Source organism: Delphinapterus leucas, chromosome 11 (genome assembly GCF_059928025.1).
Source record: "Delphinapterus leucas isolate spDelLeu-1000000601 "Yukka" chromosome 11, BTC_Dleu_Yukka2, whole genome shotgun sequence".
Lineage (NCBI taxonomy): Eukaryota > Metazoa > Chordata > Mammalia > Artiodactyla > Monodontidae > Delphinapterus > Delphinapterus leucas.
Window position 1 is genome coordinate 12,380,217 of NC_143139.1, and position 288,358 is coordinate 12,668,574.

At 38.3% G+C, this 288,358-nt stretch overlaps 2 protein-coding genes across 2 annotated transcripts; one reads left to right on the forward strand and one right to left on the reverse strand.

The window, feature by feature from the left end:
• Nucleotides 1-29,829: 29,829 nt before the first annotated feature.
• Nucleotides 29,830-147,108, forward strand: PTPRO (protein tyrosine phosphatase receptor type O). Its single transcript, XM_089920073.1, has 26 exons — nucleotides 29,830-29,906; nucleotides 36,515-36,855; nucleotides 50,862-51,020; nucleotides 52,774-52,926; nucleotides 54,563-55,006; nucleotides 56,980-57,141; nucleotides 61,144-61,340; nucleotides 73,305-73,425; nucleotides 73,761-73,954; nucleotides 74,903-75,014; nucleotides 78,595-78,746; nucleotides 79,889-80,009; nucleotides 97,113-97,252; nucleotides 99,761-99,893; nucleotides 101,836-101,956; nucleotides 106,800-106,868; nucleotides 109,429-109,512; nucleotides 114,801-114,836; nucleotides 118,020-118,101; nucleotides 127,863-127,953; nucleotides 130,056-130,132; nucleotides 130,953-131,087; nucleotides 131,317-131,439; nucleotides 136,074-136,228; nucleotides 138,353-138,488; nucleotides 144,438-147,108. Exons 1-26 carry the CDS (start codon nucleotides 29,830-29,832, stop codon nucleotides 144,540-144,542), a joined length of 3,720 nt encoding a protein of 1,239 aa, XP_089776199.1. The 3' UTR covers nucleotides 144,543-147,108.
• Nucleotides 147,109-156,856: 9,748 nt separating this feature from the next.
• Nucleotides 156,857-230,704, reverse strand: EPS8 (EGFR pathway substrate 8, signaling adaptor). Its single transcript, XM_022577672.2, has 20 exons — nucleotides 230,326-230,704; nucleotides 228,029-228,102; nucleotides 219,006-219,073; nucleotides 217,843-218,004; nucleotides 215,392-215,541; nucleotides 212,626-212,708; nucleotides 211,914-212,050; nucleotides 208,230-208,303; nucleotides 206,773-206,899; nucleotides 204,954-205,042; nucleotides 204,503-204,577; nucleotides 198,614-198,762; nucleotides 195,844-196,027; nucleotides 191,294-191,427; nucleotides 187,528-187,627; nucleotides 186,550-186,693; nucleotides 176,775-176,997; nucleotides 164,880-165,060; nucleotides 163,287-163,416; nucleotides 156,857-161,535 (listed from the first exon to the last, which is right to left on the reverse strand). Exons 1-20 carry the CDS (start codon nucleotides 230,430-230,432, stop codon nucleotides 161,422-161,424), a joined length of 2,505 nt encoding a protein of 834 aa, XP_022433380.2. The 5' UTR covers nucleotides 230,433-230,704; the 3' UTR covers nucleotides 156,857-161,421.
• Nucleotides 230,705-288,358: the final 57,654 nt, after the last annotated feature.

A 288,358-nucleotide genomic window follows, 5' to 3' on the forward strand; every position in this document is an offset into this window, starting at 1 on the left:
GCTCATATGCAATAATTTCTCCGTAAACTGTATCATTTTCAATGCATATTCACTGCTGGATTCCTGGGACCTAGTACAGAGACGGACTTCAAAGAATGTCTGTTGAACAAATAAACCACCTAACTCAATTCCTGCTGTTGTTGTTTTCCTCTTTTCTGGCTTGGATTATGAGCTTCTTGAGGTGTAGATATAGTTGGCCTTCCTTAAAGGGCCTTCAGCAGAAGTGACTGTAGGCACCAATCACACTGTACATGCACACAGACACAATATTGTAACAGAAGTAGACAACTGTAATAGTTTTGAAAGCTTTAGGAGTAAGATCTTGTATGGCAGATGACACATTTTCTACAATGTAAAATTTAGAACATCACTAATGCATATTTAACCAGTTAGACTTTCAAGTTAAAGTACACCAAAGATCAAAATAGATACAATTTTGAAAGAACAAAGATGAGTTTGAAACACAGACCAAATAGGCAGAGCTGAGCTATGATTTTTAGCAGACATTCATGTTCTCATTGAGCAAAGCTTCCTTACCCTTCGTTTGTGCCCATTAGTTCATTTATCATTTTAAGATGTTCCCGTAATGATAAGAGGGGGGCTAATTGACTGATCTAATTTTTCAGACTCAGTTTTGGAGAAAGGTCAAGATAGCCATAAAGCTTCCCATTAAAAATAACATCTATAAAAGTGTTGGAAAAGAGTACATGCCAGAGGATGAAGCAATTCAGAGTGCTTCTCTCCTTTTTCAAGATCCCTGGAAATAAGTATTTTCATTACACATGAAAAGTGTTTCCAAATACTTCACTGAAGCTAAAGCAAAAGCATTTTTTCTATCAGGTCAGGAGAATTTCAAGCCAACCAAACTACAGGATAAAGAGTAGTGATCTCAGAATTTGATTTATGGGAATTTTTTTCTAATTAATAAACAGACTACAGGGGGACTTCCCTAGTGGTGCAGTGGATAAGACTCCACACTCCCAATGCAGGGGGCCCAGGTTCAATCCCTTGTCAGGGAACTAGATCCCACATGCATGCCGCAACTAAGAGTTTGCCTGCCACAACTAAGGAGCCCACCTGCTGCAACTAAGACCCAGGGCAACCAAATAAATAAATAAATAAATATCAAAAAAATAAGAACAGACTATAGTAAGAAAATTACTTGGTGCACCACATTTATTTAATGCCCTTTGAGAGCCTATCATTTAAGTAGGCACCATGTGCATGAGGGCACAAGAAAAAGTGAAATCTAATGTGGTTTGTTTTGGTTTTGTTTCTGTTTTCGTGTTCAGAGAAAAAAGAAGTAATCCAACATTGCACAGAATTTATCAAGATTAATAAATGTGCATTCAAAGCATCCATTCAACAAGCCAATTGAGTCAGTTACATATTGGACATTGGCCCCTCCACTTCACACTCTTCAGGGCTCCCTAGTTGACATTTTAAAATGCAAGTCTGATACTGTCACTTTCCTGCTTATAACCTGGTAGTGGCTCTTTCATAACTTTTGGAACAGTGCCTGAATTTCTTACCATGGCATGAGAGCCTCCAGATCCCAGTTCTACCTGATTATCCAACCTTGCCCAACACTTGTACCAGCCACTTCATACCTAATTCTCTTCCATTGCAACCACCACTGTCTTGTGCATCTGGTTAGGATTCTCCCGCTGCCTGGAATGGCATCACATCCTTTTCATCCTGGGAGGTAGCCTTTCACTTATAGAAACTCAGCTCAGGCATCACTTCCTTCCCATATTACCTTGTTTCCTGACCCACCCATGCCACCATGAAAAGGATCCTTAAGACTCAAGTCTTCATATTTTTACAGGCATTGAATGAAATACTGTATGTATTTAGCATAATGCCTAATAATAGTAAATGACTATGATTATACAGTATGTTATAATAATTACCCTGTACTTAGAGATGATGTAACATAGTGTTTAAGTGAGTAAATTCTAGAGTCAGACTGCCCAGCTCCATCACTCACTAGTTCTGTGAATTTTGGCAACTTACTGACACTCTGTGTCAGCTTCCTCACCTGTGAAATAGGTGCAACACTAATTTCTACCTCACAAGGTAGTTGTGAGCGTTGAATGAGTTTGCACAGGAAAAGCACTTAGTACCTGCCACATGATAAGTATTCAATAAATAATTGTGTTGATGATATACTTTTTAAACATTTTAATGGTAAAATTCAAATACATGCAAAATTAAGGATAATAATATAGTAATGCCCATGTATTAAACATTCAGTTCTGGCAATTATCAAAATGTTGCCATTGTTGTTTCATTTATCTATCCCTCTTTTTTTTTTTTTTGCGGTACACAGGCCTCTCACTGTTGTGGCCTCTCCTGTTGCGGAGCACAGGCTCAGCGGCCATGGCTCACGGGCCCAGCTGCTCCGCGGCATGTGGGATCTTCCCGGACCGGGGCACGAACCCGTGCCCCTGCATCGGCAGGCGGACTCTCAACCACTGTGCCACCAGGGAAGTCCTATCTATCCCTCTTTTGTCTAGATATTATTACTAGAGTATGTTAAACCAAATTCCAGAATCATATCTTTTTACCTTTAAATGCTTCCCTAAAAAATGACGACTTCTTAAATAGAACCATCATACCATTTACACCGCTATCTTGCATATATATTTTTGTAGTACTTATGGTCTTTCTTTGAACTGATTTATTTTCCTGTATTTCCTTCTGGGCTCTGAGTCTCTAGCTTGCTGGTTAGAATATGGTAGGAGGTCAATAAGGTGTTTTTTTAAAAAGAAAGAGAGAGAAAAAATGGGGAAGAGGTGGAGGGGAGAGAGAAGGAAGGAAAGAGGCTCACATAACAAAGTAAGATGGTTGACGTTAAAAGATAAAATATAGTACAATTAGTGCCTGATTGGCAGTAAGGACCAAACACTATGGTCCTAGAGAGATGATTCAGAAACCTATGAATATCAAGGTTTAATTTGTGGGCAGGTTGTTATTTCATTGCCTGAGCCAGGTGGGAAAGAAGCAAAGAAATAAGACTGTGTAATTCTCTGTCATCATGGTGTCAGAGTGTTTATCTTGGAGTCTGTATCTCTACCCCATTCCCAATAATGTATGATATTATTTATCATTACTAAATGACTCCTATTTTTAAGACTGTGTGACAAGTAGTGTGACACAAAAGAATGTACAAAGCTCAAACATCAGATTGCCTACGGTCCGGTTCTAGCTTGACCTTTACTAGCTCTGTGACCTTGGGCAAATCACTCTGTACTACAGCTCTTCATTTTCAAAGTGGGACGGTATTAGCACCTGCCTCATTGCATTGTTGAGAATACATGACATTCTTAGGACCACACCTGATTCATGATTAAAAATAAATTTTTAATTTTGTCTATTAATGTTAAAATCTAGTTATAAGAGAGCAATGAAATAAATGTAAAGCTTTCCACTTAAGAAGAGAAAAAAAAAAAAGAATGATTCCCTTTAAGGTACTTCCTTTGCCACAAAGTTGCTAAGCAAAAAAGAGCTTGAAAGAGAATTATAATGATTATGTTATCTATAATTGAGTGCCTATTATGTGCCAAATATTTTTTATATTGGGTTGAACCAAATAACTTTGCCAATATTTGATGTTTTTAACCTGAGAAATGATCATGGAAAAAAGGTTCAGCCTAAATACATTGTTTCCACCCCTCCAAATAGAATTCTCCTCTTTTCAGGAAGGAAATCAGGGCTTAGAGAGATTAGGTGACTTGCCTAAACCACACAGCTGCAAAGTGACAGCCTGGGGATGTGGGTCCAGGTTTGGGGGCTCATCCCATTAGTGGCTAATTGCTACATTCTTCACATATTTCCTGGTCATGTAAATAACACAAGACGTAATCAATGTTTGCTATAGTAAATGAGAGACTGGGCAATAAGACATAAAATATTTAAAAGAAGGTAAGTGTGTAGTGAGTAATCAAAGACAGCACAAAGCATGCTGCTGCTTTAGCAGAAAATATGGATTAAAGATGGTAGTCGAGGGCTTCCCTGGTGTCGCAGTGCTTAAGAATCCCTTGTCAGTAAATGGAAAGTGCCCCTCCCCTTCCCTTCCCCAGTAGGGAAGAAAGCTTAGCTCCTGACCTACTCCGAACTAACTGCTGTGAACTTTGGGAAAATCCCTTACCTTCCCGGGGCCTCCAATTCCTCTTGTATAAGGTAAGGTGGCTGAACCATGTTCTTCTCCAGATATATGCCCATAAGTGGGATTGAGGGATCATATGGTAGCTCTATTTTTAGTTTCTTAAGGAAGCTCTATACTGTTCTCCATAATGGCTGTACCAATTTACATTCCCACCAACAGTGTAGGAGGGTTCCCTTTTCTCCACAACCTCTCCAGCATTTATTGTTTGTAGATTTTTTGATGATGGCCGCTCTGATTTGAGTGAGGTGATAGCTCATTGTAATTTTGATTTGCATTTATCTAATAGCAGTGTTGAGCATCTTTTCATATGCCTCTTGGCCATCTGTATGTCTTCTTTGGAGAAATGTCTGTTTAAGTCTTCTGACCATTTTCTGATTGGGTTATTTGTTTTATTGATTATTGAGCTGTATGAGCTGTTTATAAATTTTGAAGACTAATCCCTTGTCAGTCGCATCATTTGCAAATATTTTCTCTCATTCTGTGGGCTGTCTATTCATTTTGTTTATGGTTTCCTTTGCTGTGCAAAAGCTTTTGTGTTTAATTAGGTCCCATTTGTTTACAAGGACCTATTGTATAGCACAGGGAATGCTGCTCAGTATTCTGTAATAACCTAAATGGGAAAAGAATTGGAAAAAGAACAGATACACATGTATATGTATAACTGAATCACTTTGCTATACACCTGAAACTAACACAACATTTTTCATCAGCTATGCTCCAATATCAAACTTAAAAAATTTAAAAGGTAAAGTAAGGTAGCTGAACTAGATGCTCTCTGAGGTTTCTTAGAGTTTTTATAATTTATTGATCTTGTAAAATTAGACCATTAATTATCTTTGAAATGTATGCTTTGCAAAATACTAAGATGTAAGAAATAAACTGGTAAAACATGAATTAGCTTGTAATTGGAAATATTCTCTGTATTTAATTATAGCTTCTTTCTTTTTTCTTTTTTTTTTTTTTTTCCCTTGTTCATTTTTTTATTGGCCCCAGGTCAACTCTGGGAAGTTTTTTTCCTTGCACCTTGGCCGCATCTTCCTATTATCCTCCTTGGAGACTGTATAGCCTTTGTGATCCACTTCCAGACAAAGCCAGGTTATTTTACTTTTAAACATTCAATTAAATCAAGGTTCATGGTTTCTTTGGCAACGAAATTCTCTAAAATACTTGGTAGAGGTTTTAATCTATTTTCTTCCAATTCTACATGCCAATAACCACATTCAAAGTTCTTTTTTGTACATAGCTTTAAAATCGCCTTTATATCCTCACTTTTTTACCCCCTGACTTAGTCTCTCAATAGTAAGTGCCTTTAGGTCATCTGAAACAATGAGCTGGGTTGGGAAAAACATACCCTTAATCAGATTTTTGTCTGGTTTGCAAGCAGAAATGAAAGAGCATAGAGAGGTACCAAGTATTTGGGTCCTTGGTTTTGAGCAAATATCTACTAAGACTTATCATTGTATAGTTTATTTCTTGTAGAAATGTAAACTGAGATGTGTTATAATTAAACCAATATTGGACCAAAGTGTGAAATAAATAGCTCAGTGTTGGACCAAAGTGTGAAATAAATAGCTCAGTGCACTTAAATATTTTTGAATAATTGGGAATCATTGACTATTTTGTCCATAAACTCAACTTTACTAACTGCTTAAGCCTTAAGGTAAATGCAACCATTTTGATTCATTCAGATCTATCACATAATTTGGGGGATGTAGAGGTTGTTTTGTTTTTACATTTCTTCAATGACAGCTCAGGTTTATTTGGTTTTAAGAGTTGCTTCTTGGCTTTTAATATCATGCTGATATGGCAAGAAATAGGATAATCATAGGTTCACTGACATCCATTGCTTCTGCCTATCAGTATCCCAATTACGTCTCTATGTCATTTAGGTGACTCAGACTCAATGCCAGGAATACTGATATGAGAGATGCTGCTAGGGATAACTTACTGTAGTTCCATCCTGTACCTGCTTTTACCCTTCCTCCAGCTGAGACTTTAAGCCCACAAGTGTGAGAAGAGTCTGGTCATCAAAAGGGAATTCATTAGCCTTTTAAAATATGACAGGCTGATAGGACAGGCAACCTACACGGAGAAGCACCTCTGACTTGCTGGACAGCATTTCTAATTATCAGCATTTTTCTGGCATTTTAAGTTGTAACTGAATAGTCTTAAATAAATACTGTAAGAAAATGAAAGGTAGCATATGCATTACCTTTTCAGTGAAATATATTCTTATTTATTTACAGAGAACACATGCTATTTTATATTTTATTTATATTTTTAACATCTTTATTGGAGTATAATTGCTTTACAATATTCTATTAGTTTCTGCTGTATAACAAAGTGAATCAGCTATACGTATACATATATCCACATAACCCCTCCCTCTTGAGTCTGCCTCCCACCCTCCCTATCCCACCCCTCTAGGTAGTCACAAAGCACCAAACTGATCTCCCTGTGATATGTAGCTGCTTCCCACTAGCTATCTATTTTACATTTGGTAGTGGATATATGTCCATGCCACGCTCTCATTTCTTCCCAGCTTACCCTTCCCCCTCCCGCATCCTCGAGTCCATTCTCTACGTCTGCATCTTTATTCCTGTCCTGCCCCTAGGTTCTTCAGAACAAATTTTTTCTTTGTAGATTCCATATATATGTGTTAGAAAACGGTATTTGTTTCTCTCTTTCTGACTTACTTCACTCTGTATGACAGACTCTAGGTCCATCCACCTCACTACAAATAACACAATTTCGTTTCTTTTTATGGCTGAGTAATATTCCATTGTATATATGTGCCACATCTTCTTTATCCATTCATCTGTCGATGGACACTTAGGTGGCTTCCATGTCCTGGCTATTGTAAATTGTCCTGCAATGAACATTGTGGTACATGACTCTTTTTGAATTATGGTTTTCTAAGGGTATATGCCCAGTGTGGGATTGCTGGGTCATATGGTAGTTCTATTTTTAGTTTTTTAAGGAGCCTCCTTACTGTTCTCCATAGTGGCTGTATCAATTTACATTCCCACAAACAGTGCGAGAGGATTCCCTTTTTTCCACACCCTCTCTAGCATTTATTGTTTGTACATTTTTTGATGATGGCCATTCTGACTGGTGTGAGGTGATACCTCATTGTAATTTTGATTTGAATTTTTCTAATGATTAGTGATGTTGAGCATCCTTTTATGAGTTTGTTGGCATTCTGTATATCTTCTTTGGAGAAATGTCTATTTAGCTCTTCTGCCCATTTTTGGATTGGGTTGTTTATTTTTTTGATATTGGGATGCATGAGCTGCTTGTATATTTTGGAGATTAATCCTTTGTCAGTTGCTTAGTTTGCAAATCTTTTCTCCCATTCTGAGGGTTGCCTTTTTGTCTTGTTTATGGTTTCCTTTGCTATGCAAAAGTTTTAAGTTTCATTAGGTCCCATTTGTTTATTTTTGTTTTTATTTCCAATTCTCTAGGAAGTGGGCCAAAAAAGACCTTGCTGTGACTTATGTCATAGAGTATTCTGCCTAGGTTTTCCTCTAAGAGGTTTATAGTGTCTGGTCTTACATTTAGGTCTCTAATCCATTTTGAGTTTTTTTGTGTGTATGGTGTTACAGAGTGTTCTAATTTCATTTTTTTACATGTAGCTGTCCAGTTTTCCCAACACCACTTATTAAAGAAGCTGTCTTTTCTCCATTGTATATTCTTGCCTCCTTTATCAAAGATAAGGTGACCATATGTACATGGGATTATCTTGGCTTTCTACCTTGTTCCATTGATCTATATTTCTGTTTTTGTGCCAGTACCATACTGTCCTGATTACTGTAGCTTTGTAGTATAGTCTGAAGTCTGGGCGCCTGATTCCGCCAGCTCAGTTTTTCTTTCTAAAGATTGCTTTGGTTATTCGGGGTCTTTTGTGTTTCCATACAAATTGTGAAATTTTTTGTTCTAGTTCTGTGGAAAATGCCATTGGTAGTTTGATAGGGATTGCACTGAATCTGTAGATTGCTTTGGGTAGTATAGTCATTTTCCCAATGTTGATTCTTCCAATCTAAGAACATGGTATATCTCTCCATCTCTTTGTATCATCTTTAATTTCTTTCATCAGTGTCTTATAGTTTTCTGCATACAGGTCTTTTGTCTCCTTTGGTAGGTTTATTCCTAGGCATTTTATTCTTTTTGTTGCAATAGTAAATGGGAGTGTTTCCTTAATTTCTCTTTCAGATTTTTCATCATTATTGTATAGGAATGCAAGAGATTTCTGTGCCTTAATTTTGTATCATGCTGCTTTGCCAAATTCATTGATTAGTTCTAGTAATTTTCTGGTAGCATCTATAGGATTCTCTATGTATAGTATCATGTCATCTGCAAACAGTAACAGTTTTACTTCTTCTTCTTCTCTGATTTCTGTGACTAAAACTTCCAAAACTATGTTGAATAATAGTGGTGAGAGTGGGCAACCTTGGCTTGGTCCTGATCTTAGTGGAAATGGTTTCAGTTTTTCACCATTGAGAACAATGTTGGCTGTGGGTTTGTCATATATGGCCTTTACTATGCTGTAAGTTCACTCTATGCCTACTTTCTGGAGGGTTTTTATCATAAATGGGTGTTGAAGTTTGTCGAAAGCTTTTTCTGTATCTATTGAGATGATCATATGGTTTTTATCCTTCAATTTGTTAATATGGTGTACCACATTGATTGATTTGCGTATATTGAAGGATCCTTGCATCTGGGATAAATCCCACTTGATCACGGTGTATGATCCTTTTAATGTGCTGTTGGATTCTGTTTGCTAGTATTTTGTTGAGGATTTTTGCATCTATGTTCATCAGTGATATTGGCCTGTAGTTTTCTTTTCCTGTGACATCTTTGTCTGGTTTTGGTATCAGGGTGATGGTGGCCTCGTAGAATGAGTTTGGGAGTGTTCCTCCCTCTGCTATATTTTGGAAGAGTTTGAGAAGGATAGGTGTTAGCTTCTTCAGAGAAGAAGCTTGATGCCAATATAAGAGTCATTCCATTGTGGTCACATGTTATGGTTCTCCACTCCTTTCCTTGTTCATTTATAGAATTGTCTTCATCCTTGGAGTTCAAAGATTTCTTCTCAATTTCATCTAAATGTACATAGATTTGGAGTTAGGGTGGCTAGACAAAATACCAGATACCCTTAAATTTAATTTCAGATATACAATGAATAAAAATTATGTCTCAATTGTATGTGTTGTTATTTGCTAAATCTGACAATCCTTACAGGCTATTTACAGTTGTTGTTATTATTATTGTTATAATTACTTTATTAATTTAACACTTAGTGGGCCTTTTTAAACTATAGTCTTTTTTTCAGCTCAGAGAAATATTTTTTTATTATTCCTTTGACACTTTGTACTAGGTCGGAACTGATTCTTGAAATCATTGTGTATATTGAATATTGTGCCACCTTTATCCCCTAGGCAAGCTGTCCTTAATTTGGTTATCTGCCTTCAGCTGTTAGATGCTCACATGACAGAACATGAATAAAAATTGTGGGTTTTATTTTCTCCTTTATTCTCTCCATTGTTGTTTTCTGGAAAGACTGATACTGGAAATCCTGATCTATCCTCTATTTTTCATAACTTACTTATTAAGTTTTTATATTTTTGTCTTTTATGACATGTTTGGGAAGATTCTTCAGCCAAATTAATTTTATTATTTATACCTTTTGTTAAATTTTTAAATATTAACAACCATGGTTTTAATTTATAGGAATTTTTCTTGATCTCTATCTCAATTTGTCATTGCTCTATGACTTTTTAAGTTCTTTTCTTTTTTTTAATGAAGGATAATTTATTTATTTATTTATTTATTTTTAACATCTTTATTGGAGTATAATTGCTTTACAATGGTGTGTTAGTTTCTGCTTTACAACAAAATGAATCAGTTATATATATACATATGTTCCCATATCTCTTCCCTCTTGCATCTCCCTCCCTCCCACCCTCCCTATCCCACCCCTCCAGGTGATCACAAGGCGCCGAGCTGATCTCCCTGTGCTATGTGGCTGCTTCCCACTAGCTATCTACCTTACGTTTGGTAGTGTATATATGTCCATGCCTCTCTCTCGCTTTGTCACAGCTTACCCTTCCCCCTCCCCATATCCTCAGGTCCATTCTCTAGTGTGTCTGTGCCTTTATTCCTGTCTTACCCCTAGGTTCTTCATGACATTTTTTTTCTTAAATTCCATATTTAAGTTCTTTTCTGTTGTTGCATTATCTTGGGTTCCTCTACAGTTAGTTCTGTTTGATCAGCATTCTCCTTTGACATGAAAGTGTTGATTTTCTCAAAAACAAGGTCTGATGACCTTTGGTTGCCCATTCTTATTTACATACTTTCATGTTTATAAATGAAGGATTGGGCTTATCAATAGTAACAACAGTGGTCTTCTCAATAGTTGTAAAAGTCTGTTTTTGCGATAGTCCTCTCCCTGAAGAGTAGAGGAAACTTGAGGTCTCCGGAATAAGGTCTGGGCATCCTGACCTTCCTTTGTTATGCAAGCAGGTGGAGGCAGAAAGCTGGACATCTTCACAATTGTCAAAGCAGAAGATGTGGTATATATATACACAATGGAATACTACTCAGTCATAAAAAAGAATGAAATTTTGCCATTTGCAGCAACATAGATGGACTTGGAGGGTATTATGCTAAGTGAACTAAGTCAGACAGAGAAAGACTTTCTGTATGGTATCACTTTTATGTGGAATCTAAAATATACAACAAACTAGTGAACATAACAAAAAAGAAACAGACTCAATGATACAGAGAACAAACTATTGGTTACTAGTGGGGGGGGCAATGTAAGGTTGGGTAAATGGGAGATACAGACTATTGGGTGTAAGATAGGCTCAAGGATGTGTTGTACAACACGGGGAACGTAGCCAATACTTTGTAATAACTATAAATGGAAAACAACCTTTAAAAAAATTTTTAATTAAAAATAACAGCAACAAAAAAATATAGGAGGGCTTGAGGCAGAGAGCAACATGACCAGTTTTATATATTGAAAAGACTGTCAGAATGTAATGTAGAGAAAAACTGAAAGGGTATAAGAAGAAAATAGAGAAATTTCAGTACTCCAGACATCCAGGCAAACGAGAGAGGGAAATGCAGGTGGAATTGAGAGCTAGAAAGAATAGGACTTGATAATTTTGATATGACAAGAGAGAGTGGGAGTGAGCGAGGAGTTGGAGGTGACTCCCATGTTACATTTCCAAATTGTGCAAAGGATGGATGGAGGACCATCTTCTGAAACAGGGGCATACCAAATAAAGGTTAGGTTTAGCAGCAAGGTTTAGTTTGTTTTAAAAACCCTGAGTTTGAAGTGTCTTTCAGACATTCAAGTAGGTATTTCAAGAAGGCAGTTAAATACACAGGTCTGGAGCTCAGAGGAAATACCAAGGCTAGAGAAACAGATTTGAGAGTTTTCAGCACAGATGGTTGGTAACTAAACCACAACCCTGGATGAGATCACCAGCAAAGACAGTAGAGAGGAGAAAAAATAAGAATCTAGGACATGGGGGAATTTTTGGTGGTCCATTGGTTAGAAGTCTGTTCTTTCACTGCCGAGGGCTTGGGTTCAATCCCTGGTCGGGGAACTAAAATCCCACAGGCCAAAGATGCAGCCAAAAAAAAAAAAGAATCTAGGACATGAATATAAAAAACAGGCAGAAGGAGGATGGCACAGGGAGGCAAAGGAGACTGAGGAGGGGCTGGGCAGGTAGAGGCTACGTGAGGAGTCTGTGGTGAGATAGAAGCCCATCAGGGAGCCCTCAAGAGCACTAAACAGAGTCGGGTTCTATAGCGGACTCAAAGAAGATAAGGACAGGAAGTGAAATTTCAGGCTATAAAAGGGATCTGAAATGTTACTGCGAGGATAAGCTGTAACAAATACCTCTTCAAGTCAGTGATATGTGTGTTGTGCATTAATATCTGGACCACTCTGAAGCCAAACAAATGATCCTAGTAAAGATTAAGCTTTGTTGAGACCAGCATTTCCATAGAATATATGCAAATGGAAGAGTCATTAGTTTCTTAAAACTGTACCCAATACTTTGATGTTGACCTCAATTAAAAAATGTTTATTCAATTTGTGAACTTCCAGTCACTCAAGGGACAAAATGGTTACTTACCGTTTCCAGTCCTAGGGTCAGCTGCCCCGGATACTTGGTCCAGGAGTCCGTAGTTGGTCCTTGATAAAAAAAAAAAAAAAAAGTGGGTATTGCCCTCAGGGGCACTGCAGGATATCACAATATTAGACTCTAAAAACCAGAATTGTGGCCAAATGAGGCTTTCTTTAGTTTCCAAAAGAATGGAGTTGGGTTTGAGAGAGGAGTACATTGACTGGCATCCCTCATCCTCTCAGATGGGATTCATTCATTACTTTACTCACATTGGAAGAATGTGCCTTCAAAAATTGTACCTTTTGGAAAGCCATCCACTTAATCATTTCTCTCCACCCAAAATATCCTGAAGTATTTCATTTTTCTCTCATTTCAGTTCTTCAAAGCTCTTACAATAAGGTGCTGGGTGAAATTATCTCTTTTTGTAATTAAAATATTTTACTGGGTGAGCAAGCTAACTGCCAAACTACAAGGGACCTATGGTTATTTTAAGAGGCAATTATCAATTTAATGGTTCTAATCATTATTGTAGTTCAATGAAATAGGTTTTTCTTTTCTTTGTGGTATGCGGGCCTCTCACTGTTGTGGCCTCTCCCGCTGCGGAGCACAGGCTCCGGACACGCAGGCTCACTGGCCATGGCTCACGGGCCCACTCGCTCTGCGGCATGTGGGATCTTCCCGGACCAGGGCACGAACCCGTGTACCCTGCATCGGCAGGCGGACTCTCAACCACTGTGCCACCAGGGAAGCCCTGAAATAGGTTTTATATGCATGCAACTATAAAAGCAAATTAAAAATTTTCAGATACTTTTCAAAGGGATTATTTACTCTTGTATTTAGCTTTTTAGTTTAGAAAAAATATTAATATTAGAAAAACTTTGTGCCAGGTTTTGGAATTATAACAAAAAGGATCATATATTATTTCAAAAACTAGTTACTAATGTTTAATAATTTGTTTTACTGTATAGCACAGGGAATTATATTCAATATCTTATAATAACCTATAATCTGAAAAGAAAACTGAATCACTTTGCTGTACACTTGAAACTAACACAATATTATAAATCAACTATATTTCAATTTTTAAAAATTTCTTTTAGGGCTTCCCTGGTGGCACAGTGGTTGAGAGTCCGCCTGCCGATGCAGGGGACGCGGGCTCGTGCCCCGGTCTGGGAAGATCCCACATGCCGCGGAGCGGCTGGGCCCGTGAGCCATGGTCGCTGAGCCTGCGCGACCGGAGCCTGTGCTCCGCAACGGGAGAGGCCACAACAGTGAGAGGCCTGCGTACCGCAAAAAAAAAAATAATAATTTCTTTTAAACCTGCATTCACATCCTAGAGGAACATGCCTCATCTCTCTTCATACATATGCTGCATTTTACCACATGGCAATCTTAGTTAATATTCCCTGACCACTGAAGCATCTTTAGTTTGTTTAAATTAATGTTCATTGTGATCTTCAGCTCAGCAGCCTAGTTTTTCTTCTTTCAGGACAAAATGTTATCCTGTATCTTATCCAAAGCTCTCTGCCCATTTGCTGAATATATACTTGGTCTCTGGGTCACAGGGCAGCCATTGAATTTCCTTTGTGTGCCTGATCACAGGTCCTTTTTACCCAGTATGCACAAAAATTGCATATTTGAAAATGAGTAGTCCAGTAAAATGTCCCTCACAGAATTATTTCCATTATTTCTATTACAAATCTTATTAAATTTGCACAACTACAAGAGACTTCAAACCATTTTCAAATTATTGCTTTATCAAATGAAAGCAGATATAGACTCAGATGAAATATCTTATATTCAAACACATTCATTTCTCATTTGACATCAAATTTCAAAATACATGTGGGTCTCCATTTAACCTTTTGGTTTTGATCCACAAGGAAAAAAGTAATTTAATTTGGGTGGCATGTCTCTCATATAAGTAAAGATAAAGAAACTGAGGGCAGGTGCTTTATTTTCTCTCAAAGTGAATAGTAAAGTAGCAAAGATCAGTATTTCCTGGAAAAGGGGAAAATCTAATGCTTGTGCCAGGGGCCTGCAAATCCGTTTGAATATCAAGCACTGTTCTCAGAAAACATGAAAAGTAGGACTCACACATGATGCATGGGAACTTTTTCCAATTTTTATAGGTGTTATGATTAATAAAACACACAATTTATAGTAACCTTTTGACAAACTGACCAAACTGAGTTGATTTCTCTCAACAACCACTAAAATTTCAATCAGGTGAGTGTCTGAGAAATTCTTTGACATTTAAAAGAGCTTTTGAATGCGTGCAAAGATTTAGCTATAGGGATGTTCAGTGTATCACTAATTATAGCAAAAAATGTGAAACAACTTAAATACATGAAAGTAGGAGTTTGATTAAATAAACTATTACATCTATAATTTTGTCCCTTTAGGTTGTCAGAACCACAGACACGGCCAATTTCAAAATAATAGGAGTTACTGCAAAGAAGCTTTAGCAGCTGTGCTACAGGACACAGCTCCTGCTCTCATACTTCTCCTCTCAAGTGTCTCTGTTGGCATAGCTCCTGAAGATACCAATGTCCTTAATTTCTCTCTAACTTAACTTGTATAAGCATAGAAGATCCGATCAGATTATTCAGTCACTATCATATATGGAACATCTCCCATAATCATAATAAGTGGGCAGGAAGCTGAGATGAGATAATAGAACTTCCCACCTATCAGAGGATAAAAGTAACTGCAACTATCAAGATTATGACATACTTTCCAAAAGTATGTGAAATTAGCCATTCAAATAATGATTTATAAGGCATGGTTCTGTTTGATTTAGGATATTTTTACAAAACACAGTTTTCACCTATCTTGAAAACTAAAGCAAAGAAACCCCATAAAAATTTTTGTGTAACTGACATAACATATGAGTCATGCAGTCTCCGCTTGCTTAGTAATTTGTCATTCTTTCAAAAATAATTTATTTATTACTGTCAATCCTGATGCAGCTTTGCAACACATGGGATATAAATATGTTGCTCTTTTAGCATTTTGGCTAAGAGACAGTAGCTTTTTAGTAAATGAATTCATAAAACATCTCCTTTCTCCTTGGCAATCTTCTAAAATGCCTCTTTACCTCTATCAATTTTTCTCTTTCTCTATATTTCCCACTCTGTATCACCACTTTTTCTTCTTTCTCCTGGTGCTAAATATCTGAGAAAAGTTAGTACAGAGTAATCAGCTATCCAAAGTTAGAAGAAATAACCAGGCTCTAGTGATAAATGAATGGTTCAGTACCACGGAGAGCAGAGCACGTGCTTTCCAAAATACTAACCTATTCTCCCCCAAATTTTAGTGGCTATATTATTAAAAACATTCTTATTAGCCAGCCATTGGCTCAGACTGTGATTCCACGCTGAGAAGTTCTAGCGCATCTAGCAAAATTGGTTTCACCTTTGAACTATCTATGTTAAAGGAACAAGTTCCCTTCCCCCAATCTACATGGACAAATACATCCATCAAAAACAAATGTATGAAAAGTTAAATTAAGTTAAAGCAGACATATAAAATACCAGCTCCAATTTGTTTTTTATTATTGTTACATTCTGTAACGAATTGTGATAAATGATTTCTATGCTTACCCTTAACCGATGTGCCTACTTTGTCCCAGATGATTAATAAATAGTTATTACACTGGCACTGTCCCACAGACTGACCTTTGATTAGTAATTACTGAGGAGCATAGGACTTCTTGTCTCCTTATGGGCTGTGCAGTTGGCAAGCCCTATACAGTTTCAAGCGCCCCAAAGTGGAATACTATACAGCCACTTAAATAAAAGCAGAGAATGCTCATTGATGTACAGAGACTTTCCCGCATGCTAATCTGTAAAAGCATGTTATAAAGAAGCATAATCCCATTTTTATTAAAGAATAGTAACATGGTGAAAGAGTCAGGAAATATGACAGTGGTTACCTCTGGGTGATGGATTTATGAGGGATTTTTTTCCCTTTGTTGTTAACATTTTCTTTCCTGTATATCCTTAATTTTTATACCATGATTATATATTTCCTTTATGAAAATAATGGGACTCATGGAAATTAATTATTATTTTTAAGTTGATCGTTCACTCAATATTTTTGTATTTCAATTCACGGTCTATCACTGTGTCTCTATGTGCTTTGATAAGTGACTGGTTTAGAGCCCACATAAATAAAGTATACAGCCTTAGAAAGTGAAAAAAAATGTAGGTATCCAAGAAGCACTTATTGTATGGAAGTGGAAGGGCTGACGTTATTTGGTTTTTATTTTCAAAGCATCCAGTTTCAAAGACGTATTTTGTTAAATATCATAAATTTCATATGGCTTAACCTAACATTAAATCAAGTTATAGCTAAGTAAGATTTCCTCCCCCCTTTTCTAACGAACAATTAATTATGTGCCCATAACAAATGGATAATCTTTACTCTTATCTATTTTACAAAATATATCTTGGTATCTCCATTCAGAAAAAAAAAAATGCTCCACTAAAATGCTCCAATCTGAACTGACACGAACAAGTTCTGCAAATTTCTGCCTGGTTTCTGCACTGTAAGTTATCTTCAATTAATTAATCCTTATCTCCCTAGGGTAGGCCTTTGACAGGTCTGGAACAAAACGCAGCCAAATGTCAAAATAGGAGGGACAGAAACAGCTCAACGGAAACACATCTGCCAAATCCAACTTAGATAAATTTATTGCTTCTGGGACAGAGAGCATTTATGAAATTGATATTTGCAAAGTAGAATTTGTAGCATATTAATAAAAAGTGCTAAATACATAGGTTTTTAAAATAGTGAATCACTTAGGACTCTAATGCCTCATTAATATGGCATTAATCTATTTAGAACAATGCATAATAGAGCCTACTTCCTCAGTAGATTATTCTAGTGTTCAATTTGTAAAGGAATAAATAATCCCAAACTTTTTTCTTAAACTTTTGGGTTTTATATTTGAAACCATATAAGTTTTATGTTACTTGAGGTTTAAATTTTACTAATATGCCCACGCCTCTGTAATTACAGTCTCCGGGTCAGGGTAAAGGGAATTGTTAGAAGAAGCATAGTGAGAAAAACATGCTTTTTAAAACCTTCTAGTCCCCTCCAAAGAGATGGGGGCTAGAGGCCCCACAGAGCAGTAGCTGCTGAAACAGCTAAAATAATGGGAGAATCAGACAGCCTTCTCTTGTTTACCTGGAGCTCAAAGGCAAAGTAGGAATAGATCCCTTTAGGTGCCACCAAGATCCATCTCCTTGCTCCAGCAAGGAGTGTTTAAGAAAGACTCTCCTGTGTAAGCAAACTTGGAAAGAGCAGGCCAAGTTTTACTTCCCTCTTTTCTTGTTATCGCCAGAAGACAAAAAAAAAAAAAAAAAGCAACACCTGCAAGGATCCTACATTACTCATGCTTGGGATAATTACCATGCATCATTTGTGCCACCCCCCTTCCTGGCATGTTGGCTCACAGCGAGTGGCCCAACCTCCAGTGACTCCTTTGGTATTTGCTTCTTGCAGCCTACATACAGCATATGAATCATCAAGCCCCCCAGCAGAGGGCTGCCTGGAAAAAATAAGGTTTCAGTTAGAGAGCCAGCCATATGGATGCATGGTTGACTCTTACCACGCAACTCTTACAGCAAGTGAAACAGGATAACAACCAATGGCCATGCTTTTCTCTTTGCCAATGAATGTCTGGGGGGAAAGGCAGGAGAAAGTGTAAATGTCAATGTCAAAGAGTGAATATTCAGTTCCAAAATTGTGCATAAGTAAATCTGAAAAAAAAAGAATCACAGCAGCGTCTTATTGCTCAATTCCAGCCCACGTACAGAGAATTAAAAAGGCAAAGCAATGTGAGTGAAAAGCAAGAGATCAGACTCAGCAGGACTCTGCCACCTTGGCTTTGAATGCTGCCACATTTATGAGTTTAACTGTTTTACCACCAGCCTTCTCTGATCTCACTTGATCAAGAAAGATGGCAAAGGTTTGGATGACCAAGGCAGCGCTGACACAAAATTAGCTCTAGGAATAAGATAACGCGCTCCGTGAGGAAGGAATTACTAAACTTAAAGCCAGCTAATGAATTCCTGGTAGAATTCCTGATGGATGCATCCAAAAGCTGATTCTTGAATTAGCCACAAACCTATGGCTCGTAACTGTTATTTGCCACACACAGAAAAAGGATCCAGGACGCAGTTTTTGAGAGCTAAACCGCCGGCAACATAAGTGGGTTGCATCTTATTCTCTTCAAACAAAAAAGAACAATATAGGTATGTTGGATTGCTGGTTCTTTGGAAACTAAGGATTCGGTGTCTTATGCCATGTTCATTTCAAAAGGGCTGTCACTGATAAAAGAGAAATTGTGGATTTCATATGTCTTCTCAGAAAATATTTATTTCATTTTGAAGTATAATTCCAGTTGAGTAAACATTACTTCTGTTGTCATTGAGATCATGATTTCAGTTTTCAAAAACTCTAAATTGTGTTTACGTGTGGTGACTATAACAATAGAGTCACAAATCTGCAGCAATATTATAGCAATGTGGAACTAATCTGAAACATATGATGTATAGTTCATTTCTTTAGCCTATAAGATAATGAAATGCCAACCATTACATACATATGCACTTCCTCTGCTTAGCACATCCCAATGTAAATTGGTTACAGTTCATGTTTAAAATAGGATGTTTTTTCTAATACTAGGAATTTTCCTTATGGAATCTTATTTTTTTTAATTGAAGTATAGTTGATATACAATGTTGTGTTAATTTCTGCTGTACAACAAAGTGATTCAGTTATACATACATATATATTCTTTTTCATGTTCTTTTCCATTATGGTTTATTACAGAGTATTGAATATAGTTCCCTGTGCTATACAGTAGGACCTTGTTGTTTATCCATCCTATATATAATAGTTTGCATCTGCTAATCCCAAACTTCCAATCCAACCCTCTGCCGCCCCCTACCCCCCGCTTCCTTCCCCTTGGCAACCACAAGTCTGTTCTCTATGTCTGTGAGTCTGTTTCCGTTTCGTAATGTCATTTGTGTCATATTTTAGATTCCATATGTAAGCGATATCATATGGTATTTGTCTTTCTCTTTCTGAATTACTTAGTATGATAATCTCTAGGTCCATCCATGTAGCTGCACATGGCATCATTTCATTTTTTTTTATAGCTGAGTAATATGGAATCTTATTTAAAAGAATCCATCCAGGGTTATAGTTTTGCCTATTCTATTTTCCCCTGTCTAGCAAAATGCACTGATTATAAAGAAAGGGTGGCAAAGAATAGGGAATTGACATAACCTGTCTGGGCTTATAGGAAGGCCTTATACAGTAGGTTCTATAAAACACTTGTTGAATGGTTTCCTGATCACAGTATTCAAATTCTTAGCCTGGCATTCAAGACTTTTCTTCATTTGCTTTAATCTAGCCTTTTTCCTTGTCTCTTATTGCTTCTTCTCATGTGCCACGTGCTACCACTGAGTAAAACTTTTGAACTTAATCGGGTTCTGTGCTCAATACTGTCTACCTCTAACAAATTTTCCTCACCATTTTCACTAGCCCAAGGGATCAGACTCATTATTTCCAAGATCCCTTTAAATTTTGAATTTAATGACTTATGATTCAAGGAAATACCACTTCCTATGCGAAACATTCTTTGATTGCCCCACCTGAATATTATCTCTCCTTTTGTTCCCCGCTCTTATTGATCATGTCTTCTTCCCAATGTTGTATATCTGTGTCCATGTCTTATGTCCCCTGCTGTTTTTGCAAATTCTCTGAGCAATGCTGCATGGCAGTATTCTGCATTCAGGAAATTTCCTCTAATTACATATTGAATTACAGTGAATTACGAAGCAGCAGCCCTGACAAGGCAGGGGTTTTATACTGTAGTTTATTTATTAGTTTTGTCTCTCCTGGGTGTTGGAAACCCTCAGCCAGACGTAGCTGAGCTTTTTCCCCAAGGTAATTAAGATGCTCTCCTGCCTTTGCCATCTCAGTTTCATCCTGTGATTATTTGGCATAATGATGTGACTGCTTTACAGAAAACTTGATGTTATATCAAGTGCACAAATTTTGTCTTTTTGTCTATAATTGTTCAATTTCATTCTTAAAGTCCAAGCTTTCTGCCTTTGCTACATGGAGTTCATCACCTCTGCCTGCTGCTCTTTCTAGATTTAAACCTGATGTGACACAACCCGTACAAACCCGGAAATATACAGATGCAACACTCTTTTCTAACTCTTTCACAGACCATTTCCATGCGAAAAGAATCACATTGAACTGCCTGATATGAAAGTTGCTTCATGAATTTTGCAGACCTGGGGTGAGAAAAAGAATATTTAGATCCAAGGCTTGAACGATTCACCCACACAATTTTCAAAGGCACATTCCTTCAATTCTTTTGAACACCTACTGTGTAACATACAATTGCCGGGCGTATTACGTCATTATCATCTCTGAGTTATTCTAAACATAAAGTTGACAAAAACCGAAGCTTAAAAATAAAATTGAGTGAAACCAAGGCCCGTAATCTTTAGTAGGTTAACCTAGATCATAAAGCTAAGTAACAGGATTTCAACTCAGGTACCTAATGCAGAGTTCAGTGCTCCCAGGGGGACATCCAGGGTGTCAAGCAGACGTGTCAACTGGGGTAGCATATGGCTAGCGCTTCTCCTGGTTCATTTAAAGCCTCTGAGCCTCATCTTTGTGTTACCCCAGTGGTAAAAGCCACCTCTTCTGAAGACAGCTTCACAATGGTTTATCAGCAAATTATCTTATCCACTGGGTCACCTGTTTTCACGCTGCAAACGCCTCCTGGTTAGAGGGACTGACTTGCTTAGACTCTCGGCTTATCCTACATGGCTCGGGACCCTGCTGATTAACCCATTCATGCCTGCAACCGAGTAAAAGCTTTGAAAAGTAAGGCTTTGCTACTCAAAGTGTGTTCTATGAACCAAGAGCATTACTACCACCTGGGAGCTTCTTAGAACTGCAGACGCTTGGGGTCCATTCCAGACCATCTGAATTCATACCCCTTTTAATTTTGAGAAGCCCTACCAAAGCACTATATTCATTGAAGCTATTTCTCTCACGATATAATAATTTTTGGTATGTTTGTGACTAACGATATAATAATTTTTGGTATGTTTGTGACTAAATGCAGTGAAAAAATTCTCAATTTTTTGTTTTTAATTTGTTCGTTTGTTATCAAAAAATGATAAACTCTGCAGGCAGTCTCCATTTCCCCTTGGAAAGTAATCACTTGTATACAACAATTGTCTCCAGTCTGCCCACTCATCTAAGAGCCAACTTTGCCTTGTATCTCTACAGAAAGTCCACTTAAGGAAGCTTTATTTCTTATGGCAGAAATGGAAAAAAAATTAATTGATTTGGTAGGTTTGGGAGGACAAAATATCATCATGGAAATATCACTGGAGTGGGTTCAAGAAGATCTGCATTCAATAGGAGTCTTCCTCCAACCAGGCAGTTACCCCTGGGCAGGCCCCTTCCCACTTCCTGGCCTTGGGTTTCCTCATCTGTATTAAGGAGTTTGGACAACATAATCTCCAAGGCTCCTTCATACTCCGACAGCTTGTTGGGACTTTACTGATACTTCCTTAACAGATTTCTCATTGCCACCCTAGTCTCTTTCTCCACTGCCAAGTCCGGATAAGTCTTGCTTATTGCCACAGCCTTCTAATTGGTCTCTTGCTTCATTTTGCCCTCTCCCCATCCGAGCTCCATACCACTGCTAGTTCTTTTGTTCTCTAATCATGGCCTTCTGGCGCTTAGAACACTTCAATGGTCCCAAACACCTGGACATGACCTGCAAGTCCCTTCCTGTTCCTTGAAGATGCTGTGCTGTCCTCTGTCCCTAAACACACTGCTGCTCCCAGCCCCTCTTGCCTGAAACGTCCCCTACACTCCAGCCTGTTGACCACTGACTCCTGATAATCTTTCAAGCATCAACTTCATCATCACTAGGTAAGGTGTTCTTGCTATCAGAGTACATTGTGCATCTCATCATAATATTTGATGCTTCTTACTGTATCGCTCATTTAGAATTAATCTTTGTGAGGGCTGAACAAGTCTCCCTTGCTCATAATCGTGCTCTTGTAACCAACACCAAGTAAGCATTACAAATTATTATTTGAATTCCATCCTCTGCTTCCTAGTTATTGATAAACTAATAATAGTAAACTCTAAATATTGCTTTAAGGATTAGGTATAAGTAATCTAAAATGCCTAGAACAAACCCTGGCATATATTAGGTATTTAATATATGCTAGCTATTACTACTGTTACTATTCTTTTCTCTCTTCAATTATAGCAGTTAGTACAGGCTTAATTGTAATTACCTGGTAAGTAAAAATCTCTTTGTCACTTTGAATGCTAAAGGGAATACACAAAGAAGTAGATGCATTCACCTAAATAAATGCATCAAGTTAGTGGTTTTCCTTATTCCAATGAAACAGAAAATCATACTGTTATGTACTAAGTATATATAATTAATCATATTCATTGTAAATTATGCAGCAATGTATTTGGAAAATACAGTATTGAATTATCACAAAGTATTATTAAATTCTTCCAGTAAATGTTCCATGATTTGTTCCCTTGAAGCTTAAGCTAATGGAAAAGGCTTGAGAGAGATTATCATTTTGAAGAAAACAGATCCTGGATACTTATGACCTAAAAGGAAATCTGGCATGCATCTCTTAATATTCTTAGAAATTACTCATAGGTTCAGCTTTTATTAATTCATAACTCTTTGAAGTTATGAATTGAAAGGGGTCTTGAAGTCCAATCTCCCATCCAATATTCGAATCTCTGTGGCACCATCTTAGCCAAGTGGATGGGCAGCCTCTGCATGGGCAGTTAGATGATTAAATCTCTATTAGTTTCCATAGCAACATATGATTTATTAATGATGCATCCATGAGTCTTTAAAAATATATTATCTGTAAGTCAGAAACAAATTATAACACAGTCATAGGAGAAAAAAAACAAAGTGGAAGGTAGATAAGGAAATAATTGAGATATTAACCAAACTTTAGTTTGATTTTTTTTCTCTATCAGATATTAAATAATAACACAGATAGAGTCATGACCAGCAAACATACAAAATGTCAGTCTTATTCTGCCACTGTGTTATTGTTCATTATTACTTATTCCCAGTTTACACCTTTTCTTCATTATCTCTCACCCATTCTTTCTTTATATTCCTTTAGTCTTACCTCTGTGTCTAATTCCTGCTTTCTCACCACTTACTTCCTTGCCTCTCTCCTTAATATCTTTCTTAGTTTGGCCAAGTATTCTTTTATTTCTAAAATACGGTAATATGACTTTGCCATAATAATACAGAAACTGAGCTGTAATAAGAAATAATCTGACACATAAGAATAGGCTGAAGAGACAGTAAGAATATGTTGTTAAAGGCTCAGTAAAAATAAGATAGGTGGATGAATGGATAAATGGATGGATTTCAGCTTATAAATATTTATTCAGTTCCAAATAGCAAAGTACTCTGTTAGATTCTGTGATAGATAATAAGTGTGGTCCGATTCTCTGTCTTTAGGAGCTTAAAATCTACAGGAAATTTATACACAGAACTAACCAGACACAGCACAAGACAGACCATGAGCAGTAATATGAAGGGAGAAAAAAAATGGGGAAAAAAAGAGATAGAGAAGAAGGGAGAAGTGGAATATTATTCAAGGAAGAGGAAATAGAAATAGAGTAGTTAGCAAATGGAAAATTACTATTGATTATAAGTATTATATTTCAGGGTATTCAAGAAAGGAAAGGTGTGTTTCAGAACTTAAAGGACATGATATTAATTTTTTAAAAATCATATGGATCTCACATTCAGCCATGGCCTGGTAGAAGTATTGCATGCTACGACTTTATTAAGACTTTATTATGAATCAGATAAAAGCTTTGTAACTAAAGATCTTTCGTTTAACATAAACTGTGTAGATTTATGCAGATTGGCCTGAGGTACTTGTATCGGGCCACTGATAATAGCAGCTGCCTTTAAGAACAGAAGCTAAAATAGTAAGAAAAGATACAGAAAGAGGTTTAAACATTTCTGTACAGAATCCTATTAAAAAAATTCACATTTACCATTAGATTCTGTACCATCAAAATGTTCTAATGGTAAAAACCACCTTTTAAAATTATTTCAAGCATTTCTGTTTTTCACCTTTTAAATTACATCTTGTACAGGGCAATAAGAAACTCTTTAATGATGAAATGCCAATTAACAACAAGTTCAGTATGTCAAGTAAAAGTAATGATATTTCCTCACCAAATACCACAGCATGATTTATAGAAATGCCATCCTTTCCCAAAGAATGGAATGCTTTCATTTGGTGCAGTAAATTGCATACTGTCTTTTTCCAGCTGTTCCCAAAGACAAAGATATTTTTGAGCTTCATTTATAAAACATAAATATCAGATTGTTGTCCCAGCCTTCTTGCAATTCAACATAGCATCAGCGCTGGCTGAACATTATTCGCGCAGTGGAAAGTAAGAAATGGTGACAATTTAAAGTTAACATTGTGAAATGAAGATGAATATGTAAAATGTTAACCTCAAAAGGTTTAAGTAGATGTTATGAATACTTAAAGTGAGAAGAGCAGGATCTTGATAAAAGAGCCTTTTGAAATTACTTCCACTTCCTACTGTAAGGGCAATCTGCCTGTTACTAGACTTGTATGATCCCACGTACAGAGTGATGTGTTCTGGGACAGATTTAGATAGAGGGCTGTGGATTACAGGAAGAGACTGATTCTGTCTGAGGTGGTCACAAAGATGTCTCAAAGAAGGTGGTATTTGATAGAGATACAGTGTCAGAATTGGATATTCGAAGTGAGGGAAGGGATATTTCAGGCAGAAGGAATACATCAATAGGACAAAAGAGGCAAGAAAGCCCCTAGGCAAATGGAATGGGGAGTTTGACTAGTCTGTGAGGTTCATGGAGTTCTCACAGAGAAACAGTGACAGATCAGATGAGATGGTAAATTAGGGACAGATTATGAAAGGCTTTAAGGGTCACGCTAAAGAATCTGGATTTTATTGGCTAGTGAATAATAAGCTCAGTGGTATTTTTCCCCAAGGTTTTAAACCCAGAACATTCACACCAGAACTGTGCTGTTTATTGGGCATTCAGAATGCACTCAGCTGTGCCAGGTAATTTACAAACATTATCCAATATGGTCATCACAAAAGTATAGTTAAAGGAAGTAGTAACCCCACTTTACAGATGAGAAAACTGTCTCAGAGAGGCTATATAACTTGCCTTTGTTCAACAATCTAATAAGACAAATTTTTACCCTAAATTATATGCTCCTTACTCTTCATAATCCTATTGTTTTTTCAAGACTGTAATTTTGTAATTCTCTTACTCTTAATAATTCAGTATTTTGAAGAAAGGAGAAATAAGAGAGAGTTAGGCTTGTTTAGAAGCTATTTTACTATGACAAGAAAAAATAATATTTCTAATTGAATTATATCTATAACTAGTTCAAGTAACAGCAAATCTGAGCTACCACTGTTCCTGAAAAATACACGTTGAAAAATTGCATGATTATCATTTTAGAGTTTTATTATGAGGTTGAGGGTTCTTACACAAGTGAAAACTTAAATTTCTTTTATTACCTATTCAGTTTCTAATGATATTCAGAAAGCTTTGCAATGCAGCTAACAAGAGCTTCCTTAGCCAGATTCATTAAGTGTAATTGCCATTTTTTAAACCATCAAAATTAAGCGCTTAGGGCTTCCCTGGTGGCGCAGTGGTTGAGAGTGCGCCTGCCGATGCAGGGGACGCGGGTTCTTGCCCCGGTCCGGGAGGATCCCACGTGCCGCGGAGCGGCTGGGCCCGTGAGTCATGGCCGCGGAGCCTGTGCTCCGCAATGGAAGAGGCCACAGCAGTGAGAAGCCCGCGCACCGCAAAAAAAGAAAAAAAAAAAATTAAGTGCTTAGTATGTGCAAGACATAAAATATGGCAAGTATCTTAATTCCATTTTTTTCATTTTAATCACAACAACATTGTAAGATAGGCATTCTTTTCCCATTTTCTAGACAAGGATACTAAGGTTCCCTGAGGTCTCTACGGGGTAGTCCATATGTAATGGAACTGGTATTCATGTTGAGCTCTTTTTAAGTCACTATTCTTTCCACTACACCTGAATGTCCTGTAACCGCCCACTCCATGTAATAAAGATGAGTGATCTTGAAGTGATGTTCATGCCACATGGTTGCAGAGGAATGAAGTAAAAGACAGTCTGTGGCACAGACTTGAAGTGGAGTGTCATGGTTATTGGACAGACTTTGAAATCAGAGAAACATGGATTTAACTCTCATGCCCACCACGTAAAAGCATGTGACCTTAGGCATGTTACTGAAGCTTTCTGAGGCTCAATTACAAACTGGGAAAATGCAAATAATAATATCCATCTTAGAGGGTTGTTAAAAGGATTAAGCAAAGTAATGCCTAAAAAGTTCTTAACACAAAGTAGATTCTTAATAAAAGTAAGCACTGTTAATAGTAGTAGTTGTGTTACCACGCTGCCGTATCTCCTCGATTCCCAGGGCTTCAGCTACCATCTCTTCTGCGATCTCTTCCAAGTATTAGATCCAGACCTCTCTTCTGAATTCTGGATACATATAGCTCATCAGCCACTTGGCATTTGCACTTGGATATCCCACATGCATCTTATACTCGTTGTGTATCGAACTGAACTGAACTAATTATACACATCACCTTCTTCCCACCCTGCTAATCTCTGCTTGCCTGCAGTCGTTTTCATATATGATAATGGTAATGTGTGAGTTTGTGTGTAAAATCAACCCCACAAGCAACCTACAACCAATCAAATTTCAAGTCACTAAGTTCTGCATTTCTATTTTTGCTCTACTTTTGTAGAACAAAAGTTCTACATTTCTCCTGACATCATGCTGTTCCTAGCTGCCATCATTTCTCTCCTAGAATACTACCATCACACCCTACATCTGCCTGTCCTTACCAACCAGCTCTCTGTACTGTAACCAGAAGGACCCTCCTACCCACCCTGAGACCTAAATGAAACTGGCTTTAAATCCTTTCCCATTTCCAGTGTTCAAATCCCCTTGGGATTTTTGTCAATTTGGAGGAGGTTTTCATTCTCACAATTTCCTCTTCCCTCAGGCATCCACCAGCTTCTATGATGACCATTTCTGTGTCCTAGCACATGGATGTGAAACTCAGCCCCTTCATCAAGTCACACTAATGAGCCACTCACACAAAACACGTGTGAATGTCACAAACATTAGTAAAGATTGGGGTTTGGGGAGATGGAGAAATGTTTAGTATTCAAAATGCTAACTTCAAATTAGGCTTTCCCAGTTTTAAAATATTCTTTGACCCCCTCATCATCTGGATATTTCTGTTAGCTCATTGCCCCTCCTGTATCCCAATATCACATCATCATGCTGGCTCTTCTCTCCATGTTTTTTTTTTGGTTGTTTTTTTTTTTTTTGCGGTACGCGGGCCTCTCACTGCTGTGGCCTCTCCCGTTGCAGAGCACAGGCTCTGGACGCGCAGGCTCAGCGGCCATGGCTCACAGGCCCAGCTGCTCCGCTGCATGTGGGATCTTCCCGGACTGGGGCATGAACCCACGTCCCCTGCATCGGCAGGCAGACTCTCATCCACTGCGCCACCAGGGAAGCCCTCTCCATGTTTTTTTTCCAGCTCCTCCTCTCTTATCTCTCTCCCTTACTTTCTGGAATAAGGCCATTCTTTTCTTTGTAACTTGAATACTAGTTTGACTGTCTTTTTTTGTTTGTTTTTGTTCATTTGCCTAGATTCCTCTGCTCATACCTTCATGTCCTTCTATCCCAAGTGGTTCGTTATCAAGTATTTTTTCATTAAAAGTTCCCCTAATAGGAATTTGGGAGCCAGCAGTTAACATAATAAATGTTTTGCTTCTACTGCAGAATGCAAATCTGTTTCACTCCCCTGCTTTATAAGCTGTAAGTGGTTTCCCATTGCCTTGAGCAATAAACCTCAACTTTTTTAGAAGGACTTAGAAAGTATCCTATGATCTAGTTTCCACTATTGACCATTCTGATGTTGTTCTGGTTTCTCAAATACATTGTGTTTTCTCCAGCCCCCAAATCTTCATATACACTGTTCTTCACACATCATATTTTTTCTCTAAATCTTCAGCAGGCCAACTCTTACTGTAGCCTGTACTTACCTGTACAGACTCTCACTCTAGGTTAGATCCTGTTGCTAGGTCCTCTTTTATCATCATTCACTTCTTTACAATGCCTCTTTCACTTGTAATTATTTAAAATGGTATATTTCTTCTCTTCTGTTGTAGACTCCAAACACCACTGGAACCAGGACCAAATTTCTTTTCTTCACCATCATATCTTCAGCACCAAGCATACAGCAGGCACTCAATTTTTTAAAAAATGTTTTTTAATTTTTTTAAAATTTATTTATTTAATTTATTTATTTTTGGCTGCGTTGGGTCTTTGTTGCTGAGCACGGGCTTTCTCTAGTTGCGGTGAGCGGGGGCTACTCTTCCTTGTGGTGCGCGGGATTCTCATTGCGGTGGCTTCTCTTGTTGCAGAGCATGGGCTCTAGGCACACGGGCTTCAGTAGTTGTGGCACGTGGGCTTCAGTAGTTGTGGCGCACGGGCTTATTTGCTCTGTGGCATGTGGGATCTTCCCGGACCAGGGCTCGAACCCGTGCCCCTGCATTGCCAGGTGGATTCTTAACCACTGTGCCACCAATTTTTTTAAAACTACATGAAAGTACACATTGAGCAAAGCATGTGTGTAAAGTACAGCACTTCATCTCCCTTGACTTCTGGGCTTTAATTTATCCGGCATGGAGGGATCAGTCCTCCAGGAAAATCATAAAATCCCAGTGATGGTGGAGGATACAGGAAACAGGAAACAATTTGCTTTAAAGATCTGAAAGTTCTGTTGTTGACAATGCTAACTCAACGAGGAAGGGAGTTAAAGGGCAGTGCTTACAAAAGGTCACAAGGATCGCACCTAAATAGGCTGTGAACTATGTGTTTCGTAAGCAGAAGGCACTCTTTGTTAACTATCCTCAGGATTTAATTAACTGGTATCACAGTTGGAGAGACACTTCATGCCTGTGGGGAAATTCACCTGAACTCATCAATTCTAAAATAACTGATTAGCGCCATTATCTTTCACATTATCTTTCTATAAGTGGGACAGCTACATTTTTACAAGCATCTTTCTGAGGTAAAACCACTTAAAAACTATCAATACTGTTAGGGATAAAGAAGCAAGGTAGAGAATTTAAAAATTCAGGCAAAATAATGTGTCAGTGTTGCATGTTGAAGTAACACTTGTTATTGAAAATAACACTTGTTTCACAGAATTGACCTGTCAGAGACCCCTATTTTTCATAACATATTAAGCCAGAAGAATGTCACGCATTTTCAGAACTTGCCTGATCATTGGACTGTCAAGAACAGATGTATGTGATGGCTTTCTGGATGGTGGACCCACCTCCTCCCGAGTCTATCATCAACCAGGCAGCTTCACAGGTCTCGTCACCATAGTAGGTCCCAGAAACTGTTCCCATGGTAACCTTCAGTCAAGCAGGTTAGCTCAGGCTGTCTCACACAGGTGTAATAATAGAAAAAGAAACTCTTTCATGATGCCACAAAAAAGGGTAATATTGATTATTGAATAAGTAGACTGAAAGTCAGAGTGGTTATGGAACCATTTATGAACCATGGTGTTAGTGTCCTAAAATGATACATCTTCTAAAATTTACATGTCCCAAAGAGAATCAAGGAGAAAAATAGGTCATAAATACTGTAGAAATAATTAGCTATTGTTTTTGGAGGCTCTACTAAATATCATGTACTCAACTGGGTAATGTACACATATAATCTCACTTCCCTCCCCCCAAAACCTGGTCATAATAGGTTTTAGCTTTTCCATAAGTTACCTGAAGCAAAGGAGGCTCAAAGAATTAAAATGAGAGACTATCACTCAAGTGAGATTTGAACCCACGTTGGCCTACCTCCAAAATTTCTTTTTATCTCCAAAACTGCTTTTTTTCATGATATCACACTTTTTGAGCATCTCTCAAGCATAATGTAGAGGCATAAATCATAGTTTGTGCTGAGAGAGTTCACCACCAATCAAGGACAGGTATGAAAGGTAGCATTTGGGCTACCTTTGTGCCTCAGTGTTTTCATCTGTGAAGTGAGATAATAACTTAATGGGAGGTTCTGAGGATGAAATGAAAAAATGTATTTTAAAACATTTTATAAAATATAAAATGTGATATGTGGCTCTTGTTATTATCCTACCTATCACATAAAATCTTGGCATATCTCCTCAGCCTAAGTTTCTTTCCACTTTAAAAATGCCAGGTTGAATTCTTTCCTCAAGCTTGTTTTCTTTGATCTCCAAAATTAAGGGCTCCATAGAGCTTCTACCCCAGGTCCATATTGACAGTCGGGAAATAATTACTGCATTAATATATACAATAAAATGCTATTTTACACACACTTATGCACACACACGGCAACTTGCTAAGGAAATATTATTAGTATTTATTTTAAATTAATGGTTAATGGGTAAAAATTGACTTATCATTCTGCACTCTGGTTGGGCAGAGCAGAGTAAGATTGAAAGCTGAAGGTGCAAAGATAATCTATTTAATCAAGGAGATGGCAAATGCAACAAATTCAAGGGTTGTGACCCAGTAACCTACGGGCTAAGACTGGCCTGCAAATGTGTTTTCTTTTTTTTTTTTTTTTTTGGTATGGCATGTTTTATTTATTTGTAACTAAACTATTTACAATATAATCAATGCCCATGAATCTATTATGACCCCAAAACAAAGCTAATATGAACATTCTTCGACATGTTTTTTGGAGCACATACACATTCATTTCTGCTGAGCCTATATCTAGAACTAGAATTACTGGGTCACGTGTTATGTAAATATTCAGCTTTAGTAGATATTGCCAGTTTTCCAAAATGCTTAAGCTAATTTACACTACCACCAGCAGTGAATGAAAATGCCACTTGCTCTAAATTGTTGTCAATACTTTGTATTTATTGTCTTTTTAATTTTAACCACCCTATGGGTATGTAGCTTGTTTTACTCTATAACTCCTTAAAAGTTGCCTTGTGGGCTTCCCTGGTGGCGCAGTGGTTGAGAGTCCGCCTGCCGATGCAGGGGACGCGGGTTCGTGCCCCGGTCCGGGAAGATCCCACATGCCGCGGAGCGGCTGGGCCCGTGAGCCATGGCCGCTGAGCCTGTGCGTCCGGAGCCTGAGCTCCGCAACAGGAGAGGCCACAACAGTGAGAGGCCCGCGTACGGCAAAAAAAAAAAAAAAAAAAAAAAAAAAAAGTAGCCTTGTGCTCTCATTACTTTATACTAGTAAAGGACGTGCTCTTAAAGATGTTACTATTAACTTCCTGATGACCAAGTCTAATGACTTTTCTTCAATCCTTGCCCTTCATTTCTTAGCAACATGTGACACCACTGACCCCCACTTTCTTCTTGAAACCATATTCCATTGACTTCCATGATATTACATTATCCTAGAAGGTACATCTTTATCCACAGTCCCAAAATCCAGTATACCCTGTATTTTATGTTTGCCTAGAGACAAACAAATGTGTTTTCTTTGGCCAGATTTTAATGATGCTTTTAGACAATGCCTGTACCCTCCCATTTGCTAACTAATCCATCATTCAATCCTCTTAAACTTGACTGTTTCACACATTTATATTACCTGCCAGACATTTCCCTTTACCAAGTAAGAGGCAAAAGAGATGAGGGCTCTGTCTCATGAAATCATAAAGACAGAAATGGATGTATCTGAGCATGTAAAACATGAAAGGCAGTGTTGGCGTGAATGTGGACTCAGGCACCAAGAGAGAACTGACATACTCCACCTAAAAAGGTACATTTAAGACCCACATAAAGAAGTCTGGCAGTACACAGCAGCTGGTAAGCACATTCACTCGGCAAGCAGCTTTCAAGAGCCTGCTGTATGAGCTTCAGAGAAGTTTCTGGCACCATGCAATAAGCATGATGTAAGTTGATGTTCTTTTATATAATATTGTCATCATTGAAATCATTATCATTGCTGTGATTATGGGTCAGACACAATTCTAGGAAGGACAGAGTCACACAAGGCCTGTCTTTCTCTTTACTCCCAAATAGAATATATCCCCAATGTCCTGCACCATTCCTGATACACGCTGGTTGCTCAAAATTTTCTGAAGAATGATAGAATAAATAATGGGAGATTAGGGGGAGGCCATCCTTAGTCTTTGAAATCCACATCCAAATTCTGCTCTGACAGTTTCTGAAAGAAAGAAAGTATCAGGGCTGCCCTGGGACTTTAATCTTCCTGAAGGAACTGAAAGGACAGACTGTCTTGCTGGAAAGGTTTCCCAGGAGCTGGACAGGAGGCTAAGTGGATGAATTACATAACGTCTGCAGGAATTACGGCCATTAAGTGCTATATAAGCACCAGACACCATTAATACTACTATCTAAAAGAACTGAGCATCCCATCACTTCTTATGTGGTAGCCTTAGCACAGCAGAATTTTCTAAGTGTTTCCTCTAACATGCCCTCTCTAATAATACTAATCATTGATTGGTTTGCCAGCTGAAGCACTGATAATGTTCTAGAAGCATGTCACACCGGCAGGTCACAAGGGCAGAACTGGTGCAGCCAGCTCTTGTTTGAACTCTGGTCAGGTCTTATGTGAACGGTTACAACATCCTTACTGTCTGCTGACCTTAGATGGGCTCAGTCAGCCAATTCCTAACTACACTAGGCCCATCCTTCTAACTATATTGGCCGTTCTAAACTGCGATCTGTCTAATCATGCCACTTTCCTGCATTCAAACAGTGCATGATTTCTTTTGGCCTAAAAATACCCAGATTCCTTAATAAGGCATAACTTGCACTGGGCTATTTGCTCTCTCCTCTGAGCATCCTAGCACTGTCTACCCACTCCAGAGCAACCTGGAGTCTCTTCCTACTTCTCCAGATGACTTTCCTCACTTTTGTTTCCCTGGGAAACTCCTGAGTATCTTTCAAGCATCCCTTCTACCCTGAAACCTTCCCTCATATCCATCTGCAGAAGCAGAATGAATTGCTATCTTCTCTACATGTCTATAACACTGAACTATTTTCTTGTATCAACCAGGACCTTTGGCTGCAAAGTTTGGAAGTCCGACTTAAACAATTTAAGCTACAAATTGGGATTTATTCAGTATGTATCTGTGGCTAGTTCTCTTCCTTGACCCACATCGCAGGGACTCATCCTGCATTTTTCTCCTCTTTAATGCTGTCCACTCTGTCTCCAATAGCTTTTCTGTCCCAGGACTGGCTTTAGAACAGGTGACAGGCTCCTGGGCTCCCGCTTCCTTGCTGAAGCCAAACCCCTAGGCCCCTTCTTCTGTCTCAAGCAACTTACCTCTAGTTCAGGAAAGAGAAATACCAAGGGACATCAGAACGTGTGGATCCTAGACCTTATTCTGACATCAATTAGCTGTGTGACATTTGCACCATTGTTCTCTCAAGTGTGAAATGAGGGTGTTGGACCAGAGAAATTTCTATATTAAACTTCGTTATGCAAAGGACATTTCAGTGAAAATATTTTTACTGCAGAGTTGAGCAATACCTTTACCAGTCTCAGAAAAAGAAAAAGAAAACGTTTTAAATAGTTTTCTATCCACCAAATAAACCAGCATTGGCCTTACCTAAGTTTACCAGATCCATTTTGATTACTTTTAATACTTCCTTTTTGCTCTGCTTCTCAGCAGGGATGACGTGCCTGCAACATACATTCAGAATTTTCTCCTGAATGTAGATTCTAGGAAAAGCTGAAGTGAAGGGGACAGAGAAGAAAAAAATAACATAGATGACATTTCTTTTAGGCTCACTGCCTAGATTGCACTTAGCCTGCTGCCTTATTCTCATTAGTGCCACTGACTGAATCTGATTAGCCCAACCTGATTTATTTTTGGCAACCTGGGAACACATGGGCCAATGCTTATTTTAATGGCTGATAACAATCATCCCCAAAGCTGCTGTTAGCATTTGAAAGATTAGTTCCTTTTCCTGGAGGCTTTAACTGTCTACAAGGCATCATGACACATGAGACACAGATTTCTTAAACACTTTACGAAATTGAGTTTATTTTTTCCTCTTTTCATTATCATAAACACTTCCAGTTTATTGGCTGTTAAAACATAGAGCAAAAAATTCTTAGTAATTGTGTATCTGATACCTGTAAACTTATTATTTTCTGAGTTAGTGAATCAACTTCTATAATCAATAATGAATAAAAACCAGATTTCAGTGCTATTGGATACTCAACACTTGGTTTAGCCTCACGTTCCACCTGATCGCTGGCAATGGAGAAAGGGTCACATTTTATGTTTGGTCCCCAAAGTACAGAACTCTGTTTTAGAAATCTGCCCATGTATCTGAGGATAAGAGACAAATGTGGATAAAGGACATTTAAAGAGTCAATCCGTACTGACAATTCCGGGTTACATAAATCTTCCCAGGCCTGCCCAGATCACAAACCACCTGGCATAGGCCAGGCATTGGTCCTGGAGCTGGAGACACAGCTAGAAATAAGATGCAATCTCTGCCCTAGAGGACTTACAGTCTAGTGTAATAGGAATAGCGTGAACACAATTAAGTCTGCTAAATGTTAACATAGAATTAAACTTCTCTTAATGCCCAGATAGTCTTTATAGGTACTAGGACCTTTAAAAACCAGACTTCTTAAAAAATGAAATAAGAAGGAAAAAAAGTCAGTATGTTTTTAGGTCTATACAGTATCTTTTAAAGGATTGATGCATTGCACACCTGATTTGGTTGCTGACAATATGTGAGGTACAAAAATCAATAAGTAGATTAATCCTAGGAGGAGAATGCTCACATATAATTAATGCAATCGGCAATCCTTTCATTCATTTAACAAATATTTATCAGCTATATCCTGTCTGTCAGACTCGATGTTAGGAAAATAAGTCAAGAGGACAAGGCAAAGACATGTAGAACAACAGTGGAGCTCAGTCTTGGTACTTATGTACGGTGGTTAAAAGTCCAAACTACATGTGTGACCTGGAGCAAGTGACTTAATCTTTCTGGCCCTCAGTTTGCACAGTGACAAACTGAGATGGAAATAATAATATCTACCTCGTGAGATAACTCTGAATATTAAATGAGATGATCGTGTTTATAGCCTGCCTAGCTTGGTACCTGGATCCTTGTAAGTCCTTGACAAGTTTCAGCAATTTTCCTGTCCCACTTTTGTAGAAAAGAAACCTGAGGCTCAGAACAATGAAATAACTTGTCCTGGACACTGCATACCCAGAAGGTAAATTAAAAACAGAACGGCAAATGTTAGAAAGTCTATGAGTCTTGTCAAGACCAGAGAACAGAAGAGGACGGATTCTGCCTGTGGAGTGTGGGAAAAAATCAGGAAGGAATATTTAAACCAACTACACAAATGACTTTTCAAATACTGTTCATGAGCATTTATCCGGAGACTCGGAGCAAAGTTTTCAGTCCACTAACTGCTGATTTTTCCATCAACGCCCGCGGTTCCTGAGTCTGGTCCTTTCCTCAAAGAGCATCTTAGTTTCTCATATTAAGGACTGGCTAACCTTTAATGAGGATTATCACAGGTTTCTCAGCCCTGACTATTTTAGTTTCCAGAACTGACAGGAGAGACATCAGAGAGGAAATCACTCCCTTGAAACAAACATTCTTCTAGAATTTTCCTAGGACTATGGCAGGACTACTCCCTCCAAAGTAAAATAGTGCTTCTTCAAACCATACAGCTTCTTCAACATAGGTGAAACAAAGTCCTTCCATAGGACTTCTCTGGAAGTCGAGTGCCAAGATGATTTTCATTCATTTATAATTACGCATTTCCATGGTGTTTATTTTGTGTTTATTACATGGCACAATCCATGAACCGGAAGCAGCTTTTCAATCAAGAAGAATGCTAAAAGTAAAAAATCCTGAGAAGATCAATTGCCACAATAGGGTTAATCTCCCTCTTTCTGCTTTTCCTCGTACGCTAAAATACCTATGTAACTCTATTTCACAAAGCAATGCTTATCATAACACTAGTTTTGGGGAAATTATGTCAGTATAATTTTATTGCAAAATAATCTGAAATTTGACCTCCATTTCCTTTTTCTCTCTTTCCTTAAACAGAGTGCTACAACATTCCATGTAACTGTCCAAGATGATAATAGCATCGCTGTCTCTTTAGAAGCTTCAGATGTCATGAGTCCATCATCCGTGTATGTGGTGAAGATAACTGGTGAATCAAAAAATTACTTCTTCGAATTTGAGGAATTCAACAGTACTTTGCCTCCTCCCATTATCTTTAAGGCCAGTTATCACGGCCTGTATTATGTAATCACTCTGGTAGTGGTAAATGGAAATGTGGTTACCAAGCCATCCAGATCAATCACTGTGTTAACAAGTAAGCATCGTGTGCAATATTGTTCTCTGTGTCTCTTTGTTGGGCATATTCCCCTGGGGGTTCTCATGAAAACAGAGCCCAGAATGGCAAGATCAATTGCCTTGAAATCGAGTGACAAGATTCAAAGTTCTGCTTTACCTTAAGAATACAGTCCCTTGCTGAAGCTGGATCACGTTTTACTGTAACCTTTTGTTAATCAAAATGTGTTTAAACCAAAAAAAGTCAACCTATTTTGAGATTGAATGACAATTTCAGATTCATGATTGGACGATGTAATTTGCTGCTATATAATTTAATAGTATGATTATAACTTTTTTTTTCTAGAACACATATTCTCATATTAAGCAAATTGCTTTTTGAGGCAATGAATTTATGCTAATATTTAGCTGGCTCAAAATCAAAATTACGGGCTTCCCTGGTGGCGCAGTGGTTGAGAGTCCGCCTGCCGATGCAGGGGACACAGGTTCGTGCCCCGGTCCGGGAAGATCCCACATGCCGCGGAGCGGCTGGGCCCGTGAGCCATGGCCGCTGAGCCTGCGCGTCCGGAGCCTGTACTCCACAACGGGAGAGGCCACAACAGTGAGAGGCCCGCGTACCACAAAAAAAAAAAAAAAAAAAATCAAAATTACATATTTTTAGTTGAGAGAGAGTAAAATATATCGTTATTTATCAGTTGCTATTCCTCACCTCACCCTCAAACTAGCCTAGGCTTGCCCAAGAAAAATGCCAAGAAAAAAAAGTCATTAACATTTTAACCTTTAGTAGCACATGTCTTAAGAGGTCATGCTGATATTAGAAATTTTTTAGGAGTGGTTTTAACTACATATGATTTTCACTTTTCTCTCTGCCTTTAATACATAATCTCAAAGTAAAATTCGGCTCTACTGTATATGTTGATGTATGGAAGAAAAACTGTTATCTATAAGATGGTAGAGTTTATCACTAGAGCAATGCAATGTCTCAGCAAAGTTCTTTGTGCTCTTTGTTCCAGTGGTTGCAATCTTTTTCTTTTTTTTTTTTTTTGCGATACACGGGCCTCTCACTGTTGTGGCCTCTCCCGTTGCGGAGCACAGGCTCCGGATGCGCAGGCTCAGCAGCCATGGCTCACGGGCCCAGCCGCTCCACGGCACGTGGGATCTTACTGGGGCCGGGGCACGAAGCCATGTCCCCTGCATCGGCAGGGGGACTCTCAACCACTGCGCCACCAGGGAAGCCCGGTTGCAATCTTTTAATTGCCATCTATACGTGATCTTTCTGGCCACAATTAAGGAAAAGGACATAGTGCTATTTTCTGTTGGGATAAAAAGAAACACCAAGAAGCAAGAACTCAGAATCAAGCTAGAGGACATATTTTTAACATGTCTGTCAAAAGTTAATTAAAGTTTCCCTTGGCAGAGTTCCAGGATCCGTACTGAGTTCTAAAAACTAGGCATGGCACAGACCCAAGACCTTCAAGGTTTATACGTATAATGAACAAATCTAGGACCGAGCTGAATTAAAGGAAGGGACTTGCCTGGTAAAATGCTGTCTTAAACAAGCTCCAGAAATGGCGAATTAGGAGCTAATAGAACCAGGCAGCAGATCTAGGCGTATAATGCCTATAATGTAACACCTGGAATCAGAAGCTCTGCCTTACTCATCTTCATAATTTCATAAGCATGACCTAGCATGACCCTTATGCTTAAATGGTGATCAGTAAATATTAATTCAATTTAGCTGAGCAAGTAACAAGAAAAGGAACCAGGAAAAAAAGGCTAAGACACAGAGCAAAATAAAACTAGTGACTGTTGCTGACCCAACACTCATTAGCAGGCACTCAGCCACTCTGGATTAAAGCTGGAGGAGTCGGCCCTTTAGTTAATGGTTCACAAAGAAATGTGTTAAGTAAGTAGATGGTGAAAGATTTCTGGAATATCTTGTTGATATTTTAGCATGTGCAGTAAGTTCTACTCAACATGTTTTCAGTTTTCTTTTGTGATTTCTTCTTTGATACGTGGGCTAGGAATTGTGTTGTTGAATGTCCAAAGCTTTGACGATTTTGCAGAGATCTTCTTATTGATTTCTAGGTAACTGTCGTTGTGATCAGAGAACATGCTCTGTGCAATTTCAATGCCCAAAAAGTTGTTGAGATTTGTCTTATGGCCCCGAATATGGCCTCTCTTGTGCTTTCTGTGAGCACTTGGTGGGTGAAGTTTCAATAAATGCCAATTAGGTCAGGTTGGCTGTTCAAGTCTTCTCTACCCTAACGATCTGCTGTCAGTTTGTTCTAACAATGACTGACAGAGGGAATGGATTTGTCTATTTCTCCTTTCACTTCTTTTAGCTTATGCTTTAGTTCGAAGTTCTGTTGCTACGTTGTTAGGTGCAAATACAATACTTTTAGGTTTACCATGTCTTTTTGATGAGCTGACCTTTTTATCTATATACAATGTCACCCCTTATACCAAATAATATGCCTTGTGTTGAGATCTATCTTGGCTGATATTAATATAGACATTTTAGTTTTCTTTTGTTAAGTATTTTCATGGTATACCTGTTTCATCTTTTTAATTTTAACCTACTTATATCTTTATATGTAAATGGGTTTCTTGTAAACAGCATAGAGTTGGATTTTGCTTTTTTCCCCAATCTGAAAATCTCTGCCTTTTAATTGGAGTGTTTAGACTAGAACTAGCCAATAAAAATAGAATGTTAACCACATAGGTAATATTAAATTTTCTGCTAGACACATTAAGAAACTTTCTGAAAAGGTGAAATTAATTTTAATAACATAGTTTACTTAACCCATTACATTCAAAATATTATTGTTTCAGTATGTCGACTAAAAAAAATATGCACAACCTAAAAGTTGAGTGTTATGTTTTCTTCGGTGGACTTACTGAGGACTTCAAGCCCGGGAGGCAGCGTCTCAAGTAACCCTGAGAAAACTGCTCCAAGGAGGTGAGGGGGGAGCTAGGATATATAGGAGTTTTGCAACAAAAGTCAGGTAGTAGGAACAAAAGATTATTGTTAATAAAAGAAAACTAGTTAAGGAATTTAACGTTTTTCTATGTGTGGGAAGATGCAAGGGTCTGGGCTCACTGAAATCATTCCTTTGATACGCACTTCAGCTATCTGGGGCCTGTATCCTCTGTTTTCACATCCTGAGTTTCCTCAGGGCTCACCAGCTCACCTTTGGCGGTGGCTGCAATCGCTGATGACTGTGACATCCTTTGTTTACTGATAAGGCAGACAATATTTTATTTCTCAAGTATATAATCAGGATATAAAAATTTACACATTTTTTACTCTTAAATATAATTAAAATAAATAAAATTTAAAATTCAGTGTCTCAGTGGCACTAGCCTTATTTTAAGCGCTCAATAGCCATATGTGGCTAGTGGCTACCAATTTAAACAGTACAAGCTTAGATCATTTATTTTTAGATCATGAATTTAACTTAAATCTTCCATATTGCTAGGCTGTTCGTGTGAGGAGTTGGGTCACTCTAGTCAATAGTTGAGCTCAGTTTAAAGTACTATTAACCTACAGTTCATCACAGACTTCAAATTCTTCTGGTCAATGGTAGGTTGCCAGCAGTGACAGAAGGTGTTTCTCAGTATTCCAGTTCTACCCTCAATGTTCAGCAAGTCCTGAACACATGCACCACAGAAGGGATCCATGATTTTGCCTCTCCCTTACCAATGGACTTTCTACTAGTGCTAACTTTTGGGGGGATGGGGGAGGATCTTGGTTCTCCTCCTTCAGCCTCAGGCTTAGGCAGATGTTGTGATGCTAAGTGGGGCATTCTCAGCATTCCTACCCCTTGCTATACACTCACAGACAAAGTCTACCTTAAACCTTGTAGATGGTCTTGGGTTGGAGAGTCTCCTGCCTCTTCCCCATAGTAGCAGAACTCTACCTTCTATCAGTGCATGAAGATCATGGGTCCAAGGCTGTTTCTGCCCTTGACTCAGGAATATACATCTTTTACTTCTACCTGTCCCCCAGAAGGAGGAAGATCTTTGCCAGAGAACTGAGAGGGAAAGAACTTCTACCTCTCGCTTAAGCGTTTTGCTTTGTATTTTTAAAAAGTCCAGGGAATTAAGTTTTCTCCTTGATGGCTTAATGGTGCTAATTATCACTTGCATCCCTGTGCCCTGGAGGGTAGGAGGGTAGCTCTCTTGCCATCAGTATTTCTCCTGAGCACCTGACGGAGGCCCATGTAAAGGGCTAGAGAGAAGTGGGCTCCACTTGTGCCTGGGAGCCCCACTCATTTTAAACCAGCTCTGTCCTATACTTTTGGACAGAACTTTTGGATGATGGAAATGTTCTATATCTGCATTGTCCAGTACAGTACCCCCTCATTTTTAATTTTATTTTGATTCATTCTAAGTTTAATTTAAATAGCCACAGGTGGCTGGTAACTACCTTCTTGGACAGAGCAGTCTAATTCTGGATCAGGGAAATTTTAGTTGCTTTCTTCTTTCCTGCTTTAATGGTGCCCCTTCTTTCTGCCATGCCCTACTAAAGGTAAAACAGTTAATGTGTCCCTTTTCTCCTCAGAGGGGCTTGTCTTTAGAATTTAGTTCATTTGGTTGCCTTGCAATCTTATTTCTCTGATAGACACAAGAAAAATTGTGTCTCATGGATTATTCGGCTTTTTCTTCTCACTGTTGGATGTTGGGATGCTGCAGGAAGGGGGACCCCTTCCAGGGCCTGAGAGTGGGCTCTTGTCTAACACTAGGAAATGAATTGTCCGAGGAAACTCATGTGCTGACAAAGCAAGAGATGTGATTGGGAAGGGGCACCTGGGTGGAGAGTAGAAGGGTAAGGGAACCCAGGAGAACTGCTCTGCCATGTAGCTCGCAGTCTCGGGTTTTATGGTGATGACTCACGGTCCTTCCTGGCATCACTCAGCCAAGATGGATTCCAGCGAGGAGGATTCTGGGAGGTTGGTAGGACATATGGACTGGCATCCCCTCCCTCCTTTTGACCTTCCCTGAATTCTTCCTTTTGTGGTAGCTTGTTAGTTCCACATTCCTTACTAGGACTTCCTGTTTAAGATAACTCATGCAAGTGGCTACTATGGTGCCTGGCCAGGGCGGGGGGTTTTAGTCAGTGTTTCCCCTAACAGGAGGATAGCATTGGCTTGCAGTTTTCTACATCTTAAGCAGAAGAGGAAATTTGCATTGATATCTAAAGAGTAAAAATTGATTAATGATGGTTTATTGTCTCTCACCCTCTACTCTATTTTTAAATACTCAATTACACCATCCCAGATTTTTAAAGCAATAATAGGTTGGGAATATAAAAACTGGGGGTTAATGCACAAATATTTCTGTGACATTAGGCATGAGGTGATGGGTTTCAGCTTCCTTCTTTAAAAAAAGAGAGTATTAAAATACATGATGACTAAGATTACTTTTGAGCTCTAAAATTAGCATTATTTATCAGTTAATGATGTATTTCTGCCATCTTTATTTTTCTAAGGGGAAGCTTTTCTTGGAAGTTTAGGAAACATTTGTAGGATCTGCTCCCAGAGTTGACACATTGAGGCTAAAAGGGTACATTTGTTACAGTCATTTATTCTGTGTTAGATCTTTGTCTTCATGAAAAAAGCAATGACAAAGCAATTGGCCCTGGGGCAGTCCTTTGATATTTCTCTACAGTTGTTCTGAGTCTGGCGCTCTCAGAGAAAGCTGAGGAACATGGCAAAGAATAAATGCAGCACAAACAAGTCATTTGGCCAGTTCAAAAGGGTTTCATAACCCTTAGGCTCTGACTTCTGATTAATATTTAATTGATTGAGAACCTTCAGTATATAATGTGCACATTAGAGAGAAGGAGTAGTTTCTCAATAGATAATACATGAAAACAATTGCTTAGAAATTTGGGAAATGCTATTTACACACTACTGTCTCCTGTGTTTGCAAAGTCCTAGAGATAGTGGCTGTAAACATGGCAGAACACGCATGGGGACACTCTACAAATATAATATTCCATACAAATTCATCCATGATAATAAAAATAATGCATGAGTTTTTATTTTATGTATTACCTACATTCTTTACACCATGTCCTAGGTGGCAGAGAAATAAAAATAAAATACCCACACTCAGAGATTGTATATAGTAGTGGAAAAGACAAACAAAACATTACAAATATATAAGTGCTGTAAAAGAATTATGTAAGAGACTGCCCAGCCTTCTTAGGGAGCACTGGGAAGAAGAAACAATTATTTAAAAATTATTGAAAACTTGCCAAATGAATAAAGAGTGGAAGATGTCACAATCAGAGTTAAAGGGAATCATAGGTAAAAAGAATGGGGGCATATGTGCATAGCATGGCACACCTGTGAACTTCAAGAGTGAAGGTGGCAAGAACCTGTGATTACAGAAAATAAAGGGAAAGGTGGCTAGAAAAGAGTTTAGACCTTAACCTCTAAGAGCCGAGGAATGAGGACACATCTTAATGCAAAGAAATGACATAATACGATTTGATTGGGGAAATCTCCTTCTTGTAACAGAACTGCAAGCCACAGGATCCTGAATCCTGCATTGGAATGGACAAATTATCACACAGATATTTTGAATAGTGGATCAAAGCATGAACTTTAGAGCCAAAGAAAACTGGAAACCATAATGTAGACATTGGCAGATGATTACATTCTCTTAGTTTTCTAATTTATAATCTATTCCAGAGGTTAGCAAAGTTTTTCTGTAAAGGCCTAGTTATGCTTTATGCTTTGTGGACCATATAATCCATGTTGCAATCATTCAACTCCACTATTTCCGCAGAAAGGCAGCCATAGATAATATGTAAACAAATAAGCATGGCTGTGTTCTTAGGAAACTTTAAAGACACCAGAATTTGAATTTCATATAATTTTCATATGTCATGAAATAGTATTCTTCTGTCGATATTTATCAACCATTTTAAACTGTAAATACCATTCTGAGCTCATAAATCATACAAAAACATGTGGCAGGCCAGATTTGGTTTGCGGGCTATAGATTACTGATTTGGTAGAGGGTGTTATTAAATAATGTAAATTTTTTTGTAATAAAACATTTTTAAATAAACTCCTTAACAAAGTGTGTAGCACCTGGTATAAGATCAATAAATATAATTAATACCGATGGCATTAAATAGAAAAGTACTCAACGGGTTGGGAGCAAAAGAGAACCAAAAGAGATCAGGAGGGGAAAAGTCAGTGAGGTGAAGGTGACAGGTGTAAGTCAGAGACTCTGACAAAAGTGAGAGTATCAAGTAGCCTGCAGGCTTAAAAGTTTTGAACAGAAGTAAATAAGAAAAATTAAGATGAGATTGGAGGCAGGAAGAATAATTCAGAAAGCTATTTAAATATTCCAGGAAAGTATCATAGAGGAAGAATTTTCCTCTACCCTTCTAGGTTCTTCTGGCTGGCCTAAGAATTAAATTGATGTGAGACAGATTGTGAGAGAAAATCAAAACTAAAATGTAATAACATGTATACATGGGAGAGACCCAGGAAAACTGATAACTCATCAAAATGGCCAAAACCTTCACCTTAAAGACCATCTTCAGCTAAAGACAAAAGAGGATGTCAGGGTAGTGGTTTGGGACTACAAAGGGGAGGAAGGCAATTGACCTGGAGATGGAAAAGTAAACATTTGGTGAACAAATGTTTGCTGGGCCATGCAGAGACAATGGGACACAGAGTGGATTCTGATCTCCAGGCCCTGCTGAGTTTCCCCTGCCACTTCCAGCCCATTTTCTGTGCAAATACCTCTGGTGATAGCTCTATTCCAGGAACAGGCCCTCTACCTAAATTCTTTTAGGCAGTTATGGGGAAGATTAAGGGTTCTTCCTGAGTCATCTTTTTCTTAAAAATACTCAGCCTAAGTTACTCCTCATGCCAAAGAGATACATTTTGGGGTGGCAAATTTTGCTCTCCTACTAAAGAAATGATGGAGACTCAAACTAAGTTAGTGGGTGTAATGGTAACCATCCTCCTGGACCATGGGTGGCTGCTGCAGCCAGCTCACCTCAGTGGCCTGCTTGGATATAGCTGAACCATCAGGTCAGGTCTCAAATTATCATCAATACATATTACAAGAGCTCTGGCCTGGGACCTGGACTGGTCCCTTTTCCCTACTCCTGCCATCAGAAGTGAGGGACTAATCCCATGTTCATCTTCCTCAAGAGGGCTATGTCAGAAGACACATGTTCTTAGGTTGGTCACATTGAGAGCAAAGGATACTGATCACTGACTCAACAGCTTTTTTAGTTTTAGTTCCTCAAAACAGAACAATCGCAGAAAGAAGCACCTCTTAGCACTTAGCAGATCCTAGTAAGTACAAGGCTACCTCTGCTTTCTTGAAACAGTATTTGCTCCACATTTGCTTTTGTTTTCTCATCTTCTAAGATAGCCACATCCAGAACTTTAAAAATCTTCCTATTTATGATCTGTATGAATGGTTCAAAGGTAATGAAGGAACAGAAAATATTCTTCCATTTGAACATCAGTTTTTATTATATGGAACGCCTAATGAGGAAATAATAATGATATTAAATGTCATTTTTAAGTTTTTTATTAAAAGAAAACATGGGAACTTCATGGTAGGATTTTTAGTAAAAATAATGCAGTAAAGTCCTCCTTTGTCATACACTCTGTGCTCCCACCAAAAAGTGAAAAGAAAAACAGAAGTATATTTCCAGGCTCAAAAATAAGATAGGTGTCTCCATTAATCAGAAACTCAAAGTAGGGAAGTAGGCTGAAGTCATGGGGCCCCTGTGCTCTGGGTCTGAAAGGAGACAGTACTGAATCTGGGCCCCTGTAGAGGAGGAAGGCTTGAGTTGCTCTACATTAGATATGGCCCAGAGCCAGACTCTTTGCTTGGAGTAAAGATTCTTCCTGCTTGTGAAAAAAAAGCACATATGGAGGCCTAAGGATACAGGCAAGGGACACACATTCTTACTATCAAGGACCAAGCTTAGTCACCCTCTGACTCAGAGAATGAATCTGTGAAAACCACTGTACCATCCACAACATGAAGAACCCCAAAATAATGTTATATGCCCTGGTTCTAGACTGCAGATTCTGGTGAGCTGAAAGGATGCTAAACTGCCTCAAAGCAGTGAGGAAAAAACAAGAAATAGAGCAATGAGAAAACAAAATTTGGCCTAGGGCTTATATTTTAGAACACACAAAGAAATCTATGCTAAAAAAGATAGGCATCAAAATTATTATAATATTTTATATTATATTTTATGTAGCAATGTAACAAAAATTTACAGTATGCTATGATATACAAAGTGATAAATGAAAGAATTACACATATTAAAAAAGAATTGGGCTTCCCTGGTGGGGCAGTGGTTGAGAATCCACCTGCCAATGCAGGGGGCACGGGTTCAAGCCCTGGTCTGGGAAGATCCCACATGTCGCGGAGCAACTAGCCCCGTGAGCCACAATTACTGAGCCTGCGCGTCTGGAGCCTGTGCTCCGCAACAAGAGAGGCCACGATAGTGACAGGCATGCGCACCGCAATGAGGAGTGGCCCCCACTAGCCACAACAAGAGAAAGCCCTGGCACAGAAATGAAGACCCAACACAGCCATAAGTTAATTAATTAATTAATTAAATTTAAAAAAAAAAAGAATTAAGGAATAATGAAACAAAAATTGGCAATAAAACAGAAACATATAGAATAAGTATAAATTTTAAAAATAAAAAATACATTTAATTTAATTGGTTAAACTAGGTAAAATTAATTTAATTAATCAAATTTAATGTTAATTAATTGAAAAACTTCAATAGATGGGATAAATTCTGTACTAATAAAAATTAAATAAAGTCAGTAAATTGAAAGATGATACTGTGTCATTGTCCCATGATTTAGCACAGTGAGACAATACTACCACAGGTATGGAGGTGGAGAGATTGTAACTAATGAGATTAAGAGATTAAGAAACATACGGAGGGGATGATTGGCATTATATTTGAGGAAATCATTATGGGAATTTCCAAGACTTGAAGAATGACATGAATCCACAGATTGACAAAGCATTCCAAGTACCTAGACGATAATTCAAAACTAAGACCAGGGCTTCCCTGGTGGCGCAGTGGTTGAGAGTCCGCCTGCCGATGCAGGGGGCACGGGTTCGTGTCCCGGTCTGGGAAGATCCCACATGCCGCGGAGCGGCTGGGCCCGTGAGCCATGGCCGCGGAGCCTGTGCTCCGCAATGGGAGAGGCCACAAGAGTGAGAGGCCCGCGTAACGCAAAAAAAAAACAAAAAAACTAAGACCATACCTAGATATGTGATGGTGAAACTGCAGATGATCAAGGATAAATAAAAATAAATTAGAAGTTTAGAAGATACTAATGGACAAAAAGCATGGTATCCACAAAGGAATAACTATTAGACTGACAGAAGCTTTCTCTTCTGCAATAATTGGTACAAGAAGACAATGGAGCAATATCCTGAAAGTGCTGAGGGGAAATCAGACTACCCAGAATTCTATACCCAGCTAAACTACATCAAGAATAAAGAAATTTTTTTGTATACAGAGCCTAGGAGAATTTAACACCCATGCTCTAACTTAAATAACTATTAAATTATATGTTTCAGCAAGAAGAAAAATGTATCCGGATGAAAGGCACAGGACACAATAAAAAATGACAATGGGGAAGTGATATATGACAAAGGTTGCATTAGAAATTAGCAGGAAAATATGGAAAAAGAATCCATGAAACAGGCAAGGGTATCAAACAAATGATTTTAAGAAAGGGGAAGCTGAATGACAGATAAACATATGAAAAGATGTTCAATCTTTTTCTTGAACAGGAAATTAAGAGACAAAATTTCACAGGCTTCAGAGTGACAAAAATTAAAAAGACTGGACTTCCCTGGTGGCACAGTGGTTAAGAATCCACCTGCCAATGCAGGGGAAACAGGTTCGAGCCTTGGTCTGGGAAGATTCCACATGCTGCAGAGCAACTAAGCCCATGCGCCACAACTACTGAGCCCACGTGCCACAACTACTGAAGCCCACAGGCCTAGAGCCTGCACTCTGCAACAAAAGAAGTCACCACAATGAGAAGCGCACGCACCGCAGTGAAGAGTAGCCCCGACTCACCGCACCTAGAGAAAGCCCACGTGCAGCAATGAAGACCCAACACAGCCAAAAACATAAATTAAATAAAATAAATTAAAAATAAATAAAAAGACTGATACAAGCAAGTGTTGGAAAAAGAATATGGAGAAACAAGAACTATCACACACAACTGATAGATAATTGACATCAAGTTAGAAAACATTTTCACAATATCACAAACAGTTGAAGATGTGCATACTCTACTATCCAGGATTTCCAACCTAAGGAAACATGTCCCAAAACATTTATTGCAGCATTATTTGCAAAAGTGAGTGATTGAAAACAACCTATATAACAACAACAAAAAAAAAAACAAATTATATTGTTTGTATAGTTGTAAAATGGATACTAAATTTTCTAGAGATACAGCAAGATGGACAAATTTCAAAAACGATGTTAGGTAACAAAAAGTAAGCTGCAGAATCATACGTACAATATGATACCATCAACATAACATTTTAAAGTATGTGAAGTAATAGTCCATATGAATATTGGACACTTACAAATATAAAAGTGAAAAACATGCATGGAAAGAGAAACACCATATTCAGAGTAATAATTTACCTCTGGCCAAATTATGGGAGGCAAATGGGATCAGGGTAAGTTATACGGGGGAGTTTCAACTATATTTTGTAATGATTAATTTTTTTAATTAAAAAGGAAAAACTAAAGACAAAAACGTAATAAATGAAGATAATAAATGATTTCTATTTTTAAACAACTACATTTCTCTGTCCAGTCTCACCTGGTTCCTAAAACAAGAAAGGGAAGTATAACAGGATAGTTGGCAGAGAAAGGAGTAATGAATTAGATCAAGATTTTACCTTGTCATCACTGAAAAACACATGAGTAATTACAGCTCTGGTTTATGCCACATCCCTTAATTTTTCAAAAAGAAAAACAATGAGGGAAGTAACTGGAGAGATGGTAAAATATTTCTAGAGAATGCATTTGAGTTCTAGAAAACAGTAATTCTTGTATTGAATATACCTCAAAAATGCCTGTGCATATGGACTTTAGAATTTACAGCTGACCTGGGTTATATATGTTGAAGCTGAGGGAAATGCAGGAAGCAAACATGTAAGTAGGCATTTTAAAAATTCTCTTAGTTTAAAATTTAAGTTGTTGGCACAGCTAACAGAAAAATCATAAAATAAAATATCTATGCTCTAATCCTCCTGTATCTCTTGAATTTCAAAGTTTGACTATGGCTTTGATATGCAGACTTCCTAACTCAGGGCATGAAAGATTGAGTGGACCTCTAACTTCTCTTTCCAGTAGACAGACCCCTGGTGAGGATGTGAAACTGGGCTGCAGCAGTGGAAGAGTTATGGCTCTGTGGCTGCTGTTTGCTGTTAGCTTTCATTTTGTTTCTCATATCCAGAGTCAATAAGTGGATTGTGTAGACTCCCTGGGTTAGTAATTAGACTGAGTTGGAAGAAAGATCTTCAAATGGTTCAAGGCTTCTTTGGGATTAATCAAAGAGAAATACTCAGTGTCTTCAGGGCTTGATTTGCTGGTTTCTTTACATGACACTTAAGTGAGTTCACTCTGTTCTCCCTTTAAGTAGGAAAACCAAGGATGAGACAAAGATAAAATAGAAATATTCTAACCAGAGAACATTGCACATAGTCTACAGGGACATGATCCCAATATATGTTGCAATCTGAAGGCCTTCCAACTTTTTTATAGATGTTGGCTTGGTTTTTGATTTTATAGATAGGCTTGGTTTATGAGAAAATTCCAGGAAAACATTAAGAATTTTAACATGTATTTTCAGTCTTCCCTGGATCTCATCAGTCAAAAGCAAAAATAGGTTGAGATACTGAAGAACAAAATGAAAGATATTTAGCTACAGACTGAGACAAAGTAGGTAATTATTTGTTGAATGAACTAAGTCAGTTTTGGTTTCTTATGTTATTGGAACTGAAATTTTCAAAGTATAAAATTTAAACTAAGGATATTTCATTTAGGCTATAGATGTCCAAGAATCCTCTCAATTCTAAAATTTTGAATTAAAATCAATTTTTCTATAATAGAAGAGTTGACTCCAAGCCAAATTATTTAAACTATTTTCTTGAACGAAATGAATGCAAGTAAAACTTATCCAGTAGTTCCTACTGAAGGGTGAGGGGCCTCTGGCACTTTGCAAGACTTTGGCTGAAGGGTGGGATGTGGAGGAGATGCAGACATACGTCAATCACAGTTATTAAAAAAATGAGTATTTACAAAGTTTTGTGATGAATTAACAACTCATGCAAAATAGAAATAAACATTTTTAAATTTCTGTAGAAAGAATAGTTTGATAAACATCATAAACTATAATCCTCACAACATAGGATGGTTGGCAATGTTATGCTTGACATAAAAAAAGTGCTAAGTTCACACAAAGAAATAACTGATTATTGAGACATTTATCTTTGGTTAGAGCCAAAATGTATTTTCTGCTACTGGTCTATTATTAATGTCAAATTTTCTTGGCTTGGGGAAAAGAAAAATGAACTAGGAATCTGGAGATACAGACTCTGCCATGTCCTTGTTAAATTACCTTTGACAAGTAATTTAAAGTCTGAGTTATCATTATTTTTATATGTTGAATGATGATATTAATATTTGCTCTTCCTAGATCTCAGGGTTGTTGCAAAAGGCAAATGGAAAAATGAATATGAGAGTTCCTTGAAAGGCAGAAATCACTATTTAAAATATGCATCATTAATTACTGCTAAGGAGAGCACTCAACTCAGGAGTACTGAGGAGCTTAGTGTCTTACACATAATAAAAATATGTGTGAAATTCTAATAGGTGTAATCCCTGGCCCTTCCAAGTATTGATAATGGCCTTTTGCTCTTTCCTTAATTCCCCTTTCTCCATTAACTTTCCTTCTGCAGAACCTCTTCCCGTAACCAGTGTTTCAATATATGACTATAAACCTTCTCCTGAAACAGGAGTCCTGTTTGAAATTCATTATCCAGAAAAATATAACGTTTTCACAAGAGTAAACATAAGCTACTGGGAAGGTAAAGACTTCCGGACAATGCTATATAAAGGTAAGAGGCAAAAGGAAGATGAAAAATGATGACTATTACTTTTACATGACTTTTGCCAAATGGTCTTGCTCTTGCTCTTGCTCTGAAGAGGTCTTATAATTCATTATTTGGTCATAAATGAACCAATAAAAATAGTTACTGATGCATGAAAATATTGTTATGAGGAGTCTTAGAATGTCTGGTTCTTTAGAGTCATGTGTCATGCGTAAGCATAAGAAAAACTCAAATTATTGTGACTCACATGTTATTCTTGCCAAATATTATTCCTGCATGTCTGGTGCAGGAAACAAATTCAAACTTAAATTTAGAAGCACCTCACTTAACCATTTCTTTCTGAGTGTGTTAGGGCACTTCTAGAACTGGGAAGCTAGAGAGGTGCCTTTCACAAAGTTTCACTTGGAGATGGTCCAAGATTATTCTCAAATGCAAAAGACAATGCTTTTTAGGTCCTTTGTATATATTTATCTGTATGACTAGCTAAGTGATTGCATTAATATACAAAAATTGGTTTCACTATTTTTACTGGCTTGATGGGATCTTGAGAGAGAGGAGAGCCTAGGGGAATTAATAATTTCGAAAGAACTCAACTTTTCAGGGGCAGAGGCAGGTCAAGAGGGAGAGGGATAGGGAGAGAAGGAGGGAGGGCCTTTGGGGACTGAACTGGAGAAACATAAATATTCTCAGGACCCAGCACCATGATATTTATCTGCAGAGTGTAGATGATGGTCTCAAATTTGACTAGTTGTAACTGGAAACTAAGTAGAGGACAGGTACTCAACCACATAGGGCATGATATCCAGAAATATCTCACTTTGACGTGCTGCTTTTACAAACTCCTGAATTTTCCATGGATTTTTTTTTTAATGAGACATTGTTTAAAATATATGCAGTGAATTTACAGGGGTTTTAAACTTAAAAAAAAATCAAATAAACATAAATAGACTCCATAAATTACTGCATTCTTTATTTTCAATGAAAACAGATTATCTGCAAATTAATAATTGAGACCTTATTTGCTTTTTGATCACATGCAAATATAAGTTCAGAAATAATTGAAAAGCAGTCACTGAAACTTTTATTGAGCTAAATGCCATGAGTTTAAAAATAAGTTAATTAATATGCTCTCTTTTTAAATTTAATTAATTTAAAATTATTTTTGGTTTTTCATTCAATAAATGGTACTTTTTGTTTCTCTCATTTCTAACTTGGATTGGATTTTTTAATTTATTATTATTTTCCAAAAAAAATGTTTTCCAAATAAAATTCAAATTTTTTATTTTATTCTTTATTTAAGCAGGTCCTATCCGCCAAATGACAGACAAACTGTTTTATTTTTTAAATAGGCTATATTCTACAAGTGAGACTAGTGAAAACATTTCTTGTAAAATTATTTTTTCCTGAGTCGTAAATTGGCAAAATACCTTGGGTTTTTATCTTAAAGTAAATGGCTAGCAGAAACTTAATCTCTACAATTTCTATATGTTATCTTCTCCACTTAATACACCAAATGTTCTTATAATAAAATTTTAATTCCAACTGTATCCAATTCTTGCAGAAAAAAGCCTTTCAGTTTGTGTCCAAAACAATCCAAATTTTCACCTCTAGCCTTATATCAATTTTTTATTACTGACCATGCCAGAAGTTGCAGGAAATATTATTTTATGGATAGTTAGTCATAATTGTTCAGAACTTTCTAGAAGTGTGTGGCATTTAGGAAACTGAAGTTTTAATATAATTGTTTTTTTCTTCTCAGATTTCTTTAAGGGAAAAACAGTATTTAATCACTGGCTGCCAGGAATATGTTACAGTAATATCACCTTTCAGCTGGTATCTGAGGCAACTTTTAATAAAAGCACTCTTGTGGAGTACAGCGGTGTCAGTCATGAACCCAAACAGCACAGAACTGGTAAGTCTTCCAAAGAATCAAATTTAGTGAAAAAATAATTAAATGATATGTTGTTATATATATACTTTCTATCATTCTAAGGAAAATTCTGTTCCAGAGCTGAGAAAGAAAATAAATACGTATTTTAGTAACCTAAAACAAATTTTCTATCAATGTAAAAGGAATTGAACAAAATATTCAATTCTAAAAATTTTAAATATGTCAATGAAATCATAGATTTATAATCTTTGAATTAAAAAAATTGTGTGATACTACCAAAAGTTATAATTAAGTAATTTAACTGGATCAAGTGCACATCATTTATTCTATAACCTGACAAAATACTCATATGACAGAAGAACAGATGTGGGAGGTTCTACTACAGATTATCAGATTATTAATTTTAGTAGCATGACTAATATGAAGCACAATCATAGGACGGATGGATGGATGGATGGATAGATGGTAAGTAGATGGAAGAATGGATGGGTAATATAAATATACACATACTAAATACCCATTGCCAATACCAATATGACTGATATTTTTTCATGCCTAATGTCCTTAAGTATTCAGTAGGAATGCAGGAGACACAATTCATACAAACACTGGGAATGTGTTATAATAGATCACCTCTGAGACCCTGCCATTCTGAAATTCTAAGATGTGTTGAAAAATCTGAATTCTCATTAAGCAGGCCAAAGCAAAGAAAATATTTCAGCTAAATTTTATTCACCTCACATCAACATCTAAGATTCTACTTGTAGTTTTCATTATTCAAGAAAAGAAACTAATTGAGCATCTTTCACCTGGGAGTTGTTTAAAGTACTGGGAGAGATGAAGACAAAGTCTGGTGAGATGGTTCCCTGTTCTCAAAAATGGTAGAGGTACTACTGGCACTCATACAAGGCAGAATGCAATAATAAATATTATTAAAGAGGTACAAATTTATGTAACAGCACAAAGGAGGGAGAGATTAATTTTTATTAGAAGTTCATAGAAGAGGTGAGAGTCGAGCTGCTATCTGCAGGATGCATACAATCTTTTACAGGTAGAGACCATGCAGTGTGCCTTCATAATTTTCTACCACTACAAAAGTATGATTCCATAGTTCATAAACTCATTTTGTGTGCACAGTTTTTATTTTAGAGAGATGAGGAACGAAGCCATATTTCCAACATGCATGTTATTGTTTCTGAAGGCAATTCAGACATTTAACTCTCCTAAGTGCAACTATGTCATAGGGAGTATTTTTATCTTGATAGCTATAAAAACACTATAGTTGCTTTTTTTGTAAGAAAGATCTAGTGACAGAGACTCAGTTTTTAAAAAAGGAGATTGTGATAAGCTGAAAAATATGTATGTAACTCTACTTTGGAAGTGGTTAAATCACCACTTGGACAAGCATAGTATCACGAATTAATGTATCAATATTTGAAGTGTGACTGGTGATAAGCTAATGTGTGCACACTGTGTACAAAATCTTAGATGTATGTGTACTTGAAACCACACGTGTTCTTGATGTAAATTATCTATACAGTAAAAGTAAAACTAAACTCTACCTTCTAAATCTGCTTGTATGTTTGACTCATTAATAGATTAAGTATTCATTATAATAGTTAAAAATACTTGAAAATGATAATTCTCTCTCTTACAGTCCCCTATCCTCCTCAAAATATCTCAGTTCGTATAGTAAACTTGAACAAAAACAACTGGGAAGAACAGAGTGGCAGTTTCCCAGAGGAATCGTTCATGAGATCACAAGATACAATGGGAAAAGACAAACTCTTCCATTTTACTGATGACACTCCTGAAATTCCCTCTGGCAACATTTCTTCTGGTTGGCCTGATTTTAACATCAGTGACTATGAAACCACATCCCAACCATATTGGTGGGACAGTGCATCTGCGACTCCTGAAAGTGAAGATGAATTTGTCAGTGTTCTTCCCATGGAATACGAAAATAACAAAACACTCAGTGAGACTGAGAAATCGACGACCAGCTCTTTCTCTTTTTTCCCTGTCCAAATGATACTGAGTTGGTTACCACCAAAACCACCCACTGCATTTGATGGGTTCCATATCCACATGGAAAGAGAAGGTAAAATAATAGGAAATCAGAGGAAATAAGTAATGGTGCGAAGGAAAGGAAATTGAAGCATTTAAAGATTACATTTAGAAAGAAAGACTGATGGTAGACAGTTAATATCTAAAGAAAGATGGTAAAGAAAAGGAAGAATTTAATTGAGTATCCAATGCAGACGGAAACCAGAAAACAAAAATGAACAGATTGGGTCAGAATCTGGTTTGGGCAGCTCATACATTGCAAGTACAGGCAACTGTATACATTTCATTACCTGACATTTCACCTACCCCAGGCAACTGAGGAAACTTTATATTTGGAAAGATTTTGAATTAAGGTTCTAACCATAACAAATTACAAAATATCCTGGAGAAATAATCTGTTTTCCAGTACCCAAATTTGTGAAGCATGCAGCAAAACAATCTTGCTGACAACCTGGCTACTTTCCCAAGAGTATCAGACCTGTGTCCTGCTTATCAAGCTACTCTTATTCCCCTTAGCGGGTGCCCGCTGAAACCAGCACCACTCACATTTTCCCAAAGAGAAGCTGGTAGTAGAATAGAAAATACATAGCAACTGGTATTTCCACTCTAGCTACTATATTATATATTGTATTCACTTAGCAACTGAGAGTTATTCTTTATATTTAACCCACTAATTTATGAAAAGCAGGGCCACAGCATTCAGTAAATTTGGATCATGAATCATATGTGAATTGTTGTTTGGTAGGTTTTCATAGTTATTTGTTGTTTGTTTTGTTTTATGCTTTCCAGTCTAGTAGTCTGGGTAGCAAAAGTTGTCAAGTTGCCAAAATGTGAGGTTAAATTGACAGCCTTATTTATAGGATAAGGTATTCAAATCATGTAGTCTTATATATGACGTATTGTTTGCCCCCATTTTATTCAATAGAATGAAATACAAGACCTGTGAATTCCTCTCTACTAGAGTAGAGAGCAATCAACCATACCCAAATACTATATAACATTGAAATCCTTCATCATTTCCAATTATTTGAGTCAAAATTCTTAACATTTGCCTGAAATTACCTGTATTAAAAAAAGTTCCCTTAATCTATCTTTTATTTTTCTATTCCTCAATATATTCTATGGAAAATGGGGTCTTATAATTCATAATTTTTTATAACGCCTATTTCCATGAAGGTTCAATCATGCTTTTATCTGACTGTGGTGTGTTGTACTATAGTCACCAAATGATAACAACTTCAAATGAATAAGCAGCAGGAGGTGGACTTTGAAGCAATGCAAAAATCATTTTTACTTTTAAAATTTCTGAAAGCAAACCAATGAAGCAAAAATATTACAAGTGTCAGAAAAATGTATCCAGAGGATTATTTCTAAATAGAGATAATTCAATATATTTTAAGACACTTATGGATATTTAATGCTACCACAAAGAACTTATACAACATTTGGTACTGTTTTTTAACCCTTTATATCCAAATGAGAACGTTGATTATTGCTATTTTTTCCTAACATTATACTTCTATTTTGTGTATATAACTTCATTGGTTGACAGTATGCAAGAATGCAGTATATATCCACCCCTAGTTTTATTGATTAGTGCACCATATTTTAATTTGGTCATTTAAAACTATTGCAAAAAATAACTTGAACTCTTAGTCACCTTTTTTTGGGGGCGGGGGGGTACGCGGGCCTCTCATTGTTGTGGCCTCTCCCGTTGTGGAGCACAGGCTCCGGACACGCAGGCTCAGCAGTCATGGCTCACGGGATCTCCCCGGACCTGGGCACGAACCCGTGTCCCCTGCGTCGGCAGGTGGACTCTCAACCACTGAGCCACCAGGGAAGCTCTAGTCACCTTTTTAAATAGTAATTTTAGAGGTATAATTCAACTTGACAAAAGGAAGGAGGAAAAATTTTTTTAAATACTTTTTTTTTAATTAATTGACTTCTATAGCCAAGGCTGCTCCAGATATCAGTTCATATCTATTCTCTTTTTTATCCATGATTTAGAAAACTTTACTGAATATTTGACAGTGGATGAAGAGGCACACGAATTTGTTGCAGAACTGAAGGAGCCTGGGAAATATAAGTTATCTGTTACAACCTTCAGTTCCTCAGGATCTTGTGAAATTCGAAACAGCGAGTCAGCAAAATCACTCAGTTTTTATATCAGTAAGTACCAAAAAGATTATTTTGCACTTACAGAGGAGCTAGAAAAATGGAACTGGTGAGATTAATGATGCTCAGGCATCAATTATGCATCAAATCTTAGAGACCCTGAGAATTCTTCAAGATCATGAGAGGCCCAGATCCATGAGATTTTGACAGCAGGAAAATATATGTATGTTTCATAGTAGCAAACCTATCCAGGGATTTAACTTGAGGATATTTTAAAATTATTGTGATAATTGAACATTTATTAAACTGACCTTCCACACTAGTGATAACAAAGTCTCCAAGGATGTGGACACATAGTTTGGGAAAGAGGACTTTTGTTCGAGGCCATAATGAAAATTGATATTGTTTTTCTGTGTGAAAAGTCTCATTAGAGTATTGAGCTTATGGAGCTTGAAAGAGAGATTGAGGTGTAGTGAGACCTAGGTGGTCTCCAAAAGTTAGCACAAGACTAAGCTAGAGCATCATGAATACTCCAATAACAAGTCTTAGGGCATCTTCTACCAATTCCATCAGGGATAATAGCAGAGCAATAACTAGCCTCTAAAAGCTACACAAATAGTGTATGTCTGTAATGTTTTTTGCTAATCTGACTATGCTTACCAGAAGTTTAGAGGCCAAAAACCAGTTTCCTAGCTTATCAGGAGTTAAATGTGCCTCTGACCAGCAGAAAGAAGAACCAGAAGGGAATGGATAAAAACCGAGTTCCGAGAAGGAGGGTCACCATACTCTATCTCCTCCTTCAAAAGCAAATTACCACCTTTCATCAGATGATCCTCAAAAAGATGGACAGGGGAAGGAGGAGGGGGGCAGAGAGAAGAGATCAGTATTTTTGTTTGTTTGCTTTTTAAGGAATTTTGCCTTTTTTTTTTTAATTTATTTATGGCTATGTTGGGTCTTTGTTTCTGTGCAAGGGCTTTCTCTAGTTGCGGCAAGTGGGGGCCACTCCTCATCGCGGTGCGTGGGCTTCTCACTATCGTGGCCTCTTTTGTTGTGGAGCACAGGCTCCAGACGCGCAGGCTCAGTAGTTGTGGCTCATGGGCCTAGTTGCTCCGCGGCATGTGGGATCCTCCCAGACCAGGGCTCGAACCCGCGTTCCCTGCATTAGCAGGCAGACTCTCAACCACTGCGCCACCAGGCAAGCCCGAGATCAGTTTACTTAGCAGCTTAAAAATGTTGAAAATATCCCATATAACAATTTTACTTAAGAAACCAAAAATGTCACCACTGGTGAAATGTCTTTCAGTTATGGGCAATCTTTGACGTGACATCACTTGAGAATGAGAGCAAAGTTTAGTATCCAGTTCTTCCCATGAGGCTAAATGTTTCATTAACCCAGAGATTTCCTTGTCTGCCAGCAGAGATCCACTGCAAGTTACAGGAAAACTCCCACAACTCTTCTGGCCATTAGCTCTTCCCTTCTCTGAATTTCTACTGTGTATCATAGTGCACAAGGCAAAATACAGAGCTTCTCTGAGTGTGGTATTTTTCTAGATGTATTTTATTTGTGTACATCCTGCTTCTCATACCAAATTACAAAACCCTAGGCTGGGGTTAAACTCTTTGCTTATTTGTTAATTCTGTTGCACATTCGACAAGTATTTATTGAACCATTTTCCAGTGTCAAGCACTCTGCCCTGTTCCTAGAGTATCCAGTTGACCAGAGCTGCTGAGAATGTGTCAGAATTGCTCACACATATGATTATTTCAAAAAGATGCATATTAATGTTCATCTAGGAAAATATAGGGCACTAGAAATTTTGCTATTTCTCTGCCAATAAAAATCTTTTTAGAGCTTCAGATATGATGTTCTGCGGTAATGAGTTATTCAGGTGTACTCTGTATATGCCTTTGATTTTAAAAGGATAGTGGGGGCTTCCCTGGTGGCGCAGTGGTTGAGAGTCCGCCTGCCGATGCAGGGGACACGGGTTCACGCCCCAGTTCAGGAAGATCCCACGTGCCGCGGAGCGGCTGGGCCCGTGAGCCATGGCCACTGAGCCTGCGCGTCCGGAGCCTGTGCTCCACAACGGGAGAGGCCACAGCAGGGAGAGGCCACAGCGGGGAGAGGCCCGCGTGCAGCAAAAAAATAAACAAATAATAAATAAATAAATAAATAAAAGGATACTGAATTTGTGTAGTTTTGAAGGTTTTACTCAGAGATAAAAATTAAGGTAGAAATTTACATTAGTCTCCCAATAGCCTCATGAAGGGAATATTTCTCTTATCCCCATTTGTCACTTGAAAAAAAATACTGAGTCACAGAAAGTTTGGCAAATTGGTGTCAGAAGAAGAATTAGATTCTAGAAATATTTAATAGCAAAGTCCATTTCCATGGAGCCTGCAGTGACCTATTATCTTGCGTTGATTATCGGGTCAGTCCTAATGTAAAGACATTAAGTGAGTGAATTCATTTTGCCTCCCCCCACCTTCTCTCTCCATGCCCCCACTACCCCAGTAATCATCATAACAGTAATAACACTTCACATTTAGATAGTTCTCTAACACATTATAATCTCATTTGATCCCATCGACAGTCCTGTGAAGTAACTAATCAGAGAGTATCATGATAAGTTATCACAAAGCCCCAACCCAGGAGACAGGAGTTCTAGGTTGGTTCCCAAACATTACTAGCTCTGTGACATTGGGAAGTTCATTCACATCTCTGGGCTCCAGTTTCCTCATCAGTAAAACAAAGCATTGAAAATCTAAAGTCCTTTTCAATCCTAACATTCTATGATTTGTCCATTTGACAGATGCAATGACTGAGATTCAGAGTAGTTAAGTCATCTGCCCAAGCTTGCATTGCTAATAATGAGCAAAACTGAGTTTGGGGCCAACTTTCTTATCTCCAGACCCATGCTTTTCACTCTTTCATAGTGATCCAGGAAGTTTTATGCAGGGGTTAAGAGCATGGATTTTGGAACCAGACTTCCTATGCATGAATCCCAGCTCTACTTGTGCTATCTCTGCCTCGATTTCCTCATCTGAAAGTGAAATCAATCCTAGTACTTATCTCGTAGGTTAGTTAAGAAAATTAAAGGATTAAAATATGTAAACACATATAAACTTAAAACAGAGCCTGGCACGCAGCGAGTCCTACCACTCTTTGCCATCATCATTATTATTATCATTTTTATTGTTGTTTTTTCCCTTACCCAATTAACCATGAGCCTGGGACTGCCCTCGCCAACAGAGCTGCTTTCTCCTTCCCCTCTCCCGGGCTCAGGAATACAGCTTCCTATGAGGGAACTAAGAAATGTATACTAAGCAAATAAAAGAAGTTGCACATTTGCATTTTAACAGTGCCTTTCAGGAGATAATAATCACCTTAACATTTCTTGGGTCCTCATGATGTGTCAGGCACTGTGCTAATAACCACTTTGGAAATTTAAGAGAACAAAGCTAATGGCGGGCACTTTCAGGGAGATATTTTATAATGAGGAGCCCACCGCGTCCTCAAATTATCAGCCAGGTTTCCGCCAGCTTCTATAATTGAGCCCGTCTGTTGCCTGTTTCTTCTCTAAGGTAGTCACACCCTGCCTCTTTGATCCTGCTGTCACCAAATTAAAAATTTTCACACGATTGTAGTAGAGACTAATTTGAATCTCAACATAATTATTTCTAGAGACTGAAGATCCTAACAGCAAAGGAATTATAAATACTCATGAAATGCCACACTGCCACACATACTGTTTGTTAAAAGAGAAGTAAATTCTCTCTGGTGAAGAATTTACCGGAATAATCTCAGAGGCACGTAACAACTGAAGTGGAGCTTCTGTCTCTCAGTAGAACTGGTTTGGTGGCTGCTGCCAGGATGTTGCTTAGGTCAATGGGGAGGTCACCCAGGGGAGACTGTAGCTAAGCAGAGAATGTAAAGACCTGCCAGCCTGGCTGCCAGTCTTACTTGGAGTATCTCTGTAAGGGCAAAAGGCAAACAACACGATTTTTAAAACTAGAATCTTGTACCTCAACCAGCTCAGCGTCTGATTTGATATCCAGGTCCTTCAGGAGAGTGGATCGAAGAACTCACTGAGAAGCCCCAGCATGTGAGTGTCCACGTTCTAAGCTCAACCACTGCCTTGATGTCCTGGACGTCTTCCCAAGAAAACTGCAACAGCACCATCGTGTCTGTGGTGTCACTCACCTGCCAGAAACAAAAGGAGAGCCAGAGGCTAGAAAAGCAGTACTGTACTCAGGTAAAGGGATTGGAAGGGCAGACTGGCTCCCTCACCTCCTGCAGCCCAGCCTCGCGGGGGATGCAAGGGGGCCGCCAATGGCAAGAAGCTGTGCTGAGGTCTCCCAGGTGCGTCCCTGGCAGTGTTACCAAGAGTGGGGGAGGAGCTAGGTGATCAATGCACGAGGCTCTTCAATCACAGTCGCCTTCCTTTTCCCGCTTAGAACTACCATCTTCCTTTTACTTAATTCCTCGTTCAAGAGAATATACTGCACATCTACGATGTGCCAGGTACTGGGATAGATGGTGGGGATCTAGACAATTCTTACACGTCTTGCTTTGGCTGAGTTTATAATCTAGTGAGAACAATGGTAAGTGAACATATAATTACTGCAGAGTATAAAATAACGCCTAGGTTAAAAGTAAATGATCGAGAGGCCATATGAGCTCACAGAAAGAAGGGCATGAATAAATATGGATTGGGGCAAGAGGATTTGGAAACTGCTCAGAACTTCCCCCAGGGGAGGAGATAACGAAGCAGAAGGTTTGGGGGAGGTTTTGTTTGCTTGTTTTATTTTTTTCCCATTGTTTCTTGTTATTTTAACTGTAAAATAAGGCATGCTCACTGAAAAAGTAATTCAAAAATTTAAAGTACATAAAGTGAAAAACTACCCCCTCACTAATCATAACTGAAGAGTTTTGAAGGGTAAATAGGCGTTAGCTGAGCACAAGGGGGGGGGCAAGTGGAAACACGTGGGAATCAGTAGTTCTGGGCGTGGCTATGGAATGAACACCACGCCCAATCATCAGTCCTGAATGAAACCACCAGCCTGGGCCCCAGAGCAGACTTTGCTCTCAGATGCCCTAAATACCCACAGGAATCCTGGAGCCCAGTCCTGTTTTCCTAAAACCCGGATTTATTTTTTTCATAAGATCAAAGGTACTGATTCTTGGTGTCTTACAAACAGTATTTTCTTGCCTAAATGAAAAAAATTAAATTTTCAATTTGTGTGGAGTACACTGGAAATCTAATACGCAGTCAAAAAATATGTTTGCTGTGTGAAAGCTATTTAGAGTGTTTCCATTTATCCCATGAAAATTAGGCATTTAGCGTAATTCAAAGCGTGAAAAAATTTTAATTAATAAGATGAATTCAGGAATCACGGCCTTTGGAGCTCTTGAAAGCCTTAGAGGGCTGAGATAAGCCCAACTTGAAGATGAGGCTATCTCTGGGCTTGAATTAATGAGTAAATATGCTAAACAGTTCAGCTAGTAATCACAGCTCACTGAGAAGCTCATTAGCTTCCTTCCCTGAGGGTATGCAGCATGGCTGACTCTGCATTAATAGAAAATGTGTCCTGCCTGCAGGACATGACCTAGAACTTGACTGCTCTCAGGTGTGGTTTTTCTTGTCCCACCTAATGTGTAAGTTACGTATGTTAACATAGAAGCCAAAGGCTAAAAGTATAAATGGATATCGTAAATTATAAATGAACCAGAAAAAGCTAGTCTAAGTACACTTTTTTTTTTTCGCGGCACGTGGGTCTCTCGCTGTTGTGGCCTCTACCGTCGCAGAGCTCCGGACGCGCAGGCTCAGGGGCCATGGCTCACGAGCCCAGCAGCTCTGCGGCATGTGGGACTTTCCTTTGGATCGGGGCGCGAACCCGTGTCCCGTGCATCGGCAGGTGGACTCTCAACCACTGCGCCACCAGGGAAGCCCTTAAGTGCACTTTGACAATGGCTTCTTGAAATGTAGACATGAAGCTGTTAAGGATTATAGGCAAGGAGGCCAGTATTTGAAGTGGAGGGTGGGAACTAGACCACTGTGCTAGGTGTTACCTCAATTACTGCAAGAAGAGTGTGGTATTATTACATCATCATCATTACACACACACACACACGCGCACACACACAAACACACATTTTCAAAGAAGGAGAAACATCAGTGCAAAAATCTCAAAAATTGGCCTAGAGGGGCTTCCCTGGTGGCGCAGTGGTTGAGAGTCCGCCTGCCAAAGCAGGGGACACGGGTTCGTGCCCCGGTCCGGGAAGATCCCGCATGCCGTGGAGCGGCTGGGCCCGTGAGCCATGGCCGCTGGGCCTGCGCACCCGGAGCCTGTGCTCCGCGACGGGAGAGGCCACAACAGTGAGAGGCCCGCGTACCGCAAAAAAAAAATTGGCCTAGACCCATGTACCCATTAATCAAAGGAATCCAGAAGACATTCTCGCCAGGATTGGTCTGACTTAGGTTATTTCTTGAAGCAAGCATTATCCAGAAAGAAAAAAATAATAACATTTCTTTAGTTCTATAGTCAGTGGTACGGTGCTATGTTAAACAGAAAATTCAAAACGCAGCTCAAAAAGAAGAGTGATTCCAAAGCCAAACACAGATGAATAATTAATCACAATGTTTCACTCCCTTATACTTTTATTCTCCTTACTTTTCCTCTACCATCATCTCATCACCTGTACCACAGGATCATTGCTGTACCGATTACCTAGATCGTTCATGAGATTCACCGCTATTGCCCCTGCTCCTTCCCACAGCTTGATTGATTTCTGTGTTCTATAGCGGGTCCTGTGTGAGATGCTAGAAATAAAAACAAATTTGATTTGAACCTTGACTTCATGAAGCTTAGAGTCTGGCCTTCCATGTAGGTACATTGGTACCCCTTAATTTGAATTTGTCCTCATTATATATATGTTCTTCCTGTCTGGTTTCTGTTTTGTGTGTGAGTTTATAAGCAAATGTTCGTGGAGAAGGGAGTTTTGTGATGTAACCCTTCTAACAACCATTGTAGTGCTATTCATTAATAAACCTATGTTGATATGTTAAACATAAAGCCAGTGCTCAATGTTTTATATGAAGGACCCAGTCAATTCTTTGAAGTAAGTGTGCTTCTGGCATTTTCTCCAAAGTCTCACACACAGTCGTGAATTTCAGAATTAAGAAGCACCATGTAATATATGGATGTACACTTATTTTTATATGTGATCTGCTTGGTCCATAAAAGTTTGGTGACAATTTATAGGAATGTATAATAACTAAGTGACTAAATCAGAAAGAAAGACCAATCAATCTATTAGCTTTACGAAAGAGGAAATGATAGAGCTAAGAGGCCGATTATTTAAAAGACCTGTCCAAAGTCACACAACTGATTAGCATCAGAGCTGAGACCCCAGCTCAAGTGATCTGACTTCCAGGCGAGTGTTGTTTCTGGCGGATTGCAGGTGATATACTAGGGGAAGGTCACCCTCACCGCTCATCTTGATAGAGTCAAGAGTACTGACTAAAAGCATAGACTCTAGAATTAAACAGACTTGGGTTTCAGACCTGATTTTAACAGCTTCCAGCTCTGAGTCCCTTTCTTTATAAATCTTAGCGTCTTAATCTGTAATGTAAGGAGAAGCATATCCTACCTCATAGAGTTGTAACAAAGATAAAAGGACTTGATGCTTAATGCAATGTCTGGAACATAGTAATGCGCACCAGATCGTTAACTTTTATTATTATGCAAACCTAACTGAATACTTTTTGTATCAAGGCAAGAAGATCTAGAGGTTCTAGAGGTTCTCTGTAGAAAGCAGAGTAACTGTAATAAATGTACAGAAAGGGCTAATGGAAAGAGGATCACCTAATATAGAAATAAGACCATTTCAGACTGAAAGGAACTCTCACCATCATCTAGTTTAACCTCGTTATTTAAGAGTCTATCAAATATTTACTATGTTCTGTGGTACATCTTTCCTTCTATTTCTTCAGCTGAGGAGGGATAGGACTGGTGCCTAGCTGGAGGTATATTAGGCTGAACCGAATTCTCTGGAATGGAGACTAAGCCAGTCAGAAATGAGAGAGAGAAAATATTGGATTGCAAAGATGGGGTGAAAATTAGGGGAGGAGTGTGGAGTAATCTTCTAGAGAATAAAGCACATGTTATTTAGTAAGTAGCATGCAGGAGCATTTCCCCTTCCCACCTCCAGTCCACCTCTAAATAAGTCCAGGATAAATAAAAAGGTATGAGGAATAGAAGTGATATAGGTAGCTCAGCAAATATTCAAAACTTAGGGGGAAATTAGTTTATAATTTGTCACCAAGGTCATTTGCCTTCTCATGTTTTTAGTAGTGTAATATATATACACATTGTTCGTTCTTATTTTTTTTTAAGGCAGTGTAATTTTCCTAAGATGAACTTATTATGAGAGTATATTTAAGTGGTTATGATTCCAGGAAGTCATTTGAATAATTAAAATCAACAACTGCCTAAAATATTATCAAACCAAAGAAACTTTAACCTCACCCTGAAACAATCTACACTCTGTGTTATTCTAAATATTCTAAATGAGTGATTAATGAGCAAGGTTCGATTTGCAGGTATGTTCACATGTCTACAATGTTTGTGAAGTTTAAAAGAAAAGTTTGGAGTAATGTCGATAATATAATACCTATATGGTTCAATATCATATTATTTGTGTATATATGTATCAAGGAGGGCCTAGAAGATTGCCTGCCAAAAAGTGGGAAATGGTGAGAGGAGGACAGAAAGACTTCCAATTGACTTCATTTGCTCTTCTATGGTGTGAGCAATTTTTACAATGATGATTATTAGTTTTATTACTTAAAAATACATTCTAAAGAGATAAAACAGTACTGCTGGCTCTGCAAAACATGTGTTCTTATGCGTAGTTTGTCTCTTCAGCAAGTGCTCTATTAGAGGAGATGTCAAACTCTGTTTAGATGGCTTCCAGGAGAATCAAAATTCTAAAACATGGGCAAGAAATACTGACATGAGTGTAAATAGGAAAGAAAAGGTGGAAATGCTCATTTATTAACTCAGTTTAATCTTATTTTGATCAAGTTATTGGAAAAGAAACTTTGGTGTGCTGTTTCCTTACTTACATGTAGAACAAGTTGTACCAGTTCAAATTATACAATTTCTATTGTGTAGAATCATTGTTTAGTATTGAAAAAGTTTAACATTTATATCATATAACCATAACTATGTTTATTCTTAAACTCATGATGAGACACAAAAAACTTACAGCATAGGTAAGTTGTCAACAATATTCTTCTTCATTGATTCATGCTCCTTTCTGTAGCAATTTTACAATTTTAGGTACTCTAGATGCCAAAAAGTTAATGAGTAGTAAGAGTTAACTTTATTGATACTCTAGTTTAAGGATCCTAACACTCTACTAGGTATGTTACCTATAGTTTATCAATGAGGAAGTCAAGGTAAGAATTATAAAGAGATTAAAAATTACAAATAAATTCCCATGCTTACAAGGTGTGGAGTCAGGATTTGATCTCAGGCAGTCTAATAGAGAGCCTGTGTTGGTTCCACTAAGCAAAACTGTCTAAAACATCAGCGGCACTAACGGGCAAAGCAGCACATTTCTTAACCTATTAGTTAAACATCAATTCTTATGCATGCCAACATTCAATATTAATAAATACATTTTACTCATCTGTCTATTCACACTACTTTTCTCTATATGGTATTTTTCCATAGCTAGAAGATTTTTTTAAAAGGAACAGTAGAAGAGCTCATCTAAATGAGAGATGTTCTCTACAACATTATTTTATTGGGTCACAGTAGACTTGCAAAGTGCTAACTGCTATTACCTTTTTTTATTGAAGTATAATAGATTCACAATATTATATTACTTTCAGCTATATAGCATAGTGATTCAATATTTTTTAACATTTTTGTTGGGGTATAATTGCTTTACAATGATGTGTTAGTTTCTGCTTTATAACAAAGTGAATCAGCTATACATATATATATATATATATATGCCCATATCTCCTCCCTCTTGTGTCTCCCTCCCACCCTCCCTATCCCACCCCTCTAGGTGGTCACAAAGCACGAAGCTGATCTCCCTGTGCTATGCAGCTGCTTCCCACTAGCTATCTGTTTTATATTCAGTAGTATATATAAGTCCATGCCACTCTCTCACTTTTCCCAGTTTACACTTCCCACTCCCTATGTCCTCAAGTCCGTTCTCTATGTCTGTGTCTTTATTCCTGTCCTGCCCCTAGGTTCTTCAGAACAATTTTTTTTTAAGATTCCATATATATGTGTTAGCGTAGGGTATTTGTTTTTCTCTTTCTGACTTACTTCACTCTGTATGACAGACTCTAGGTCCACCCACCTCACTACAAATAACTCGATTTCGTTTCTTTTTATGGCTGAGTAATATTCCATTGTATATATGTGCCACATCTTCTTTATCCATTCATCTATTGATGGACACTTAGGTTGCTCCTATGTCCTGGCTATTTTAAATAGAGCTGCAATGAACATTGTGATACGTGACTCTTTTTGAATTATGGTTTTCTCAGGATATATGCCCAGTAGTGGGATTGTGGGGTCATATGGTAGTTCTATTTTTAGTTTTTTGAGGAACCTCCATACTGTTCCCCATAGAGGCTGTACCAATTTACATTCCCACCAACAGTGCAAGAGGGTTCCCTTTTCTCCATGCCCTCTCCAGCATTTATTGTTTGTAGATTTTTTGATGATGTTCATTATGACCAGTGTGAGGTGATACCTCATTGTAGTTTTGATATGCATTTCTCTAATGATTAGTGATGTTGAGCATCCTTTCATGTGTTTGGCAATCTGTATGTCTTCTTTGGAGAAATGTCTATTTAGATCTCCTGCCCATTTTTTGATTGGGTTGTTTGTTTTTGTGATATTGAGCTGCATGAGCTGCTTGTAAATTTTGGAGATTAATCCTTTGTCAGTTGCTTTGTTTGCAAATATTTTCTCCCAATCTGAGGGTTGTCTTTTCGTCTTTTTTATGGTTTCCTTTGCTGTGGAAAAGCTTTTAAGTTTCATTAGATCCCATTTGTTTATTTCCATTTGTCTAGGAGGTGGGTCAAAAAGGATCATGCTGTGATTTATGTCATAGAGTGTTCTGCCTATGCTTTCCTCTAAGAGTTTTATAGTGTCTGGCCTTACATTTAGGCCTTTAATCCATTTGGAGTTTATTTTTGTGTATGGTGTTAGGGAGTGTTTAATTTCCTTCTTTTATTCCAGTTTTCCCAGTACCACTTATTGAAGAGGCTGTCTTTTCTCCATTGTATACTCTTGCCTCCTTTATCAAAGACAAGGTGACCATATGTGCATGGGTTTATCTCTGGGCTTTCTATCCTGTTCCATTGATCTATATTTCTGTTTTTGTGCCAGTACCATACTGTCATGATTATTGTAGCTTTGTAGTATAGTCTGAAGTCAGGGAGTCTGATTCCTCCAGCTCCACTTTTCTTTCTCAAGATTGTTTTGGCTATTCGGGGTCTTTTGTGTTTCCATACAAATTGTGCAATTTTTTGTTCCAGTTCTGTGAAAAATGCCATTGGTCGTTTGATAAGGATTGCATTGAATCTGTAGATTGCTTTAGGTAGTACAGTTATTTTCACAATGTTGATTCTTCCAATCCAAGAACATAGTATATCTCTCCATTTGTTTGTATCATCTTTAATTTCTTTCATCAGTGTCTTATAGTTTTCTGCATACAGGTCTTTTGTCTCCTTAGGTAGGTTTATTCCTAAGTATTTTATTCTTTTGGTTGCAATGGTAAATGGGAATGCTTCCTTAATTTCTCTTTCAGATTTTTCATCATTAGTGTATAGGAATGCAAGAGATTTCTGTGCATTAATTTTGTATCCTGCTACTCTGCCAAATTCATTGATTAGACCTAGTAGTTTTCTGGTAGCATCTTTAGGATTCTCTATGTATAGTATAATGTCATCTGCAAACAGTGACAGTTTTATTTCTACTTTTCCAATTTGGATTCCTTTATTTCTTTTTCTTCTTTGATTGCTGTGGCTAAAACTTCCTAAACTATGTTGAATAAGAGTGGTGAGAGTGGGCAACCTTGTCTTGTTCCTGATCTTAGTGGAAATGGTTTCAGTTTTTCACCACTGAGGACGATGTTGGCTGTGGGTTTGTCATATATGGTCTTTATTATGTTGAGATAGGTTCCACCTATGCCTACTTTCTGGAGAGTTTTTATCATAAATGGGTGTTGAAATTTGACAAAAGCTTCTTCTACATCTATTGAGATTATCATATGGTTTTATCCTTCAATTTGTTAATATGGTGTATCACATTGATTGATTTGCATATAATGAAGAATCCTTGCATTCCTGGGATAAACTCCACTTGAACATGGTGTATGATCTGTTTAATGGGCTGTTGGATTCTATTTACTAGTATTTTGTTCAGGACTTTTGCATCTATGTTCATCAGAGATATTGGCCTGTAGTTTTCTTTTTTTGTGACATCTTTGTCTGGTTTTGGTATCAGGGTGATTGTGGCCTCGTAGCATGAGTTTGGGAGTGTTTCTCCCTCTGCTATATTTTGGAAGAGTTTGAGAAGGATAGGTGTTAGCTCTTCTCTAAATGTTTGATAGAATCCCCTGTGAAGCCATCTGGTCCTGGGATTTTGTTTGTTGGAAGATTTTTAATCACAGTTTCAATTTCATTGCTTGTGATTTGTCTGTTTATATTTTCTATTTCTTCCTGGTTCAGTCTCGGAAGGTTGTGCTTTTCTAAGAATTTGTCCATTTCTTCCAGGTTGTCCATTTTATTGGCATATAGTAACTTGTAGTAATCTCTCATGATCCTTTGTATTTCTGCAGTGTCAGTTGTTACTTCTCCTTTTTCATTTCTAATTCTGTTCATTTGAGTCTTCTTCCTTTTTTCTGGATGAGTCTGGCTAATGGTTTATCAATTTTGCTTATCCTCTCAAAGAACCAGCTTTTAGTTTTATTGATCTTTGCTATTGTTTCTTTCATTTCCTTTACATTTATTTCTGATCTGATCTTTATGATTTCTTTCCTTCTGCTAACTTTGGAGTTTTTTTTTGTTCTTCTTTCTCTAATTGCTTTATGTCTAAGTTTAGGTTGTTTATTTGAGTTGTTTCTTGAGGTATGATTGTATTGCTATATACTTCCCTCTTAGAACTGCTTTTGCTGCTTCCCATAGGTTTTGGGTCATTGTCATCTGTTTCTAGGTATTTTTTTATTTCTTCAGTGATCTGTTGGTTAGTTAGTAGTGTATTGTTTAGCCTCCATGTTTGTATTTTTTACAGTTTGTTTCCTGTAACACAACCATAATGTTGTGGTCAGAAAAGATACTTGATATGATTTCAATTTTCTTAAATTTACCAAGGCTTGATTTGTGACCCAAGATATGGCCTATCTAGGAGAATGTTCCATGGGCACTTGACAAGAAAGTGTATTCTGTTGTTTTTGGATGGAATGTCCTATAAATATCAATTAAGTCCACCTTGTTTAATGTGTCATTTAAAGGTTGTGTTTCCTTATTTACTTTCATTTTGGATGATCTGTCCATTGGTGAAAGTGGGGTGTTAAAAGCCCCTACTATGATTGTCTTACTGTCAATTGCCAATATTATGGCTGTTAGCATTTGCCTTATGTATTGGGGTGTTCCTGTGTTGGGTGCATAAATATTTACAATTGTTATATCTTCTTCTTGGATTTATCCCACGATCATTATGTGGTGTCCTTCTTTGTCTCTTGTAATAGCCTTTATTTTAAAGTCTATTTTGTCTGATATGAGAATTGCCACTCCAGCTTTCTTTTGATTTCCATTTGCACGGAATATCTTTTTCCATCCCCTTACTTTCAGTCTGTATATGTCCCTAGGTCTGAAGAGGGTCTCTTGTAGACAGCGTATGTACAGGTCTTGCTTTTGTATCCATTCATCCAGTCTATGTCTTTTGGTTGGAGCTTTTAATCCATTTACATTTAAGGTAATTATCGATATGTGTGTTCCTATTACTATTTTCTTAATTGTTTTGTTTGTTATTGTAGGTCTTTTTCTTCTCTTGTGTTTCCTGCCTAGAGAAGTTCCTTTAGTATTTGTTGTAAAGCTGGTTTGGTGGTGCTGAATTCTCTTAACTTTTGTATATTTGTAAAGATTTTTAATTTCTCTGTCGAATCTGAATGAGATCCTTGCTGGGTAGAGTGATCTTGGTTGTAGGTTTTTCTCTTTCATCACTTTACATATGTCCTGCGACTCCCTTCTGGCTTGCAGAGTTTCTGCTGAAAAATCAGTTGTTAACCTTATGGGGATTCCCTTGCATGTTATTTGTTGCTTTTCCCTTGCTGCTTTCAATATTTTTTCTTTGTTTTTAATTTTTGATAGTTTGATTCATATGTGTCTCAGTGTTTCTCTTTGGGTTTATCCTGTATGGTACTCTCTGTGCTTCCTGGACTTGAATGACTATTTCCTTTCCCATATTAGGGAAGTTTTCCACTATAATCTATTCAAATATTTTCTCAGACCCTTTCTTTTTCTCTTCCTCTGGGACCCCTATAATTTGAATGTTGTTGCATTTAAGGTTGTCCAGAGGTCTCTCTGACTGTCCTCAATTCTTTTCATTCTTTTTTCTTTCTTCTGCTCCCTGGCAGTTATTTCCACCATTTTTTCTTCCAGCTCACTTATCCTTTCTTCTGCCTCAGTTATTCTGTTATTGATTCCTTCTAGAGTATTTTTAATATCAGTAATTTTGTCCTTCATCACTGTTTATTTGCTCTTTAGTTCTTCTAGATCCTTTTTAAATGTTTCTTGTATTTTCTCCGTTCTGTTTCTGAGATTTTGGATCATCTTTACTATCATTACTCTGAATTCTTTTTCAGGTAGCTTACCTATTTCATCTTCTTTTTTTGGTTTGTTGTTGTTTTTTCTTTTTTGGTCTTGTAGGTTTTTACCTTGATCCTTTGTCTATAACAAATTTTTTTGTTGTTTCTTTTCTTTTTTTCTTCTTTTTTTTTTTTTTTTTTTTTTGATGTGTGGTGCTGTATTCCTGTCTTACTGGTTGTTTGGCCTGAGACGTCCAGCACTGGAGTTTGCAGGCAGCTGGATAGAGCTGGGTCTTGGTGCTGAGATGAGGACCTCCGGGAGGTCTCACTCCAATTGATATTCCCTGGGCTCTGAGGTTCTCCTTTTGGTCCAGCAGTTTGGACTCAGAGCTCCCACCACAGGAACTTGGGTCCAACCTCCGGCCTGGGAACCAAGATCCTGCAAGCCGGTTGCTGGGCGTTCCTCCTGTCCCCTTAGGTGTCCATGGTCCCCCACTGATGCCTGGTAAGTGCCCTAGTTGTGAGGATACATGAATTCCACATCCTCCTAGTATGCCATCTTGACTCCCGGAATTAGCTTTTCTTTATAATGTTTGGTGGAATTCCCCTGTGAAACCATCCAGTCCTGGGCTTTTGTTTGCTAGGAGTTTTGTTGTTTTTTTTTTTAAATTACAAATTCAATTTCACTACTAGTAACCAGTCTGTTCAGATTATCTGTTTCTTCCTGATTCATTCTTGGCAGGTTGTCACAGTAGCCTTGCAAAGTGCTTACTGCTGTATCTTGCTGCTTGGCCTGTATCATGGAGTAGAGGACACAATGCTAGGCTTCCAGTCCCAACACTGATCTAGATATGTGATCTTGGCTATTCTCTAGCTTCACTTTCTTGATCTGTTAAATGAGAGATTTGGACTAGATAATCTCTGAGGTAATTTCCATCACTATAATTAAATATTATATGCTTCTAAGTGATGAGAGACTAAAGACATTCCTGCACTGATCTTTGCATGTAATCAGCTGACACTACAATTTAGGATGTCAGACTATCCTTATGTTATTCCTGATTTGATTATGGTTAGAGGCTGATGTGTTTCTAGTGTACGTAGTTACAATTGACATTGATGGGTATAAAGCAGTTCACGGGGCTTATTAAATCTAGCCTTAGAATTTGAATGTTCTGGGTTTCCTCCAGTGCTCATATAAACTATATATCATCCTAATTTTGAAATTTGACCTTCCTCAGCATAAGTAAAGGCTTCTGGATTTCAGAGGCATTTGTGATTTCACAAAGTGTCCCTGAAAACGATGTTAGCCTCTGTGCCACATTCTGAAAGCCCAGCTCTAAATAAATCTTATTGGGTGTTTGGTTTGAAGGTGAACTCAAGCAAATCTATTATTGAAAATCTGGTTCCTGGTGCCCAGTACCAGGTTGTGATGTACCTAAGAAAAGGCCCTTTGATTGGACCACCTTCAGACCCTGTGACATTTGCTATTGGTAAGTTGCCAGCCACAAGAATAATACCTTTATCAGAGTACTATTTGGAGGGGTGCAATTTCTAAGCTCAAGTCATTATCATCATTTATGGGAGGTCCATACTTGTTCACCCAATAGTCAACCTTCAGAGTAACTAATGATTACAATTGTATACCTGGAAGCCATCCTTAGCATCCATTACTTGGGAAAAAGAAAATCTCAGGCAAATATTTTTAGTTTTTAATGATTGTATCAGAAGAGTGAAAAACCTAGTTATTAGGTAGCAGTGTGAAGCTATTGCTAAGATATTAAACATTCCTTCTTGACTTTCTTTTTTCACTCCCCTCCCTTCTTAGTTCCAACTGGAATAAAGGATTTAATGCTCTATCCCTTGGGTCCTACAGCAGTGGTTTTGAGCTGGACCAGACCTTATTTAGGAGTGTTCAGAAAATATGTGGTTGAAATGTTTTATTTCAACCCTACAACAATGACATCAGAATGGACAACTTACTATGAAATAGCAGCGACTGTCTCCTTGACTGCATCCGTGGTAATCTTTCCTTAACCAGCTGTCACATTTTCCTGTGTCAACAGACATGCTTTCATGTACCAAATGTGTCTGAAAAAATTATTATGTGTTATGTAAATTAGACCGTTTTGTAAATACACGCAGGTAGCTTGCTACTTTCAAGGTCTGGGGTTGTTTTTGCTTTTAATTTTTTTGTTGCTTTTTGAGAAAGAGAGAGAGAATTGTGTGAAACTAGCTTTCACTCTTAATTGAGTGTATTTGCTAATTCACATTTTAGTAGACCTACCAAGTGCTTATTGTTTCTCTCTGCTCCTAAGGAAGAAAACACAGGAGATTTCCTCTAGTCATTCAATAATTAGTTGACACTGCTTAACTCTAATGATGGCTCTTCTTGACATTGAAAAATCAGTTAAATACCAATAATGTCAGGCCCTTAGAGGATGTTCTTCAAGAGAGCAGGAAAAGATTGCTCTTTCTGAGACTAGAATAATTTTAAAAGTGCAGGTTAGCTACAGGTCACATACAAATTACACAATTGTCCTCTACCCAGTTGACAACCCTGGTGATTGCCACCCAATATGGATGCATCTTTATGGTCCATACTGGGAGAATATAAAGTTGTGAAAGGTTATTTGCCTTAGAAATCGGAGGACATGTACATACAGTGACGTACAAATAAATACTAATTCTCTTGTGTAATATAACTTAGGAAACTGCAAAAGGAAACCAATACTGAACGTATTTGACTCTATATCTTTTGATCACTTTTTTAAATATATTATATTGTGGTGCATCATTTTATTTACACGTCGTCTCATTCCAAAAAGAATATTTTTAATGGGAAATGGGAAATACAAAAAGGCAAAAGGAAATTAAAAATTACTTTTTTCATAGCCTGAGAGAAGTACGTAACTGTATTCCGAAAATATGATTTTCCCTCTTAGTCTTTTGTCTTCTTGCTTTTTTCAGAGGATAGCTCATCTGTTGCCAGCATGGTACTACAACTTTCGAGTTACCATGGTAACATGGGGAGACCCGGAACTGAGCTGCTGTGACAGTTCCACCATAAGCTTCATAACAGGTGAGTGTGGGGGAAATGGTCCCATGAGGAGAGATCACTATTTTGAGGAAGCTCCGAGGGGGCCCATCTCCAGAAATTGCCAGTCATTCACCCAGGACCGACTGAGTATCAATTTCACAGAAGATGATATACTTGATTCTGAAATTTTATTATTTGTTTAAATAATAGCCTTTAAAAATTAAAATATAATTTGTATCCTGAGTTACTGTCCTTAATTTCTTTTTATCCTGAGTCACTGCCCTGGATTTATGCACCCCTGTTCAGAATTGATTAGAATTGAGATGTAGCAGTCAGAGCTTTCAGCTTTACACCACACTCAAATGATTTTATCCATTTTGATAATTGTATTTGGTAGAGTACCTCCATTTCCTTATTAATTAAGCCATTTTCAAAGTCACAGGCTGACTGCAGTACTGTCCACTGCAGGAATTAAAACAGACCTGGAGACACATAAACTTGGGTGTGTGAGTCACACGTCTGCCACCTTCCACCTGTAAACTCCAGCAAGTTAATTATTCTAAACCTCAGTTTTTTTCAGGTGAAAAATAGGGATGATAATAGTATCTATAATCTGCTATTATTATCTATTGTTACTTCCCAATTAAAAAAGCTGCTTAGCAAAATACAGGGCACAAAGTTTAAGTACTCAAAAAACTGTTAGTGTTGGATCCTCAGAACCTAAAATTATGTAGATAACTATCATATGGCAGAGATAGCAGAGGTGGGCAGAGGTAGCAACAAGAAGAGGAAATTCATCCAAGAAACAGTAACCCTTATTGTCTGAACTAAGATTTTTTCAAGAACTTTTGATGAGACTGCAAAGCCATAATTAAAGTTATACTGAGAAAAGAAAAGAGAAAGATATTGTTTAGGTGAAGAATAATTTTGTCAAAATAATTTACTCACTGGACTTCTAGCTTTACCCTGTTGAGATTTATCCATTAAAAAAACAATGGAAAGAAGTTAATCATGTGAATTCTTACACAATCAACTTACATAGTTCATGACTGTTGTTTACTGGCCAATGTCAAGAGCTTCCTTTGTTCCAGATGTTAATAATAATATTAAAGTAGAGAAGTGAAAGACTACCATAAAAAGAGAAAATACCAATTATTTGACAAGCCCTGTGTTAGCCTTTTTGACTATATTCATAATCACATACTTAATTATAATTAAACTTCATTGTATCAGTAATTTATACACTTAACTTTATTGAGATTAACACTCTGAGAACGCTCTTTCCTTCTCAGACAGAGCAGCTGTCTGGAAAAAGCCCAGACGTCACATCTGATCACTTGATTGAGCAGCCTTGACCCTGCTAATTTCCAGCTGTAGAACTTTGAGCAAATTATCTTAATGATCCTGGACTTGTATTTTCTCACTGGTAAAACTCAAAATATTGCCTAACAACTGGCTAATGAAACAAAGCTAAGCGTAGGGAACTTGCTGTAGTGAGCCAGGACACTTTCTGGACAGAGTGTTCGTGGTGTCTCCCAAGGGGGACATCAGAAATGAAATATTAATAGGATTTGGAGTTCTGGACTCAAATGGTTTAGGTGTGCCTTTCTAAGTTGGGAACTACCTGGGAATGGGCAAAGGTCATGAGATAAGAGTTAGGTGGACAAAGCAAGTCTGGATATGTAAACTATGGTTAATAAGCAAGCTACTTGCCTAGGTGAGCAGTCTATTGTCTCCAATAAATTGATCTTTGGGAATTTCTTATTTTTTCCTGGGACCAACCACTAAGTCATGCTGACACTGGGAATCCACAGTGTTATCTAAGCGTATTGACACAGATGGTCTCAATTCTCACATCTATAAAATGGGCATAATAATACCTCATAGGGTAGTGTGAGAATTAAATTATATAATCTAAATCATTATTAAAATACATATGGTAGCTGAGTTTTATTTTTATACCTGTATCTAAAACTAGTTGAAATTTTAGCTTTTGGTCAGGGGGGGCTTTCTTCCCTCATTTCAATTTTAAAGCAAATAAAGACCTCATACTTTACTTTCGTATGTTTTCCAATTGTAATCCGAATTGCCAAATTGTGTGGGAATAGGAATAAAATACTTGAATAAGGTGCGATTTATTAGAACCTCAAGTCTATTATCTTTGTTAGGCAGTTTGTCTGCAAGTAAAGTTCCTAATTATGCTGGTGTACCAAATAATGTTTAATAAACAAATAGTGACATCTGGTGGCCTTTCAGCAATATGCTGGATTTGAAATCAACAACTGAAGTATAAAAATGTGAAGACTTCAAACCTGTGAGCGAGAGATATATACTTCTGGCTTTGCAATTTTAAATATGTTCACTCACATTAGAACTTGAGAAAATATCCTTTGAAGAAATATACATATAGGTTCTTGTATATAGTGAATTATGTAAAAATATGTTATGAGGCTATAAAGAAACCAGGGTTATTTTCCTTTATTTGAATTTTCTGCAATATGATATGGGTTTGTGCTACTTATTATAGACATTGTTGATATTTCAAGATTTTATTGTCAAACATATAGAAATGCTACTCATACTTAGCATGAAACAGAAATATGTTTTTTACTATTACACATCTCTTTAGTGAATAATTGTATCTGAAAGCATAGATAGTTATGAATGTTTGTTATACGTATTAGTGCATGTTAAAGAAAATAAGTCTTTTTGATTTGTTGAAATTCTCCTCCAAACATTGGTTGGTTTGGGACTGTATCTTGGAATAGGACACTTGACTATCTTCAAACCAACATCACATGGAATTTAAATTCAACTGTGTATTTGTTAAAATCTTCAGAATTATCAGTTACTTTAAAAAATAATTAAAGTGTGCTTTCAAAGCTTATGTATTATAAAGCTTGTGATGAACTCTCCTCCCCATCAGAATTTTTTTAAATTTAAACGTGTAAAGTTATAAAATAAATTCATAAACTCAGTGTCAGGGAGAATTTAGCTTTTTAAAGTTAAAAATCTTTTCCTTCCCTCCCTTAATACTTGCTTCAGCAACTTTTATATAGAGCCTACCTTCCGCGAAGCACTGCGCTAGACACTGTCAATGCCATTGTCTTGTTATCTTATGGACATAATATTTATTTTTCTGTTCCTCTACTCATTGATCCTACTGTTCTTTATTCCCGTAAACTTCTTTGCTGCCACAATAAAAAAGATTTATGTTTACAGGACCCGAGTTTCTAGTACTGCTTGGAAAATAAGTTCACCAGTGCCTAATAATATTAATTTATTGATCCAACAATAAATTAACCCCAAATTTGACCCAAACATGTGAACATTTTTGGAATCTTGTAAATGAAATTTATATAAAAAAACTTGCTCTCCTCAGGTATAGGTCTGGCTGTCTTGGGTCTGAGCCATACAAGGTAGTGTCTCACAAAACAAGTGCCCACCTCATACCACCAAACTTCACTATATTATCAACAGGTCCAAGAGTCCTTAGGACCATCATGAGGTGTGAATTTTAATTCTCTAAATTAACTATATATGGGATTTCATGCTCTGTTGATAAGTACTTTAATTATTCATAGTCTCTTATACTAAAGTGTAGTTCTTTCCTCCCTCATAGCCCCAGTTGCTCCAGAAATCACTTCTGTGGAATATTTCAACAGTCTGTTATATATCAGTTGGACATACGGGGATGACACTACTGACCTCTCGCATTCTAGAATGCTCCACTGGATGGTTGTTGCAGAAGGAAAGAAGAAAATTAAAAAGAGTGTATGTATCTTTGATTCCCAGTATTGGGCATCTGTTGAAAACCATGAAGCAAACATTTATTGAGACATCAAAAAAATATTTGTATGCCAAGTGGCACTGTTTTTGGTTCTGGAGACAGGATAGTGAACAAAAATTAAATTCCTTCTTTCACAGAGCTTAGCTTTTAATCTTTAGTAGTGAGTAGTAATCATTGTATCTATTGATTATTGACTTCACCTGTGTTTAAAGTTATGACTGAGCTTTTTCTTCAGGATACTAAACATTTTCAAGAAAACCATAGTTATTTCATTATTTTCTCCATATATCCCCAACACCTAAATATACGGATGTGTTGGAAATACAAATTTCTTTTCTCCTGGTTTATTAAGCTTTTTGTTATAGTAGTTAGGGTACCAACTAAATGACTGTAATAATAGTTTTTTTAAGGCTGTGGATTAAAGAATATCAACACCTATGTCTCTCTCATGGTACCCAGCACTAACAGGGCACCTCTGCTGTGAGGGATCATCCAGGGGTCCAGATTCTTTCTATTTTGCTGCTGCATCTGCCACTATGTGTAGTCCTCATCTTTACGGCCATATTCCAGCCCACAGGAAGGGGAAAAGAGAGGACACAAAGGCCCAGCGCATACAGGGTGTGAACAAAACTACAAGTTGCCCATGGTACCTCCTCTTACCCATGGTTGGAATGGGGTCACATGGTCTGCACTGGCTATAGAAGAAACTGGGAAATATAGTCTTAAGTTAAGAAAGCAGGTGTCCATAGACATGGTTAGGTTTCTTTTGAGCTTCTCAGCTAAGGCTGAACAATGTTCCTATTAGTAAAACCAAGCAATTGCTTTTTCTAAAATTTGCTGTGAATATGAGGGGGGAAAATCAGAGTAATACCCATTCCAAACAAAGGAATTAATCACAAAAATGCCCCTTTAGGTATTGTGCCTATTTAAGGCTACCTTGCATTTGGCTCAGCTGAGAAATTTATATCATGCTTAGAGGAAATAATATATTCGTAAGGCTTAGTCAACTGTAGATGGCAGCACAGAACAAAGAGGGAACATCTGTGACAGCCCTGTAGTTGTTTGGAATGGTATTCTAGTTCAAGGCCATTAGAAGCTTAAACCCTCCATTCTGACGATCTTGCAGGTAACACGCAATGTCATGACCACAATTCTCAGCCTGCCTCCGGGAGATATCTACAATATCTCCGTAACTGCTTGCACTGAAAGAGGAAGTAATACCTCCATGCTCCACCTCGTCAAGCTAGGTAAGAAAAGTACACAGGTGGGTGTGTGAAAATAATCATGCTGGGAGAACTAGTGTGTGTATCTCTTGGTTTAACATGGTCTTCACAACTCAGTGAAATAGAAAAAAAAATGGTTTGCTGTCTTTTATAAGTACAAAAGAGACATAATACTATCAAAAGAGTACATTCAACTTACAAATTTCTGTGAGTGCAGTGTTTACTGTGCTGGAGACAAGAGTGTTCATCATTCATAGTAAGGCTAGAGGAACCAACGAGTCTTAGAATTTTAGAGATGGATGGACCTTAGAGATTACCTAGTGCCGTGTTCTCAACCCTATCAGACACCATTCCCCTTTTATATAAATATTATGCAATGCCCTCATTAATATCTTAAATTGAAATTCATAGATAAAATAATCCACATGTTGATTTTTTAAATTTGATATAAATCCTAACTCTAATCCAAAATCAAAATAAAAGAAAAATAATTTATAAAAAATAATATGGATTCCCTATGTATATGTTCAGGTACAGCTTTTAGCTATTCTAAAAGTCATAATGGGACTACCTGATGACTACATACAATGAAAACGAATAAATGTGAGTTTGCAAGAAGTAACAGGATCAGTAGTTCTTCCATACAGGAAGTATAAAAATAAAGAAATGAATAAATCTATATTAATTAATTTATTATTATTAATTAGAAATAAATTATTTAAATAATTAAAAATAAAGCATATAAAAGTACAGGTGGACCCTAGAATAAAACCTAGAGTTAGGATAAGTAATAAGAGACTAGACAAATTTGCCTGTGATGAAAGAAAGAGGGAAATAACCTTAGTTAAAGTAGAGATAACATGCTGAGAAAAATAATAAGCCGTGGATGAGGGAAAATGAGGAAACTATGATATTATTGCAAATCAGCTGGAACTTATTGTGTAGTGTCAAAATAATTATTTATAGTATGAAAAACAACTTGGAAGTGACACTATATGACACAAAACACATCTTCTACATTCAACAACCTACCATGTATTAAAGTAAATATTTAGTTTCTGGTACTTAAAGGGACCTCAGAAGTAGTATCCTATAATCAGCCGTAGGCAAAAGAGGACAGATGGGCAAAAAGTTGGGTGGTAGACCTCTTGGGGCAGTATCAGTTTGAGAATGATAACCCCAAAATAAATGCAGTTCAATATGTAATTTTCACAGCAGAGATCTCATCATTTTTATAGTTGAAAATTTTAAATATATACATAACTAGACATCATGAAATCATTTCATGATCCATACAAATATTGAATCATTATGTTGTACACCTGAAACTAATACAATGTTGTGTGTCTATTATAATTCAATAAAAAATAAATGTATATGGCAATAAAAATAAATTCAAAACATTTAGCTCAACTTACTGACATCACCGTTTCAGATATCTGCTAATTTATATTCTGTGTTTGTCTGTAAAAGTTTCAAATCGTTTCTGTTATTACACATGTTCATATGTGCAGCTATAAGTAAAGAACAATCCAGGGTGTTTTATTAGCAGCTTAAATACCAGGAGCAGCAGCGCTGACAGTGATGTACCTTTAGAAAACTCTTGGAAAATCCAGAACCAAACAAAACAATCTTTTCTTAGTTTATCCACTAGTTGCATTTCTCTATAATTCAATGCATAAGACACAAAGTCTTAAATCTTTTTTGTCTCTTATTTGGCACAGTAAAAACTAAACTCTTGCACTGAAATCCTTTAGAATTAATTTGGTAATTGAAAACGCATGATGTACTAAGTAGACGCTATGGGCAGAAAAAGTGAATTATTGAGTAGGTTTTTTTAATAACATTTTAAAAAAAATTTTATTGGAGTATAGTTTATTTACAATGTTGTTTTAGTTTCAGGTGTACAGCAAAGTGATTCGGTTATACGTATACATATATTCATTCCTTTCCAGATTCTTTTCCCATATAGGTTATTACAGAATATTTAGTAGTGTTCCCTGTGCTATACAGTAGGTCCTTGTTGGTTATCTATTTTATATATAGTAGCGTGTGTATGTTAATTCCAAGCTCCTAATTTATCCCTCCCCCCTCCATGTTTCCCTCTGGTAACCATAAGTTTGTTTTCAAAATCTGTGAGTCTGTTTCTGTTTTGTAAATAAGTTCATTTATATCATGTTTTTAAATTAGATTCCACATATAAGTGATATCATATGATATTTGTCTTTCTCTGTCTGACTTATTTCTCTTACTATGATAATCTCTAGATCCATCCATGTTATTGCAAAGACATTATTTTGTTTGACATTACAGCTGAGTAATATTCCATTGTATATATGTACCACACCTTCTTTATCCATTCCTCTGTCAATGGACATTTAGGTTGCTTCCATGTCTTGGCCATTGTAAACAGTGCTACAATGAACATTGCGGTGCATGTATCTTTTTGAATTATGGTTTTCTCTGATATATACCCAGGAGTGGAATTGCTGGATCACATGGTAGCTCTATTTTAGTTTTTTAAGGAACCTCCATACTGTTCTCCATATTGGCTACACCAATTTACATTCCCACCAACAGTGTAGGAGGGTTTCTTTTTCTCCACACCCTCTCCAGTATTTATTGTTTGTAGAATTTTTGATGATGGCCATTCTGACCGGTGTGAGGTGATACCTCATTGTAGTTTTGATTTGCGTTTTTCTGATAATTAGTGATGTTGAGCATCTTTTCATGTGCTTTTTAGCCATCTGTATGTCTTCTTTAGAGAAGTGTCTGTTTAGATCTTCTGCCCATTTTTGGGTTGGGTTGTTTGTTTTTTTGATATTGAGCTGCATGAGCTGTTTGTATATTTTGGAGATTAATCCCTGTGGGCCACTTCATTTGCAAATATTTTCCCTCATTCTGTGGGTTGTCTTTCCATTTTGTTTATGGTTTCCTTTACTGTGCAAAAGCTTTTAAGTTTAATTAGATCCCATTTGTTTATTTTTGTTTTGTTTTTTTTAAATTACTCTAGGAGGTGGACTAAAAAAAGATATTGCTGTGATTTATGTGAAAGAGTGTTCTGCCTATGTTTTCCTCTAAGAGTTTTATAGTGTCCAGCCTTACATTTAGGTCTTTGATCCATTTTGAGTTTATTTTTGTGTATGGTGTTGAATAGTTTTTAAATAACATCTTAATTCCATTTGTGTCCTTCTTCATGGCAACTTTCTTCAAAATTATCTTACTTAACCTTAAATTTTTTTCCAATATTAATTGCATGATAAAGTACTTGTACTTATATGTATAGTGGATTTATTCTGATGCAAAGTTATAAATTCATGTGGAACGTGGGACATGGGACAATTTTTCTCTTTGGAACTTTCTTGATTATTGCAGGACATCTAGTATTTCTGAGCCCTGCCCACAGAAGTATGGTTAGCTTCCTCCATTGTGACTACTAAAAACATTTCTGCAAATTTCCAAGCACCCTCAAGGGGGCGGTACTACTCCTATTGAGAATCATGAGTAGAGTTCTTTCATGCACTGCACACAATCTGCTTTTCCCTAGCAGTCTATACTTGAATTCCAGGAATGTGGAGATCACCAGCTTCCAACATTGCACGATCTATTTATTAAGACAAAAAAATCACCTGATTCCAACCATTAACTCTGATTTTGTTCTCTGTATGAATGTTAGTTCAAAACTTGTTTCCAGGTAACTGGAATTACTTGAAGATCATGCCTGTGTTCCCCAAGACTTTCTTTTCCCAAGCTTTATTAGCAGAAGCAACCATAAGTGTTTCTCGGGTTTCTAGATGCTTTCTCCAACTTATTTGGTTTGTTGGTCTCCCTTAAAGTACAAGTTCAGAAGTGGTCTTACCAAAGTAGCATTCAGTGGCCTATTGTGTGTTTTGCTGTCATTTTTATGTGACATTATGGATGATCCGTGAAGCCTCAGGAATATGAGTTAAAGTCATGAACTGGGACAATTACACTCAAACAAATAGGAATGTGAGTAAAAAACCGTCATAATTTCCCAAACTTATCATGAGGTTTTTGAGTCCCCGTGTCTCCCCATTAACAGACAGGACTGCCTAAACCAGTTTAGGAAGTTCCTTTGAGAGCTTCCCTGGTGGTGCAGTGGTTAAGAATCTGCCTACCAATGCAGGGGACACAGGTTCGGGCCCTGGTCCGGGAAGATCCCACATGCCACAGAGCAACGAAGCCCATACACCACAACTACTGAGCCTGCTCTCTAGAGCCCGAGAGCTACAACTACTGAGCCCACAGGTTGCATGCCTAGAGCCTGTGCTCTGCAACAAGAGAAGCCACCGCAATGAGAAGCCTGTGCACTGCAACGAAGAGTAGCCCTGCTCGCCATAACTAGAGAAAGCCTGCACGCAGCAACGGAGACCCAGCGCAGCCCATAAAAGAAATAAAATAAAAATAAATACTTTTTTTAAAGTTCCTTTGAACTTTTCAAATAGGGAAGACACGTTCCCGCAGCAATTATTTCTAGTGAATCATTACCCTTAGAATTGATAAGCTTTTCCATGTTGGTATCTTAATATCAGACAGAATATTACCTCTATCCTGTTCCTCTCTGAAAGCAAGACAATCTTTATATAATGTGCCTGTCCTTAGCCCTTTTTTCTCCCCTGAAAATGAAATAACCCTACTTTTTATCCATTTGTCTAAAGGTCTATTTTCCATTCTACTAATGGCATTATTGTGTTTTATAAGCTCTTTCAATTTTCTGTAACACACACTACCTTGTCTGCTGTAGACGCTTCATAGATATTTGTTGAATGGAATTGAAACTATAGACCTCGAAGCTGAAATTAGTATTACAGTTAATATTTAACCAAAACAAGTTTCAGAAGTGAAACATCTTGCTTTAGTAATAACTGAACTGCAATTTTTTTCACAAAACATTCATTCTTGCCATTTTTATGTTTCTATACAGCATTCAGTTAGTATACATAAAAGTCAAATTAATTCTACTTTACAGAAAAATACAGCTCTGGCACCCAGATTTTCAGTGCTTGTTTAAATCAGAATGCCATCTTTAACCTAGGAGCAACACTGTTGAACCAACCCTGAGTTTAATTTCTCTGTATAGAGATCTCTTTGGAATGGCTCTACTTGCTGTCATGGAGGACAGGATCTACATCTGGAGAAAGAAACCAGAAATCCAGAACAACATAAATTAATCCAAGATGGCATGTACAAGGGTAGAAAGCTCTCAAAAGAGTTGCCAAAATTTTTCAATTATTATGTCATCAACAGACACCCAGAGAAGATATGTGCCATTAGTGGTGCCGTTTGCAAGGCTTTGAGCCAGTCATCCCATTAAGAATCTTAGTTTCATGGTACTATGGTGGTGCGTGATGACAGCTCACTTTGGCAGTTAATGCAAATGTCAATCAAATCTGCACTAAGACTTGTCATTTTACAAGAGCTCGTTGGTCTGCATACAACTGCGGCTTCAACGAGCAACCAGTTGTAACTTCTAGTCTTGGTGAATCTACCTGGAACTCTGGAGAAACTTTAGGAGGATTTGATAAGCTTGCATCGTACAATCAGTTTTCCAACCTAAAAAGAAAAAAAAAGGCTGGGGTGGGGGAGGAAGAAGTGAGGAAAAGAAACAAGAATGAGAAAGAAATAAGAATGAGATTCATAAAATAGATCTATGGTAATAGAATATCCATTCATTAATTTATTTAACAAATATATGCTGAGAAACTTCTAAGCACTGCTCAGATGCCAGACTTCTTATCGTAATAAACCCAAAAAGTTACGCTCATTTTCTGTTCACAAGGAGCTTACGATCTAGTGAAGGGAGAGATGGTCATAAGTGCTTTACAGAGCATTAAAATAGGGTAGTATGATGCAGATGGCTTTGGAGTAAAAGCTTTCTCTGAGGAAGCAACGAGAAGAGATCTGAATAACAAGGATCATCCATGAAAAGGTTGAGGAAGAGCACGTAGGCAGAAAGAACAGGAGAAGTCAGATTATATGGGACTTGCGAGGCATGGAGTTGAGATTTTATTTTGAAATTGCACATTTGAAGCCATTTAGAGAATTTAACATAAATAATCTGACTTATATTTAAAATAAGCCTTCCAGTTGCTCAAGGGAGAAAGGATTTGGGGGTCAACAATAAAGGTAGGGAGACCAATTAAGGGATTATTTGTCATTAGCCTTAAAAACAGCATTCTAATTAAAATAAGTGCTGTGGGAAATGATGGTAACTTTGACTGAAATGGTAATAATGGAGATGGAGAAAACTGGGCAGAATTCAGGAGCTGTTTTGGAGGCTGTGTCCCCAGAATTTTCTGATGGGGTGAAACAGCAAATGAGAGAAAGAGAAATTAAGAATGTCTCCTAGGCTTTGCTCTCGAGCAACTAGGGTGGTGGGTGGTACAATTTACTGAGATTGAAAGGACTAGAAAAACTAGAAGAGGAGGAAACTGGAGGAAAGCTGAGAGTCAAGGATTCTTCCTCAGACATAAAAAATCAAAAGGACATCCAAGTGCAGTTTTCAAGTAAAGAGACTGTTGATATATGTGTCTGGAGATCAGGGGAGAATTCTAGGGTGGAAACATAAATTTGGGGGTGTCTGGATAAGATCATCAAGTACTAAGTAGAAACAGAGTAGAGGAGCCCTGGGTCTAGCCAAGAAGAACAACTCTCTAGCATTTAGAGACTGAGCAGAGGGAGAGCAGTTAGCAAGAGAGACATGGAAGGAACAGCCAATAAAGTCAGAGAAAGGCGAAAAACAGAAGGTGTACACCACTATTGTCAAAGGTCTGCTTTATCCTGACCACCAACCTGCTCAGGCAGGCTCAAGATAAGGACTCAGGTAACTTTAGTTCTGGGAGAGATTTGGAGATAATTTAGTGCGATGTCCTCATTTGGGCAAGTTGAAACCTAGAGAAATCTGTTGAGCCTGGATCTAGAAACAGTACTTTTTAATCCATCTGCTGGCTTATGTCTTCCTGGATTTGGGGTGTATTTTTTTTTCTAAAAACTTCATTTTTCTATGAACGCATTTAACAGAGCAGGAAGGAGCCTCACACCCATTCCTGTGGCTTTCTGTTCCTGTTTGGGAATTTGAGCATTGTGAAATTGGCTTGATTTCCTTAATCTCCGCCATGAAAGTTTTTATATAGATGAGAAATCTTTAAAACATAATTTGACGATAGATACAGATGTTAGGAATTGGGGGGATATTAGAATCTGCTCTCTTCTCTCACTCTCTCTCTCTCTCTCATGCACACTCACACATCAAATTTTAGTAGCTTACAAATAATTATATCCATTTTGATGAAATATAATTTCTGACTATATAAAAGCCCAGCCATTACAAGGTACCGCCCGCCCTTCCTGGTCTCTCTGTCAGTTGAGAAAATTTGTTTAATTCTTATGTTGAAGTCATTGAGTGTACAATTTTGGGAAATAGTTACTTGGATATATGCACTTCTCATTTTTGGAACGAATTGAGTTAAGTGTTGTGAGTCATGGCAAACTGAAGTCTAAAGTTCCTCTCCCTAGCCACCCATCCCTTTCCTTGAATCCTCTCCCGGTAAGTGACTAACTTGTTATTCCCCTTACCCACCACCAAAACACACAAACAAAAATGAGTTCAATAAGAAGGTGAATAAATTTGTGTCAATGTAGCACAGAGAGAGGAAAGGAAGATGAACGAATGAATGGATTGAAGAGAGGGAGGAAATGATAAAGGAAAGAAAGTGTGTATATCCTTTATTTATATATATTTATATTTAACATAATTTATATATATATAAACACACTTTACGCAGATATTCTATTAATTTGGGTAATAATATGACTGTGATGGCTGGCAAAAATTTACCAAGTACAGCATATATATACCACCAGTCAATTAGAAAGAAGATAATAAAATAACCAAGGTACTATAGTTTTTAAAAATTCACTTATCCTATCAGTCAACAAATCTTTAACATTTATTATGTGCTTCCCACTAATCTAGGTGCTGAGGATACAGAAATGAACAAAGCTGACAGAAATTTCTATCCTCCTTCTAGTGGAGAAAAAGAGACAAGCATAAATATAAGGATGCCAAATGGTGATAAGTGTTATGGAGAAAAATGAAGCAGGAAGAGTTCTGTGGTGCAGGTGGGGATGCAGTTTTTGTAGGGATGGGGATAGAGGAAGCTGCACTGTGAAGGTGCTATTTCAGCCAAATCCTGAGGGAGCTGCAGATGCCGAGCAGGCAGCTGGGAGGAGAGTCTGTAGGCAGAAGGAACCACAGATGCAAAGTTCAAGAAGCAGCGCTGCGCTTGGAAAGTTCAAGGAAAAGTTGAGAAGGCAGTGTCACTGACGTGGAATAGAGACAAAGAGTAACTTAGAAGGCAGAAATGTAGCAAGGGAACAAATCGTGCAGGATTTAACCAGAGGGAGATGACGTTCCCCTGGGTGGTTCAAGCAGAGGAGTAATGTGACCTGACCAGTTCCAGGGATCACATGGGTGAGGGTAAAAGCAGGAGACCAGTTAGATAAGATGACCTTTCATCCCAGTTGCTTCAGATACCAGATATCTGTTATGGATCAGGTAAAAGCTAGTCATCTTCTTTAGCAATGCCTTTCCTCCCAAAAGGATTCCAACTGGACACTTTTGATAACTTACATGATCACCCTCCTCCTTAGGGTTAGGAGGCTGTAGCATCTATCCAGATACAAGCTTATACTTGCTTCCACCAGCATGATGAAAAGTGATCAGATTCAAAATTTATTTGAAGGTGGGGCTGAGAGAATTTACTGATAGATTTAGGTGTTGTCTGTGAATGAATGAAAGAGGCCTAGGGAAATGACAAGTTCTGGGGTCTGAGAAATTGGAAGGACAAACGTGCAATTTATTGAGTTGAGGAAGATTATGGGAGAGGCAGGTTTGGGGGGAAAGGTCAGAAGTTCTGTTTGGGATGTGTCAACATTTGAAGGTGCCTATTAAACAATAAAGAACAGTTACTGAGTAGGCAGTTGGAGAAAGGAGCTTGGGTTCTGGGGATTTCAGCACTGGAAATATAAATATGAGGGTAGACAGAAAACAGACTTGATGAGGTTATCAGGGAACAAGTAATGAAAAAAGAATGCTACCCAAGAACTAAGCCCTAGGCACCCCAACTTTTAAAAGTGGAAGTGGTGAGGGAAAACCAGCAAAGGAGCCTGAGAAAAAGTGGTCAGTAAAGTAAGAAGAAGCACATACAATATGATGTCCTAGGGCTTCCCTGGTTGCACAGTGGTTGAGAGTCCGCCTGCCAATGCAGGGGACGCAGGTTCGTGCCCTGCTCCGGGAGGATCCCACATGCCGCGGAGCGGCTGGGCCCGTGAGCCAATGGCCGCTGGGCCTGTGCGTCCGGAGCCTGTGCTCCGCAACGGGAGAGGCCACAACAGTGAGAGGCCCGCGAACCACAAAAAAAAAATCTGATGTCCTAAGAGCCAAGCCAAGAAAGTACTTGAGTGAATAGACAGTGATCAACATGTCAAGTTTGTTGATAAGTTAGATGACAAATCAGAATTGATCACTGATCTTAGCAATACAGAAGTCATTGGTGATTTGCAGAGAAGGCATTTGGGTAGAATGGTGAATGAGGAAAAAAAGATAACAAAAGCAGAAAAACTGAAGACAGCTGGAATTAAACTTTTGCGGAGGTAAGACTGTAAAAAGGTGAGAAAATGGGCAGTAGCTGAGGATAAAAGGATCCAAGTTTGTATTTTGTTTTGTTTTTCCTTGCCTTTAAGTGGGTGGAAACAGTTTGCCATTGAGCTAATCAGAATGATTCAACAGAGCAGGGGAAATTGATGATGCAGGATACTTAGAGGTGAGATTTGTTGGGGTGAGGTTTGTTGGGGTGAGAAGTGAGATTTGTTGGTCCTTAAATGGGCCAAAGGAGATGGGACCAAGGGTGCCATTGGAGGGGGTGGCCTTAGGGTGGGTGGATCTGTAGTAAGACGATAAATGACAGAGTCTATGGGCATTAAGGGGGTGTATGAGTAGGAGGGATTGATGATGGAAGCTTGTGAAAGTTCTCATCTATTGACCTCTTATAAACACATGCAATTTCCTTAGGTCTGCAGAGGATTGTAACTGCTGTGCTACTATTCTTATACATTCCTGATGGCCAGCAGCCCCGTGCAAGCATGTTTGTCTGGGTTAGGCTGCCAGGCATGTCACTGTTCCATGGCTCCATTCCTGGGCCCAAGACTAACCGATACCTGTCCTCAATATATGTCTCCCCCATTTCTCATTGCAGTGGTTTTCTGAGTGTCACTGCAATTTGCCAACTGCCCATGGCCATGCCACACAATTTCAGCACTTCCCTAAAATCGTTTCTCCCACCCACCGTAAAGTGACTTGCATGTTTTGCTTGTTGCCCTTGGATATATTTAGAGAATCTAGATGTTGGACTACCATGGCAATGATCATGATGTCTGCCTCTGATTTAAATACTCAAGCAAGTGCCCACTCTGGAAAAGCTGGTCTTCTGGTCAAAGGAACTTTCCAGAAGACCTCATGGTCCCCAGTTATATGGAAAATGCTCATATGTCTAGGGAGGAAGCTGGGTGCAGGAAGGGGACCCTTACCTAGAGGTACTTGCCTTCACAGTCAAATTGTGTCACCTTAGAAAGATGACCCAGGCCCTCTGAATTTCAGCTGCCTCTTCTACAAAATGAGGGTCTGGATTAATGATCTTTAATGTTTCTTCCAGTTTTAGGATTTAGTTCATAACTGAGTTCAGAGTAAAGGCAACAAGGCTGATGATACAGTAAGAGTAGCTACCTTTTTCTAAGAATTGTGCAATATCTAAGTCCTAACTAATAAAAATGCCAAACAAAAACACATATTCCTGGAACCAACAAAGGAGGAAGTCAGATATTTTGGGTTTTTTTGGGTTTTGTTTTTTGCGGTACGCGGGCCTCTCACTGTTGTGGCCTCTCCTGTTGCGGAGCACAGGCTCAGCGGCCATGGCTCACGGGCCCAGCTGCTCTGCAGCATGTGGGATCTTCCTGGACCGGGGCACGAACCCGTGTCCCCTAGCATCGGCAGGTGGACTCTCAACCACTGCGCCACCCGGGAAGCCCCCAGATATTTTGTTTTAAACTAAGTTAAAAGATTTCTCTGAAAAATTCTACTAATCTTCAGAAATTACTTGAGCTGGTAATACCATAACTTACCCAATGATTTGCAGAAAAGGATATTACACTTGCAATCATTAAGCTATAAAAAATTTCTTTAAAATGTAATGAAAATGACAGGTATTTCTAATTCCTAAGAAATTTCTATGTTCTGTATATGAAAAGGGCCTAACTGTAATTTATTGCTAAGTATTTGCCTGAATATTTTTACATTCCCCAATGTTATTTTAAATGTTCTAATTGCTTATTAAGTGTACAGAGGAAAAGAATCTCCCAAAGTCGGTAAGAGAATAGGCCTAATAAACTTCAGACCTAACGAAGGTGACTGTTGTTTAATATACATTTTCCTCTTCTTCATTTCATGGCATATCAATCTTAACTCACCCTTAGGGTTTGGGGTTTTTTTTTTCTTTTCAAAGAGTGCTTTTCTTCAGATGCTGTTTTTGACCAAGTTGAAGGTAACTTATGCAGCTTACACTGCTTAAGTCACAGATGTTTTCTTTGGCCAAGTTGAATATACGTTCTGTGGCTTGAGATGAGGAAAATAAAAATCGATTTAAAAGACTTACTCTAATACAGATGCTAAAGACCAGCGTTTGTGTATGAAAAGGATACTAACAAATTGCTTCAGTCAGGCTGAGGATTAAAAATAGATTTTGCCACGTCAATCATTTTTTACAATGTTTTTCTATTGAATTCTCCTTATCATCAATGTCACACATTTGTAAAACGACTCACCAAGTTTAAAGGTATGAAATACAAATGGAATAAAACCAGTAAGCTTTTATGGATTTAACCTTAGCCTCATTAACATAATTCTATCACCAGCTAAACTAATGGGTCACATTAAAATAAGAAACAATGTAATAACTGTCAGAGAAAGACGGATTTTAGGCATTAAATACATTCCGTTCTGCTCCAAGGCTGAATATTACAGCTGACTCCCTTTGGAATTCCCAGGGAAAGGAAGAGCTTTGCTGCCAGAGCAGAGAATGTGAATCAAATACTCGCTCACACTTCACCCAGTGTCACCTTCACTTCCCGGAGATCCTGGGCAGCACCGTGAGCCTCTCATAATCCATCCTAAATTAAATGGTAGAGATAGCGTTACCACTTTCCATTCAGTCCACGTTCTATGCATAGTACTTGATTTTCTTATAAAATTAGGTTGGATCCCCAACACAAGTAGGAGGGGCACTGAGGGGGAGAGAAGAGAAGGAAAGAGAGGACCAAATAGTTGAGTATAACACTTGCAATGATTAGCATATTTAAAGGCAAACAACCCTGTATCTATATCCCATTTTGTCAAAATAGTATGTCTATCTCCTTTCTTCACATCCATAGGTTCTCATATCAAATATCATGGATTCTGAAATTATTTTAAACAAAAGGACATCTGACATTATGGAGCAGGGGGAATTTTGAAGAAATGTAAAATGTCATTTAGGGAGATAGAAAATGATAATCAGAAGCTGTTCTGTAACTAATACGTACATGACTCTTTATATTATATAAAGTGTTTTGTATACATTAAATTAAGGCTCATTTAACAAAATTTAAAAAGGCTTCATGTCTCTCCCCTTTATGAACTACGTGGAATTTGATATTTTGAGCAGTAAGAGACCATATTAGTTTGCTAGGGCTGCCAAAACAAAATACCACAGGCCGTGGGGCTTAAACAACCGAAGTGTATTTTCTCACATTTCTGGAGGCTAGAAGTCCAAGATCAAGGTGTTAGCAGGTTTGGTTTCTTCTGAGGCCTCTCTCCTTGGCTTGCAGATGGCGACCTTCTAGCTGTGTCCTCACATAGTCCTTTGTCTGAACCCATTCATTCCTGGTGCCTCTTTGTATGCTTAAACATCCTCTTCTGACAAGGACACCAGCCAGATTGGATTACGGCCCACCCTGATAGCTTCATTTTAACATAATCACCTCTTGAAAGGCTCTATCTCCAATCACAGTCACATTCTGAGGTGCTGGGGTTTAGGGCTTCCACACGTGAATTTTAGGGAACACAATTCAGGCCATAACAGAGACACAGACCACTCAAGAGGCTTTTGTGTGTCAATGTATTCCCCACCATATGAAATTGTCTAAACAATATTTAGCCATTCACCACTTTTAGCCTTGTTTCTAAGGATGCGGAACATGAACCTCTAAGCCATCCTAAGCTATGAGGCTGAGCTGACCTTGCCTTCTCATGAGAAGAGATAGACAGCAGAAGGGGAACCCCTCTGACCAGTTTCTGCCAAGAATTTCCAGACTTCTCTACCAAACAGGAAGAAATGTTCTAACCCAGTACTATACAATTCAAATATGGTGAGAGCCACAAATGTAATTTTAAATTTTCTAGTAGTTGCATTACAAAATAGTAGAAAGAAATAGGTGAAGTTGAGTTTAATATACTTTATTTAACCCAGTAAATCCAAAGTAGTACCACTGCAACGTGTAATCAATGTAAAGAAATATTAATGAGATATTTTTATTCTTTCTTCATACTAAAGTCTTTGAAATTTAATCTGTATTCTACTCATGCAGCACCTCTCAATTCAGACTAGCCACATTTCAAGACTAGCCAAATGTGGCTAGTAGCTACTGTGTTGCACAATATAATTCCAATATTTTAATACATTCCCTGGGGCAGATGTTGTCTTGAGTAGTGAAATTTAATTATAAGCCCCTCCCAATCTAATTACACCTCCACTTATGAAATATTGTGATACCTTTATTTTCTTTGGAATAGTAGTGTGGAAATTCTCCCTAATATATCTAGGAAAATATACCTATCCAAAGATCATAAGTCTTCAAGCAGGTGATTTGTGAATGTTACTCATTAACAACTTAATGAGTTGTGAGTCTGTATTCACAATGCAGAACTGAAACGCATTAGATCTTTCAGAAAAGAATGCAGAGATAATGGGTATAGTGATCTTGGAATAATCTATTGCCTCATATACCACCTGAGGGAAAAAAAATGTTACATGGCTGTTTGAGGTCCCAGATCCTTTGGAGATTTTCCTGAGGATCTACTTCTCACCTAGGTCCACATTCTCAGCCAGACTCAAAGAAATCCCTACTCCATTATCTAAATCATATTTCTTGGGCCACTGAGAAAAATTCTAATTCACAACAGTCCTTGACCCTGCCACTGAGAGCTGATGACTTTTTACAAATATAATCACTATAAAAAGGCAGAGAATATCAAAACTCAATGCCTGTCTGGTTTTACCTGATGCTTGAATCTTAACGCCTCTGTTTAATGAATCTTGACTTATGTTTTAAGTCTGTCAATAGATAACATTCATTGAGTCCCTACACTTGGCTGGTTCAAAATAAAGATGAAATAATTTATAACACATGGCTGCCATTCTTAAAGAATCTAATAGGACCCAGTGGAATCAGGACTTCACTCACATAGGTCACACAGAAAACATTTAAGGGCAATAGAAGGTCAGAGAAGGGATAGAGCATCAAGAGACAGTCATCAGATAAGGCTTCAAGGAGAAGGTAAGACGTTTTCTTTAAGATGATCAGAAGAGAAGAAAGAGTACACTGAGGGGAAATACATGAGTTGAGATAAAGTAATACCTGTGTGATTGTCAGTGGGAAGACTGGCTTTACGGGGCAGCATGTCTGTGCGGGAGAGATGGTGGCGATGAGTAGCAAGTGGCCAGTGTACATAGAATCTTTAACACTCGGCATATTTGGATTTGACACCATAGACATTGATCACAATAGATCATTGCACAGATAGGATCTAACAGGAGCAAAGTGGTGTTATAAGACCTTTTAAACCATCGCTGGCAAAACGAAGAAAGAATCAAGTAAGAGGCAGGGAAAGGGAATAAGGGGCTGTTGTAATGAATGCTAAGTGTGATGGCAAAAGCCTGGATGGGCAATAAAATAAAAGAAATAAATAAAAGGAAGAAATGAAAGGAAGTATTAAAAGATAATGCGATCTGAGACTGAGAAGCAAGAGGAGAGCTTCAAAATTGTCATCTTAGACCATTGAAATAATGATGCTTCTTAGGACAGAATCAGGGGCAGGTGGAAAGCAGAACCGATTTGAGGAAAGGCAAGGACTCCACATTCCATTTTAACCTTATGGAGTTGAGGTTAATAGTGAGATACTTGAGTAAGAACAGATGATATGTGATGGGAAATCAATATGTAAAAGGTTGGATCCAGAAACTAGGATCTGGGCAATGTTCATATCAGATAACTAAACTGATTTTATCTACCCATCAGGAAAAAATATACAGATGTCCTAGGGATTCTAATCATAGTCGGAGAAACTCACTCCGAGGAGCAATTCCACAGTGTGTATCTTTTAAAGAGACATAGCCCAGGCTCAGCCTAACAGATCATCTATCTCTGCCTCAGACAACCTCACACTTGCTTCCAAAGATCCAAGTTCTGCAGGAGTCAGAATCATTGGAGGACTTAGTCTCTGACTCATAATGTTATTAGCAGTGACAATTATGAAGGATGTAAGAAGTGGAAGTAGACTTCTGTGTCTCATCAACAGTCTTCATCATAGGGCAAGCGAGACGATACAACATCTAGAGGAATGAACAATTCATTGCAAATGAGAAAGGGGTCCTGACATCTATTGTGAGTTATACTTGCCCAAGACCAACTCGTTTATTTCCTCCTTCAACTCTTGTGCCCAACTTTGTCAGGTTGCCTCTGGAAAGGAAAATGCTTCTTTTTCAGTTGGACACAAGTTTAGGTTACTGCAATAGATCACGTCAAGAATGATTCTGACAAACTTCTTGGTTCTGGACATGATGATGATATTCCAGAAAGAAGGTCCAGGCCTTCCCCCCACAAAGACATATCACTTGTCAAAAGAGTGAAATGGCTTCTAGGGCTTTTTTGCTAAACACCAGGAGCTGTAGAACAGACTTGGAAGGGTGAGGCAGATAATGAAAAGAAATCCAAGTAACAAGCAAACAGTGTGGAGAGCTGTCTGTCAGGGACATGCTGATGGGCAGATTATGCTATTATGTGAACCTGACAGCAAGATTTTTGTCCAAACAAGCAAAGTCAAGGAGATCTGACAGCAGGTAAGAGGGACCCTGGCTTAAGAACTTGGATTCAGGCATAGCACTTTGTGTACTGGAGGAACTTGAGGGAAGGGCAATGCCCAAAGGACACGGGGGCAAGGAGGGGACCAGGAGAGATTCAGCAACTGGGAACAAGACAGCAGACCACCTCCTAGAACTGGGGAACAGACAGGCATTGGTATCAAGCCTACAAGTCCAGTGACTCAGTTATTGGAAAGGCATACGAAAGGGCACAGATAGAATGGTTTACTTAACTAATGGATTAATTTATTGATCAAAATTAAATGTCTAAAAGAATAAGATAAAGAAATCAGTCCTCTAACGTTTTGTCAACCATCCAGTCTTCTTCCATCAATCCTCTTCCTTAAAAATCATATTATCTCTTTAGCTTTACCCCTCTTAATTTTGACTAAATTTTCAAGAAGCCATTCCTCTGGCTAAATTATTCCAAATAGTCTCCCGAGAAAGGAAGGCAGGTTTTTGGCTCAGCACCAGACTGAATCTCCCCATAAGAAGGGAGCACACCACTTTCATTTTTCTCAGTCTTTTCAGTACAGCTTTTTGTTTCTCACCCAGAAAATTCGGTATCATATGGGCAGTGCTAACTCCAGTGTAGATGACACAAAAACTATTAATAGATTATGTCTATAATAAAGCTGAAGTAGAAAACAGAACTGTTACAAAAAGAGAAGTATAAAATAAAAGATGCAAAATATTCTGCCTTGCAAGTTAGATGACCATCTTTGTAAGAGGACATATTTTGAAAGCAATATACACTCTTTATGGTGCTCTTAACTACCCATACTTGGAATTTTTTGCCTGTTTTTTTCTTTTGATTAATGAAGGAAGGAAGAATATTTTATATTAAATTAATTTTTTTTAACTTATCTTTGCTCAGAACCAGCTCCTCCAAAATCACTCTTTGCGGTGAATAAAACCCAGACCTCGGTGACTTTGCTGTGGGTGGAAGAGGGAGTAGCTGATTTCTTCGAAGTCTTCTGTCAACAAGTTGGCTCCAGCCAGGATATAAAACTCCAGGTACTGTATGCTCGGATTTTCCTTTTCTGAGTTAATTTTGATTAAGGCTCATTATCCAAGCAAAGTGAAAATCTCCTCTTTCTTTGAATGATATAAAATGAAAATTTTCATGTACACTTTTGGTTTTCAGTGATAGAAATTTAAAATTATTCTTAGAGCAAGCCCAAAATCTGTCATAACCAACTTGCCAAATCACAAAGTTTATTTCCATCTTTGTATTTATCTTGTTTTTTAACATCTTTATTGGAGTATAATTGCTTTACAATGATGTGTTAGTTTCTGCTGTATAACAAAATGAATCAGCTATACATATACATATGTCCCCATATCTCCTCTCTCTTGCGTTTGTCCCCAGTTCTTAGCCACTCCAGGTCATATTGAGGTTAAATTGAGGCATTTTCTTATTGGCCATTAAACTGATGGAAGGGATAAAGACACTGTCATATAAAATATAATTTAACAAATATGAACTGATTGCCGCTTATGAGAAAGGCATTGTATGGGACACAAATCATAGAATCAATACTTGCCTTCAAAAAATGTCTTTCATTTAATTGTGGATATTTCACTCGAGTAGAAATAATTAAAATAAAATATAAGTGCCGGAAGAGAGATCCATACTACCAAGAGAATTTAAAAGAAGTTAGTAAGGAGGACGATTTTGTTTGGGAAGGTGAACGCTGAGAGAGGTGATTGTTAAAGCTTTAGAATCACAAATAGCAGATATGATGAATACTGAGTTTTTCACGGGGTTAAATTGAATGGAAGGAGAGAAGTGGACCTGGATGGGGGGGGGGAGTAACGAAAAAACTATGTTACAGCCAGACGTGGAAGGAAAAGGGCAAATCTGTGAGGGATGTCACAAAATACAGTGCAAAGACTAATACTATGGACATGAATAACTGATGTTTTTTAAATAATGCAGTTCATGAGATTGAAAAGAAAAAAGGATTTCTGGGAGTACGAATCTTTTCATATGAGTGTTAAGATAATTTGCTTTGATTTCTTTCCCCTTTTGATAGTCTGTTCTGCAAATGTATCTCTTTTTGATCTGTACTGAACAGCTGAATCTTTTTTCTATCCTACGAATCCTTTTGGAAAATAGCTACTCTGCCAGTAATGAATTTTCTTCTCTGCAGCTAGAGTAATGCCTCCCTTTAAGAAAACAATGGTTACTACAACTGAGTCCTGTTAGCAAAAATCTTTCCTTAGAATCATTCTTTTATGGGATCATGAAGGAGATGGGAGTGGGAAATCCGTGCTCATGGCTCTCACCTCTTTAGGCAGAGTTGTTTTCAGATCCTTGTTTTGAAAAACAATATTATGCTACCTCATCTTTTTATACTGTGCAGTTGTACTTATCAGTGTCTGGCCACTGGCGCACCAAATTAACAGCTTCTTCTACTCAAGAATAAGTTAATATTAAATGTTTTGGAGAACACAAAGTCTTTATGCCTTTGGTGGATGCTATTTAAAAGCCGAGGATGCAGACAAAGGGGATAGTGTTCTTAATATACAAAGATCTACTACAAATGAAAAAGATAAAGACGAACCAACCAAAACAAATATTTCATAGAAAATAAACACAAAATGTTCTTAAACATAGAAAAAGATGATTGAGCTCACTCATGGTGAAAGAAATGCAAAATAAAACTATAATGAGGTACAACTTCCACTAATAAGATTAGAAAAGCTCAAAAAGTTTGCAGATTTGTTGTGTAGGGACAGATGTAAGGAAACAGGCATTGTCACACACTGATGGTAGGTGGGTCCCTTGGAAAATGTCTATGGAAGATAATTTGTCAATAGCTTACAAAATTAAAAATATATAACTTATTGAGCCAGCAATTCAACTTCTAGGAATATGAGTGGTTGTATATGTATGTATTCACACATACATACACACACATATGCACACAGGTTTTGTGTATATGAATGCATATGTGTATATATACATACATATACTAAATGAGTATGTGTACATATACATATGTTCCCATAATTGTGAAGTTATATTCATTGTTGCATTGTTAATAATAGCAACAAATCAGAGACTGCTTCAACATTTATTAATAGGGGACTGGTTAAATAAAGTATGTTCTTTCACTGGATTTCTATGCAACCCCTAAAATGAAATAGCTTTATCTGTGCTAATATGGAAAGAGTGCCAAAATATACTGAGAAACAAGATAAAAAATAAGCAGAACGATGCGGAAACTATGTTAGCACTTACATTTTTAACTATATTCTTTTATGTTTATACATCCATAAAATACAGATGGGAAGAAAACTAACCTACCTGACAACAATGGCTGCTTCCATGGAAGAGAATTGGGTAGATGGGAAGTACAGAAAGAAGGAAATAGTTTTCACTGCTTCCTTTTTTGTTTTTTAAATTTTTTACTCTGTGCACACACGTTACCTACTCAACTATGAAAAATACTGATAATTTTAAAACCAAAATAGATGAAGATAACATAACATTTATCTTGTTTTCTGCATCTCCAGGAACCGATTTCTGTTTCTTCTCATGTCGTGACCATCTCCAGCCTCCTTCCTGCCACTGCCTACAACTGTAGTGTCACCAGCTTTAGTCATGACAGCCCCAGTGTCCCTACATTCATAGCCGTCTCAACAATGGGTAATTACAGGCATTAGTGGACTCTGGTGTCTTTGGAAATTATATCTTTCCAGATTTTCCTTACGTTTTCTTTTTAAATATATATAATCCATCTTTTTTAAAAAATAAAACTCAGCTTTCATTGAAAAATTCCAAGCTTTGACTTCAGGGAGACTTTAATTCCAATCCCTAACTGCACTTATTAGTTATGTGATTTAGGAAAAGATATTTACTCTCTCTGAACCTTTGTTTCTTCATCTGTAAAACTGGAATAATAATATGTACCTTGTTGAGTTGTTTTCAGGCTTAGAAATAAAGTACATAAAGCTCTAGCACATGCTGTCTAAATGCTAGTTGTTATCATCAGTTTCATCATTCCCCATAATCCTCTTCAGTGGTACCCACCGTACCCTAATCAGGTCAGGTGCATCTATTCTAGCCTTGACCTTTAGCTGTCACTGATCAAATAATGGTGAACCCAAAGTACTGGGTCAAAGCAGAAAAATTTCCAATCAAGCAGAAAGTATAATTGGGGAAATTAGATATTAATGAAAAGTCCAGAATAATGCTATTTCCTTATTCTTTTTCTAAGTTACATTATTTGTTTTACTTCCCTGCTTGAGTCTAATTCTGTAATCTGAGACCCTCTCTGAAGCTGCCTGTAATAAAACCACTCTTACCATCACATTATCCCTTTACTGGTTCGTTTTCATTTACATAGCATTAATATGTTTTGCCACTACATCCAGTGACCACTAGAATAGACTTTTTTATTTTCTGTTTTTAGTTTTTGCTTTTTCAGAAGTGAGGGCAAAAATGGACCTGAAAAGTAAATTAATGGTCTCTCATTTTGACATCCTTTTACATTTTCTAAAAATACTTTAATGTTCATGATTCCTTGTCATCTGTACAGCAATCCAGTGAAACAGGTGATATTATTAAACGTACTTGCAAGTGAGGAAAATGAGGCCAGAAGAGACAGGTAAAATAGCTTCCCCAAATGGCAGGTAATAGTCAAGCGAACTTGAACAGTCTCTTCTGACCATGAGTCTAATGTTCTTTCTGTTCAAGTACTTCTACCCATAAACTGGAGCCAAGCTGGCCCAAATGGAATGTGGAAAATACCAAAAGCCTTAGAGATTGCGCAGGCCAGCCAGTTCTGTGACTTTGTGACCAATGCAGAGGATGGTATCTCCTCTTTTCCTCTGGTCCACTTTTAAGAGTTTTATAAAAATATTTGATATACATTCCCACCTTTAACATCTTGGTCTTCCAGATACTGTGTGAAGTAGGCAATGTGTAAGTGCCATTGAAGATGGATCATAGAAGACCTAGTATATGAGAGCAACCCCTGTTCTTAAAGACCCTGCAACTTATTAATAAGTTTAATCTCTTGAGTTGTGCAGATGGAAAAACCTCGAAACATATGGTTACAGATCATCAGAATGCCTAGTGCTAGCGATGTGTTAAGTGCTGCAGCAGATGGCAGCTTGCTAATGCCTTTTTCATATACATTATTAGTTGTGAGGAAAATATACAGCTGTGCTTTCTGACTTTAAAGTCATGGGCATAAAATAAGAGCCTCCCCCTCTCTAAGCTTTTGAAAATGTTAAACAGTGATAATACATGATAATGACTTCTAGATATTTTTTTCAAGTGAACCCAAACCATGGCAGAGGCATTCTTTACACTTCACAGTTTCCTTTGATAAGAACATCCTGAGTATGGGCCTTTGAAATGGACTCAATTCTTCCAGCCACCCAAACACTATTTGTCAATCTACTTTACTACGTTAAGAGTTGACCGGGAAGAGGCCATTGCTGGCTTGGAGAAACATCACTGTTGCTGTTGATGTTATCATCATAAGTTTGTTAGTCTTAAGGTCAGATGAGAAACAATGAATGGTCCTGTTAGTTTCCATGTCGTGGAAGCTACAATGAACACGTATGGCTTTTCTCTTTAGTTTCAGAAATGAATCCCAACGTGGTAGTCATCTCCGTGCTGGCCGTCCTTAGCACACTGTTAATTGGATTACTGCTCATTACCCTTATCATTCTTAGGAAGAAGCATCTGCAGATGGCGAGGTAAGTTGTGTTTTGCTCATCTTTCACCCACAGCCTCTAAAATATTTTTGTTTCTCGTACGCGTGTGGCTTTTGCAGACCTAAATTGTACAGCCATGAGTTTGCTTTCAGTTTCTATTTTGCGTTTTCTAAATAGACTTTTCAATATTATTTTAGAGAACATTACCTTTGAAATAGTAAAGCAAAAGATTGTTTGTTTACACAAAGTCAGACCTCTTACTATCAATCTTGTCATTTTAAGTAGCCCATACATTGGGATTCACTCATTATATTTGGATACTTCCAAATATATTTTGGAGTAAAAGAAAGATCTATGCCTACTCAGTACAATTAATGAAAGGAGTTAATATATATGGAGACCACAAGAAAGAAAAATAATCCCTTCCCTCATTAGTTCTGCTGAAGCTGTTTAGGAAGAAAATGTTTTTAGAGTTTATGATTAGGTCCCTTCAAGTCCCCGCGTTGGTTCTATTCCTACCCAGGGCTGTAGGCAGTTTCATTTTGCTTGCAGTTAGGAAAGCCTTTTGATTTATGATTTTGTTGATTTCCTATTTTCTTTGACCACTGATGCACTTCTTATCAGAGCACATTTGCAAGTACTTTCTGTGATCCTCTATATTATCAAAACAACCCATCAATTCTCTTAAAAAAAAAACAACAAAACAAAACTATTGCCTAGTTGAGTGTTACTGGGTTTGGGAAATTTGTATAAAATTTATATTTGCCCGATGCTAGCCTGCTGAATTGTCAATTAACATCCTTGTCCATTCTCAGAGTTCTATCATTTAGTTATTCATAAATAAACTTATCCATCTGATAATGAGTCAATCACTGCCTTAGATAGCACAATCAAAGAAAAATCAGAAATCCAAGCTGTCCACTAGGAAGTTAGCACCTAGCTGGAAATACATGAATGAATATACTTAAAGGTATAAACTGACCTATAGCAGAAAGGAGATAAAAATGGGATACCATGAAAGTCGAGAAAAGGGATTAGTTCTGAATATAAAAATCAAGCTTCTTGAGCGCTAGTGTTTGAACAAATCTTAGAAGGATAGGGAGGGTGGTGGTACAGCGCTGAGGCTAGAATACAAAGCTCTGAAATTACACTCCTTGGGGTCAAATCCTAATTGACAACCTACACAACCATGTGCAGTTCGCTGAAACTTCATTCATTAATTTAACAAATATTAATGGATACCTGCTGTGTGTCAGACTCCCCTGGATGCTTGGGATATGGGCTGCATCAAAAACAGACAAAAATCTCTGCCTTCGTAGAGCTTGTATGCTCATTGAGGAGGTAGACAAGAAATAATAAAGATGAAAGTAAGAAGATTCTGTGGTGTATTAGCAGGTGATAAGAAAAAAACAATAGAGTAAAGGAGATAGCATTCAGGCATGAAGGGGATGAGAGGAGCCCTGGAAGGCAGGTAGGCCTCACTGAAATGGTGACATTTAAGAAAAGACTTGGGGCTTCCCTGGTGGCGCAGTGGTTGAGAGTCCGCCTGCCAATGCAGGGGACACGGTTCGTGTCCTGGTCCGGGAAGATCCCACATGCCGCGGAGCGGCTGGGCCCGTGAGCCATGACCGCTGAGCCTGCGCGTCCGGAGCCTGTGCTCCACAACGGGAGAGGCCACAACAGTGAGAGGCCCGCGTACCACAAAAAAAAAAAAGAAAGAAAAGAAAAGACTTGAAGGACGTGAGGAAGTTAGTCATGTATTATCTGGAGGAGGAGTATGCCCAGTAGAGGGAACAGCCAGAGCAAAGGCCCTGAGGCAGAAGCACGACTAGCAGGTTCAAGGAAGAGGTTCGTGTAGCTAAAGCAGAGGAAATGAAGGGAAGAATAGCGGGAGATGATGTAAGGTCCTATAGGGCTTCATAAGCCATTATCAGGACTTTGGCTTTCATTCTGAGCAGAGGGCAGCCATTGCAAAATTTGGGGCAGAAGATGTGACTTATATTTTAACATTTTCATTTTGACTTTCATGTAGAAAAGAGTCTGTATTGAGGCAAAGGCAAAAGCAAGTATATTAACTGGGGGAGCCAGCTAATCCAGGCAAGAGATGATATTGGTTCAATCCAGAGTAGTGGCAATGGAGGTAAGAAGAAATGATCAGCTTCTGGATATATTTTGAAAAAAGAGGAGTTTACTAACAGGATTTGCTAGCAAATTGAGCTTGGAATGGAAATGATTAAGAGTCAAGGATGATGCCAAGGTTTTCGGTCCTACCAAGAGAAAGGATGGAGTTGCCATCAACTGACATAGGATTCTAGGTGAGGGTTTCAGAGTTGGGGGAACATCAAGACCCCAGTTTTGGAAATGTTAAGTTGGAGGTGACTGCAAGTGCAGGTGTGGAGTAGGCAGATGAACATAAAAGTCTGATGTTCAGGAAAGAAGTCTGGATTGAAGATATACATTTGGGATTCTTAGCATACAAATGGTATTAAAGCTGTAGACTGGATGAAGCCTGGGAATTAAGCGTATATTAGAGAAGAGACCATCAGCACAATCTAATATTAACATTCTCAGAGAGAAAATAAAAGGTAATGGCAAAAAAAGAAAGACTGACAAGGCATCCAGTGGAGTGGAGGGAAAACTAAGATTGTGGTAGCTTGGAAGCAAGGGAAAGAACATTTATCAAAAAGAAATGGGGGCTTCCCTGGTGGTGCAGTGGTTGAGAGTCCGCCTGCCGAAGCAGGGGACACGGGTTCGCGCCCCGGTCCGGGAAGATCCCACATGCCGTGGAGCGGCTGGGCCCGTGGACCATGGCTGCTGAGCCTGCGCGTCCGGAGCCTGTGCTCCGCAACGGGAGAGGCCACAGCAGTGAGAGGCCCGCGTACCGCAAAAAAAAAAAAAAAAAAAAAAATGATAACAACCCCACATTAGTGGACGGTTAGGAGCAATACTGCAGTAACAGCATAGTGTCATAGGAAGCATGCAATAAATGTTAGCTCATAATAGTAATAGTGGAGGGAGTGGTAATAGAAGTAGAAATGAAAGTAGTGGTATTTATAATGGCATTATTGCAGGAACATCCTTGTGATGCATACAGCAAAATATTTAGGAGAAGTGATTCTACTTCAGCCAGCTGGTCATTAGAGCAGAGATTCTTAACATTTTTTGAGCATGATTCTCTCTGGCAGTCTAATGAAGCCTGTAGATTTCTTCCAAGAATAATGCTTTCTTTCTCAGTGCATAACATATAACACATAGGATTAAAAAAAGAAATTAATTATATGAAAATATGGTAATCAAAGTATTCAGAAAACAAATGTGTTATATGCTTCTTTATTAACACATTAGATTAATATTTAGTAGAGTATCTAAGCAATCTCATAATTTCATCAGAGTGATGACGATGAACAATATTTCAACATCGGCAGCAGGTCTATTGTAGAAAAATATCTTCAGTTTCTATTAGCAAATCTCACAAGTGCTGATGATGTTATTGGGGCTTGTTGCCTACTTTAATAATTGAAATAATTGTTAAATTTCAGTTACAAGTTGTGAAAATAAAGATGTACTTTTTTTTCCACATATGTTCATAGAGCCCTAAATTCTATCCTCGGACCCCAGATTACGAACCCTGGAGGTAGAGTAAAATAAATGCCATATACAGGAAACTGACATAGGAAAATTAATTGATGATATCTAACTTATAATACATGCAGCACAAAATAATGAAATGTTAGCGTATTTTTGTTTTTTAATAAATTAATTTATTTATATTTGGCTGCTTTGGGTCTTCGTTGCTGCACGCGGGCTTTCTCTAGTTGCGGCGAGCAGGGGCTACTCTTTGTTGCGGTGTGCGGGCTTCTCATTGTGGTGGCTTCTCTTGTTGCGGAGCACAGGCTCTAGGCGCGCGGGCTTCAGTAGTCGTGGCTCGCAAGCTCTAGAGCTCAGGCTCAGTAGTTGTGGTGCACGGGCTTAGTTGCTCCGCGGCGTGTGGGATCTTCCCGGACCAGGGATCTAACCCGTGTCCCCTGCATTGGCAGGCGGATTCTTAACTACTGCGCCACCAGGGAAGTCCCTGTTAGTGTACTTTTCAAGGAAGAAAGTTATCCTTAGAACACTCAAGTTAGAACAGGCAGATAACTGAAGTAATTAGCACATTATGCCAATGTCAAAATCTCTGCTTCAATTCTGAATAAGTCCATCAATTTCATATAGAGGGAAAAAATGAGATGTATGCACCCCAGTGAGCTATGTTATTTATGCATGATATTAAACAAAAGGTGGAGAAAGCATGAGAATTGTATTGACCTTTTTCCTCCACTTCTGGGGAAAAAAACTAACAGTATTTTCTCCTGACTCTGCGAAAGCCAATCTATTTCAGTCCGTATCACTCTTTTCCTCTCAAGTGATGAATAGTATGGGCATCACAACATGAGGGGAAAATTTTGAAGGAAGAAAACAATCCAGTTTAATCCACTATCATTACAGAGAGGAAATCAAAATGCTATAAAAACAAAAAATATTTGCTAAAAATGGAAAACCCTTAGTCTATCTAGGAGAGTTTCTACACCTTACTATTGAAGGCTTTGTAAAAAAATATTCTATCCCACATAGTTCAACGATTTATGTTAGCATCATGAGCGCCCTTTGGTAAGTGTTGTGAACTGAATCCTTCTGGCTTCAAATAACTTGATTTGGGTGTGTGCGCCCTTGTGAAAAATTGTTTTATTTTTCTATATTGCATTGTATCGGAAAGAGGAATACATGCAACTTATATTAGCTTTTTAAAAATTTAATGCTGTGATGATTAGCCATTAAAGGCTCTCATGTCAAGGTAAAGAGTGCTCTGTGAAGCACTAACCTTGATCTTGTGGTTCCTTTCCAACAGGGAGTGTGGAGCAGGAACTTTCGTCAATTTTGCATCCTTAGAGCGAGATGGAAAGCTTCCATACAACTGGTGAGTATTGTTTCCGAACAAGTCTCTAGATGGCTTACCTATGCTATGTGTGCTCTCAACTGATTGTACTATCTTTGGGCAATAGATGGTTTTGCCTGATTATCCTTTCATAATTTCGGTGATAGTAGACTTCAAGGTGACATCTACTTCACAGAGCATATTAGTATATATAAGTTTAATTCAGGTAAGAAGGAGAGAAAATGAGGTAGTCTGCTGGGTATTCACTATATTACACAAAGGACTGATGCAGTTGTACAAGTTGCCCACAACTGGGCTGAAGAAGGGTTAATAATACAGGAGCCTCGTGGAACAAGTGTGGTTGAAGGCAGGAGGGGAGACTCCAGGGAAGCAGTGGGAGACAGAGCAGCGTCTCTATTTAAAACTCACATTTCAGTGCCTGGGGATATGAGCTACCCATTCTGTTCAAAAATCAAGCAGAAGTATACAGCCCAGGGCTCTTAGCTCTTACACTTACAGGCAGATAAATATCAAAGCTAAGAAAGTTCCCTGAGAAACATAGCCTCATGTTTCTTTATGCTTGAGTATTAAGGAGGAAGGATGTATTCTGAGAATTAAGAAAGCATTGTCAAGAGATTGAATTTGTTGATGTTATACCTAACAGCGATCCATGGGAATTAACATACATATTAATATATTAATTAATATACAGAGCAATTAATACCCAACAAAATTGCTGATTAACTAACCACTTAATATGAAGCCAGCACTGCTTACGTGATCTAGTTTGTTTCTTTCACAAGCAACCATGCAAAGCACATTTAAATATATACATTTCATGTTACTCCTCAGTAAGTGATTTTTTTTTCTGTTTTCCTAACTCCCCCAAAATGGTTACTCTGACAGAAATAAATATGTAGAGACAGGAAATTTTAGCCGCGGAATTAATGAAGGAGGAATGGCCTTATTTAAACTGTAAATTCTACTTCCCTAAGTGGGACACTAGTTGAGATCCACTCTAGGTGAAAAATCTAGGTGAAATAGGATTCTCTTTAACCAGAAAATATGTTGTACTAGTCTAAAAGTTCAACCAGAATGGAATTTTGCTATTCAAATCTGATTAATTCAACTGTCAAGAGAAACCCATAAACTCTTGCTGGTAAAAAGTTAGAAAACATTTCTAGGTTTGTTCAAATGTAATTAACACCTTTTCCAAGATTAAGAGGCTGACTCACTGCTGTTTGTTTCTTGCCTGGCCTACCCTTAAAAAAGGCCCAGTCGTAGAGCAGTGATGAGGGGCCCATCTAGGAATTGATCCCATTATACCTGTGACTCAGGAGAGCTACGTATTGAGTAACTACACAACTGGTCACAATTTATGGAATTTATGAGAGAACAGTTATGGGAGAACTGAGGCAAAAGAGAATTCATTTCAGGACATTTCTATAAAATTAAGAAAATTCTCTTGCAGCTCTGGGTAAAGACAGTTTTGCCAACACTGGCATTTTCTCGTTAACTGAGAAGACATATCTCAGGGGATATTTGTAATAACTAAAGTGACAAGGTGACATCATTTTTTCCCCTAATTCTCAGAATAACTATAGGTACAACCATAGCCTATTTTAAAATCTGCATTAATAGATGTTCTATTTTAAAAGTGGTCTAAATATCTGAAATTTGATTCAAACCAGGCATTTAAAATTAACAGTCTGCATTAGTGTTAATGTGAAGCTAAGTAATTTTGCTCCTACTCAACTGAGTGTAAGATTAGAAACTAGGGGCTTCCCTGGTGGCGCAGTGGTTGAGAGTCCGCCTGCCAGTACAGGGGACACGGGTTCGTGCCCCGGTCCGGGAGGATCCCACATGCCGCGGAGCGGCTGGGCCCGTGAGCCATGGCCGCTGAGCCTGCGCGTCCGGAGCCTGTGCTCCGCAACGGGAAAGGCCACAACAGTGAGAGGCCGGCGTACCGCAAAAAAAAAAAAAGAAAATTAGAAACTAGACAGCTGATGAGCTACTTATTTTAAATGAATGATACGTGGTTGTCATACCGTACCTCTGTTTTAAGGATTATTTTTTGGAAGTGATATATTAATTTATACTTAAAATAATATAGAAAGTCACACCTAACAGTGCAGTTTTATAAGAATGTGTCCTGAAAGCTTGTTTACCAAAATCAGTATACACAAACTAACCATTTATACTCCATACACAAGCTGCTGTTAGCTATCAAACGTTAGATTTCTTAAAATAGGCTTAAGCATCGCAAGGGTAATACCCAAGAATAAGGCTCGAGATAACGGATGAGGCATTTCAGAGCCGAATTTAACTGAATGCGAAACGTCATCACCTAATAGCAGCTAATTGACACAAACCAAGTTGAAAGAAATATGTCTGATTACAATAAGATGTGAATAAAACTGATTTTGGCAATATTATAGCACTTAAGTCCTCACGTTTAAATGTCAGAGAATGGAGTATTTAATTGTAATTAACGTGCTTGTCATTTTAATTGATCCCAGTAGGTAATTTACTGTTCACAGTTTGTATTACTAACTCTTGCCACTTTTTCATCTTTACATCTGTTATCTATTAATGCTCACAGGCGTAGGAGTATATTTGCTTTCTTAACCCTGCTACCCTCATGTCTTTGGACTGATTATCTTTTGGCATTTTATATTAATCCTTGGTAAGTGATTTTTTTTTTTTTACTGTTTACAAAGTCTTTAAAAGTTAGCTTTCAAGAAGTAAACCAAAGGGAAAATCCTTTTTAATGATTTTATGTGTTTGAAGCATGTAAAATTATTAATTATGTATTGAAACGGATTAAAGCAGCTAATGGTACCAAGACGCTAACTATAATGTTTTCCCAACTGAATGTTCTTCCTGTGATGTTCTTGGCAAGCTTTTCTTCCATTTATTGCTAAGTTATTTGTTTCTTCATTGAGTCAGTCTATGGCCTCTCATCTGTATAAATGATGCCTTTCATTTTTCTCACCATTTCCATTGATTAAGCTCCCTATTTCCAAGAAGGAAAAAATGCAATCAGGTAGAGAAACCCAGAATACTATGTATTTGGGGCCTTCGTGTTTTTATAATAATGCTCACTCAGCGAATAATAAACAACTGACTGTGTGCAAGCCTCTTAGTATAGTCTTCTCATTTAATTGTCCACACACCTCTGCAGAGATTATTATCAGCACCATTTTACAGATGTGGAAATAGAGGTATAAGGAGACTATCTTAACATCATATGACTATATAGAAAATTCAGGTTCTAAACCCAAGTGTCTCTGAAATCTATTCTTTCCTCTCTAGAAAGCAGCCTCCTATAAATTTTCTTGACTTTTAAATCATTTTAATAATCAAATCTCAAAGAGTATCCTTTACAGTTTTTATAATATACAATAATAATGATTTTCAATTCTGAGACTAAAGTATCTAGAAGGGCTGTTTCTTTTTCTGAGCCATAAGTAAAAAGGTAGCAGTTTCCCAGAGGAAAAAAAAAATCATTATCCTTAATGTTAGTCCATGATGTTTAGGTACTAAATTATGTACAGACAGATCCAGAAACCTGGACAACTTAAGAAGGACTCAGATAAAAGCTATAAAAGTAGTTCATGGACTGGGGAAAAAAAAGTTCATGGAGGGTTGGGGGCGGAGTTCAAGATTTAAAGCAATCCGGAGAGTTAGCTATTCAAAAAGACAATTGATCAAACATTCTTTGGCTTCTCCGAGACAGAATAAATACAGTGGGCAAAGTTAGAATTTGAGTTGCAGTGGGAAAAGAATAAAAAAAGAACTTTCTCACAGTGGAGATTGTTAATACCGCAATCTGTATTTTCTTTAAAAGAGAGCTAGGTGAAAAACTTTTGAAATATGGTAGACACTGATGTATAAGCAATAAATTCAGAAGAATGTACTGGATGATGAGGACCCCTTCACCATTATTCTAAGTTGATTCTTAATAACAAGTCTCCAGTGTAGGACTTCCCCGTGGTCAACCAATATTTTAAGTACTTAACATCACATGATACACATAAATTCCATCTTGACTTTCAAAATATACATTTACTTTGAACTTAACATCTACTGATCATCCTCAAGTATTCCACCTATCATTAGAATACTTGTAGCCAATACTGTTAGCGTACCCTCTACAGATTTCAATTAAAACAAAAGAAAGACGCGTGTAATGTTATATTCCTTTCCCTACTTAATTCTCTGACTTTCTCATTTTCCATAGTTTGTTTTAAGCTTATATCAGGCAGGCCTATGCTTGTTTGTATGTCTTTCTTAATAGGTCCCCCTGATGAACACATATTTTGGAATTCTAGCAACTCCTTCAAGGTCTGCTATTTATAGTACTGATCAAATAACATGAGACCTAAGTTAGGGGGGGAAAAAAAACCCTGTAGTAGTTTTTAGAAGAATGGTCCTGAGGCTGAAAATGGTTTTCTCCAGGTGAGAAGAGAAGGCAAAACATAGAGCCCCAGGCTTTCTACACTTTTCGTAAACTACACACATATTAACCAATGAAAAGATACCGAACATAAACTGTTTTCAGCCCTAGACTTGCGCTCTGCCAGAAATAAAAGAGGTAAAATTCATGGTCCCTGATCCTTCAAGTCCAACTCAGTACTCTCACAAATTCACCCGAATTCCCTACTCTTTGCTACTTTTCTCTACATCTAATAAGTTGTGGGTATTCTCCCCTGTTTTCATTTCTATACAGTCTTTTAAAATCCTCCTCTAGATGTGTTTGTCTTCATATTTCACCCACCCGTTAACAACCACCCCAAGAAACAGAGCCACACTCTCTTTTCTTAACACTGCCCGGCTTTGTCTCTTAACTATCAACTTCTTGGAAAGATATGTTCCTGTTGATTGTCTAAAATCCACCTGATGCCTCTGATGGTTGTGTGGAAATCCAGAGACTCTCTACCTCATAGGTTGCTCAAACCTTTTCCCAGGTGGTGGCAGAACCGGTGTAGAGCCTACGTGCCCCATTGGCTTAGTCCCAAGATTGTATTCTGCCAGGATTTCTGACTTTATTGATCTCAGATTGTATTTCCTGTTCAAAGAAAACCATCTCAATTGGACCAGCTCTATCTGGATTCAGTGTTGTTGCTCTCTTTTGTTGCTATCATGGTCACCTCATGCCCTATTCACATTCATCTGTCTGTTTAAATCCCCAGCAGTTGGCATTTTAAGCATGATGCAATATTTAGTTTAAACTGCTCAGCTTTATGCTTGTTGTTGTATGTTCAATTCAGAGGACGACATAACTCTAAAGACCTTTTTTAAGATGTGGGGATGATTTTTGTTTAGCTCATGAAAGAGTAAGTAATGCTTAGGAATTTGTGGTCATTTAAAGTTTTTGACTTTACGGTTTTTGGTTTTAGTTTCTGTTTGTTTTTAACCACTGTGAACCCCACGTCTCTGCCATTGCCTCGTATTCCTCTTTGGAATGAATTTCATTCTGGCGGGCTTTCCAAGATGGTCATAACCATGAAGAACTTACAAAGAATGAATCTTAACTTCTTGACGTCATTAGGGTTTTGAACCTAATCTAGTATAAGGGAAAGAGGAAAGGTAAAAGAAGCACATCATCCTGTATGCATATATACTGTATGTTGGATGCGTGTTATTTATCAGTTATTCAGAAAATCTTTCACAATGATAAGATGATGTCTTCAACATCACCCAAAATGGTCACTGTGGCATGCACACACACGAGCTCTTTCCATAAAGTGCTAAAGTGAAAATTGCTAGCAACACCTGAACTTACATGTTTAAAAGTGAATTATCCCTTGATTTGAGTCTTAGGATCAGCACGGCAATTGAAAATGCAGGAAAATTCTATCAGTGTTGCTGTGGAGTCTCATAATTCAGTCCTGTCTTGTACCACAGCCTTAAGATACAAGAACCCTTTGGGATCTTCAGGAATTCAGCAAAATCTAATCAGAACAATGAAAGTTGTACACAAATCATGAAGACATACACTTAAAACAAGAGGTCATACAAAACGTGGTAGAATTTCATATTATATTTAAGGTTCATTCAATCAGTGAATGAGACTGAAAGAAAAAAATACTGCCTCTCTTCCATGAATCAGGTTTCCACACAGCTGTGGAATAGTAGTGACTTAATATTTCAGCACTGAATTTATTCAGTGTCACCCTACCACATATATTTGTTTCTTCCCAGTTTCCCTTAGTCTGTTTGGATTTGGAAAGGTTTTGTGTTTTTCTTTTTTTAATTTCACTCTGAATCACAAAATATGTTGGCAGCCTCCTGACATTATCAGAACTGTTCCTTATTATGCTAACATTATGTTTTCATCAAGCACTAAAGTAATGGGCTCCTACTATGCGAAGTAAATATAGGATTCCTAACGTTAACTAAATTAGCATCACAAGAGCAGAGTAAAAGAATTATTCAAGAGGTATACCATGACAGTGGTCTTTTGGGGGGGATGAGGGAGAGGTGAAGTAAAACTAGAATGTCTATTACCTCTAAATTCCAAGTATGGAAAACCAAGAGAGGATGAGGGAGAAAAAATAGGACAAGAACTATTAAAATGTACTGTCTTCACTCAGAATTGAGAAGAAATAAAAACTATCTGAAACTAGAAAAGGAAAACCAGAAACACCACTTGCCTTTATGGATATTTCCTTTGCTGCATTACTTCCTCTCCACCCACAAGTGCCATTTCCCCAGTGGGATCCCTCAGGAGCCCAAGTCTAATATCAAATCCTTAATTGCATCATTAGAAAAAATTGTGAGAATGACATAACAAAGATGTGTTGTTTCAATTCAATTAAATAAGCATTTATTGGCCACCTCCTAGTGTTCCATTAACTGTGCTCAGCTCTGGGGGACAAAGGACAGTCTAGCAAGGAGCACATATACAGCTGATGGTCAGACCACGTAAGAAATACTCATGAACCAAGTGCTATGAAAGCCCAAAGGAAGTAGTGCTTCATTCTGCTAAAGGCTTTCCAGAAATGCGGGTACCCAAGCATTCCTAATTTTCAATATAAATAAATATTTTGGCACATAAAAGTACTCAGATCACACCTGGCTATTTACTATCAATTGTTTATGTTCTGAAAGTCTGGGTGCTTCCATCAATATTTCAAGACCTTTGAAAATTACTTATAAAAATTGTCACACTCAATCATGTATCAATATCATTTATATAAGACAATCTAAACACAATAATGAAGCCTTCAGCAGATACTATCTTAGCATTAGCTAACTTAGGTCAGTTATCTTATGTGTTGGTAGAAAATTGTTCCCCTTTTAAAAAAACCCTAAAAATATAATAAACTGAAACATACGTTAGTATTACATGTGTCTGAGCTTGCAGACTAGCAATGAATTCAGAACAAGCAGGTAATAGGTATAGTTCCTCAGATAGCTGAAAAACTAGTTCAAAACTGAATAAGAACAACACCGTAATAGAATACATGACACGTGACAACACTGATAGCACAAATTCACATTCCCGATGAAAATGTCCGAAAAGGTTATTTTGTTCCTTAATTTAAAGACCATTGTGTCCATCCTCCCTCCACCAGTTCTCATCTTTATTCCCCGATTCTTTCCTTTTGCCTGTAGAATCTGGAGTATTTAGACAGGAAATACTTCTATATATTTACAAAGCACTTCAGCAACTTAATCACCAGGAGCAAGAAATTATATTTCTAGAATTCAGTTTTTTGGCAAATCTAGAACATAAAGTGTAGGTATGGCCCAGAAATCTAACAGAGTTTTAAAACATGAATCTGGAATTTTTATCATTATCTTCTCATTTAAGGGGAAGTAATTAAACAAGCATGAGGTATGTTTAATAAAAATTAAATAAAATGGCAGTGCCTGATGTAATTATTTAAAGTTCTTCAAGTTTAATCATTTTGTTAATCAGTTCTTCTGCCCAGATAAATTTGCTTCTCTTTTCTTAATTCACAGGAGTAAAAATGGTTTAAAAAAGAGGAAACTGACTAAGTAAGTTTTTCTTACTATTTCATTTAAAAATATTCTTTATAATGATCTTCACTTTCCAAACTGAAAAGTTTGCTGTCTTTAAATAGAAGGGATGCTTAAGAAAGAGGCAAATGCATATTAAAATAGCTAAGCTATTATGCGTAGGTGTGTTTACACATATGGATGGCAGTGACCACCAAGAAAGTGTACCAACAGAAACCATGTCAGGAATAAGGAAAATTCTCACCACGTGAAATCTGAAAAGGAATGGTTTGTTAGGAATTATAAGTCTTACAGAAGGAAGTCTACTATTCTAAATCTATAAGGAATCTAATATTTAGCTACATCAAAGTAGTACAAAAACCTTTGACATTTTGTATCTTCAAATTTCGTGCCTATTGCAGGGAAAGGCTGTTACTCTGTTGGATGTTGTAACAAATACTTGGATAAATGCTGTCTCAGGAAATCTTTATAATAAACAGAAAAGGATAAATACTTTAGCTAACCTGTGGTTTCACTTATCTACTGAACTGTTAGTCATAAGAGTTATAATTCTGATGGGTGAAAATGAACAGTCAGTTGATTTCAAAAGCCTAATTAGAGTATCACCTCCAGGCCTTTAGTTAAAAACTCTTCATATAAAGAGTGGACCATTCCTATAAATAGAGTTCATTCTTGATACTTGCCTGGGATAGAATATTGGTGAATTCATTAAGGAGGCAGTTAGGGGTCCCAGCCAAATCTATGGTATCTGTGCTAATGGAATACATAACACAAGAGAAAAATTGATGCAAAATATTTCTCTTCAGCTTTGAGTGACATATAATATTTTGGCACATATAGACGACAGAATAATTTTTCCCTAAATCTATTTCAAATCAGTACGGATTCTATTGGCATATATCAAGTGATGCAGGAGAGACGAGACCAGCCAAAGCAGAGGAGCGGTGCTGTCAGCCCAAAGGAATGATTTGACAGAAACGGAAAGACTTTCTTGCCCAAAATTATTAGTTGGGTTGTTAAGTGAAGCAGAGGCATAGACTAGAGCAGTTAGAGGACAGGGTCTTGGGACCAAAGGGGGGCCCAAGACCCAAGCAGAGAGGAGAAGCAGGATGTGGACCAAAGTTTGAGTGGAGCGTAGACATGGTGGAACCTGCCCACAAGCCAAAACCTCGAGTCAAACCAGCTTCCGCCTTCCCTCTTCTCATTTTCCTTCTCATCCTCCCTCCTTCTCTACAAACCTTTTTTTTTTTTTCCAGCTTCTAGCGTATTGTTATTGATAAAAGTAGAGAATGGTAAACTTTGTCTGTAAAGTAGACCCACGATGGAGAAATGGCAGTGGATCTGGGTATCAAGCAGTGGATAAGCTTCTACAAGCCATTTTTGAGGGACTCCTCCCATCTTTCCATTTACTTTCTCTTTACATTTTCTCTTTCACTCCAAATGCCCCCCCACTGCCACCACCCTGCTCCTTGGCTCTCCTTGCCCCTCCCCCCTTACCCTCCCCCCTTACCGCAGTAAGCTCTTACCTCGCCCCTCCTTTCCTCACCTCCTCTCCCTCTAAACCTTTGTCCCACTGATAGATCTCTGCTCCTTCCCAGTTTTCTTTCTCTTCTCCTTACCATTCTCCTCCTCTCCCTGATGTTCATTCTTCTACTTCCTGGGTCCTTCCTCTGACTCTCTTTCCCCTCTCCATCCTGCTTTTGCTTTTTCTAACCCCATTTTCCTCTTAATGAGATGAGAACCAGCCTCATCAAGTCCAACTTCAAGGTCAACGCACTGCCAAGACAGCAGGGAAGGATCACCCCACCCCGCCCCCGTTTAGCTGTTTCTTTTGGAAGGGTGGCAAAGTTGAACGAAAAAGCTTTTAACCAGGAGTCCTTCTCCCTGCTTCTACCCAGGGTTCTCCAGCTTAGTAGCCCTGAGATCTTGAACTACTCATTTGACTATCTCAGCCTGGGTTCTCTGTGGAGTTCCATCTGGAGTGTGGGGCTAATGTCATCCAAGTCTACCTTAACCATCAACCCAGCAAGATGACGCATAAGAATATTTAGGGTGTCTTAAGGGTACAAGGCATTCATGTTATCATTATGAAGTAAAACCATTAAAATTTGAATGTATTATCTGGGAGGTATAATACCCTTAAAAATCAACTAAAATCTTAACATAAATTAATCTATCAGATTAGCTAATCGACAACTTTGAACAAATATCTATCATATACTTTGTATTTGCTAATAGGGCATAAGACCACAGATAGATGATATAAGCTAAGTAATTTGCAGCAAGACGAAGGGAAAGGTCAAGTCTGTACACCCTGTCAAGGTGGAAAGGCTTGGGTTAGGTGACAGTGCGGCATCCTAAAGAAGCTCAGGGAACAGGTTGGCACGGGTAGGCTCTAGAAGAGATAAGCAGCTAGAAAAAACCACAGGAAATAAAACCGAATTCTTATTCAAAAAAAAAACAAAAAACAAGGAAGAAGGTGAGCACTTCTGCTACTGATGTAGAAACATAAACTCAGATGTGTTACTTGATTGTCCTGAACCATTTTGCTATGCAAGGCTCTGAACACAACTCTGAGAGAGAGAGAGGGAGAGAGAGAGAGAGAGAGAGAGCGCTCTGAGAGCTCCCTGGAGAAATGTTTCCTGCCAGGACACTGCCTTTGCTCTGGGAAGACAGTGCAGCACAATTCCTTACACTTGTAAAGCTGTTTAAACTTCCATGTTTCTGTAATCTGTAACATACTGTGTGTCAACCTTGTGATGTAGGTATCACTCTGATTTTTCATAGATGAGCATGTTAAATCTCAGAAGAGTTAGGTAAATAAAGTAAAACTATAATTCGAACAGGTCTTCAGACTAATCCTTTGTTTTTTCCCATAAACTGGGGTTTTCTAGAAACAACACATATACCTGTGAGTGTATGAGTGTGTGTATATGTAATATTTTACTGCTAAAGTAAAAGCCAATTAAAAATCTAGAGGTTTCTCCTATCCTCAAGGAAGTTTAATATATAGGGCTCTCTTTTTAATTATAATATATTAGTGACTGGTAACTTTAACCAAAAAAAAAAGAGTGCTAACCTCTGAGAAGTAAGAAGAAAATTGCAAGAAAATTGTTCATGTTTGAGAAGTATGGCGTTAAACGCTATATGACACCTATCAACAGGATTTTTAAAACATACCTTTCTTTGTATTTGACAAAGCCCGGTGCAACTGGATGACTTTGACGCCTACATCAAGGATATGGCCAAAGACTCTGATTATAAATTTTCTCTTCAATTTGAGGTGAGTGAATAAAGTTTTTCCTACCCTCTGTGGGCAGGGGAATTGGCAGCTTTGTACCAGTGTCATTCCCCTGCTCACTAGGCAGTCCTGGTGGTGTGGTTCATAATGGACAGGATGGTAACTGGGCTTGGGGGTACCTAATGTGCTGGTTCAGAGCCAGGATGTCAACCCTTAGTTAGGAGGTCAGGGTTTGGGTGGCACGAATGAAAGAAAGAAGAGAAGAGATGCAGGTACTGCGGGTGCTGGGGTGAACAAACATGGTAACAGAAGTTTTCAATGGTAACATTGAAAACCATGGGGATGGAAAGTGCAGGGAGAAAGCAAGCTGAGGATTGAGGTCCGGAACAATTTCTCTTTCAGGGGATTTTTAGTGTGTTTCTCATGCCACTTAGGACACAGTTAGTGTGGGTGGTGGATGAATTGGACCCCTTTGTCTCCTGAGCATATAAGAGCCTGATGTCTCTTTTGCTGTAGGACTCTTGGCATTCTACTGCACATGTCTTTGTGAGGTTTTGTTTTCTTTTCTTGGAGAAATTGGAGAAAGAGAGTTACACATGCTTTGTGTAAAAGAAGAACAAAATTGGAAACATCTTTTTCTGAAGCACACATATTTCTTTGATTCCAAGAACGTGTCAGAGTAGATGGAAAAGGGTCTAGGATCTCAGTAGTGTGAGGGATACAACTGGTCCTCAGGTTTTCTTCCCACACATTTCACAGCTCAGAACATAGTCTGGATAGCCTCCCATTCTTCAGGCTTTCACCGAGGCTCAGGGAGACCAGGGAGAAGGGAAAGATAAAGTGACTTTTCTAAATTATGTCATTTTTTTTTAAAGCCCCTTAGCTGCTTTTCCTGTGAGGCACCAGGTGGTAGAATGTAGCTGCTCTCTCCTCATTATCCATATTCATTTCTTCTTTCCTCACATCAGCCAAGGACAGCTTTGTTCTGCAAGAATCAGCAGGAATCCTGGTATGGATATTCATTCTAACAGGGAATTTAAGGATGAGAAGAATCTTATACATTAGCAAATACAAAGCCCCCAAACTGTCACCTGTGTCATGAGAAATGCCACATAAAGCCTGGCTCAGTCATCCACTGTACGCAGGTGCATGAGAAATTATAAATGCTACACCAAATGCTATAGCTCGAAGAACAGAAACTCAATTTGAAATGGAGATCTATGGTGAGGATGGCGTTTCAGAAGAGTATACCAACGAAAGGAGGACGCTTTTTATAAGAAAACATAAGCCCAAACTCAGAAGAAAATAAATATCTAGATAATTCTGATAAAAATTATATTGTAGTTACACTTTCTATTTTTTACCTTTTTTTTTTTTTTTTGCGGAGCACAGGCTCCAGACACGCAGGCTCAGCGGCCATGGCTCACGGGCCCAGCCGCTCCACGGCACGTGGGATCTTCCCGGACCGGGGCACGAACCTGTGTCCCCTGCATCAGCAGGCGGACTCTCAACCACTGCGCTACCAGGGAAGCCCAGCCACAGTCTCTTAATTCCTACCAGGTGATATGACCTTGGTGGAACAGCCAGGGTCACTGCCTTTCCTGGAAGGATTAGGAGTACCCCCAGTTCATGTCATCAAACCCCAGTGTAACTATTACTGTGCTTCTGAATTGCATCATTATAAAAAATTCAGTGAATCATTTTCTGGTAAAAAGAAAATATTTTTTTCAGTTGTGAATGACAGAAATACAATTCAAACTAGTTTAGACCAAAGAAGAAGGGAGTTTGTTCGAAGGATAACTAAGGTGTCTCATATAATCAAAGGAAAGGTTGAATAGCTAAACCAGGAGGAGAGCAGGGAAGCAGCTCAGTCTCAGGAATGGCTGGAATCAGGGGCCACACACCTGAAAAGACCCCCTCTTTTTATTTCTCATTTCTACTTCTCTCTTTGTCTTGGCCTCACTTTCTTTGGCTGCAAACCAACCTCTTTCTCATAGTGGAAAACGCGACCGCAATCAGCCTCGGAGTATCACACCTATGGTTGCCAAAGGGAGTCATTGACTGTCTTTCTTGTTCGTAGTTTAAAAAATAACAGGGGAGGATTCTGATTGGCTGGCATGGCTAATGATGTCTGCTCACACTGTCTGCAGCCTGGGAGGGCAGAATTACAGAAGAAAAGGACAGTTCTTATTGGTACCATGTGGATAAACCAGAAACCAAGAGCATTATACCCAAAGAGAGGACCACGCAATAAGTGATTAGATCTGAGCTTCAGCTGCTTCAAAAATGTGAAAAGTTGAATGGTCAATTTTATGACTAAATATTCAGTTTACAATATGCTGAGGGCTTCTATATATTCAAGGTATAAATGAACACATTCAAGCTTATTTCATAGGATTTATAACGCAGATAGGAATGTACCAAACTGAGAGTCCAAAAACCTGGATCCTCACTACTGCTTTCCCACTAATTAATATAGGAAAAAATCAGTTTCTCATCACCTCAGTTTCTTCATCTCTAGAATGGGTAAGTTGAACACAGAGTGGTTCTCAGCTGGACCTGTACCAGGCAGTGCCCTAGGGGGAGTTTGGGGGTGTGTGGTCTCCTAATGGCTTGGGAGTAGTATTTAATGGGGAAAGGGACAGCAATGTTAAGTGTTCTGCAATGAGTGGGACAGTCTCACACAATAAAGAATTGTCCCAAGCCAGTAGTATTCCATGGAGAGACACTGGACTAAATTGGGGACAAGGTTACATCGAAGCTTTATAATTCTTACATATTAGTCAGGGTTCTCTAGAGAAACAGAACCGATAGGAGACATATACATTATATATATATATATTTATATTTATACATATGTATACACATATATAATATATGTTAATTATATTATTATATAATTATATTATATGATTATTATATAATTATATTTTATAATATGAAGATCCTATATATGATAATACAATAGAAGATAGAAGCTGATAGATAGATAGATAGATAGATAGATGGAGAGATTTATTTGAAGGAATTGGCTCACACAGCTGTGGCAGCTGGCAAGTCTGAAATCTATAGGGCACCCAGGGACGAGCTGATGTTGCCACTCAAGTCCAAAGGCAATCTGGAAGTAGAATTCCTTCCTCCTCAGGAGACCTCAATCTTTTAAGGCCTTCAACTGAGTGATGAGGTCCACTCACATTATGGAAGGTAATCTGCTTTCTCAAGTCTACTGGTTTAAATGTTAATTACAGCTAAAAAAATACCTTCATCCAACATCTAGACTGATGTTTGACCAAGCAACTTGGCGCTATGAGTAGCCAAGTTGACTCATAAAATCAGCCATCACACCATGACCTGAAGACATGTTTAGTAATTTTTGTTTATTTTAAGGATATTTTTTCATATCCCTTTGTTCTTAGAACATCATTGGTCAAACATGTAATTTATTTGGTGCCAAGTCCTGATGTTGTCTCTCTGCTCTGGTGAGAAAATACAAATTACTCTCCAGAAGTCTGTTTTAAATCACAGGCTCAGACTGTAGGTTTTGGACTAACGTTTGCTTAAGCAGTGACCTAGTGGTCTGACTCACTTCCTTTTTCATTTGACAGCCTCCCAGGAATTGCCAACCTCCAACTCCACCCAACCGCACATCCTCAGGTTCAGTGTCAGAGTAACCCCATCTATTTTCAAAGACCCATTGTGCTTTCATACCTGACTTCAGGGTGAATGTCAAACCTTTCACGTGGCAGCCCTCAAATTTTCCTGAACTTGATAATTAATGGAGGCTTAAGAAAAAAAAATGTTTCTTGCTCTAATGGGACCCCAAGAGGGTATAGAGATGGCTGAATCAATTGGGCTAGCTAAATTCAGTCTCGGACAGTTATTTGTTCTGTTTCTATTAATGCTTACTACCTGTATTCATGTTGACACTGACATGGAAAGATCACACTCATATTGAGACGTTATATCATTTATAGACATCATGCAAATTGAAACTGTCTGGATTTACATGTATTACCAGTACCAGTCATACATGAAGCTACACGAGTTGCTAATTTGCATTCACTGAATAAATTCCTTTTTCACTCTGTATCTGATTTCAGATCTGTTGGGAAGATTGATTATCCTTCTGATGAAAATATACATCTTTTCTTAAGGAGGTTTGGGACCCGGGGATTAGATTCAATTTCTCATTTCTATTGTCTCATGTTGAGAACGTTTCAAAGAGCCAGAATTTAGAGCTTGGAATCTGAGATCCCATAAGACGTAGCACGTATTGTTCATTTTGCCATTAATTTCTGTACTTTGTGTTTGATCAGGATGCTAGGAAAGCCCTCACTACCTTTGTTTGGAGATGTGGCTGCATAGGTTAGAACAAAACTATATCACTTGCCACATAGTTCATAGGAGATGATCTTTGATTTCTGATGGTAGCTCCCATTTGTAGCTGTTTTGTTTTTTTTTTAAAACCTTAACTATTTATTTATTTTTTGGCTGAGTTAGGTCTTCGTTGCTGTTCACGGGCTTTCCCTAGTTGCGGGGAGTGGGGGCTACTCTTCGCTGCAGTGCGTGGGCTCCTCATTGCAGTGCCTTCTCTTGTAGTGGAACATGGATTCTAGGCATGAGGGCTTCAGTAGTTGTGGCACGCGGGCTCAGGAGTTGTGGCTCACGGGCTTAGCTGCTCCACGGCATGTGGGATCTTCCCAGACCAGGGATCGAACCTGTGTCCCCTGCATTGGCAGGCAGATTCTTAACACTGCACCACTAGGGAAGTCACTGTAGCTGTTTTTATTTGTGTTTCAGTACAGTTCCCTGGAGACCTACCTGCAGCATTGCTGAAATAAGTCAACTCACAGCCTCTCCAACAGTTCTTACAGAAGGGGTCTTACTTTTTTCCCAGACCTGAGTTTCCTCTGCTCTCATTCCTTATTGCCTAGGTTTTGGTCTCTGTTTCCAAGTGCCTGTACCAGTAATTTGTCTAGTGATTGGAACGTTACCCCTAAATCCCATCCTAGAGCCCAGGGCCCTACTAGCTATTGCTAGACTGTCCTGAGGTTGACATCCTTCTTACCCAGTATTACATCAGGTGTCCAAGTTTCCCATTCTTCCTTCAGAGTACCTGTTATAGGTGTTGGAGCCCTAATTGCGTAGTTCTCCAGAATATGAACTTATTTGGAAATAGAGGCATTGCAGATGTAATTAAGATGAGGTCATCCTGGAGTAGGGTGGGCTCTTAATCCAATATGTCTAGGGTCTTATGAAAAGATAGCCATGTGAAGACACAGAGACAAAGAGAGAGAATCCCATGTGATGACAAAGGCAGAGATTGGAGTCATGCACCTGCAAGTGAAGGAAAACCAAGGATTGCCAACAAACCATCAGAAGCTAGGAAGAGGTGTGCCCCTGTAGGTTACAGAGGGCATATGTCCCTGCTGACACCTTGATTTCGGCTTTCAAGCCTTCATTATTATAAGACGATAAATTCCTGTTAAGCCAGCAGTCCCCAACCTTTTTGGCACCAGGGACCGGTTTCGTGGAAGACAGTTTTTCCACGGCCCGGGGGTGGGGGTGGGGGTGGGGATGGTTCAGGCAGTAATGCGAGCGACGGGGAGTGTTAGATGAAGCTTTGCTCGCTCGCTGGCCCGCCACTCACTTCCTGCTGTGTGGCCCGGTTCCTAGCAGGCCGTGGTCTGGTACCGGTCCGTGGCCCAGGGGTTGGGGACCCCTGTGTTAAGCCACCCAGTTTGTGGCACTTTGTCACGACAGCCCTAGGGAACTAATACAGAACATCACTAAATACCTTGCTCTAAATCCTTTCTTCTCCCTTTGCGTTTACCTGAAAAGTAACCAGTCATTGCCCAATCCCATTGGACCTTTCACTGGCCATAGATGGAACCTCTTATGTCAACAACACAGGTCACATTGTTTCTCCTGACTTGTCCTGTAGTCTAGTCATCTATCTCATTTGATTCTAATGTCCAACCTCATCTGAAAGAAAACAACAAATGCTTATCACCTGTTGACATTGTTACAGACTCTAAAGCCAGAATACAGCTTGTGCTCTTCCAAGAAGATGTGGTACATCTTATGGAACGAAGGTATCCCCCACCTTCCCAAATTCATATGTTGAAGTCCAAGCCCCAGTGTGATGGTATATTTGGAGATGGGGTCTTTGGGAAGTGGTTAGGGTTAGATGAGGTCATGAGGATAGGGCCCTCATGATGAAATTAGTGCCCTCATAAGAAGAGACACTAGAGACGTTGCTTTCTCTTCTCCCCAACCCCACCATGTACACACAAAGAAGAGATCAACTGAGCACACAGTAAGACGGTGGCCATCTACAAACCAAGAGAAACCTCATAATGAAACCTACCTTGCCAGCACCTGATTCTTGGATGTCCTAGCTTCCAGAACTATGAGGAATAAATTTCTGTTTCACCCACCCAGCCTAAGGTATTTTGTTATGGCAACCCAGGCATACAATGCATGTGTTTGTGCCCCGCTTTTCAAGACCATATGCTTCAAACACAGCCAAAACAGCACACACTGCCATTGGCTTCAGTGACTGTATCGGTTTCCTAGGGGGCTGCCACAACAAATTACCATAATCTTGGTGACTTAAAACAACAGAATTGTACTCTCTCACAATTCTAGAGGCCAGATGTCTAAAATTAAAGCGTTAGCAAGGCCATGCTCCCCCTTTGAAGGCTCTAGGGGAGAATCCTTCTTTGTCTCTTCCAGTGGCCCTGGGCATCTTTGGCTTATAGCTGTATAGCTCTAATCAATGCTTTCACCCTCATATGGCTTCTCCTCTTCTCTCTTTTATAAGGACACTTATCATTAGATTTAGAGGCCACCCAGATAATACAGGATGATCTTATCTTATGATTCTTAATTACACCTGCAAAGACTCTTTTTTCCTAATAAGATCACATTCACAGGTTCTGGGGCTTCCGACATGGACATATCTTTGGAGGGATTATCATTCAACACTATGGATGACTATGTAACCTAGAAAAAAACCCCACAATGATAAATTATATTAGAAACAAAACTGGCGAAAGAAAATTCAAAAATGACTTATGTTGGTTTCAGGCCATCACCTCATACTTTGCCTTCATGAAGATTGAAGCCTCTGGAGTTTCCATGTGGTTGGAAAAAAAATAACTGCAAAGCTACTGGGCTGGAAACTTAGTATTTGATTTTCCACTTAGTGACAGGCTGAATTACAAAAGATTGCAAGGCATTTTGTGTATACATGCCATTCCTGCTTTGCTGCAATGTAACTTTGGCAATTTACATTTACAGTATTCAGCCAACTAAATCACTCTTATCAACTTAGGGCATTTACAGCAGGGAGGCAACACACAATTAAAGTTCTATCAGTTAGTCAGCTTCCATATGTGCTCCAGCTCTCAGCCTCAATCTGTTTCCACAGTTTCTTTTGGTACCGGAGGGCTTTTCCTGTGGCTTATCAGTCTGTCCTCAAAGTGGGGCTTTATTGGGGGAGAGTTGTTCAGTTAGCACAAATGGCAAAGGAGGGAGAAATTATGGAGCCAGAATCAAAGAATCATAATGGAAGCATTTCACAATCATGATCAATAGTGCTGCATTAATATTTATTGAGTTTAATCATTCCATTTGATAGTCACTATATACCAGTGAGGTATGGAAAAATTATGAGCCTTATCTTACAGATAATTAAACTGATGTTAACGAGAGTTGAAATACTTTTTCAAGACCCTGCAGTTTATAAGCGGTCCACCAAAATAAGCCAGATATTTTGGCAAACTATCTATAAAGACACTCCCCAAAGGAGGTAGATTTCCAAAATATTTTAAGCAATGGAAACATCATTTAAGTACGCTTATAGCTGCCAAGAGGAGCTAACCTAAAAATAACACTGATTTGGTTGAAGTTTGCTAAAAATAAATTTTGTTTCTTATAAGAATAATATAATCAGTCTTTGACAACCCTTTAAAATGGAAAAAACAGTTATAAAGGAAAAATGACAAGCTTCTGTTTAAGGGCATTTGGCAAGCAAGGGTTTTGCCCGAGATGAAAAAAAACTTCTAAATTTGTAAACTGAAGATCAAAGTCAGCATAGTTGGTCTTAAGGTTGACTTCGACTTGGGCCAAGAGCTCGCAATTTTGTGAGCTTGGAAAGCCAACAGTGATAGAGAGAAATCTGGACAATTAGATCAGTTCATCCATGTTGACTGCAGCTTGCATTCCAATGCCATTAAACACACACACTAAGCTACCAAAGAACTTCTTTGTGGACGTAGCAGACATCCCAAGAACTGGGTGTCTACAACATTTGCTTTGCATGGGTACTTGAATCAAGACACTGAACGCACACACACCAAAAAAATTCCCTGCTCAATCTCTCAAAACATCATCAAATGTTTCCAACTCCCTTCAAAACTCTTTCAAAGACTCTCCAAAATTCTTCCCCCAGAGAAGTATTCCTCCAGCTTATGATTCTTTAAGGTAATAATTGGGAGGAATCATGAAGAATAGCATCCCATACATGTAAATTAAATTTCCAGCAAGTGGTGTCTCTACTTGTTCACTTAATAGTCTTATAGAAAAATGCATACTATACATGTAACCCCATTCCTAGATGGTTAGACAGACTGTTTACTAATATTGCCCTCGGATTTGTATGGGATTTGCTGCGTTGGTCATGCGCTGCACAATTCCAGGGAGCACCATTTATGTAGACCACAGAATAATTGATACCCCCGGAGAAAGGCGGCTTGACTCCAACCCCTGTTTCCTATCAGACACATGTCGTGGAAGCTTAGAAACCCCTTTTCCAGTAACATAGATTTTCTGAAGTATGTTTGCTGTCTGTTTATATAAAAATTGCTTTATCAGTGCACCTTCTGATAATAGAATTTATAAGAGTAATGATACACACAAACAGATACTTGGATGTTCCTCTTTTCATGGAAGGGTTTGCCTACCCACTACTGCGTCATCCTTATTTTGGGGTTTTATTACCAGATTTTAGTGACTGTCAATCCTATATCTTGTAACGTGGAGAATGTGCCCTACTTCTTGTTCCTCACTCTCTCCTTCTCTACCTTCTCAAAAGCTCATCACCTTCAGGAGAAATACCTACAATTCCTCATAGACTAGGAAATATTTATGCAAACTGCATAAGTTTCAGTTACCCTGTACCTCCAAAAATCTGAAACCTACTTCTGTTTTCGAATTTTCCATACCCCTGAGTGTAATGCATATAATTCTTACCTTCTCCAAGTGATCACTTAGCTATCCAAGGTCTTTATGTATTACATCAGTCAGCTATTACTGCAATAATGCTATATAAGAAACGACCTCAAAACCTCAGTGACCTACAACACTTATTTTTCTCACTTGTGGCTCTGTGGGACAGAGGAGATCATTCTACTTCAGGCTGTGGGTCAGAGTCTGTTCCATGTGTCTTCTCATCCTGGGACCGGTAGCTTTCCTGGGCATGTTCTTTGCCAGCAGATGGCAGAAGCACAAGAGAACAAACCAAGCTGAGCAAACACATTTAAAGCTTCTGATTGGACGCGAGTTCTACCCAACTTCACTGGCCAAAAGCAAGGTGGCAACAGTAGGATGGAGAAGTACACTCTGCCCCAAAAGGGAGCCACTGTGACATCGTAAAGCAAAGGGGGTGTGATGATTGTGATCATTCTATTAGAGGCAGGAAGTGAAGAATAATCCAGCATGAGCAATAAACCGATGTGAACAATAATGCAATCCATACCATGTATGGGGATCTCGAATCTATTCTCTGTCATTCACAGGAGTTGAAGCTGATTGGACTGGATATTCCACACTTTGCTGCAGACCTTCCACTGAACCGATGTAAAAATCGCTACACAAACATCCTACCATGTAAGATTGTCAATAACGCCGACCCTACTCATATCTTCCCGAGGCTGAAGGGCTGTTACTGAAGAGTAATCAGTTTCAGGGGCCTCTGGCCAGACCCAGTAATGGTCTGCATCTTCAAAGCCATCTGTGATTGCATTGATCACACTGGTGTTTGATGTCAGTAGGTCCTGTCATATGTAGGAAAATTTAATAATTATGCTTTTAAATCAATTGTATCCGAACAGAAAAGACCGACCATTTGGCTTTTCGGAGATCAAAAAGTATTCGCCAAATTAGGGACAAGATAATCTGTGCTCATAATCTATTTTTCAGTCAGTTCATTGACAATGGAAGGAAGCAAATGGAAAGGGAGGCAAGGTGTGAAAACACCTCTCTTCTTACTTCTGGCAAATTCTGCCATTCCTTAGCATTTTGTAATAAAAGCAACATTCAAAGAACAAAATAATGCCATTTGCAGCAACATGAATGGACCTAGAGCCTGTCATGCTGAGTGAAGTAAGTCAGACACAGAAAGACATATACCATATGATATCGCTTACATGCGGAATCTAAAAGGGCACAAATGAGCTTATCTACAAAACAGAAGCAGAGTCACAGATGTAGAAAACAAACTTGTGTTTACCAAGGGATAAGGGGGGGGGGATAAATTGGGAGATTGAGACTGACATATACACGCTACTATATATAAAATAGATAACTAATAGGGACCTATGGTATAGCACAGGGAACTCTACTCAATACTCTGTAATGGCCTCTATGGGAAAAGAATCTAAAAAAAAAAGAGTGAATATATGTATATGTATAACTGGTTCACTGCTGTACAGCAGAAACTAACACAACACTGTAAATCAACTAGAGTCCAATAAATTTTTTTTAAAAAAAGCAACAAAGAAAAAGTAGTATAAAGTACTTACAGGACAATTAAAATACCTTCCAATATAGATTTAACTTTCCTCTCTGCTACACTCTAGGGGGAGCTGGGAAAGAAGGGAAAAGTGCAAAGCTCTAGAAAAAGAACTCCCTCCTTTAAAAAGGTTCTTGACAAAATTAAGTAGTATTATCATTACAACACCTTACTTCTGTACACATTTCAGGATTTACTTTTTTCATGTGAAGTCCGTTTACAAAAAGACCATCAACTCCATCTTCTCTTCTCGAGGCTTCCCAAAAGTAGTGAATTCTCTGGATGTCCCTGAGTGAAATGGAAATCCTGTGTTTAGGCTACATTCTATGGCCTTCCACGCAACCTACCAAATATTTTAGTTCCTGTACATATTCTCCACAATCCCCAAAAAACCTGGAGACCACTCTTTCAAGGACAGGAGGGCTGAGGGGAGGAAATATTGGTGGGGAGATATTTATATATTTGTTTAAACCAGAAGCTAAGATTGAGATAGGCTAAAATATTAAGCTAAAATAAATTTTATCTACCTAGCATATCACTGACCGATTTGACTTGGTACTGAGTACAGATATTGGGTACAGAATTGTCTTGACAAGTCTTCCTTCCACCCTGATTTTTTTTTTTTCTGGTTCATTTGTTTTGTTTTATATCTGTTAATCCCGAACTCCTAATTTTTCCCTCCCCACCCCTTTCCCCTTTGGTAACCATAAGTTTGTTTTCTTTTTGTGAGTCTGTTTCTGTTTTGTAAACAAGTTCATTTGTATCTTTTTTTTTTTTTTTTTAGATTCTACATATAAGTGATATCACATGATATTTGTCTTTGTCTGACTTACTTCACTTAGTAAAATAATCTCTGGGTCCATCCATGTTACTACAAATAGCATTATTTCATTCTTTTTTATGGCTGCGTGATATTCCACTGTGTACATATACCACACCTTCTTTATCCATTCATATGTTGATGGACACTTAGGTTGCTTCCATGTCTTGGCTATTGTAAATAGTGCTGCCATGAACATGGGGTGCATGTATCTTTTTGAATTAGAGTTTTCATTTTTCTGGATATATGCCCAGGAGTGGGATGGCAGGACCATATGGTAACTCTATTTTTAGTTGTTAAGGAACCTCCATACTGTTCTTCATAGTGGCTGCACCCTTCCACTCTGACTTTTAATATTTTTCTCCTTATGCTTTACAGATGACTTTAGCCGAGTGAGATTAATCTCCATGAATGAAGAGGAAGGTGCAGACTACATCAATGCCAACTACATTCCTGTAAGTAATCAAAATTAAAAATTTTTTAAATCAGGCATCCAAATTCTAACCCAGCCAGAGGAAGACTATTAGGGCTTCAGGGATGTGTCAAACAGTTCAATAGAGAGCTGTTCTCCACTAAGCACTCCAACTCTAAAGAACAGTTTCCATTATTCCATTTTAGAATAAAGAATAGGGAAAAAGGGCTTCCCTGGTGGCGCAGTGGTTGAGAGCCCGCCTGCCGATGCAGGGGACACGGGTTCACGCCCCGGTCTGGGAAGATCCCACATGCCGGCGGAGCGGCTGGGCCGGTGAGCCATGGCCACTGAGCCTGCGCGTCCGGAGCCTGTGCTCCGCAACGGGAGAGACCACAACAGTGAGAGGTCCGCATACCGCAAAAAAAAAAGAATAGGGGAAAAAAGAAGCCCAGAGACTAGTAATATACAAATTTCTCTGAAAAAGATTAGTGAAATTGAAAGTAGATCATTATACTAAAGATCATCTTTCTTGTGCTTAAATGTCAGTGTCAGCAACCAAACTCAAAGGGCTCCACCTGAGCACCTGTGCTTTTAAAATGTATCTGTAAAGACAGTGGTTGTTAGTGTAAAAACGTGTGGGTGTGATTTCTAGGCTCCCCCACAAAATGTATCAAATCATATGGATTTATACAGTCAGCTACTACGACTGCCTCCTTGATGAAAAAAGGAGGAAACATTTCATACGTGCACGATCCCTTGCCATTTTAGCCCCAGTAAATTTTCAGTTTTTTCTCATTTGTGTGAAACAGCATTTGGTGTTGACTGTAGCTCCTTAGGTGACAACTTTGTCACTTACCTTCCAGGGATACAACTCACCCCAGGAGTATGTTGCCACACAGGGGCCTCTGCCTGAAACCAGAAATGACTTTTGGAAGATGGTCCTACAACAGAAGTCTCAGATTATTGTCATGCTCACTCAGTGTAATGAGAAAAGGCGGGTAAGTGCCTAGTGGGGTCAGCCCCACTTAGCAGCGAAGCCTGTACCAGCCACTGCCATGGATTAAATGCTTACTGTCTATTGGAAACCATTCCACTTGCTTCATTCTTCATCCTCACAATAATCCTATACAATTCTTCAGAGGCAAGTCATTCGCTTTCCCTAAATGAGTACAGACTATTTCCTCCCTAGCCTGTTTGTTTTAAAAGGTTGTGCTATTGTCCCCTCAGGTGAAATGTGACCATTACTGGCCATTCACGGAAGAACCCATAGCTTATGGAGACATCACAGTGGAGATGATCTCAGAGGAAGGGCAGGATGCCTGGGCCTGTAGACACTTCCGGATCAACTATGTAAGTCACAGAGTGTGGGTTCAGGAGCTGTTCCCATGCTGAGGGAAGCCCCAGGGTCAGGAGACCAATCCCCCTTCATGGGAGACCATGGGCACCTCAGACTTGGCAACATGGCTTCCTCCAAGAGGAAAATCCCAAGTGTAATGTGCTTATTTCCTAACTCCTCGAGAATCGTGTGGATTAAATACTTACCCTGGAGAGCCCGAGGAGATGGAATCAGAAGGCTACACTGTTCCATCTCAGATTTCAGCCAGGGTCATAGAAGACACGGTGACCCACTGCTCACCAGGCATGACTGAGGAGAGAAGTGTTGTCACACTTATATTAACCATGTATGGGTATATTTAGAATATACAAGCACCTGCATTATAAATTAAAATTTAGTTTTACATGTAGTGGTTTGGGTTTTATTTCACTTTGTTTGGCTTTGTCCCTTACTTTGTTGTAGTTTGGTTTTTATTATTTCTAAGGTACTTCTGGACCTTAGTAATCATGGTTTCCTAGCTCTTTTGAAATGCTATTGAATTCTGATTGTTAGAATGTCAGAAAAGTCTATTTTTTCCTGTAAGGACTGCTACATCTCTGCTGACAGGCAGGCTAAGTATTACTAGTATTCTCCACCTAAACATGGTCTCTGTTGAGGACAAACTTAATACTAAAGTCCTCATTAAAATGTGCTTCTCTGCTTAGAAACAACATTTTCTCACAGTGTAGATCAGAGGATGAACAAAAGACCCTCCTTCGTGAAGTCCACGAGCTAAGAATGAATTTTACCTTTGTAAAAGTTGGAAAAAATTAAAAGAAGAATAATATTTCACATGAAACATTATATGGACATTATAAAATTCCAATTTCAATGCCCATAAATAACATTTTATTGAAACATAGCCACAGATTTGTTTACTGATTTCCTATGACTCTTTCTGTGCTACATCAAGCTTGAATAGCTGCCACAGAGACTGTATGATCCCCCAAATCTAAAATATTTACTCTCTGCCCTTTACAGAAAATGCTTGATGACCTTAACATAGGCAACGGAAACAAGGATTTTCATTATCAGTGCAACCCAAGCACTCATTAACTCACCATTTATTGATATTTACAAGAAGCAAATCACTTCTTAACCACTACTAGTTAACAATGGCTTTTGCTACATTGAGAATTTAGGCAAATCCCAGTGTAACTGTTAACAAACTGCTCCAGGCTGTTCCACCTCTTTGAAATGCCCGCCTCCTCCTTTTCCTTAAGCACACTCCTACTCAGAATTTCAGCTCAAACGTTAGCTCCTTTATCAAGCCTTCCCTAGTCTCAAAAGACCTTTCTCCCTTTCCTCTCCTGCTCTAGTTTCACGTGTATCACAGTGCACCATACATGGTTATAATTCTCTCATTTCGTGTCTGCTTTCCCATCTCCCCCGCCCCCCCCATGTACTGTCATGGACTCAAGTATCCTGTTTTAATAATCCTTGTAATCCTAACCCTTAGCCACTTAATAAGTCTTCATGGAATTAATAAATCAGTGAATGAATGAATGTTTTCAAAAATAATAAATCACTTAGAAAACATCAACAGACTTAGCCGTCAGAGAAAATGTTTGACAATCTCAATTCCATTTGAACTCTCCTTTCTTTCTTGGATATTTTACCCAGAAAGCCGGTATAAACTGCTATACAAATACAGAGTAAATCTTTCCCTAGGTTTTGCATCTGGGAGAAAAAAGTTGCAAAGCAAAAATAAGGTCTGTTCCCTTGACTGGGAGAAGTGACATCGATCACTGTGTGATCAATACTATGTCCTTGTCCTTGGTCTTAAATAATAACTTTTCAGTGACAACCATGTGAAGGGCTTGAAACATAGGAATAAAACGCTGAACAGTAGACGTTTCTGGTTTTTATACAGTAGTTGCAAGCATCTGATCCCAGAGCGCCCCCTTTTGGCCATAAACAAATAGAATCTAAATTTTAAGCTCCTGCAATGAAGGTTAAATTAACAAAGAACATTGTGCTGTGCCGGTGAATACCTTTTTCTATTTTTTTCATTTTTTGCTTATATACTTCTTTATTCCCTCCATGGTGATATGTGGAAATTTTCAGAGTACAACCAGATAAAATTACACAAGTGAGGAAATCAGAGTATGAGAAATGTTGGAATGGTTAAGTAAGATGCAACCAGCAGGGTTTTCTCATTTAATAGGAAAATGACCATAACGCAAAATTTGTCACTTTCCAGTACTTGAAACTTGGCATGAACTGAGTAAGAACTGGAGACTAAAAACCAGCAAAAACCTGTTTGTTCCCATTACTTGTGCCTTGCTATTCAGCTGACAGGAATCACCCATCTGATACAAGACCTCTGCCCTGCAGCTACGGAGAGACTAATCACAATTTAAAGCCTTCTTATTTTTGAACCACCTTGCATGTTTTAGCTCGATACATTTTAGAATATATATATTCTAATATAGCTATATATATAGGTATACATATGTATGTATGCGTGTATATGTATATATTCTGTCAATGAAAATAACCAGTAAACAATCTACAATAGGAATATTTATTTGAACCAAACTGAGGACTATAGCCTTGAAGACAGTCTCTCAAGAACTGCTCTGGAGAAGCATGATTTTCAGCACAGTTTTCTATCTTGTCAGAACAAAGAATATTAAACAAGTCAGGGATACATTCCTTCAAGATTTCAAAGAAAATCCAGATCAGCACACACACAGCAAGCCAGTATGGCTTTGGCACCTGGGAAGGGATTCTTATCACGGAAGGAGGACCAGCATTGGCATCCCAGGAAGAGGGGCATTTATCTTTATTCTCAACATGGACATTCTTTACTTCTGGCCAATGTGCCCTTTTCTTTAATAATTAAAGCAAGTGTACAATGTATGTTTGATAGACCACAAACAGGCCGTTCTGGTTAGCATAAAATTCAAGTTAACTCATGTATAACCCAGAATGGCTTCCCGTACTTCAATATGTAAACATTTCTTTTATCAAAACACACATATCCTACAATGTATGAGTCTTGTGCTCAGCCTGTGATCCGCATTTGGAAAGAGCGAGCATTTTCGTGAATTTTTCTGGGCAACCAAAGTTATCTGGGGATAGAGTATCCTTAAATCCTCCGGGTGTTGAGTAATTCATTCATTCTGCACAATTTATTATGCTTGAGTTACTTTCTTGCCATACTTCCTGAGGACAGCAGTGAGGTTGGCCAGCATCTCTGTAGATTTCATGCTCCACGTGTCGAAGACAAAGCCCTTGAACTCGCTCATATAGAGAGACATTGCGTATGGCTGGGGACGTAGGAGACAGTGGGTCTAGTTGAAGTGCTGACATTTATATTTATACAAATATTATTATATTTGTATTTATACATTTATTTATATTTCTAATTTTTACCTCACCCAAGACCAGTGACACCTTGAAATTCATTTCTGTCTAATACCTGAAAACCTAAACTTTAACTCCAAACTCATAGCCAGACCAAATTCTTCCAAAGTATGATATAGTATTCTATCTCCTGAGTGGATTCTAGGGTCTTAGCAAATTTGAGGGGTGAGGGATGCATTAGATCTTTGCGAGGCTTGGATTTGGAATATTTCTGATAGTTGATAGCAAAACTTTATGCTTATCAATTAGTAGGGACTTAAAGAAGTAAATCTTGGAGGACGCACATCCTAGCTGGTATTTACACAAGTCAGAGGGAACAACAATATATTAGGTATACGGGTTCATATGAATGGGAAAATATACAAAACATACCCATTTACTGGTATTCCCAGAACCATCCATTGAAATGCACTGAGCTGGATGACAGCAAGTGGTAGTAATTATGCTGTAGTAGTGATGAGGATATCTAACAGATGCCACCCTTCACAAACACAATCACACTTAATCTCCACAACAACCCTTGCTAAAGATATCATGAGACCATTTTCAAATGAGAGAACACTGGTATTCAGCGAGTTTGTCTTGTCAGTTCCCCTAGCATCCGATCCCAAGACAAGGATTGTTATATAGGGGATTTTTTGAAAGTGTAATGTTGGGTAAAATGTGTCCAGGAACAAAGGAAGCAGGATAGGACAGTAGAGTAGTCCCATCTTGACTTTTTGTGCCCCGGTATCAATCACTTATTAGCTGCAGGCTGCCCTCAGCCTGAGAATGCTATCTCTTAGGCACTTCCCAGCAAGGTAGCTCCCTTCAGTGGGAGATGCCTGTGAGGAGTGGGGTGCAGCTAGATGCTATTAGCAGCATCAGGGAAAGGGGGTGCAACAGCCTGGCCCAGTGGACCCAAGCGGGTCACCAACAGAATCTTTCAGTATTTAATTCATCGCCCAGAGCTGATGTAACTTCTAAATGGCAGAGCCGGGATGCGAACCCTGATCTGCTTAAGCTCTTATCACTACAGAGGCATGGATTAGCCTATTTATCCTACTATCTGAAGCTTTATACAATTAGTATTTTTTTTTCAGGGCCTGCTTTGTGCCAGACACAATGCTGAGAGCTGGAAAGGGAGATATACTGACCAGGAGTGAAATGTGGCTTTACCATCGTTTGTGAGCTGCCTCCGAGGCCTGAGCCATCCTGACGGGGGACTGAGAGATTAACGCTTGTTTTTCTCCTAAAGGCTGACGAGATGCAGGATGTGATGCATTTTAACTACACTGCGTGGCCTGATCACGGGGTGCCCACGGCCAACGCTGCAGAAAGCATCCTGCAGTTTGTACACATGGTCCGACGGCAAGCGACAAAGAGCAAAGGCCCCATGATCGTGCACTGCAGGTAACCTCATCAAATGCATTGTCGGTTAGAAATCATGGAGGAAAGTGCCCACCATTAAACCACTGATCAGACTGAATGAAGAGTTAAATGAATTATGATTTTTTAAAATGTACGATTAACTGAAGTCTTACTAGATACATGATTTACTTATAATACAGCTATTTATATCCTGTAGTATATGAGATTAATAATATTATTGCCATTATCAGATTAAAAAAAAAAAAACCTAAGGAGTAGAAAGATTAAGGGAGTCACAAAAGTTCATGCATCCAGAAAATGAAGGAGTTAGTATTCAAATCTAGGCACACCGGTCTCCGAAGGCCGGGCTTTTAAGCACCATGTGATGGTACCCTATCCTGTCAAGGATTCTGTGGAGTTTATAACAGAGCCAAATACAAAGTCAAATTAAAACTAGCCAATCACAACCCAGAGTAATATAAATAGACATAAAACACAAGTTGAAGGAAAGGTGAAATAAAAACATTCAGCTCGCGAAGATAAACATATTTGCTAGGTTTCCCTTCCACATTATCTCTAAATTTCCAGATGGTGCAGACAAAAGGGGCTATATGATCTACTGCATTATCAAAAATCAAGGACCACACTAATCCCTTACAGAAGGAGTTATCTTTGAATTTAAGCTTTCTTTCCTACCATGTGAACAAAGCTCCATCAAAATCCAGCAGTGTGACGTAATGTTGTTGTGAAATGTTTATGCAGCCTCAGAAGAGCAGGGGATATAAATGCACTCCTGTTGTGTATCAGCTGTAGAAGCGGAATAAAGCTGTCAGACGAGGCATTGGCAGCCAATAATCCTGGATCTAGTACCTTGGTCTGTGAACTAGAATGGCTAAGGGTGTGTGTGTGTATGTGTGTGTGTGTGTGTGTGTGTGTGTGTGGGAGAGAGAGAGAGAGAGAGAGAGAGAGAGAGAGAGAGAATGTGTCTCCCTGGAAAGAAAAATGTTTCATAAGCTACCAAGTTTCTGATTAGGGAGACTACCCTTGCTGTCAGTCATTCCCAGGTCAAAAGTTTTGCTTCACCAGATGAAATTATCTCATCTCAAAATGGTTCTTTCCAAGAGCAGAAGATAAACCTGCTCGACCCTGGGGTCAAACACATGGACTCCTTTCACGCACGTAGCTGGGTAGCAGGTATAGTTCTGGATGTGACTTTGCAAGTGTTCACCCAGACACAGAACATTTAATCAGAGAAGATAAGTCCTAAGAGGGAAGAATTGTCTGGTAGAAGAAGCAAACCACGGTTCTGAACTCATGGTTTTTCCTGTTGGATTTTCTCTCCCAGCACATCCCACGTGTAAATTGGTTTTGATTTCTATTTCCTCATATTCCCTCACAATCGGGAGTTCAGAACCAGTTGGCACTCCAGTCTGTGAGTGATTGGAGGAAAAGGACGGCTGACTTTAACTGTAACCCTGCGGACTGTGGTGGAGAATAGGTCAGCCCATATCACTCCACTTCCCTCTATGCTCTGAGCCCTGGGATTTGGGGACTGGGAGAGACTGGGTCCAAATATTAAATCTGATTTTGAGGCAACTATCTGGGAGAATGAAGCAGACTAGCACCCACTAGCAGGGCGGATGCACTTTAAGGAAGGTCAGAGACGATGAACTTGACCTAGGGCTGAAGACGCACAAATTACCATGGCCCCAGCCCTAGAACTAGGGTGTGGACATCTCAACTAAACTTTCTAGTTGGGTGTGAGGGCTTAACTCTGAGGCTACTCAGAAGACTGGAATTGTTTACGTGTATCAGCTCCCTGGGGGGCGAGAACTGACTCTCCAGGAGGCTCCACATGGAATCCTTACTTTCCTAAGGAACAGAAACCCTGGGGGGCGGGATGGGCAGGTGTGGCCAAGGCAGACCCACACCTCTCTAAGAGAGGTAGCAGTGATAGAACTGTGACGTTAGGAGACACATCAACCACAGCTGCATACTTAAACAACAGTTAAGCGGGAAATATTGTCAGTTTAGTCTTTTTTTTCAATGATGCTACATGTAGTTTTTGTGTGTTTTTGGTTTTTGGTTTTGGTCTTTTTTCATCGCCAATTTGTTTCCAACAGTGTAGAAGCGCTAAGTGATGTGCTGTCGGAACCTCTTTTTCAGTGCTGGAGTCGGTCGGACAGGAACATTCATTGCCCTGGACAGGCTCTTGCAGCACATTCGGGATCATGAGTTTGTGGACATCCTAGGGCTGGTGTCAGAAATGCGGTCATACCGGATGTCTATGGTACAGACCGAGGTAGGAACATAATCACATGTATTTTTAAATTTGCCCTTGACTGAAAAACTTCCCACTATTCAATCGCATATGTCAAAACCATTGTCTCGATTTTTCTTTTTTTTGCATCTGCCGTTCCCAGTTTCTTATTGTGCACATTCAAACTGCTCTAAGGTATAAAAGAAACAGATATTAGTCTTTAGAAATCCATTTGGTGTACATGCCCACACTTTTATTGATGTTACAGGCCCTTCAGTAACCCAGAGCGCATGGGTGTATCTATAATGGAATAAAAGCTCTTTGAACAGACTGAGAGTTCAGTGAAGGTGACAGCCATCTGGGGAAATGCCACCAAGTGGAGACTTTAAAACTGATGTGATTTAATTTCTATATAAAATGCTAGATTTGACTCAATAAGTTTGTCATTAGTTTGCCCTTCATGTGGCTCAATTCACTTTTGATGATAATATGGATTGACTTTGTGCTTTGTGATGAAATAAAATCCTTACAATTTTAAGGATTTCCAGCCTCTCATCTACCAGCACTGCCAGTCCCTTGAGCTAAATGAATGGAATCGTCATTGTAACAACATGGAGGCATCCCCAGAAATATACATCAGCGTTACGTGCTCTCCTTTCTCCTCTTCTCCCAGGTACTCTCCACCTCAGAGCCTTAAAATGCACTCAGGCTGGAGTGGCAGCCCCAGACAGACAGCATCACGCTGCCTCAGAGCAGCAGTGGGTGTGCACCTGTGTGGGTTCACAAACCTAAGCACAATAGTTTCTTCGTAATCCTAGTCACCCAGCCGTACTCGCAACTTCTTAGCTTCGGGCGAACACTAATCCTTTTTGCTCGAGGAGTGTGTGTGGGAGGAACACTTATAGACTGGAACCCAGCCTGGCCTGACCTCTGACTCAGTTCCCAAGGGATTAAAACCTGCCTTAATCTTCCTCATGTTTTTCCCAGCAATCACCACTAGATGTCAGTATAACTCAAAAGTCCACAGTCCGGGCTGCCGTCTCAATGCTTCCGGCTTCCCCTTTCCCCCCCTTTTCTCTCCTGCCTCCCCATCCTGTCCGAGCAAGGCTTGGCACAGACGTTCCAATCTGTTTATTTCTGAGCTCTAGCAAGATCATAGCACTTTGGAAACAGTAACTCATTCACATTCAGATGGCTCAGGGATGATTAGGAAGCAAGACATCTATTAGTGTGCTCACTTCCTTGAGATCACTCACATTCCAGTCCTGCTACCTTCTAATTTACCACTGTGGAGACATAGACATTATCCTATTATCATAAGTTTAAAATGTCCTGGTTTCCCAGACAAGCCCAACTACCTAGTGTCTTATGGGGATTCCCTGGTGGTGCAGTGGTTGAGAGTCCGCCTGCCGATGCAGGCGACGTGGGTTCGTGCCCCGGTCCGGGAAGATCCCACATGCTGCGGAACGGCTAGGTCCGTGAGCCATGGCTGTTGGGCCTGCGCGTCCGGAGCCTGTGCTCCACAACGGGAGAGGCCACAACAGTGAGAGGCCTGTGTACCGTAAAAAAACGAACAAAAAAAACCTGTGTTATGAATCTGTCCATATTTTTGGCTTTCACTTCCATAAATCTATATCCTCCTATGTGATTAAAACTCTCTATTATGTATATTGATCTCCAAGCTTCAAAGGGCCACTCCTTATTTTAAGTATTTTGGATTTGATGAACTGTCTGCCCCCACTGACTTAATGCATACCTTTTATAATTTTATAGACTGTGATTACAGCCTGTTGGCTTTCAACTTTCCAACAACAGAATCCTAATCCCTTTTTCAAAGGTCTACCTTCACATGGTAGACCCTCTATCCAATTTTCAGTGCCATTATCTTTCTTCATGTGTGGTAATCCCAGGACACCAGGGTGACCACCATGTGCCTTTCTGTAAAGCTGAGAAAAAGTTGGCTTTTCTCTGTAACTTCCTTTCCTCAAATTTTGATTGCTTCTTTGTTTATGGTAGTATTTTAGGTTGACATCTCCAGGGAAACAGTCTTTTTTAAGTACGATATCCCTTCCCTGAACTCTCGTGGGAAAATTCAAAGTCAGCAGAAGAGGCAGAGGTCACCACGGGTCACTTATTTTTCCCAACTGTTCCAATTCACTCTTGAGTTCCCTCAGGATTTTGCAGTGATCCTCTCTAGTTCAAGTTATTTATTTATGTCGGTTTTGTCAGTTGTGTCTGGAACCTCTCGTCCAATGATTTACCTCTGTTTTTCCTCATTCCTGTGCTCTTCGTGGTTCAACCTGTAACTTGAATGTTAGGATTTCCTTAACATCCTCCTTGAGCTCATTCACGCCCCAGTCCTGCTGCCTCCTAGTTTACTGATGCTAATAATAAAGAGCAGAGTAAAAAATTATTTTTCTTCATCATCCCAGAGCACTCGTTTGACACTAATGGTTTTCAAGAGGCCAGAATGATTCTCCAGCAGAGTCAATGTATATACAGAAACCACAGTGTGTTGTGTACAGGTTACCTCCCATGCTGGTTTTTCATTTTCCTACGCCCTCTTGACGGCCCATTGCCTTGATTCTAGTACCCCACCCCCTCTACAAACAGCAGAAGTCACTGATTAATTTGACCATATCCTCAGGTGCATGTTTCAAGTCCCTGCAACATGCCGCACGGGCCGTATTTTGATGAGCCCTTTTCCCCTTTCTCAGCTGACCAGGCACGCTGTGTGGACCCCTGCACAAGAGGAGCGAGGGGTAGTCAGAGAGTAGGGTAGTCAGGCCAGACCCTGAAAGAGGCCCGGGACCAACCCTGACCACTGTACAACTCATTTCACCTCTCGAATCTCCCATTCCGATGAACAGATACACCCTACGATATATAAAATAAATAACAAACAAAGACCTATTGAATAGCACAGGGAACTAAACTCAGTATTTTGTAATAACCTATAAGGAAAAGTATCTAAAAAAAGAAATAGACATAGATGTATGTATAACTGAATCACTTTGTTGTACACCTGAAACTAACACAACGTTTTAATCAACTATACTCCAATTTTTAAAAAAATTAAATAATAGGGCTTCCCTGGTGGCGCAGTGGTTGAGAGTCCGCCTGCCGATGCAGGGGACGTGGGTTCGTGCCCCGGTCCGGGAAGATCCCACATGCCGCGGAGCAGCTGGGCCCGTGAGCCATGGCCGCTGAGCCTGCGCGTCCGCAGCCTGTGCTCCGCAACGGGAGAGGCCACAACAGTGAGAGGCCCGCTTACCGCAAAAAAAAAAAAAAATTAAACAATAAAAATATATATTTTTAAAAAGCTCCCATCCCTCATCTGTAAAAAGTGAAGGACAACGTTCATTAGTTGTTTGTTGTAAAGTATACATCAGGTGAACCGATATCATCAAGATAAGTGCTTTGAAATTCTAAAGTGCCACATGTGGATGGCCTTCGCCTCTCCTGGGCTCTCTTCTATTTTTATCAAAGGTTTTCTTTAATTTTCCTCTAATAGGCTTTCCCAGGAGGTCAGGCCTTGCTTTGAGCAGCCACTTCTCCTCATTGGCAGCCTCCTGATTTCTCAGGAACTCTCAGAGATGAGTCTGTAAATAGTCTTTTATTTACTTTTCCTGTGGCCTAGCTACTTTATTTACGTATTTATTTAGACACAAAGTTTGGCCACTGCGTAGGTATGGGTTGAGAAACCAGGCAGTCTCTGTCCTTATCGATGCCCTGTGCTTGACTCAACACCAGAAACAATGGAGGCATGTGTCATAACAAGAAAGGGAAGCTCAGTTACTGATGTAATGTTGTCACAATATAAGGGAATATATTTTCCCCAAATTTTGTTGAAAAATACATGTGAGTCCAGGGAAGTTTGAAGTATTTAATTTTATCCTTTGTATGAAGTTGTCATACAAAAGGTCCTTGAAATCCTGTGGTTATCTTAACTGGTTCTTATTTAAAGGCTATTTTTAATGGTATTACTTAGAGAGAAACTCCGGAAAATAAGGAAAAAGGAGAAATGACCTTGACTTCATGACATAAGGACAGCTACTCTCAATATTTTGGCGTACCTCGTCTCGGCCTTCATTCAAGTATAATGTTCACACAATTGTGCTCATATGCCCTATACACATATGCTAATTTTACATTCTGATTTTTCACTTAATATTTTGCTACCTGTATCATCCCAAATTGCCTAAAACTCTATAACTCTCATTTTAAAGACTGAATACTGTTTCATTTTATTTATTTATTTTTCTTTTATTTATTTTTTAAAATTATTTTATTTATTTATTTTTCTTTTATTTATTTTTAAAAATTATTTTATTTATTTATTTTTGGCTGTGTTGGGTCTTCATTGTGGTGCACGGGCTTCTCACCGCAGCGGCCTCCCCTGCTGCAGAGCACAGGCTCCAGGCACGTGGGCCTCAGTAGCCGTGGCACGCAGGCCCAGCAGCTGTGGCTCGTGGGCTCCAGAGCACAGGCTCAGTAGTTGTGGCACACGGGCCCAGTTGCTCCGCGGCATGCGGGATCCTCCCGGACCAGGGCTCGAACCCGTGTCCCCTGTACCGGCAGGCGGACTCCCAACCCCTGGGCCACCAGGGAAGTCCCATACTGTTTCATTTTAGGTATGCTGTTGCTTACTTCAAACATTCTCCTTTTTATAGGACATTAAATTGGATTCTTTCCTTTCTTACTTTTATCTGTCCACAATGCCATTTATTAGCATTTTATTAATTGTACCTCCACCAGCTGTAGGTAAAAATGATTGCTTCAACAAACTCAAATCATCACTGAATATTATTTTTTTCCTTTAGGTTTGCTTACTTTATAGATAAAAAATAGTTTTAATTTACAATTTTTTATTACTTGGCCATTTTTTGCGTATGGTTTAATATTTTCTCAGTTTACTTAAACATTTAATAGGCACAAACTAAGTGCTGGGTATTAGGAATAAAAAGACACAGTCCCTGCTTTCCAGGAATATTTGGTCTAGTGGTCAGTGTATTTTATTTATTTGTCACTTTAAGTGTGCATGTTACTGACGTGGATGAATTTTAAACAAAGATGAAGGTATCAACATTTGTCATAATTCTAGAAAATATTCCCTCTCAGTTTCTGGTTTGCCCTTTATTTTATTCTTTTTACTCCTTTTTATATACAGTAGTTTAACATTTTTATTTGTAACTTATTTCATTGTTTAAAGTTTAAACAGTCCTTCCTTAAAGTAATCAGAGAAAAATTAACCTATATTTTCCTTTATATTTTTATGGCTTAATTCATTAAACTTCCTGGAATTTATTTCAGTGTATTATGAGGTGATGTGCTTTTTTTTTCAAATAGCCCCATGATTTATTGCTTGAATATTCATTGCCTTTAGCATTAAGTAGTGATAGTCTAAGCCCTATTATTAATCAAACTATTTCTACAGTTGATTCTCTTGGATTTTCTAGTTATAAAATTGTGTCATATATATATGGAATCTTAAAAAAAAAAGAAAAAAAAAACTGGTTCTATGAACCTAGGGACAGGACAGGAATAAAGACTCAGATGTAGAGAATGGACTTGAGGACACGGGGAGGGGGAAGGGTAAGCTGGGATGAAGTGAGAGAGTGGCATGGACATATATACACTACCAAACGTAAGGTAGATAGCTAGTGGGAAGCAGCCACATAGCACAGGGCGATCAGCTCGGTGCTTTGTGACCACCTAGAGGGGTGGGATGGGGGGGGAGGGAGACGCAAGAGGGAGGGGATATGGGGATATATGTATGTGTATAGCTGATTCACTTTGTGATAAAGCAGAAACTAACACACCATTGTAAAGCAGTTATCCTCCAATAAAAATGTTAAAAAAATTGTCTCATAAATAATGAAGAATGTTTCCCTTGACATCACATCATAGCATTTAATACTGCCATAGTATTAAAATATTATACTTTTGCGCAGAGGTGTCTTGCTCTGAAACCCTTGTCTCTGGCCCCAGGAGCAGTACATCTTTATCCATCAGTGTGCGCAACGGATGTGGATGAAGAAGAAGCAGCAGTTCTGCATCAGTGACGTCATCTATGAGAATGTCAGCAAGTCTTAGTTCAGAATCCAGACCAGTAAGTGGAGAAGAACCCATCATGGGCACCCTGTCTTAGCACAACAGGAGAGGGCATGATATGGGATACGACAAACGCAGCAGTGGCTATCTGTGCTGACTCTGACCCCACAGAGGTGGTCACGGGGAGGTGGTCATAGGGAGAGACAAATACCGTAGCAGATCTTTGAGCTTCAGTGGGCCTAGGTTGGTGGGTGTGGCACGCAAGAGCTTCAGCAACTCATGAAGATTTGCCCTGCATTCCCTCCACCCTGAACCTTAAATTACTCTGATATTGGATCTGTGCCTGCAATATCAGGATATTACCATCCAATGCTATTTATCTAGATACTTTATGTAGACATTTTACTGACTACAAGGGCCACACAAGGGGCTACAAAGAAGACATGAGCTAAAGTAGACACCCCAAAGAAGAAAAACAATATTGACAATAGTCTTAGGTTAGCGGAGTTTTCAAATGCCTTGATCTCATCTATTATGTGAGTACTTACTTGAGAGCATCGTGAAAAAAAATAGTTACACAGTCAATGCCTTGTGCTCACGTTTTAACTAGGACATCAGATTTCGGAGGTGTAAGTAATCTTGGCTAAAGTAACAAGTAATCTTCTAACTCAACTCAGTAAACAGAGCGTAGAATGTGTATGAATATATTAAGGTTGGAGGGATCATTGACAGGGAGAGAGAGGACAAGGGTGCCTTGAGGAAGAAGTATGGAAGGATGTGGACTAGTGAGTACCAGGATAGGATTAGCATCAGACCATTACATTCATCAACAAAGACAGACAGAAAGCACAAGGAGGCAGGAAGGAAAAAGAATAAGGAAAGACAGACAGAGACAAATTTGCAGGTAGAAGGAAAGACAGAGACACAGAAAGGAGGACTTGCACAGAGAAAGATGCACAGATAAACCCACGTCCACATGGGCTGTGGGGTTGAGTGTAATGAGAGCTAGTGATGGAATCAGGAGGCGGTCGCTGTACTTCCAGCCACAGAGCTGTTGATGAGGGGCTTTGCTCTCCCAGGCTGCTTATTGTCTTCCTCTGTCTCTCATTTACAGGACAGGACATGATGTGAACCCCTCCTCCCTTGCTTCCAAGAGTTTTTTTTGGGGGGGGGCTCTACTAGCCATTTGCTAAAAAGAGCCCTGCTTTACAGTACGTGGCCAAGGAGATAATTTATCTCATAGAAGCACCGGGAAGACTTAGCCTTAAAGAGCCTACAGTGTCTTTCGGACTCTCACTTCTGGACATTCAATAATGGACCAAATTCAACCGGACACCAGAAAGGTCCAGAAGCTCTGCAAAGGGCAGGAAGCACAACACTTCCGAAGAGTTTTGCTGGCCCTTTGCTGGTTGGGCTGAGTTTTTTGCTGTTGTTTTTAAGTGCAATAATTTTTGTACGTGTGTGATTTTATCAGAACGTTGAACTGTTTTCTGCCCGCACTATTGAGCAAGCTCGTAACCCAAGAAGGATCAGGCATAGTTGGTGTCAAATTATACCTCATTGTTAAAAAGAGGCATGCCCACACATGAAAAAATGGCAATTCTGCTGCAAGGAAATTGAACCAGTGCTATCTATAATCCAACATAAGCTTACTGGATCAGCAATGGGGAGGGTGGATCGGGGGAGAGAGAAAGGCTCTTCCCACAGATCAACTGCGTATCTTTTCCAAATATGAAGAGCTGTAATTCAGCTTCAAAGTAGAGTAGAAAAAATATTTAAGTCTTAATTGTTCTAGTTCTTGATGTTTTTTTCTTATTAACAGTTCAGTGTTTCCTCCTTGGCCCTCTTGGACTAATGTCACTGTCCAGGTTCCTTTTCAACAAACTAGATCTGGTTCAGAAGACTTTGAAGTCTCACTCTTTAGACCCCACTGCTGTCTGAGCAATCTTGGTGCCTAGGGTTTGCGTTCCTCTTTCTGTTGACCTGCATACACGTAAAAGCTATTTCTTTGCAAACTATAGGCTGTGAACACGCACTTTCCTTCCCCCAAAGAGCTGGGAATTTATGAAGTTGTGGCAATGAACTGCAGCATGCTAGGACAATGATTTGCCTACATTTTGGGGGGGGGTAATATTGTCAAGCATCTCTATGGATTCTGACAGAGATAACTTTCTGTTTTGTTTTCTTTGGGGTTGTCAGTTTCATTTTAACCTGTGTAACTTGCAGCAATCTATTCTTTGCATTTTGTATAATTGCAGTACATAATTGTGTCTTGTGACATGAACACTGTCAGAATGGACACAGATGGCATCCTGAAGCCTGTTACTTTGTGTCGCTTCCTGAGAATGAAGAGGTGATGGATATACAAAGGAAAACATTTTGAGTTGAAAGTAAACACAAGCTTGCTGCTTCACTGGAGCAGTTGGCTGTCCTGAGCCTTCCTGTGTGTGTTTCAGGAGGCTGTGTCCCCCTCTCTGTGCATCCGCCCCTCGCCCTGGATCCCCGCTCTCCTGCGCATCTCCATGAAGCCATGCACGCATCGTCAGTTTCACATTTTATCAGTGACCTTTGTAAAGGTAAAGGATGCCAAGTGAACAGCTCTGCACCCCACTGTCTCTTGTCACCAAGGCCTGGCCACAGCAGAGCCTGGCACAGTTCTTTGCAAGACCTGGCCAGGCAGGGAGTCTCAGGTTCTCCTCGTGGGGAGAGGGGAGGAACGGCAGAAGCTGTCCAGACCCCACAGGTTAACAGCTTGGGCTCCCTGGGTGTTGTCAGCTTTGACTCGCCCCCACCTCTTCCTCCCCTTCTCACCTCCCTGCTGCCACCTTCTCTTCTCACTCCCACCCCTTTAAGTCCCTTCTTGGACATGTTAATAATGTACCACTCCATTCCCAGGAGTACATGTGGCTAAAGAAAAGTAGCAAGTGTATGTGTGACTTCCTTAGGTTTTCGCACACGGACAGGTCAGGAGTGAAGTAAGCAACGTTGGGTGAGCTGATAAGACACCTGCTGGTGCAGGTGCGTTTCCCATGTTCACAGACTGGAACTTTACTTCCCTGAAACTTAAAGCACTTCGTAAATGTTTTATGATTTTCTTGAGCACCCCTTCCAGGTAGGAATCAAATAGTCCCAGATCAGTTTTCCCAAAAGAGAAGATGAAGTATCCAGAGTTAGACGGAAGCCTCAGAGTTTAGATGACAGAAAAGTCACACCAGGCACTTAACCAGATCATTCCTTCAGGGGTCTCCACAGCCGTCACTCTGTACATCCCTGGTACACCGGTGCTCCTGAAGTGTACAGTTTATGATGGGAAAAGCATCCATCTGTCTGAAGACTTGGGTTTCAATCCCGATAGATGACTTTGAAATGTATCTGTCCTAAGTCTCCGTTGATGAACTGTAGAATTACCTACTAAAAGCACCATATTTCACAGGTGTAAAGGGTATCAGAGCTGATAATTCACACAAAGGTGTTTTGTATTTTATTCTTTCGTGTACCCTAGGGGCCCCTCAAACCAGCTTAATTTTCACTCCAGGATTCAACTCTAAGGATTCAGACAGGAGGCAGCTAGGGCCTCTGTGTTTTAATTAGTGTTATTTGTAGTCATCTGTGAAGTGCTACAGTGCACGGAACATAGAGGCATTAGCACAGGCATTCATAGTAGCCTACATGGTGCATAGAAAGAGCTGAAGATTTTGGAATAACAGAATATTTAACTTTGAGTGCTACTGAGATCAAATTCCTTGGCTGCAAAAGCCAATTTTTTAAGTTAATTGAGAAACTACCACTAGACTCTAATTTATACATTTAATATCTAACACTAATACATCCATACCTATACATTCATTATATGGCTTTATTTAACTTGAAAAGGAAGGAAAGTGATGAATGGCAACCTTTTCGGGGGGACAGTGTTCTAATTCGGGGTTGACAATTTTCCACTACAAAGTCAACACTGCCCCCCAAATTTAAAATTAGAAAAATTAGTAAGGATTTTTCAATTCTTATAAAATCTTTAATCAGATTCTATAATCGCTCCCCTTTTCTAAAAGCTGTCCCTGACCCCAGAAAGGGGATACATCTCTCCAAGAAGGCTGTGGTGTCAACGTGTAAAGCAGGGGCTGGAGACTTTGGAACTGAGTCTTTTGCAGACCTTGTGAGAGCTACTTGCTAGGGGATTGGCCGTCAGCCAAGGGAGTAAAGTTACTGAATCCAATCTCTAGGAGCCAAAATCCTCCCTGCTTTCTAGCAAGGAGGCCTTCCTTTCCACCTCAGGAAATGTCTGATGTGATGTGCTTCAAATTAGCTGGCGCATTTCCTAGCTCACTGATCACTAGCCTGGGGCCTGGCCCAGGCTCAGAGCTCAGAGGCCATGCCCAGGACTGAAAAGAACAACCACTTTGGCCAAAGGAGTTAGAAAGCAACAAAACCTGACACACACAAACTTCTACCTTTGGTTTTTAAAGCCTCTTTTGGGTGCATTTGAAGGAAACTTGAGCCACGATCTCTCTGACTCTTGGCCTTCCACAGCAGCACGCGTTTTCAGTTTCAATTGATGCTTATCACAAGGCCCGATCCTGGTGGGTCACTCAGTTAAAGATGGAGGATCATGTTTAGCTCTGGAAGTTGTATTATGAGGGACACGAACAAACTGTTCGGGGCAGGGTCACCTGAACCCTTACGACCTTGTGGAAAACAAAGGCCATAATCACAAGACCTGGGGCAAGTGGGGCTCTAAGCTTGGGGTCAAGGACGAGTCCCTGGTTCATCCAGTCATTCATTCAACAAATATACATTCATCTAATCCGCTGAGTGAATAAAGCAATCAATCAAGGAAAGATTTTTTGACCACTTGCAATACACCAGGCACCAGAGACACAAATGGTGCCGTAGGCTAACTTGTAAAACTATGTTATGGAATCAGAGTCTGGCTGTTGTTGGAAGGGCTAAGAAAGCATTAGACAAGCCTTTTTCAACATTTTTCACTTGTAGAGCTCAAATGTGGTCAACCTTCTGCAGTCACACCAGTAATAGTGGTACACACCTTTTTCCCCAATGGCTTAAGGACAGAAACACCAAGTTCTCATAGTTTTTGTTACTCATCAGGCACCACAGACCCTGACACGGTCCTCCCTTCTCGATGAGAATCAGCAAGCTAACCTTCTCTCCTACTCGAAAAGACTCTCCATCCCTGGCAAATGGTTAATTCTTTTCTATGGAACACTTCCAGTGAGCTTCTGGAATTGTCACCTCCAGGGCAGCCCATCATTTCATTCCTCAGGAAGCACTTTCTTCTCTTGGTTACACATCTAAGGAACTTACTAACTTTAAGGATGGGGATGGGATTGAAAGTTCTAACCTCCAACCAGCCCCCATGCTTTGGTGCTTTCCAAAAGTTTTCTCATTTACATAAGCTCAGATGTGGCTGAAAGGGTTTTGTTCTAAATACCCAGACACCTTTACTGCTCTTATCGCTTGGGAAATTCCAAGGGTTTTAGGAGTTCTAAATATATATTTAGGAGCTCTAGGGACAAATCAAAATATCACAGGTGTTCAAAGCCAAAGTGAGAAGTAAAATCCAGTTCTTCTGATTTCCACCCAGGTCCCAAGCTGTCTGCTATATGCGTGATTCTCAATGATTAGAAGTTTCTAACTTTAGTCAAATGTTCATTCATTCACCAAATGCTTACTAAGCAAAAATGCTATGGACCAGGAACTGGCCTGGGCCCTAGGAACACAAGGGTAAGTCCCAGTGTCTCCAGGCAGACAGCAGGTGGAGGTGAGGCTGATAGGATTAAGGCAGGTAAATGAGATGAGACACCCTGGAGCCCCTGGGCCCTCCCTCCACTCCTACCCATGGTTGAAGCCAGCAAAGGGATGATCTTCAGAGCCCGGAAAGCCCCTCACATTCTTGGACCGACGTATGGCTCTACACCTCTCTTGGATAGAGGCTTGAAGTCCAAATCAACTTTCCCATTTTGGTAAAAGGGCAGGCACTCTGGCACTGACCAGGGCTGCCTTGACAGAGGATGGCTTTTAAAACTGTCCATTTGAAAAACAGTAAATTTCTAGCCCTCAAAGAAAATCATTTGTTGACTCAACATCCCACGTCAGGCACCGTGGAAGGGGCTGGGGCTATGAAGATAGATGAGACAAGGTCTCTGCTTAGAGGAGTTTACATTCTAATAAGGGATATTAGAATGGAAACTAAGGGCAATAGAGTGGCACAGATGATGTGATAGAAATACATAAAGCAGCCAATGCAGTACCAAGAGGACAGGTGATTTCTTTCTGGAAGGGTCAAGGAAGACCATACAGCCACATTAAAGTGTTAAAGACTGCCGAGCCACATTAAAGAATACTAATGCTGTACACTCACCCCTGGCAGCAAGCATTCATAAAACACCCACGGCGTCAGTGGCCGGGGCCCATGGGGGTAACCAAACCTCTGAACCTACCTTCTGAAGCTTTTCTTCTTGGTTGACTCCCAAATCAAAGTTTCTTTCCAGGCCTCCACAGACAGCTCCCGTGCATGTGTTTTTCAGCAGAATCAAGTAGGTTTACTGTCACTGCAAGTGTAACCATGCATATTGGGGCTACATTGCCCAGGCACATGCAGTCAGTTCTGTTCACTGGGAGGGAGAAGGGGTAGACTGTACTCCCTGGCCCCTAGGCCCTGAAAATCTGCCAGGAGCAACCTTCCCTACCTCTCCTTCCCTCCCCCCTCCTCTACCTACCTATCATCTCCAGATAGAGACGGTGGTGCCAGAAAGACGGAAGGGGGCTGGGTCCCTGAGTTGCCACCTGGAGGAGAAACCCCCGCCTGCAATGGCCCATGATGTGATCTAGTAACACATTTCTATCGCGTCGTCATGAGATGCTAGCATCGTCGGCTAAGGCAGTCAACGTACCCTTAACTAGTATGGCAGCCCGAGGATAACCTTTACGACCATGTTCCATCTCAGTAACGGTGGGAGTTTTTCAGGGCAGTGGTGTGTGGCTACCCGATAAAATTCCCAGGAGACAGGTTAAAGATGAGACAGAACAGAGAGAGGGCAACCCACAAGGCAAATACGGGCTCAGGAAAAGGCCGCAGAATCATGATGGATTCTTTTAATAAATAAACTTTTCTATGGAAATACATGTACTCTTCTCCAGAAGTGGTTTTCCTCCAAGTTAGATCTCTCCTTCTCTCTCTCTCTTTTTTTTTTTTTTTCCAAACCCCGTAACAAGACCATTACTCAGGAAACCCACTCACATTTTTGAACCACATGTGAGGCTACTGACTCTGAATCTGAGTCCTGGGTTTCAGTGAAAAATAGGCCCCGGAGTAGTTCCACATCACAGAAAGCTCAAACGTGCAGGAGGCCATGAGGCTTGGTGTGTGGGGAGATTCTGAGCCTGCGTGTCATGGTGAGTCCAGGGCAGTGGAAAGGACTTCAAAGCCAGCTGATACGACATAATTTTGTTCGGTTCTGAGAACGCCAAAACATCCACAGGGCTGTTTCAACAGGAAAAGTTAACTGCAACCACTGCTGCCTTTACAAACACAAATAACAAAATCGTCTTGGAAGGGTTCTTTCATGTTCAAAATCACCCGAATCACATCCTCCCTTAACCAATGAACTTGGGAAGCAGGACAGCACAGGACCCAGCCGTACAGCAGCTGGAATGGTTTAGAACAAGGGACTGTGTGGGTGGAGAGAAATTCAACTGAGACTCTGCCCCTGAGTGTGACTCAGTGGCCTCATCTGTGAAATGGACATAGTGATGGTAGCTTTCTCACAGGGCTTCAAAAAATAAAGAAGATAATGTGTGAGGGGCTGAAAACAATTCCTCGAATAACTTAGTATATTACATGGCTCTTCAGGACAAGCACGCCTCTCACCATCTCCAAGGGCCATCTTGGCATTCTTGAATACATTTGATAAGAGCATCTGAAGCCGGTTGTGCTGGGCTGGCTGTTTCCCCAGGGTGACACCTGAACCACCCCCTCCCATTCCACCCCCAACAGTCACGGACCTTGGGATATAAAAGAGGTGCAGCCTGTGACCCAAGGAGGACCCTCGTGCCATAGGCATATGGTGCCAAACAGGAGCTGATCCTCTAGATCAGAGCCCTGCACTGCCCACACCTGGCTTTCGACTTTGGTTCTCTGCTACCAAGTGCATCACAAAACCCACACTAGCGGGTTTCCCAGCAAAGCAATGCCAGGGCCTGGTTCACATCCAGTGGAAACATCTGCAGTAGTGCAATCTGTGCAAATCTGTTGCACTCTCTGTCTGAAAAGCTGGCTACTTGTTCTGAAACCAACAAGTCAATTCGTACAAACTGCAATATGTAAGTACACCTGGGCAGGCACCACTTGTGAACACCACTGAATGCCTCCGTGAACCAGCTGCTTTGTTCGCCACCGGGCATAAGAAGAGCTTCCTCCGCAGGGCTGCACTGACAGCTCCTTGCTGTTGGTGCCTGGTGGTTTGGGGAAGCAGAGTGACGTGATCGCAACAGTTATAGACTTGCGAGTCACAGTGCTCTGCCACCTAGCAGCCCTGTGCCCTTGAGAAGTCACCCTACTATCTCTGAGCCTAAGCGTCCCCACGAAAGGCAAACCTGGTCTAATTGTTGCCATGGAATGATCAGCTCCCATTCCACCTTCCCGTTCACCAGCGAGGGTCTTCATGGAGGAGGGACTCTGTGGGCTCCGGACCAGTGATTTCCAAATGAGGCTCCAGGCCTCCTCTCTGCAGCTTCAACGAGAGAAACTGCTTTTACCTCCTTCATATGGTGGGATACTATATAAAATTTCATAGTTTAAAAAATGCTATTTCTGCTTAAAAAGAATTTTATACACTGACCTAGGATATCCGAGAGAAAAGGTGATTTGCAGGATATACAGAAGTTGCAGTTAGTGCAAATTTCAGTCGTTCCGCTTACTGTGTGACAAGCTACGTAACTTATATCTGAGTTTCAATTTCCTCATCTATAAAGTGGGGAATATAGGTGAAAGTTTTCAGCACATAAGAGTTCAGTTCCTGTTTTCCTTTCTTTAAGAATAGATGGGAAGGAAGAAGCCCTTAGCATATGAGAGCAGCTCAGAGTAAGAAACCATAAAATAGGACAAGCTCTGGAAGATCTGTAGATAGTATTCACCATTTGTGTGTGTGTGTGTTATTCCCAGATTTTCCATTATCTGAAAGACATCATGTGTTCATCAACATGTTCAAGCTGGAGACATTATCTCCTACTCCATGGACACGCTTGAGGGATAAGACTGACCTCTTCAGGGTAGGGCAGGTGGGGCAGCCCAGAAAAGCAGTGGGAATTGGGCCAAGTGCCTGGAATCACAGTCAGGAAGGAAAGAGCCCAAGCAATCAGCCTGGACCAGGACCATCTGGGCCTGGCAGGAGCCCTGGTTCATTGCCCAATTGGTCCCAGCACCAAACTAAATGTAATATGCCTAAAGCCCTTCAGGAAGCATCTCAGCTGTTAAAATATCCCCATTGATACAGAAATCTAGATTCTGGACCTCACTTCCCTTATCCCAATTTAGTTTAGAATCTAAGAGTATGGTTCTTAGTAATTCCTTTTATCTTATCAGAATTTTACTAGCTTTTGATAGCCTTTCTTTCACAAATGTGATGTAATACACCTGAACATTTGGGTACTAGAAGATATGTTTTTCCTGGTACCTGGGTATCTCCCCATCAAAAAAACGGAGGATATCTTATAAAACTGAGTTCAGAGCACTGGCTTCTCCCACTTCTTTTCTGTCCTAAACATGCAAACAGAAAGGAACAAAGAGGCCAGGAAAGGAGGCTGTGACGTGGTGTGAGCCTGTGACGCAGTGTGGGAGTCGGTCCTGGAGAGGCCTGCAGAAAAGAAGGAACTGACAAACCAAGATGGTGGAAAGAGAATGGGTTGGGTTGGGGGGGAAGATGGGAGTACATACTAAAATTCCTGTTGGGGTCCCAGAACTGCTGGAAGTAGAACCCTTATCTGGGTATTGCCTAGAGCAACCACAGCTTTTTTGAGCATGTTATGTTTTGTTTAAAATAAGGAAAAGAAGCGCCAAGAGAAGGGTGGTAAAATGGTAACTGCCTTCCCCTCCTAATTCATTCCCAGGAGCCCTTGACACAACCCTTACAAAGATCTCTGAGCAGACTAACTTAAAAGCGTGGCTTTGGGAAAAACTAAATGTCACAAGTATAAAATCACAGCCTCTGGGAAGTCAGCACTGATTTTAGGTGGTTTTAGGGTATAATTTTGCCCCAGGAGACCAATAAGACTAGCACCAGGGATAAATACAGCAAGAAGCAAACAGTTCTTTAGATTGTATGTTCTCTGATGGCAGAGGCTACATCTAGGATGCACTTTGAACATGCAGTTCTTAAAGCAGACACTTACAAAATGTTTACTGAACGAATTTGTCTTTTCCTACCCAGAAACAACCAGTCTTTACAAAAATCCCTTTATTGAGTCTGTTCAACTTTCTGATATAGTTCCATGTAAGCACTGAGAAGAAAGAGAGCGGAACAAGCCTAGTGAGATATCCACCCAGCAGCAACTCAGCCTCTATAAATTTAATTTTAGAAAACAAATGAATCTCAAACTTTCCTATAATTTTTTTAAGAGAAAAGTAGGAAAGGAATAGTTTTAAGTGATTAGAGTATCTCTCACATTAGCTTCCCATGACCCAGTGCCTCTTAAGGGCAGGGGAGGGAAAGAGATAAAATTTACTGGTTATCTTTTACAAGCAGTACAAGCCTACAATCCCTGGGATAAGGAAACTTACTAGCTCTTGATTTGAGGACAATTCCCCAAAGGCAGTGCAGCCACTAAGCCCCAAAAGGAATAAGTTAGCCCTGATGAGCTGAGGAGGCATAGATCAGAGTTCAGGGCACTGGAAGCAGCTGGAAATTCTGAAAAGGGAAACCAGAGTGGAAGCATTTGTGCAGAGAATGGCTGCAGAAATCTGTAAGTGAACCCACCCAGTTCACACAAGGCAACATCACCCAATGCTTACCACAGTGGCCACTGCAAGGTTGAGAAAGGTCGCTGCACTGGGAGACATCAGAGGTTCAGCCCAGGAAAAGTGAAGAGAGCTGTTTAACTCCTTGGGTATCCAGCTGAGATGTAAAATATCCTGTGAATTCATCCCCCATAAAAGGGCATGCCTTAGAAGTAAGGACTCCACTGTGAAAACTATTTTCTTTTTTTTTTTTTTGCGGTACACGGGCCTCTCACTGTTGTGGCCTCTCCCGCTGCACGGGCCTAGCCACTCCACGGCATGTGGGATCTTCCTGGACTGGGGCACGAACCCGTGTCCCCTGCATTGGCAGGTGGACTCTCAACCACTGCGCCACCAGGGAAGCCCTGAAAACTACTCTTGATAGCTACAGACAAAGCCTGAAATCAAGTCCTGACAAGATTTTCAGAGAAGAGATAGTTTGTAGATAGAGTCCCATCAAGTTAGAAGATCTTGTAAAACACACTGAACTTGCCATAATTCATCCTAGCAAAGCATAAAACCAAAGCTATACAAGCTCAAAGTGATCAGCCAATATACAGCTGATTGCTGGAATAAGAATAAACATTCTTCCGAGGAAGATAACATATTCTAAAATATCTAAAACATGTCATTTACAATGTCAAGTATATATAATAAAAAACTACTACACATGCAGAGAAATAGGAAAATAGGACCCATATTGGGGGAGAAAAAAGCCATCAATAGAAACTGAGCCTGAGAGGGCCCAAATGTTGGGTTTAGCAGGTAGATTATAAAGCAGCCTTTCTTTGTTATGGGAAAAAAGGAAAGTTGCTCAAAGGATTAAAGGGAAATATTCTTTTAGTGAGTGAGCAGACAGAAAGTCTCAGCAGAGAAATGGAAGCTATATAAAAGAACTAAGTGTAAATTCTAGAACTGATAAAATACAATAACTGAAAAGAAAATTCACTGGATTGACTCAACACATACTGGAAGACAGATCACAGGGGGGAAAAAGAAGAGTTGGTGAAGCTGAATACATATTGACATAAATTTCCAATCTGAAGAATAGGAAAGAGATGGATTTTTAAAATATTAACAGAGAATCAGGGATCTTTGGGGTATAGTAAGATACCTGACCTAACATACATGTAATAGAAGTCTGAAGAGAAGAAAAGAAAAAAAAAAAGCAGAAAAAAATATTGTAAGGAAAAAGCACTTCTAATAATAGGAAAACACTGACTTAAAAATCCAGAAACTCACTGACCCCCACATAGAATAAACACCAAGAAAACCACCTTCATCAGTTTTATAATCAACCTGCTGAAGATGAAAGATACAGAAAAGAATCTTAAAAGCAGCCAGAGGAAAAAATAAGAATGATGACTGACTTATCATCAGGAACAATATAAGCCAAAAATCAATGGAATGACATTTTTAAAACTCTAGAATAAAAAGTAGTAACCTAGATTTCTATATACAGTAAAAAAAAATATATATATATACTTTGAAAAGCAAGGTGACTCCAAGTTTGAGCCAAGATGGAGTCAGAGGGACTGGATTTACCCTCCAGCCTGAAATAATATGTGCTTCACACACATATGTATTCACACACATATGTGAACAGTTTTCAAGATATTGAACACTGGGCAATGAAAGATGAAAAAAATGCAGAAAACCCTACAACTGTTCCAGCTTTCTGCCTAGGGACTGCTTTCAAGCTTCAGTGCGGGGAGGGAGAACCCATGTCGAATTCAGCAGACTCCTTGAGTTGAGGAGACAAAGTTTAAAGTGTGGCAAGGGCAAGGGAGCTAAAATTACAGCACAGAGTAATAGAGAGGAGAAAGCTGCATGAAGAGAGAGCTCTGGAGATATGCATAGGGTCCCCATAGAGTCCTAAGCTGAGGATGGATCATTGCATGCCTATGAGAAAACTGCTCAAGCCTGAGGAAAGAACCACCTGAAAGCATTAGAGGAACAGTTCTCAGAGCTCACGCAGAACCAGGAATAGTCCTTATTACCACCTGCTACGGTGGAAAACATAATTCATGGAACAATAGGTTGAGCAACCAGAAGGGTTTTGCTACAACAGTGAGATAAAGTTAGTTATAATGTAAATATTGCTCTGGTTTCATCAAACAAAGCTTAAAGGCAAGATCAAACTCTTACCAAGTAATTTAATAGCATCCCCAAACAAAGCACAATAATATTTAAAGGTATACAAAAGTATCCAGCACCTAACACAATAAAGGTAAAATTCACAATATCTGGCAACCAATTAAAAATTACATTAAAAATGAAAGACACAGAAAAGAATCTTGAAAGCAGCCAGAGCTTTTAAAATTATCAAGCATACAAAGAAGAAAATAAAACCCATAATAAAGAAAAAAAATCAATCATAACTAACCTAGAATTTATGAAGATGATAGAATTAATAAACAAGAATATTAAGACAGATATTTTTACTGCTTCCATATGATTGATAAAATTGAAGAAATATTGAGCAAGTTGAGACATGGAAGATACTTTTTCAAAAAGTAAAACTTCTAAATATGAAAACTCTAATATGAGATGAAAAACACAAATGGAAGAGATTAAAAGCAGAACAGAAATTGCAGAAGAAAAGATTAGTGAACTTGAAGACAGAAATAGAAATTACCCAAAATGAAACACAGAGGAAAAAAAACTAGGTAAAAAATTAACAGAGGAAAAAAACTAGGTAAAAAATTAACAGAGTACCAGTGACCTTGGGAAAACTTCAAATGGCCTAGCACACATGAAACTGGAGTCTCCCAAGGGGAGAAGGCAGGAAGGACAGAAAAAAAAAAAAAAAAGTAATGACTGAAACTTTACCAAATTTAGTAAAAACTATAATCCCCCAGTTTCCAAAAGTTCAATGAACATCAAGAAACAGGCAGTAAACTACACAAAGGCCATAAGCAAATGGCTTAATGCCAGTGATGAGAGCTCCACTCTGGCAGCAGCAGTAGGTAACTGATTCCAGTAGCAGTAGGTGACTCTGATTTATTTCTAGATTTTTCCCCTAAGTTTTCAGAACCCCATCACTGCACTCCCTCAGAGGTAAACTGTCCAGAACCTTCTCTCCCTTCAAGTCTCTGTCCCAGCTCTACAGGGGATCTCTCCTCTGTGGTCTTGAGGCATCAGCACCAACACCAGACAGTGCCTCTTCTTCAGTGGTCTGTACCCAAGCTCCCAGGGCCCTTCCTTCTTCAGGCTTCTAATTGCTGATAAACCCAACCCCTTCCCTGTGCAGCCCTAGCCCAAGGGATGGGGGTTGCTTTCTCATTATTACTACCTCCGTGGTATCACAGTGTTTCCTTTTTGCCTGTTTAACCAATTCCTTATGTTAAATACTGTTTAAACAACAAAGAAGGATGATTGCACCTTTTTTGGGCAAAAGTATAAATATTTTTAAAAATCATTTTATAGAATTTCAAAGATGTACAGAGGAGTGCACATATAAGCTAAGTAGCCAGAGTTGAAACACGTTGGTTCTTGAGCTGTTCTCTCAGTTTCCAATCTACCCCTTTATTCCCATCTTTGTGATCTGGGGCTTTGACAGGTGGGTGACCAATAGATTCTGTCCAAAAAGTGTGCTACAGGGACACAGGAAGCTAGAGGGGAAACAAGGGACTTGCTTTTTTTCTGTTTTATTTCCTGTTTCTATCAACATCACCCTAATAATAGTTCTTCACTCTATAAGTAGTGATTGATTGCCTGTAGGTCCCAGTGACCCCGCAATCCCAGTAGCAGCCTCCTTGTTCCCTCTCAGAAATTCCAGTGCCAGCTGCCTGGGCTGCTCTCCTCTGAGGTCTGAGTCCCAGCTCCATGGATTTGCTGAACTATTTCTTCCGCTGAATTCTTTTCTGAATTCCTGAGGCAACAGCACCAGTTAGGCTGTGTCCCCTTCTCCGAGGTTTACCAGTTGTGGCGTCTTTCCTCCAAACTTCTCATCCCAGTGGCCTAACTCCTCAGATGTCGGGATACAAACTCTCCCTCAAGCTTTTAAATTCCATTAATCCCAAGTCTTCTCCTGGTCTCCACATCCCAGAGGGAGGTAACTACTTCCTGCAAGTACTACCTTGGTGATATTTTCCTTTGGAATTTTATAGCATAAAGACATACTTATAAATGATACCAATTCTTTTCATGTCCGATATGCTATATTACACACAGGTAATTTTAACTTTTCCATGCCAATTTCTTTTGTCTTATACCTACATTTTCAGAGATTTTCCATAAGGGCTAAGTTATAAATGTGCATCAGGGCTTATGAAATGGGAAGGATCTACAATAATTATTATTCCCATGTTTGCCTCACTTTGTCCAAGGGACGACGTTACGGAGAGACTGAGAAATGGAAGACAAGAGATTCTCATATCCCTCATGATTTGGGGAGAGTCAGCCTGTAGGAAGCTAAGCCCCCTCATCTATAAAATACAACTCACAGATTATTGTAGATCTCTAACAAAGCGTTTATGTGGAAGCACTTTGTAATCACAAATGGTGTGTAAGTTTGTTTTTACTAGATGGTAAAAGAAAAGATGATGAAATAAGAGAGGTGAAAAGAAGAGAAACAACTGAAGAAAGTATTCTAGAGAAGTTTCTACCCACTCAGAACTCCACTGGGAATCAGTTAAAAAAAAAAAAAAAAAGGAAGAGCGTGGGCCTCTGTTTTTCCCATTCCATGTAACCCTGATCCCCACTCTGCACGCCAAAGGTCCCTTTTGCCAACGAGACAGAAGCCATTTATTAATGTACGGCAAATACTGTTTATTGCAGACTTTCCAGCTGACTCATGTGAAAAAGGCACTATGAAAATTAATGAATCTAGATAATCTCTCTAAATGGATTTATGTTAAAATATACAACATTCTTACATAACATCTGTTTTATATATGTGAAATAATATAACATTTAATGACAAAAATCATGTTTTCAAAAATAACATTTGTTGAAGGTTAAGTCTCTTTCTTTTCTCTACCTAGAATCTTTCACAGGATTAAAATATGTGTATATTATTTCTTATTACCGGAAAAAAACTTGACACAGATAAACTCATAAAATGGCCCCAATTTGCTCTTAACTACTTATATCAATATTCAGAACTGAGGCCTTCATTAAGCAGAATACTGTAACACACACCAATGCAGGCTATTTCCGGTGACAGAGTTTGAATGTATATGACCTCTTTTACACTTGTGCTTTCTCGTATATAAGAACACAGTATAGATAATAAGAAGAATATAAACCGAATCAAAATACAAGCTATACAAGGAATTGGGATCAACAGAGCCACGACAGATAAAATGTCTCGGGAATGCTCCAAAGGTTTCTATTTGTATGTCCAAGGCCTTGTTGTATTTTACAGTTCATTCAATGTTTTAATCTTTTGTAAAAACTGTTGGCATTAAGAACTTTAAATAAATCTAAACATTCTATTATGGAGTATATTGAAGAAGAGACCTAAGTAAGCAGAGGCTAGCCTTTATAAAGGAAGCTACACCTTGGATGATACATACCATAGTCACAGGCAAAACTGAAACTGTTTAGATTTTGAATCATGGGCAATATCTCTGTTTTGTTGCAATAAATAAACTCACCACTGTCAAAAAAAAAAAAGTCTGCTTAGGCATTGAGATGGGGATGAAATACTTAATCCAATAAAGGGAACCTCACCTTGGTAAAGTAGGCAAAATATTCCCAAGGTGAGAAATTCTGTTTAAAATGTTTTCATTTTAATAAAAATAACGGGCCCAGGAGCAAGTCGTCTGCTTACTTATGTTTGCGTTGTTTCTTTATGGCGATAAATTCTGTACACCAAGAAATGAGAATCTGACATTCCCTTCATGTCTTCTTAAAACAAAGCACGTTGGAATAATGCCAAGAATAATGGAGTTTAAAAACTAATTAGTGACTGCTTCCCTCATCAAAAGATTCCACTCCTGAATCGCTAGCAGCAGCACTGATTTTTTCCTGTCGTCTTCGCATGATTTCTTGCAACTCAGAGCTGCCGTTGTTATCCTGAAAAACAAACATGGTTCGGACGAGACGGTTACTGGTTTGTGAGGCTGCAAATCATGTCATGAAATGGCTTAGGCTAAAAGTTCTTTGTGTTTTTCTTCTCATGTCTCTAAGGGGAAAACTGAAGGCCGCCCTTCATATAAGTGATGATGCTGGACTTCACTAACATCACATTTTCACTTATACTGTCTTAAGGCAATTCATTCACCATGCCTTTCACTTGAACCTGTTAAAGATAAATCAGTAATGCATGTGGAATGCTCTAGATTCCCTGGGGGAAAGAAGAGATTGTACAAGAAGCACAAAAAGATGGTAAATTATCAAATAATGCTCTTTAGGTCAAGTAAGATACTCATCTATCTACCTTAGGGGATTCTAAATCAGGCCCAAAGCCCCTTCTTCAGAAGACACCAAGTTTCCTCATACCAAAGGGTTCTGACCTTCTGACATCTTGTTGGCTTTTGTCCTTTCCAAACCTGGCCTACAGTCCCTATGCACCCTCCTTATTCCTCTCTCATCTACAGAAATCTCTGGCAACACAGGTGAGTAATATGAACATGAACTAGATGCAAGAGAAGGGCATGATGGGAAGGTGCCTGGGGAAGACGAAGAACCTCAGGTAGGACCTCTGCCTTAATTCACATCCAGAGGAACAGGAGCTAGAGGCCAGGAGCACATGGGAAGTCAGGGGAAATGACAGTGATAGGGAGTCTGGACTGAAGGAATTCAGAAAGGTTAGGAATATGGAACTTTCTATCATAACCCTTAAGGAGGAATTTATACATTCCCAACAAAATTAGAAGGTATAATGGCAACAAAACTGCCTCAGAAAAGATATAATCCCGACTCACATTCAATATACAAAAAGTCTAATACAGAATCAACCAAGATGAATGTCGTAGGAAAAATTTCCAAGGGAAATATAATTTCTCCTGAGTGAGAATGGTTACAGGGTTGTATGCACGAAGCTATTTTACTGAGTTATTTAACTGTTGAATTTATACAATAAACCTGCTAGAGATAATTACGTATTGATTTCACGCCAAAGCCTATACCCTTTCATTGGAGTCTAAGTTTAATTTTCATGAAAGCTATGGAGAGCTGTGAGATGTAACAGTTAGAAGCTACTACCCTTACACAGCCCACATTAAGTAGAGTAGGATATTGAAACCTTAAGTATAGCCAATCTAGAAAACATTTACTCTTTTTCTTTCATAGAAACAGCTATAACTAAAGAATTACTCTTCATGGCCCGCTGTTTTCTATGATCCCTATCTAATATTTTCCCTCTGATTATTTATATGTATAAGCAGGCCTAAGGCACACAGCCACAGTTTTAAGACTTTATAACCTCTAACCTGCTAGAATCTCCAAACTAAATATTAAGGACAGGTAAAAGAGTTCTGGCCTCTTAAGTCATTTACTCACACGAAGTAAATGAGTAAATAAAATTCCTACAGAGGTAGTGCACGTAAAATGAGAACATTAGGCTTTTCATTAGATATCCAAAAGTATATGAAGCTCAAGCTTCATGTTATAGGAGCACTTATAACAAATTACTCTCCCTGAAAATGCTCGCTAAGGGTCTCCAGTGACAGATTACTAAAGCTGAATCAAGTTGAATTCAGCTCTGCATGAAAGGCAAAGAAAGCGACCTATATGGACATAAATAATGTTTCCAGAGCTTTCAAATTGCAGTCCATACTCTTGGCTAATGTAGAAAAACACCACCTTAGGTTGAGAAGTCGTACCTCTAATGCAGCTTTCTGTACAGTAATTTGGCTAAAGACTCTGGCCCCTTCAGGGCAGACGGTTCTCAGTTCATCTTTATTGAGAGAGAAAAGTTGTGCACCATTTAATACTCCAAGACTATTGACAGTTCTGAAAAAACAAAAGGAGGAAAAGAGGGAAATAGAGCATTAAAAATACTGTCTGGATTTGTGGTTGCCAAGGAGGAGGGATGAACTGGGAGTTTGGGGTTAGCAGATGCAAACTATTATATAGAGGACGGATAAACAAGGCCTACTATATAACACAGGGAACTACAGACAATATCCTGGGCTGAACCATAATGGAAAAGAATATTAAAAAGAATGCACACAGGTGTATATAAAGTGAGCTACTTTGCTGTACAGCAGAAATTAGCACAACATTGTAAATCAACTATACTTCAATAAAAACTAATTAAAAATAGGGCTTCCCTGGTGGCGCAGTGGTTGAGACTCCACCTGCCGATGCAGGGGACACGGGTTCGTGCCCCGGTCCGGGAAGATCCCACATGCCGCGGAGCGGCTGGGCCCGTGAGCCATGGCCGCTGAGCCTGCGCGTCCGGAGCCTGTGCTCCGCAACGGGAGAGGCCACAACAGTGAGGGGCCCGCGTACCGGAAAAAAAAAGAAAAAATTAAAATAAACAAACAAATAAATAAATAAAATACTGTCTGGATAAAACAAAAGAAAGATTTCTGGTCCCGCTACAACCTCTCTTCTCTAGGTGTTCCATACACCGGAACTCATAAACGGTACTAGAATGCTTAGGGCAATGACAGGGGACGGTCATGATAACGACCCTGAGGCTATATAAGATAATTGATCATGAAGTGTCAAAAAAGAGTCAACTGGGTTTATTATCTTTACTGTGCATTACCAATTTCTTGAAATTTGGTGTTTCGTAGAAGGAATGGATAACTTTCTAGTAGCCGGGCAACTGACTAACCAGTGTACCTCATGTTTTCAGTCACACTGGGTGAGTTCATAATGTGTCAAGTGCTCTTGAATATGTATTAGTCAAATAGTTCAAATACATATATTCAAATATGTTTACCAAATACACAAGAAAATGTTTACAAGTTTTTAATTATAGACAAATAGAAACTTCACTGTGGCTTTCCTAAAGGAAAGCTCTATTAGATTATAACCTACAATAAGTAATGTCACCTATTTTTCATTTGCCTGGGATCTCTATGCTGCAGCGGGAGAAAAGGTTCTGCTTTATGTCCTCTGCGGTCTGTGGAGTCTAGGGAAGACTACAGACCTATCCTGTGTGACCCTCTGAGGCAGAAAGACAGCCACCAGCCTCAAAGCTGCCAAGAGACTGCTTGAGGGACCAATGATGAACAGACACCACCATCTAGAAAATGGGGTGCCATCAAATGATAGTTATTTCTCCTTCCTCCAATTTTTTTTTTTTTTAGCTAAAAATGGCTAGAGTTATTTCCTGAGCATGGAAACAGATGCAGTTCGGGTTCTCACATTTTCTAAGAGTCACTTGTGACATCTTAGTGATCAAATTGAAAACACTGCATGTTATACACACAGAACTGTAAAGTATCCCCAGAGAGACTTACACAGGGTTGAACCCCTTTGACTGCAACCATGTCTTCACATCCTCTGGGGTGGAGTCATAAGTGATATTGACAACTGGCACATTCTGCCGTGGCACGTGGAACTTCTTCTGGGCAGCGCTCCGACCAATGGTCAGTCTGTGGATGAGTTCATCCTGCACTTCCTCCATCTGAGATTTCCTTCCTAGATACCAACACAGAGGAGGTTAGTTTTGAAAGCCCTAACAGCTGTTGCTCTTCTAGAACCCCAGTGCCAAGAATCCTTTGACCCCAACAGGACTTACGATCTAGTATTCCTACCATCTTTCCTTTCATCCTCACCAAGTATAAACTCTGTGATCAATTATTAAAATCACTCCCTGTCTCTTCTTTCTTCATTGTGTTCATCTGGCAAGCCCCCCCCACCCTTGTTAAATCTCACTTTCTGCTTATTCTGTGCTGCACCTGCACGCCAAATCGAACACAACAATGCTGAGTGAGCTCATGTTAAATTCATGATCATGAACCTCCCCTGGGCTGTTAATGGTCTGTGACATTCATACTACATTTCCTGAGGCCAGTGGCTTTCAACTGGGGGAAAGTTTAACCACAGGGTACATCTGGCAATGGCTAGAGATACTTTGGGATGTCACAAACAGGGGGCAAGGGGCAAGGAAGCTACAGTCATGCAGTGGGTAGAGGCCCGGGATGCACAAAACATTCTGCAATGCACACAGGTCACGTTGCTACATCAGAGAATTATCTAGCCCCAAACGTCCACAGGGGCTCAGGTTGAGAAACCCTGCCTGGGACCGTATAACTGTCCATGGTCAGACAAGTATTTCCTATCTTCTTCCTTCTGCAAACCTCCAGCCCCCAGTCCTCAGTCCTCTCCCTGAACTGATGATTTCACTGCAGAATTTCTGAGTAAATAAAGAAGTTAAAAGAAAACCTCCCGAAGTGCCCCCAGCAGCTCTCCTTACCACTAGCACTTTCCCCGTACACTCTGCCAGCCTTCCTTCTACTACATTATAGATGAACTGTTTCCACTTTCCTCAGGCCAGCCCCTCTACATGTGCACTAGGCTCCGTGCCCTCTGTCTGTTTGAATACTTTGACAGTAATTTCCCCCCTGCTTCTCCCATGTTATCAATTTTCCTCTTTTACTGAATCATTTCATCCGCTTACAAGCATGCTATTATTTTATTTCTCTCATGTTTAAATAAGCCCTTTCTTAACCCCACATCCCCTGCCAGCTACTGCCCATTTCTCTGCTCCCCTTTTAGCAAAACTCCATGAGAAGCTGTCTATATCAGCTGACTCCAATTCCCATTCTCCAATTTCCTCTTGAATTCACTGCGATCAGGCTTTTGGCCCCATCCCTCCATGCCATTTTGCTAAACTCCAATGGTTGATTCCCAGTCGTTTCCTCATTTAATCTATCAGCAACATTTGAAGAAGGCGCTCCCTCCTTGAAACACTTTCTTCTTATGGCCTTCAGGACACCACACTCTCTGATTTTCCTCCTGTCTTACTGGTCTCTCCTCAGCATCCTTTTCTCAGATGCTCATCTCATCTCCCCAACTCTCCAGGACACAGTCCTTGGACCTCTTCTGTGTCTGCACTCACTCCATCAATGACTGTTGTGCCTGGTCTCCTGGTTTTAAATGCCATTTAAAAGCTGATGACTACCCAAATTACTTCTCTAGTCCAGACTGGTCCTCAGAACTCTAGACCAATATACATCAACTGCCTATTTGATATATTCATTGGATGTCTATTAGCTATCTCAAACATAACATGTTCAAATCTGAATTACTCATCTTCTTCCTGAAGCTTACTTTTATGCTAGACTTCCCAACTTGGTAATTCTATTTTTCCAGTTCCCCCAACAAAATACCATGTAGGTATGCCTGACTCCCCTTTGCCCTCGATTATATCCAATCCATCGGCAAATCCTGTTAGTCCTACCATTAGAATACACCACACAGCCCAATCACTTCACTCCATTTTTTTCTATTAGCAGCCTGGTCTGAGCCACCAGCCTATTTACAGGTCTCTCTGCTTCTACTCTCCATGACCCCACTCTTCACTCTTCATCCTTTTCTCAATATAACAAAGTGATGCATTTAAAATGTGAGTCAGATACACACACACACACACACACACACACACAGATACATTATTTGTATATCACCTTCAAGAATTAAGTGCAAAGAACTGATATAGTAATCCAATTAACTAACTTGGCAAGTGACAGTGACCTGGTCACTAAGGAAGCTTTTGTGACCATTGTTCTGATTGTTTTTTTCAGGGAAAGTATTTTTAGAAAGTGTTTGGTGCCCCTGGGAAATAAATGAAAGTGTGAAATAATCAAATAGTGTTATTTCAGCCTAATTTTTTTTAATGCCTCAAGTACTCAGGAAACCTTTTGAAAAAGAAAGAAGTCAAAAGAAAGAGAAATAAGAGAGGGGAAGGGAGGAAAGGAGGGAGGATGAGGGGGCTAAAGAGAGTAAGAGGGAATATTATTGATTGTTACATTTAAGTAATACAGGACATGCATTTCATTAGTTAACTCTTTTAAATCAGTACAATGTAGTCACACTGCCATACAACATAGGAGTACATCTCAAAGAAATACAAGAGAAAAAGTATAACCACGCTAAAATAGTTATCTCCTTATCTGTTGACTTAGCCACTGTGGGATCATTTCCAGTCCACAGCATAACATCTTTCCAGGGAATATAAAAACCTCTTCTAATGTGTTCCTGGTTTTGGTTTCCATTTGCAATGTTCTAGCACATAACAACACACCAGACTAACTTTACACCTCTTTCTAAAACAACACTTCTGATCACAAAAGATTAAACTCATATAAAAGGACTAACATTTCAAAGGAAATGGAAGACATGCAAAACAACTGAAGCATTGGTATCTTTAAAAGTGATGAAGAGAACCTTTTTGAATCTTACGACAAGTCAAACTGAATAGCTTATATGACACAGGGCTCCAACCAGCTAGTTTGAATAAACGCAGTAAACACTTCAGAAAAGGAGCCGGGTTCTCGCTACTTGTGACATTTTAAAATAGGCCTGTTACTTTTCTCCCTTGTTCATAGCTATTTGGTAACATTTTTATGGGTGAGTATTCAATTTACAGCTCCTTCCATTTTACTCTTATCAGAAGTCTAGGCCATAAGGAGAGAACGCAAGTACCACAAAAGGTATATTTTGAAACAGACCTGGTTACCAGTAAAGAAGCATGTCTACTTGGTTCTAAAAAGACTGTTGAGAAGCCCCAATACTCGTTCAGTAGAAATTTCTTCAAAAAAGTGCTCAAGAAAGAAAGCTATCAAGAAAATATTTGTTTTATAAAAAGGACTATAGTTAATGTCAAACTATACTTCTGAGCTATCTTTAAAAGGAACGTTACATAAGTAAATGCAAAATTTTATTAGTTTAAGGAAACAAGTACATGTGTAAATTTGGGGACATATGTTTATGTTTTACATACCAGTGTCACCCTTTGACTTAAGAAAAACAGACTTGAAAATGATGAGTCACAATTATCAGGCGGGTTCTGTATCTTTAAAGTATCCTAACCATGCCTCTTTCCCATTAGGTTATTCTTAGTTTCTTAGACTAGGACAAAGAACAAACTGTCCCAGCCCACAGACTGTTCCAAAACTGGGCCTGGATGCCTATGAACCCTGATCCCAGGCCTGGAAAAAGAGTGCCACTGTGTCAAAGATTACCGCGCTGACGTAACAAAGAAGGGAGATGTTATAAACTTGTGGGAAGAATGAAGAAAGTTTCTGAGAGGAAAATTTTCCTTAGGGAAATCAATAAAAACATTTACAGAACTTTCTCATCTCAAAACTATGTCTTTCGTGTCTGAAAAAAAATAAAAGCATCTTTTCAAAAAATACACAAAAATATTTTAAAATTTAGTTGCCAGTTATATTTATGCACATACACTCTCATACACATACATGCACAGGCATAGTTGTTTTTGCCACACAGAAAGAGCTAATCATTTTTCCAAAACTTCAGTTTTCCATTAGTTCTTTGGTAAGGTCACGATATGGATGAGAAGGTAATTTAAATTGGCTATACTTCAGCTGAGAAAGTAATGTATAAAAGTAGGTTTGTGCTTATTGCATTTAACCAGAATTTCTAGAACAATTAAATAGTAATAGTTTCAGTGTCTTCTTTTTAATTTTTTTTGAATCAAGAGTGACCACAACTGAAGAGACAGGGCTATGATTTACTGAGATGAGAACTTGAATCTGAAGTTCCAGTCTCAGCTATAAAGTTAACAGTTCAAAACTTGTATCTCGACTCGGGCACAGGGAGCCTGCTGAGCTCCCAGGCTAATCCCCTGCCCTTTCCAGGTCACGTGGGTCCTTGGGGGCATAGGAAGGAGGCCGAGCGGAGAACAGGAGAGCGAGGCGGGAGACGTCCTCAGGGAGGAGTGGGAGAGAAGCGGAGGGCGATTGCCCTGCACACTCGGGCACTGGGAGCCTGCTGAGCTCCCAGGCAGATCCCCCGCCCTCCAAACCCCCCTCCAGGCCACGTGGGTCCTTGGGGGCATAGGACGGAGGCCGGGGAGATCAGGAGAGGCAGGCGGGAGGGGCCCTCCCAGAACCCAGACCGGAGGAGCAGCAGAGGAGAGGAGGGCATTTGCCCCACCCACTCGAGCCCAGGAAGCCTGCTAGGCTCCCAGGTGAGGTCCTCCGCCCTCTGAGACTGGGGTGGGGTGCACGCCTAGGCCCCTTCTGTTCCTTGAGCCTAAGCCCCACCCCCCACAGCCCCCAGGGCCTTTTCCAGCCCTGTGGGTCCTGAGCATTGGCCCCACCCACCACCCAAACCTCGCCCTTGCTTAGGCCCCGCCCTCCAGAGCCAAGGTCTTTCCATCCCCCCCCTTTGTTTTCCTTTCCCTCCTCCTCCTTTTTACTACTGTGGTAGTGATGTACCTTCTGGTTGTTGATTCATCTATAGTTTTATTTTTACATTCTTTCTAACATATCTGTTAGTTTCCTAGTCTGATTTTATTTTTTACTTTGTTGTTTTTCTCTCTCTTTTTTTTTTGCCACCCCACGTGGCTTGCAAGATCTTGATTTGCGAGCCTGGGGTTGAGGGGAGCTCCTGCAGTGGGAGCTCCAAGTATGAACCACTGGACTAACAGAGAACCTCAGACCCCAGGGAATATTCATCGGAGTGAGGTCTTACAGAGTTCCTCATCTCAGCACCAAGACTCAGCTCAACCCAATAACCTACAAACTCCAGTGTTGGAAGCCTCAGGCCAAACGACCAGTAAAACAGGAACACAATCGCACACATTAAAAAAAAAAATGAGATGGCAAAAAAAAAAATGTCACAGATGACGGAGCAAGGTAAAACCCGACAAGACCAAATAAATGAAGAGGAAATAGGCAATCTACCTGAAAAAGAATTCAGAGTAATGATAGTTAAGATAACCCAGAATCTTGGAAACAGAATGGAAGCATGGATTGAGCAAATACAAGAAATGTTTAACAAAGATCTAGAAGAACTAAAGAACAAACAGAGATGAAACAGTAACTGAAATGAAAAATACACTAGAAGGAATCAATAACAGAATAATGGTGGCAGAAGAATGAATAAGTGAGCTGCAAGACAAAATGGTCGAAATAACTGCCAAGGAGCAGAATAAAGAAAAAAGAATGAAAAGAATTGAAGACAATCTCAGAGACCTCTGGGACAACACTAAACATACCAACATTCAAATTATAGGGGTCCCAGAGGAAGAAGAGAAAAAGAAAGGGTCTGAGAAAATATTTGAAGAGATTATAGTCGAAAACTTCCCTAACATGGGAGAGGAAATAGTGACCCAAGTCCAGGAAGCATGGAGAGTCCCATACAGGATAAACCCTAGGAAAAACACACCAAGACACATATCAATCAAACTAACAAAAATTAAATTCAAAGAAAAAATATTAAAAGCAGCAAGGGAAAAACAAAAAACAACATACAAAGGAATCCCCATAAGGTTGTCAGCTGACTTTTCAGTGGAAATTCTGCAGGCCAGAGGGAGTGGCAGGATATACTTAAAGTGATGAAAGAGAAAAACCTATAACCAAGATTACCCTACCCAGCAAGGATCTCATTCAGATTCAATGGAGAAGTCAGACAAACAAAAGGTAAGAGAATTCAGCACCACCAAACCAGCTTTACAACAAATGCTAAAGAAATTCCTCTAAGCGGGGGAAACACAGAGGAGAAAAAGGCCCACAAAAACAAACCCAAAACAATTAAGAAAATGGTAATAGGAACATACATATCGATAATAACCCTGAATGTAAATGCCCCAACCAAAAGACACAGACTGGCTGAATGGACACAAAAATATGACCCATATGTATGCTGTCTACAAGAGACCCACTTCAGACCTAGGGACACATACAGACTGAAAGTGAAGGGATGGAAAAAGATATTTCATGCAAATGGAAATCAAAAGAAAGCTGGAGTAGCAATACTTGTATCAGATAAAATAGACTTTAAAATAAAGATTGTTACAAGAGATAAGGAGGGACACTACATAATGATCAAAGGATCAATCCAAGAAGATATAACAATTATAAATGTTTATGCACATAGGAGCACCACAATACATAAGGCAAATGCTAACAACCATGAAAGGAGAAATCGACAGTAACACAATAAGAGTAGGGGACTTTAATATCTCACTTACACCAATGGACAGATCATCCAAACAGAAAATAAATAAGGAAACACAAGCTTTAAATGACACAACTGGCCAGATAGATCTAATTGATATTTATAGAACATTCCACCCAGAGTGGCAGAATACACTTTCTTCTCAAGTGCACACGGAACATTCTCCAGGATAGATCACATCTTGGGTCACAAATCAAGCCTCAGTAAATTTAAGAAAATTGAAATCATATCAAGCATCTTTTCTGACCACAATGCTATGAGATTGGAAATCAATTACAGGAAAAAACTGTAAAAAATGCAAACACATGGATGCTAAACAGTGTGCTACTAAATAACCAAGAGATCACTGAAGAAATCAAAAAAATACATAGAAGCAAATGACAACGAAACATGACAACCCAAAACCTATGGGATGCAGCAAAAGCAGTTCTAAGAGGAAAGGTTATAGCAATTCAGTCTCACCTCAAGAAACAAGAAAAACCTCAAATAAACAATCTAACCCTACACTTAAAACAACTAGAGAAAGGAGAACAAAGAAAACCCAAATTCCGTAGAAGGAAAGAAATCATAAAGATCAGAGCAGAAATAAATGAAATAGAAACGAAGAAAACAATAGCAAAGATCAATAAAACTAAAAGCTGGTTCTTTGAGAAGATAAACAAAATTGATAAACCCTTAGCCAGATTCATCAAGAAAAAAAGGGAGAGGACGTAAATCAATAAAATTAGAAATGAAAATGGAGAAATCACAACTAACACTGCAGAAATACAAAGGACTATAAGAGACTATTACAAACAACTATATGCCAATAAAATGGACAACCACGAAGAAGTGGACAAATTCCTGGAAAGGTACAATTCTCCAAGACTGAACCAGGAAGAATTAGAAATATAAACAGACCTATCACAAGTAATGAAATTGAAACCATAATTAAAAACCTTCCAACAAACAAAAGTCCAGGTCCAGATGGCTTCACAGGTGAATTCTACCAAACATTTAGAGAAGAGCTAACACCTATCCTTCTCAAACTCTTCCAAAAAATTGCAGAGGGAGGAACACTCCCAAACTCATTCTACGAAGCCATCATCACCCTGATACCCAAACCAGAAAAAAGATATCACAAAAAAGAAAATCATAGACCAATATCACTGATGAACACATATGCAAAAATCCTCAACAAAATACTAGCAAACAAAATCCAACAGCACGTTAAAAGGATCATACATCATGATCAAGTGGGATTTATCCCAGGGATGCAAGGATTCTTCAAAATAGGCAAATCACTCAATGTGATACACTACATTAACAAATTAGGGAATAAAAACCATATGATCACCACAATAGATGCAGAAAAAGCTTTTGACAAAATTCAACACCCATTTATGATAAAAACTCTCCAGAAAATGGGCATAGAGGGAACCTACCTCAACATAATAAAGGCCATATATGACAAACCCACAGTGAGCATCATACTCAATGGTGAAAAACTGAAAGCATTTCTACTAGGATCAGGAAGAAGACAAGGATGTCCACTCTCACCACTCTTATTCAACATAGTTTTGGAAGTCCTAGCCAGAGCAATCATAGAAGAAAAAGAAATAAAAGGAAGACAAATTGGAAATGAAGAAGTAAAACTGTCACTGTTTGCAGATGACATGATACTATATATAGAAAATCCTACAGATGTCACTAGAAAACTAGTAGAACTAATCAGTGAGTTTGGTAAGGTTGCAGGATACAAAATTAATGCATAGAAATCCATGGCATTCCTATACACCAACAATGAAAAATCAGAAAGAGAAATTAAGGAAACACTCCCATTTACTGTTGCAACAAAAAGAATAAAATACCTAGGAATAAACCTGCCTAAGGAGGTGAAAGACTTGTACTCAGAAAACTATAGAACACTGATGAAAGAAATCAAAGATGACATATACAGATGGAGAAATATACCATGTTCTTGGATTGGAAGAATCAATATTGTGAAAATGACTATACTACCCAAAGCAATCTACAGATTCAATGCAACCCCTATCAAACTACCAATGGCATTCTTCACAGAATTAGAACAAAAAATCTTACAATTCGTATGGAAACACAAAAGACCCCGAATAGCCAAAGCAATCTTGAGAAAGAAAAACGGAGTTGGAGGAATCAGGCTCCCCAACTTCAAACTATACCACAAAGCTACAGTAATCAAGACAGAATGGTACTGGCACAAAAACAGGAATACAGATCAATGATACAGGATAGAATGCCCAGAGATAAGCCCACGCACATATGGGCACCTAATTTATGAGAAAGGAGGCAAGAACATACAATGGAGAAAAGACAGCCTCTTCAATAAGTGGTGTTGGGAAAACTGGACAGCTACATGTAAAAGAATGAAATTAGAACACTACCTAACACCATACACAAAAATAAACTCCAAATGGATTAAAGACTTAAATGTAAGACCAGACACTATAAAACTTCTAGAGGAAAACATATAAAAAACACTCTGACATAAACCACAGCAAGATCTTTTTTGACCCACCTCCTAGAGTAATGGAAATAAAAACAAAAATAAACAAATGCGACTTAATTAAACTTCAAAGCTTTTGCACAGCAAAGGAAACCATAAACAAGACCAAAAGACAACCCTCGGAATGAGAGAAAATATTTGCAAATGAAACAACAGACAAAGGATTAATCTCCAAAATATACAAGCAGCTCATGGAGCTCAATATCAAAAAAACAATCCAGTTAAAAAATGGGCGGAAGACCTAAATAGACGTTTCACCAAGGGAGACCTACAGATGGCCAAGAGGCACATGAAAAGATCCTCAACATCACTAATTATTAGAGAAATGCAAATCAAAGCTACAATGAGGTATCACCTCACGCCGGTCAGAATGGCCATTATCAAAAAAGGTAGAAACAATAAATGCTGGAAAGGGTGTGGTGAAAAGGGAACCCTCCTACACTGTTGGTGGGAATGTAAATTGATACAACCACTATGGAGAACAGTATGGAAGTTCCTTAAAAAACTAAAAATAGAACTACCATACGACCCAGCAATCCCACTACTGGGCATATAGTCTGAGAAAAGATAATTCAAAAAGAGTCATGTACCACAATGTTCATTGCAGCACTATTTACATTAGCCAGGACATGGAACCAACCTAGATGTCCATCGACAGATGAATGGATGAAGATGTGGCACATATATACAATGGAATATTACTGAGCCATAAAAAAGAGGTGAAATCGAGTTATTTGTAGTGAGGTGGATGGACTTAGAGTCTGTCATACAGAGTGAAGTAAGTCAGAAAGAGAAAAACAAATACCATATGCCAACGCACATATATGGAATCTAAAAAAAAAAAACAAAACATGGTACTGATGAACCTAGTTGCAGGGCAGGAATAAAGAGGTAGATATAGAGAATGGACTTGATGACATGGGGTGGGAGGGTGAAGCTGGGGCGAAGAGAGAGCAGCATGGACATATATACACTACCGAATGTAAAACGGTTGGTGGGAAGCAGCAGCACAGCACAGGGAGATCGGCTCTGTGCTTTGCGATGACCTAGAGGGGTGGGATAGGGAGGATGGGAGGGAGGCTCAAGAGGGAGGGGATATGGGGACATGTGTATGCACGTGGCTGATTTTCTTTGTTGTGCAACAGAAACTAACATAGTATTGTGAAGCAATTAAACTCCAATAAAGATGTATTAAAAAAAAAAAACAAACTTGTATCTGGATGCCAGAGATGAGATTTGATATGAAGACAAATTTTCAAGTCACTCCTTTTCCAACAGTATAAACAATATTGAAAGAAATGAAAATAGAGTGATCTACAGTAAAAGTATGTTTATATGAGAAAAGAACCCAGAACTGAGCCCTAGGAGAAGCCATTTGAAAAATATCCTTTACACACACATACACTTTATATACTTTTATCATATTAAGGAAACATCTTCCTGGCTCTAGTCTTCCACGAATTTTTATGTATCAAGTATCGATAAAGCAAAGTAATTTTATAATACTTTAAAAAACATAATTTGAAGATTAAACAGACAAGATGAAATATGCTACAAGATAAAACAAAATAAAAATTATCTTAGAATTATCTTCAGTTTTCAAATTATCCACCCTGCTGTTCCCAAGTACTAACAAGGATAATCCAAAGTTGGCCATAGGGTCTTCTGTTTTAACTTATTTAAATCTGGTTTTCAGATTTAACCACTCACATGAAAAATAAAACTTCAATTTATGAAAGTATGAAGTTGAAGTCTAAAATTCTGAATTTGGAGGGCAAATTTGAAAGTGCTATTGGCAGGTTGATTATATTAAGCTAGTGTGACTGTGTGTGTATATAGACACACACACACACACTATATATATATATATATATATATATATATATATATGGCAAATATTAGGAAGAGAAGCAGGAAGACTATGATGGTGATACTGATGACGATAAGAGTAAATATTTACTAACTGCTTATAATGTGTCATATTGGTTAAAATCAATCAGGCTTTTTCAGCCTCAGTACCATCGATATTTTGGGCCAGATGATTCTGTTGTGTGTGTGTGAGCGGGGGAGAGGGAAGCTGTCCCGTTCATCTTAGGATGTTAACTACATCCCTAACTTCTACTTATTATAATAGATGCCAGTAGCATCCACCCAATTGTGATCAAAATATGTCTCCAGACAAATACCAAATGTCCCCAGGGGAAGGGGGTAAAATCACCCCTGGCTGAGAACGACTGGTCTAAATGCTTTATATGCATCATTTCATGAAATCCTCACAATTATCCCATGAAGTAGATATCACTATCCCCCCCTTTTCAGATATTAAAGCATACAGAGGATCATTAAATTCTTGACAGTCTCATGGCCAGCAAGTGATATTTCACTGTACAAACTCAAGCATGTCTGGCTCCAGAGTCTGTATTCAATCACCACAATATATTGGAATATGTAGAAATACACCCATTAGAGAGTAGACAGAACTTCCTGTTTCTCAGAATTACTTGGAGGATGAGAAAAGAGGTGAAAATCTTTGCAATCTATGAAGTACCGTGCAAGGACCATTCTGTATATTTAATAATATTTATTACCAGCAGAACCAATAATAAACAATTTTTACTTAGAGTGCTTTTAATTCCCAGGAGAAACTGTATATCTTTTGCCTCCCTAGGAAACTTACGGTCAACAGGAACTTGTTTTTGTCGTTGGCTATCTCGCACAATACTGCCACCACTCTCACTGGAGCTGCTGTTCTGACGGGTTACATTTGCTGGGACCTTTGACACAGGAACAGGTGCTGAAGCAGAAGGTGGGAGGGGAACAGGAACAGGAGCTGGTGTTGGAGGAGGTGATGGAGCAGAGGGAATGTCAGTTGCTCTTGGACCATACTCCATCCTTTGCTTCTATAAAAAGACAAATCATTAATTCGGAATTGTGAAAATATAAACCTAGGCTAGGAAAACAAATTATACTTTGACAGGACCCTGTTGTCTATTTATTTGTAAACTTCCTTGCAAATCCATAGCAAATTTGTGTGTGTTAATATATATACATACATATATATGTATGTATAGACAGACATGCACAACCCTCCAATCCTACCTGATGTAATAATTATTAAAAATTATTTTTTAAATATTCTACACATTTGTTCACAGTCAAAAAGGATACACAAATAGCAAACATTAGTACTAATAATAGTAATAAATGTCAAGAAAACTAAATTTGAACCTGGAATCACACAAGATCAGGGTAGGTCAAAAGATTTCTGATTATTTTATAGTTTCCATTAATAAGAACTTCTAACTGCACTAGAAGCCTAAATATCAATAACAGAAAGCATTACTTACTCCTTATTTTAAATGTATATTATATACCAAAGTGTTTAATTCTGCTGTTTCCAAGTAATTTGTTAAGAAGAGGGGTAATATTTCAGTAGATAAAAGGAGTTATGCTTTAAAATAAACAAGTAATTTAAAAGTATTGTTAATTTTTTCAAGCCATATCCCTTTCTGCCATCATCTTAATGCTAATTTATTAAATTTAGAAAGTTTCCTTGTTAAAATAGGAATGTGGTGAGGGTAATGGTATGGTCTTTAATCAAATGTTTATGACTATGAAATTGTTCTATGACAATTTCAAAGAACTGGAAAAAGAATAGATACATGTATATGTATAACTGAATCACTTTGCTGTACACCTGAAACTAACACAACATTGTCAATCAACTGTACTCCAATATAAAATAAAAAGTTAATATAAATAAATAAAAACAAAAATAATGAATTGTGACCAAGTTATCTAGGTTTGACCTAGAAATAAAAAGTGATTAAAAATCAGGAAATTTGTCTACATAATACAACATGTAAATAAAGTTAAAGAGAAAAATTCTTAGAAAAAGAAAAAGTTAAGAGGATCCTGGACTTTTCATTATGTGAAACTACCTGGTATGTGCCTCCCTCTGGATTTTTTATTATGGGAATAAAGCAACCCCCTAATTACTTAAAAAATGTTTATGACTACACGTCAAAAGCATATTATTAGGAAAAAAGTCCACAGGGGGATTTGTATTAAAAAAAAGGTAGATGTGACAGAATATATAGTAACTTTCAGTAATTTTTAAACCATGATTTAGGATATTATAAAATATTATTTGTGCATCTTCCCTATTAAACTACACACAATAGTTAAAACTTTAAACAAAATAATCTTAATAACTGAAATAAAATAAGTTCCAAATTCTCAAAAGGCAAATTTTTTGTATAGAATCAAAGATACAGAGCAGTGACTTATAATTTAGGTAAAGTTTAGATACTGCACTGGCACAATTTTAATTATTCTAAAATTCAGGATTAGTAGATGAAATACAAAAAGCAGGCCTTTTGGTAATCTGGTCCTTTGGCTAGAAGAGTATTTACATTTAATTTCTAAATTGGCCCAAATATAAGGTCATATTGATGGTAAAAGAGGCCTTCCCAATTTCCACAGAGATCAAAAACGTCAAAATACACACCACACACACACATCACTTTGTACTTCTTGTTTAAAAAACAACACACCACCCTCAAAGGCACCTTCACAGCAAATGAGTAACACCTGTGGAAACCAGAGGGGGGAGCAGCCCTGGTTCTCTACTGCCTCTTTAAAAGCCACCGCTCACCTGCCAGTGGGTGGGGAAGGTGGGAGGGTATGAAACAAGGATGGGAGAAGGACTGAAAGAAGAGTTTATGTGCTGCTATTTCTTAGAGGGGGATGGGAGGGAGAAGGAGAGAGGCAAAGAGGAAGGGAATGAGTAGGGGTTAAATTCACAGAGCAAGCCATGGAGTTTGATGGGAGAGAAACAGATATTGCTGACCCCTCTGCAATTCAAGGCCTGGAAACATTTCTAATATATTCAATAATCGAGCGTATTATATTATTATTATTATCATCCACAAAACAATGTTCCTATATTTGGGCCAATAAAATAGTTTGAGCAATCAAAATACAGCAAACATCACCGAAATGTAATACTTAGCACACACCAAAGTCATCAATGTATATGCAATGTACCCTTAACAAGAATGTCCTCGGCACATAATTTCATGAAGAGTTAGTGAATTCTCACATTAGGATTTCAAAAGTGTCAGAGTTTAAATTACTGCTTTTAAAGCTTAAACAAAACAAAAAATGCTTTCAGCTCCGCATTCCATGATATGACTCACATTTTTTGCTTTCAGAAAAACAAGAACAGCTAGCATTTGGCTAGCCATCAAATAATACTGTGAAAAACTGAAAACCTGTGTTATTGTCACAATCAGGCCTGCAGACAGGCTCACCAAATCTTCTGTGCCTTGTTTCACCCATCTGTCATTGCTACATAATGCAACTTTATCAGTATAACCTATCAGAACTACAGACTTAAATATTCATATAATATACAGAGAAACCATAGGAAAAATTTTCATGAATTAGGTCATAATTTTATTTACTTGCATATTTTCCCCTTTTTCTTGGTCCTCCTTCCTGCCTCATCCTTCCAACCCCTGGAACGAAAAAGTGGGGGAAGGGCCTTCCTCAAATCATGATAACCTGTTCTGAAACAGAAACCAAGGTGGCTTTTCCATGGAAACTGATGTCATCCTCCACGAGGAGGAAAGGGAATCAGGAGTGACTCGTGAAATCACTTGGCTCTGTCCCCCGCCATCTTCTCCACTCCCTTTTACTTACCACCCAGTTACTGCTCTTCTCCCTTTGCTATTACTGTCTCTTGGTTATATGAGGCTGAAGGTAGAGAACTGATGGCCCCTCAATGGATGGCAAGTCTTGGAGAGCAGAAGTCCACCCTAAACTTTCTTCTGCTGAACGAAGGGTGCTGAATCTCCAAATCCAAAAAGAAATCTTGACCGACTGTTCCCAGTTTGCCTGGGACTCTCTGAGTGTCAGAACCAAGAGTCCCACATACATCCCTCCAAACCCCTCAGCTGTGAGCAAACTGGGATGATGGGTCACCTTGGTGTGGCTGTACTTTTGTACGATCACCGTCACTTCCTAACTCTTGCCTTTTATCTCTCGCAAATATAAAGTTCTGCTTAAAACAAAAATCTCTTTGCTTTTTTTCTTTCTCTGAAAGAAGTCAGAATTACTAGACCCTGTGGAAAATGTACTTTTCTGTTGACAATTAAGTCCAAATGAGTCACTTTTCTTTAGCCACTAAAGCTGAGTAGAAATTCTCAAGGATTAAAGAAAGAGATGCGTAGATAAGCTCCTGATTCATGCAAGATACTGCTTCAGAAGGGAATTTATGCAAGCAAGCCCAACAAAGCCAGTAAAATTGAACTGTTCTTAAAAATGGAATCTACACATTTTTTCCTCTAAATTTAGTCTCTTTGGCACTCTGCAGTGAAAACTAGGCACAGCTGGAACGTTTGGAGGGTGTTAAGTCCAGAGATTGAATCCAAAATATTACATTAAAAAGAAGTGCCTCGAGGGAACAAATACGAGTTACCTCTGACAGCTCGCCAAGTAATTGCTATTAGGAAAATGGAGCAAATCACATCAAATGAGAAGATTTAACATAGGAGATGGAACTAGATAATATCAATTATACTTTACATCAAATACCAGAAACCGTGAGCAAATTAGTTTTTGACAGTAAGATTACCTCCTAACAAATCAACCAGGGAAGGAGACTGTAAATATATAATTAATTTCCACCACTATCTAGCCATGGAAAACTAATTATATAGGCTCACACTGCAGCATAAACCATGTAGAGTATTTCAGTAGATATTTGTGTATGAGTATTGTGTTTTAAAAATATTAAGATAAAGGTTCATCTTATTCTCATAGCTTATAAAGAATTCAATTAGAGTACATTTAATGTAAGACTAACTCTTAAGCTGATTTACAAAAGGAAATATATATCATGGTGTGTTTTAGTGAACTTTAGTTGAACTTGTAAGCAGTTAAACAAACAGAAAATTTTATGATTCTGTAATATGCCTTTTGGGCAGTAATTTATATATATATGGAAAGAGAGAGATAGTAGGTATTATTCAAATTATTGCAAGAAGTATTTGGAAAAATGTCAACATGTGAAGCAGAATAAAAAGTAACCATCCCTGTCTAAAGATCATGCCTCTAATTGATAGATGAATAGAGTGTTCTAAGATTAACTTAAAAAAAATTTTTAAGAATGGAATATTATCAGGAAGTTGGTCTGCTGGAATGAAAATAAAGACATCTTTAGTAAAACTGTCCTCTCTGTCCAGCAGTGTCTGAATATCTGGATTGAGCTTGAAAAACGGAGCATTCATAACAGGAGCTAAAATTAGTAGTGCTAGTGATCTACTATTCACCTGAAGAAAACATTTCCACTTTTAACTTAGGGCTACTTTAACATGTATATAGAAAAATAATAAAATTTTATATCTAGACTGGATTGTGGAGATCATGAAACTTGGCCCCTTCCATTTCACAGCTCAGCAAATTGGAGCAGAGAAAATGAAAACGCTTTCTTTAAGGTCATACAGCTAGTCAGTGGCAGAGCCAGGACTAGAATCCTCATGCACCAGCACCTAGACTGGAGCTGTTTCCACAATATCATAATATCTCTTGCTCGGAAACAGAGCAGATGGGGAAACTTTCTGTTGAATTTACAGGACCATAATGACCAGACATTCAAAATTATTTGCATCTTGTAGAGTAAGCATATCTATAATAATAATAAGCACATGGACTTCACAATTAATAATAAATAAAAGAGTTCTTTAGTTAAGCCTCTGAAGATATTGGAAATAATATAAGGGCAGGGATTGGTTTCTGCTCTTGGTGTGCGACATGGAAATCTACGTTGGCAAAAGGGTGATTCTGGTAGATGAACAGTCAAAGTGCTAGAGGTCAGGGAATCAAGTCAAAAGACATATCAGGAAACTTGATGTGGCAGGTAGTTTCCAGGTGGGCAGGAAGTACCCTGGATGTCCATGTGTTGCCCAGCAAAAGTACTCTAAAGTCCTGGAATGTTCTATAACAGAATCTTCATCAAAAGATATGTCATTTATCTTCATTTCTCTGTAATCTCTCATAAACATTTACTTCCTTGTCCCTGTGGTTTCAACCAATCTATTTTTTTTATGTTCCACATCTTTCGAAAATTCTTTATTACCTCCCTCCCCTTCATTTTTAAAACTTTGCTGAAACCCTGGTGAAAAACACTTTCGGTGGGAACGGTAGTCTTTACTGAGCTGTAAAAAATCACTCCAAATGTGAGGATATTAAATAGCCTGGACTCGCAGGGACAGCGGGTGGCAACTCAACACCTATTGGCGACTGGTGCCAGGTATGATCATCCCTGCCAACAGAGAGAATCTCTAACCAACAGTGTGTGAACTGCAGGCAAGGGCTGCTCTTGTGCCCTTCCCCCAGCAACTGCCATTACTTCTACATATTTATTTACAGGAGATGTAAGTGTATGAAACTAACAGTCCTAAGTCTGTGGCTTTTTAAAATTTGGTGACTTGTAGATGCTACGTGGAAATCGTTCACATCTAATTCCCTTATGCCCACCCTTCCAAAAAAGCCTACTTTCTACGTGAATTACATAGTTTGGATTATTTTCTTAAATGATTAAAAAATGAAAGAATTAATGAAACCCAAGTGATGGAGGCATAAAGCAAAAACCCAATTCCAAGGGTGATGACTGATCAGATCAACTTTGATCACAATGCAGTGTAAGGTAAACCTATTCTGAGAAAGTGTCACTTTAAGCATTCATACGGTGAAAAACTATATGTCTGTACAAAATGGGATATCAGTCTTTTTTTTTTTTTTTTCAGAGTTATGTTTTATTCAGCAGGAATTTTTAGGACTTCAAGCCTGGGAGGCAGCATCTCAAGTAACCCTAAGAGAACTGCTCATAGGAGGCAAGTGGGGAAGCCAGGTTATATAGAAGTTTTGTAACAAAGGGCAGGCAGTTGGGAACATCAAAAGATTATTGTAAATTAAAGAAAACCAGATATTCCAAGTTAAGGAATTTAGCGCCTCTTTTCTAAGCATTATTCCTCATGACAGCTGAGCATATCAGAGCATAGGTTCTGATTCCAGAGTCCTGGGACCCCACTCTGGCTTCATGCGGCCATGTGACTGTGGGCAAGGTACTTCTCTGTACCTAATTTTCGTCATATATAAAACGTAAAAAAAAAAACAAAAAATAATAAAAAAAAAAAACGTGCCTACTTCACAAGGTTGTTGTAGGAATTAAATATACTGGTATTTGTGAAGTCCTTAAAGGACATGGCATACAGTCTGAGCATCTTTCTGTAGTACAGTACAGGGATCCAAAATGTTTTTGTGAGAAGTTTCTTTAAACTTCTGTAAAATTTTGATGTCACTGGATGGACGAGACAGGGCGGAAAGTGTCAGCCACTTCTTTTTTTTTTTTTTTTTTGTCAGCCACTTCTGAGCAGAGAGAGGGTCACTGCTCCTGATACACAAACACAAAGGGAGGGGCAAAGCCAGGGCAGATGGCCTGCATATTTGATTCTGGGAGGCAGGCAAAAGGGTGATTTTAATGGAGGAACTGCTCAGTCCTAGGATTTCTGTCTTTCTTTTCATCAAGTGCGAGATGCTGGCACTCAATAAATATTTGTGGGGTGAATGAATGAAAAGGTAAATAAGACATAGAATCGCTTTTGATATGTTTGTAATCCAGTGGAGTTCTATGAGATTAGGGTTTTAGGACTACCTGAATCTATAGAAATATGGTGGTACCTTTACTGTCATTCTGAAATAAGCCGCAGGATTTTTCTTTAGATATTTTAGATAAAAGTGTCTGGTAACGCTGTTGTAGAGATATAAAATAATTGGCATATATTTCTGAGAGTGATTTTTTTTTCCATCTTATTCTATCTAGTCATTTTTTTCTGGGTGTGTTATAAATGCTTTGAAAATAGGAATCCTTTTAGAGTCATATTTATGCCAGATAACAGAGAGCAGATTCTCAAGCTTGCTTATTAAAATTTTACAAGATTTCGGTGGTCTTGTTGGGCTGAGACCAAATATTTCAGGAGATGTTAAAAAGTAGATTGTTTTTAATACCTTATAAAAGTAGAGCTTTCAACCTAAACACACACACACACACACACACACACACACACACAGCTTCTAGACACATTTCTACGTACATCACTGCATTTAGAGCTGTATCCAGAAAATTTCAGCAGTCAGATAGTGTTGAAACGTTTAAAAGGAAACAGCCCGAACAAGCAATCCCTACAAGCTTCTATTTACATAAAGTAGCCAAACAAACCCCTGAAACTTGTGAGCACTTAAAAAATTTCTTGGTTTTGCCAAAGTTGACAAAAATATAAGCTGAGGCTCTGTTCAAGAAAGGAGAAATAATTTTATGTTCTCAAAAAGTACTCTACCTATGACACGTATTAATAGTTTTGGTTCAGCTTTACACAGAAGCAACCTTTAAACAGAGTAGTCAACTTATGGCCCAAGCCGGGAATCTAAACTGAAGAAAAAAACAAGACTGAACAGTAAACAGGAAAGGTAAGAGAGGTTAAATTCCCTAGGAAACCTCAGGTGGGGAGAATACTTAGAATTCACATTAGTATTTGCAAGTTTTAGGGTATCTTATTTTATGGGAGCTTGCCATTCCTAGCAACCATGCACACAAATAAAAACAAATTTGGCTAAGTGTTTCCAACATTTTATATATAAAATCTGGGCTTCTGCTCACATACAACAACTAGGGATAACCTTTGTAAATAGTGCTTCTTACTGTTTATCATGAGTTAAATATTAAAAACAGTTCAGGGGCTTCCCTGGTGGCGCAGTGGTTAAGAATCTGCCTGCCAATACAGGGGACGGGGATTCGTGCCCCGGTCCGGGAAGATCCCACATGCCGCGGAGCAGCTGGGCCTGTGAGCCACGGCTGTGGGCCCGTGCGTCCAGAGCCTGTGCTCTGCAACGGGAGAGGCCACAACAGTGAGAGGCCCGCGACCGCAAAAAAAAACAAAAAACAAAAAAACAAAAAAACAGTTCATATAGCTCAAAGGGTATGCACTCCATCACTGGTTTAGGAATACACTCTTCAACACTGCTTAAGGCATTCAGTGAAAACCTCTATAGGAAAGAACACAAAGAATTGGTATTTACAAACCAGACAGAAGCCTATATTATGTCAGGTAACCACATCACAAAAATCAGAAAAGAAAGAACTTAGGAAAGAAAAAGGTATTAAGTCTAAGTTAGAAAATTCACTTCAAAAATCCATGGGAAATGGAGTAGACCATACCTTGAATAACTCAAACTCCTTCTTTGGCATCAATAGCTAATGACAAATGATGAACATAACATAAGTACATAATATATATGCACATCAGGCCAGCCCAAACATAAGCACAGCAAACAGAATTCCCACCGCCACCGCTTTAAGTTGTCAAGATCTATAAATTGTACATCAATCCTTTATTTTAAATGTTTCCTTGATTCTCGAATTCTAATAAGGCCAGAAGTCTCTCTGGATAAGTGCAGGGCCTGCGCTGGGCTTGAATGCCGTGAGGAGGCAGAAATCCTTACAGAATGGTCATAGCAGCACGTGACCACAGTTCTAGGTTTGGACAGCCTGCATTTTACTAAGCCTAGGCATGAAACTTCACTATTTCACTGCATATCCTATGCAGTTTCAGCTTCTGCGCAAATTTATGACATCATTATGGGGTCAGATGTGATCTTTTGCTCAAGATTCTGAAAATGAAAAGAATTTTCCTGGGGGCATGAGAAAGTGGCTACCACAGGTTCAGAGGCTAAGCATGGGACAGTCCATCCATTCTGTCTCTGTCGGCAGGTGTGATTTCTAGAGATCCTGTCACAGATTTAAAAGCACACGGCGGTGGCCCTGGTCTCTTGTGATTACCACATCTGAAGAAAGATAATGGCGCTGGAACTTGGGTGGAGGGTCTACCATGTGAAGGCAGTTTTTAAAAAAGGATTAGGATTCGGTAGTTGGAAAGTTGAAAGCAAACAGGCTATAATCAAAGTCTATATAGAGGATGAGAGCAAAGGCTGGTGAAGATGAACTGGTAGACACTCCAGCCACTGTCTCAGGGCCATCCTCTATCAGGCCCCTTGGGTAGGAGGGCTCTGGGTAAGAGTAAAGAGGCAGAAATACTATTTCTCCAAAGGTCAAAAATATTATAGGGTAGAAAAAAAATAGCATTCAGAGGAACAGTCACTGAGATAAACATTTTGAGCAATTTCCTGAAGAAGTAAATCAGAAAAACATATGTATAATTCTTCCTTATGTCCGTAGCCACTGTCCCCCCGTTGCCTTAGGAAAAAGGTATAAATTATACAGTCAATTAAATCTCAAAATGACTAACACATAAAAAGTGTTTAAGTCCTGTTTAGGAAAGATGAACTTGAAAATTCGAAAAACTTAAATTTTGCTCAAAAATTGTAATTACCTGTATGGTATGCGTGTAAGGTGGATCCGCACGGCCCAATCCAGACTCTGGAGGTCTCACGATATCCAAAATGTTGTTTGGCACAAATCCAGAATCTCCACTTGCATTTAGAACTTTCCACCATTGCTTCCTATCATCAAGGATCTGTCATCATGCAAGAAAATAAAGGCGGCATTTGTGTACCAAAACCGAACTATGAAGGAAGTTCGATTTTTATTCTTAGACCAAGAAAATGTTTTCACTTTTAATACGCTGACTCAGCATCAACATACTGTGGGTTAAATGATTGTCAGGAATTACACTAAGAATTACAATTACTGGTATAGAACAGCTTTGGTACCACTCTACCCAAGGTCCATATTACCTCCCAAGAATGCTTAGCCATTTGTGGTATTTGAAGTACTTAAGATGAGTTACTTGGAAAAAGTCTATTGTCTCCATCCTTAGAATAGAGAGGAAAGGTATAAAAACATTTTTTTTTTTACTATTGTAACTATGCCATATTATACATTAAAGAAGATGAAGTCTCAGTTATAACTGAAGGAAGAAATTTGACAGTCATGGGAGATTATTCCCAAAACCATTAGCACGCTCACTGCTGGTTACATTTGTGCAAGGGTACTAAAATAGGAAGGAGGAAATGTTTTCTCTTATTAAAATATTATGGTGCATCTACAGCTGAAGTGATGACCAGCCTTGATTCCAGAATGAATAAAGGCCAGAAGAAGGAAGAGAGCAAAGTAAGCCAAGAAATCCAACCCCCCCCCCGCAAAGAAACAAAAAACAGATAAAGCAGCTACCCCGCCTAAACAGATATAGGTATCTATAATATGCTGTGTATCCTTGGTAAAACAAAATAACACTGAAGAATAATTTCTTGACCCCAGCATTTCTTTGAGGAAGGTTTAGATATATACCAGAAAAGGAATACAATAAATCCACTTTATTAAGAGTATAAAAAAGGTAAAATTCTATTACCTCTAAGATATCATCCTTTTGAACTGAGAGCTCACTGTTGTTCCTTGCCACAAAGTCATACCTGGATTTGGCATATTTCTTGGGTTGTAGATCATAATTTCTACAAAAAGAAAGAAAAAAGATAATCACTCTGATAGCTTTTCCTAAAGGCTGAAAGCAGAAGTGAAACACTAAGGCAAGCCAATGCCTACCAGAAACCATTTGGACAAGTTATTTAGATAGTGGTTAATTTTATTATATTTTATAGAGTATGAGAATATGAGTACTTAATTTGATTATATTTTGGAGATTTTACCATTAAAATGAACAAACTATGGCTAGGGTAAAAATAAATAATGCAAAATTACAAAGCTAAGTTAGTGCTAAGCCAAATCTAGAATGCAAATCTATGAATTCTTTGTTCATTAAATCTAATATCCAAAATACTGGATATTGCTTTGTTAACCAGCATTTCTACCATGAAAGAACCAGGATAATGGTCGATGTTACCATTTTTCATAAAATTAAAGGAGACTAAACATAATGTCCAAAGTGGTAATTTAAATTATATGTTGATTTCACTAATTCAAGCAATGTCTTCAATTCATTAACCAAATATATATGAAAAAATTATGACTAAGTGTCAATATTCAGGAAAGCTCTGTCCAGTTATCCAAATTGCAAAGGAAGGTATGGGTTAAGTACAAGAGCAATACCACTTCTTAGTTAATTTGTTAATTAATTAATTCACTATAAACTTATTTTAAGAGTAAGGTGTATTTTTTAAAAAAGAAAACTTTATTTAAAAACAAAATACTTTTTTTTTTTTTTTTGCGGTACGCAGGCCTCCCACTGCTGTGGCCTCTCCCGTTGCGGAGCACAGGCTCCGGACGCGCAGGCTCAGTGGCCATGGCTCACGGGCCCAGCCACTCTGTGGCATGTGGGATCCTCCCGAACCGGGGCACGAACCCGTGTCCCCTGCATCAGCAGGTGGACTCTCAACCACTGCACCACCAGGGAAGCCCCAAAATACTTCTTTTAATCATTAAATGGCCATTAATAGATTTAACAACATAATTTTAAAATACTTTTATATAATATAATAAAACCTGGTATATCAACAACGTAATAATATTCTCTTCCCTTCAATAATGAAATAATAACTTTAATTATTTTTTAACTAATTTTACTCCCTAATCTTCTCCTCCATTTACGTCCCCACATTTCCTTTGTAAGAGAAAAAGCAGGAAGGCACTAATGATGTTTGGTCATCCTTCCTCTGTCAAGTGGCCATTCTGCTTTCTGCCCACCAAGATCATCTGGAATACTGAGTCACAGCGGGGCCTGCAGGACAGCTGTGGGCCCAGTATATCTTGTCATCATAGGTAATCTGCTACCTCTTGGATAGTAACTCCAGGAGAAGAGAAACAGGAACAAAGGAAAATCATAGCCTGTAAACCATACTGGCAATTTTTGGTATATTAAAAAACTAAGAAAATGTGGAAAAAGTGAAATTATGGCCAAATAATTATTATATATTACTATTAATAATAAATTTTAAACTGTGTTCCATGGATTTCCTACCCCTATCTCTAGTTCTATATGATCACGTTCCATTAAAATTTCATTTGAGGGGGAAACGTGTTTCAATCACTCCAAACGTTAGCAAAACAGTAGTAACTTCAGTTTTCTATCTTCCTCTCCTCCCTCATGTTCTTCTCTCCAAATCACTGCTGATAACAGAGAGTTGAATGTACTGTTGAGCAAAGGGAAGAATAACTCTGCCACTGTGTATATGAATCAGTGGGTTGTGGTTAAAAGAAAAGTTGACTGTAGTTCTCGTTGAAGTCTTTGCTATCTTGCATGTCTCAGAAGTGACTGCCCAGCATGCACTTGCAAAGTGCTTTAGAATTTACAAATATTTATGGTTTACAGTTTCTTGCCCTCTATAGATTAAATGTGGGTATGACAATGACCATAGTTATCAATCTGAAAATCACACTTTGTAATTTTTCAGATGTACCAGAGTTTCTTAAGAGATCTAGAATGTATCAAAATGCATGGTCTCCATTTCTGATTTGGAGTTATAGATACCCACCTGATACAGAGTGGACACAGAGATGGCAATAATCTGAGACTTCTCTAAAACATGAATTGCTTTTGAATAGCAGTAAACTATAATCCATCAAAGGTGAGGGTGCTAAATTCAATAGGTGGTTTCCCTAAATGACATTGTAATTTCACTGAAGAGTGAATATACTTCATATGGTATTTACTGCATTCCTGACATGTAATAGAGTTTAAGATGAATAATAATTACTGTAAAAACAAATTCCAAACCTCTGTATTACGTATCAGACCAGAACTTTTAGACAGTTTTTTCAATAATTATGACAAATTTTCTTAGCAACATCAATGATCCAGGTGTCTATTAAGCTATCCAGCTCCTATTATAATAGCCCAGGGGAGAAATTCGACACATAAAGGCAACTGAGATATACAATTTACTCCTTTTAAAAAAATATATTTCTCTGGCTAAATATTGACAGTCTTAAGATCTATATACTTGAATATCCCTTCATGGAATTTCCTTCACTAATCTGAAATAATTTCTAGAATACTGACAGCTAAGACAGAAAAAAAAAAAGGAAAAAGAAAGTACTAGGATGAAGAACAAGTTTCTCAAGAAGAATTGCCATGAAATAATTTTTAAACTGATTTTCACCTGTATCTCCTAAAAATTGAATCTACAATTCAAACTTCTTTGATATGTTGGCATTTTCAAAATGTATTATTCATTGACGGCTTTTCTTTGTACTGAATTTAATACGTTACTGGTGCCCTTAGAATAATAACTGTATAATTTCCACATCATTTTACTTAAGTATTACCTCTGTTATCATTCCTGACAAAAAACCCAAAATTTTACATCCCACCTTCTTTAGATTCTATTAAGAAAAGAATATACTGAAGACAAACTAAGGGCATGTAACACTCATAGTAAGACAGGCTTTGAGGTAGGAAAGTACCTCAAAGTGGGGTAGGACAAGCTCTCTACCCCACTTCATCTTAATGATCATTCTCCCATATCCTTGTTATCAATATTTCACCTTTTTTCTTTCTCTTATGTGTATGGGTTGGCCTCTATGTAAACCTCACATGCAGTTTACACTGCGAACAAGATTGAAAAAGTGACCCTATTTCAATTCAATTTATTTCTTCCCCATCTCAATTCTCCATTTTTGCCTATATTGAATTTTTGGAGAGAGAAAAATATGGGAAAATAAATGAAATGTAAAACTGGAAAGTGAATATAAAAAATGAAATGGTACAAATGGCAAATAAGGCATTGATTCTGTTTAAATATTCAGTTTATACTTAGTTTAAATACTTCTATCTAAAGGAAGGTTTGTTTGTTTTTACTGGGGGAGATAAAGATGGAAATTATTTCCTTTAAAAGTTACAGAGCTGGAAAGATCCTTAGAGACCATCTGGTACAAACTAGAGAGTTTCAAAACAATTCTTCTTCTTAATTCACAGATTCTGTCAGAGGCATCTTTTAAAAAATGGAAAGTTATCCAATGGCATTTGCACTAAGTTAGAATTACAGACTGGAGACTTTGCTCATCAAAGCCAGCTCTATAAAGGAACAACTGAAATTTTAACGAACAATTAATAGATGGAAAGCTCAAAGAAGTAGTGAACAGTGCAGACACTAGCACCTCTATTTGCACTAAACCAGAGATAATCATCCACAGCTCTCCAAATGATGCCCATGAAATGTTACCTATCTACATGGCGTTGAGGAGTTGGCTTAAAAGCAACAGCAGCTTCCCCTTGGTCCAGATGGGGCCCTCTTCCATAAATGTTATTGAATACCGTGTACCCATCAGCTGGAGGATACTCTGATACACTGGAGTGCTGAAAGACAGAGGAGGAAAGATTAAAGAATCACCAATACTATTTGAATGAGCACTGACGTCAGTTAACAAGAACCCTCCACTACATTGTGGTCAGTTTCATTTTCAAGTGATTGCCTATTATATGTTAATAAATTATGAAATGAGGGTTTTTGTCCAAGACCTAATTATAATAAGAAAAGTAATTAGTGCAAAGACTAAATCTTAATTCAGGAAATATCCAATGCTTTTATTGTATAAAAGCAATAAATTCTTTCCTCTGGAATTTCAGTAATAGGTGATTTTGGTATTAGGCAGACTTTAACAGCTTGTATAAAATAAAACTCGTTTAAAAACAGCAACAATGAAACCCTTAACTTTTGCTTTCTATGTTTAAGAAACAGACCTTTACCACCCTAGCAAAGTAAATACTATCACATGAAAATCATCTGAATCCTATGTGTTAAAATTATACCACCCTCTCTCATTATTCTCATTTTTTAAATGTACATGGACACTATTTTTTATTTTTTTTAAATGGCAGCACTATTATCAGATTTACTGTTAAGGAAAACACAGAAACGTAAAAACACATTGATCCTGAGAGTCAATAGTCCAGGATAAGACAAAGCTGGAGCCACTTCTTTTTGCAGTTAACACAACACAGACATGAGCCTAATGGGCTACCAGGAGGGAGAACCGAAATCTATGGGTCCCATTAAGCAGCATGGCTTCAAAGCTACGGGGCAAAAACAAAGAAACAAACCAAAAAAGTTCATCTATGAATTTTGTATTGTTTCCTTATGTAAAATGAAGTATGGTGGATGCACAACAGACCCTAAAGCGTTGGAATTTCAATTGTTTATGGATTCACTGGGACAAAATATTTGAAATTGGGAATGTTTTAGAAAAGTTCTGAATGCACATTTACTGTAGTTAATTCAAATGACAAAGTTGGCAGGAGTAGGGCTGAGTTCATCCACAGACAGTGTAGGTGAGGTGTCTCCAATGGACTGCTATTGATGTCAAAGTACCCGCATTATATTACTCCTGTGGAATATATATCAGGATACTGCACTTAACGTACACATACAGATAAACAACTTTTACCATTTCAATACCTTAGCTTAAACCAGCAACAAAGTGAAAAGGCAATCTATAGCATGGGAGAAATCATATACCTGATCATATATCTGATAAGAGGTTAATATCCAAAATAGATAAAGAACACATACAACTCAATAGCAAAAAGCAAACAATCCAGTTAAGAAGTGGGCAGAGGAACTAAAAAGACATTTTTCCAAAGACATACAAATGGTCAACAGGTATATGTAAGGGTGCTTAGCATCACTAATCATCAGGGAAATGCAAATCAAAACCACACTGAGATAGCACCTCATACCTGATAATAGCTATTGTCAAAAAGACAAGAGAGAACAAACATTGACAAGGATGTGGAGAAAAGGGAACCCCTGTGCCCTGTTGGTGGGAATGTAAATTGGCGAAGCCATATGAAAACAGTATGGAAGTTTCTCAAAAAGTTAAAAATAGAACCACCATATGATTCAGCAGTCCCACTACTGGGTATAATACTGAAGAAAATGAAACTAGGATCTCAAAGAGAATTCTGAACCCCAAGGTTCACTACAGCATTATTCACAATAGCCAAGATATGGAAACAACTTAAGTGTCCATCACAGATGAGTGGATAAGTAAGATGTGGTATGTATGTATATACAATGGAATATTATTCAGCCATGAGAAGGAAGAAAATCCTGCAATTTATGACAACATGGATAAACCTTGAGGACATTATACTAAGTGAAATAAGAAAGACAAACACCACATGATATCACTTATATGTGGAATGTAAAAAAAAGAGTCAAGCTCATAGAAACAGAGAGTAGAAAAGTGGTTGCCAGAGCTGGGGGTGGGGGACAGAGGGAGAGGTTGGTAAAAGGGTACAAACTTTCAGCTATAAATGAATAAGGTCTAAGGATCTAATAAAAATGTGGTGACTATAGTTGATGACACTGTATTATATAATTAAAATTTTCGAAGAGAGTGGAACTTAAATGTTCTCAACAACAACAGATAAATATGTGAGGAGATGGATGTGTTACTTAGCTAGATGGGGGGGAGTCCTCTCACAGTGTATACATATATCAAATCATTACGATGCACACTTTAAATATCTTATATTTTTATTTGTCAATTACACCTCCGTAAAGCTGGAATTAAAAAATAAAATAAAGAACAAATGGCTTAATTAATTCAGTTTATCACTTCCCTAGGAGAGACCAGAGGCACTACATGATCAGGCCATTTTTTTTGTTGTTGTTAAATGCTGTTATAAAAGGGAGGAGTTGAGGAAACAGAATCACCCACACCTTCTGCCTGGCTCTGAACATAACAGTGAGGTTGGACAGTATGAAGTCACTGGGTCCTGAGAGTGACTGGGAATATGAGAAGGGAGGAGAGAAATGATGACAAGTGACTAACTGTGATGACTACACAACACAGCTCAGGGTGGCTGCTGCTTCAGAGGAAGGAAAGAAGCTGAGTACTGCCACCCATATTTGTCATGCCTTGTCACCTATGCCACCAGATCCTGAATCATCCAACTCTTGTTCTGAATGCATTTATTATAGGTACAATAAAGTATAATAAAATCTCTCTTCTGGGGATGATTGCATGTTACACATTTTTAAGTCACCATTACTTTGGTCTCTTTTCCAACAAAATCTTAAGATATAAAATCCCATAGAACTGCTAGCAGGTGCTTTTCAATTCATTATTTTCAAACCTCTGAATAAGTGCTTAAGCCATAAAATGGACAATAGTTTACAACAGGAAAATGATAACTCATTACGAGGAAGAATTCTCAATAATTCTTCCTTGAAAGTTACTTATTCTCTGAGAGTAGACAAACTTTTATACTGGAAGCCAGAACACATTACTCTCTCTTTAAATAAACAAATTGAAAAAGAACTCACAAAAGTGAATTTCTGAGGCATGCATTATAAAGTGGATATATTTTCTTATTTAAGATATGAGGACTGTAAACTAGAAATTTCTATGATTTGAAAATACTCAGCTGTAACTATGGCAACAGCAAGTGTATCATAATTTCATGTTTGATTACATTTTTTTATTCTAGAAAAGTTTCCCTTTATGAGGAAGGAAAATTCATTGTGATGAGGTCTGAACTATAAAATACAGCTAGGGACATATGTCTGCTAACCTGCACCCAGAACTGTGAGGTCACCTTCTTAATCACTCAGTTAGAGGGAAGGGCAGTTACAGAATCCACCGGTACCATTATATGCAGCCAGAGGAAAAAATAATTACAGGAGAAAAATATTACTTTCAGAGAAGTATATTTGCTTTATTTTTAAAGTTTCACAATTTAAGCAATCTTCTATAATACTATGGCTATTGTCGAAAGAAACGATTTTAAGAAATTTAATTTATGTAAATGTTTCTCCCTAAAAGTCAGGATATACTCTAGTTTCCTAATTCATTCCTTGATATCATATTTGCCACATTGTAAATACCCACAGGGATCAGAGAAGATTAATCTAAGGGATTAAATAAAGGAAATGAACAGGACTTCAAGGAGGACCTAGTCATTAATTTTCTGTTGCTTCTTCAAACTAGACCTCATTCATCTAACTCCTTGGGTTGTGATCATCCGCTCAGTTTGGTTCAACTTTAGGTAGTGTTTAATTTTCTTTTCTGTCAGAACAAGAACTGTCATAGAAAAATCATTTTTAAGGAATGTGAAGAGATAATCATACCCAATTTCAATCCCTCAATTTGTTCCCCCAATAAATCATCATCTAAAGCTTACTAAAGATCATAAAAGATACACTATATTTTATGATCTCCTCAGGATGTAATAGTGTTATAAGTCATCATTTGGACCTGGGACTGCAGTCCAGGAGGAGCTTTGGCCTTCTAGCCAGGCTGATAGGACTTCGGGAGGTTTAGAATGAGGCCAAAAAATAAAAGAAAGAAAGAAAGAAATGGGACATTCAGGAAAGAGCTGCTTGGGAGGGGCTTAAAGGTCCTGGGTCAAGGAACTGTCTTGAGGGTCGGATGACAGGAGAGGAAAATAGAAAGAACAGACCAAGCAGCAGTGGGGCAATCCCCTGATAAGCAGGGAAAGTACACAGTCCAAAGGACGGGATCACCAGGGCTCAAGGAGGAGAGCTGGCAGGCTGTGAGGTGTGATACGCGCTGGGTTTGGGCTTCACAGGGAAACAGAGCAACTGTCACCATGACAAAGAGGTGAGAGGTACCTAAGAGCAGCAAGACATCTAGTCATTGATTTGAGAACAATCTTCAGATCAGTAAAGTGAGAACTCACGATCAGAATTACAAGAGAACACACAGATTACTGCACTTCCCACAAAAGATGATATTGAAAGACTACCTCTGTGGATAATCTTTTTGTTTCTTGCTTGCGATGCTGTTCTGCTGCGTTTGCCATGGACTCAGTCAGTTGATAGAGATCCGGCTCCACCGATGTTCCCATGAAGTTCAGCATCGGGGGCTCCCAACCACTGCGGAACCGTGGGACATAGGGTGGGATAAACTGTTCTTTTGGCCACTCTGCTCTGCAGAAGGACATTAAGACATACGAACAGCAAAATTAAGAAACACCTCCATGCTCAAAAGGATCTTCAGTAAGGCTAGCCACAAAAAACCAAAAACAAATAACAACAAAAACAATTCACACGTAGTCTGCCCTCTTTCTATCCAAACAGAGAAAGTAAACATGTTTATGCTAGTATTTGATGCTGATACAATGAAAGGAAGTCTGAATTCTACATTATGATCTGCTTTCACTACATTGCCTCAATTCTCCATTAATTCAACCTTTGAACATAAATATACATCTTTGACAATTTGAGAAAGGAATGTAAAGCTAGAAGTCTGGTGAGAACTTAGAACATAAGCTTCTCTAAGCATCAAATCGTTTCTGATCCTCATCTTTCCCTTCACTCCCCTCCCATCACCATGAAGCCTCCTGATACGAGATGTATTTTTCAATCCTAAAATGAAGCACATTACTGATTTTATAAATTGAATGGATCAGCTAGGTTTTCATCAGTAAAATCAAGTTAGTACTAATCTGTAATATAATCATGACCCATTCATTACTTAGTAACTCTGAGACTTATTCCTATAAGCTCCTAATCACTCATGAACCACAAAAATAACTGGGAGAGACATTATTAAATTCTGCTAAAATATGTTGTTTTATCTTTCACACATGATTTAATTCTTCAGGTTATACTTCTACTGTGATGAAATGATTCTGGTTATTATGTTCCTTTAGGATTCTTTTTTATCTTTATGAGTTTTTAAGTCAGTATATTCACTTCCTAATACTCTAAATAATTAGGATCTGAAATGACCATTTTCTCATGTCAAGGGCTAACAATATGAGTTCCTTTTGATGTAGGTTTCCTAATAGTCATTAATTTTCTCATTTTGAGGTAGGACCCAAGACAAAGAAATTTAAAACCCTGAACTATTTTAGTACTATGAGGTCTGATAAATTTAATAGGGTTTATGGGAAAAAAATGAAAAGATCCCTACCTAGGCTTACCATAAAATCATAACCTACATAAATCTAATAGATTTAAGAAATCTATTTAACCAGTTTTTACATAGTATGATATATAAATGATACAATATGCTACATTAATATATAAATAATATGCAGAAATAAATTTAGATAACATTTTCATTCAAAAAAAGCAACAACTGCAGTGCCCTTAAAGAATCTTCTGTTTGGTAAACCACTCCATGTGTAAACCATATTCCCACACAAGCAGTTGCCAAAGTCCAAAACATAAGTGGGAATGGTTTATATATATTTCAATAGAAGAACAGCAGAAAAAAAAATATGAATTGGTCCATTACTTTCAGGCTAGCCTAAAAGCATTACGAAGACAAACTTCCAAGTGACCATACTGAATGATTTACTCTAAGAAGTGAGAGAAATAGAAAGATTCAAATAAATGAGGAAAGCAGAAATCATTTAATCACATATAATGAAATGAGAAATATTTTTATAACTTGCTTGGCTCAGCAAACTTGAACCCTGCAGTTGTTAGTGATTTCTTTTCCACGGTCACCTCACTGATGAGATACAATTCTTAAACGTATCCCCTCCTCTTTTCCATTCCCGCCACCATGGTTCTAGTCCCAAGGAATGCTGATTAATAAGGAACCTCTACTATTGCATTATTGTCCCAAGGGGCCTCACGCCTCTAGTAACTTTTGTCCGTGTCCTCATTAGACTCAATGACCAGACTGATCTTTCGAAGGTCTGGTTGTGTCGCACTCCTATTCACAAAGCTATGGGTTCTCCGCAGCCTACAGAACCGTACTCCAGCTCCTTAGTGTGGCACTGGGAGCCTGAACCCAGCCCTGCTCATTTTTGTACACCTCATTCATCACTATTCCTCTGTTCCCCATTCTCCACCATCCCCCACTACCCAAAGTCTATACTCGGGCTAAACACACATTCATGCTCCATTCTCTTGACTTTTTGCTTCATGGCTTCAGTCACGCTGCTCTCTCTACTGAGCAGGCCCTTTCCCTGCTACGTATTTGTGGAAATCCTCCTCATCCTGCTGAAAGGCAGCTGAGCAAAATAATTACAAGCATCTATTTCAGGGCCAGGTTGCCTGGATTCAAATCCCAGGTCTGTCGCTTACGAGTTGTGTGGCCTTGGGCAAATTACTTAACCTGTCTTTGCCTCAGTTGCCTCACCCGTAAAATAGCATAAAAATGGAACCTATGTAAAGTGCATGGAAGAGTGCCTAGCAAACACTGTATGTACACCCTTGTTTATACACATATACCTCCTAGTGTTATTATCTGTTGATTTTAAATGCCAGCTCTTCTTTGAAAGCTAAGCACCCTCCTCTCTAAACCCTCTTCCTGACGGCTCCATCTTGCCAAGTGACAGCAGTTTATTTACTGGTACTCATCGTATCTTACACTGCACACTTCTATGTTCTCCACTAGACCTCCAGCTTTTTAACGGTTTAGCCTTTCTCATCTACAACACCTACTCCTTCATACATAGAAGGTTAAATAAATCTCTCACTAGATTCACGTACTAGACAAAGAACAATACTTAAAGTATTATAGGTATTCGATGCTAGACTCATATATATGTTTACCTGGATTTCATCCACGAGTCTCCCAATGACACCCACAGCTGCCTCTCATCGACGTTGACAGTGTAACTCAAGAAATCGATTGTGTCCTTAGTCAGTAGGGGGCTGAGCACTGAACTGGCTAGTTCAGGACCTCCTGTGGCCTGCACAACCTAAAATGGCAACAAGTCACTTTTCAGCAAGAAGATGGTGATTATTTGTACATTTTCAGAACGTGTAGATAAAAAAACCTATGATAAAAACAAGCAGCTTTTATGTACTCAAATTAAATCTTCATCCAGAGCAGTCTTTCCAGCCCAATGGTGCCTAATCGTCTAAAATGAAAAGTTAACAGTTTAACAACTTTCACAGGCTCTATCTCTTGGCTTCATAGGACTGTACTTTGCCTGGAAAGTACTAATGGCTATCCAGGGAATTCTAAGTCAGCTGGTCTAAAGATCGCTGCCTTAAAAAAATATATATCTATTTCCACTGGAAAATCTATTATGTCAGACTTGAACAATATGGTTCCAGAAATGAGTACTTTAGGGAGAAACAAGGCTCGAGTTAAGTCTATGGCTGTGCCTATAAAGACATAAAAAATAAAGGATCCAGAGAGAAAGGTGAGAGAAAAGATGAGAAGCGGTCCTCCGAATCTATGGTATTTCTTCCCAGAATTTAATTGTAGGAAGTTGCCCTGATTTAAAAGAGGTAACGTAATGATTAGCAAAAACAAATAAACAGGTGCAGCTCTCTGATAAGCAAAATGATGATAAGTAGACGTCTGAAGGCTGCTCCAATTTTATTACTCAGGGGCTATTTCCTGGTTAAGGAATGGTAATCTCCTAGAGCAGGAACCAGAGCCCTTTTATAAAAATCTCACCTTCCCAGAGATACGGCACAAGAATAAAGGGATTTTTTTTTTTGAATGGCTCCTGACCAAGAGTCAATTTCTCTCCAGTCATCCAGGTGTGCTGAGCCTGCTATGCTGTTTTATTCCTCTGTGTCTTTGCACATGCTGTGTCCCAGCCTCCAGAAGGCCCTTCCCCATCATTTTAAATAGAACTCTCCTCGGGTATCACCTCTTCTGAGAAGCTCTTCTTAACCCCACAGTGTAACTCTGAGGCACCCTGGGGTCCTCAAGCATGCATATCAGCTACACATGCCATTGTAACTTGGGCCTTATTTTTCAGTTCTCCTCCCTTGAGAGCTTGGACCAAAACTTATCTGACTTTGAACTGCAGAAGACACAGGGTTAGGGGAATGAATGAGAAAATGAGAATAAGTGAAAGAAAAGATGAAGGATAAAGGAGGTGGGTAGACCCTTATTTGAGAACAAAACCTACCCTGAAAGCCTGGCATAGTGATTTTTTTTTTTTTAATGTCCAAGCACTATAAGCTCTAATAAATAGGCAGGAATAACTGAGAGGGATAGTAAAGAAGTAAAGAAATATTAAAGATCTTTGGTTTAACAGTGGGAATAGGGAATGGAACAAAGGAAAGTAAATAAAAGGCTATGGGCCATAGTTCCCTCTGAAGAATGTAAGTAGGCACACATGTGTGCTGTGGGTACGCTTGCGTGGAGATGCTGAGGATACAGGGAGGGACTCACAAGGTTTAAAGCCACTAAATTTTGTCTGACTGGTAGCAGGCCCTGAATTAATGTTCCTTTCCACCTCTCTTGTCCAAGTGAAATGTCTGGGACTCCGCAGACAGAACATTAAAAGAAGCAATAGAAGTACTATGTTTGGGAGACCATTAATAAGGAGTCATTTTTGAGAAAAGAAAATATAAAATAAAGCAATGTTTTCAGATACATAGCCTGATCACAAAGACTAATTTTTGTGTGTTAGGGAAAACAGTCCCACTATCTTATAGTTCTACTCTGTGTAATGTCTAGATATCTACTTATGATCTGTGAAAGACTTGTGAAAGGAATGAGAAGAGGTGGCAAAAACTGCTTTATAAACAATACTTCCTAACACTCAAACTAAGATAGTATCAAATGTGTTGAAGAATAAAGAATAAAAATTTTGTTAATGAGCTAGCATCACTTTATTTGCATATGGATGGCCTTGATCTAATTTTTAAAAGAGCTTGAAAAGCAACAATTATTCAACAATAACTAAACAAGCAGAAATCGGATACTCTATTTATAGCAACAACGTGCGGAAGCATTCATAAATTATTGATGTAGGCGCGGACTTTCACCTTCCAATTGCTTATCACCCAGTTCTGACATTCATGCTGATAAGGTTACGTACTTTCCTATGTTTGCAAGCAATATTCATTTCATATTCTACTTCAGGTCTTGTCTAGTTACTCTTGGGGAAAGAAGGATGAGATTTATCCCTTTTTGATACTTGGATTCTTTGTCTCGTTTTTTTCTGATAATCAAGCAAAACCTAGGAGAAATGCTTGAATTTGCTCCATTTTTTATAAAGATTAAAGAACTCAATGACCATGGTCTTCATATGCTCTAAATCAAATTAGTGAAATTTATCTGCTTCACAGTTACCATTCTTACCCTTTAAAAAAAATCATGGAAATAATCACACTACGAACAATTATCATTTACTGCTATTATTATTCTACAAAGCAATTATTTGCTCTTTTGACAGGACGAACCATTCAAAACCACTCCACATGGGCTTCCCTGGTGGCGCAGTGGTTGAGAGTCCGCCGATGCAGGGGACGCGGGTTCGTGCCCCGGTCCGGGAAGATCCCACATGCGGCGGAGCGGCTGGGCCCGTGAGCCATGGCCGCTGAGCCTGCGCGTCCGGAGCCTGTGCTCCGCAACGGGAGAGGCCACAACAGTGAGATGCCCGCGTACCGCAAAAAAAAAAAACAAACAAACAAAAAAACAAAAAAAACAAAGCACTCCACACATCCCTGTCTTGGCCCATCAAATAGGAAACTCTGTCCTCCGAGAAGTATTTAAAAGAAAGAGATTCTGCCTTCTTTCCATTTCTCTCTCACTTGCCCTCTCCACAAAAGGAGGAATGACCTATCAAATTTCTGGTCTTGTGGAATTGTAGAAAAGGGTGACTTGTAGCCCAGTCTCTTTTGGAATCTGTCAGTGTGTAAGGCCAACAGCTGTTCCATCTGCTTTCTGTTGCCATGCTTTTCCCAAATCCCAGCACTTTTCTTTTTGCACTCAAATGTTATTTCAGCTAATTCTCCCAGCTGTCCTGTGGAGAAGATGGTGGTATATGTTAGCTTGGAAAAACCACTATTAGACCGTTTGCAAATATAAGAAATAGAAAATGGGAAGGGAAGTATATTACTGCACCTATTTCATTAAACGTATAAGAAAAGAGCATACCTGGGTACTGAAAATCTAGAAAATGAAAATGTGTATCTTGGATCCCGGCCTATGAGATAAGTGGTATAACCTTTTGCTGGACAAACTCATGGAAACATCCAGCTCCTTCACAAAAGGAATTGTTCCCAATGCACCATTTTGTTATCTTCAAAAATTATGCCTTATGTAAAAAAACACATGTGCAAGAAGGGAGTTTTCCAGGGGAAAATCTGTATTATGTACATATCACTAGACCTGGCACATATGGGCCTCCCAAAGACTGATAATTGTCCCCCTAATATCCATTCTCTTCTTCTCCCTTCTAGAAAGAGAAGCCCCTACATTTTAGATGGACACATAGCCACTCTGGTGGAGACTACATGACTTTGGTGTTAGGGATGGCCATATGAGGGAGTTCCTGCCAACTGGATAATAGCAGAAATTGTCTAAGTTTGGAGTCACCTCCTTAAAGATAATTCTTTGCCTTTGTACTACTGTTACAAGGACAGGGAGGTAAGTCAGCTTCCACCATAGAAATGCCTGACAGAGTATCTCAGTTCCTCCTCTTGGAAACAGTTTCTTCGTTTGGCTTACAGAATACCTACCATGATATTCCTGTTTTGCTTCTCCTGACTTCCCGCTTCTTCTCACTCTTCTTTGCTGGTTCTTCTCACTCTCCAATCACTGAAATTACCTAAGGCTCCATCAGCCCTTGTTCTTCTTTATTTATCATCACTCCCTTGGTGACATCATCCAATTTCTTGGCTTTGCATGCAGAGGATTTATAACTCTAGGCCTGATTTCTCCACTGAACTCCAAATTCATACATTCAACTACCAATGCAAATTTCTCCATCTGGATATAAGTCACTTTTGACACTGTCTGAAGGGAATTCCTTACCTTCTGGTCCAAACCTGCCTTACCCACAGTCTTCCCCATCTCAGTTAATAATTAGTCCATCCTTCCAGTCTTAAGCCAAAACTTTGGAGATATCCTGGACTCTCACACAACACTTCCAACCTACCAGCAAATCGTGTTGCTTCTGTTTAATAACCAGAATGGGGACTTCCCTGGTGGCACAGTGGTTAAGAATCCACCTGCCAATGCAGGGGACACGGGTTCAATCCCTTGTCCGGGAAGATCCCACATGCCGCGGAGCAACTAAGCCCGTGCGCCACAACTACTGAGCCTGCTCTCTAGAGACCGTGAGCCACAACTACTGAGCCCGTGTGCCACAACTACTGAAGCCCACATGCTCTAGGGCCCGTGCTCTGCAACAAGAGAAGCCACTGCAATGAGAAGCCCATGCACCGCAACAAAGAGTAGCCCCCGCTTGCCGCAGCTAGAGAAAGTGCACACACAGCAATGAAGACCCAACGCAGCCACAAAAAAAGAGAAAAAAATTAAGAAAGTAAATAAATAAAATAAAAAATAAAAAAAAAAAAAAAACAGAATGAAATCTCACCACCTCCAATGTTACGTGGTCCAAACAACATAATCTCCCATCTGGATTATTTCCATAGCCAGCTCAGTCCCTTCTTCCCTCAAATTTCTAAACATTGCAGCCAGAGCAATCCTTTTCAGCTGAAACCCCTCCCAAAGTGTCAAAGGTTTCACAATCACCTATAAAGACCAATAAGATATGTCCTCCTGCTTGCTGACCTCATCTCCCTCTAGTTGAGATCTCCCCCCTCATTCTATTCAAGTCACGGTACCTATTTCTTCCAAGAACATGACTTGTATGTTACCATCTCAGTGCATCTGTATTAGCTGTTCTCTGTCTGGAATTCTCTTCCTTCAGAAACACACGTGACTCATTCCTCACTTCATTTACTCAAATGATACCTTCTCAGTAAGTCGTTCCCTTAACCTACCCTATTCAAAAAGTGTAATACTCCACAACACACACACACACACACACACACACACACACACAAACACACAGCACTCCCTGTTCTCCTTCTCTGCTGTATTTTTCCACATAGCATTTATTTTGGGTGAATTATTTATACATTATTTAGGTTATTGACTGCCCCTCCACACTACAACATAAGTCCCGATAAGAATTTATGTGTTTTGTTCCTATGCCAAGCACATAGCAGGCTCTCAGTTAATATTTGTTGAAAAAAATGAATGAATGAATAAGTGATTGAATCAGAGATAGCTCAGGAGATGGAGGAACACCTCACTGAAAGAAATCTGGACCTCTGAGTGACTTCACGGAGCAAAGACATCCATCCAGCATTGGACTCCTCACACCTAGCTTATTTTGTGAGAAAGAGAAAATTTTCTATATTGTTCAAGCCATTTATATTACATACTAGTATATACTGAAACACTAGTATCCAATAAATCTTTATTTCTTTTCATTTCCCTAGCTCTATCAGAGACATCAGTTTCTTCAGCTATAAAATCAGGTGTTTGGACTAGATGATTTCTAAGGTTCTTTTCAACTCTCAAATTTCACATACTCAGTGTTCACAGTAGATGGCAAAAGAAATAGTACCCATGCAAGGCAATGAAGAAAAACTGTCTAGATAATCTAGACAGACACGTGGGGTTGAAAACATGCTAAGAATAATTACTTTCTTAAATTAATAAAATCTTACCATATTTAATGGAGTAAATAAAAAGTGAACCAAATCTGCAGCACTAGGATTCTGGATGTGAGACTTCAATTTGGCCTGTAACATTAAAAAATCAGGCAAGCCTATTACTATGATGTAATCGAGACAAAGGCAGACATTCAAAAAGGTTCAACATAGACTCAAAGAAGAGGTTTTTACTACTAGTTTCACTTTTTTGTATCTTAATTAGCAAGCGTGAGTGAGATTAGGAGAATTTCATTTTAAAAGACTGGAGTCATTCTTTTCTGATTAAATCTCTTAGATATACAGATTTTTGCAATCTGCTCTTCTAATGAAAGGCAAATCAAAACACACATACAAAAAAAAATCTATAACAACAATTTAATCTCTTAATTTGATCAGGTACATCCTGGCTAGACTTGGATCTCTTCCGTTTGTTTCTCTTAATTGTATATAAATAAATTTCACTTACCAGAAGGTTAAATCCATGTTTAAACTTTTGGAAACAGTCAATAAATAAGTCAGGAGGTGGAGGTTTTGCCCTCAGTGTTAAAACACCCTCTAAAGAAATAAATGGGAGGAGGGGTAGATGAGAGCAGAGTTCCAAGAAAACTTATTCAATGAAAAAAATTAGAAAACACATTTATGTTTGTAAAATTTAATGATCACATCAGATATCATGCTACCTAGTTACCCTCCCGCATCTCATAGTCTGACTGTAACAAATTAAGGTGATCCAACATTTGAAATGGATTCCTCTGCCCTTAGACACTATCAGATTACTCATCAATTCCATAGATTCATATTGTAGCCCTTCTATGCACCAGTCATTGTGCTTATCACAGTGAAGGCTACGCGGATGCGTAAGTTACTCCTAAAGGCCTTAAAATCTATGGAAGACACGAATCAGATAAGTAACAGAGATACGTCAACCGGGAGCTTAAAAAGAGACTACAGATGGGGAAATGTATTCTTAAAGATGTTTCATGGGGAAAGCAGCTTTTAAGATGGGATTTGAAAAGTTTGTCCCAGGGCAATTTGGTAAGAAAAACATCATGGTTGGATAAAAACAGCATTAGCAAAAACATGGAAAAAGGAAATTGCATGTACATGAAACAACAAACATAAAAGCAAAGAAACGCGAGAATGGAAAAGCAGATCAAGGTTAGATTGTGAATGACCTTGACTGCCAGACCTCAACCGCCAGAGTTTGACTTATATCAATAGAACATGGGATTAACATGCTTTCCAGCAGAAGAATGAAGTGACCAACTTCGAGCTTTAAGAAGACTGTCCTCGTAGAATGGAAGACTAAAGCCTTGAGGGTTGCTTAGAAAGCTGGGTAAAAAATGAGGCAGCTTGAAGCAGTGCTAGTTATGAAAATGAAAAGGGAAAAAACTGGGTACAAGGGACCGAAAAAATAAAATCAATGTTGGTTATAAGCTAGAGAATGGACTCATAAAAAAATCTATGGCTTTGAATCTGGATGGCCAAGAAGATAGTATACTGTTCGTAAACAGTACAAGAGGAGTAAGTGGTTTGGGACATCAGAAAGCAGTAATACTTGACTTCAGAATGTATGGAGGTGAGGTATATCCACATCCATCCATCTAGAAAACAAGTCTACAGGTCATATGCTTATGATATAGACAGAGCTAGAGAAAGATTTGGAAGTCATGTGAAATAAAAGGAATATTTATTTACTATTCCCTTATATATTTCAATCTATACCATTTTGTTCCATAATTATAATTTTATACATTTTGAGGTCATTTTAAATAGCTGAGCCACCGCCTACTTAAAAACTGCTTGTAGGTGACCCGAATGTACTGTTTGGTGTTTTGTGATAAGAAATTAAAATTCACTAACATTTTAAACTATTTTAATGAGAAAAGTCAACCCTTTTATTTAACAAAATAATGAGGTTCTATATTTACAATTAAATAAATTCAAATATGGGAAGAATGGTGCTATGATTTTCTTTAACAGACATTACTTTTATAATGACTAATGAAAACTATAGACAGATGGTCACTACTGAATCTCAGAGTCTCTGTAATTTAGGTAAAGTGTCCTAGAGTCTTTCTTTACTGTAGCCAACTTGGGACCAAATGGACTCTTCCCCAGGCTCATCTTAATCTCTGCCTACATCACTGGTGCTATCTCAAAACCAGAAAAGGGACCTTGGTCCCTGGTCAATGGAGTCTTATTGAACAACTCAGAAGGTCAGAAACTCTGCCTAGTACTGGCATTCTGAATGGTCTTTAGAAGGTTAAGAAAATCCAACTTACCTCCTGGTCCTTTCTTTTTACCTTTCTTAGTTTTCTTCCTTTTAGAAAGCTCAGAAAATGCTTCAGCTGCTTTTTGGAGTTTTGTGATAAAAAATTCAATGTCATCCAAAATGTGGTTTAAGATTTGCTGGAATTAGAAATTACAGAATAAAATATAAAACAAAAGAAAACTATTTTTGCCTTAGCTGTACACTGTGAAGGAAAATCAGAAAGTTAAAAAAAAAAAAAGAAAAAGGAACACCTCCCACATGCAAATTTCAGGTTTATCACTAATTCTAAGAAAAAGTTTTGAACTAAATATACCTGTGGCTGAAGTCTAACATTTACATTTTTCTTTAGCTTAATTTTGTTCTATTTTCAATACCATAAAGAAAGCATTCACAACATCTATTCAGATTATTAATTATTTTCAATTACTCTGATTTTTTCATTGTGTTCGCCCACATAAAGTTAGGGGAAAAATTTCCAAGAAACAGTTTGTTAGAACAGCACTGAGCATTTCTGTTTTTCTAATAAATTTTCCAGTAAAGCACTGACAATGTTATTTCATGGAATTAAAGGGCTCTAGAGTGTTATGATAAATAAACACATAGATAATCTGCAATAATAGGCATTAATAAGCATTTCTTCTGGGTAAAACAGAATTAATGATGCACTATGCTTTCAGAGATCATGAGATCAACTTTGATTATACTATATTGTATATTACATTATACATATTATATTATACATACTATAGTCTTACTTGACTTTCTCTTTTATGTGTGAAACTTGACATTCTTTTAACTAAAGAGTAAAAACTGAGGCTAAATAAGCTTTTAAATATTAAATAAAGTTTTAAGCATTAACAAGTAATACTGTGATGTAAAAATTAAATTCCAAACTTCAAATTCCTCTAAATATTTGTTTCCAAATAAGCTGAGAACATAAGTAGAGTATAAAAAGTAATTATGCTGATGTCATATTTTATGATTATGTCACAGGACATTGTCATTCTGCAAGGAAATTACTATGGAGAAATAAAAACAAATACAGCCTTATCCTTTATAAAGCATTAAAATGTACTTATCTACCCTTAAGAAATGCCACATAACTTTTATCTTTTGGGCATTATAAAATATTTTAGAGTAAATGCCAGGAAGACAAATTTAGAAGATATTTCAATCATGGGTTACAAACTATGAGAAAAGAAAAACCCCTCAAATCTTGATGATTCAGCTTAAATTCCTCTGCAAACCAGTTGATAGTCTAGTTCTATCACAGCCTTAGTCTACTAATTAAATATTGGCATAAAGGCAAAAATAGTTTAAAAGAATAATTCAAAGGGCCTAACCACCACTGGAAAGAGAAAATATGGTTTCCACAAAATACCTTTATTTAAATCAACTTAATTTTCCCTGTTAATAATTTTTCCTTTAAAAAAAAGCCAAAGATATAAAGATGACTATTTCACTTACCACATCTCTGTCAATGCGAGCTGCCGTCATCTCAGGTGTTTCTTCCTGCTGATAATAATTCCTTTGTTTCTCAACTAAAGAAAAGAGAATCATGTATCTTTCAACCTGTTGCTTAAGTGATACCAATATAGATAATCAAACATGCAAATTGTCTAGAAAAGAGCATCATTTGCAAAAGGAAACACCTCCGCTGGGTACAAAAATCAAAGCTGTGCCCATCATCTCTGACGTGCATCCTTGCTACCACACTTGGCAGAGCTGCAGTACTGGCTTTCCATTTGTATGGGATTGATTTACACTGTAATTTCCCCTCTATTCTCTCTCTTTCCAAAGTCAGCTGCCAGTGGAACCAACCCTAACTTAGTACCCTTTAATTCCTACACAAGAAAAAAATATAAACCCACGAGGTCCTGGCCGTGTTTCCCACCACTGGCACTCCAAGGTCCCGGGGGACCAGGCCCAAGCCGTCTTTTCTCTCCTTCCCACCCCGCCTTGCCGACCAGGTGGCTTCTCACAGAACAGGCCCCAAATGGGTTGTTCTCCCACTTTGGGTTTATGCGGCCCTGCCGGTGACAAGGGGCAACACCTGGGTTAGGCGATCAGGAGGATCAGCTGCTTAAGTGCGGCCCGGAGCTTCCGAGGCCTCCAAAAGGACAGAGCAGCCGACTGTCTACATTTCCCGGGCTTGCTGTAAGGACAGATGGAAAAGCACATCCAAGGGTCTGTCCCAGGAGCATCCCCATGGGAGGACTATCTCATTTCCTCTCCAAGCCCCGGCTCGTCACGTCCGAGCACTGGCTCCGACTCGGCTGGCGTGTATCTGCCTGTGAAAAGCCAGGAATTATGAGGAGGCGGCGAGGGCTGTGCCTCAGCCACTTAAGCTGCTTCTACCACCGGACACAGCTGTCCCGGCCATGCGTGCGGCTAAGCACCTACTTCTTAAAATGGGCCGACTAAGTTCTAAGTTCTAAAGCTCCTAATTTTCATACCATCTAACATCATGACAACAGTAAAGCTTTGGGGGTTCTGATAGTAAGGTGCTTCTAAAATTGTAGTCTAGTTAAGCTTAAAACCCACAATGTTGGGTTCATTATCATTTTAAGCCATAAACTTTATAAGTAGAAATACCTACAAGAATTTGCAAATTAAAGAACCAAAGTCTTGGGCTTCCCTGGTGGTGCAGTGGTTGAGAGTCCGCCTGCCGATGCAGGGGATGGGTTCGTGCCCTGGTCCGGGAAGATCCCACATGCCGCGGAGCGGCTGGGCCCGCCTGCGCCTCCGGAGCCTGTGCTCCGCAACGGGAGAGGCCACAACAGTGAGAGGCCCGCGTACCGCAAAAAAAAAAAAAAAATAGAACCAAAGTCTTGCATTAGCTCAGTTGGCTAGACCATGATGTTAGTCATGATCATTATCATGAACTCCGTCCTGGTACAGGTCAGTTAACACTTCCACAAAACACAGATACTCCTTCGAAGATTTCTCAGTAGATGAAATGAAAGAAAAATGGATGGATGAAACAGAAAAACTGTATCATCACTAATGGAAATACAACTCATGACGGATCATCATGACTCTTGATGTTCAATACAGAGAACTACAAAAAATACTGAAAACTGCTATGCCTCTTCTATGCCTAACTTTACCCTTAAATGGAATATCAGTCTTATGAAACTTAATCGGTGAAATTTCAACATATGAAATCTTGCCAGTTAGCTGCTGCTTTACACACGGTTAGCTGCTGTCTTGGTTTTAGTGCACTCCAGAGGGCAGTAAGTTGAAGCTGAACTACAGCTATCAGGAACTCCAATAGGTCCCCAAATATCATTCAGACGGCACAGTGAGAGAGAGGCGGTATTTCTCGGATTTTTCATAATCTGCGGCGCTACTAGCATCCCACTGCCACTATTCTACAGAGCTCTATTCTGGAGTCAGGGGTAGAGCTACGTTAAGGGTCCAAAGAAGGAGTTGTCCAGCCTGAGTCAGCTGGAGCCTTCAGAGGGACCAGAGGGATACTCCTCTTGGAGGGTTTTCCAACTGGCCTGGAGCCTGCACGCTGGACAGAACCTCACGTGGTAAGTGGCGTGTTCTGTTTGACCTGGTAGTAAACCAGAAGTTCTGAAAACCTTATCTAACTGTAATTTAAACAGATGAGCGTGCACAGAGTATTTCAGACAAAATCTAATGAGGGCTCAGAAACTCCCGGGAATAAATTTTTGTTGTTGTACATATTAGGTTTTACAGATGTTTTTACAGGTTTATTCAGAATGTCTGAAAACTTAAGATGTCTTATCCTTCCTCAACTTCAAGAAAAACCATTTTGACTTCTCTCAAAATAAAACCTACATCCCCTCTACAAAATAGTAACAATAGCAAAAATATTGTAAGTACACAAGAAGTAGAAAACACTGTAAACTCCCGTTTAGTTTTTAAACATAAAATTGTAAATACAAAGTGGACTGATAGAAATGTATATAATTCCTAAAGACAGAAACTGCTACAACACTACAGCAAATAATAATTCTGTTACTTTATTTTTGAAAAGCGGATGCTTCAAAGATTTCTTTCTTTCATCTGTTCGGTAGCTGGGTTTATATGTAAAGTGAAAATAACTTTAAGAACATGGGAATCTAAATAAAATGGAAAGCAATTGATAAAATAAAATGAACTCAATTTGGCAAAAATGAATGTCTACTATACTGTTCCGGGTACTATTATAGACATTATTTGCTTTCAGACTCACAGCAACATAGGAATTATTATCCCCATTCTGTAAGTAAGGCATAACTTCACAAGGTCGCACAGGTAGGTCCCTGTCTTGCTCCAGAGCCCAGATTTTGGCCCTCCAGACTCAAAGTACAGTCCAGTATCACTCATTTTGGTAATCAAGTTCCGTAGGTTAACTACACTGTTAGATTCTCATGAATAATGCTTTATTAGATAAAGGATAAGAGATTTAAGAAATCACATTGAACTAGGAGGCAAAAGAATGAGGCTATGGTCTCCATCAAATTCAGACTCACTGGATCACTATTTCTTCACCCTTAAAATGAAGAGATTGGACCAAACATATTTTAAGGCATTTTCCAGGTATAAAAATTTCAGACTTAGTAAAACATTCTGTCAGATAAAAGGTTACACTATGTTCTTTGCTATGATTATTTGTTTTTAAAGAAGAATGCCATGGTAAAATGATGGTACAGACATAGGGTCCATTGGGCAAGTTTACCCGATGGTGAATGCATTTTAGCCCTTTTCCGTCACCCTACCCCTGCCCTGACATCCTGTCCTTGTAACCACAAACAGTTTGTCCAAAAGAGGACAGTGGTAAGATAATAATAATGGAAAGAACTTGAAGTATTATCTTAAAAAAATATTGATCGTCTCCTGTTTGGTATATATAATATTACCATTCTTTTAATTGTTAGTTGAGTCAAACTTCCTCTCTTTGACTGCTTTAGAAAGAAAAGAGTCTACTCCTAACACCATATTTATTAAGACTGGTCTGAACTCTCAGAGACAATAATCTTACAGTGCCCAAGGCTTAACTTTCCTTTACGAAAGATTTATTTTTACAAGACTAACCTCAAGTTTCAGCTCAGAAATCAGCATCAGATTTTGAAAACAAGAACTAGGTCACAACTCAAAGTAAATGATAAATGAGCACCGATCCCTGGAAATACTCACAGTCCCCTTGGTCAGCTGCCAATGCGGACCAGGCTGCCACCCGACTTCTAACATCCACCTGGGTCACAGTCCCAGGTGGCACAGGGGCGGGAGCTCTGGGTGGAGGCGGTATACCAGGGTCTGCTTTGGAAATCATCCTAAAAACAGATGAAAACAAACTGAATTTTTACCCTCTCTATTTCTACAATACATCAATTCTCTCAATTTTATGGTATTAGTTCTTCAACCTCAAGAAGAACTATGTCAAGGGGTAGAAAAACAAGGATTTCCTAACCATGCCATGTTATGTATATTTATAAATGTATATGAAATATAAAAATATAGAACATTTTCAAATCAGCTGAAAACCAGGTTTAACATTTTTTCTGGGTCTCCTATGATTTGCAAAGGCTGTTAACCAACTAGAGACCTAACATCTGTTTATAGTCCCTTTGGCTACCTTGCCTTAAAATGCCACACATTGGTTCATGGGTCTCTGTGACAACACAAGTAGAAGGAGCCGTATCAGAGAAAGACCAGAATCACGGAGAGAAAAGGCACACACACATACACCGACAAACTTGCGAGAGCAAATGACTTGAGATTACAGGTTGTAATCTGCAAAATATAATAATATACCTTCACTGAAAATATATTTTTTTTCATTTTTAGAGGAAAAAAAAGACTTAAAAACACACCAATTCTAGCCCTTAATTTCTTTTAATGTTTTTACCTCAGGACATCAGGCCGCCTCTTCTGTTTCCCTCCTTTACTGTCGCTGATTGCGCTTTCAATATCTTCACTAATTAGGTTTGCCTGCAATGAAAGACAAGTTACCTGGGGGCTTATGGATTTTTTTTTGTCTTGATATGTAGGTTAAAACAGAAAAAGGGATTATGTTCCCTGTCCAAAACAAAAATGTCTTGATGCAAAGAAGCCATTTTATTTTTTTTAAATCTGCTTTCGAAACATAACTCTTCCAGTTTTTTTAAGTGAACTTTGTAATGACAAGATTGGAAAACTGAAGGAATTTTTAAAGATTATTTAATCCAGATTCCTTTAGTTTTTTTTTTTTTTTTTAAAAAAAGCTATACTTGCATAAAGGCAAAGAGAAAAAGGATTTGCATATGCTGAAAGTATAAACACATGCTGAAAATGTAATGGGTTAATAGCTATGCCTGGGAAGAAGTGAAGGAATCAGAAGTACCAGCATGTGGAGCAGCATCCCTCCTCTCCCCCGTCCTCCCCATCCACTGGGCCCCCATTAACTGGTGGAAACCACTCAGTTGCAGCAGCGCTACTCCCAGTTTAAGACAAACCCACATTGTCACGGGGTGGACCCCAACACTAGGTTGTAACCTTTGTGATGACCTCTTTATTTTGTCATTGCACGTTAATAAAAATTAACTTTCTCTAAATGGTTTGACATTTCCGATCCTTTTCCAACAATAATCCTTGAACGTTTGATTTGGTTTTCTTGGGAACCAATAAGAGATTAGCAGCTAAGAAATTTATTTTGTTTGGTTCTGAAGTTTATTTAGCCAGTGATTATTACTGTATATTAGGTTCTTGCTGGGATGTATTTATTTTCTGTTTTGTGCCTGCTTTTTCTCTGTAATTACGTATGTTTTTCTCAAATACATATATGCATACATACATACATACATACATATTATACTCTTTTACCATAAGTCCAGGTAATCGTAAAATTTTAGAACTGAAAGGATACTTAAAGATCATATAATCTGTTCTAATTGTTTTATAATTAATAAAACTGAGGAATACTTATATGATGACTTGGCCTAGGTCACACGGCTATTAAACGAGAGCGCTAATGCATCCTAGTCCTGCTTCACTTCCATAAGAACATCCTAGTTTTAGGAAGACATTACGAACGTCATTTCAAAGGCTTTCTATTATGTGGGAAAATAAAACTGAAGATGCCTAGGAATCCTGAATTTCCTATGGGCAGGGTGTGGGGCTGGCCATCATATTTCTAAGAAAAAATTTACTACAGAGGTGAGCAGGAGTTTTGGGTAAAGTCCCCTGATAAAGAAACTTTAAAACACAAAACTGATGTTGCAAGACGGCCCATATAAAAGAAACCACATATTTCGTTGCATTTATATTTTTAATGGGGCAAGAAAAAAAATCCATCTCATATGTGCACCAATGGGTAAATGCATATAGCTGTGTAGTGGTCCTTGACTTTTAATGAGGACAAAACAGCATTCAGTAAATCTGTTTTGGACCCATCAATATCATCATGCCCTATCAAATAAAGCAAACCTTTTATCCTCAAAACTGAAATCCAGAAACTTCACTCAGCCCAATAACTCTTAGTTTCCAGGGAGGGATTTTAGAGCGCTGAAGCAAACACCAGATTTAAAATGTCTTTTAGCATAGTTCTCTGTTTTTAAAATGTTTGAATTAAATTTCACTATATTTTCAGAGCAAAATATTCATCTTAATCCTTACTGATTTAATAAATCTAACCTTGCAAAATTCTTAATACGCTTTATGACTTTCAAAAGGCACTATATAAAAGTTTGATGAACATTACGTATACAAATTATCTACTGCCACAATTCTTTTCAAGTAAGATTTTTAGAAAATCATTTATGACATAAATTGAAATTAAAAGAAAATTATAAAATACACAATTCATAGTCAATCTTAATTTACCTAACATATTTTAAGGTCAAAGAATTACAGAAAAGATCAAGTGACACTTCATGCTAATCTCCCGGCATTTCTTTATAAGATAAAAACTGCCTGTATATGTTATAATATGCAGTCACAGTGATAAAACACTGCTTTGGCGAAGCACCAATCAACTCAACCAAAAATGATTTCCCTTTTAGAGAAATCAACTCATGAAATAAAGATTCAAGTTTGAAGATAAATTCTAATGTCCAATAAAGCATCACAAGTTATAATCATTTGAAAATTACAGTGTACTTTCAAATACAAATCTTCAGCGTATGGCATATTATTACTGGTAACTATGCTCAACTATTTTCACATTATCACTAGGGGATTACATATCTTGAGGAATTATTCCAGTCACATAATTAAACAGTGAACCTTAAATCGATATCATGGAAAATGTCCAAGTGTTTCATTGCAATAATCCATGCTATGTGATTAGTGCAGAATAAAATAGGATGACATGATTATTTATTGTCCATGAAGAATGATTTTTGAAGAATCAATCTTTAATTATAAGTCCAAGTCCCTCAGTGAAGAATTTAATGTATTATCCACACCTTTGTTTTAATAAACAGAATGCATCTGATTTCTTTCTTTTAATACTATTCTATCTCCTCTTTATTTACTTAGCCTGGAAACCCTAGGGAAGATACCGAGGTTATTTGTTTTCCTTACAAAATCCTAAGAAACTAAAAATCTAGTACCTACTAGCCATGTGATTGAAGTAGATCATCAAAAGCTGCTGGAACATGTGCTTAAAGGGAAAGAAAATTCACCATTCCTTTACCTTAATCTCATCACACTGGAAAAGATGAAGATCGGGCTTGTTCTGAGTTGACTCTTTGCACACGAGGGCAAGAACTGAATCATAGTTACAGGAGTGCATCACAGCTTGGCAGTGCTGGATTGTGTTCAAAGGAAAATTCTCCAGTTCATTCTACAAAGTAAAAATATAACTTGCCTTATTTTTCATTAGCTATATAAAATCTATCCCACAAAGAGCTCTAGGCATCATACCAATAATTTTTAAAGTATGCAAATCACATTGACAATGGATGCTAGTAAACACAGTAAATTTGGAGGATGATTAGGTACAAGTAGGCAGCAAAGATAACAAGCCTGGTGGATGGGAGAAAGAGCAACAAAAATGGAAATATATAACAAAGGAATGTAGTTGTGTTCTTGGTAAACAGAAGAAATACTGAAATTAGCATTACTGATTTCCTAAGATTATGGGCTAGAGATGATGCCTTTAAGAGCAAAATAGGTAAACTGAGGCCTCTTTCCAAAATTATTCACCATATTACCTGGTATTCCTTTCCCTGTGGCTATGTAGTTTTGGGTTTTTCTGTTTGTTTGTTTGTTTTACTTGAACACTGTACAGTCATACTCTTAGTTTCTACCTTCAGTGATCACAAATGTTAGGCTGAGAATAACACATCATTTGTACACTTTTTATTTCACTGAATCTCTCAGATGAAAAAATTCACTATGTAAGTTTTTCCAGCCAAAAATATCAAACAGCATGGTCAGAACAATCTTACTAAAAAATACATTCTTCAAAATGATTAAGATATTTGGTCTTGTGAAAGTGAATATTATTTCATGAGATATATTTAAGGTGCTTATCCTAACACTAATGGCCTTACACAAGTAGCGGGTGGTGTCTTGATGGAATTGACGGGAGAAATTGTGGGGTTTTTTTAAGTAAACAAAATACAATATCCCTGATAACTAGAACATAAAAAATAACAATAACTTTTATTACAGACAGCACATAGACATCACACCATAAATTTATTCTAAGTCCTGACTCCCTGGGACCCAGAAAAGGTGAAACAAAAAAGGCAGGTTCCATTAAATTAGAATGAAATTTATGAGCCATACTAGAGAGATAATAACTTTTCTTTCTTTGCAAAAGTAAATTAAATAATATCTCTCCTCTACAATTACTTGAAACTATGAGGATTAGAGAAGCTCTTAGTTGCTATTCTCTCACAGAATTCAATGAATGAGATGAAAGAAAGGGCAAAATTTACCCCAACTCCTATCAGACAACAAAGAGTTGTTGTCTTTATCTTAGCAACTCAAATGCCTATTAGATGATGGAGCTCAGAAATGGCCTTTTTCAAGAGCTCCAGCATCTTACCTGAGTAGCTGTGTAAAGGAAAGGTGCCCAGTGTTGGCCTGGTGGAAGTTAATGCACATACACACAAACCTTTTTATCCCAGTTCACTCACTGGGGTTCAAACCATATCACTGGGATATGGTTTGACATAGCATGTAATTAATATGTGTCATAAAGAATAGTGCCCTACAGGGCTTCCCTGGTGGTGCAGTGGTTGAGAGTCCGCCTGCCGATGCAGGGGGCACGGGTTCGTGCCCCGGTCCGGGAGGGTCCCACATGCTGCGGAGCGGCTGGGCCCGTGAGCCATGGCCGCTGAGCCTGTGCGTCTGGAGCCTGTGCTCCGCAACGGGAGAGGCCACAACAGTGAGAGGCCCGTGTACCGCAAAAAAAAAAAAAAAAAAAAAAAAAAAAAAAGAATAGTGCCCTACAGGAGCCTTATTTTATTTTATTTTTTTGGTATCAGTGCAATTGTTTCTCTTTTTTAAATTTATTTATTTTTATTTATTTATTTTTGGCTGCATTGGGTCCTCAATGCTGCACATGGGCTTTCTCTAGTTGCAGCGAGTGGGGGCTACTCTTCGTTGCGGTGTGTGGGCTTATTGCGGTGGCCTCTATTGTTGCGGAGCATGGGCTCTAGACGCACGGGCTTCAGTAGTTGTGGCACGCAGGCTCAGTAGTTGCAGCACGTGGGCTCTAGATCACAGGCTCTGTAGTTGTGGCGCACGGGGCTTAGGTGCTCTGCAGCCTGCGGGATCTTCCCGGGCCAGGGATTGAACCCGAGTCCCCTGCATTGGCAGGTGGATTCTTAACCACTGCGCCGCCAGGGAAGTCCCCAGGGGCCTTATTTTAGCACGATGCATTTTTTTCCTCACTTCTTCCATCTCATCATACATGGTTAAAAAAACATTGTATCCCTCTATCTCTAGTTTAAAAACATGATTTCACATGCATAAAGTACATAAAGTATGACATTTTTTTCTTCAAAATGACTGACAAGAATATTTTACGTTGCTAAATTTTTACCCATTTTCAAACAACCCGATCTAATTGTAAACATAAATATTTATGGACTTTCTTGAAAATAAAATAGTATAAATATTTCCAACTTGCCTTTGATTCTAAATCAATCAGGCTCACAGCTCTCTCGTCCACTTGAAGAATCATATCTTGAGTCCAAACTTTGCCCTTGGCATCAAGCAATTTCAGCTTCCTTATTCCATCGTCAACAGTTATCATAGCATCTTTCCGATCCAGAACAAAGGTAGTCAAGTGCTTATGATTGGCAAAAAGAAAAAACATAACACACACAGTCTCTTAGTAAACATTTTCCAAAAAAATAGCAAAGTTAAACTAACTGAAGTCAGCTAGTAGAGAGGGGAGAGACAAATACAAAGTACTGTAGAACTTCATGGTTACCCTATTGGGATAATAAGGACAAACAGGTTTTTGTTGAATAGAGGAAATGATGCCTTGAATCATAAAATATCTAAATCTGTTTAATACTGAGCCTTGTGGAACTACATAAACGTGACAGAAACAAACTAAACAGATTAAATAACATTCTCTTTATTTAATCCATTTTATTCCATTTTGGTTATTTAAATGCTGAACAATAGAAGGCAATCTATAAGGCAGCTTGAAAACTACAGACGTTGGTAATTGACAGCAGACACAGCAATTCTAGTCTGTAACAACTGTCCAACTTTTCACTCTACTGAAACAAAACTGTTTAAATGTAATTAAGCATGCTTGAGGAGGTAGAAACTTGAAAATAAGAGCAATTTAAAAATTACTTCCTACTTAAATATTTTCCATTATAATAAGCAAATGTCCACCCAAGTAGATTCCAATTAAGAGCAAACATCTTAAAAGACAGCAATAGAGGAAAAACTAAAAAAAAAGAAACCATTGCTTAAACAGAACTAGTAATGACTTTAGACAAAACTAAAAGTAAAACTAAACCATCCACTGAAACTGTCAAGGCTTATTTCAAGAAGATTCCATAATACAAAATAGAAGCCTTGGTCCTGTTTTTAACCAAAATAAGGCTGGCAATGATAAATGACCAGTTATCATTTTAATTTATTCTCTACGAAAACAGATTAACAAGATACTTTTATATTTAACACCTGCTTTATAAAAATCTGAAAGAAAAAATGTCAACACAATTTACAACATCATAGAAATGAAATAAAACATAACTCTGATTTTACTACCAATTTTTATGTCCCTCAAGCTTCATTCTAAAGTTAGCAAACATCAAAGCATCTTACTTCAACATGGTATTGGGATATATCTGACACGCTGCTGACACTATCCCGTGCATAATTCTTCCTCTGTTCTGGAAAAGAAGTTGAAAAAGCCATTATTTACCCATGAGTGGGCTGATGTTCATATATCAGTGTCTCGTGGCCATCTCTAAAACTAGTCTATCTCATACATAAGTACAGTAGAACAGTAGTATAAGTCACCACTGTGTGGTGTATCTGAAAATACTCATCGTTCACATTAAATGAAAAAGTCATGAGAAAGCTTACATTATATGCAAGAACAATTTGACCCAACGTAAGTGTTCTGAATCCCAAAGGTTAACAAGATTATTAATGTTGTAAGAAAAAGTTATTTTGCGTAAAGATTTTATTAATCAGGGACCTCTTCTTTGGCAAAAAGATAAAAACTGGCTTGTAAATTTCATCTTTTAATGCACTGAGAACAAAATGGAACTGCAAATACTGTCACAGATGCTGTATTATATGAGTTAGACTACATTATTAAAATAATAAACACTGCAAGGAACATGTTTCACCACATCCACACCATGGAGAGTGTTAAAGGAGAGTCAGTCATACTCACTGCCATTAAACTTTAACAATTTTCACACATCTACAGAACACACAAATGTGATACTCAGAATTGTAGATATAAGCTGTTAGAAAAAATAAGAAAGTTAGGTAGAAAGTTTCTGCACCAACTATTGAAAAAGCAAAAAGCAACCTTTGTTTTTCTTTTGTAAAATGCTGCAAAACCAAAATAAAATATGTGAAGGCACTATTTTGTATTTGCTGCTTTCTAATCAAGCAGCTTGATTATTTGTAAATTTGCAGTTGCCCTATTTTTTCTAAAGCAGCATACTATGGTGAAAAAGAGCTCTAAGTGGGAACCAGAAGAGTTTTGATTCTCACTTGGGCTCTGTCATTAAGTAGGAGATTGAACTTGGCAAAACTCTGGATCTCAGCACCCTTATCGTAAAATACAAGGGTTAAAGAAATAAGATCAAACTTCAAGACTCCTACAGTTCTAAAATTCTGTCTCTCTGTCTCTATCTCTTTCTCTCTCTGTCTCACACACACACCTTAGCTTTCCTAATAACCATTTTTTTTTCCCCCAAATATAAACCTGTTTCTTTCAGGTAGTATAGAAACTTTTAGATTTTCCTAAAACAACAGAAGTTGAAAAGTTCTGCTGAACGTAAAAGCAGAGCAAGTACAAAACTATAAAGCACATATACAGGCTAAGAATGTTAACACGTAGAATTTTTTTAAACTTTGATACAAGTAATGACTTTTCATTTATCTTAATGCTTACATGAAAATATAAATATGCCTTCTATTATATCACTATGGTATTATTCCAATATATTCTATTTTTGCTTTTGCAGCATTAAAGTTACTTAATAAAAACAGACACACTACAAAATTCAGTATCTGCTACCTTTCTTTTTCTGTTTGGAGGATGATCTGAAGAAGTATGATCCATCTGGTCCTACCAAAACAATGTGACCAAAAAGAAACATCTGGTTTCACCTAAAATTTTCTATTCTGTTATGACAAAACATAAACCTTAATTTACATATTTTAAAAAGTGAACAACCATAATTTTTCTGATTATTAGCTGAGGACTAATCAATGTGAGATATTAACAAATGGATACTTTTTCTTGGGAAAACCATTAGAACTTTTAAAATACAATGTATAACTCAGGGACATATCTGAGAAAAGCACTTTTAGAAATAATCAATATTTCAGAATCACTGATTCATCGTATTCTAACACAATTCTCCACGGCCAGCTCAGAACATGAGTGTAGTTCTGTTTCCTCTGGTCTGATCTGAGGACACTAAAAGAAATGGCAGTGCTTGCCATGGTCTCCAATTTTGATATGGCAACACCAGGATGTTCAAATGCTTTTCTGAGTCTTTCAGATAAGTGATTGGCAAACACGGTTGAAGGTCAAAAATATTATGTTTTGTAATTAAATATTCTCATTATGAAATAGTAAGACTTTGTTCCCCCAAATTTCCTAACACGTAGTTTCTCAATCCCACAGAAACGTACTTTACAAAAATAGAAAAACACTATTTGATAGTATTCATAAAACAGCATGATGTTAACTGATTATTCTGCTTGTCTAAAAGATATGGTACCATTTCTAATTTTCCAAATCAAGGATCCATTTTAGGAATTCCTAAGCTCTTTCTCTCTCATGTTACACAATAAATAAGATGTATGTGTTACAAGAAATTACCTTTAAAAATCCTAAAAATGTATAAATGCCATAAAATGGATTTATAAATAAACTAGTGGTTTCAGTGATTTAAGTCAATGAATAAATAAAAGTGACTATTAACATTTTAATAGGAAATTTTGAAAGAAGGCTCCTAAAAGGCAATTATAGTACATTTATTTTTTATGAAAATCACATGTATTCTCAAGTATAGCTGTAAATAGGAATTATGCTCCTAAACCTGAAAAATCTCACCCAAAGCCTTAAAACAGTGTGAAAAGCCTAAATAAAGTCTCCATGATACTCAAGATAAAGTCTCTCCTGACGTTCACTACTTTCTCTAACAATGGTTCTCAACCTTGGCTGCACATTAGAACGAACTTTAAAAAAAATCCTGCAGTCCCCACGCCCCCCAGGATTCTAATGTAATTGGCCCAGGATGCAATCTGGGCCCTGGGATTTGGAAAAGCTCTCCAGGCAATTCTAACATGCAGCCGAGGTTGGAAGCTACTGTCCCAAAATCTGTGCAAGTGGCAACTCATCTACCACATCTTATCTCCTTAAGTTGAAATTTTTTTCTTTCCAAATTAAGAGCATAAATCACGGTCAAATAGTCTCTCTCTCTGAATCAATTAGAGCCAGGAACAAATTTTACTTGGTTACAGTACCACTGATTGTGTTTCACTGTTTTTCCTAATAGCTTTTATCCCATGGACCACAATATACAAACCCAAAAGGATGGAAGAATTCAGTCACCAAAGACGAAAATCCTGTAACGCATCATTTTAGCATCCTTGAGTTGCTACGCTGCTGCGAAAACTGATATTCTACTTCCAGATCAGGAACTTAAACTTAGGTTTCAATGACCTTTGGATGATTATGATATATCACAATAGGTTCATCAGTTGTACCAGATGAACCACTCTGGGGGGCTGGTGACAGCAGAGGAGGCTAGGCTGTGTAGGCATATGGGAAATCTCTGTACCTTCTCCTCAGTTTTGCTGTGAACCTAAAACTGATCCCAACAAAGTCTTAATTTTAAAAAATTAGGTTTCATCTGACGCTTCAATGAGTACAATGGCAGCTATAACAATATGCAGGTCTCAGCATTTAAACCGAATTCTCGTTTGCCTATATTGCTGTTTATGCATGAGAGCAAGATTTGAAACAGCTAACATTCAGAAAATTGTTATTTTCTCTTTCTCTGAAAACAAAGTGCTGCTTCCAAAATAAGGACTTGATTATTAAAAAGAAAAAAATGTAACATAAAAGCAGCTGCCGAGTAGCTCTCTCCCTAAATAAAACAATGGGCTACAGTTCATATTACTTTACACTTATAAAACTTTCAACCACAGTAAAGGAGAATTCCTTTCTCACTAGTTTAGTGCATAATTTCCATAGAAGAGAAGTGGCTTAGTGGGAATCAGTAAGAAGCACTGAGTAAAAATTATAAGCTCTCATTATCTAGGCAACTATAATCACGGATTGACAAATCAGTATCTGAACAAGATAACTTTTTAAAATCAAGGTCATTTTTATAAAACTACATTATTTAAGAATTAATTGTATTGGCCAGTCCAACAAGTCGTTAAAATAGCTTATCCCCGAGGAGAAAAGAAGCTTTAAAACCTTCAGCTGAGGTGGAAAAATTGCCAAAGTGTCTTTCTGAGTCACATGCACTGACATACTCTATGAAGCAGAATTTTGACTCTACCATCGCCCAGCCTCCTGACAGTATATAATCAAGGGCCTTTTACTTCCTAAGAATTTCAAAAAGTTTTTTCTTAGAATATTTATTTTTTCCAAGTAAATCACACCTTGTAAGTAATGAGTATGGAGATAAGAGAAGTGGGTTTTAACCCTTCAGTGCCACCTGAATGTATAAGAGCTGGCCTGAGCTTCAGTTAGGACAAATAAACAGTGAGCCTAGGTCCAAACCAAGATCAGGAGGCATAGAGAAACAGAAAGAAAAAGAAAGATAAGTACAAAAAGAACAATACGTGGGGTACATATCTATTAAGAAAAGTGGTATATTCAGGAATACTGCTCTGAGAAAGTTGAGTCAAGCACTATGTAAAAATACAGGAAAGTTTACAGTCAAGTCAATTATACAGAATGAACTGTATAGTTTATAGATACTTATGCTCACTTCTTACCAGTACCTCCCTGAGAAGAACAAAGAAAATCAGGGAAAAAACAAATATATTTTCCTACTTGCTAACATCACAAAAACGTTCAAACTTAAGGTAAAATGAAACTCGAGAGAGTGCCTGTCTGTCATGTTTATCTTTCACTACCTGGTCTCCCAACAATACTATAAATGTTGGTCATGACAATAAAGTATTACTAAATGATAATTCTGTGAAACTTAGATTTTTCTGGAGACAGGATGACTTTAGACAGCTGATTATTTAAGGTAAATGGTCATATTCCAAATCCAGCAACATCTAATTTAAAGGAAAGTTATTTTTCTAGGAAGTTCAGCTGTTCAGCACACAGCAGAGAATCCACACTTAAATAAAATAAGCCCTCTGAGTGGCAGACAGAGACGTCACAATGTTTAATATTAAAATTTGCACATTTTAATGCATAAGGGGGAGGTCTCTCAATTCCCCACTCAGAACCCATGTACACTACTCACAAGATTTCCTATTAGTTTCTCAGCCCACACATATCAGAAGCAATGCTAGAAGCAGGCATGTTACCAACAGGGAAAAGTTCATATGGGGTTATTAAAGCTGCTTGGGACCCAGACACATGGGAAAAACAGCCTCAAATACTCCAAAGGGAAAAGATTCTGAATGATCTGGTGTAAAGGTAAGGAAGGCAGCCTCTGAGCACATGGCAGTACACAAGCTCGTGTGCACACCACTGACCCTCTGAGCCATGGACAAGAGGTTACAGGAGCCATGCCCCAACAGAAGGGAATGTTTTAATACTTTTTACAAGCATGTTCCTTAAAAGCAATTTTAAAGCTTAAAGACATTGACAAGCAGGTTAGCCAGAAAAAAATGTATAACATTTTCAATTCCCTGATTAACAGCGGACAAATGAAATGTTACTGTCATGAGATAAGAAAAGAAAGAAACCGTAGAAGAGAGAAATTAATACGTATTTCCTATTTATGTCGTCAGGGACTTTAGTGACGCAGAGCCTCTGACATGCTGGCTTTGACATTTCTTGTACAATAATAAAGAAAGGACAGTATAAGGTTATTAAAACTGCAGCACATTTAAACCATTTTCCTTGAATAAATGAACACATATCTAAAAGAAGCTAACTTATTGTCATAATTGTGTAGTTTGCATTTACAGGATTTATAAAAAAAATTTCTAGTGATATCTGGAATGTAAGCTTAAAAACATGATGAAGATTACCCCTTGATCCTGTCAAAGTATCACTGTGATTAGATGTATAACATCATTTGGAGGTAACAGTAAAATATTAAATTTGAGGGTCTTGATGAATCTGAGGGCCCAGGACAAAAAGTGACTCTTCTATGCCCTTCCTCACTGCCATGAGAGGCTCATTACTTCTATTTTTTCACATAAACTTACCACAATATTATTGTCGTTTCTATTTTGTAGTTGAGGAAACTGGGACCAATAGGTTAAACCATTTGCTCAAAATGGCAGCCCTTTGGTAGAAAGTGCCATGATTCAGCCACAGATCGTTTGGCCTCCCAAACCCATGCCTCTCTGAGAGTCATCCTGAAGCAATCTGGATGGCACATTATGGTGTCAGACTGAAAAGTGTCCTCGTAAAAAAGACCAAGTTGCATGAAACTCCTGATACAGTAACTAGCCTGTGGTCGGTGTATAAAAAACAGTGGTCATTACTGTGAAACTCATGTTTCAGTGCACTATACCTTCATATCCCAGAGAAGTCCATGTACCAGCCATGAAAACAAATGAATTCTTGAAGGATTTATTCAACTGGTTTAATCATTGTGAAAGGAGAAATCTTCAAGAAAATGCATACACTGTGACACAGGAAATGACATTACAAATCTCTCCTTTACCAAGTTTCTAGTTACAAAAAACTACGCAGATTGGGAGGCTAAACACTCCCAATGTTAACTAAATATAGTTAAAACTTCAAATAGAATTTGTTCATTGCAAAGGGTTGTTCAAAACCTGGACGTGTTTCTCCACTGTCATTCATGCATCTGACCATTCATTCCATAGGCATTTATTGTGAGCCTGTCGGAGAGAAGGCATACTGTGTGTGTGTTTGTGGACAGCAAGCTGGGAGGGAGAGGTGAGTATTAGCTACAAGGAGGAATGAAACATTACCTGCAACGTCAAGGGATTTAAAACCCTCTGACTTGTAAGCCTAATACACTGCTGAGTGTTCTTTCATCCGTATAAATGTCTCTAGCATTTGCCCCTTTCCATCCCTCTATTTATGTCCTCTGTTTTACCAATATGCTGTTCATTGGCTTCACACTACACAAGATTGACTGTTATATTTTCTTACCATCAAGATTTTTAAAGTTTTGTGACTTTGACAAATTACCTCACCTTAAAAAGGAGCCTCAGCTTGCTTTATATGTAAAAGGGGAGAAATAAAAATTTACTGCTTAAAAGCTAAAGATTCAATCATTGGAGATATGATTTTATGAAATTGCTCCCAACACAAAATAAACATTAACATTTGCAGGTGAGTACTACTTTTTATTCCTTATTCCTTTCTTAGCTTTCTGAAAATAGACTTTGGGATCTATGGTATTTGTGAGATGATTAATACTCTTTCTCCTTAACAAAAATCTTCGGGCTTATTTAGATATCTGACTTACCTACATTATTTAGGTCTCTGATTCACCTACTTCCATCCATGCTCATCAAATCCATGCTCAACTGCTACCAGAGTGATCCAAGATGGATATGACCTATGATTCCCCCAGTTAGAACACTTCAGTGGCCATTCCTTGTAAACAATGTCCAAATGCCTTAGTGTGATTTTTCCCAATGTCGTCCGTGTTTATTTTTCCCATCTTATTTCCTGGTGCACCACCTTGAGCCCTCCAGTTAACACTTAACTGTTTGCAACTCATTGATGCATTATATTCATTCTACAGTTATTTACTGAGCATAAGTTATACATTAGCCACTGTGCTAAGCTTAGGGAATCCTGAAGTAACCAAGGCAAATGTGACCCACCTTCAGACAGCTTATAGTCTCGTTTAAAAGGGTTCATACAGCTGTTTACAGCACCCTCCAGCCCCACAAATGCCTGGAGAATTTCAGAGCTGAATCTCTCTATGAAATCCCTCCTGCCTACCTGCCCTGCCCACATAGAAGAGCTGACCCTGTCCACATCCTCCATCTGCACTCATACACATTGCCATCCAAGCTTATCCAGCACTTTATTATAACAATACATGCATGAGTCTACCTCACCAAGACAGTGCACAAGCAATGACCATCTCCTATTCATCTTTGAAATGAATCAAAGGACATGGAAACAGACACTGTGAAGATCATGGCCAAGCACACAGAAACACGTAATAACCTTCTGTCTAGAAATGAAAGGCTGAAGGAATTGATTATCTTTGCAAAAACCAAAAAGTTTTTCCCTTTTCAGTTTCTTCAAGTCATTCTGTAGAGTGCAAGTCCCTTAGGGTCAAGGACCATATGTTACCGGCCCTGTGCTGGGCACATACTAATCACAAAATAAGTATTTGTTGAATATATACTCTAGATATACAGTTCATAATGACTAGGCCATGGTAAGAATGTCACAATATCGTACTCAAGAGAACTGAAACCAACGCTAATCAGATTGACAAGGCCACAAGAAAATGTACCTGTGTACGGTATAAAATCCATTTTATGATTGTATAATTTGAGTCCTCAAGTCTAGTCACTGGACATATAGGCAGAGAAAGAATCATAAAACCTTAGAATGAGTCATTCTTACCACAGCCAAGATACTGTAGCTCTAGGTGACGTAAAAAGAAATGAATTTCAAATTTAGAAAATGCTATTGGTTCCTATAGTAGATAATAACAATAATAGCAAATATATACAGTGTTTTTTGCTTGCCAGGCATTGTTCACAGCATTTTACATGTACTAACTCATTAAATTCTCCTGTCAACCCTACAAGATATCTCCACTATACGCGCAAGCAAAATGAGGGGCAGGCGGGTAAAGTAATTTGCTCAGCTCATAACTGGATTTGCACCCAGGACGTCTGGCTCCAGTGTCTTTGCTCTTAACCACAAAGCTAGTCTCATTCTTTATGGTTGCATAATAATAAAAGGCCATGCAGACCCTGTGAAAGCAAACGCCTTCCTAAACGTATGTGGTATATTTCAGGAGTCCTTAACTTCTTTGTAGTATTGACTTCTATTTTATATTTGAAGTTTACAAAAAAAACCCCAGTATTTATAAGTGAGACAATAGAGGGAGGACAATGAAAGTTAGAGAAGGATCTGAAAGAAATTATATAAGGGCTGTTGGTCATACTGTAATACTACCTAAACAAACATATCATACATAATTAGATGGGAAAATCCACCTAAGGTACTGGTACCATGCAAAAAGACTCCTTAGAAAGTACTGAATACATTTCATCTGTAGTTCTAAATTGTATGACAGCCAGCAGAGATTAACGGCGTTGGTAGCTTCTGTAAAAATTACTTTTAAAATAATCCTTATCTATCAATCGCTACTTCATTCCCAATAATATAAACGAGGCATGGGTTCAAGCTACGGCTTTGAACAAGTCATTCATAAAAAGTAAGTAGTTAGAAACAGAATTATACCCCATTAAATACACAAACATACCATAGAGAGCCTTTGCACTTGTTCTTGAACTGTGTTCTCTGTCCATGGAAAAGGTGGGTGGTGATCCGTAGCCACTGCAAAAAAAAAAAAAAGGTCATCGTGCTGAGTTAAAGTCCAAAGTAAGCAATAAAATGTCAAAACTACAAATAAAAATTCCAGTGGACCACAATCACCATGTGTTTTTAAAGAACATATAGAGTTTATACAACCGGCTCTGTAAAATAGAGCCAGATACTGATCCAGTCAAGAAATAGGCTATTGGATCCTGACCCACCGTGGATGGAGGCTGGTACAAATGGCAACCTCTCAGGCATCAAGTCAGAACCGCAGCCAAGGGGATTCAACAAGGTTGAAGCTGCCTTAGAAGAATTTAAGTTTGCCATACTAAATTGAGCTGCGAGCAGTGATCCAATCATAAAAAGTTCTCAATCACTTAGACTGTAACGAAATAGACACTACTTTCACAAATACTTAAAATGCAGTTAATGAAAATAACACGGTATCGTTAAATTTGACCAGCTTTACCAGGTACTTCTACCTTACTGTTGCTGTTATGTGAAGTAAACATATTATTTGAATTTTTAAAATGTACTCAGTAAACATTTATTAAGCCCTAAAATCTAGAAGAATGAGGGGTAAGGTGGGGCGGGGGGAGGGTACTGTTAATAAAACAAGTAAAAAAAAAAGTTAAAAAAAGATAAATAAATAAATAAAAATAAAATAAAACAAGTAAAATGGTTACAACAGAATGTGACATCTGGGTTAAACTAATAGATATAACATCAAATAAGGACTAAATTTTTATAAGGATGCCCAAGAAGGCTTCACTGGCATTTAAGCAGAATCTAAAAGAATGGAAAGCAGCTCTAGAGGCAGGTGGAGAATTAAGTGAGGAAAAAGCATGTAGATCTGGCTCAAGAACTAGCATGACGCCCGAGGGGAAAAGCATCTAGTGGGATTGGAAGAGATGAATGACTCGAGAAGTAGGGAAGGCAAATAGAGGGCTTAAGGATTAAATTTCTATTCTCTAGATGGAGTAAATATCTTTATACTGGGAAGTAACATGATCCAAACAACTTTTTAAGAAAGATAATCCAGGAATTAATGGCAAGGTAACCAGGTGGAAAGGTGCTGCAAAAATTCAGGTAGGAGATAAAGTCCACAAATAAAGTTAGAAAAGAAAGAATAGTATGGGATAGAATCAAGAGTTCCTTAATAGAAGAAATTATAATAAATTCATGATTAAATGTTATAAGAAAAAGAAAAAATTGAGGGTGTGGCAAAACTTTCTGGCTTGAATAAATTGATGGACAAGATGAAGATAGTACTTGACATACTCCCCTGGTGTTTCTTACTGACCAACACCAAAGGGATTTGCAATCATCTTTGTAAAGAGGAAGGTGAAGCAATGTGAACAACCTGGTTCTGAAAAATGTGAATAACGTGGTTGTGAAAAATAATGAACTCTATACCATGATGGCCAATATAAAATAACAACAATATTAACCACAATATATAAGGCAATGGCCACTTAAGTCAGGGCGGTGATTTCAAATTATATCTAAAGCCATAGGGACTTGTCTCTTTTTGTTTTACACAATGGTAAATATCTCGAGAGACTGGACTAGAAGACATTTAACTTTCCTCAAATGCAAATATTTTATGAATACCAAAAAAGAATGCTCCAGGGGGCGTCCCTGGTGGCGCAGTGGCTGAGAATCTGCCTGCCAATGCAGGGGACACGGGTTCGAGCCCTGGTCTGGGAAGATCCCACACGCCACGGAGCAACTGGGCCCGGTGAGCCACAGTTACTGAGACTGCGCGTCTGGAGCCTGTGCTCCGCAACAAGAGAGGCTGCAACAGTGAGAGGCCTGCGCACCGCGATGAAGAGTGGCCCCCGCTCGAGGCAACTAGAGAAAGCGCTCACACAGAAACGAAGACCCAACACTGCCATAAATAAATTAATTAAAAAAAAAAAAAGAATGCTCCAGAGAAAGTGAAAGCTATGAAGTAGAGTATGTATGCAACTATGGAAAGCAATAATACATAAAATACCAGAACAAAATGTCTCTACTAGATCACTATCATTGGGGTTGATATTACTTAACCATCTTTTTCTTAAGAGACACAGTAAACTTTTAACAATAACATATCTTAGTGTTAGAAAGAAATTATATATTGAGGAATGAACTACATAAAGAAATGAAAGAGATCTTTTCATTGAAAATACAAAACAATTAAAACCACCAAATCAAATTTAAAAAACCAAGAAATTAAATATAAAATTTCCAACTTACTTCATTTGAGATGGATACATTCCAAAACCACTGGGATGATTAGAAATATGACCATTCATTATGACTTTAATGTTCTGAAAAAAGAAAGGTACATGGATTGAAGGCATTAAAAAGGTTGAGACATCTCAGTTTTAAAGTTTTTCATTCAACAAAATATGTGTCACTTCCAGGATGATGCTAGAAATATAAAGATCTCCACCCTCAAAGAGCTCAGGCTCCAGAAGTACAGATGGACATATAAACAAAGATTAAATTGGCATTTAACATTAATATACTAACATTGTAAGCAAATATAAAAAAGAAAAATTTTAAATATAATTCTGAACCCTCTAACTACAAAAACATAATTCTATATTCCACTCAACCTCATCATTGTCAGTTTTATGAAATGTTACTTTGTTTAATGTTTCATTATGAAAGTAATGTAAGCTCATAAAATTTTAAAACTTGAGAAATATGGAAAAGCACAAAATACAAAAAAGTACAGAGGGGAAAAATATCACCCAGAGCCCTATCATTTAAAGATAACCATCAGGTGTTCCTTAAAGAACTAAAAATGGAACTACCATATGACCCAGCAATCCCACTACTGGGCATATACCCTGAGAAAACCGTAATTCAAAGAGAGTCATGTACCAAAATGTTCATTGCAGCTCTATTTACAATAGCCAGGACATGCAAGCAACCTAAGTGTCCATCAACAGATGAATGGATAAAGATGTGGCACATATATACAATGGAATATTACTCAACCATAAAAAGAAACGAAATTGAGTTATTTGTAGTGAAGTGGATGGACCTAGAGTCTGTCATACAGAGTGAAGTCAGAAAGAGAAGAACAAATACCATATGCTAACACATATATATGGAATCTAAAAAAAAAAAAAAAGGTTCTGAAGAACCTAGGGGCAGGACAGGAATAAAGACACAGACTTAAGAGACTGGACTTGAGGACACAGGGAGCGGGAAGGGTAAGCTGGGACGAAGTGAGAGAGTGGCATGGACTTACAAATACTACCAAATGTAAAACAGATAGCTAGTGGGAAGCAGCCACATAGCACAGGGAGATCAGCTCGGTGCTTTGTGACCACCTAGAGGGGTGGGATAGGGAGGGTGGGAGGGAGACGCAAGAGGGAGGGGATATGGGGATATATGTAAATGTATAGCTGATTTACTATGTTATAAAGCAGAAACTAACAAACCATTGTAAAGCAGTTATACTCCAATAAAGATGTTAAAATAAATAAATAAAAATAACCATTTAACAGTCCTGTCAATTTCCTCCAGTCTTTTTTCCTGTATCTAGTTTTCCTTCCTTCCTTCCCTCCTTCCTTCCTTCCTCCATCCCTCCCTCCCTTCCTTCCATTTTCTTATTTCCTTCTTTCAAAGCACATTTGACAACATCCTATATATACACTTGGATACACCTTTTTTTTCAAGATGGTATTCATTTACACAACTTTTACTTTTCACAAGAAAACAACTTTTTAAATTAACGCCAGAAATTTATCTTCAGAAACCATTTTTAATCTGTTTCACAAATTAAACAAATTTCCTTCAAACAAGATAAATGCAAATAAGTAAAACTTCCTTACTGCCAAATCCAACGGCCTTTTTTTTCTCCTCGACAGTACAGCTACACCTGAATTACTTCTATTCACCCCTGAACATGTGGCCCTTCCTGCTTTCTGTGGCACTAAACTATTTTGGATCTTGTCTCACTTTTCTGACTTTTGTATACATTACATTACTATGTCTTTTCAATAACTGAGAGGTAGGTAGGACATATCCCAGCTTTATTATAAGACAAAGGCAAAGAGTAGAAATATTAACAACTACTGTGTGAGTTACCTGTCAGGTACTATGATGGATCCTGGCACTACCAAGGTGATCAAAAGAGACATAGTCCTAGCTTTGGGCAAATAGTCTGGTGGGAAAAACATACATTTAGTGAATAAATATAAAATTTTAAATTGTTGTTACTATCACAAAGGGAAAATTCAGGGTCACTTGGGTGGGGTATATAATATGAGAACTTAATTCAGATTGGGAGGGCACAGAAAGCCTGCATAAAGAATATTCAAGACCTAGTAACTTCCAGTTAATTCTTTCTCATTGTTCACATTTCAATTCAATCACCGTGTCCTCAGGGAAGCATTTACTGACCTCTGTGAATAGATAAAAGCCCACCACTACCAGATACTCTCAGCACAATACACAATTTTTCAAAGTATTTACCACAGTTGTAATTTCTCATTTGTTTAAATTAATTCCTGATTCTTCACTAGACTTTAAGCTCCATAAGGGCAGAGCTGCTTTGATGACTGCTGTTTCTTAAGCAGTAAGGATAGTACAAAATATTTAATATTTGAATTAAATATTAATTCAAATAAAAAAAGAAGGAAGGAGAGTCCACATCCTACTCTTCAAAGAGTTTATTGTATTCTTAAGGAGACAAAACCAATCCATATGAAACACACAGTAAATAAGTCCCAATGTATGAGGCTCTATTTTAGACCTACTAGAGGTTCTGAGGTAGGAAAAGCAAGGCAACTGCCATAATTTTTTGAAGGGCTGGGACTTGACCTAGTTCTTAAAAAATGGATAGGATTAATAAAGGTCCTCAAAACACTCAAGTTTTTTTTTTTTAATTTATTAGTATTTTTAAATTTTATTTATTTTTGGCTGTGTTGGGTCTTCGTTGCTGCATGCGGGCGTTCTCTAGTTGTGGCGAGCGGGGGTTACTCTTCGTTGCAGAGCGCGGGCTTCTCACTGCAGTGGCTTCTCTTGTTGCAGAGCACGGGCTCCAGGAGCACTGACTTCAGTAGTTGTGGCATGCAGGCTTCAGTAGTTGTGGCACAGGCTTAGCTGCTCCGTGGCATGTGGGATCTTCCCGGACCAGGGCTCGAACCCATGTCCCCTGCATTGGCAGGCAGATTCTTAACCACTGCACCACCAGGGAAACCCAAAACACTCATTTAATTCAACCTTTCCTGAAGTCTTGTCCATATTTATTCACAGCTTAGAAGCAAATTTCCAAATTAAGGAACAAAGAAACATTGACCTCTAACCAAGTATTGCATCCATAAAATTACATTTATACTATATTATCATTTGTTTTTATTATTGTTGTTTATTTTCCTTCAATTTATACTTAGATACAATCAGTGTACAGAGGTAAACCAATTCTCTGGAGAAAAATAAACCCCTGATTTGTAGTACTTCCTGATTTCCTTGGTATAAGTATTCCCACCATGGCCCATTTCAAGCTAGCATTGGTTTAACAGCAGCTTACAAAATCCTAAATATTTCACAATTGGCTCTCACAAGTCTACAGAATCAAGAGAGAGCACATCACTGTTACATTCTGGAATTTGGGCCAGGACAGAGGCCTGGGATAACATTATGGATCTAGAGCTAAAGGTTAGGACAGAGGCTTTCACAGACGCCTGGAACTTTAACACCATTTCTGGCACTAACTAGCTGAAAGGAAGTCAATTAAGCCTCTGTCTCAATTTTCTCATCAGTAAAATACAGATAATTCTTGGTCTTTCTAGCTCACAGGGCTAGTGAAAGATCAAATGAGATAGATGTACAAGTTTCTTCTACAGTTAAAAAAAAAAAAGAAGTACTCTTTTAAAACAAGCTGGTTCATTCAGCACATAAATTAAACCCCCAGGGTTTGTAGTTGTTTTGATCTAGTTTGCATTTTAAACCCACAGCAGGTGGTTTTAGTGAAAAGAGATAGCCATAACTGGCTCATCTTTTTCATGTTTAATTCTTCATGACAGTCAAATAAATTCGGGGTTTGTTTTGCTTTAAAATAGTGATCTGTCAGAATAAGAGAATAGAATAAAAGGGAATAGAAAATGTTGATTTGCTAAACTGAATTTTAAATATAGAAACTTTTCTCTTTGGCAACCATAGTGTCATTTGTCAGAGATGCTCAGGTAGCAACATAGGTTTCAGATATTTAAACACAGTAACACAGGGCACACCTTGCAAAAGGAAACAATTACAAATGTTTTCCCCCCTTTAGCCTTTTAAGAGACATATCCAATTTATACCTATATGGACTATATGTATATATAATATAGAAGAACCATCAGTCTTACTGAGAAATTAGCTGCTTTTATTTTTATTAACTCTTAAAACAACTTAAAAACTGAGACAAAGTTTTTCTTCATTACTTTTTTTTTTTTTTTTTTTTTTTTTTTTGCGGTACGCAGGCCTCTCACTGTTGTGGCCTCTCCCGTTGCGGAGCACAGGCTCCGGACGCACAGGCTCAACGGACATGGCTCACGGGCCCAGCCGCTCTGCGGCATGTGGGATCCTCCCGAACCGGGGCACAAACCCGTGTCCCCTGCATCGGAAGGCGGACTCTCAACCACTGCGCCACCAGGGAAGCCCTCTTCATTACTTTTAAGGACTCACAAATTCAGTTAACTCTACTACATTAACTACTTAATTCTAAAAAAGTGTACACTAAAATCTTCATAATAGCTTCCAACAAATCTGAAATAAGAATATCAGTTTCCTTACGAAAACATTTCTTGTAAGTCATAGTTACTATAATTTTCTCCTTATTTTCTCCAGCAAATAAAGTGGTAAATTTAAGATCTCAGTTCAACATACCTAAAATGTTGAACACTGAAATTTTCAAAGGAAAATAAATAGAATGTATGAAAATCATGGTAAGCAGAAACAAATGAGGCTATATTAAGGCTAAACCAGCAAGTTAAAATTGTATTGGAAAGTTTAAGATCCCAAATATAAATAAATAAATAACAATTTATATTTCCGTTTCTTTTCTTCACTCTTGCTTGCATATGGTATCAATTTTCAAATTGATGAATGAGTTTGTAGTCATCACGCAGTGTTAGAATCCCGTCTACCCAATCTAGCTACCACACAATGACTTGTGCTCTCAGAAAAATGTCACAGACACCTTTTTGTTTATTTAAGTTTTTGTTAGTCTGTTTGGGTGTACCTATCTTGAAGTATCTGTATTTCAATTTCAGTTTAAGTCACATCTCTGGGTCTAAGTTATAACCAAGATAGGGGTGAGGAGATTGATTACCATCATTATTTAGGGTTTTAACTAAAAGACCGTTGAAATGTAATTTCTACCAATACTTTGTGACATTGTCTACTAGTGATTGCGCTTAATTTACTAAAAGACAAAAAAATGTGCTTTAAACCTGCTAAATCATCACATATTCTGTCTCCTTCTGTGTCTTCTAGGAGTAACTTTTCAATACATCTTACCAGTACTGTTGTCTGTAGAGATGTCACCTTCTCTATTTCTCTATGTCATTTGGTCTAATATTTAGTAATAAAGAATTTGTGTGTGTGAATAAATTTAGGAAACTAATAACAGTAAACTGTTATAACAGTAATAATAATGATGATGACAATAGTAGCTAACACTTGTGAAGGTGTCACAATAATTTCTAGGCCATATGGAAGCACAATATTTTCTCAAGGCCAATATCGATGTAGAAAGAGTAATTCTGTGCCTTAAAGGCACAATACCTTGTAATCACTTAAAATAATTAACTTGACTCCTCTTTTTTTATAATTCTGAGAAAAATGTTTCACTGTTTATAGGTAAGATCATAATTTGGGGGAAAATATATGTTCAATTCAGAATGTTGTTGGTTTAACAATTAGTTGAAGAAAAATATTTGTTACTAAAATTTAATAAGCAGAAGAAGAACTACAATCCTGCAATCTGTGGAACAAAAACCACATTCATGGAAAGACAGACAAGATGAAAAGGCAGAGGGCAATGTACCAGATGAAGGAACAAGATAAAAGCCCAGAAAAACAACTACATGAAATGGAGGTAGGCAATCTTCCAGAAAAAGAATTCAGAATAATGCTAGTGAAGATGATCCAGGACCTCGGAAAAAGAATGGAGGCAAAGATCTAGAAGATGCAAGAAATGTTTAACATAGACCTAGAAGAATTAAAGAACAAACAAACAGAGATGAACAATACAATAACTAAAATGAAAACTACACTAGAAGGAATCAATATCAGAATAACTGAGGCAGAAGAACGGGAAAGTGACCTGGAAGACAGAATGGTGGAATTCACTGCTGTGGAACAAAATAAAGAAAAAAGAATGAAAAGAAATGAAGACAGCCTAAGAGACCTCTGGAACAACATTAAACACAACAACATTCACATTATAGGGGTCCCAGAAGGAGAAGAGAGAGAAAGGACCAGAGAAAATATTTGAAGAGATTATAGTCAAAAACTTCCCTAACATGGGAAAGGAAATAGCCACCCAAGTTGAGGAAGCGCAGCGAGTCCCATACAGGATAAACCCAGGGAACAACATGCCGAGACACATAGTAAGCAAATTGGCAAAAATTAAAGACAAAGAAAAATTATTGAAAGCAGCAAGGGAAAAACGACAAATAACATACAAGGGAACTCCCGTAAGGTTAACAGCTGATTTCTCAGCAGAAACTCTACAAGCCAGAAGGCAGTGGCGTGATATACTTAAAGTGATGAAAGGGAAGAACTACAACCAAGATTACTCTACCCGGCAAGGATCTCATTCAGATACAATGGAGAAATCAAAAGCTTTACACACAAGCAAAAGCTAAGAGAATTCAGCACCACCAAATCAGCTCTACAACAAACGCTAAAGGAACTTCTCTAAGTGGGAAACACAAGAGAAGAAAAGGACCTACAAAAACAAAACCAAAACAATTAAGAAAATGGTCATAGGAACATACATATCGATAATTACCTTAAACGTGAATGGATTAAATGCTCCAACCAAAAGACACAGGCTTGCTGAATGGATACAAAAACAACACCCATATATATGCTGTCTACAAGAGACCCACTTCAGACCTAGGGAAACATACAGACGGAAAGTGAGGGGATGGAAAAAGACATTCCATGCAATGTAAATCAAAAGAAAGCTGGAGTAGCAATACTCATATCAGATAAAATGGACTTTAACATAAAGAATGTTACAAGAGACAAGGAAGGACACTACATAATGATAAAGGGATCAAGCCAAGAAAATATAACAATTATAAATATATATGCACCCAACATAGGAGCACCTCAATACATAAGGTAAAGCTACCAGCTATAAAACAGGAAATCGACAGTAACACAATAACAGTGGGGGACTTTAACACCTCACTTACACTAATGGACAGATCATCCAAAATGAAAATAAATAAGGAAACACAAGCTTTAAATGACACAATAGACCAGATAGATTTAATTGATATTCATAGGACATTCCATCCCCAAACAGCAGATTACACTTTCTTCTCAAGTGCGCATGGAACATTCTCCAGGATAGATCACATCTTGGGTCACAAATCAAGCCTCAGTAAATTTAAGATAACTGAAATCATATCAAGCATCTTTTCTGACCACAACACTATGAGATTAGAAATGAATTACAGGGAAAAAAACGTAAAAAACACAAACACATGGAGACTAAACAATACGTTACTAAACAACCAAGAGATCACTGAAGAAATCAAAGAGGAAATCAAAAAATACCTAGAGACAAATGACAATGAAAACACAATGATCCAAAACCTATGCGATGCAGCAAAAGCAGTTCTAAGAGGGAAGTTTATAGCTATACAAGCCTACCACAAGAAACAAGAAAAATCTCAAAAAAACAATCTAACCTTACACCTAAAGGAAATAGAGAAAGAAGAACAAACAAAACCCAAAGCTAGCAGATGGAAAGAAATCATAAAGATCAGAGCAGAAATAAATGAAATAGACACAAAGAAAACTATAGCAAAGATGAATAAAACTAAAAGCTGGTTCTTTGAGAAGATAAACAAAATTGATAAACCATTAGCCAGACTCATCAAGAAAGAGAGAGGACTCAAATCAATAAAATTAGAAATGAAAAAGAAGTTACAACAGACACCACAGAAATACAAAGCATCCTAAGAGACTACTACAAGCAACTCTATGCCAATAAAATGGACAACCTGGAAGAAATGGACAAATTTTTAGAAAGGTATAACCTTCCAAGACTGAACAAGGAAGAAATAGAAAATATGAACAGACCAATCACAAGTAATGAAATTGAAACTGTGATTAAAAATTTTCCAACTAACAAAAGTTCAGGACCAGATGGCTTCACAGGTGAATTCTAACAAACATTTAGAGAAGAGCTAACACCCATTCTTCTCAAACTCTTCCAAAAAATTGCAGAGGAAGGAACACTCCCAAACGCATTCTGTGAGGCCACCATCACCCTGATACCAAAACCAGACAAAGACACTACAAAAAAAGAAAATTACAGACCAATATCACGGATGAATATAGATGCAAAAATCCTCAACAAAATGCTAGCAAACAGAATCCAACAACACATTAAAAGTATCATACATCATGATCATGTGGGATTTATCCCAGGGATGCAAGGATTCTTCAATATATGCAAATCAATCAATGTGATACACCATATTAACAAATTGAAGAATAAAAACCATATGATCATATCAATAGATGCAGGAAGAGCTTTTGATAAAATTCAACACCCATTTATGATGAAAACTCTACAGAAAGTGGGCACAGAGGGAACCTACCTCAACATAATAAAGGTCATATATGACAAACCCACAGCAAACATCATTCTCAATGGTGAAAAACTGAAAGCATTTCCTCTAAGATCAGGAACAAGACAAGGATGTCCACTCTCACCACTATTATTCAACATAGTTTTGGAAGTCCTAGCCACGGCAATCAGAGAAGAAAAAGAAATAAAAGGAATACAAATTGGAAAAAAAGAAGTAAAACTGTCACTGTTCGCAGATGACATGATACTATACATAGAGAACCCTAAAAATGCCACCAGAAAACTACTCGAGCTAATCAGTGAATTTGGTAAAGTTGCAGGATACAAAATTAATGCACAGAAATCTCTTGCATTCCTATACACTAATGATGAAAAATCTGAAAGAGAAACTAAGGAAACACTCCCATTTACCACTGCAACAAAAAGAATAAAATACCTAGGAATAAACCTACCTAGCGAGACAAAAGACCTGTATGCAGAAAACTGTAAGACACTGGTGAAAGAAATTAAAGATGACACCAACAGATGGAGAGATATACCATGTTCTTGGATTGGAAGAATCAATATTGTGAAAATGACTATACTACCCAAAGCAATCTACAGATTCAATGCAATCCCTATCAAACTACCAGTGGCATTTTTTACGGAACTAGAACAAAAAAATCTTAAAATTTTTATGGAGACACAAAAGACCCTGAATAGCCAAAGCAATCTTGAGGGAAAAAAACGGAGTGGGAGGAATCAGACTCCCTGACTTCAGACTACACTACAAAGCTACAGTACTAAAGACAATATGGTACTGGCACAAAAACAGAAACATAGATCAATGGAACAAGATAGAAAGCCCAGAGATAACCCCAGGCACCTATGGTCAACTAATCTATGACAAAGGAGGCAAGGATATACAATGGAGAAAAGACAGTCTCTTCAATAAGAGGTGCTGGGAAAACTGGACAGCTACATGTAAAAGAATGAAATTAGAACACTCCCTAACACGATACACAAAAATAAGCTCAAAATGGATTTGAGACCTAAATGTTAGACCGGACACTATAAAACTCTTAGAGGAAAGCATAGGAAGAACACTCTTTGACATAAATCACAGCAAGATCTTTTTTGACCCACCTCCTAGAGTAATGGAAAAATAAAAAAATGGGACCTAATGAAATTTCAAAGCTTTTGCATAGCAAAGGAAACCATAAACAAGATGAAAAGACGACCCTCAGAATGGGAGAAAATATTTGCAAATGAATCAGCAGACAAAGGGTTAATCTCCAAAATATATAAACAGCTCATGCAGCTCAATATTAAAAAAAAAAACCAACCCAATCCAAAAATGGGCAGAAGACCTAAATAGACACTTTTCCAAAGAAGACATACAGATGGCCAAGAAGCACATGAAAAGCTGCTCAACATCACTAATTATTAGAGAAATGTAAATCAAAACTACAATGAGGTATCATCCCACACCAGTTAGACTGGGCATCATCAGAAAATCTACAAACAGCAAATGCTGGAGATGGTGTGGAGAAAAGGAAAACCTCTTGCACTGTTGGCGGGAATGTAAATTGATGCAGCCACTATGGAGAACAGAATGGAGGTTCCTTAAAAAACTAAAAATAGAATTACCATGTGATCCAGAAATCCCACTACTGGGCATATACCCAGAGAAAACCATAATTCAAAAAGAAACATGCACCCCAATGTTCATTGCAGCACTATTTACAACAGCCAGGTCATGGAAGCAAGCTAAATGCCCATCGATAGACGAATGGATAAAGAAGTTGTGGTACATATATACAATGGAATATTACTCAGCCATAAAAAGGAATGAAACTGGGTTATTTGTTGAGACGTGGATGGATCTAGAGACTGTCATACAGAGTGAAGTAAGTCAGAAAGATAAAAACAAATATCGTATGTTAACGTGGAACAAATATCGCATGTATGTGGAACCTAGAAAAATGGTACAGATGAACCGGTTCGCAGGGCAGAAGTTGAGACACATATGTAGAGAACAAACATATGAACACCAAGGGGGGAAAGCCGCGGGGGGGGTGGGGATGGTGGTGTGATTAATTGGGCGATTGGAATTGACATGTATACACTGATGTGTATAAAATTGATGACTAATATGAACCTGCTGTATAAAAAAATAAATAAAATAAAATTCAAAAATTAAAAAAAAACACAACTAATACTAAACGTTCTTTGGGTTATTTGCATGGAAAGATGTTAATATAAATGTTTCAGACATTACATGAAATTCCTAAAAATCTTATATGTTCTGGTATAATGTTATAAGTCATAATTCTAGTTATTATTTTAAAATATATATCTCAGAAATAACTAAATTTCCTTCTCAATTGCATTATCATGAACTTTCATCAAATCTTTAACCGTGGTCATTTTTAAGTCTTTTGTCATTTACAGACAGCTCTGGGTGTACGCTGATGCTTTTGCAAAACCCTTTTTCCTATAAAAGGGTTTCATCTTCAAGGAATTCATGGAAAAGACTGACAAGTACAGGTCTCTGGTAACTGACTATACTGCTGAACTGAATGAATAAGCATTTTCAGAACTCTAATGGAAAACTGATGAATTCATAAAAGTGCTAATGAAAGATCAAGATAAAAAAATTAATTACATGGGACTGAGTGAACTGATGAGGATGACTATAATTTTTGTGACCTTCTGTTTGAATATTAAAATAAAAAAATAAAAATTGAAGGTTTGCATCAAAAAAAATTTAATGAACAACTAAAAAGAAACACTTTAGCCATAATTATATGTGTAATATTGTGATAGATTTGATAGGAAGGCCTAGTACAGAGAAGAATCATATATACCCTATTAGTACTATTTGAGTATTTCCCTCTAATTCTTATTGCACTGATGACATCATCAGTGCATATACACTGCTTGGATGTTAAACACAGGAAATGACTAATATCTCAGTTCAAAACATTGTTAAGGTCCTACTGTATAGCACAGAGAACTATACTCAATATTTGTAATAACCTATAAGGGAAAACAATCTGAAAAAAATATGTATAACTGAATCACTTTACTGTACACCTGAAACTAACACAACACTGTAAATCAACTGTACTTCAATTTAAAAATTTTCTTTTTTTAATAAATTTATTTATTTATTTTTGGCTGTGTTAGGTCTGTCGCAGCCTCTCTTGTTGTGGAGCACAAGCTCCAGACGCGCAGGCTCAGTAGTTGTGGCTCACGGGCCTAGTTGCTCCGCGGCATGTGGGATCCTCCCAGACCAGGGCTCGAACCCGTGTCCCCTGCATTGGCAGGCAGACTCTCAACCACTGCGCCACCAGGGAAGCCCCAATTTAAAGTTTTTTAATAAAAATAAATAAATAAGGTCACATTCATAGGTACAGGGCAGTAGGATATGAACATATCTTTTGGAGGGACACAATTCAATCTGCAATAATGACCCTGTCAGTTTTCTGAGGAGTGCTGCATTTTGATATTCTGCAGGATGTCTCTCCATCGGGGTTTACCTGATGTTTTTCTCATGATTAGAATGGGGTTACAGGTTTTGGAAAGGAAGACCACAGAGATATATACCATTCTCATCACATCACACCAAGACTACACGCTGTTAGCATGACTCTACATCGTTTATGCTGACCTTGGTCCTTGACTGAAGCAGCATTTGTCAGGTTTCCCCACTACAAAGTGACTTTCCTCACCACCACTCTACAGGCCTTTTGGGAAGGAGGTCATTATATGCACCCCACACTTAAGGGGTGGAGAGTTCTGCTCCACCTCCTTGAGGAAGGAGTATCTGCACAAATTATTTGGAATTCTTCTACATGGGAGATTTGTATATTCACCACCATTTATTTATTTATTCTGCCTTTTTATATTGAACTGAAAAGATGGAAAAAGAAAAAAGAAGGGTTCAGATTCACCAAATAAAAACTCTTGATGATTCATTGCCTGTAAAACTCCTGTTTCAGTTGGTTCAGGCAAGATCTGAGTTAGCTTTAGTTCTGTGCTGGGCATAGAATACTGCTAAAAAAGAAAGAAAGGAAGGAAGGAAGAGAGGGAAAGAAAGGGAAGAAAAGAAAGGAAGGAAGGAAGGAAGGAAGAAAGAAAGAAAGAAAGAAAGGAAAGAAAAGAAAGAAAGAAAGAAAGAAAAGAAAAGAAAAGAAAGAAAGAGAGGGAGAAAGAAAAGAGAGAAAGAAAGCAAGTGAAATCAGGGCATGAGAGAGATCCCAGCCCTTAACCAAAACCCTAGCTACCACCACCAAAAGATGATCAGAACTTTAAAAGGTAAACATTATCTAAGAAGTTCAAATCTTTCCAGAAGCAAAAATTGCTGGACATAGATTCTCAAGAAGAGGTAGGAGAATATTCACTGTGGACATTTTCTCTCAGGGTAAAAATAAAACTATAACTTTTTCTGTCAATTCATTTCTCAACTGAGCAGAATTCAGAGAAGAACATTTTGGAAAAATAAGTCAAGAAGACCATCTCAGTAATTTTTACCCCACCCCCAGTAAGTTTCTTTCAAATCTCTACTTTTTGTAAATCAACCTTGAGGGTTAGTGTTCACTGATATTCTATGAACCTTGGCGGATGGTTTCCAGAATTAACCTTTGTGCCATTGACTAATGCAAAACAAAAGCCACTGAGGAATTAGGATCTCATACGACATATTTTTATTGCTAAACTTCCTTCTTCCCTAGTAGTGCCATATGCTAAATTAGTACAGGTCAATATATCTTACAAAGGCAAACAAAGCATTATCTGGGCCTGACGTAACCCAGCTGGGTGGAGAGATAGAAAAATATGTTCTAAAATTATCTTTAATGAAATCGAAACTCTTGAATTCAAATTTCATTATGATGTATTAAATGGCCCCTAAAAATAGTAAATCAAAAACCTTACAGGTACAGTGAGAAGCGTTCTAACCCACGGATAAGATATAACATTTTAATATTTAACTACCCTGTCGCCACATGATTACCTTCCTCGGTATTACCTAGAGCAACGGATGTTAAACAATAAACTAAACGCGGCAGGTGATTCACTCTGAATTTTCAGTACAGCTCCTTAAGAGGACCAATGGTTTACAAACTGTACAACATAATTTTAGAAATGGTCACAACCCACAAAGTGGGAAATGTCACCTTTAAGCAACTGTTATGCTGAATGCATCCCACTTTTCCAAAACATAAATACATCTCCCTAAGGTTATTAGAAATAAAAATGTTTAATTGTTAAACGATACAGGACTTTTTTTTTTAAGAAATGCAATTCTGTACAAATGAAGGTTAAATCAAGCTTTCTGATGCATTATAATGTACATGCTTACATCACTCCCAAACTGCTTCTCAGATATTTTATAAAAAGATGCTACTTGTCATCTCAACTTCATCTCTCCCTGCCTGCCATACCACTCAAACATTGATTATTTTGATAAGAAGTCATAGAGGTCCGATATCTTATCAAAGACTATTAATTATTTCAATTTGTTTGATCTGTTTTAGCAAGATATGGTTTCACAGGTCCAAATGCCAGCATAATGGTTACACAGGGACAGGTATTTTGCTCTAACAGAATACCTTGTGTACTGCTTTAGGTATCAGAGTGTACCAAGTTCAATATACATAACTTTATAAGCCCATAGAAAGTTCATGACTAGGCAGATAAGGTAAAATTCTCAGATCATTCTTAACTGCTTCTTATTCCTATTATTCAATACAGCTCAATATTGTGTTGACAAATATAAAAATGCACTCCTTTCAAAATACTGTTTTTCATTTATCTTCAGAAGTAGAGGCAGTCCTAATACGCTGTTAGAAAGTGATGCAACCAAGAATAGTCCAAAAACAAAGCCAATTCCAGTAATCATCTACATTTGGCTGAATATAAAAATAACTGATTGTCAGTAGATGCTTTTGCTAAGAAAACAAATCCCTGGCACCCCATCCAACTCACAGAAGACCTATAACTAACAAAGACTTCCTTGAAAACTTGCCCATCTTACAAGGAAATTTTAGGGAAAAGAAAGAAAGAAAAGGTGTATTTAGGAAATGAGCATATTACAGACAATGTAAGGACAGCACTGTATAAAGTTCAGGAGAAGCTAGAGTAGGGGTGGGTCTCCAGAACAAAATCTCCCTCAAGGAAGGACTGAATCATAGAAGGCAAGATAAAGACCTTTAGAAATGTATGTTTATAGTACAATGTGGCAAGTAGACAGGCAGAAGGCAAGGTGGGCACCTCCTACTGGGAAGGGGAGGGCATTCAGTCCCTAAAAGCCTTCCTTCAGGTTTTGATGCATGAGCCAGGTATGCCAGAATAGAAAAGGGAAGAGCGAAGACAAGAAACAGCTGCATACAGTTAGGAAACCACCAGCAGCTCAGAGTTCCTTAGAATAACTTAAGAAGTAGGAAGTAATGAGGATGAAGCTGGAGACAGAGTGAGAATGCACATCACAGAAGGCAATGTTACATTTATATCAAATTTGGTTAGACCAAAGTTTAGTGCATTGTGTCTGCGCAATCGCCATTCACAGTAGGCTAGGGTTAAATTTCCTTTTTTTTTTTTTTTTTAAATTTCCTTTTTTGTACAACCTTTTCTCTTTATTAGAGTTAATAATTATTTTACCTTCGACCCTTAGTTCTCCTATGTACTTTTATTAATTTCATCCCTTTACTCTCCACCAGAAGTGTCTCCTTTGAGTACATTTAAACACCATCTATTCTGTCATTTTTATCTTTCTGCGGGCATCTCTCTCTGATCTCTATATATTCCTGTCACAGTCGGAATCGATGACTCTCTAAGCCTCCTGCACAGCTTTTGTCGTGGTACCCAAATGCAACATCTTGTTCATTACCTTCATCTTTCTCCTATCTTAGATCCTTGTTTCCTGGATCCCGAGTCTCTCCCTTTCCTATTTTTACTTTCTTATCTTGGAAAAGCAAATACTTCTGGAGCTTCCTGACAAAGAGTATGATGAGAAAAATAATTTCTGAAGCTTTATATAACTGAAGACATGTTTATAGTACTTTCGTAGATGATCAATAGTTTGTCTTGGTTTCAAATTCCATAATGGAAATTATTTTTGTAATCTTGAAGGCATTGTTCTTGTCTTCAGTGTTTTTCCCGAGATGTCAGGTGCCATTCTGTTTCTCAGTATTTTGTAAGGGACTATTTTATTGTCTTTCTGCAATTCTGGAGTTTGGGGATCGTCAATTTTCTCCCCTGATGTTTTGATATTTCATGACTACATCAGTGTAGGAGTTTTTTAAAAATTCAATATTTTAGAAACTCAATAGGCTTTTTCAAATTTGAAAATTATTGTCCTTAAATTCTAGGAAATTTTCTTGACTTATTTCTTTGATAGTTTATTTACAACACTTTTTTTTTTAATTTTCTTTTTTCTAAACAATTCTGTTATTCAGAATAGGACCTCTTGGACTGAGTGTCTAATTTTCTTGTCTCTTCTCTTTTGTTTTCCATTTCCTGTTATTTTTGTTCTACTTTTTGAGTGGCTTCCTCAACTTTATCTTCAAAATGCTTTTTAATTTTTCCATGTCCTCTATCAATTTTCAATTATTTCCAGAAGTACATTTTTATGCCCTAAATGTTTCTTTTCTCATAGCACCTGTTCTTATTTCCTAACTGCAATGTATTCTTGGATGTTTCTGAGAATAATGATTGTATTTAAAAATGTTTTTCTCACATCATCATCTCTATTTCTGGCAATTTCCTTGTTTTCTCCAGGTTTGTTTTGGTCTCTGGATTTCTTCAAATGTCTGGTGATCATTGGTCGCTCCTCACCTTGAAGGTAGAGCACTAAAGAGCTGACTGGAAAGTCTGTGTCAATGGGTGGGTCTTCTCAACAAGTGAGCTTCACTACAGAGCAATCTGGCTGGGCTGTTCCATTGGGAGACCTCCCCAACCATCAGTACCTACAGGTCTTCTGCACAGATAGATCAGATTCTTCAAAGAAGCATCTTCCAATTTCATCCCTGGAGAATACATATCTGACTGCCAAAATTTGGGGAGGAGTAGAAGTACCCTGAGGGTGTCTCACTGCTTAGTAAGTTTTTCCCTTAATCCTCCCACCTCCGTATGTGCCTTGGTATCTCCCACTTGAGAGTTCTCTACTTCACATCCTCCACGGAATAATCCTGCTGGAGAGTGGGGAGGCATCTGGGATCTAAGCTCTATTTAAACACACCCATCCTCCTGTTTCAGCCTCACCCTCATTGTTGAGTCTTTCTGAGGCTCTGAAGTGAACCTCAGTGTCTCTCCCCAGCAGCTTGGGTTTCAGCTTCTCAGGATGCGTAGCTTAGTTACAATCATCCCTGGACTTTCCAGAGTCCCTTGGTCTCACTGACTTTCTGCATTTTTCAAATCCCTTCATTGTCATTTATTTAGTTATTTATTTTTTTGGAGAGAGTAGAATATATGTATGTGCTTAATCTGCTTCTTTCTCTAACGTATTTTCATTGTCTAAACATTGACAAATATCTGTTAATGAAAAACTCAGGAGAAAAATTCAAAGTCACCTGTAATATGAACTTGAGAGGTTAAGGTGGCTGAGAAATATGAGTACAAGTTTATCCTAAAAATAAAAGTACCATAACAGCCAGAGTGAAAGCACAAAAAATGAAGGAGATTTACTTTACATAACGTCAGGTGATATTTTGGTAGTGTACGTTTAACCGCCTGCTATTTTTATAACAACAAACGCTACTTTCAAATTCCAGGAAAGGAACAACATTATAATACGTAAAAGTGGGCAATATCTCTAGCTAACTCAGGCATTACAGTTAATGAAAAATTCTTTAAATGTTTTTCCAGAAATTATATCATAGCTTTAAATGCACAACAGAGTTAGGTTCCTAAATGAAACCTGAAATTCATCCTTAGGTAAATAACCACTGATTTATTCATTTTAATTAAATGGATTTTTAAATATATTTTTCCAAAGAGAAGCCCTTTTTAATAAATATATCTGGGAAACAAATTCTTTGTGAGCTACCCCAAAATAAAAGTCAGAGATATCTGTGTTATTAGTTTTAAAATTCAAGTTGCCTATAAAAGTAGTGTGAAGCTTTCTTTTCTTGAGAGGTTAGATATTTACATAGTCATAAAAATTAAAGGGAGAAAAAAATTAAGTCCGATGGGAAAATTTTTTAAATCAAGGCTATGAAATTTCACATTTAAAAGGTAATAAGTATAAGCTTTGATTGTGGATAGTACTACCTTTGAAAAATGTCTGCCAAATTATAACAATGGGCGTTTTCAAAATTAGCAGTAAAGTTCTTTATAACCAACCCCGAAATTATCCATGAACTGGAGTAACTTTAGACATATTTCTGTTCACTATTGTAAAAAAAATAATAGTAATGCTTATTCATTAAGCATTTTAATGTGTCAGCCACTGTGCCAATCACTATTTGTACATTATCTTACGTAATTCTTACCACCTTATGAGGTTAGAAGAGCTTATTATCCCCATTTTAATGGGGAATCTGTGACTTACAAAAGTTACAAGTAAAGGTAACTTGGTCATGATACCTACGTAGCATGTCTAAGATTTGATCACTAGTCATGCTTTTAACCACTGTTGTATAACTTTCCTTTAACTAATGATAAATCCAGTATTTTGAAGTTGGCTGGGGGTATGTCAACACTGATGAATTAAAAATCAGAATGACCTCTGTAAATGAATCAAACAAGATTCATCCAGTGTTAATTGGCACGAGCCAACAGCAGTACTCATTCATTCATTCATTCACTTGTTCACAAGGATTTACTATGTAACCATTCCATAGTTATCAGTGCTCTGGATAAGCCCCGTCAAATAAAACTTCCAGCTTTGCTGAAAAAGTACAGTATCATCACTGTTCAATACAGTAGCTGAGCACAAGTGCTGAACACCTGAAGTGTGGATAGTGCCACCGAGGAACTGAAATTTGCATTCTTCTAGATTTAAGTTAATTTAAATGCAAATAGCTACATATAGCCAATGGCAACCATATTAGACAGGATAGCTCTAGACCCTGGGTGCACAATTAACGAAATATACATGGTTCCTATCTTCATGCTGCTAACAATCTAGTGGGGGAGCCAGCATGAAATAAGTAAAATAATAAATATAATATTACAACATTTGTCAATTGCTTAGAAGAAAAAGAATAGAAAAGATAGTATTTATGAGGATATAAAGTCAGACTGAGTCAAACCTATCTATGAACTTCTGAAAAGTATGGGACTGAGAGATTCATTCTGAAATGTTATTTCAGGATTTCCTCACTTAAAACCTAGAATAATTAGTGAAACTTTGAAACAAAGAATTTATGTAGTTTTTTGAAAGTGCTTTCAGTGTTTCAAGACTGATGCACAGAAACAGTGCCCTGTTGGCAAATCTATGCAAAAATCATCCTGAACAAGAATGTTGTTTTCAATCCTATTCGATAACAACCTGAATTTAAACGAAATAAAATAAAAGAGAATAGGGAAGAAGAATCACAAAAACTAAAGCAGTAAAATCTATAAAATGCTAACTGAAGGTACTTCAAGTTTAAGAGCCTGGGAAATGAGAGAGAGAGAAACAAATGAACTACTATTCCCACTTGGACAGAAATGGGATTTGTTTATAGCAACATGTCCACTTTGGGGCCAGTGTCAATTTATAACCCCCCCCCAAAAAAAATTACATTCCTGGATTTGAGCACCTGCAATTGAAACAGAGCAAACGCAACTCGCTATAGTGAATTATTAAGTGAAAAAAGTGTTTGATTCAGCCAGGGAAGGGAGAATCACTCCAACCCGTCATGTTTTTTGTTTGGGAAGTTAAGATAGATCTGTTTGGGTAAGCAGGCTATTTGAGGTCTGAAGGAAGTGGAAATTTGAAGAGGGAATTATCACAAGGGCTGGTAATGCCACATTTGCATTTCTTTCTTTCCATTCCCATAGCTTCCAACTCTGAGCAACTGGGAAAATGGCCCATAGGCAGAGGTAGGTAGAACAGACAAGGCGGAGCATGATTGGATTTAATTAAAATGTATTGCTCATTACGAGAAAAGTTTAACATTTCTAAATAGCCCCCAGATTAATTCCAGCTCTTTAGTAAATAAACTAGGTATCATTTAGCTAGCATAATCACTGTCCCCCTTTTTAAGCCAAATGATTTTGTAAAATCAGTGCACTGCGAGAACCGAACTACTACTGCTATGATTGCTAATAGTAGTGATAGGAGGAGGAGAAAGATGAGGAGGGGCAGCAGTAGCAGCTAACATTTAGATGCACTATGTGCCAGGCACAACTCTAAGTGCTTTACATCTATTTATTTTCTTTTAATTGTCACATTAAACTCACGAGGTAGGAACCGCTACTACGCTCACAGTACACATGAGTTAAGCTAGGTACAGAGTTTAATAGCATGCCAATGTCAAAAAGCTAATAAGTAGTTACATGTGGAATCTTAAACAAATGATACAAATGAACTTATTTACAAAACAGAAATAGACTCACAGGCGTAGAAAAACTTATGGTTACCAAGGGAGGAAACGGGAGGGAGGGATAAATTGGGAATTAGGGATTAACAGATACACACTACTGTATATAAAATAGATAAACAACAAAGACCTACTGTATAGCACAGGGAACTATGTTCAATATCTTGTAATAACCTATAATAGAAAAGAATCTGAAAAAGAAAAAAGATATATAACTGAATCACTTTGCTGTACACCTGAAACTTTGTAAATCAACTAAACTTCAGTTAAAAAAATTTTTTAAGCTAATTAGTAGATACAGAATAAAATCCAACCATTCTGCCACGGAGAGGAAAATAATGGTTAGAGAGTTGTTTTTCACCCAAATTCACATAGCATCTAAATAGAACTAAAGGGACTTTCTTCTTTTGCTATAAATTTATTACAAATGATAGTGCATACATTTGTATAGAAAAGAACTAACAGTCTAGTTTACTTATAAAGAAGAAAGGACTGGATTCTGGATATTTATGAAGTAAAGGAAGGAGACAGTCAGAACTATTAGAAATAGTATCAAGACGAAGGCAAAGACAGTACCAGGATAAAAACAATGCACCCTAGAATTTCAAAATGATGACAAAATTCTAACAGGGCATAACATCACCTTAACTTTTGTTCAGCAAAGTCTATGCCTATTACAGAGTATTTCTCTATGGGAACATATTTCCAATTGTATAATTGCAATCAATAAAACTAGAACTGACTTTTATATCCAACTTTGAGGCAACATATATTTTTACAAACATGGGGACATATGAATTATTATGAAAGATAGATACCAAAAACTACCCCAAGAAGCCTTATGAAACTATAGAGATATTCCATTTTATCTCTATTAAACATAATGATACGTGGTGGGCACTTTTCCTCAAACTTCTGTGGGAAACATCTCTCATGAACTTCAACAAATCAACTTAAAAACATGTGCTGCTTTTTCTAACAATCTTACTTAGTTTTAGCAAATTTGATCGGAAAAGAGTTAACAGTTTTCCTCAAGCTGCTAAGTGTCAGCATAGCTTAAACTCAGCAACCTCTTGATTGACATATATACACTAATATGTATAAAATCGATAACTAATAAGAACCTGCTATATAAAAAATAATAAAATTCAAAAAAACTAAAAATAAATTGTAAGCATTTTCCTAGCTTATTAAAACTCCTAATAATAACCTAATCTAAATGGCTATAAATGACTTACCATGTGGCTGTGCCGTGACTTTTTAAGAATTGTTTTCATATTTACTTATTAAATAATTATTTTCCACAAGGAAAAAAAAACAAGTCAGCAACCTCTTCTAATAGTTTTAATATATTACACTCCAAGGGAGACATGCGATTGTTTCTGGTAACATACATTTTCTTATATTTGGTGTTATCTCTTAAGTAGTTTTTAAACTCCCTAGCTTTGTGCTATATAAGCAGTAAAAATCTACTTTTGAAGAGTGTCAGGATTTTAAATGACCTCTTGGTCTTTTGATGATCTAAACTGGAATCATTTTAGAAGCTTTGGTAGAAATAATTTGAACCAATCTAATACTACTGCGTTCTAAAACTTAAATTTTTTTTTTTTTTTTTTATCATTCCTCTACTTAAATCCAGTCAAGAGATCCCCACCACCCCGCAGGTAGCCAATTCGAATGCATAGCATAGCACTCTTCGAGGATTTGACCCTTTATACTGTAAGGCTTCTTTTCTCACAAGCTCTGCCTTCCTGCCCCCTCCCAGCACCCACATTCTTCACAGGCTCACACTGGCAGCTATGCACCAGCTATACTGAACTATTTTGCAGACTCTTGCCTTCGAGTTACATCCTCTATCTGGAATAAACTTTCACTCCCAAAACCTCCCTGCCACCTTTACCTAGCCAGCTCCGACTCAAAGTTTAGTCTTGGGAGGCTCTCCGTGAGTCCCCTACAGTAGGCTACATGCCTCTCTCATGTGTTCCCATAAGGCTTGAGTCCAACACTGAGATGTACTTATCACCCTGCACTGCAACTTCCTATTTTCTTGTTTGTACACAATATTGTAGACCCCTTGAGGGCAGGGGCTAAATAATTTTCTTGAATACCAAGTGCTAAACATAGCTCATAACATGTAGTAAGTTCTCACTAAATACGTATTCAATGAATGAAAAAATTAGGCTCATAATTATTTTTTTACTCGATCAAACTAAGATGTTTATTTCAAACCTTCTTACTAAGGAGAATGAAACAATGCTCTAAAAGCAAGAAAAACTTAGTAAGAAATATTTTAACTAGGTGAGTTAAAAACAGAAAACTTTTAGCATCACTAGCTTCTAACAAGAGCTACTCAAGGAAAAGGGCAGGCAGTGTGGACTCTCCCAAATCCCTCTAAGCCACCCCCATCCATCCTCTTGCCTCTCCATCCTGCCCTCTATTATTACCAGCCACCTTCCTTATCATCCCCAAATGGAGTCGAAAATAAATCCTCATCTAACTACATCCTCTCGCCTCTCCAATTCCATCCCCTCTCCAACGGTGGACATCAGTCCTGCCAAAGCCCAACCATTCTTCCTGTGAGCGTGAGGAGATACCACTCCTGAACTTCCAACTGTAACATCCTAGGTGTCAACTTGATTTAGATTTGTCCTGAGATTAGAAAGAACACTGAACACCAAAGTCCACACTATTCCTTGCTTTGCTAATACTATTCCTAACTCTGTGCCCTTGGGCATGTCACTTGAACTCATCAGCTCCTAACCAGTACTGATTAAGCTGAAAACTAGGGTCCAAGAGCTCTTTGCAGCTCCCATGTCACTAGCTCCAGGACATCAGTGACAAAGGCTAGCGCATCAACTCAGCGACCTGCTTCCTGTCATACAAATTTACCTACACAGACCATTTGACAGAATACAGCAGAGCCGAAAAGTATCCTGTTTTCTCATTGATGGGGGTGGTCCTTACATAAGTAACTTTGAGGACTGGCTGAACTCTAACTTCATAAACTCCAAGCCCGCCTACGAAGAAAGCATGTGACCTGAGGTATGTTGTCCTTTTTTTTTAAATTTTTTTTTACAATTTAGCTGCTAAGAAGCCCTGGAAATAGCACATAGCAGCACACAGTAGCATACAAACTAGTTAGCCAGGAAGAATAAGATGAATTTCCCTGCTCTCCTAAGAATTGAACTATTTCATTCCAGGATGCTAAAAAGGAATGTTTTTTTTTTTAAAACAAGTCTTCACATTTTATGACGTATTAGACTCAGTGTTTATAAGAGTGGTGCTTAATCTCAACTGCCACTGTTGTCACCTCAGGGAGGGCTAGTTTTGCCAAGAGCCACGTGGCTGCTCCCCTGCCATGAAGGAAATAGGATGAAGCTAAGTGGCATGCTCTTGGAATAACTGTATGTGCCAAGACAGAAAATCAAAGACTCCAACTCACCAAGGCTCAAATGCTTAAGACTGAAAAAAAAAAAAGAAAAATGACCAACTGTCCATCTACTAATATAAGTGGACAAAGGATCAACAGCATGGATCACCTCTACCCACAAATAATTCCTAAACATATTTGATGGCCCTTGAAAACCCTATAGAGGCTCAAATGACAATAACCTACTGTAGAAAATAAAGATGGTCAAACTGCTGCTCCCCAAGAGGATGGGTGAGCAAGCTTGCCCAGGAGCAATTTCCTAGCATCCAAAGACCACTTTCCTATTCCTAAAAAAATAATAGTAATGCTTCTACCAAGAAGGAAAATGCTTTGGGGGCGCTTTTTATCAGAGCCACAGGAAACAATAAAAACTTACTGAGTATATTCTAATGCTTTCATTGTGGTATTGTGAAATAGTAAAAAGAACATGCTATGAAGGTAGGCACCCCTGAATGTAAATCCTCATTCTACCATCTCTCTGTGAGCTTGGACAAGTCCTTATCCTCTCTGAGCCTCTGTTTACTCATCTGTTAAATGAGAATAAGATTGTTACAAGGATGACATACAAAAGCAACAGGTCCCTTGAGATCTGTATCTACATCTATCTATCAGCTCCTTTAGTTTCCTGAAGAACTGTATTCTGGAGAAAATAGAGATGGAGATCTTTTCTTTAAATACTGGTTCTAAAAAATGAAATCCACTGAAGTAAAATCCAGTTGCAGTCAATCAAATATGACACAAGAGAAATACATGAGAATCAGCATAAAGAATGCTACCAGTTACATTCGCACACGCGCAAAAAGAAAATTCCTTAGCTTACCATTCAAGACCCACAGGAGTTTGCCCGCAGCAATCTCTCCGGGCTTCCACATTCCCACAGGCTTTCCCACCTATAAACCTCCCCTAGCACCATGCACTCTTCTGAGCATTTCTTGCACTGGCTCACCTGCAGGCTTCTGGTCTTAAACTAAACACCCCACCCACTACTTTATATCAACCATCCAGCAATTGCTCAATTCCTCAATCCCTACTCCTTTCTTAAAGTTTTCCCTGACCAACTCAACATTAGCAACAGCTAGTCATTTGGCAATTAGTTATCACGTTTAATATTTTTTAGTGTAGCTAGGAAGGACCTTTGTGATTTATTCCTTGGTAAATCTGACCTTGCTCTGGGGTGTGGCAAACTCGTACAGTCTTTGGCAAAATGATTCCAGTACTAAACATGTGCTATGGAGAGTTTATATATGTGTACTAAAAGAAAACACATAGAATTTTAGTGACCCAAGTGGATATTATTACCAACATGAATTTCCTCTATGATTGACATAAATGACCACCCGACACAAATGACTCCTGTTTAAAGAAAAACTGATGCAAAATAGAAACAAATTTAGAAGTACAGAACTGAACTAAAATTTTGTTAAAGAATTTATTTCGCAGAATTTCTACAACCACAGTTAGCTAAGACCCTCAATGTTGAGTGGAAATGCCAATGGAAGTACCGCTGTTGGTGTGGGCATGTATAAATGATGATTTTAACATCTGATCTGAAAAGCAGAAGTTTGGGTAGAAGTACACCTGTTTATATCAAGGAGGTTCAGAACTGACTCAGAGGAAAAAGTATTATCCTCTGACTCACCAAGACCACTTCCTGAAACACCCAATGTTTTTCTTGGAAGGAAGGATATAAAGTGCCATTTCTTTCAAACACTGGTTAGACAAAATTGAAGTCTAACACAAAACGGACAAAAGACATATATTTTCCAAAGCCAAACAGGTTTCAAAGTGGAGACCATTCCATAAACATATATTATCTGGTCATGAAAGGGAAGACTTTAAATACAGTCAGAAATGAATAATCCAAGGTATATTATAATGAGTAAATCACTAACTACGTACGCATATCCCTCTTTATACCATAATCTCTCTCTCTCTCTCTCTTTTTTTTTTTTTTGGCCATGCCGTGTGGCGTGTGGGATCTTAGTTCCCTGACCAGGGATCAAACCCACACCCCTTGCAGTGGAAGCGTGGAGTCTTAACCACTGAACCATCAGGGAAGTCCCTATACCATAATCTCTTAATGATGAAGAAACATTATGATTTTTTTTTAACATCTTTATTGGAGTATAATTGCTTTACAATGGTGTGTTAGTTTCTGCTGTATAACAAAGTGAATTAGCTGTATGTATACATATATCCCCATATCCCCTCCCTCTTGCGTCTCCCTCCCTCCCACCCTCCCTATCCCACCCCTCTAGGTGGTCACAAACCACCGAGCTGATCTCCCTGTGCTATGCGGCTGCTTCCCACTAGCTATCTATTTTACGTTTGGTAGTGTATATAGGTCCATGCCACTCTCTCCCTTTGTCACAGCTTACCCTTCCCCCTCCCCATATCCTCAAGTCCATTCTCTAGTAGGTCTGTGTCTTAGAAACATTATGATTTTAATTCACATAATTAACTAATGTCTTTGGCTTAAAAACAATCATTTTTCTTCATAGTAATTACTTTCTCTTCTTTGAATCACCTGTGTGGCCAGTATTTAATAAAAATTTACAAAAACAACAGGTAACACTTATTGAGTGCTTATATGGGCCAAACTTTGTTATAAATTCTTGGCATGCATTAATTCATTTGATAACCACAACTCCTCTAAGAGGTAGGTACTATTATTATCTCTATTCTACAGATGAGGAAACTGAGGCACAGAACAAGAAAGCACCTTGCCCAGTATCACACAGTGAGTACATGGTAAAACCCCAAACCCAGGCAGACCAATGTAAGAGCCCAAACTCCCAGTTTCTGTGCTCTGTGTGTGTGTGATACCCCTGCCCATTAGAATGCTTGCCAAAACTTAAGAACACTTAATCACGCACAACACACACACACATATAATTACAAACATATACATCTGTATAAACATTTCACATTTACACAGTCCACGCCAAAATCTATGTATGCCCTTCTATGTTACCATTATATCAATAGGATTTGGGTACCAATAATACCAAGTCTTCAGTCTAGAAGAACAATTACTTAGATAAGCTTTGAAACATTCCACTGGTCCAGATACATTTATGTCAGTCTCACTTGTTTTCTAGTTCTAAAGCATTGGAAACATCTCACAGAACTGCAAAAACACCAAAATGATACTGCCCTGGACACAGTCCTTGGGGGAGAAAAATACACATAACATTTCCTTCTTCAAAATAACAAGCAATTAAACTGAATCTTGCTGTTTGCTTCCTTTTGAGTAATCTAGACTGGAAAGAGTTCAAATATCTGACTCTCGCAGTATTTTCCTTCCAGTAGAAAGATCATCATTTAATATGCCACGTCAGCTAATAAGTGTTTCCTCATATCTATAACTGACTCATAGAAACTAGCTTAAATATTAAATGACTGCCTATTTCTAAACATTTGAAAAAGAAATTCCTATTTAGCTAAGGAGGCAAAATAAGCACTTTGAAAAGAGTCATACCACCCTGACCTTCAGATTATAAAGGGGAAATGTAAGAAGGGGAAATTTATCCCCTTAAAAGGAAGGGTGAGGCCCTTAAAGTAGCAGCCTCAGGAAATATATTTCCAGTGTTAATACCACTCCGGAGGTGCTGAAGATTCAGGGGTGCTTTTGGAAGCCTGCATGCCTAGTGTGATTTGAGGGGCAAGACAGAGTCCTCCTGCTTCCTTACATGATACCATTTACACAAGGGATACAGTGAATGAAATTCCAACCACTGGAAATTTATTCTTTTGCATTAAGCATTTTCATCCCTAGGAACCACGATTAAACTGCAAACACTTGTGGGAGTAATAATGTATTATGTCATTAACACTTAAGTATAACTTATCAGATACTTTCTCCTAAGACAGGAGAAATCCAGGGTAATGTGAGAACATTACCGATGAAATCAGTATGCCCAGAAATGTAAGAAATCTGCCCAGAAATGGAGCAGTAGCAAACTACTGAAGAAAAAACTTGCCTGCTTGATACTTTTACATATGAAAAGATATATTCAGTTATTAATAATTGCTGAAATTATGAAAGGAATTCCAGCTTATAGATGGAATGATTACTTATTAGAGGCAGACATTCTATACAGTGAGCAAAACCACGTAAGAAATTCACTCAGTATTTTCTGTCTACACCTTCCAGGGGTTGTGCTTCACATGAAGGCATATAAGAAACACCATGGTTTCTCTCCTTCAGGAGCACTTAGTTGAGCGAGACATATGCAAAGAGATAATTACAATGCAACTTAATAAATGCTACTGTCGTGTTATAAAAAAGGGACAATACTGTGAAACCATCAACCTAAGGCAGCTGTCAGTAGGTGTCATCTGGGAGGAGACAGTAGAACCAGGTGTTGAAAGACACAGGAGTGTGTACGGGTAGGAGAGGACATTCTAGGCATATGCAAAGCATGGTACGTGGAAGGGCATGGTTTTTACGGAAGAGTGAGATATTCAGTGTGGCTGCAATACAGGGTATATGAAAGATGATGTGGCAGAGAAGAGCTTAACACGAGGTTGTGAGGGGCCTGGTAGATCATGTAAAGGAATTTAGACTCAGTCTTTATGGAAGCAGCAAACCAGTGGAGGCGGTAACAGTCTTACTACTAATTTTAATAAAATCACTATGGGGGCATTCTGGAGGGTAGACTAGATTAAGAAGCAAGGTTAACTAATTTTGAGATAATTTTATCTGTTTCTTTCATTCCTATGGGAATCTCCCCAATTGTATTCTGCTCTACATATATATATATATATATATATATATATATATATATATACACACACACATATATATATATTTTTTTTTTTTTTTGGAAAAATTAAGACTCACCTATGTCATTCTCATAGTCTTCTTCAGACTTCTGAATTCCCCAAGGAGAAGCAGGAAGATAGCGTAACTCAGCAGTCCCCAACCTTTGTGGCACCAGGGACTGGTTTCATGGAAGACAATTAATTCTTCCACGGATGGGGGATGGGGGGAGGGATGGTCAGGCGGTAATGCAAGTGATGGGGAGCGATGGGGAGCGGTGGGGAGCAATGGGGAGTGGTGGGGAGCGATGGGGAGCGGTGGGGAGCAATGGGGAGTGGTGGGGAGCGATGGGGAGCGGCAGGGAGTGGCAGATGAATCTCCGCTAACTCTCCCGCTGCTCACCTCCTGCTGTGTGACCCGGTTCCTAACAGGGGGGTTGGGGACCCCGGTTTAACTAATTTAAAATGTGCCTATCAATAACCTATAAGGACACAGCTCACATTTTCTAGAGTTATTAGTTACATAAGAAGCCCAAGGGAGCTATATTCTTCCTACTTTAGAAAAGTTCATTTTAAAAATTCAGAGACTGAGAGTTCCCTGGTGACTTAGTGGTTAGGATTCCAGGCTTTCACTACTGTGGGCTCAGGTTCAATCCCTGGTTGGGGAACTGACATCCCACAAGCCATGCAGCATGGCAAAAAAAAAAATTTAAAAATCCAGAGACTTAAGAGAATTGAAGATTGGTTTTTACTTTTCATTTAAAACATTCCTTTAATGGTGTGGCCATTGCGGAAAACGATATGGCAGTTCCTCAAAAAATTAAACACAGAATTACCATATGTTCCAGCAATTCCACCTTTGGGTGTAGACCCAGAACTGAAAGCAGGAACTCAAACAGATACTTGTACACTCACAGTCAAAGTGGCATTATTCACAATAGCCAAAGTGTAGAAGCAAGCCAAGTGTACATCGACGGATGAATGGATAAGTGAAATGTGGTCTATATATACAGTGGAATATTATTCAGCCTTTAAAAGGAAGGAAATTCTAATACATGCTACAACAACGGATGAAGCTTGAGGCCGTTAAGCCAAGTAAAATAAGTCAGTCACCAAAGGTCAAATACTGTATGATTCTACTTATATGACGTACCTAGAGTAGTGAAATTCATGGAGACAGAAAGGAGAATGGCAGTTGCCAGGGGCTGGCGGGGTACAGGGGGTGATGGGCGGTTATCCTCTAATGAGTATGGAACCGTCTGTGAAGGTATAAAAGTTCTGAAGATGGATGGTAGTGACAGTTGCACAACAACGTGAAGGTACTTGATGCCCGTGAATTTACACCACAGATGATTTAAATAGTAAATTGTATGTTATATATATTTTACCACGATAATAAAAAAAGTAAATGAGGAAGGAATAAACCGCTGCGTGTCTGTGAGGCCATTAGGTATGGCTGCCTGGCCTGTAAGGCTAGATATTACTGCAGCTGCCTCTGTAATGGAGGATGCACCAGGACATCAGGGATTTCTGTGGCAAACACACACACACACACACGAATTAAAACCATCCTTACAATGCTTTGTGTGTATGATCATATAAATATATACATACACATGTGTATATATACATATTTTGATTTGAGGTAAATTAGATTATCATATATTCTACTTTAATAAAGATCAAGAAACACAATCCTTAATTTACAAAAGCAATAAATTGAACTGTGTGTTGGGGGGAAAAAAAAGAGAACTGGTCCAGTTTCACCAACTATTGATTTCTTGTCCAGCTCTAACCTTACCTGGCAGCCCCTCTTACAAACACCATTTCTCAGTGACCCTTAATTCTCTCATTACTCAAATGAAGTAGGGCTCTATGTCCCACCCCCTACACACCAATCTTACAGTATACGAATGGGATAAACTAAGGCAATGTATATATAAAATTATTTTAACATAGAAAATGATTTGGAATAGATATGCTCTTCTACAAAAGGATCATTTGACTTATGAAAGGGCTCAAAGAATTTTTTTTAAATTCCTCTGCATTTTTCACTTTTAAGTAAGCATTCAAATAATCTAACATGCATACAAACTTTGAGGAGAACATCCCCTGAACAAAATAAAATACATCAGTATTCCTAAGGGGGTAAATATATATATATAATTTATATTATATGTAAATAATATATATATAATATACACATATTCAATAAGATGGCTTCAATGGTCAAACTTTTAAAGTGATAAGATTTAGAGTTTGCTTTTATAATTAATTAGTTCATTATTAAGTTCTATACCAAATATCAAAAGGAATTACAAAATGATATTAACAAAAGTTGACTCATTTAAAATGGGTAAGAAACATGTCTGTAACTTTAAGAAAGTTATCATTAACTTGATGTCTTATGGCAAATCAACTGTTAACTGCAGGAGTTAGTCCCTGGAAATAGGCCGAGTGACACTGACAATATCTAACTCAGTCATTTTAATAGTTAAGAAACATTCTGTTTAAAATAAACAACCAAGAGTTTTCCACAAGTCAGTACCACCAATCCCCCTCCTAACATACCTTTGAAAAACACTCTTCAGGGGGCAGGGGGTGTCTGTTTTCCTCACTGATCAAAACAAAACTCACAACTCTTAGCAAGTATTTACCTTACCTGCTAGCCAATATTTCTCTTTTTGTAAGGAAATAGACTTTTGACATCCAGTATGAAATTCCTCAAACCTCACATTAACCCCCCGAAATCCGATACTGTCAACTGAAGTTCACTAAAGTTTAGGCTTAAACAAAGCACAGACAAGTTTATTATTAAATTCTTGTATAATCAGCTGTACGTGTATTGTTTTCACCACTTACAGCTTTTTTTTAACTAAAAAACTAAGATTTCAGAATAACCCTGAAATATTTTCTTTCCTTCTGTCTCCAATTCCCATTCTCTTTCCCACCTAAAGTGACCTTCTCTTTCCTTAGTTGTTGTGAACCCCTATTTCACCTCCATCTTATGGTAAATATCTTGTAAAACAGTCCTTCTAAGTCTATTACAACTTTATTTCACCCACTTGGGAAATATGCAACTCTCTCTCCTTCTCTTTCTACTTTATAAATTCCTCAATGCATCCAACCTGTAAGTGAAATTATCTCAATTTAGAAGCTCAGATTTGATTTTGAAGAATCAAGCTCCACAAATAGGAAGCATTTCAGTATTTAACTTCTTAATCAAACCTCTAAGCCCGATTATCATGTGTTACTTGGTCACCCAGTGATCACTCACAGAACCTGTGATCATGTGTTCTAGTACAGAACACCCTCCCCACTCAGCTGGTTATTTTTAGAAAAGTAGCTGTATTCATTCTATCTCAGATTCAGTCCTGGCATTGTAATAATGCCAATTCACTTTTCCTCCTCAGGATCAGATGCAGCTGAAGCGGTCTACATTCCTTTTTCCTGCCTTTTCTGTTCAGGTTTTCTCCAGGTCGAGCTCCATTCAGATACTTTGACAGCTGTTAGGAAGGTTTGGGAAAGCTGGGCTGCCAGTGGCCTAGAGTAACCTGGGATTACCAACAATCTGAGAAGTTTAACGTAATTAGGTGAGCTTCAGAGAGGAGGGGAGTAGGCTTCACCCAGGCAATCCCTGTGCTCAAAATTATATCATGAATTTCCCAGCGAAATGTCTATTCAGTCTTCGTTCATTCAGTAAATCTTGGTGAGAGCTTGCTGTATGCCATCAGGTACGTCTGAGGCTGGATAGACAATGATGAACAAACAGATATAATTCCTCTTCTCAGAGTCATTAGGAGAGACAATGGCCTTCTGTGATCATCCCTTGAATAAGCCAAGCTCTTTCCATCCTCAAGGCCTATCACACTCTGTCTGGAATAATTATCCTCTTTGTCTTTGGCTGCCTAAATCCTGTATCTCAGTTTAAATGACCTCCTGGGGAACTATTCCTTTGACCCCTCCAATCTGTATTAGATCCCTCGTTGCATGTTTTCATTGCACCCTGAAATTTTCTTCATAAAACTTTACAATTAGACATATGAGCCAATATTTGTTTAATAATCTGTTTTGCAAAGATAAACTGCTACCTGGTATACTCTCTATTGATGCAGAATACACTTTCCTATTTTGTACTTTATATTGAGAATATTTTAAGTCTTATCTTTCTTTTAGGTGAATATTATTTTAAGTTTTTAATATGAGGCTTGAATTTTCTGTTCTTTAAATTTTCTCTATAGCTCTATACAATTTATCCAAAAACCTTCCTTCAAATGCAATTTTTATAATAAAATTACACAATTCTCCAACCAATTCTATTTTTTGTGTGTACAACTTGTGTTTTTTTAATATTTTAGATACTGGCTAAAATGACTACAAATGTCTATATCTGATATCTAGATGTTTTCAAGCCAGAATTTTGAATAGACTATACTCAATTTTTACAAATAAAGTTTCTCTACCATATTCTTATCTGGAGAAACCCAGACAAATATGAATCCCACTATTTAATAAATGTGGAGGCTTACTTAGCTTCTATGAGCCTGGTTTCCTCATTTGTAAAGTAGTTATAAAATCTTTCAAGGGTATGAGAAATAAAGTATACAAAGTCCCAAGCAAAATATCATACTAAATAAATATCAATTCCTTCCTACATGTGGGGAAAAAAGAAAAGGTCCGGGGCTTCCCTGGTGGCGCAGTGGTTGAGAGTCCGCCTGCCGATGCAGGGGACGCGGGTTCGTGTCCCGGTCCGGGAAGATCCCACATGCCGCAGAGCGGCTGGTCCTGTGAGCCATGGCCACTGAGCCTGCGGTCCAGAGCCTGTGTTCCGCAACGGGAGAGGCCACAACAGTGAGAGGCCCACGTACCGCAAAAAAAAAAAAAAAAAATAGAAAAGAAAAGGTCCACGTATGAAAATGTAGCCCTCTATGAAATATAATACCAGTTTCCATTACCTAATCTGATTTCCTAAAAGGAAACAAGTCTAACTTTTTCTGCTTTATGGGCTATACTTGAGGGCAGGGGTTGACAAACTTTCTGTAAAGAGCCCGGTTGTAAATATTTGGGGTTTGTGGGCCACATATGGTCTCTGTCAGTGTTCTTTGTTTTTGTTTTTAATAATCTACTAAAAATGTAAAAACCATTCTTGGCTTGTAGAAAAACAGACTGGGCATAGTTTGCTAGCCTCCTGCTTTAAATTCACAGATGCTAATCAATCCTTCCTTATCCTCTTATCTGTATAATATTAGGCTCTTAACACTTGACTGAAAAATTGCTCTCTCGACTATTTATCAAACCTTCAGTTCAACAAACACTTGTTTATATGCAAGGTGCTATACAGTAACTGACTACCTAAAAAGACACATCACGTTGTAAAAGAAGTGTCAATAAAGCTTTTTGAAGCTTTCCTCTATTGTCACCTCTCTTCTTCCTCTTTTTTTTTTTCTTTTTGAGGCTACTACTAATCTGGACTTACAGCATAACCAATTTATGTTCATGACCTCGGGTTTCTCTCCCTATAATCCTGAGTTGAAATTGGTGCTAGCCTGAGCTCCTTGATGAGAATCTGATCAGGCTCCTTATACCATAGAGTTAGAGGTCCCCTACTGCCCATCCTCCATCAGGCTCTGTCCTTCCAATTCTGATATATTGTTATAAATTCACTTGTTTCCCCCCAACTTCCAAAACAATCATTTCTTCTTCTCTTCCCTAGTTCAGCTCACCTGATCTCTAACTATCCAATTTTTCTCCCTTTTCACGTATAATCCCAATGGAAAAAACTCTGAATTTGGCGTCAGAACTAGTTGTTATTGTCCTGCCTCTGACAAACTGTGCATTTCTTAGCCTGAGTACCTTTGTTTTTTCACCTATCACAGGGGTAAAAAGACGGCCTGTGATGCCAATCAGACACAGGTGAGGGCAGAGGAAATAATACATGTGGAAGTTATTTATTTATAATCTACAAAGTACTATAAGAGACCACTGAGATCTCCGGTTCAGAAGTCAGATGTGATTCAAGATCTGGCTCTGGCATTTATGTTTATGAATTATCGACCTTGGGCAAGTTAACTAACCCCTGTAAGCCTCACTTTCTTCATCTGTACAATAAGGACAGTAATAACATCTACTTTATAGGGTTTTCTGGGGATTGTATGCCCTAAGCCATGCCAAGCACTTATCATAGTGCCAGGCACATAGTAAAGGCTCACAAAATGTTAAACATTATTATTATTTAAGGGTAAGCCACTGGTCCCTGGTCTTTTAGGTTCAGTCTCTACGTGCTTCTAAGCATATCTATTTATTCCACAGGTAATTTTATGCCCTTTTTCTACGACACTGGTTAAACAAGTTCTCTGGCATTTTTCTCTGTTGCACTGTGTTCCTCTTACAGGGTTGTTTTTTTTTGTTTTTTTTTTGCGGTAGGTGGGCCTCTCACTGTTGTGGCCTCTCCCGTTTGTGGAGCACAGGCTCCGGATGCGCAGGCTCAGCGGCCATGGCTCACGGGCCCAGCCGCTCCGCGGCATGTGGGATCTTCCCGGACCAGGGCACGAACCCATGTCCCCTGCATCGGCAGGCGGACTCTCAACCACTGCGCCACCAGGGAAGCCCAGGGATGATTTTTTTTTTTTTTTTTTAGTGTCTCTCACCATTCAAAGAGCGGGGAGAGGGGAGGGTAGAAATGAAGGAAAGAAAGAGAACTGTCAGTTCACACGCTCTGTGTTATCAATTAGTACACTCAGTTCTGTTATAATGCGGCATAATATGTTCCTGAAAAATCACGATGCTATGCAAAATCATGTCACGAAAAGCCCAGGACTTAGGGGAAAAAACAGCTGTCAGTGACACATATAAAAAATAAAAGAGCCTAGTAAAGACCCTAGCACAGTTTTTCATATGTTAAATTGTTAAAAAAATAAATAAAAACTATAATAAATATAGCATCTTACCTTGCAAAAGACTTGAAGTGTGCTTGTGGAATTGCGTGTCCAAGGGTTGCAGCTTGTGAGTTATTGTGCAGTGGTAGAGAAAGGGTTATCTGAAATTGGAGGGAAAGTTATGAAAATGAGATATGGGTGGTTGTGATTCATGATATGCAGTGAAGTCAGGGAGCTGGAAGGCGTCTGAGGTGTGCGCATGTGCATTTTGTCTATTCCTATGTGGCTCAGTTCAGCTAGGTGAGAAGGCCTGTGTTCACCAACTAGGTAAAAATAAAATAAAATCACACATAACAAATGTGAAATTTACATTCTACTCAAATTGTTCCCTAATATTAATAATGTAGGAATAAATTCTCATTTTCAAAACAAGCATGATAGCAGAACTGACTGTATTTATCCCCGAACTGTGAACTCCTGAAAAACATTCTCTGACTCAGATCCATAGTCGCTATTTCCAAAGTCTGTGTTACCCTTCAATTTCCTATAAGCCCAAAGGCTTTACCTAGAAAAAGCTGTTCTTTCCTTGTCAGTATTAAAGTACTACACATAATCTAAATCATTTTTAAACTGCATCTTTGATTGTTTCTTCAGCTTTCCCTGCTGGGGAGATGATGTGCTATCCCCAAACATCCATTCCAACAGAGGAATAAAATGCCTGGTAGTCAATTACTCACTGCCATGGCATGACATTTATTCAGTTGCCAAATATTTACAATGAGCATCTACTAAATACATGGAAACATAGGAGATATAAGATGAAACCACATCCAACCCATCATAGTAAGAGACAGAGACGCGGCTCAGCAGATCATTCAAAGTTAGTCTATGCTACGTAGGAGGCGTAAAATATTACAACACATGTAAAAATAACGGTAACACAAGACATAACGTGAAGCACCTTAAGAAAATACAGCAAGTACAAAACAGATTAGTTTCAATGTTGGAAGAGGGGACCAGGAGAAATGTAATGGGCCTGATTAGTAGACCTTAAGGACGAGGTAAATTTTGCAATATGAGGGAGAGACTTTCTTATTGTGGCATGAGTGAAGGAAAAAGCAGGACGTGGAGTATAAAGCATAAAGAACAAGAAGTGTAGGCCAGGGACTTCCCTGGCGATCCAGTGGTTAAGAATCTGTGCTTCCACTGCAGGGGGCACAGATCCCTGGTCAGGGAACTAAGATCCTGCATGCCGCGTGGTGTGGCCAAAATAAAAAATAGAAATTGAAAAAAAAAGAAGAAGTATAGGCCATAAATTAAGATACATGACTACAAGTGATAAGTTACGTACCGGACTTTGAATTTGATATGATGGGAAATGGGAAAGCCACAGACAACTTTTAACCAGAAGAGTGCAACATCAGCTATGAATGGGCAATGGGGAGCCCAAAGGGCTGTCAGAGATCCTGAATAAGTTAAGAGACTTCATTCAGAGTCTTTGGACACCAAGCCAGAGCAGCAGGAGGGCTTCCCCAACTACAATCCCAGGCTTTGTGTCCAAGATTGATATTCATGGCTCTACTTAATGGATACTAACTGTGTCATTTGGTCTGGCAAATTGTATAAAAAAGTGGGGAAAAAAAAGAAAAGTTACCTACAAAATGAAGGAAAAGTATTTTTTAGAAACAATAAAGGAAGATGAAGAATGCAATGCAACCTACAGTAATAATAATATTGTCAGATATTTAAATCTGACCATTAGGATCATATAAATAGTGAAGTTAAATAATATGGTTCTGAGTTACATCTAAACATCTGACACAATGTATTTTTAAGATTCAAGAAACTGTATACCAATGTTCCTAAAAGCAAGGCATTCTTAGACAAATGTTCATGTGAGATCTACAGCAAATTTAAGAAACATACACGCATTTCAACTGAGATTTTACATTACCAAGTACAGAGAGACAATATTTTATAAGTTTCTTTAAAATTTTAGAAAATACATTGAGAATTAAAACTACCACAAGTTTCAGCTAGTCAAATTCCCAAACTTAGTTAGTATATTGTATACAGAAGATTCTGTATACAAAGCTCATAACTTTTAACTAAAATAAGAAGTATAATTTTCATAGAGCTGAAAATATCATTTTAGGTATCCACATGTCAAATTAAACAGTTAAAAACATACACAAACGTCAACTCTAAAATAAAAAAAAGTTTTAAAGAATACTTAATGGTTTAATTAAATTAGAACTACCCTATAGCGTAAATGATCAAAAGAATGTATGGGGCTTCCCTGGTGGCGCAGTGGTTGAGAGTCCGCCTGCCGATGCGGGAAACACGGGTTCGTGCCCCGGTCGGCAAAAGTCCCACATGCCGTGGAGTAGTTGGGCCCGTGAGCCATGGCCGCTGAGCCTGCGCGTCTGGAGCCTGTGCTCCGCGGCGGAGGGGCCGCGGCAGTGAGAGGCCCGCGTACCGCAAAAAAACAAAAACAAACAAACAAACAAAAAAAACAAAACAAAAAAAAGAATGTATGATAATCTACCTCATTATATCACCTGCACAAAAATTTTATGCAATTCAACTAAACTATTATTTAAAAATCTAAAATATAATGAGCTGACTATGAGTCCCTTAAAACTCCAAGGCAGTTCCCTTAAGTAAACTTCATACCTACCTTGATGAATTAATGACACATGATTTCACTGAAAAATAAACCAAAAAGGAGACCTCTTTACACAGTTTATTTCAGAATTATTTACATAGAAAATGAGTCTAAACATCTTATCCTCTCCAGAGTCATTTCCTCTTATATGCAGTTTACTTAAACTGAAGAAACTGTTTCCAAGTTTAGCTTCTGAAAACCAAAAACCTCCTTTAAAAGGCTCTAGGTACAGTAGGTACAGGGATATCCTCCTTAAGGTGAGAATAAGTGTGTCAAAAGACAAAATATTTTACATACCATTCCCAGAGTATGATTCCCAGAGTATGTATGAGGTTTGTACTAAAAGTGATTCTGACATTTGCCTTGGAATTTTGGCCTGTAAAGCTGACAAAAGCTTTGTAGCAAGGGTAAAAATAAATGAATCCATACACATCTCAAGGAACCTCATTTTTTTTAGCTGACAAAAAGCTGCAAACAATGCTTGTATAAGTAGTTCAAACTTGTGTGAATTGATAATACTCCTATGGTGTAGAGAGTCTCAATAAATAATAGACACATTACAGGAAAATGAACATAGCCAAGAATCCATTTCCAAAAGGATCAATACAGCCATAACCACGGTACCCGAACTCAAGAAGGCATTACATTTACCAGCACCAAAACAGTGACGTGATCAGTTATTTACTTTTGTTATGTACTACATTGTGATACACTAGTATTAGCTTTCCTTTGTCTTCTGTAGTATAAATCTTAATTTATACTTGCACTTAATTATTAGAGAACAAAAAGTCTCCTCCTGAATGTTAAATGTAACAAGCAAATCGATAAGAACTACAAAAATAGATCTCTATGTATTGAGAATTATATATTTGCCATTAAGCTCAAGTTTTTTATTTAAAACACCCTACATATAAAATTATGGTGTGTTATGAAAGAGTTTTATAAAAAATTATGGATTTTTGGAAAGAGTTGTTTTTTGAAAAATTCCATTAATTGACTATTTAAACATTTACAAGATCCATTAATATACATGGATTAAAAAAAAACACTTTAAATACACATATTCACTACTTTTTTTGGTCCCAAGCAAAATGTTTACACAGAAATTTGGCAGTGTTAAGTCTGTGGACTCAAAGCCAATAACAACCTAAGAAAACTGAACTTGGTAATAAGCACATTTTCATAGTACAACTAACGGTGTATAACAATCCAAAGTAGTTAATATTTATAGGATAATCACAGTATTTTGCATACCAGATTAATTTTAAAGCAATTTTAAGAAAACATGATATATCTGTGCTTTCCCAACTGTTAACAGTCAACAGATTTCTTCTTAGCTATAATTGGGGTGGGGGGGCGGGGAATTAGTCTCTTAAACATCATGACCTAAGGGGAGGAAATCAATCCTGTATATCCCCATCTCTGTAAGCAAGAAGCCAGGAGGCAGGAGGCAGGACCCTGTGGCACCTGGAGTACCAATTTCACCAAGTTCAGAATCCACTTGGAATTCCAAATGGGAATTTACAATATTGTCAAAGGGCTTATTGGGACTAAAAGCATTACCACATGTTTCAAGGTCTACAAATATACTCCATGATAATCACGTCTTTGAGAGCCCTCCTTAGCAAAGAAAACGTTCACAAACTCAAACTTACCTACCCTCACAATCCAGGCAGAGCTCCCCTGAGCGATCCTCCAGGCAATACTGAGAGGACATTCCTCTCTGTTCACTCTTGGTGCCAAGTGACCTTTGGCACATCAACATCAGAAAGGGTGGGGCTCGGAGCTTCAGTTTCGACATTGTGCTACACTGAACAAAGTTTCTCTGGTTTCTCCAGGGCGTTAACTAAGACTTCCTCTTCTTGCTAAGTAAGTAAACACAGCCACTACTACATTTCCAAGTCTTCCCTAAAGTGGTAAAGCTTTAAATGGTACAAATACTGATGGGGAAATTACTAGGTGCTCTAAATTTACACTAACGCCATACAGGTGGGCTATTATTACTCCCATTTTAAACAGGTGATATCTGAGGAAGAGAGGTTAATAAGTAACTTGTGGGAATTCCAGGTGCCACAATATGGTCAACTGAGCTAATGAAGAAGACTTTCCACCATAAATAAACAACACAGAAAAGATGAGAAAGAGTAACGCATTTTAAAAGTTAAATACACAGTTCCACTTGCAGTAAAGAAAAACCCCCTCGTGCCAAACCAAAGCTAGGACTGATGGCCAAAGTGGTAGTAAGCACAAAAGCAAATACTGCCCGCTGTAGCCGCCAAGGAAGAATCACTGGATTCTCTTATAGCTCTTAGGTCTAATTGAAATTGGTAAGGAGATGCCCCCTCAAGGAATGGGATCAGAAGAAAGTTCTCTCTCAGGAGAGCAGAGTTAGGCTAAATTTCTGGCCCGGCTTTTCTTCAACACAGGATCCAACCTGTCCAACCATTTGTAGCAACCCAATAGGGACAGAATAAGAGATCTTGGGCACACAAGTTGGGCATAAAGTTGGCTCTGAGGTGCTTCCATAAAACTGGAGCCATCGTCAAAGGGCTGCAATCACAATTAAAAACTGGTGAGGGGGACAGGACAAATCCACCCACTGTCTTAGTAAGACTTCAGTGGAACTTGGCTCTGAGAATCTGGGTGAGAGGGCAGGGGAAATGTTTACAACCAGAAATTAAAACCCTAAGCCTGTGTCACAACAGTTCTGAAGTCTGAATCTTATTTGTATGAGAATCTCCAAGCTTAAGAAATTAAGAAAAAAAGAGAAAAAAAGGTTCCTGGGCTTGTGATATCCCTGGAGTATGTGAAATAAACAAACATAAAAATACTTTAGAGCTTCCCTGGTGGTGCAGTGGTTGAGAGTCCGCCTGCTGATGCGGGGGACACGGGTTCGTGCCCCAGTCCGGGAAGATCCCACATACCACGGAGTGGCTGGGCCCGTGAGCCATGGCCGCTGAGCCTGTGCGTCCGGCGCCTGTGCTCCGCAACAGGAGAGGCCACAACAGTGAGAGGCCCGCGTATGGCAAAAAAAAAAAAAGGGAACAGCATCACTATACATAGGTAGGATTTTTAAGCTTGTTTAGAAAAGCACTGATCAATGCCAGAACTCAATGATCTGACAGAACCTACTCACACCAACTTTTCTTCTCTGTCACTTTTCAACCTCCTGGCCACTCTGCCCTACAACTCCTCATTCCTGGAAATTCCAACCCATCTCCCAAGCCATTGGGAAACCTCCAGCACCCTTGCAAAACAGATGGAGTGGAAACTGTGATGTACGACCCAGATCCCCTTTCACAACTGAAGGATTTCTTCCCCAGCTGCTGTAGTACTGCCAGCATACGGGCCTCAGCTATCAGCTCTCTTCAGAATGGCCTCGGCTGAAGTCTCCCCTTGCAAGTTCATGCTCCCCTCCCAGGGCAGCCCACATCCAAAGACTGGCTGACGTGGGGAATATAAAGGCTTGCCCCCCTCTCTCTAGCTGGAGACAGTGGTGAAGCACCATCCCAGTTTTAGAGCCTCTAGGGGCTCAGATCTCCACCAAGACTACAGGGCAGCCTAACGTCCCCTCTGCCCAGTGCTGGTTTCTTCCTTCCACTCCACAGCGGTTGATCTCAAAAGCACTTTCTAAGAAACTTCCAGGGCACTAATTTCCACCTCAGAGTCTGCATCCTGGGGAACTCCGACTACAACAGAAGAGCACCAGAAAAAAAAAAAAAAAAAGGGCAGGATATGGGGCAGTGCTGTCAAGGAAGTGAAAAGAATAAGAAAGCCTTGAAACCAGCCAGGAGAACAGCAGAAAGTACTAATGTAATCTCTTTCTTTGATAGTAGAAGGGAAACCCTTTTTCAAAATGAACAATATAATCACAAAAATTCCAACCCAACGTATCAGTGTATCTCTGAACTTGACAGTCAAAAAGGATCTTATGGGGTATTCCAATTCTAGCCCCTGTCATTTTGAAGATAAAGCTTTTAGGCCGTGGATCTGCTAAATGCCAAAACTGTTGCTGCTTAGAAATAGGCCCATTTATTCTTTTAAGACATTTACTTTCCCAATAGCAAGTTAACAGGCACATTTAATACCCTGCTAAAACAAGGTTACCAGGGCTTCCCTGGTGGCGCAGTGGTTGAGAATCTGCCTGCTAATGCAGGGGACACGGGTTCGAGCCCTGGTCTGGGAGGATCCCACATGCCACGGAGCAACTGTGCCCGTGAGCCACAACTACTGAGCCTGTGCGTCTGGAGCCTGTGCTCCGCAACAAGAGAGGCCGCGATAGTGAGAGGCCCGCGCACTGCGATGAAGAGTAGCCCCCGCTCACCGCAACTAGAGAAAGCCCTCGCACAGAAACAAAGACCCAACACAGCAAAAATAAATTAATTAATTAATAAACTCCTACTCCCAACATCAAAAAAAAAAAACCAAGGTTACCAGCAGTGATGTATATGTGTGTGTGTGTGTGTATACAATTTCCAGCTTTCTTTAATAGTCATGGGAAAATGTGCAGCAACCAAACCTATAACGTTCCAAATACATATTTTTCATGTCTATTTCTGGTGAGCTCCCCTATCTTAGAAAGGGGAGAGAATCGACAAAAACCCATGAGCCTTGGTTAGATTTGTCCCATGTCCCAGTAATATAATTCTGATATGTCTTTTAGTTCTGAATCATTGGTAAAGATGTTAACGATAGTTTTATAAAAGCCTAATCTGGTACAGGCTGGTATATGACTAATCATTATCCAGAATACTAATAAAAAAACTGCATGGACTAAAATAATATTCATATACACACTCAGAACGCCAATGACATGGGACAAATCTAAGCAAGGCTCGTGGGTATTTGTTGATTCCCTTACCCTTCTAATATAGGGCAGCATACCAGAAGCAGTCATGAGAAATATTATATATTTGGAATGTGATAGATTCGATTGCTGTACATTTTTCCATGACTACTGAAGGAAGCTGGAAATTGCGTGCGCACATGCACGCACACACACACACACACACACACACACACATACATCTCTACTGGTAGCCTTGCCCTACATTCCACACTTTGTAACCACGAATATAGAGGCAGACAAGATAAGTTATAGCAAAACCTATCAAACTAAGCCCACTGGATCCAAAAAGACATGAAGTCATTTACATAAATTGTTAGGACAGCCAAGCAGAATGGATTAACACTGTTACAATCCACTCATCTTGGAAACCTAAGCAGAACTGCACTCTCACTTCCTCAGTATGTCTTTCATTCCTTCCTCTCCTAAGAACCACCATCTGCTGGGTCTAAGCCAACGCTTCTTCTCCTTCTAACTTTAAAACCTTTTTTAATGGGAGTAAGAAATTAATGTGCTACAAATACGAGAGAATCCAAAAGAGGTTTCTAAACTCTACATTGTATATGTCAAATCTCAATTACATACAAGCTAAGGGAGTTGAATTCATATGGGCAGAATGACCAACCAAATGCTTTAACAACTTATCTGGAAGAGGAATGACAGTGCAATATAATTCATATGGCAGGAGAATCATGTCAAATTATTAACATTTTATAGGCATACAAAAGGGCAAACATGCATGGCATGTGAACGAGAGAAAGAACCAATTTGTTCATATAAAATAAGATCAAATGAGTCACTATGGGTTTAGAGCTATTGTTTGGACACAGAATCTGGGTTAAAGGTAGAAAACATAAAAAGAGAAGAAACATATAAATGGGCACTTCTTGGGGTGAATAAATACAAACAATAGGACAAGCAATACTCATTCTTCGCATAAGTTATTTAGAAGAGTGAGATCATAATTCAATTTTAAGTCTACAGATGGCTTAAGTCTCTTATTATGTTAGGAAAGTACTGATTTAAGAAAAATGAACTCATTATTACTGCAAAATAATGTAATTGTATATAAGTGAATAAAATGGTAGTTTTGCCTTAAATTGGCAAAGTTTAGTTATATATTTGGGAAACATCACACAAACTTATTTGATTATGGATTTTAAATGTCATTTTCAACCTAGAAATCACTGTAGGGTTCCAATAAGTCACACTTTTATTTGGCAATTTCAATCAAAAAGCCAACAAAATTTTGAAAAAAACATGGTGAAAACAAAAGAAAAAAGTGATTTATCATTTCTATTCATGTCCTATAACCAAAGAGAAGTTGGAAAGTGTGAAGACCTCAGCATTGGGAAACCAAACGCTTGTGTTTATGCCCCAGGTCTGCCACTGAATAGCTCTGTACCCCGGCAAGTAACTTAACCTCCCTCCGGCTGCATTTCCTCACCTGTAAAAGGAGATCAATGAGACCAATTTGTAAACTCTCATTCACATCTATTCTAGAACACTTACCTAATTCAAATTTAAAAATAGAAAATCTACTTAATTAGATTTGGGCTAAAACATAGCCATTGGCAGTTTTACTCTTTTCAACATAAAACGGTTAAGTTTTCAGAAAAAAATAAAATTACCAAATAGTCAGAAAACCTAATGATAAATGAGGAAAAATATTAGTTTGCACGAGGACATCTATAAATTCACCTCAGAAATTACAAAGAAACACTTTACAGAACCTCCAATTTCTGCTGAAAATTTCCCATTTAAATACAGACTCCGCCGAAACACAATAGACACAAAGAATTTCTGAGAGGCAGGGAAAATGGAAGCTTTTGGCGTGCAGTACCAATATTTCCCATCATTATTAAGATTTCACTTAGAGCTTCCTCATTTCACCTGGCTCAGATGGTGCTGCCATTCCACATAACTGGCTGCGTGAAGGCATATCAAAAGGACTGATAGGATGTTCCTTGTAAAACAGCATTTTTTTAAACTGATAACATCATCCCCCAAACCTGCTTTCCACAAAAAGTTAAAGTCTAAGAAAATGATAGGACTACTTTAGCCTATTAAAATCATGGGTGCCTTGGAATTCTTAAGTGCCATTTGGAAAGAAAAAGACATTTACTAATAAGAGTACCAATCCTTCCCAGAGTACTTTTACCTTAACTCTGTAACAGTCAGGAAATTATCACATTAGCTAGATAACATAACTTAACCTCTCCTAACCTATAATCATGTGCTATAGAACCGGGAAGAAAGCGAGGGAGGATGAAAGGGAGGGGGTAAACCAGCAAATACTGAAAATAACTGAATGCCGATAAGGTACTGTCTTACCAAAAAATCAGGAGAAATGCCCAAGTTTCATTTCAAAGCATGTACCCTCTGAAATGCTGCACAGAATCATCCTGTATATACTTTAACAAGCTAATACTGAGCAACGAGCCTTGAAAAATTAAATCAGGCAGCATTACAATAAACAGAATGAAACGCCCGTTTTCAGAGCAGCAGTTTAGAGAAAGCTGTGTAAATAGCTGTTAAAATGATATAGCCTATGTCATCCTTCGAAAATAAAGCCTGCGATTAAATTTGCACATCAAATGATACTTGAAGCCTGTATGTTACCACTAAATAGGGGGTGGCAGACGGGGTTTAAATCAGACAAGCCTTGCCAGTGGCACAGAGAGTTGCCGTCACGCAAAGAAAACCCCCTGCACAAACACCGAAGCTGAATGCCAGAGGCTATACCAGTTTTAAAAGTGATTTAACTTCTTCGAAGATCATTGGACTAGAGTTTGCCCAGTCAGCAGAATTTAGTTATGGCCTTCGGCGGAAAAGTGCTAATACAATGAACGGTTACCCTGCTTGGGCAAAATATTAAGGGTCACTTATTTTCAGTCAATAAAATGTTGATTCTCCAAACCAATTCTTAATCTTTCTTTAGTTTGCAGTTTCAAGACCTTTTAATGATGGCTCTAACACTAGTCTCTAATTCCCCCGTATTCCTGATGTGGGGCTATGGAAAATAGACTAAATAAACCTATGTCAAGAGTAGCGTGCTGGGGGACGGGTAAATAAATTAGAAGTTTGGTATCAGCAGACAAAACTACTATATATAAAATGGATAAACAACAAGGTCCTACTGTATAGCACAGGGAACTATATTCAATATCTTGTGATAAACTATAATGGAAAAGAATCTGAAAAAGAATACATATATATGTGTGTGTGTGTATATATATATATGTGTATAACTGAATCACTTTGCTGTAACTAACTAACACAACATTGTAAATTAACTATACTTCAATATAAATTTTAAAAAGAGTAGCACGTTGTGGTCAAAAGAGCCATGGATTTGAAACCTACAACCTTAATTGTTTCCCCTGGCTCTACAATTTAGTATTACATGACCTTAAACAAATCATTAGTATAGGCAATAGAATATAAAGAACTTGACTTTACGTGCAAAACAGGTAAGCCCTGTTACGCACAGCTGTATGACTTTGGCCAAATTACTCCACTAAGTCTTTTTTGCTTGTCTATGAAGTGAAAATAACAGAATCTTCTTCATAGAGGCTGAATGAAATAATGAATGTCAAGAGCACAGCACAGTGCCTGATTAACTGTCAGGAATAAATGATAGCTTAAAAAAGTCACTACTTCTCTGAGTTTTCTTTACCTTTTTAAGTAATCTGCCTCAGAAATCAAGATGTTATATCTTAGAATAATTTCCTGTGCTTCACAGTATCTTTATCAGGTCACTAATTATTTAAGAAAGCTGAGTCTCCTCAAAATTAAAAGACCTAAATTTTGTTCACAGCTATGTAACCTTCTGTATTTGCCTTTAAAATCTTCTTTTCACTTTGGTTAAATAGGTATTTCATAATGATCTGTGATCCTATTTGATATTTATCACAAAAATCCCGAAGTCTTTTAGACCTCAGAGTAATTTTGAAGTTTCCCAGAGGGTTCCTGGAAAATCTCAAAGGATTTGTCTCTTATCTTATAAAAGAGAGGCGTTAAAATAATTAGGTTTATTTGGAATTTAAATGACATGGGAAGGACGGTAAAATAAGACGTGATGATAAACCCTCAGGTTCTATGTGTATGGATATATCCTATTAGTGTCAGTATTCCAGAAATTGTGTGAAGTTCATAGAAATGTGTCAATACTTGTCAATAATTTGCCCGAGTATTATCTTAAATTGCTGTATGCCACAGAAATAACTAAATTTCCTTATCAAATGAACTCTCATAAGAACTTTAACCATGACTGTTTTTAAGTCTTTTGTCATTCACAGACAGTTATTGTTTTACTCTGATTCTTCCCTTAAGGTTTTTACAATCAGTTACTGTGAGAACACTCCATAATGGCATAACTTGAATACTTTGAGACCATGCCACTGGACTGTGTAAGAGTTTCCAGAACTAATGAAGAAGCTGATGGAGTCATAGAACTGCTAACCAAAGATGAAGCAGAACATGGGACTGAATGAACTGACTGTTTATGACTTTTGTTTGAAGCATTGCTGGTTCTTTAATGTTACATCTTCCAGATGTAAAGAAATCTTTTTCTCTTTACTCTTAAGCTACCTATAATTCAGAGCAATCTGGTAAATTACACCTTTGTTAACAGAATTGAAGCAATTATCTCTTCTCCCTACCTGATCCCTCCAGAATTAGAAAACCCTCCATGAGTGTTCTTATTTTCAAGGCAACATAGTTATTTGCATAAGTTCAATAAGCATCTGTTCTCCTTGTAACAGGACACAATCGTAAACATTGGCTGTATTAGCAAAGCTTGGACTGGAATGTCATGTCTGAGAATGATGTGCACAGAATCAGATATGACCAGACAGCTTTAAGGAACTAAGGTTTAATTTAAGGAGCCAATATATGTATAAAGCTCCCCTTCAAAAACCAGCCTGGTACCTTGCTTATAAGGTTCCTGAACAGGTGAGTAAGGAAGGTCACTTCCTGGAAGACCCAGGAACCTCGGGATATTTTGGGGACCTCGAGAAGAGTGTAATTCACCCAAGTCTATAAGTATTACAGGCAAAAGCTGAGGGTGAGTCATTGGCTTGGTATCCTAATCCTGAAAAGATTTTGAAAGTCCAATCTGAGATTCCTTATTAGAAGTGGTTCCAGCAAAGCAGACTTAAAAAGAGCATATAGGGCTTCCCTGGTGGCACAGTGGTTGAGAGTCCGCCTGCCGATGCAGGGGACGCTGGTTCATGCCCCGGTCTGGGAAGATCCCACATGCCGCGGAGCGGCTGCGCCCGTGAGCCATGGCCGCTGAGCCTGTGTGTCCGGAGCCTGTGCTCCGCAACGGGAGAGGCCACAACAGTGAGGCCCGCGTACTGAAAAAAAAAAAAAAAAAAAAAAGAGCATATATAGTCAATCACTATTCTTGCTGGACTGATGTAAATAATCAGGCCAAGTTTAATGAGAATAGACTCATTCTGCAAACAAATTAGTCTTACTTAGAATACCTTTGATAGAAATGGGGGTGTCAATAGAAACAAAAATTATGTTTCAATGGAAAACTACAGCACACCCCTGTGGTTATTAAATTCTTGCCTTGTTCACTGTCTTTGAGGTTTTGTTATCTCCCTGTAAACTGGACTGGATCCTGAATTCTTCTAGAATCCTCCAATACCTAGCTACAACTCTCCAAACTGATGCGCCCAATTTTTCTCCCACCCTTCTGACTTGGAATCACTGGAAATTAAAACTGTCTCTTTCCCAAAGTCCGGCAAGCTGCAGCTGGACAACTTGATGTGAACTTCAGAGAAATCACCACAATAACACATGTATGGACAACCCTCCTGCCTGTTGCCATGTGGGCCCCTCAGAAAGTTCACCAGAACACCTGATGACATCACCAGGGACAAACTATGAACCAGGAAAATCTGTCAGATTGCTACTGCTTGCTCTCACTCCATCTGAAGATTCTTTGAGTCCAACGTCTAGAAATGATCGCGACGAATGATTGCCCTCTGGACTCAAAAACTAAGTTCATGGTTTGTTCTAACCATTAACCTGTTTTTTCTTTTGTCTCCATGGAAATGTTCAGGACTCAGAGACTGTTTTAATGGGTTATCGGACAATCTACAACTAACTCAGTTTCTGGACTGTGAAAGTTCTTGGGGAAGTTTCAGAATGAATGACAGGGTTCAGGACACACTACCCCCAAAATATGGCACCTTGGCATACTGAATATTTTAAGGTGAAGGAGTTTGAGGAAACAGCAGAAGCAGGAAGGTCACCTGATCTTCACCAGGATTTTCTCCCCTGAAACAGGTCCTAAAACGCTCGTGTGAGAAGTGCGCTTCCTATACCCAGAGAAAAGGAGCATCCTTATCTCTGAAGACAAAGGGACACAGAACAATCCGGACACACAGGCCTTGTTAAATCCCCCCCCACTTCCCTACACTTATCTCATACTCTTTAATCTATCATATTCCTGCACAGCTGTCCACTCTTCATAAAACCCAGCATAAAAACACTCAGATCTAACTATTTCTTCATTTCCTTATGAAGGCTCCGTGTCACATACAACTTTCACTAAATAAATGTGTGTGCTTTTCTCCTGTTAATTTGTCTTTGTCAGTTTAATTTGCAGGTCCAGCCAGGGACCCTGAGAGGGTTAAGGAAAACATTTTCCTCCCCTATGCTCCACAGACATTATACTTACACTCTTACCAATAGTTTATAAGGTTTTTTTTCTATTCTCCCACACCCTCACCAAAACACTACCGCATCACTTGCTTTAAAAATCTATTCCAATTTGACAGAAGAAAATTTTTTCACACATCTTTTAGTTTAGCAGTGATATTCATCTCTCTTTAAAACCATTTCTGTATAACTTCTTCAAAATTTTCTTGCTGATTTTTCACCTTTTTTTCTTTTAGACCAACAGGATTCATTCTGTCCATTGTCAGCATGGATCTTTAAAAATTGTGTATATAAGGCATAAACATGCATAAGATTTTTCCTCTAGGCCAAAATAAACATACAACTTAAATATATGTTTTCAATGTCAAACTGTAACTTACAAAACATAACGTAGACCCTATTCTATATTTATACCTTTAAAAAAAAAAAAAAAAGGCCGATTAGGTCTTTCTGTACTCTCAATAATAATATCACACATGATCCCTAAACTAAAAACCACATTTGTTTATCTTTTTATAAATCTGATGCATGTGGTAATCCTTTCTTTATACCTGCCTAGATTATTCTAATTATATTTAATCTAAAACCAGAAGTGGTTTATGACCAACTCCCAAGTTAAGGTCATTTTGTACTTCAGAAGATAAAGCTTACACATTAACCTAATGCTACCTCTTCCATCCCAAAGAGGACACAGCTTAATTTTTACTGCAAAAACAGAATTAAGTTTCAAGATAACCAATACATTGACTATGCTGGTACTAAAGCATCACTTCATTTATGTGAGGATGCCTGTTGTCACTCTTTCTTTATTTCTTAATGACTTTGAGTATTGTAGTATTCATTGACACTCAAAATATCACCCCTGAGTCAGTCAGTCAGTCAATCCCTAAGGCTTATGAACTTCCAGAGCTTGATGTCAAAATCCAATCCTCACCTCAGACTCCCAGGATAAACTGTGCATTTTACATATATGGTATGTTTCAAATGCCACCCAAAAATCTCCCTTAAATGACTTCAACATTCTAGAGAAGACTAAGATTCAGGAAGAATAAGGTAGCTTTTCTGAATATGAATTAATTTTATCAAATGTTTTCTATATCTTTAGATATAAAAATTAATTCAAATGAGCTATAATTCTATTTTAAAATTTGGCTGCTATGGTATAATAGGTACATATTACATAGTCGCTTACATGGATTTTAAGATTTTTACATGGATCTTTTAGAAAGACACATACATATGCATAACTCCCACACCAATTCTCTTGGCATTGCTCCATTTTGTAAGGGAGCCTGTTTACAGACATCTCAGGATCTGCAAGTAATGGATACTGCTTTAAGTAATGGATACTGCTTCAAGGTTCCCCCCCCCAAATTAAGAAAGTACAAAATGCATGAAAATTATGAGCCTTCAGTTCACTTTATGTCATTTTGATTCATTTAACAATGAAACAAAATTCAATATCTACAAAAGATCACTCATTCCCAGGTATCCTGTTAGGGAATTTTTTTTTTTTTAAATCCACTCTGTTTACTTCAAGGCAAACGCTATTCTGCATGCCATGAGGATACCACTAGCCCACGGACATATGCCAATAAATCAGGATAAGCCAGAAATATCTGATACTTACCTGCTAGCTCTCTAAGCCAACTTCTGCTATTTGTGAAGACTGTCAGTAATTACAGCAGCAACACACTTTATCTCACATCACTAACTTTGCATTGCCTGAAATCACTCTCGGAGTGTGTGTATGCACACACATATATAGTCTACAGAGCACTTTCACCTTCTTATATTTCATCTTAATTCTCTTTTGTCACCCTATCAAAAATTATACAATGGGGTTATACCAAAGACTCTTAAGTCATACGGTGACTCACCCACTACTCAGTACTAACCTGGAACATCAGATCTGTAGAAATCTCATTACAACAGCCCTGATTCATCACGAAAGGACAGAGATATAGAAGAGGGAAAAAAATATGAATGAGGGGAAAAATATGAATTTTAAAAATTCATACGCTCTCTCAATAAACAACTATTTATAGTATACGTTTATTAGGTGTCTGTTGAAATTATCTGTTGAAATTTGTCTCACGTGAGTAGGCTGATTCGTTCATAAATAAGATGAAGAATTTGCCCTTTAGGTTACTCTGTATTACAGATATAGATACACACACTAAAAGCATACTAGTAGCACAGGTATATGCATAAACATTAAACACAGCATGAACCTAATAAAATCGTACTTAAGTATAAATAAAAGATCAGAAGACTTTAATATGATGGCTAAGGAGGGGTTAGTCAGAAAAACTGAATAAATAGACAAAAAGGTTTCGGGAAGCAAATTGCCACTTTTCTTCTAGTAAAGTTAGAAAGACTTTGCGGGGAGCTAATACCTGAAGATGATTTCACAACCGCAACTAAAGAGCCTGATAAAGCAAGAAGGATTAAGTGTTCCTTCCCTATGAAAGACAAGCTGAGGAACAAAGGATACAAGTAGGAAGAAAAACGGCAAGAAACAAGATGAATAATTATTGTCAAGGAGGACAGAGTGATAGGATTGGGGGAGGGGGCTGAGAATTTCATATTCAGCTGTGGGGTATAAAATTCAGTCCCTGTCATTGGCAGAGAAGAAAATCTTAAAAAGAAATCACCTTGAGAAGGCAGCATCAGTTCACTAGAGTTCAAATATGTGGCAAAGTCCAAGTCAAAGAACTAGAACAACTAAGTTCTATAGTGATAAATGCCAAGTGGATTTATGAAAAAGAGTCAAAAGGGAAGCGTCAGGTTTTGTCAAAAGCCTGGATATCTATGGAGTGACAGCAAAGAGTGAAGATATATGTATGTGTATATATATATACACACATACACACACATATGGACATATATACAGAGTGCTTTCTTGCTGGAGACATTCGTGATACAGTGGGCATTCCTCAAAATAGTGAGATGGCAATAAGAGGCAGGTTTTGAAGTGACAACCTGTAGTTTTATCTTCCTTATTTATTAATTAATTATTAATTAATTCATTCATTTAACATAAGTTGGTAATTAGTTTTCCTGCCTCCTTTTGCCTCCTGAAAGAATGAATAATGATTTACGGAGTGCCTATTATGAAACATGTACCATATTAGGTATAAATGAAATCATATAGTCATTCTAGAAGCATAAATGATTATTATGAATTCTCTTAATGATGTAGAAGTAAAAGAGAGAGAGGAAAATCCCTTCAATTCAACTAATTGAATGGAAAACCATTTCGATTACTGAGAGTTACAAGTTAGAGAAGACATACTATAACCAGAACTGAACTAAATGAAATGTTGTTGCATGTGACTCCTTAGATTTAAATTATTAAATAGATCAGAATGACTGTAATTCAGTAAGTGGTATTTTCTCAGGGTTTGAAATTCACTAGCTCTTTTAAATCATTCCACTCTGGAAATTATATTAGTTGTTTACTTAAATCTGAGTGATACACAAGTAACTACACTTTTACTGTTTAAATTTCTCACAAGGCCTGTGGCATCTGGGGTTCTGATTGTTTTCCTGGTTGATTTAATTTCTAAACATCTAGGACTGTATAGAGTTGGGCTTGGTATAGAGCATCAACCCCACGTAGGAAGCTCTCATCATATCCAGTCTGACCATTTGGCATATAATATATATCTCCAAATCAACAACTCATTTTATTATCTCGAATTCATTGTTTCACTTGTGTTCATCCCTCCTCATTCTTATGTTACATTTTAAAGGTAACTGAAAAACCTTAATATTTCTTTTAACATTTGTAGATACAGACAGGTTTAAGGTTGACAGCTGACCCATTGCCACAGCTTACGTAAATATAGTAAAGCAACATACTTGAAATGTTGACTCATTAAAATCAAGAATGGATAAGTCAAGCTTCCTTTATCAAGATGTTTTTGTCAGTTTTCTTCGCCCTCCCCCATAATGCTCCAACAAATGACGACAAGTTCACAACTGCAGTACAGGGTAATGACTCCCCACCAGTTCTGATTGCAAAGGGAAGGTTTGAAGCAGTGTGAAAGGAGTAAGCTCCTGCTACTTAGCACTGAAAGGAAATAATCAACAGATTAAAAGCATTGATGCAGCGAATTCTACTAAATCACTAGTTTTGCCTTCTAACTACTTGCTTTTTAATGATGGAAATTTAACTGCTGCCCAAAGTGTGGGCAACTGGTAGTAAGAAAACACAGGTGACCCAAGCTGGAAGAATCATGCCAACTGTAAAACTAAACAGGCTATTCATCACCATGGTAATAACTCTTAAAACAGACACAGAAGCCAATTCATAGATTCCAATTTCAAACCAGGAAGAGATTTGGGAGTGTATACATGTATATAATTTATACAGTGTCCTGTGCCAAATAACAGTCCAAGAGACGAAGCTTAAATTAACTACAGAAGTGGCCCTTTTAGTAACATTGACTCCCAATGCACGGAAAGGTAATCTGTTTCTTTTGACAAAGAACCTCAGAGAATGTTACAAAAACACAGCAACAATAATCAGGAACATTCTCCCAGGTGTTGAGTCATTAATTGAATTTGAAAGGTCAGGCATTACTCCTAACATCACTATATCTACCTGAGGACAGCATAGATCTTTTGCAAGAAAATAAAGTCCAAAGTTTATGCCTTGTGACTTACTTTGAATGCAAAAGAACATTACATATCTGAGATTTTGAATAAGTTTAACTGAAAATGGTCTTTTCAGAGATACTATTTCCAGAAATATTCAAAGCACAATATATTTTGATATCAAGGTTTGGTAGCAAAATATTCAAACCAAGGAAAATGTGCTAAAACACAACTAAGAAAATAAAAAGATAAGCCACAGACTGGAATATTTAGAAAACATATTTCTTTTAACATTTCCTTCAAGGCAAGGGTACTTGTGACAAATCCCCATTTGTGATAAGGATTCAGGAAGATACACTAGAACTAGACCGTTCATATCTGCAGGGAGCTTAGAAATTAAGGGGCTTTAAGATAGATCATTCTAATTCACATATGAAACTTAACTTTTTGAGGGCAGGGACCTTACCTTTACACTGACCTACTACTACTCAACCTTTGCTACATTTGCTTCCTGTGTTACTAAGGAGAATAACAAACTTGACCATCAGGCACCCTATAAATTTATGTCAGTATTAGTTGGTCTCTGACTGCTGCTCATCAACGCTTTCTTTCTTTTTGGTTCCACCACATATTCCCCATAATAGCCATATTTTCAAGCTATAATACAGCTCCTCTTTTCCTTCACCCTCCTCAGAAAATAACTGCACTCCCCATATAACCATAAAAAATGGAGACAAGCTGAATGACCTCCTTAATCTACATGGAAATAAGAAAATCTCCAATAGCACGAAAGATTTTTCAGATGTTAAATACTACTTTAAAAATAGATTCACATGACAAGCTTCCACATGACATTTAGAATACTCCATTTACTCATTTCAGAAATGCATCCCAGGCAAAAAGTTCAGTCAATAATATATCTTATAGTATTACCCTACAGGCATGTCTTTATGTGCTATGGAAATAAATTCTTTTTGGATAGAATAATCAAAATGTTCTGGGCAACTGTTACCCAAGTTTTTTCGCTGACTGAATCAAATCCCCTAAACAGAATACTTGTCCTCCTGGAAATATTTACTGCCTTTTCAAAGTATTTTGAAGAATTAAATTCCGAGTATAAAACTTAAAAATAAGCTTTTCACCATTTTAAATGTTTCACTCAGCCTTTTTCACCTCATGTGAACTTCACACGAAAGATTCAGAGTTAGAGTCTTTTCTGAATAGAAACATGTTTTCCAGTATTTTTGCAAAAAAAAGATTGCATTCAGTTTGACGTGTCAGTAGTTTCAATTATCCCCAAACTGACAGCAAGAAGTTACTCCACGTGCTGTTATCTAACTTCTACAGCTTGTACATTTAAACTCTGAACCGAGAGACAAAAAGTAAAGTGTGCCTGTTTGCAGGCAAAAGGAAGCTGACGATTCATCACTGTATATATGTCTGTTCTTTAAAATCTGATTTCATGGTAGAATTTTTTCATCATATCCACAAAATGGAAACACTCTGAAAAGGTGGATTTTTTCAAGTGGTTATTACTTTTTTGAGTGTTGCTTTTGCAAAGGTAAATAGTTTAAATAGCTGTCTGCTTCTGAGAGTAGTTAAGTCTGAAGTTAAACTGTGTATTTCACAAAATTCTAACACTATTGCCAGAAAGAGCTCGTTAGTGACCAATTAACCCACTTCCATAATTCTGTGGTAACCCCAGTCAGATACGTTTACCTACCTGTAAGCCTGGACTTTCTCACCCTAACAAAGATGAATAGTGCAACGAAGAACTCCAAACAGCACACAATTCTCAAGGTGATCTACTGAAACAAGAGACCTTTACAAGGCTGCATTCTATAATCATGACAATAATGACAACAAGGAAGAGAAGAAATCAGAAATGACAATAATTACCTAAGCACCTATTTGTGCTCTGCGCTGTACTAGGCACTCTCTATATGCTAGCTCATTTAATTCGAAAAATTCTATAAAGGTAATGATGTACCCATTTTATAACTCTGAAGGTTGAGGCTCAGAGCAGATACATGCCCAAAATTTGACAAGTATTAATAAGACGGTGAAGGCTATGAACACAGGCCTTCTGCTATATCCTACACTCACTATCTAAATTTTTAAAAAATGAGTAAAAGCCTTACAACTATGTTTCTTTGGACTGGTCCATTACTTTTGGGGAAACCAAAGAAATGACTTATAAGCAAAACAATATAAGCCAATTATTTAATAAGTAAGAAACCAACATTTCTTTTGAAGATACAAAAGCATGTGATTTGCCATTGCATAAAGAGAACACAGAAGTAGTTGCCAGATGACTCAGCCAAGCAATCAATTAGAGGTTAAAGTGGCTGAAGAAGAATTAAAACTGTAGCACTAGCTCTGAAGATTAAAGGACAGGTCACTAATCATTGTGAAAGGCCCTGAACACATCAGCCCCTTCAGTCACTTTGCAAGGAGCTGAATAATAAGTAAAGTGTGCAAGGAAAATATAATTTTCCTCTAGACTAAGACACAGCCAGCAGCTGCAACATTAGACAAAAGACCAAATCATCCAGCTACAGAGTACCGACCACCACACTAGGATGTGACAATACCTGCATAAAAGCATATGTGAAGATAGTCATTTTACTACCACCCCACCAGTATTTCTCTTCAAAGACATAGGAAAATACCCTCAAAACATAGTTACTGGAAAGAAATACAGTCATCACATTTACTAAATAGTATCCAGGCACCTTTACAAAACCTAGGTATACATTTTGGGAGACCAAGAATAAGAGGATATGTGAAAAAAATCTCAGCCCAAACAGAGACAGACCATGGCGTGTAATTGTAGGCTGAAGAACAACAGGAGAAATAAAGGAAGTTAAAAGGAAAACCAAACAAAAAAACTGACGGAGTTAGAAGAAACACTCAGTTTTACCAAGCTTCAGAGCACAGACACCAAGGCATATAGATGAATGGCTAAAATTCTAGAGAAGGGAAAAATCAGATCTAGATCATTTTTCCACAGCAAGAATGTAAAATTCTGAATATGAAGATATTCTAAATATAAACAGGTTTTTAATGGAAAATACATTTTTAGTAACTCATAGATTAATAATCCCTTCTAATATTTCCTAATAAGTAAAGAAATTTATAGTTCTAGACACTCCAGTGATTTCAAGATCATCTAATTGGTTTTATTTTATTTTGTGTTCTTTCCTCCACCACTTCTACATCCTCTTACTTTCCTCCTTTTCTCCTTTTGTGCTTGCCAGTTTTTTCAGAAATGATACATAAGATGGCCCTGTCTTGCTATAATTACCACTGTCTCAGTGGTATTCGGCTACAATTACATTCAAAATGTTCATACTTAAAAAGATTCTCTCCAAGTATACTGTTAATTCCCATTTAATTCACTGTGACAGTTAGAATATTAATGCCTGTATCTTACATTTTTTTAATTAAAACACTTTCATATCCACGATCTCAATTTTTTTTAAAATTTATTCATTTCTGGCTGTGTTGGGTCTTCGTTTCTGTGCGAGGGCTTTCTCTAGTTGCGGTGAGCGGGGGCCCCTCTTCATCGCGGTGTGCGGGCCTCTCACTATCGCGGCCTCTCTTGTTGCGGAGCACAGGCTCCAGATGCGCAGGCTCAGCAGTTATAGCTCATGGGCCAAGCCGCTCTGCGGCATGTGGGATCCTCCCAGACCAGGGCTCGAACCCGTGTCCCCTGCACCGGCAGGCAGACTCTCAACCACTGCACCACCAGGGAAGCCCCCACGATCTCAATTTATTCTCACAATATGTAATGTGGAAGGTACCAGAGCCAATAGCCATATCACTCCCACTTTAAAATCGGCAAACTGACACAAAGAATTCAACACAGAGGGTACGTGCAGCAGAGCCAGCTGTGCGGGAGTTTCATACAGCCTGGGGCTTTCACCACCACTCCAAACTAACAGCATTTCATGGATAATTGTAATATGTCTCTGAGTAAATGCAAATGACAAAATTTCCTAAGAAACAGCAGAATGCTTTAAATATACTAATTGATCTACAAACGAACTCACCACAAAAATGAA

What these genes read in the sequence shown, in the direction of transcription:
- PTPRO (XM_089920073.1), top strand. Translation starts at nt 29,830, where the DNA reads ATGGCTTTCTGGATGGTGGACCCACCTCCTCCCGAGTCTATCATCAAC. An exon ending in ACCCAAACAGCACAGAACTG is followed by an intron (nt 52,927 to 54,562) that starts GTAAGTCTTCCA and finishes TCTCTCTTACAG; the next exon opens with TCCCCTATCCTCCTCAAAAT. An exon ending in GCTCCACCTCGTCAAGCTAG is followed by an intron (nt 80,010 to 97,112) that starts GTAAGAAAAGTA and finishes ATCTTTGCTCAG; the next exon opens with AACCAGCTCCTCCAAAATCA.
- EPS8 (XM_022577672.2), bottom strand. Translation starts at nt 230,432, where the DNA reads ATGCCTTCAATCCATGTACCTTTCTTTTTTCAGAACATTAAAGTCATA. An exon ending in GACTCGTGGATGAAATCCAG is followed by an intron (nt 196,028 to 198,613) that starts GTAAACATATAT and finishes GTCCTTCTGCAG; the next exon opens with AGCAGAGTGGCCAAAAGAAC. An exon ending in AAAAGGATGATATCTTAGAG is followed by an intron (nt 186,694 to 187,527) that starts GTAATAGAATTT and finishes GCATGATGACAG; the next exon opens with ATCCTTGATGATAGGAAGCA.